Consider the following 288,358-nt stretch of genomic DNA (forward strand, 5'->3'; position numbering starts at 1 on the left):
TGAGTGAGTGAATAAATGAGTGAGTGAGTGAATAAGGAACTAAGTAAGTGAATGAGTGAATAAGTAAGTGAGAGAGTGAGTGAGTGAGTTGAGTTCATACCTGCATTCATTTAGCAGCTCCAGCAGTGTCCGCTCTTGAATTTTTCCCAACATCTGATTGAGTGAATAAGTGAGTGAGTGAGTGAGTTGAGTTTTACGGTTCATTTACCAATATTTTAGTAATAACATGTTGGGGGCACCAGTAATGGGCTTCACGCATTGTGTCCTTGTGGAGACTCAAACTCAAATCTTCGGCGTGACGGGCGAACTTTCAAACCACTAAGCTAGACCTACCGAGCCTTTACTAGGTAAGACTATGCTGGAAAAGTTCTTGTTCCATAGAAATGTCTAGACGTCTAGTCTAACTGTAGTAACACTACTTCCCTGTACAAGTAACCTCTACGGAAGCAAAGTTTGATAATTGCTGCAGGCAACATATTTCGCCCCACATCTTCCGTAGCGGTGTTTTGTCCACTAAACACACGGAAGTAAAGACGTATTAACAAAACAATCTTCATCACAGAAAAAGCTTTCCCTGATGGGCGTCAGGTTTCGGTGTTTCCTTGAATTAATTTGAAAATAAATAAAGAGGTCGGTGCTCTAAAAACCTGTAAATTATTGATGATTATTGGTTTGACTGCAAATGCGAGACTTACAATGTAACTTGGTTTGTTGTTCATTCCATGTGGGCCCCCGAGTTTAATAAAGTGCAACCTATAGGTTGTACTTGTTAGAAGATAGAACAGGCTGAGTGCGGCGTATGGAAGAGTTTCTCTTGACTCTTTGTCATGTTATGCATATAATGAATTAATAGAAGTTTGACCAGCAATTACATTCATTATATCAATTTTAAATAAAGTGGCGAGTGAGTGAGTGAGGTTTAGTTTACGCCTCACTCAGCAATGTTCCTGCTATATGACGGCGGCCTGTAAATAATAGTCTGGACAAGAAATCCAGTGATCAACAACATGAGCATCGATCTGCGCATTTATGATCATATGACATGTGTCAAAGAAGTTACGGAGCCTGACCGTCCGATCTCGCGTTTGATACATTTGTTTTCGAAATTTCGAGTATGTTGTCTTTTTTTCGATTATTATTTCACAATTTCATTTATTATTTCGTTAGTTCGTGCTTATTTCGAAATATTATGTTTTAATCTGTTGGACCTAACCAAAATCTTAAAATTACATTACGAAGGAAGTAGTTACAGAACATTCGAAATTTCGAAATCATAGTTGGAAATAACGAGAAAATATCAAAGCAACGAGAAAACATCGAAGTTTCCAATTAGTGAAATAATCAAAATAACCAAATATTTGGATAAAAGTTACACTATCAAAGTGGCGCTTTTAAATTTTAACTCTGTGAAGGAAATGACGCATTTCTTGCTTCTAAATTTGTTGTTATGACATTTTCTGTTTGTAAATAATAATGCAATGAGTAAATAAACTTGAGAAAATACTAATTATTTAAGCTTTGTGCTTAAAACGTTTATGCATGTAGACTTGGTCTCGTCGCTATATATCTAGTTGTTTTACTGTCCATCGTTGACAGGGGATTTTTTCATAAAAACATGCCTTTATGTAACCAGGAATCATTACGTGATATTAGTCCCGACATGGCTGAATTAATACCAATGTAAAACTCAACGGAACTCAACTAAACCAGGTGACACAAAGACGCCAATAGACTATGGAATATTGCATGCCGCTAACTTATGGTGTTTAAAAATCTACTACTCAAAGTAATAACTTAGTGCGATTTCGTAATGAATTATATGATTTATGAAAGAGATAGTATCGATTTACAGTCCTGACATTTTGTTGTAATGTTTCTGTTGCCTAACGAATAGGCAACGCCATGACGAATAGGCCACCCCTGGTAAATTTTGTTGGATACCTTTGTTCGTCCTTGCTCGAAGTACAATCAGGTAATAAATTAAAAGTGATGAACGAATATCGATGCATGTTTTGTAATATTATTAGAGAGAAGGCAGCCATTCCGGCGTGAAGGCCTATTAATCGCAAAATGAAAAAAATATCTGATGGAGATGTTCCTAATTAATTCTTTGTTAATCATTTACTTGGATAATTTTGAATCCTACATCATGTCACAAAAGGCGACTCAGCTTGTCGTAAGAGGCGACTAACGGGATCGGGTGGTCAGGCTCGCTGACTTGGTTGACACATGTCATCGGTCTCCATTTGTGCAGATTGATGCTCGTGTTGTTGATCATGGGATTGTCTGGTCCAGACTCGATTATCTACAGACCGCTTCCATATAGCTGAAATACTGCTGAGTGCGGCGTAAAACTAAACTCACTCACTCACTAATCCTACCTCATGAGCGAGGTGAAATAACTTCTGCAAAATTTGATCATTTGTTTGTTTATTTGTTGTTGTTTACCGACGCACTATAATGCACCTCTATGTAAAAGTCTGTAAATAATTTTGTCTCGACAAGACATCCAGTGGTCAACATCATGAGCACTAATTTACGCTACTGGGATACGATGAGTCAACAAAGTCAGCGAGCCTTGACCACCCGATCCTCTTACGATAAGCACGCGTTGCTGCTTAGCAAGTCTGACCCGGATCTTCAAGGGTTGTGATGACTCGTCCCATCTCTGACAGTCAATTGTAAAAACTATATCGGATGCTCAGACTCGTAGGCTGACACATCGTTTGGTCATCGTTTCCCAGTTGCGTAGATGGATGCTCGTGACCAGATGATCATGTCCAGGGTCGACTATTTGCATACCCCTGGACTAAAGATGAGATGTTGCTGAGTGTAGTCATAACAAACAAACACACAAACAAGCAAACAAACAAACAAACAAACAAACAAACAAGCAAGCAAGCAAGCAAGCAAGCAGGCAAACAAACAAAATAGAGAAGAAGATCTCAGGCATATAGCAATTATAGGATATTGGTATATAACGCATATATACCCAGGCAACTTAGTGTTTGGTCAAGGCACTGACATCTATTTCCCTCGATCATTTGATGTCAATATCAACGACTCATCGTATTATCAGTCTCAACTCCCTGGGGAGTATACAACTCTTGCTGCCTCTATGCACACCGAATTATTTGTAGCTGTTTCATGCTATCGAGGTACCCATTCCTACATGGTGGATTAGGATAAATAGACACAGTACTTTGCAACTAGGTGTTTGCACGTATTCATGTAGCCACCATCTAGTCATACACTAATGGATTTGTGGTTCTTTTAAGTGCCCAGGGTTGTGTGCTGTACACTAGGGGGTGTGACAACAGGGAAAGCGTCTGCACACAAAGTTGACTCCAAGGTTTTTACACCCGGTCATACGTGGGCTGGATACCGACATCTCAACCTCGCTGGATCACTAGCCAGTCGCTTCAGCCAGCTCGCCCACCATGCCCCCAATTCGATAAGGACTTTGGAATGATTTTAGAGCCGTTTCCTACACCAATTTGTACGTCTCACTTTATTAATCTGTCGTTTTTCCTTACAATCTCAAACGAGATTTGACGCTAAACATTATCTGTAAGATCAGTAATAATGGTCATAACGTTTTCAGCACTTCAAATATAAGCTTACCACATTCCTCATTTTTTCCCGTGCAGTAAATAAATATTATTAGAAGCCATTATTACCTGTACTGCTTTTTTGTTTGTATGTTTAAAAACCCAACAAACAAGAAAACAAACATATTACAGGTAATTTTGAAACAATCATGCCTCTATGAATAATATTCCCCCTGCTCCCCTGGCACCCGGGGCATTTATTAAGGCTCAAGCAGTTTGTGCAAAATATCTCTAAGGATGGCGGACACGTGCATTCATTTTATTCAATCTACACGTGTACTTGATGACGTTGATATTTTCTTTTTGACCCGTGAAGGTCCCGGGGTAGAATAGGCCTTCAGGAACCCATGCTTGCCATAAAAGGCGACTCAGCTTGTCGTAAGAGGCGACTAACGGGATCGGGTGGTCAGGCTCGCTGACTTGGTTGACGCATGTCATCGGTTCCCATTTGCGCAGATCGATGCTCATGTTGTTGATCACTGGATTCTCTGGTCCAGACTCGATTATTTACAGACCGCCGCCATATAGCTGTAATATTGCTGAGTGCGGCGTAAAACTAAACTCACTCACTATATTTTCTTTTAAAATCGTTATGGTAAATCAAAATTTCAGAATAAAAAAAAATACTTGGATAGAGCTACTGTGTCGTCAACAGCTTTGCATATTTAAAAAACAAAAATGTCGCCGACAAAGTTTAGTGGTGTCCCTGAATTCGGATTTACTTTATTTGATCCAGTTATGAATGAAGGGCCAGAAACCATAGGGAGGTCACGAGTTTCGTATAATTTGCGTATGTAATGGGGCCGAATATGGTATTTTATTAAAATATTGTGTTTTTGTTATTCTGTTTGGGTTAAAATACTTTGTAAAGAGGTTGCGGGAGAATTGTGTTCTGTAGAACACATTTAGCATGACGTTACACTGCAATGACGTCACTACGTGTGCCCCCTTGGTAACTGACGATGCATGTCAGTTTTCATCGCCTCGACCAGCCTCCCATCGTACACTACTCAATAGCACCCCGTTTCTTGGTATGCAGTTGCTTCACTCCGCTAACTTCGCTGGTGGAAACATTGCGTTTGTTTTTCGACGGATATAATAAATCACTTTGTCTCATAATTACATCGCGACATGGCAACGTTCGCAATGTTTACATTCCCAAAATGCAGATAGGTTGTAGAATGAATGCATTCTCGTGTTTGTTATGAATGGAAATGTGAAAGGTCATCTGTTACCCAATCAAATCGTTAGAATCTCAGGTCAAGTAGTTCGACACAGATCAAGCCGATACGACACTCATGTGGTGTACGAGGTAAGTATTTACTACCCATGTGGTCAACGTCTGGGCAGTTGCATACTAATATCGTATGTGACAGGCTTCATTTTATACAAATTCTTCACAGCTTTTGTTCTTTACCAGTTAGGTGTCTAGCGTATGTGATACCCTTCAAAGTTCTCCATTTATCGTGTGTAATGGCGTGCTATAGAAACACGTCACACCGAGACAATTTCAGTTTTGCTAATAATTTGAATGAATCTGTTAATTACTGTAGTTTGTAATCGTGTCATCTTTACTCAGTGCTGCTATGCTCCCTTGTCAGTGGGTCCACTGTCACCCGACCTTTGATACGGCTAAAGTGCACGGTGCCTTCCCTCGGCTTATATTGTTTCACCGACGGCCTCAAAGGTTTAGTGAACAAAGCGCATATCCTGAGTGGGTCAGTTTAGTTGTATGCGGCTTTTAACAATATTCCAGAGACTTCAAGGCGAAGGACACCAGGCATGTTCTTCACACATTGTACTCATGTGGGGAATCACGGTCTAGCTTTCGGTAATTTGGCAATGAAGACATCTCCACTTGCAATAGACCCGTGAAGATCTGGGTTAGAACTGGTCCTGAGTAGCCGATGCTTGTCGTAAGAGGCTACTAGCGGGATTGGGTGGTCAGGCTCACTGGCGTGGTTGACACACATTTTGTAGATTCATGCTCACGAGTGCGTGAGCTAATATTTATCGTCACATCGGCAATATTTGAGCCATAACGTGACGATAACAATTACTGGATGCTTAGGGACTCCTACAACTTGAGTTTGGCACATTCCCTGACAATACCTCTGTTAAAGTTGACATCACTGCCTATAAGCAAACATTTTACATATATAAAAATACTGAGTGATTACATCATTAAATCATCCACAATAAACAATGTTGTAAATTGTTTACCCTTTTATTCACTATACATTCTTGCAGAAATATCACAATGTATAGTCGAACATATTCACTGTAATATAACACAACTGGAAATTAATGTGGAATCACACACTTTGTAGTAATACTCTATCACCCCTAAGTAACAAAATGGTTCAGCCCTTCAATGTCTTGGAAGGGTCCACTGACATTACAGAGGGGTGATGGTAGATATTCCTTTGACATCTACATCAACTGAATACTCTACTCAATGTCTTTGGCTCTACACCAACTAAATCATAAACCAACTAAATACTTGACATAAGGATTGTCATCACAGCTGAGAGTTTCATTCGATAATTTCCACTCAAGTTAAATGGAGAGTGACATGTTTATGCTTTGAATAAGAAAATGTTTGTTTCTGGCGGTCACCTACCCATCACCATAGCAACCAGGTAACATACATGTCAATCACAGGTAGAACACGTCAATTTCAGTATCAGTGTGTCAATCAGTAGTTGATAGTTTACAAACATAGTTCAGTTCTGTTCCAAATAACATAAATGCATTTAATTAAGTTCTCAACCGGAATGGTATAAAGTGCAAGGTTTGCATTTTGATGTATTTACACAAAAATTACATGTGCATTTAGGCCATTGAGAACAAACATCACTGTCTTCAACAAATGTATTTGGCAGAAAATGTCAATGCACCACAATATGAACATAAATAACAAGTATCAAAAATATAAAAAGCATACTCTGAAATAATTCCCACAGCATACAGATATCTCCTTCAAAATGTACAGCCATATTCACAACTATACCTTCTTAGTTTACAATAGACGAATGTTGACATTTCCTGCGCATACAAATGTTAAGAACATCTGACATGTCATTCGATATGTGAACCGGAACACTCAAATCAGTGGACTGATTGGTGTGTTATATTCTCCCACAAATGTCTCGCAACAGATCATTAATAGTTACAGGTTTGTGATAATGTCCACCAACCAAGGAATCACAAGAGCTAAGTCATAATATTTCCCATGCTTTCAAGTCAGTCATTATCAGGTTTCATTATTGGCGATCAATCAAACTTAAGATCAATCATCTCCCTGTCTTTTGTCTTTCTCAAGTCAAATCCTGTGATGTTGATATCATGAGCAGTTGAATACTGTTGTTTGGACATCAAGTTACGGATACGGTGAATAATCTCTTATTGACAAACATACACGTACATCCACACCTTCTACAGCCTGTCTCTAAACACTTGTGATTATACAACTATGGATCTATCCTTTAAAGGCACAATGTCTGTCATACCAAACAGGCAGGCGACAACCACAAACATATAATGTCCAAACGTCGGACTGATCACCCTTTTAAAATACAGCATGAATGCTGGGATGGTCAGTCATCAATTTCATTGGTTCGAGTGCCTTTAAAGTGAAAGAATAAAAAAATCAGTACAATATGATGCCAAAGAGATTTGAGCAATACTTCCGAGACATTGAGCCCCAACCTAACTAGACGTCCAAACAATCACTCATAGTCAGTATTCCCTCACCACCAGATTCGTTCCTTATGCAAGTGATACATAAATATGCTTGTGCACTAGTAGATGAAAAGTCAGTGACTAGAATATTAAAGTTTCCAATGGACATATGAACATTGGAAGCAGCATTAGATGCAAAATATATGTTGTTTCAGTAAGATAAGAAGCAATTATGAATGTCATCAATACTGTTACCATAGCTGGTAATAAGTCATTCCGGTTTGACAGTCTCCATTGATCTGGAAACTTTCAGTAGAGCTATCATCAGATGTCAAATATTGTGAAAATTCAGATCAAGTTCAGTATATATATGACCACTACAGATGTCTCAAACCCTATGTTTGTATCAAAATATTATTACTGTCAAAAAGTTGGTCTGGTCGTATTACAAGTGACCTACTTAAAAGTTCTTGGGCTGATGCACCACCACAATGTTCTTCCTTCTGCTTCTACGCCTTCGGGATCCGCTGATATTCGCAAGACTGGGTGGCATGCTGGATGCCTTCTTCTGATTTCTATTTGCTGATCTCCCATGAGCTCCATTTTCATCCTCAGAGTCATCATCAGTGACCAGGAATGGCGTAACGGAACGTTCACGTGGCTGGGCTGAACGAGACCTGGCTTGAGCAGATCTGGATCTAGATCTTGACCTCTTCCTCTTCTTCTTCTTCTGCTGGTTATTGCTAGCCGTCTCTGCCTCACTTGCACTAGTTGGGGAGAGGAGAGATGTGGCTGGGATTGAAGTATCTGATGCTGAAGCTGTTGCTCGTTCTCTGGAACGGGAAGCTGTAGATTTAGATCTACGCTTTGTCTTCTTTGGTTTTGTTTCTTCCACTGGATGAACTTCAATGACTGGGACATTGAGAGCAACACTTGGCTGAATCAAGGGTTGTTCAATAAAACTATCTGGCCTTGGTCGAGATGGTCTGTCTGAGCCATTGAGCAATGTATCCTGTACTGATGTGTCCAAAACACTTGCCATGGCCCAAGATGGACCAGTAACAGGTGTAGCCTGTGTGGACATTTCTGTCATGACAGCAATCTCACTCCAATCACCAGAGACCCGGAACGGATCTTGCGTAATATCTGCAATGTCCTCAGCAACAGTCTCTGATCGTGATGAGTGAGTTGACGATGATCTCTTCTTCTTTTTCTTCTTCTTCTTGCTCTGTCCATCTGCTGGTTCTACATCAGGAGCAGTGAGTAGTGATGGGATTTGCATGGTTTTTGTTTCTTCTGTGTTCTCTTTAGGGGTCTCTTTTGGGGTTTCTTCCACAGACTTTTTCTTCTTCTTCTTTTTCTTTTTCTTGGCTTCATTTACTGTGTCTGGTGTTTCCTCTGGCTGCTGAGGTTCAGTGGGTTGTTGTTCACTTGTTTCAGGTTTCGTGGCCCATGTTTGTTCTGACTCCTCATACTGTACAGGTGATGATTTCTTAAGTTTCTTCTTCTGCTTCTTCTTTGCTTCTTGCTTTGTCTCATCATCACCCCCCATGGATATTGTTGATTCACTGTCTATTGTACGTTTTCTCTGCAACACATCCATTTCCAGTTCTTTTCTTTCTTGTAGTGCTTTATATGTGTAAATTTTTCCCACAATTGACTCACTTTCTGAAGTTGTGTCAGTTGTATCACTGGCAAGAGCACCAAATGGATTTCTCACTGAAATAGCAGCAGAAGATGTTGATTCATCATCAGTTTTCATGGTCTTGTCATCATCAACGAGTGTTATGTCATCATCATTCTCTTGGCCTCTGATCATTTCAGAAACTACTTCAGATTGCCAGTCCGGACTTTCCGCAACACCTGACAAAGCTGCAGACATCTGCCTGTTGTAAAGTGATGGAATACGAGGTCTTTTATCCTCTGAACTACCCTCAGTATTTACCCTTGTGTCATCTTCAATAAAGAGGTCATCATCTTCATCAGTGACAACAGCTGTTGTGTCCAGCTGCCAGTCCATTTCTTCAGTAGCCCCAGACAGAGCAGCTGACATTGTTCGCTGGTAAAGTGAAGGGATTCTAGTTTTCTTTGTCTCATTCATAACACCACCAGCAGCTTCATTTTCTTCAGCCTGCACCTCGGTAGGAACAATGTCCATGCTCTCCTCAAGTTTTGGCTGCAGGTTTTCAAGCTTCTTCTTTTCAGCTTCTGTGATAACCCAGTCATCTTCTGCATCAAAGTGATTATCTGCTTTCACATCATCATCTGTGTCATCTACTTGCACCATTTCATACTCAGCATCAAGAGAATCAGAGCCAGATTCAGTATGAGCAGATTCAGGTGGTGTCAGGATTCCAAGACTGTCCATCTTAAGTTCAACCTCTTCAGGTTTGTAGAAGTGTTCTTCCTCATCATCCCTTTCACTCATGTTCCCAAAGGCATCAGTTCCTACTGGTTCCTTGTTCAAGGATTTAGCACTTTGGTCAAAGTATGTGTCTGGTAGAACAGTGTTCTCTGGTCGAGTCTCCAAGAAAGTAGCTCTTTTTAGGTCTGGCAGTACATCTGATGATGGTGTTTCTGGTGACTCTTGAGGGATTATAGCAGCAGCTTGTCCATTACCACTTTCGACTGACAGATCATCCACCACTTTCTCAGCATCTTTCTCAATTGACTGCATGTCTCCATCACATTGTGTGCTAAACTGCCCTTCTCTGGTGTCTTCACTGCCTGTCTCTTTGTCATCATGACAAGACACTTCGGATAAGGACTTAGTTTCATCTTTCAATGAATCCAATGCAGCTTGTCCATCACCACAAACTGCAACAGTGGACAATTCATCAAATTCATATATTTCTTGAGATTCAATTCGCTTGATCTTGGCTTCTTGCACCTTTTCAAAAACCACTGCAGAGGCATCAACTTTTGCATATTCAAAGTCCAATGTTTCCTGAGTTGACTGAGAGAGGGACACAGATATGGCCTCCTTGCTTGATAACATGAACTTTTCCTCTTCTGCTGATGATGGCAAAAGAGTAGTTGTGTCAATATCAAAAGAGAGAGCATTGGAAGAATCACTCTCCCTGTCTGGGCTGGTTTCTTGTGAAGTAACAGACTCACACACTGGCTTAGTTACCATCCCTTCAACAGCAAGATAGTGTGGGCAAATATCAAGATCTTCCTCTTGTGTTACTTCTTGCACAAGTTTCTCCAAATCAGAATCTGATGGTTTCAGCCTTTCCAGTTCCATAATTATTTCTTTGATATCATCTGTCTGCATAGAATCTATGAGATTCATGTCGCCACGTCCCCCTTCATCTGTTTCTGTAAATTCTGTTTCAGAGACTTCCTTATCTGTTGAAGCACCCTCAGTCGGAGTTGCGTCTGTTTCACTTTTCTCAAGAGTATCGGTTAGTGTTGAAGTGTCATCAGTTTCAGCTACACTGTTGAAAACAGTTGGTTCATTGTCACTTGTGATTGGGAGTGTCTTGTCACCAACTTCTGATGTTCTCTGTCTACCAGCGTATTCACTTTCCTCTCCTTGTGGATCACTGGATTCAAGTTCTGATGATTCATCAGCTGCTTTTGATTCATCATCTGTGCATATGCTTGATGACATTGCAATGTAGTTTTCTGCAAATTCTTCAAAGTGCTCTAACAATTCAGGCTCTGGCTTAGCATCTTTTAGTTGTGTTTCTGACTCCCTTACTGATTGTACAATGTTGGATTCATTGTCTGCAGTTTCATTATCTGCAAAATCTGCATTAGGCGTCTGTGAAGCAAGCGCAAACTCTCTTGGTGACTCTTCATTGCCCACTCTCTCAGCTCGTGATGTTTGTTTATCATCAAGCTGCATGTTGATATTTGTTTCGTCTTTGTTTGGTGAGCTCTTCTTGGAAGTCTTGCCCTCATCTTGTGATGACTTTCCGGGTGATTCTGCTTCATCCTCTTTGAGTGTCTCTATGTCTTCAACTGACTTCAGTCTTGGTGTTCCTTCCTTCTCAAAAGCATCTTCTTTGAGTGTTTCATCCTCTCTGTATGTGTCTTTTCTGCCCTCTTTTGGCATTTCCTCTTCGCCATCTACTGATAACAGTCTGGATGATTCCTCTGCATCAAGTGGAGTTTCTATGGCATTTGTGTCTTGATCTAATGCTTCTTCTTTGAGCATATCATCATCTTCAGTTGCTGCCTGTATGTGTGTTCCGTCTTTGTCAAGTACCATCTCCTCTGTCAGTTCTTTATCAAGTGTTTCCACTGTCAGCATTTCATCTTTGTTGACTGGTTCATATCCAGCTGTTACTACCTCATCAACCAGTGGCTCACTGATTATCTGTCCCTTGTCATCAAGTGCATCTCCTCGGTGTGTTACGTCTTGGTAAGGTGCTGTTTCCATTGGTGTCAACTCTTTTTCATGTGCATCTTCAAATTCCTCATCTGCATCAAGTTTCAATTCTTCTGCTGTCTCCTCTTTGCCTAGTGTCTCTTCTTTGCCAGGTACCATCTTTCCTTCAAGTAGTATCTCATCTTCAACAAGGGCTACCGCACCCTTCTTCACTTCAGTCTCTTCTTCTGTTGACTGTACCTCATTCAGGTCAGTCTGTTCATTGTCAAGTGTCATCTCTTCCTTCTCCGGAATAGTTTCCTCAGTGATATCTGTCTTTTCTCCCTCAAGATCTGTCTCTTCTTCATCAGGTAATAGCTTTTCATTTTCAAGCAATGCCTCCTTTTCCACAAGTACTGGCTCTCCTTCACATATACTCACTGAGTCAAGGACTGTCATTTTTCCAACAGGTGCTGTCTCATCCTCGTCAAGTATCTGGTCGGTCTCTTCTCCACCAAGTGATGTCTTTATTTCGTCCCATGGTCTCTGTTCTTCAACAAATGTCATCTCTTCTGTTTCCTCTTCTTCCTCCTGTCCAGGTGACGTCTGTTCTTTGTCAAGCATTGTCCTTTTATCAGGTTCTGTCTCTAAAACAAGTTGAGTGTCCTCTTGGCCTGGTGTCTCTTCTTCCTGAAGTGCTGTCCTCATCTCAGTATAAACTGCTTCATCTTCATCAAGGGCCATCACACCCTTCCCCACTTCAGTCTCTTCCTCAAGTTTTGACTGTTTTTCATCCAGGTCAGTCTGTTCTTTGTCAAAAGTCATTTCTTCCTTGTCAGGAATAACTTCTACCTCAATGATATCTGGCTTTTCTCCCCCACAGTCTGTCTCTTCATCATCAGGTATTGGCATTCCCTTTTCAAGCATTGCCTCTTCTTCCTCAATTACTGTCACTGAATCACGGTTTGTCATTTTTTCATCAGGTGCTCTCTCATCCTTGCCAAGAACCGTCTCTCCTTCACGTACGATGTGTTCTCCATCAGTCTCTTCTTCAAGTGAATTCTTCATCTCTTTACAAACTCTCTCTTCTTCATCTATTGTCATCTCATCTTCGTCTGCTTCAGTAAGAACTATCTCTTGTACAGGCACTGTAACTTCCTCAACCTGTATTGGTTCTTCCAATGCTGTCTCTCTTCCAGGTGTGGTGTCTTCGTTAACATGTGGATATATTTCATCAAGTCTCGCCACTTCTTTTTCAAGATTCGTCTCTTCTTTATCAAATTCTGTCCCTTGTATGGCCTCTTCTGTGTCAAATGCTGTCTCTTCTTCAACAAGTATTGTGCCTTCTTTATAATGTGTTGTATCGTTTTCTCCAGAAGTGAAATCTTCATCAGATGGACACTCCACTGTGACCTGGCCTCCCCCTGTTTCTCCTTTAAGAACACTCTTTTCATCATTAAGTGCTCTATCTTCTTGTCTAACTATCTCTTCTTTGACAAGTGATGTGGCCTCTTCATTGATCATCCGGTGCTCAAATCCTGTATCCAACAGTGGCTGCTGGCTTGAAGTATCTTTATGTTCAGCTTGTTCATCAAAGCAGAATGATGCAATCTTCTCTGTTAACTGGTCTAGTGTTAACTCATTGGTGGCAGTTTCTTCTGGCTGATGTCTGTAGTCTGTTTCTAGTCTTGATTCAGTAAACATAGAGTCAGATGTTGTGTCCTGAATATGTTGTAGTTTCCAATCATCTGACTGAGGAATAAATTCATCTGCTTCTGGGTTCAGGACAAAGTGATGTGTGCCAGGCCTGTCACCAGTTTCATCATCAGTCAGTTTAACAAGTTCACCTGTAATGTTTGTCACTTCTTTTGAAATGGAGTCATCTGCATCAGCCACTGGTACCAGATTGTCTGGAGGCTGTACAAGTTCAGTTTCTCGCTCTTCCACGGCATAGAGGAACCTTTCGGTATGGTCTATTGAACTCTCCCTTCCAGATCTTCCTTGATCTATCTCTGGAGCTATGTCTTCCATTGCTTTTGTCACATTAAGCTGACTGGATGGTGGATCAGTGCATACTGATTCATGTATATCTACATCATCAGATTTCCCATCAATCTCACAAAGTTCACTTGGTTCTTCAGCTTCTGTGAATGTCACTTGATCAGATGAGTCATCAGTTGTGAGAGTGATGTCCTCTTCCTGAGCTTGGTCTTCATTTTTGTTGATGATGTCTTCATCAGTATGATCCTCTTGATCTGAAGCCTTTTCTTGAATAACATCTAACTGCTCAGTTATCTGGTGGCTGTCACATTCATCTGGTACTAATGTGGTTGATTCTGAAGTCACACTTCCTGATGTATCAGAGAATCCTTGACGAGAATCTGTTTCTCTGTCTTCAGTTTCCTCTGACATGTAGATATCCTGTACAGAGGCTTCTTCATATTCAAGCCTTTCCTCTTCATAATCTTCATCCAAATCATATCTTGTATCCTGGTCTTGCTGACCCCTGTAGGCCCTGGCAGTTACATCTTCAGATGGCATGAATTCCTCTGTACGATCAGTTGATGGTTCAGGCTCCTCAAACTCCTCCTCATCTGATTCTGATACGATACTTCGGATCCTTCTCATTAACAAGGATTCCTGCCTTGAAAACTGTGGTCTGTTTTCTGAAGACTTCTGCTGACCTTCAAACTCCTCTGGGTCTGACCTGCATAATTGTTCATCACTTCTGGTAGTTTCTGCATCAAATGCTTTTGTTTCTGATTCTTCTGTCAGACTTTCTTTATACCCTACACAGTTATCATCTCTGTTTTTGTTTACTTCATCTTCTTCAGATCTCTCACATTCACATGGATCTTGAAGAACTTCATCAGATGGAATATCCACTGTTTGTTGCTGTTGGTCTTCTTCCTCAGTTTCTGTTGTCCAATGGTCTTCCTTGACTTCTTCTGGTTCTTTTGGTGGCACATGATCTGCTTGTTCCAGATAATGATCTTCATGGCAAACATCTTCTTGTAAAGTAACATCCTCTGTTCTTGCCTCATTAACTGGTACGAATTGATCGGAGTGCGTCAGAGCTGCCTGTGCCCTTTCCAGAGCACTTTGAACAATTTCTTCAGCCACTTTCTCCATCTCATCCACATCTTCTGTTTCATTATCTGGTATTTCATCAACAGCATTTTCAACAATATGAACTGGTTCACACTCATCAGCCTCCATTTCAGCTTGTGTAGTGCCTTCGTCAGTTGGATATTTAGGGCCCTCAGTCACCTCTAGGTCTGCTTTATAATTTTCACTCTCATGGTCATCTCCAGCTGAATGGTCAGATTGTTCAACAGATGATGAACCTTCTTCATTGGACAGTGAGTTTTCTGTTGATGCTGTCTTGTCAATCTCCTGCAAATCAGTCAGTGCACTTTGAACTGCATTTTGAACTATTTCCTCTGCAAGCTTTTCTGTTTCATATAAAGTCGGGTCAATAACTTCTGATGGCACCGAACTGTCTTCATCTGGAGTGATGTCATTTCTTCTTTCAAGTTCAGATGCAATAACAGAATCAGATGTGTCACGGTGTTGCTGAGTAGATTCTTCATATTCCTCCCATTGTCTTTCAGGCACTTCTTCTTCAGAAGACCTCTCCTCTTTGAGGTCATCCTCCACCTCACTGTGATCATCAGGCAACAGTTCTCTCCCATCAGTGTCTGGGATCAGTGGCAACAGTTCTCTCCCATCAGTGTCTGGGATCAGTGGCAACAGTTCTCTCCCATCAGTGTCTGGGATCAGTGGCAACAGTTCTCTCCCATCAGTGTCTGGGATCAGTGGCAACAGTTCTCTCCCATCAGTGTCTGGGATCAGTGGCAACAGTTCTCTCCCATCAGTGTCTGGGATCAGTGGCAACAGTTCTCTCCCATCAGTGTCTGGGATCAGTGGCAACAGTTCTCTCCCATCAGTGTCTGGGATCAGTGTCTTACTTTGAAGAAGTTTTTCTTTCGATTCCTCAAAGGATAAACCCGTTGCCTCTTGTTCTTCATTGTCAGAAATGTCAGGAGTTGCCTCTTGTTCTTCATTGTCAGAAATGTCAGGAGTTGCCTCTTGTTCTTCATTGTCAGAAATGTCAGGAGTTGCCTCTTGTTCTTCATTGTCAGAAATGTCAGGAGTTGCCTCTTGTTCTTCATTGTCAGAAATGTCAGGAGTTGCCTCTTGTTCTTCATTGTCAGAAATGTCAGGAGTTGCAATTACTTCTTCCACATGATCAATTTCTTGGAGTTGTGCAGCTTCATTATCCTGGAAGTATGTATCTAAAGCTTCAATAAAAGGTTCATCAGCTTCAGATTCCTCTTCTCTTTCCTGTTTTACAAGTTGGACCGGGGATTCAAGTTCTGAAGCTGAGACTTCTTTTTCAATGTCACTGTTATGATCAGCTGAAGTTATTGTTTGCACTGATGTTTCCTCACTGTCTGGAAATTGAAGAAGTTCTGTGAATTCTTTTTCGTACATATACCGTAATGACATCTTGTTTGTCAACTGCTCTCCTTCAATATTCTCTTCACTTTCTGAAGTATGAGCTACTGGGTCAACTTTGTCTTCACTGGATTGGGTTTCACAAGTACCAACAGATTCAGCAACATCAGTAGAGTTTACAGCTTGGTTATCAGATTTGGGTGAATAATCAGTTTCCTGTTTGTCGCCTACAAGCTCTGGCCCCTCAGTTTTTAGGCTCTCTTCCCCACTAACATGAGTGGCTGATGCTTCGTGGTCATAGTATTCCGGAGCAGCTGGAACCACCATCGCTAGCATACCCTTCAACTGGTCAAAACATGGTCCTTCAGTTACAGAACTGTCTTCTCCAGGCTCTCCTTGTACAACTTGGACATCATCTGATGGTGCAATGGTTTCACCTATAGTGCTTCCATCCACAACGGTATCCATTTCCATGACTTCTTGAATACCACCCTCATCAGACACAGCAACTGCAGCTGTTTGAGGCAAGGACCTCTCAATTGATGGTCGCTTTTCAGGGTAGAATTCATCCATAAACTCTTCTCTTCTATCAATCTCAGTTTCTACTTGTTCTTCAGTAACATCTGTTACACTGTATTTCTCCTGCAAACTGCCAACTGCACTTGCAATCACAGCTTGCACAAGATCTTCAGCAGCTTTGGTCTCATTGATGTCTTCTTTCTCAACCTGACCGTCCTCTGCCAGACTTTCAGATACAGGTTCCTTTGGTATAGTAACACAGTCATCATCTGGGTCAAATGTGTCTGTTTCTGTTAGTGTAAGGTCTCTTATAAGTTCATTATATTCCCCTGAAGAAGACATTGTCATCTGAACTAGATTTTCCAGTGTTGGAACATTAAAGAATCTATTTTCAGACTTAACCACATGTGACTGTGCTGATGGAGAATTGTCAATGACCATATCTTCTGGTTGTATTAACTGCCTGTGTTCTGTTTCAGCCATGGATGCAGAATCTTCAAACTCATCGGTCTCTGAAGTGAATGTGTCTGTAGATGTTTCTGACACAACTCCTGGTTTAAGATCTTGTACAAGTTGTCGGTGCTGATTTACTTCCGAGTAGGAGTCACCGGAAGTCTCAAATGGCCCTTCGTGGCTTTCTGTATCTTCAAATGACTCTTCCAGCTCAGCAGCTGCCTCTTGTGATAACATGTCTATTGTTTCCGTTTTAGTAGGAGTTGATGCTGTCAGTACAGCCAACTGCTCAAGTGGTCGGTGCTGATTTGCTGCTGAAGATTCACCAGATGTCTCAATCATATTTTCATAACTTTCATCCATGTCGATTTCAGATTCTGTAAGCTCATTTATTCTGTGCTTTGTAGATCCAAAACTCTCTTGAATTTCACTCACTTCCTCTTTGACACTAGATCCATGCTCATCAGACTGTAACTGGAGACTGTCAAAATGGCTTTCAATACCTGGTTCCAAGTCATCAAATGATTCACATCTTCGCAATTCTTCAAATTCCTTTTCATGCATGTATCTCAATGACTTGATTTCTTGTTTATTAATATCACTTATTCCTGTGTCTTTATCTTCACTGAAGTCTTCCTGTGCCAACTGTCCTTGTGCAAGCATCATCTCTTCCATCTGATCTTGTTCTAACTTGGATATATCTACCCCTTCCTCAACATCTTTACTTTCCTCTGTAACTTCTTCATCTTCAAAGGTATCCTGATCAGATTTCACAATGTCTTTCCTTTTCTCATCGTTAATACCATCATCAACTACATCATCGGCAAGCACATCATCTTCTGAATCACCACTGCTGAACTTAGCTCCAGTTTCAAGCTCCTCTGCATCATCAGCAACATCTCTGAGATGAGCATCAGCATCTGTAGAGGTGGACAAGTCTGATGGAGAAACTGACAAATTAATTTTCTCCTGTCTTTCAATGCCAGTCACAGTGACCAGGAAGTCTGAGCTTCTCATCTGAAGCCAGTCAGAATCTGTTTCTTTGACATAAGGGGCTTCTTCAAAATCATTATCAGAATCCTCCTCATCTTCGTGGATACTTCTGACCTGAGACAGATTTTTGTCATCACAAGTATGTATAGGAAGCTGGTCACCAGTCTCCATGTGATGGAATTCTTGTAAACATGCATCATCTTGAGTCATTTCTGCAAGCTCTGCAACACCTTCATCGGGCTGCAGATCAAATGTCTCTGATTCATGGATGACCACTGAGTCATTGTCACTTTCCTCTGATACAAGTGCTGTTGCCCCTTGACATTCTGCAGAAACACTTGCTGCCATGTCTTCATATGGCTCATGCTCCGTTTCAAGTGTGTTAATTTCTTCCTCATTATTTGTTTCATCTGTAATGATTTCACTTTCACCAGTTTCAAGAGATTCTGCAGTTTCTTCTGCCTGGTTTGGTTTCTCTTCTTCCTGTGTACTTATTTCATCAGATGTGATGCTTTTAAGCCCTTCATCTGCTTCTACTGTGGACAGTCCTCCTGTTTCATCATCAAGTAAGGTGTCATCATGTACACTTTCTGCATCAATGAATTCCTGTTCTTCAGTATCTTCATCTGCAACTGTTTCTGTTGAAATATCCCAGTCATCCTTTTGTGAATCTGACAAACTTTCAGATTTTAATGTTGGTGATGTCATACTGGGTACCTCATCAACTTGTGTTTTAACTGTCTGTCCAATATTGACGTCCTTTACAAGTTCACTTTTGTAGGTTTGAGGAGGTTCCCTGTAGCCATACATTGCTGGAGTGAACTGGAACCCTGTGTTATCTTCATGTTCACTCTCTGTCAGATGACTTATATCGAGTCGGCTCTTGGATGCTTCAGATTCAGTGTCCATCCCAAATACACTGTCATCGAGGTCAGAATGAGTGAAGCTTAGGCTACTCTCATCAGCTGATGGAACTTCAACAACAAATTGGTTGGGAAAGAAGCCATGTTCTGCAGATGATGTCTGCTGGACTGTGGTGTTGTCTGATTGGTCCTGCAAGTAGTTCTCCATGATGTAGGCACTAGTGTATATCTTCTTCTGATCGTCTTCATCATCTTCATTGGAAGCTGATGATACAAGTGGACGGACTGCAAAGGAGACTCCCGAAATCTGTCTTGGTTTACCTTCTTCATCAAGATCAAATGAAACTTCAGAGATTTGTCGCTGAAACGGTTTTCTGTCACTGCCAATGTCAACTGACATTTCTGAGACTTGTCGCTCCAGTTGTTTCTTTGATTCAATCAAAGTGTCTCTTTCAGCACTTGCCCTGGGGGACGACATTTGGAATGAGACCTCAGAAATCTGTCTCCCAAACTCTCTAACATTGGTCTCCTGCACTTGTTGTGTGGGAGACTCAGAGCTGCGTGGTGACACTATCACAAAGGATGTTTCAGATACCTGTCTTTCAAAGGGCGTGTTTGTGTCTTCACTTCCTTCACATTCCTTTATGTCAGCATCTTTAACTTCATATGATATAATTGACATGTGCCTGGTTGACTGCCTTTCAGGGCTTCTTTCTTCACTGGGACTTCTTTCTGGCAGACTAATACAGATCTCAGACTTCTGTCTCTCTTCCTTCTCCTTGTCACCAATGAAATAGAAGGTCTCCAAGTGGTACAGTAGTGCCAAGGAAGGATCAGATACCTCTGTTGACTCAAGGGTAACCGGTTCATCTCCTTCAACACTGCTGACATCTTCTGAAAGTGAGCTGAGATTTCTCACTGCTGAAACACCACAAATCTCCTGTTCCTGGCTCTCAGTCTGCTCAAGTCCTTCCTCAGACCCTCTGATTGCTGAATTTTCATTTGGGAGGGCATTCTCTTCCACTTCTTTGCTGACATTTATTTCATCACTCTGGTTAAGTTCTGATGGTGACTCATGTGCTTCTGCAGTAGGTATAGAATCAGTTTCTGTGACTGCCATTTCAGAAGGTTGTCCCTCAGCCATGTGAAGTTCTTGCTCAGTATGGATTAGGTCACATGAATCCTGAGTTGTAAATACTTCTGTATCTTTCAGTTCTTCAGTGGGTTTCTCAGTGTCTTCATTGATGTCAACATTCATTTCATTCATAATGGATTCAATAAATTCTTTTCTCTGCTCTGCATCCACTTCATCTAGAACATCCTTCAGCTTTGTAAGTCCATCAACTGATTCAGTCTCCATAACACCAGGAGCTTGCGATAGTTCAGCATCCATATCATCATGGATTTTCCTGATGAATGACTCTTTCTTAAGCGAATCTAGGCTGTCAGTAGATCCAGATGATGAACTGACCTCATCAGTTGCTTGTCTCAACTCTTCATCAAGCTCTTTTGAAACAGTTCGGACAAACTGCTGTTTTTCTGGATCGGTTATTGCATCTTCAGCTGTAGAAAATTCGGAATCCCCTGATGCCAAGCATGCAACTGGTTCTTTATCTGGATCTCTTTCATGCTCAGTGTGCGCTTCGGTCTTTGTTTCCATGGCAGCTTCATAAGAGGGTGGTGAAGCATCACCAGGTTCATCTTCATACACTTCTGATGAAGCAGGTTCTTGCTCAAGCACTGTTGACTCTATGTCTGTTGATGTTTCATCATTGAACATCTCTTTCTCTGATACACATTCTTCATACTCCGTGTCGGAATATGATACCTGCTGATCAGCTGTATCAACTGTTTTAACAGCCATGTTTGTCTCTGATGCAACAGCATTGGGAGGAGCATTTTCAGCATACTCCTCATATTCAGTGTCTGAGTCCGACTGTGGTCCTGTTTGGGGGATTTCAGTTGATTCAAGAGAAAGGCTCTTTACTAAAACATCTGAACCTTCCGCAACTTCAACCTTATCTGCCTCCTGGTGACATTCTACTAAAGATGTCATATTTACTTGTTCCTCAGTATCTTGGGACTTGTCCTCAACAGTCTTCTTCTCTGAAGCATCAGACACTTCACTCTCCCACTGTGACATATCAGTAGAGGACTCCTCAACAGTCTTCTTTTCTGATGTATCAGACACCAAAGTGATGATTTCTGACAGCAGGTCATACATCTCAGACTCAAGTTGAGCCCTTTTCTCCCTGTGACGTGTTAGTTCCTCTTCAGGCCCTGTATCTTCTCTCTCTCGTGATCTCCTTTTCTTTCTCTCTTCTCTCTCCGTTTCCCTCTCTCTATCCTGGTTTAACAAAACTTCTGTGTCTTCTTCTTCCTCTGTATCGTCTATCCTCAGTGACTCTCCTGTGAATAAGTTATTTTATTTTGACATTATAGTTTCTTTAATATTGAAATATTTTTCAATGTCCAATTGTAGCAAATGTCTAATTGTAACTCAGAAAAAGCTGACTAATATTTACATATTTACAGAGCTTTAATATCTAACCCAAGATCATGTGGTTAGTTAATCAGTTACAATCATTTCCTTATGATCTTTATTTGGCAAACAATACCAAATATGTTGCTATTACAAGTGAATCAAAACCATACCCTTTCCTAATGAGCATAACAAATTTATCCTTCACTTTATTAACAGTCCATTTGTGACATTCTTAAAGCAACAACCAATGAATACTAACCTTGACACATATCAACACTCGCATCTTCCTTAGACTCTTCTGCAAGGCCCTCCATTGGAACTTCTTCAGGGGCTTCAACAGGGTCAAGTTTGGAAATCTGAGATGAAGCATCTGAAGGAGGCACTTCTGCAACATCAGCAACCTTCACAGTGTCATCTAATGATCTCTGGCGTTGAAGTTCTGTCATAAACTGTGCCTCAGTAACATTACTCAGATCTTCACCCTCAGACACTGAAATATTTTCATTAGCAACTACTTCTGAAGTTGTAGATTCTGAGCTTTCAACAATTTGTTCACGAGTCTGGTCATCTGTATCGCTTTGTATGACATCATCTGCATCTTCTTCCGGTTCATCATAACTGTCTAAATGTTCCTCGTCATCTTCCTCTTCAGATTCATCACTTTCTTCCCCATCAGACTCATCTCCTGAAACAGCTGAGGTGGCATCAGACGCAGCTATGTCAGATTCTGCTATTTCTGATTCTGTTGCTTCAGAATCTGCCACTTCTGAATCCACTCCGTCAGATCTCTGCACATCTGAAGTTTCGGCATCACTCTCGGCAGCTTCTTCCTCACTAGCAGCTTCCTCAGTCCCCTCATCAGATTCCTCTCCTTCTTCCAAAGACTCTTCTTCTGATTCCTCAACATCATCTGACTCTTCTGCATCTGAATCCTGTTCTGTATTAGCAGCTGACTCACCCTCTGTCAAATCAGAATCAGGGAAGTCTTCATCAACAGTCACATAGTGTGAAGACTCAGAATCGTGTCTTTTTAATGAAGAAGTATCAGCATCAGAAGTTTCAGAGTCAAGACGAAGCTGATATGAAGCATCAGTACTATCTTCTTCATTGTGGCTGTCAGGGGTCATCTCAAGTTGCGCATCATTGAAATCATCTTCAGTATTGCTTTCAACTGAACCACTGTCCACAAGAGCCTTTTGACAAGACTTGTCTTTGCTAGATACATCATCAACAACATGAATATCACTTTCCTTCTTGAATTCATCGACTGAATGTAGCTCCTCCAAAAATTCAGCTGGAATGATTTGTCCTCCTGGGAGACTGAATTCATCATAGGCAGTAGTTTCATGAGTGTCTTCAACAACTCTGTGAGAAATCAGGGTCACATCTTTCAGAACAGCCAACTCATCACTGGCATCCTCACTAATTGATCTGTACGCAAGAAATCTAACTGGTTGGACAACAGGTGATTCTTCAGTTTCATGTTCAATATCCTGAGTACACGTTTTATCAGATGGCGAGACAGATTCATCTACAATATTCTGAGTACACATTTCATCAGATGGCAAGACAGTTTCATCATCCAGTATACCATCTAGCTGTACCTTCATGCCATCAATATCCAAAAACGTAGCACTGTCCTCATTCAGTTGTTCATAATGTTCAGGTTCTCGCATGACTGGAACTGGCGCATCTGATATCTCCATCATCACTTTCTCCTCTTCCTCACAGGGAGGACTCTCAGTTTCAAACTCCTCCATTTCTGTTTCAATTAAACTGTCATTATCATCATCTTGATGTGGCACAGCCTCAAGTGTTCCCTGTTGGTCATCGCTTTCTTCAAAGGAGTCATAGTCAGGACCAAATAAATTATCATTAAGTTCTTTCACTGTGGTTTCATCTTCTTTTTCAGCTGTGTGTTCTTCAGGAATAGAAGATATTGGCGAGTGTAGGTGAGTCTCTTCATTCTCTACAGCAACTGAGAGTGGCTCAAGAGACTGGGCATTGACACTTTCAATGGCTTGAAGGAACTTTTCACGATCAATCTGAGGAGATGTTTGCAAGGCTTGATCTCTGACCTCACTGTGATCTTTATCAGATACATCCTCTCCTGTCTCAGAATAGCACAATGTTTCCAGGACCATGGACCTGTAGAGCTGTCCTGGTGAGGAAATGGCCCATTCTGCAGGTTTCTCATCAAGATGGATAGGTGATGCAGTTTCTACTCCTGAATCCCCCTGGCATGCTATTTCCTGTAACTCTGGGTTAACAATGAGGTTTTCAACATCATCCACAGAAAGACGTTCCAGTGCTGATACTGGGGACATTTCATCAGCAAGGCAATCCACATCATCATCAGTTGCTTCTGATCTTGTTTCCAGCTTCGACACTGACTCCTCAAGGTATGTGGAGGCAGTGTCTTCCTCTCTTGATTCAATGGAAGATGTCAAAACATCAGTTTCACCTTTGGAAGAGTCAATGTGGAATGTAAACAAATCCAAAGTTGCATCTCCAGCAATATCATATAATGTTGTATCCTTTTCAGATAACTGTTGTGGGGATTTACATAATTCATATTCAGGAACTCTCTCAGGCTCTTGTGATGTTTGAGCCATTTTAGTTGCAGCATCATCCACTCCCTCCAAGACTGGTTCAAGGTTCCTCTTGCCTGTGAAATCTTTAAACATGATCACCTCTTGTATACCTTCTGCATCTGATTTCTCTTGACTTGATTCCATGTCAATAGTTTCATCAAACCAGCTGGTAGCTTGATTTGCTGAAACAGATTCCTTTGATATCTCTTCTACAATTTCATTACTTGACATCTGCAGGTCCACTCTAACATCTGAAATAGCTTTAGAATGCACATCAGTTGTCTCTGGGACTATACCAGCAAACCAACTTTCATACTCAACTTTCTCCAATGTTTTCTGATTGCTTCCTTCTTTCGGTACACCTTTGTCTTGCCTAGCTTTAGTTTCATCTTCTCTGTCTTCACTGGCAGGTTCTCTAGTTTCAGGTACATCTTCAGTGACTGGTTGGGGTACTTGGCCATCAACTGTTAGAATTTCAGCACCGATTTCTTGCCCATCTTCAACATTGTCAAACCATCCACCTGCAGCAAATTCTGAACTCTCCACAGCTTTGGTTTCATCTTCTCTGTCTTCACTGGCAGGTTCTCTAGTTTCAGCTTCATCTTCAGTGACTGGTTGGGGTACTTGGCCATCAACTGTTAGAATTTCAGCACCAATTTCTTGCCCATCTTCAACATTGTCAAACCATCCACCTGGAGCAAATTCTGAACTCTCCACAGCTTTGGTTTCATCTTCTCTGTCTTCACTGGCAGGTTCTCTAGTTTCAGCTTCATCCTCAGTGACTGGTTGGGGTACTTGGCCATCAACTGTTAGAATTTCAGCACCAATTTCTTGCCCATCTTCAACATTGTCAAACCATCCACCTGGAGCAAATTCTGAGCTCTCCACAGCTTTGGTTTCATCTTCTCTGTCTTCAGTGGCAGGTTCACTAGTTTCAGCTTCATGCTCAGTGACTGGTTGGGGTACTTGGCCATCAACTGTTAGAATTTCAGCGCCAATTTCTTGCCCATCTTCAACATTGTCAAACCATCCAACTGGAGCAAATTCTGAGCTCTCCGCAGCTTTGGTTTCATCTTCTCTGTCTTCACTGGCAGGTTCTCTAGTTTCAGATACATCTTCAGTGACTGGTTGGGGTACTTGGCCATCAACTGTTAGAATTTCAGCACCAATTTCTTGCCCATCTTCAACATTGTCAAACCATCCACCTGGAGCAAATTCTGAGCTCTCCACAGCTTTGGTTTCATCTTCTCTGTCTTCACTGGCAGGTTCTCTAGTTTCAGCTTCATCCTCAGTGACTGGTTGGGGTACTTGGCCATCAACTGTTAGAATTTCAGCACCAATTTCTTGCCCATCTTCAACATTGTCAAACCATCCACCTGGAGCAAATTCTGAGCTCTCCACAGCTTTAGTTTCATCTTCTCTGTCTTCAGTGGCAGGTGTAGTAGTTTCAGCTTCATCTTCAGTGACTGGCTGGGGTACTTGGCCATCAACTGTTAGAATTTCAGCACCAATTTCTTGCCCATCTTCAACATTGTCAAACCATCCTCCTGGAGCAAATTCTGAGCTCTCCACAGCTTTAGTTTCATCTTCTCTGTCTTCAGTGGCAGGTTCTCTAGTTTCAGCTTCATCTTCAGTGACTGGTTGGGGTACTTGGCCATCAACTGTTAGAATTTCAGCACCAATTTCTTGCCCATCTTCAACATTGTCAAACCATCCTCCTGGAGCAAATTCTGAGCTCTCCACAGCTTTGGTTTCATCTTCTCTGTCTTCAGTGGCAGGTTCTCTAGTTTCAGCTTCATCTTCAGTGACTGGTTGGGGTACTTGGCCATCAACTGTTAGAATTTCAGCACCAATTTCTTGCCCATCTTCAACATTGTCAAACCATCCTCCTGGAGCAAATTCTGAGCTCTCCACAGCTTTGGTTTCATCTTCTCTGTCTTCAGTGGCAGGTTCTCTAGTTTCAGCTTCATCTTCAGTGACTGGTTGGGGTACTTGGCCATCAACTGCTAGGATTTCAGCACCAATTTCTTGCCCATCTTCAACATTGTCAAACCATCCACCTGGAGCAAATTCTGAGATCTCCACAGCTTTAGTTTCATCTTCTCTGTCTTCACTGGCAGGTGTAGTAGTTTCAGTTTCATCTTCAGTGACTGGTTGGGGTACTTGGCCATCAACTGTTAGAATTTCAGCACCAATTTCTTGCCCATCTTCAACATTGTCAAACCATCCTCCTGGAGCAAATTCTGAGATCTCCACAGCTTTAGTTTCATCTTCTCTGTCTTCAGTGGCAGGTTCTCTAGTTTCAGCTTCATCTTCAGTGACTGGTTGGGGTACTTGGCCATCAACTGTTAGAATTTCAGCACCAATTTCTTGCCCATCTTCAACATTGTCAAACCATCCACCTGGAGCAAATTCTGAGCTCTCCGCAGCTTTGGTTTCATCTTCTCTGTCTTCAGTGGCAGGTTCTCTAGTTTCATCTTCAGTGACTGGTTGGGGTACTTGGCCATCAACTGTTAGAATTTCAGCACCAATTTCTTGCCCATCTTCAACATTGTCAAACCATCCACCTGGAGCAAATTCTGAGCTCTCCACAGCTTTAGTTTCATCTTCTCTGTCTTCAGTGGCAGGTTCTCTAGTTTCAGCTTCATCTTCAGTGACTGGTTGGGGTACTTGGCCATCAACTGTTAGAATTTCAGCACCAATTTCTTGCCCATCTTCAACATTGTCAAACCATCCACCTGGAGCAAATTCTGAGCTCTCCACAGCTTTAGTTTCATCTACTCTGTCTCCAGTGGCAGGTTCTCTAGTTTCAGCTTCATCTTCAGTGACTGGTTGGGGTACTTGGCCATCAACTGCTAGGATTTCAGCACCAATTTCTTGCCCATCTTCAACATTGTCAAACCATCCACCTGGAGCAAATTCTGAGATCTCCACAGCTTTAGTTTCATCTTCTCTGTCTTCACTGGCAGGTGTAGTAGTTTCAGTTTCATCTTCAGTGACTGGTTGGGGTACTTGGCCATCAACTGTTAGAATTTCAGCACCAATTTCTTGCCCATCTTCAACATTGTCAAACCATCCTCCTGGAGCAAATTCTGAGATCTCCACAGCTTTAGTTTCATCTTCTCTGTCTTCAGTGGCAGGTTCTCTAGTTTCAGCTTCATCTTCAGTGACTGGTTGGGGTACTTGGCCATCAACTGTTAGAATTTCAGCACCAATTTCTTGCCCATCTTCAACATTGTCAAACCATCCACCTGGAGCAAATTCTGAGCTCTCCGCAGCTTTGGTTTCATCTTCTCTGTCTTCAGTGGCAGGTTCTCTAGTTTCATCTTCAGTGACTGGTTGGGGTACTTGGCCATCAACTGTTAGAATTTCAGCAACAATTTCTTGCCCATCTTCAACATTGTCAAACCATCCACCTGGAGCAAATTCTGAGCTCTCCACAGCTTTAGTTTCATCTTCTCTGTCTTCAGTGGCAGGTTCTCTAGTTTCAGCTTCATCTTCAGTGACTGGTTGGGGTACTTGGCCATCAACTGTTAGAATTTCAGCACCAATTTCTTGCCCATCTTCAACATTGTCAAACCATCCTCCTGGAGCAAATTCTGAGCTCTCCACAGCTTTAGTTTCATCTTCTCTGTCTTCACTGGCAGGTTCACTAGTTTCAGCTTCATCTTCAGTGACTGGTTGGGGTACTTGGCCATCAACTGTTAGAATTTCAGCACCAATTTCTTGCCCATCTTCAACATTGTCAAACCATCCACCTGGAGCAAATTCTGAGCTCTCCACAGCTTTAGTTTCATCTTCTCTGTCTTCAGTGGCAGGTGTAGTAGTCTCAGCTTCATCTTCAGTGACTGGTTGGGGTACTTGGCCATCAACTGTTAGAATTTCAGCACCAATTTCTTGCCCATCTTCAACATTGTCAAACCATCCTCCTGGAGCAAATTCTGAGATCTCCACAGCTTTGGTTTCATCTTCTCTGTCTTCATTGGCAGCTTCTCTAGTTTGAGCTTCATCTTCAGTGACTGGTTGGGGTACTTGGCCATCAACTGTTAGAATTTCAGCACCAATTTCTTGCCCATCTTCAACATTGTCAAACCATCCTCCTGGAGCAAATTCTGAGATCTCCACAGCTTTAGTTTCATCTTCTCTGTCTTCACTGGCAGGTTCTCTAGTTTCATCTTCATCTTCAGTGACTGGTTGGGGTACTTGGCCATCAACTGTTAGAATTTCAGCACCAATTTCTTGCCCATCTTCAACATTGTCAAACCATCCTCCTGGAGCAAATTCTGAGCTCTCCACAGCTTTGGTTTCATCTTCTCTGTCTTCAGTGGCAGGTTCTCTAGTTTCATCTTCATCTTCAGTGACTGGTTGGGGTACTTGGCCATCAACTGTTAGAATTTCAGCACCAATTTCTTGCCCATCTTCAACATTGTCAAACCATACACCTGGAGCAAATTCTGAGCTCTCCACAGCTTTGGTTTCATCTTCTCTGTCTTCACTGGCAGGTGTAGTAGTTTCAGTTTCATCTTCAGTGACTGGTTGGGGTACTTGGCCATCAACTGTTAGAATTTCAGCACCAATTTCTTGCCCATCTTCAACATTGTCAAACCATCCTCCTGGAGCAAATTCTGAGCTCTCCGCAGCTTTGGTTTCATCTTCTCTGTCTTCAGTGGCAGCTTCTCTAGTTTCAGCTTCATCTTCAGTGACTGGTTGGGGTACTTGGCCATCAACTGTTAGAATTTCAGCACCAATTTCTTGCCCATCTTCAACATTGTCAAACCATCCACCTGGAGCAAATTCTGAGCTCTCCACAGCTTTAGTTTCATCTTCTCTGTCTTCACTGGCAGGTTCTCTAGTTTCAGCTTCATCTTCAGTGACTGGTTGGGGTACTTGGCCATCAACTGTTAGAATTTCAGCACCAATTTCTTGCCCATCTTCAACATTGTCAAACCATACACCTGGAGCAAATTCTGAGCTCTCCACAGCTTTGGTTTCATCTTCTCTGTCTTCACTGGCAGGTGTAGTAGTTTCAGTTTCATCTTCAGTGACTGGTTGAGGTACTTGACCATCAACTGTTAGAATTTCAGCACCAATTTCTTGCCCATCTTCAACATTGTCAAACCATCCACCTGGAGCAAATTCTGAGCTCTCCACAGCTTTGGTTTCATCTTCTCTGTCTTCAGTGGCAGGTTCTCTAGTTTCATCCTCAGTGACTGGTTGGGGTACTTGGCCATCAACTGTTAGAATTTCAGCACCAATTTCTTGCCCATCTTCAACATTGTCAAACCATCCTCCTGGAGCAAATTCTGAGCTCTCCACAGCTTTGATTTCATCTTCTCTGTCTTCAGTGGCAGGTGTACTAGTTTCATCTTCATCTTCAGTGACTGGTTGGGGTACTTGGCCATCAACTGTTAGAATTTCAGCACCAATTTCTTGCCCATCTTCAACATTGTCAAACCATCCACCTGGAGCAAATTCTGAGCTCTCCACAGCTTTAGTTTCATCTTCTCTGTCTTCAGTGGCAGGTTCTCTAGTTTCATCCTCAGTGACTGGTTGGGGTACTTGGCCATCAACTGTTAGAATTTCAGCACCAATTTCTTGCCCATCTTCAACATTGTCAAACCATCCTCCTGGAGCAAATTCTGAGCTCTCCACAGCTTTAGTTTCATCTTCACTGTCTTCAGTGGCAGGTTCTCTAGTTTCAGTTTCATCTTCAGTGACTGGTTGGGGTACTTGGCCATCAACTGTTAGAATTTCAGCACCAATTTCTTGCCCATCTTCAACATTGTCAAACCATCCTCCTGGAGCAAATTCTGAGCTCTCCACAGCTTTGGTTTCATCTTCTCTGTCTTCAGTGGCAGGTTCTCTAGTTTCATCTTCATCTTCAGTGACTGGTTGGGGTACTTGGCCATCAACTGTTAGAATTTCAGCACCAATTTCTTGCCCATCTTCAACATTGTCAAACCATCCAACTGGAGCAAATTCTGAGCTCTCCACAGCTTTGGTTTCATCTTCTCTGTCTTCAGTGGCAGGTGTAGTAGTTTCAGCTTCATCTTCAGTGACTGGTTGGGGTACTTGGCCATCAACTGTTAGAATTTCAGCACCAATTTCTTGCCCATCTTCAACATTGTAAAACCATCCTCCTGGAGCAAATTCTGAGATCTCCACAGCTTTGGTTTCATCTTCTCTGTCTTCAGTGGCAGGTTCTCTAGTTTCAGCTTCATCTTCAGTGACTGGTTGGGGTACTTGGCCATCAACTGTTAGAATTTCAGCACCAATTTCTTGCCCATCTTCAACATTGTCAAACCATCCACCTGGAGCAAATTCTGAGCTCTCCACAGCTTTGGTTTCATCTTCTCTGTCTTCACTGGCAGGTTCTCTAGTTTCATCTTCATCTTCAGTGACTGGTTGGGGTACTTGGCCATCAACTGTTAGAATTTCAGCACCAATTTCTTGCCCATCTTCAACATTGTCAAACCATCCACCTGGAGCAAATTCTGAGCTCTCCACAGCTTTAGTTTCATCTTCTCTGTCTTCACTGGCAGGTGTAGTAGTTTCAGTTTCATCTTCAGTGACTGGTTGGGGTACTTGACCATCAACTGTTAGAATTTCAGCACCAATTTCTTGCCCATCTTCAACATTGTCAAACCATCCTCCTGGAGCAAATTCTGAGATCTCCACAGCTTTGGTTTCATCTTCTCTGTCTTCACTGGCAGGTTCTCTAGTTTCAGTTTCATCTTCAGTGACTGGTTGGGGTACTTGGCCATCAACTGTTAGAATTTCAGCACCAATTTCTTGCCCATCTTCAACATTGTCAAACCATCCAACTGGAGCAAATTCTGAGCTCTCCACAGCTTTAGTTTCATCTTCTCTGTCTTCAGTGGCAGGTGTAGTAGTTTCAGCTTCATCTTCAGTGACTGGTTGGGGTACTTGGCCATCAACTGTTAGAATTTCAGCACCAATTTCTTGCCCATCTTCAACATTGTCAAACCATCCTCCTGGAGCAAATTCTGAGATCTCCACAGCTTTGGTTTCATCTTCTCTGTCTTCAGTGGCAGGTTCTCTAGTTTCAGCTTCATCTTCAGTGACTGGTTGGGGTACTTGGCCATCAACTGTTAGAATTTCAGCACCAATTTCTTGCCCATCTTCAACATTGTCAAACCATACACCTGGAGCAAATTCTGAGCTCTCCACAGCTTTGGTTTCATCTTCTCTGTCTTCACTGGCAGGTGTAGTAGTTTCAGTTTCATCTTCAGTGACTGGTTGGGGTACTTGACCATCAACTGTTAGAATTTCAGCACCAATTTCTTGCCCATCTTCAACATTGTCAAACCATCCACCTGGAGCAAATTCTGAGATCTCCACAGCTTTGGTTTCATCTTCTCTGTCTTCACTGGCAGGTTCTCTAGTTTCAGTTTCATCTTCAGTGACTGGTTGGGGTACTTGACCATCAACTGTTAGAATTTCAGCACCAATTTCTTGCCCATCTTCAACATTGTCAAACCATCCACCTGGAGCAAATTCTGAGCTCTCCACAGCTTTGGTTTCATCTTCTCTGTCAGGTTCTCTAGTTTCAGCTTCATCTTCAGTGACTGGTTGGGGTACTTGGCCATCAACTGTTAGAATTTCAGCACCAATTTCTTGCCCATCTTCAACATTGTCAAACCATCCACCTGGAGCAAATTCTGAGCTCTCCACAGCTTTGGTTTCATCTTCTCTGTCTTCAGTGGCAGGTGTAGTAGTTTCAGTTTCATCTTCAGTGACTGGTTGGGGTACTTGGCCATCAACTGTTAGAATTTCAGCACCAATTTCTTGCCCATCTTCAACATTGTCAAACCATACACCTGGAGCAAATTCTGAGCTCTCCACAGCTTTGGTTTCATCTTCTCTGTCTTCACTGGCAGGTGTAGTAGTTTCAGTTTCATCTTCAGTGACTGGTTGGGGTACTTGGCCATCAACTGTTAGAATTTCAGCACCAATTTCTTGCCCATCTTCAACATTGTCAAACCATCCACCTGGAGCAAATTCTGAGCTCTCCACAGCTTTGGTTTCATCTTCTCTGTCTTCACTGGCAGGTGTAGTAGTTTCAGTTTCATCTTCAGTGACTGGTTGGGGTAGTTGACCATCAACTGTCAGAATTTCTGCACCAATTTCTTGCCCATCTTCAACATTGTCAAACCATCCACCTGGAGCAAATTCTGAGATCTCCACAGCTTTGGTTTCATCTTCTCTGTCTTCACTGGCAGGTTCTCTAGTTTCAGCTTCATCTTCAGTGACTGGTTGGGGTACTTGGCCATCAACTGTTAGAATTTCAGCACCAATTTCTTGCCCATCTTCAACATTGTCAAACCATCCTCCTGGAGCAAATTCTGAGCTCTCCACAGCTTTGGTTTCATCTTCTCTGTCTTCACTGGCAGGTTCTCTAGTTTCAGCTTCATCCTCAGTGACTGGTTGGGGTACTTGGCCATCAACTGTTAGAATTTCAGCACCAATTTCTTGCCCATCTTCAACATTGTCAAACCATCCTCCTGGAGCAAATTCTGAGCTCTCCACAGCTTTGGTTTCATCTTCTCTGTCTTCACTAGCAGGTGTAGTAGTTTCAGCTTCATCCTCAGTGACTGGGTGGTGTACTTGGCCATCAACTGTTAGAATTTCAGCACCAATTTCTTGCCCATCTTCAACATTGTCAAACCATCCACCTGGAGCAAATTCTGAGCTCTCCACAGCTTTGGTTTCATCTTCTCTGTCTTCACTAGCAGGTTCTCTAGTTTTAGCTTCATCCTCAGTGACTGGTTGGGGTACTTGGCCATCAACTGTTAGAATTTCAGCACCAATTTCTTGCCCATCTTCAACATTGTCAAACCATCCTCCTGGAGCAAATACTGAGCTCTCCGCAGCTTTGGTTTCATCTTCTCTGTCTTCACTGGCAGGTTCTCTAGTTTCAGCTTCATCTTCAGTGACTGGTTGGGGAACTTGGCCATCAACTGTTAGAATTTCAGCACCAATTTCTTGCCCATCTTCAACATTGTCAAACCATCCACCTGGAGCAAATTCTGAGCTCTCCACAGCTTTGGTTTCATCTTCTCTGTCTTCACTAGCAGGTTCTCTAGTTTTAGCTTCATCCTCAGTGACTGGTTGGGGTACTTGGCCATCAACTGTTAGAATTTCAGCACCAATTTCTTGCCCATCTTCAACATTGTCAAACCATCCTCCTGGAGCAAATTCTGAGCTCTCCGCAGCTTTGGTTTCATCTTCTCTGTCTTCAGTGGCAGGTGTAGTAGTTTCAGTTTCATCTTCAGTGACTGGTTGGGGTACTTGGCCATCAACTGTTAGAATTTCAGCACCAGTTTCTTGCCCATCTTCAACATTGTCAAACCATCCACCTGGAGCAAATTCTGAGCTCTCCACAGCTTTGGTTTCATCTTCTCTGTCTTCACTGGCAGGTTCTCTAGTTTCAGCTTCATCTTCAGTGACTGGTTGGGGAACTTGGCCATCAACTGTTAGAATTTCAGCACCAATTTCTTGCCCATCTTCAACATTGTCAAACCATCCACCTGGAGCAAATTCTGAGCTCTCCACAGCTTTGGTTTCATCTTCTCTGTCTTCACTGGCAGGTGTAGTGGTTTCAGTTTCATCTTCAGTGACTGGTTGGGGTGCTTGGCCATCAACTGTTAGAATTTCAGCACCAATTTCTTGCCCATCTTCAACATTGTCAAACCATCCTCCTGGAGCAAATTCTGAGCTCTCCACAGCTTTGGTTTCATCTTCTCTGTCTTCACTGGCAGGTGTAGTAGTTTCAGCTTCATCCTCAGTGACTGGGTGGTGTACTTGGCCATCAACTGTTAGAATTTCAGCACCAATTTCTTGCCCATCTTCAACATTGTCAAACCATCCACCTGGAGCAAATTCTGAGCTCTCCACAGCTTTGGTTTCATCTTCTCTGTCTTCACTAGCAGGTTCTCTAGTTTTAGCTTCATCCTCAGTGACTGGTTGGGGTACTTGGCCATCAACTGTTAGAATTTCAGCACCAATTTCTTGCCCATCTTCAACATTGTCAAACCATCCTCCTGGAGCAAATACTGAGCTCTCCGCAGCTTTGGTTTCATCTTCTCTGTCTTCACTGGCAGGTTCTCTAGTTTCAGCTTCATCTTCAGTGACTGGTTGGGGAACTTGGCCATCAACTGTTAGAATTTCAGCACCAATTTCTTGCCCATCTTCAACATTGTCAAACCATCCACCTGGAGCAAATTCTGAGCTCTCCACAGCTTTGGTTTCATCTTCTCTGTCTTCACTAGCAGGTTCTCTAGTTTTAGCTTCATCCTCAGTGACTGGTTGGGGTACTTGGCCATCAACTGTTAGAATTTCAGCACCAATTTCTTGCCCATCTTCAACATTGTCAAACCATCCTCCTGGAGCAAATTCTGAGCTCTCCGCAGCTTTGGTTTCATCTTCTCTGTCTTCAGTGGCAGGTGTAGTAGTTTCAGTTTCATCTTCAGTGACTGGTTGGGGTACTTGGCCATCAACTGTTAGAATTTCAGCACCAGTTTCTTGCCCATCTTCAACATTGTCAAACCATCCACCTGGAGCAAATTCTGAGCTCTCCACAGCTTTGGTTTCATCTTCTCTGTCTTCACTGGCAGGTTCTCTAGTTTCAGCTTCATCTTCAGTGACTGGTTGGGGAACTTGGCCATCAACTGTTAGAATTTCAGCACCAATTTCTTGCCCATCTTCAACATTGTCAAACCATCCACCTGGAGCAAATTCTGAGCTCTCCACAGCTTTGGTTTCATCTTCTCTGTCTTCACTGGCAGGTGTAGTGGTTTCAGTTTCATCTTCAGTGACTGGTTGGGGTGCTTGGCCATCAACTGTTAGAATTTCAGCACCAATTTCTTGCCCATCTTCAACATTGTCAAACCATCCACCTGGAGCAAATTCTGAGCTCTCCACAGCTTTGGTTTCATCTTCTCTGTCTTCACTGGCAGGTTCTCTAGTTTCAGCTTCATCTTCAGTGACTGGTTGGGGTACTTGGCCATCAACTGTTAGAATTTCAGCACCAATTTCTTGCCCATCTTCAACATTGTCAAACCATCCTCCTGGAGCAAATTCTGAGCTCTCCACAGCTTTGGTTTCATCTTCTCTGTCTTCACTGGCAGGTGTAGTAGTTTCAGTTTCATCTTCAGTGACTGGGTGGGGTACTTGGCCATCAACTGTTAGAATTTCAGCACCAATTTCTTGCCCATCTTCAACATTGTCAAACCATCCACCTGGAGCAAATTCTGAGCTCTCCACAGCTTTGGTTTCATCTTCTCTGTCTTCACTGGCAGGTTCTCTAGTTTCAGCTTCATCTTCAGTGACTGGTTGGGGTACTTGGCCATCAACCGTTAGAATTTCAGCACCAATTTCTTGCCCATCTTCAACATTGTCAAACCATCCACCTGGAGCAAATTCTGAACTCTCCACAGCTTTGGTTTCATCTTCTCTGTCTTCACTGGCAGGTGTAATGGTTTCAGTTTCATCTTCAGTGACTGGTTGGGGTACTTGGCCATCAACTGTTAGAATTTCAGCACCAATTTCTTGCCCATCTTCAACATTGTCAAACCATCCACCTGCAGCAAATTCTGAGCTCTCCACAGCTTTGGTTTCATCTTCTCTGTCTTCACTGGCAGGTGTAGTGGTTTCAGTTTCATCTTCAGTGACTGGTTGGGGTACTTGGCCATCAGCTGTTAGAATTTCAGCACCAATTTCTTGCCCATCTTCAACATTGTCAAACCATCCATCTGGAGCAAATTCTGAGCTCTCCACAGCTTTGGTTTCATCTTCTCTGTCTTCATTGGCAGGTTCTCTAGTTTCAGCTTCATCTTCAGTGACTGGTTGGGGTACTTGGCCATCAACTGTTAGAATTTCAGCACCAATTTCTTGCCCATCTTCAACATTGTCAAACCATCCACCTGGAGCAAATTCTGAGCTCTCCACAGCTTTGGTTTCATCTTCTCTGTCTTCACTAGCAGGTTCTCTAGTTTTAGCTTCATCCTCAGTGACTGGTTGGGGTACTTGGCCATCAACTGTTAGAATTTCAGCACCAATTTCTTGCCCATCTTCAACATTGTCAAACCATCCTCCTGGAGCAAATTCTGAGCTCTCCACAGCTTTGGTTTCATCTTCTCTGTCTTCATTGGCAGGTTCTCTAGTTTCAGCTTCATCTTCAGTGACTGGTTGGGGTACTTGGCCATCAACTGTTAGAATTTCAGCACCAATTTCTTGCCCATCTTCAACATTGTCAAACCATCCACCTGGAGCAAATTCTGAGCTCTCCACAGCTTTGGTTTCATCTTCTCTGTCTTCACTGGCAGGTGTAGTAGTTTCAGCTTCATCTTCAGTGACTGGTTGGGGTACTTGGCCATCAACTGTTAGAATTTCAGCACCAATTTCTTGCCCATCTTCAACATTGTCAAACCATCCTCCTGGAGCAAATTCTGAGCTCTCCACAGCTTTGGTTTCATCTTCTCTGTCTTCAGTGGCAGGTTCTCTAGTTTCATCTTCATCCTCAGTGACTGGTTGGGGTACTTGGCCATCAACTGTTAGAATTTCAGCACCAATTTCTTGCCCATCTTCAACATTGTCAAAAAATCCACCTGGAGCAAATTCTGAGCTCTCCACAGCTTTGGTTTCATCTTCTCTGTCTTCACTGGCAGGTGTAGTAGTTTCAGCTTCATCTTCAGTGACTGGTTGGGGTACTTGGCCATCAACTGTTAGAATTTCAGCACCAATTTCTTGCCCATCTTCAACATTGTCAAACCATCCACCTGGAGCAAATTCTGAGCTCTCCACAGCTTTGGTTTCATCTTCTCTGTCTTCACTGGCAGGTGTAGTAGTTTCAGCTTCATCTTCAGTGACTGGTTGGGGTACTTGGCCATCAACTGTTAGAATTTCAGCACCAATTTCTTGCCCATCTTCAACATTGTCAAACCATCCACCTGGAGCAAATTCTGAGCTCTCCACAGCTTTGGTTTCATCTTCTCTGTCTTCACTGGCAGGTGTAGTAGTTTCAGCTTCATCTTCAGTGACTGGTTGGGGTACTTGGCCATCAACTGTTAGAATTTCAGCACCAATTTCTTGCCCATCTTCAACATTGTCAAACCATCCTCCCGGAGCAAATTCTGAGCTCTCCACAGCTTTAGTTTCATCTTCTCTGTCTTCACTGGCAGGTTCTCTAGTTTCAGATACATCTTCAGTGACTGGTTGGGGTACTTGGCCATCAACTGTTAGAATTTCAGCACCAATTTCTTGCCCATCTTCAACATTGTCAAACCATCCACCTGGAGCAAATTCTGAGCCCTCCATAACTTTGGTTTTATCTTCTCTGTCTTCACTGGCAGGTGCAGTACTTTCAGGTTGATCTTCAGTTAGTGGCACTGGGAGTACATTGTCCTTAGGTCTAACGTTGATTGATTTAGATTTATCTTCATGAAATCCTTGGAAAGTTTGTTCATGAACGATTACATTTTCAACAGCCATTCCTTGAAACAGGCTGGATGTTCTTGCTGATCTCAACTCAGTGGAATGAGTTGTTGAGGTGGAGGCTGCCTTTAAATCGTGCCTCATTTCCTGTGCAATTATCAGTGGACAGACCATTTCAGCTGAGGGCTCCATATATGTACTGTCAGCAGAGTAGTACAGCTGGGACATTCTTCGGGCAGGCGGAGCATCGTCAAATAGTTTCATGCTCTGGAACATTTCAGTGGAGAGGTTGTAATCGATATGGTCCCCATCATACACTATGGAAAAAGCCTGTTCACTCTTGTCTTCTGTAACTTCTTCTTCTTCTTCTGTCACTGTCTCGATTGTCTTCTGCACCTCTAATGTGGCTACATGAGTCTCAACACTAAGGTAGCGCACTAAGCATTCACTCTCCATAATGTGAAATGGTAGCTCTACAAATTCCCGAGCTCTTTGAAGACCTATGATTCCAAGTTGCTTCAGTTCAGTGTTGCTGTACTCACACAATGAGTAAGTGGATTCTCCTGCAAATGACAGGGTATCTGTACCTGTTTCAGCAGTTTTCACCATATGCATTTCTGGCCCTTTACTTTCTTGTTCAAGAGTCACCGACTGATCTTCGTGTCTGAAAGTTTTTGTCGAAGACTCCATGGATCGATGAACCAATTCTGAGGTACTCATCCTTTCTCTGATCAACTCTGAGTCTTCACTTACTGACACATGAACTTGATGTTCTGTTTTCTCGAGGCTGTCAAGATCGCTCACTACTAAGTCCTCAGCCTCATGCACCACCTCCTGGAGCTCTTCGTGAACTTCCCCCATCCGGTCACCTATTCTATCAGCACATGACACTGACATGAATTTGTTGGCTACATCTTCAGCTTGCTTCATTTCCAATGAATCTTCTGTACGTGAAAACAGAGTTGTCATTTCAGATGAAAATACAGCTTGGTCTGTTCCACTCATCTCTAAAATGGATGCATCAGCTGAACTGGTGTCTCTGTCTTTATCATCACTTTTGTCAGATTCAACAGGTTCAGTAGCCTGCAAAGCCTCAGTTTCCTCTGAGACTCTATTTACCTCCTGCTGTTCAGCTCCTCCATGGGTCCATTCAGCTACAGCTGGTTCAAATTCATTTGAGGTAGACAGTGTTCCAGGTGGCATGTTTGTTGATGAACTTGTTTTACTTGCTCCTGGATCAACCTGATTTGAATCTTCCTCCAAAGTTTCAAAACTTTCTTGAGTAGATTCCATCATTACTGCATGTAGTTCACCATCAGCCGGGACAATTTGGTCTTCTCTGACATCTTCAAAACATTCCTCTAATTGGTCCAAAGTCTCATCTGGTGTAAGAACTGTCTCTGTTGTAGCAGCATCATCAGTAGCAAGCTCAAGGGAATCTGATGCTTCAATGAACTGATCCTCATCAACATCAGCAGTGTCAGCAGTATCAGCAGTTGCTGGTTGTACTGGAGGGAAAACAGAAGAATCTAACTCTTCTTGAACAGTCATTCTGGATTCTCCATATGCAAGCTGACTTGAGGCTGAATCCCATGCAGCCAAAGCAGCCGCCACATTCATGTCGGTGATGCCAACATCATCAATACTAGCTCCATCTGAAGATGTTGTATAATCAGAGAGAGGGGTGGACAGTCGGTTTGTTTCAACTTCGGTAGTTGCTGTCTCTGATCTGAGCTGTCTCTCACGCAACAGAACACTTGATGGCATCTCTGGATCAACAGCAGAAGCACTTGGAGTGTTAATGTGTTCCTCACTGGCTGAGGGTTCCATTGGCTGACATTTCACATCTTTGGACCTGTGTTCTTGTTCCTCAGTTTGTATTGCTTCAATATTTGGAAGACCATCAACGGAAGAGCCTTCAGAATCCACAAACTGACTGGCACCTGTGTCTGAGGCAACACACACTGATGACTCTTCAGAGACAATTTCTTTAGATGGGTAAGAGGCTGGTTTTGAGGCTACCCCTGCAACCACCCCGTCAACTGAAGACTCAACTAATGACACAAATGCTTCATCAACTGATGTGCCTTCAATTAAAGAAGTCTCACTTGCACTTTCAAACATTTGCTCAGATGAGGAAGATCTTGTGTCAACATTATCAAAAGATGAGGAAATCGAGTCCATTATGTCATCAACAGATGTTCCCTCAGAAGCAGTCACAAGAGAACTATCAACTTCTACTTCTCTTGTACTTCCGTCGCTGTCTCCTGCAGATTCATCATCCACTGAGGTACCATCTCTGCAGATTTCACTTCTCTCAGCCAGCTTTGTAGAGGTGCCGGACACATCGACAGCCTCACCTGACACATCAACAGATGTTCCTTCAAGACTCTCCATGCTCCTTGACTCATGAATATTTGTAAAATCTTCAAAGGAAGCACTCTCAGATATATTGTCGAAATCCACAAGTCTAGATTCAACTACTGTCACAACACTAGCAGAAGTGTCCTGAGACTCTGCCTCAGACTCTGCAATAATGGATTCACTTGCATTTTCTTCATAGTCGGCATCACCTAGAGACTGCCTGGAGTGTTTAAATGTATCTGATCCAGCTGACATATCTGTCAGGGACTGAAATCCTGTTGACACCCTGTCAGGTACATCTGTTATCATATTTGCACCACTATCTTCATGAAAATTCTCATCAAATCGGGTTGACTCTGTTTCACCAAACTGTGAAATAGTCCTTGAAACGCAGGTTAGAGAGTCACCAATTACTTCATGGACAGAAGCACTGACTTCAAAGGATGGTGTGGAACTAAGATCACTTTCAGTGACATTGTCAAGAGTTTCACCACAAGGTTCACAGGTAACAAAAAATGGTTCTTGTTGAATTGCACTTGGTTCATGTGAATAATCCAAAATGTCTTGGGATTCATCTGGACCAGTATTTACTGTATTATCATAATCTTGTAAATCGTCACATACTTGTCCATGTGTAATGTCCAAGGATTCAGTAGTCTCACTATCACATAACTTCTCATTGGCAAGAAAATCATCTTCATCATCTTCTTCAGTATAAGGCACAACCTGTTCTTGATATGCATCAAAAGAATATTTACCAGTCTCTTCAAGAGGAGTACTCTCTGGGGTTTGATATTCCGACACCACAATAATTGGCTGGCCAGGAATCATTGCAACTTTTCCAGAGTACTGGTCGAGGTTGAGTTTGGGTAAGGTCTGAGTGTCTGACAACAGACCAGAATCTTGATCCATAGAAGACAGGTCATCATCAGGATATGAGTAATAAAGGGTCTCCTGAGATTCAGCTCTCAACTGTCCATCAGGATCTGTCCCTGGTACATAATTGTCATAATATTCATCATAGTGGTGACTGGTCATGTCCGTGGTCCCATCATCTGTGGAGGGTGAATATGAAAGACTTTGGTCGGAAGATGAAGGATCCCACTTGCTAGCACCTTCCTGAGAAGTGGTAATGTGAGTAGGATCTTCGCGAAATGATTCATCTTTGGTTATGTCATGAACGGACTGAGAAGCATCTGAAGGAATGGCACCACTGTGGCTGAGGTATCCAGCTACACCTGGAACCATACCTTCAGATTCTTTGGGTTTATGCTGAAAGGCATCGCAAGTGGCTTCACTCGATCTGTTATCAAGAGTCAAAACACTTTCACTACCAGTGACAGGAGGGATTTCACTTGATGTCGCTTCAGAGTAACTGTGGCTAGTGTCTGTGGATGTGTTCAGCATGTCCAACATGGAATCATCAATTGTTCTGTCCAAGCCACTATCCGGATCAGTTGCAAAACTTGAATCAGACAGAAGTTTGGTAACATTTGAATCATCGAAAGTCATGACTTGGTTTTCTGAAACCTCGATGTCATCTAGGTTCTCACACATACTGTCCGACATGATTTCACCACACGATAACGTGCCTGACGACTGAGAACTCGTCATGTCCGACATGCTCATGCCCATGTCCTGGTCTGTCGTGTCCACGTCTGACACAGACATATTCAATCCAGTGTCGTCACTTGCTGAGACTTCAAAGTCACCTGCACTTGTCGGATCATTGAAATCACTGTCAGTGTAGGGCTCATCTTTCATCTTCAGATCATCATCACTGTCAATGATTTTCAAAAGTTCTGTGGATTCAGTTTTGACACATTCTCGGTTATCGAGAATTTCAAACTGAAAGTCATTTTTGTCATTGTCTCTCACATAGTCGTTATCACTTGTCATCACTTCCATGGAATTTTCACTTGTTTGCACATCATCTCTCGTCGAAACTTGTTTGGAAATTGTCGTTTGTTTAGTTTCAGCCCCAACCATATTCGTCTCCTTTTCTGGAGAATCTGATGGGTTGAGGCTGGCTCTCTCTGCATACCATTGGTCATAATATTCATTTTCTCTATGTACAGCATCTTGCCAAGGGGCATCCTCCTCATTGTAAGCCCACGCCCAGGGGAATTCAGAGGTCCAATTTTCATCGACTGGAGGAACAATGACTTTCTCACCAACCTCGCTTTCCGCCGAGGCTCCGCGGAAGAAAATGTCACTGTTCTCATCACCCTCACTTTTCCTCTGCAGAAGAGAAAAATAAATGTAAGTATGATTTGACATTCTTGGAGCAAAACATAGGACAAAGGTATGTAGCTCACCTTCTTGCTTGTTCGTTTGTTTGTAGCTGAATGCTGCACTCAGCAATATTCCAGCTAAATGACATCAGTCTGTAAGTAATCGAGTCTGAACCAGCCAGTCAAGTGATCAACAGCATCAGCATCGATCTATGCAACTGGGATACAAGGACATTTGTCAACCAAGTGATGAGATGTGAACCAAGTCAACGAACCTGACAACATGATCCTGTTAGTTACCTCCTACAACAAGCATGGGTTGCTGAAGACCAATTCTAACCCAGATCTTTATGGGTTGCTAAGGTATGGTAAAATTCATCAGGAGTTCAGCTAGCACTGATATTAACTGAATTCATTGTTATACCCATAGTGTCATCAACATGTTTGTATTTGACTATCCATCCTGCTCCAATTTGGTTCTGTTTTGTAAGTGATGAATCAAATTAAGGTGTTATCATTTAGATAAATGATTATCATAATTCAGAAAGTAGGGGCAAGAGTGGCATTAAAATCACCACAACTGCAGAGTTTCCTCCCATACATGTGCCAGAAAACAGTGACCAAATCGAGCTGAGTTGAGTTTTACGCCACACTCAGCAATATTCCAGCTATATGACGGTGTTCAAAGCAAGTGTTTTATGCAGCAGCATGAACCAATGTTTTGAGTCTTAAAAAGATAAGAAAATTTGTTAATAATTTGCTTAATTATCCAAAAGGAAATTTGTTTTTTGTTTATGAAGAGGTCTCAAATCTTTCCATTCATAAATAAGCTACATTCATAAATAAGCAGCTGTACAGGACACTGACAACAATAATCATAATACAATTTGTATGATATAATCAGGACACAAATACATCAAACATTTGTATTGACTAGAAATACAATCAAAGTAGACATACACAGTCATTTATTGACTTGATATTTAAACATCCCACACTAACTGAAACAAATGTTCCTTCATCATTGCTGTTGGAATTAAATAGGAAAAGATGCTAAAGTGTACATCTTTGATGAGGTCCTTGTAATAATGATTTTACTCCACTTCTGGAAATATGCCAGCATTACAATACTTGACATGGGCTTCATACATGTGGGAATCAAACCCAGACTCTGTATGATGAGCCATCACATTAACCACAAGGCTACCCAGCCACAGTATGTATCTTAACATGCTATGAGTCTTGCTTCTTGAGCTCTCCAGTGTGTGACCAGAGGATCTAAAAGCAGATCTACGGAATACATAAGCAGTTACATCAAAGCAAACTCCTACGCTAATACTCTAGGAGATGACGAGGCAAGTAAACATCTGTCAAAGTCACACTTTCAGCAAACACTGAATGCTGATGCATGCTTCTGATAGATTAATAGATCAGATGATGATGATGATGATGATGATGATGATGATGATGATGATGATGATCCTATGCACAAAGAATGGCAAAAAGAAAAAAAAGATTAGAAAATCAAATATTTTAATATCCAAGAATTCATGATGTGGCCTGTGCAAGGATTTTATGGTGGTCTGTTGTTTCATAAGTTTTATTAGAGAGTTATGTCCCCTTGACCATATCGTAGAAACACTGACCCAGGGTTTGTGACATGCTGCTGTGTCATTTGTGGGAAAGTGAGAACAGATTAGGGGTTACTGAGGCTTTGAGTTTCTGCAGGTAAATATTGATCTTGGGACACCTGCCACATTGAATGTTTATTATGTAATGGTAGGGGTTATTTATTTTTTTTCTCTTTTATTTTAAGGAAATTAGGCTTGTTTTAGGGTTGGGACAGGGGTAGATTAAGCTACAAATAATACGCCAGGTTTCAGTGGGCTGGTCCACTTAGCCCCTGAGGGGTGAGGACCCATAAGGCATGTGCCTGATATCCTTCTTCCCCATTGTTATGCAATGGAATGGGCTAGTGCATGAGTTTCTCATAAGCAGAGGGATCAGTCCACTGTACTTTTCTTTTGTAGGCATTTCTTGGGTAATTTTCAAAGCAGTTTTTTATTGGGTAAGAGTTAAAGGCTAGGGGTACAAAGGGTTGACTATTTTTTTATTCTGTACACTGCAGTCTACTGAGATTACAAAGGTGAGGAATTCACTAATGTATCTGTACACTAAACAAAACAGTTTTAGGTTTCTTTCAGTCTTAGCAATTTAGTATTAGGATGAAATAAAGTTTGGTTAGATAATGTTAAGTGGTTAATTTTTGTTTTGTTTTGCAGGGAATATTCTTAAGGGGAATTAAGTTAGGATGTGGTTTGATAGTGTAGGCATTTCCAGTAGGGTTTTTATTTTTTTTTATTATTAGAAAGATCTTTGGAGGCAATATTGTTTTCTGTTCTATAACGTAAAATTTTTGATTGTTGATTTTATTGTTGGAGTTTGAAATATATTTATTTTGTCTACAAAATCTTGAGTTTGGTTGTCATTTTGATTTTAAAGCCCTGAAGCATGCAGACCTGAGGACCAAAAACCGGATCTTCCTGTTACAATTATATGGTAAAAGCAACCAGCGTCTGAGTGAGTGAGTGAGTGAGTAGATGGGTGGGTGGGTGAGGAGTGAGTGAGTGAGTGAGTGAGTGGACGGGTAGGTGAGTGAGTGAGTAGATGGGTGAGTGAGTAGATGGGTTGGTGAATGAGTGAGTAGATGGGTGGGTGAGTGAGTGAGTGAGTAAGCGAGTGAGTGAGTGGACGGGTAGGTGAGTGAGTGAGTAGATGGGTTGGTGAATGAGTGAGTGAGTAGATGGGTGGGTGAGTGAGTGAGTGAGTAAGAGAGTGAGCAGACGGGTAGGTGAGTGAGTGAGTGAGTAGATGGGTGAGTGAGTAGATGGGTTGGTGAGTGAGTGAGTAGATGGGTGGGTGAGTGAGTGAGTGAGTAAGTGAGTGAGTGAGTAGACAGGTGAGTGAGTGAGTGTAGATCAAAGGATGACTGTTTGAACTAATGTGTAAATTATTTTGCCCACATTTCTTGATACCTACATTACATATACTACATTTAATTTTGACATTTAATTCCTTTAAAGTATATCCTATCCTCTGCAGCTTAACTTAAATTAATCAACCAGGACTGACAAAATCTATAGTATACAAAGCCTTGTTTGGAATTTTTGTATGTTTGCTTCAGAATCAGAAGGGGAGAATGCAAGAATTTGATCACCTAAGTTTCAGTAAGCCTGACCAAACACCAGGAAAACCTGATGGGCATACCAGCCAGCTTGTGGCACATTCAGATTGTTCATTGATACTTACACAGACAAACTTAGTTACCTCACATCTGTTCACCTGTAGTGATACAATGTCATTTTTTGACAGCTAAAGGTCTGCAGAACAGTTTCCAAGTTTTGCTAGTCAGTTGGACTAGCTATGCTGGAAAGATACTAGCCCCAGAATAATTCCAAATTTGACACAGGTTTGATCATTAACCTACTAATATGGCGATCATTTGTTACAATCAGGTCATAACATTGCTTTTTTTAATGTAATGTTGGAGAGAGTGATATATTAACAAAATGACCCTATGAAAACTCAGTAGCCAGTAGGGCCAGTGACTATTTACTAGCAACGGATACGCAGGCCTTGGGCTATTTTGCACACTGACAGAACACTGTCCATGAAATCTTAATGTTCACTGAAATGCATACCCCTGATAAGAGGTATGTTCATGAAAGCATTATTCACAAAAAAAACCCAAAAAAACCCAAAAACCCTGCAACCTTGACAAACCTGGCAAGTTCAAGGCCTGCGACTGTAAGTGGAGAGTCAACATGCTTCTTATATTAACTTGAAAATGAGGCTTCATCTACCTTGTCAAATCTGATTAGTAATTTACTCAACTCCCAATCCCAGTGAGTGAATGAATATGGTTTTACATCATTTCCAGCAATATTCCAGCAATATTCCAGCAATATCACCAGACACCAAGCAGGAATGGGCTTCACACATTGTACCCATGTGGGGAATCAAACACGAGTTGTCGGTGTGACCGGCTGACACTTTAACCACTAGGCTACCCCACCCCAATCTCAGATACTTGAAACAAAATATTAATATTAAGAGATTGCTGTAATTCTTTTGAAGTTGATAAAATACGACAAATATTAAAATTAAAAACTTCGTTGTTGATGTCAGTTCAGGACATACAGTCTTTTGATCTTCCAACAGATCTCCAAAAATTATAAGCACTTTATCCACTCTGTACTAAAACAGAAGAAAATCAATGAACAAAAACAAAAAAGTCATCTACCTTGGACCACAGCGAACCCATAGCTGACCACACCACATCACGTCGAAAAAATGTCTATCAACTAAAACCGTCGTACAGCATCCACAGTTATATCTGAATATCTGATCCTCATCCTCGTCCCGTGCTTACAAAGGGTGGAGTCAGCTTCACCAAGTCGACAGATTTAAAAAATTCCGGCTTCATCAGTGCGGGTGGGGTGGACAATTAGCTGACCTGTAGGACAATACGCGACACAAAGGATCGTCAAGTGACTATTTGCTTCCTCCACTGTTCTGCGTACAAACCGACACTCGTAACAGTGCAAGCCTCTTCTCATCTCCAGCTGAGATCAAGCGAGGGATTACGGGTGAATGGACAAGCAAAAATGTCGGTTTTACCTATGTAAACACCGGCCATTGCTTTGCAGAGATTAAAAACATACTTTCTATATTTAGAGCGGATCGTTTTCATTTGATGTGTAAGTTGTCATGTTTCTGAAGTTGAGCTATCAGTGTGTTGATGCTTGTGATGTCAGGCTGTCAGTGAATTGGCGTGTTTGAGCCTCACAGTCTGTCTACGGTTCAGGAGGGGGTCTGATGTTTGTTAGGTATACTGATAAGTAGAGCTGCATGGGGAAAATAGAGACAGATTATTTCCTTTGAATTTTGAGATTGCATTAACATTGTTTTGTTTTGTGCTGCCTGGTTTAAGAAATTAAAAAATTGGTTTAATTGCAGATAGCCTTTGTCTATGCTGTTCAGTATATATGGTGTCTGTCATATCGTATTTTGTTCTCTAACTACTGGTATTTGTGAACTTTATTTGTTGTTTAAAGCTGTACTGAGCTATATTCCAGCCACATGAGGTGGTATTCAAACAGTCAAGTCTGGATCAGACAATCCAGTGATCAACATTATGAGCATCGATTTATGCAACTGGGATATGATCACATGCATCAGCCATCAACATCACAATGTCTTCCTCCTTATCATAATCGTCACTACCAACATTGTCTTCCTCGTCATCATCTACATCGTCATTAACATCATCATAAACATCGTGTCATCAGTCATCAGCTATACCATCTTCATCATCAGCACCACATTTTCCGCCTCATCATCTATATCATCATCTAGTACATCATCATCACAAACATCGTGTCTTCCTCGACATCATCACTGACGACATCATCTACATGTCTACATCGTCATCTACATCATCATCATAAATGTCAAAATGTATATCATCATCATCATCATCATCATTGTCATCATCATCATCGCTGCCATGCCACCCTTGTCATCATTGTCGTTGTGGTTGTCATCATCACCACCACCACCACCATCATCATCATCATCATCATCATTGTCATCGTCATCATCGTCATCATCATCAGCATATAGACTAAGACTAAACAAATCACTCATCATTCTTAAACACACACACACTGTATTCAAACAACGGTCTATCCACACAGTAGCTAGATGGTCAAGTAACAATGGTCATCCACGACCCAGAGATATAATATTATTGTTTATCCACAGAGATATCCCCGCAACTCAAGCGAGCTTGTCACTGAGGCCAATGAAGCAGCCTATGCCTTTAATCAACACATCCCTCCCTATCGCCAGTATTCATCAGCACAATCATGAATGGCCACTGAGACGACTGTCACATATTCTCCAACACTGAAACCCAATCTGCAACTCAGATTACCACTCAGCCTTGGGTGCACCTGTTGTTACAGGTAAAAGAACAGTTACCTTGAGTATCTCAATGTTGATGGCTTCAATAATCTGAAGTTATATATATTACTTTTGGGGCACTGAAACTGATTTTTAAGCATACTTGTATTTTAATATTTCTCTGTGGTAACATGATGTTCTTGTAAAAATTATAAGAAAAAATAATTTTCCTAGCATCTAGTCTCTGAAACTGACAAAGTTTAGAGAATAGGCAAGTCAGTGAGTAATGTTTTACGATGCACTCAGCAAATACTTGAGCTTTATGGTAGATAATCAGGTACAATCAAGTAAATATGGTAGACAATCCAGTGATCGACAACATGAGCATTGAACTACGCAATTTGGATATGATCATGAGTCAACCAAATCAGTGAGTTGACCATCCAATCCTATTTGTTGTCTTACAACGAACACGGGTCACTGAAGATTGCTTCTAAACAGGATTTTCACAGGTTAGAAGATATGCGGTTCATAAATTATAAATAAATTCTAAATCAGGTGTGTGGTTCGAATCCCAGCACATGACGCAGAAATTGTTTGGCCGGTACATTGGTGCCCAACCTGAGCACATTCACATAAAAATTTGAGCAAAATAGTCTCAGTACCCTGTTATGCAACCCAGGACATGCCCTCTGTAACTTTGAAATTGCTACTAACAAAGCTATAGAGCACTACACACCTGAAACTGCAGATAAGTGTTTTCTAATAACCAACAGATACAGAGAACAGAATACTGAGACGGGTCACTATGGAGAGCAACACTTTGGATGGAAAGTAGAAAAGATGGTTTCGTTCGTAGGGATTCAAACCTAGAACTTCAGACCTGCACAACACTTTCCCTGAAGGATAATTCACCTTTCAAAAGGCTCTGACAAGGCTAGCCCTCTCCCCAAAAGTCAATGACCCAAACAAGATAAGAACTCTTAAGGTATAAGCTGACAAAGATAGAAAATCCCACGAAGGAATGTCGTCAGTTGCCATGGATACTGTGGTAATTTTACTCCAAAGAGGGCATAGCATAGTAAGTTTACTCCAAAAAGGCCTATCATCAACAAAATGTCTCAGTTGTCAAAAGTACACAGCAGAGCTCCAATATGAAAGAAACATCACTATGACTGTGGTCCTCATCTACAAAGAAACATCACTATGACTGTGGTCCTCGTCTACAAAGAAACATCACTACGACTGTGGTCCTCGTCTACAAAGAAGCATCACTTCGACTGTGGTCCTCGTCTACAAAGAAACATCACTACGACTGTGGTCCCCGTCTACAAAGAAGCATCACTACGACTGTGGTCCCCGTCTACAAAGAAACATCACTACGACTGTGGTCCTCGTCTACAAAGAAACATCACTACGACTGTGGTCCTCGTCTACAAAGAAACATCACTACGACTGTGGTCCTCGTCTACAAAGGTTGTAATGCCCATGGCAATCAATACATGCAAGGAATTTTAGAGAGAGAATATTTCCAGGCCTAATGGACATACAAGCTGAGTGAGATCATTTTGAAATGTCAGATTTTCAAATGCGGCATAATAATGCGATCATTTGTCACATGAAATGTAATAATCACAATGACGCCTTCAATTATAATAAGTGAGGAATCTAAACAAAGCACTGGACATATTTACAAAATGTAAACTCAATCGTTTCAAGCATAGCTCCTCTCCATAGGACAGTTTTACTATTTCAAGCAAATTGAATCAGAGGTTGTTTGTTTCATTTAGCGGTGAATTTAGCAACTACATCTAAACTTAATTAAATAATAGAGACTGGATGTGACAACTCGGGGGTTGATATCATGAACACCAAAACAAACCACCAAGAAACAATAACACTCTCCCAAACAGCTTCCAATCTGTGTTCCTATTTGGATAATCCTAGGTTACTAGAAACTCAGATGTTCATGTCAGGATAAGATATGGATAAGCATAAGGTGCTTGAGACCCATATTCATATCTGGAAAACTGTCGATTGGAAGAGGGGGCAGGGAGGTGTGTAGCCGTATGGTTAAAGCATTTTCCAGTCACAAGCCCCGGTTTTGGTTCCCCACATGAGTACATTTGTGAAGCCCATGCCTGGTGTCCCTTGTTGCTTTATTGCTGGAATATTGTTAGAAGCGGCATAAAACTATAATCACTCACTCACAATACATCAATTGACAATACACTCTGTAAAGAAACAAAGTCTGTTATCTAAGAACACACATGATTTCAGTTTGTTATATTATTTAGGTTTTAACACAACAAATCTAATAATTCTAAAATTACAACCACTCCCAACCAACACAATCCTCCATAACAAATCAATATGGTAACAGTGACCTTGGTGAAAGTTGCATGTCCCTGAGCTCACTGGGTCAGTGTCACGCTGACAGCTCAGGTCGTGGATAGATTGAGTAAACATCTTCCTTTCTTCCCCATAAACATGTAAACAACACTCGGGTGCTAACATCAAGGTGTTTCTCTCTTCACCATCGGCTAACTTTATATGTGTCTGTAACACTCATGGGTGGAAAGTATGAAGCCCATTTCTAGTGTCTCCCATCTGCCGATCGAAACACCACCCCAACCCACTCAACCAAAACTGATGAACTATTACTAAAAGCAGCGTAAAACTAAACTCACTTGCTCACTTGTCCCCTGTAGGCCCACTCACTCACTCACTCACTCGTCCCCCATACGACCACTCACCCACTCACTCATTTGTCCCCCGTAGGCCCACTCACTCATTCACTCACTCATCCACTCATTCACTCATGCCTTCACTTTTGACCTTATCAACCTATACCAAACATTATACACAAGTTAGGACCTAAAACAACATGTACTGTTTTTACATTAAAAATAATATTTTACTTTTGTATGTACAGACATTAAGTGACTTAGGGTATTACGTTACTGTCTAATTGGAAGGGGGGTGGGGGGGGGATGGGAGTGTAGCTGTATGGTTAAAACATCACAGTGGGGGACACCAGAAATGGGTTTCTCACATTGTACCCATGGAAGTTCATTCAGTATAATGTTTCAAAATTCTGTATACATTGGAAATCTTGCCCACATTGCATATAAATTAAACCACAAATTACACAGTATTTTTTCAGCTGATCCAAACACAACAATCAAGTCATATGACCTCACCTGCTTTCAAATCAACCAATAATATTCTTCTAACGTCTTTCTGATAACACACCTGTTGAAGCACATGATGCTTGCTAACTCGTTAATCAACTCACAAAACCTTTTTCATAAACTCTTTTGGGTAGAATGTCTAATAAAACCTGAGTTGGAAACCGAACAATCACTAGCAATGTCAAGCAATATTTAAACAGGCTAAAAAAGCAACGTTTGGCAAATTTGCCTTGCGATGTCGGGATATTTGAAATGTGAGTTGGCAAACATTGGCAGCAGCTGATATGACACGAGTTATGACTTCAAGTTACGATGTCACGAGTACTTGACAATCATCTGCTCAATCAATATGACTGTCTGTATACTGAGTCTTACTATATATCAACACCAAGGTCAGCCAGCTGATGAGAGTGTGTCTACTTCGTCCGATTCACCTGCTTATAAACATTTTGTTTGATGTGAACCTGAATCTACACCAAGGGCAGCCAGCTAATAACACATATTGTATCTCTACTTCATCAGATTCACCTGCTTATAAACATTTCGTTTGATGTGGACCTGAATCTCCACTAAGGACAGCCAGCTGATGACAGACATTGTATCTCTACTTCATCAGATTCACCTGCTTATAAACATTTTGTTTGATGTGGACCTGAATCTCCACTAAGGACAGCCAGCTGATGACAGACATTGTGTCTCTACTTTATCAGATTCACCTGCTTATAAACATTTCGTTTGACGTGGACCTGAATCTCCACTAAGGACAGCCAGCTGATGACAGACATTGTGTCTCTACTTTATCAGATTCACCTGCTTATAAACATTTCGTTTGATGTGGACCTGAATCTCCACTAAGGACAGCCAGCTGATGACAGACATTGTGTCTCTACTTCATCAGATTCACCTGCTTATAAACATTTCGTTTGATGTGGACCTGAATCTCCACTAAGGACAGCCAGCTGATGACAGACATTGTGTCTCTACTTCATCAGATTCACCTGCTTATAAACATTTCGTTTGATGTGGACCTGAATCTCCACTAAGGACAGCCAGCTGATGACAGACATTGTGTCTCTACTTCATCAGATTCACCTGCTTATAAACATTTTGTTTGATGTGGACCTGAATCTCCACTAAGGACAGCCAGCTGATGACAGACATTGTGTCTCTACTTTATCAGATTCACCTGCTTATAAACATTTCGTTTGATGTGGACCTGAATCTCCACTAAGGACAGCCAGCTGATGACAGACATTGTGTCTCTACTTCATCAGATTCACCTGCTTATAAACATTTCGTTTGATGTGGACCTGAATCTCCACTAAGGACAGCCAGCTGATGACAGACATTGTGTCTCTACTTCATCAGATTCACCTGCTTATAAACATTTGGTTTGACGTGGACCTGAATCTCCACTAAGGACAGCCAGCTGATGACAGACATTGTGTCTCTACTTCATCAGATTCACCTGCTTATAAACATTTGGTTTGACGTGGACCTGAATCTCCACTAAGGACAGCCAGCTGATGACAGACATTGTGTCTCTACTTCATCAGATTCACCTGCTTATAAACATTTGGTTTGACGTGGACCTGAATCTCCACTAAGGACAGCCAGCTGATGACAGACATTGTGTCTCTACTTCATCAGAATCACCTGCTTATGGGCATTTCATTAGAGGTGGACTGGAAAATGTGAATTTATAAATTGACTTCCATAACTTAAGGATAAAAAAGTCAATTCAAGTGATCTTGTGTTTCACGCTACAATGGATACAAGGTTTGTGATACCATCATGTCACTGAAGATATCGTGACTGAACATGCCATAGATCGCCAGACAGCTTGTCACCACACGATGAATGTAACACACGCACAGAGATGATGACAATACCAACATCAGGGATGACATAACTGGAAAATCGTGAACTGGTTAGTCATCTTACTGAAACCGTTTTGAATTCATTGAATTTTCTTCATGGTGAAGATAATAGGAATGTCTGCAGTGGAAGGTCCAGTGGTCTAAACATGGCAGTCTCTTCCACAATGCCTGACTGTTGTTTACTGTATAGTTCAAGTTTTCACACGAATTTATATTTCATTATGTCATCTGGAGTGTGTTTGAAATTGTAGATTCCAATTCAGTTCTTTATAAACCATAACTTTATAAATCAATCCATCTTATTGTGACATTTAAACTATTATTAGTAGTATTTTTACTGACATATAAATAGTTTCCTAATCAAAACTGCCACTGATTATTAATAGTAACCTAAGAGTGAGTGAGTGAGTGAGTGAGTGAGAGAAAGAGAGCATTTATGTGTGCTTGCATGAGTAAGTGATTGATTGAGTGAGTGGGTGAGCCAGCAAGCAAGTGAATGAGTCATTATTTTTGCAACATTCCAGCAATATTGAGTCAGCTTACAATAGAAATAAGTTCGCACACTGTACCTAGCTGGCGAATCAAACCCAGGTATTTTGGCAGGATGAGTGAGCATTTTAACAGCAAACCTACCCATCCATCCCAATGACATTCCGGAGCTTGGTTTGTCTGTTATCTGTGTCAAGTTGACTCACAATGATTCCAGCATTAACACTGACTACATTAGTGTAATCATGACACGCTGAAGCATTTGTCATCATGAATATTCATAGCAATACCAGAAAGTAAAGGGAATATGTGAAGCATACGAATACTAGCAGACTGGGTCATGGCAATCGTGGACAAGTCATTCTGGATCAGAGAAAGGAAATCCCTTTCTTGCAATGAAACTGACTGGATCAGAGCAACACCTACAGCATCAGATCAACACTGTCTGGATGAGAACAAAACTGACTGGATCAGAACAACACGACTACAACAACACTGTCCGTGTCAGAACAATACTGGGACAAAACAACACTGTCTGGGTCAGAACAGCACAACTACAACAACACTATCAGGGTCAGAACAACACTGTCTGGGTCAGAACAATACTGGACTACAACAACTCTGGATCAGAACAACACTGTCTGAAACAGAACAACAATGTCTAGTCAGAACAACACAACTACAACACCAGCTGGGATAGAACAACACTGTCTGGGTCTGAACAATACTGGACAACAACACTGACTGGATCAGAACAACACAACTACAACAACACTGTCTAGTGAGAACAACACTTTCTGGGTCATTTACTGAACAACACTGTCTGGGTCAGAACAACACTATCTGGGTCTGAACAACACTGTCTGGGTCAGAACAACAGTGACTGAACTACAACAAGACTGTTTGGATCAGCACTGTGAGGACCATAACAATACTGGTGGGAACACAACCACAATGACCAGGAACAAAACAACACTGTCTGGACTGCAACAACACTAGATTAAAACAACACTGTCCAGGCCACAACAACACTGGGCCAAACAAATCTGTCTAGACTACAAAAAATGGCTGCAGCAGAACAACACTGACTGGGTCAGGATGGGATTGGGTCGGATTGGGTCCAAACAAAACTGTTGGGATAAGAAGAGCACTGTTTGGATTAAAAAAACCTTGTCAAGAACAACACTAACTGGACCAAACAACTCTGTCTGGACTAGGCTACTGGTGCATGGTCTGGGAAAACATGGTGCAGCAAGTCTCTGTTGCTCATAAACACTGACTGGATCTGAATCTCATTTCCTATTTAAAACTAAAATCTATCAAGTAACTCAATAAGTTAATTCCAATCAGCTGATTTTGTCTTTGAGCCCAGTTCATTTTTGACTCCCATCACAAGTGTCTATGTTCATTCTGACATCACACCTCTGGTGTTACACCTTGTGGATCTTTAATAATGGATTATTTAGATCCTAGCATCGTGAAAATCATTTGTGTGTTTGAAATGTTCATTTCATTAATTATTTGAGAGTAGAAGCATGGTAGTGATTTCAGATCGTTATCAAGATCAATACAGCTTTCATCGTAACAACATCAGCATCAGCAGTACAATGGCTCTATTCATCATCGTAACATCAGCTTCAACAGCATAATGGCTCTACTCATCATCGTAACAACATCAGCATCAGCAGCACAATGGCTCTATTCATCATCGTAACATCAGCTTCAGCAACATAATGGCTCTATTCATCATCGTAACATCATCAGCATCAGCAGCACAATGGCTCTATTCATCATCGTAACATCAGCTTCAGCAACATAATGGCTCTATTCATCATTGTAACAACATCAGCATCAGCAGCACAATGGCTCTATTCATCATCGTAACATCAGCTTCAGCAACATAATGGCTCTATTCATCATCGTAACATCATCAGCATCAGCAGCACAATGGCTCTATTCATCATCGTAACATCAGCTTCAGCAACATAATGGCTCTATTCATCATTGTAACAACATCAGCATCAGCAGCATAATTGCTCTATTCATACGTTCCGATAAGTCTCCACTATACCCTGGACGCATCTACGGGTCGGCCAGATAAATTTATTACCTCCCTTTGCTGGCTCCGCCTTCTCACAGTAGCCAATCAGCCGTTATAACCGAGGTTGCCAGTGTCAACAAAGGTAGCGGTCGCAACTGCGAAGGTTTGCTCGCAGTGCGTCCCAGATTTTAGCGAAATCATACAAATTGACAGGTCCAAAACTTTATAATAACATATGCAAGAACGCCTTCTACCTCTTCCAGAGAACCTCTGCAAGGTTTTGTTGCCAAGTATAATCGGTTAGATAATTAAAAAAACGAAACTGAGTTGTGATTGGTTCGCTCAACTTCCCAGCGTAGACACCTGACTGGGTCAAAAGACAGTCAAGGGAGGTAATAAATTTATCTGGCAGAGCCGTAGATGCGTCCAGGGTATAGTGGAGACTTATCGGAACGTATACCCTGGAGAAATCGATGATGCCAGTGAGGTAGCTCTGTGGGTAAGGTGGCCACTCTTCATGCCAAAGACCCACATATGGGGAAATTGTACATAGCCACTTCCTAATATCTAAGCCAGTCTTAAGTGAATATGACAAAAAGCAGCTTTACATCCAACATACTCAATCCCATTGTGCCTCAGTGGCATAATTTGATGCTCATACTTTCAATCATTGGTTTGCCTGGTGCTGGCTTGATTGTCTGGATGAGAACAATACTGACTGGATCAGAACAACACAACTTCAACAACACTGTCTGTGTCAGAACAACACTGGGACAGAACAACACTGTCTGTGTCAGAACAACACTGGGACAGAACAACACTGTCTGTGTCAGAGCAACACTGGGACAGAACAACACTGTCTGTGTCAGAACAACACTGGGACAGAACAACACTGTCTGGGTCAACAGCATGGTGCTGGCTAGATTGAATACGGACTTAGAGTGTGACATTGCTGGAATATTGATGCTAGAGACAAAAACAACATCACCCAGTCTCCTCACTCCTCACAAAATGACCACACAGCAATCTTCAATATGGCTGTCATGGTGGCCATATTGAATATCAGACTCAAACACCAGAGTGAGCGTGAATGAGTTTAATTTAACACCTCACTCAGCAATATTCCAGCTATGTGGCAGCAGTCTGTAAATAACTGAATTCTGACCAGTCCACCCCCTGATCAACAGCATGAGCATCGTTCTACGTAATTGTTAAATGATGACATTTGTCAGCCAAGTCTGACCACCCAATGCCAAAAGCATGGGTTAATGAAAATCATTTCCAACAAGCATGTTCACGGCTCGCAAAAGTTGTTACCACAAAGAGGTCTTCATTATGGCTGACGAGGTAGCAATATTGAATATCAGACTCAAACTCCTGGACAAACTGGGTATTGATACTGCAAAGGAATACAAGGTAACTGTGCTATCGTAAGAGGCAACTAACGGGATCGGGTGGTCAGGCTCGCTGACTTGGTTGACACTTGTCATCGGTTCCCAATTGCGCAGATCGATGCTCATGTTGTTGATCACTGGATTGTCTGGTCCAGACTCGATTATTTACAGACCTGTGCCAATTATAGCTGGAATACTGCTGAGTGTGGAGAAAAACTAAACTCACTCACTGACTAAAAACAAGGCTTTAAGTCTGAGATGTAGTCTGAGTCTAGTGGTGTATAAGGACAATGTTTAGTCAGAGCTAAACACTGTAACAATGTGACTGTAACAATGTAACTGTAACAATGTAACTGTAACAACGTAACTGTTATTGCCCAGAAAATGTTTTATTTGTATCCACTACCATCATGTCTAGTATCATCTTTGTATTATCAAAGTGTCCAGTTAATGAAATGTCTGCATTTGAGAGGGTGTCATGTATTGCTGACCAAGTTTTACTAATTCCCAGCATGATGTCAATATGTTACACTGAATATTTAGCACACTGGTGAAGTGTCCAGTATACACAGGGTCCACTATATGGAGGTTCAACATAATTGTGTTTGTGGCAAAATAGCCTCGTTATATACTATGAACAAAACAATTCAGTGCAAAAGAGCACAAAATCTTCACAAAATAGACCAAAACACAAATTCATATTTCATATTAGTCTCTTGAGGCATTAGACAAACCTATATCAGGATGATTTTATATTTAAAAAAATAATGAGTAAAATGTAATTTCAAGATTTGCTAATTATCTCAAGCAGGGGGATGGGGGGACAGTTTACATGACAGATGCACTGATTTTATGCTACCCTCATTACATCATTTCCTCTGCCTCTTCCAACCAGACCCAACGCGGCTTACCTGATCATTAAACATCCACCTCCAAACAAACAGTGTGACTATAGCACATGTTACGATTCCTATGCACACACCAATATCCAACATCTTCTCTCACATCTGACAATTATCGTTCCACGTGCATGTCCCTGGTGTCCGACATTTTGTGATATTCTGACGAAACCTGCTAGAAGTTTCCATTAATATCTCAAATAGAGCAGAGGGTTAATTCATTGTGATACATGGGCAGTGTCCATACCCACTGAACCAATGGACTGTGCCTCGGCAGACGACAATCTCAAAACGTCAATAGCCCAGGCAAAAAAGCCATGGCTCACAACTGAAGGACTCTCTGTGGCAAAATTCCAAGAGAATGTGTAATTAGTCACATTAACTGTTAATTTCATCCAAATAATTTGTCTATTTTGCCTGAAATAGGTCAATACTTGCATAGCAGACACAAGAAAGCAGACGCAAGAGAGCAGACAGAGAGTAAGGGTAATGAATACAGAGTCCATTTATAGCAGAGCTGCATCAGGCAGGGGATTCCCTCTTACTGACTGGTGTCTGTTGAAACCAAGATATTCAGGGACACATCGATCTGAGGAAAGGGGTGGTACTGACCTGGAGCAAACTTCACAAAAATGTTTTCAGACGAGTCAGAATTTGAAATGCTTTTTTCATGCACTGAGTTAAGAAATAAGAGTTTTCGGTATTGATTTGAGACAGGAAGAGTAACAGTACTCCTTTTGTTGGAAACATGAGTGTCATCATACAATCTCTTGAATTTAAGCTCTCCTTTGTCTGACAGTAACAGACAGTGAGGGGTAGCGTGGGTGCAATTGTGGGAGTGAGTTTGGGAGTGTGGGTGTGGGTGTGGATGTCAACACATAAGTGGATGTGGATGAGGATGCTGTGGGTGTGGGCATGGCTGTGGGTGTGTTTGTGGGTGTGTTTGTGGGTGTGATGTGGTGTGGTGTGGATATAGATGTGGGTGTGGTGTGGATATAGATGTGGGTGTGGGTGAGGATGTGAATATAGGTGTTGGTGTGGGTGTGGAGGGGAGGTGGATGTAGATGTGGGTGTGGTGTGGATATAGATGTGAGTGTGGGTGAGGATGTTAATATAGGTGTGGGTGTGGAGGGGAGGTGGATGTAGTTGTGGTGTGGTGTGGATATAGATGTGGGTGTGGTGTGGATATAGATGTGGGTGTGGGTGAGGATGTGGATATAGGTGTGGGTGTGGGTGTGGAGGGGAAGTGGATGTAGATGTGGGTGTGGTGTGGATATAGATGTGAGTGTGGGTGAGGTTGTGGATATAGGTGCGGGTGTGGGTGTGGAGGGGAGGTGGATGTAGATGTGGATGTGGTGTGGATATAGATGTGGGTGTGGTGTGGATATAGATGTGGGTGTGGGTGTGGAGGGGAGGTGGGTGTGGATGTAGATGCTATGGTTATGGTTGTGAGAGTGGGACTCACTGTGCCTAACACTGCTTAATGTCACATAATTTGTGACCTGAGGGCAACACCACCACCACTAAATATATTGCATATCTGTATTCCAAACACAGACTGAATACAGTTTGCTACAGTTTGGAACACAAAATATCTCAGCCTTAAATGACAAACAAACACTCCTACGCACAAATGACACAACAAAATTAGGCTAAATATGCAAAACATTCGCTGATTAAATGTTGAGGAACATACTTCCATCTACATAATTAGAATCCGTGTCCTATATACTGACATACATCCCATACATGCAATGCCCTCATCAGCTGGTTCCCACATGCCACTCATAACCGACCTCCGACCTTTGCATGTATCAATGATGCAAAGCATGCAAGTTGTCATTACATTAACGATCACACCTTTCCCCCTGGGTGCTTCGAAAGTGAATTCGTAATCCATCAGTTTACAAAAGTACATCACACAGCTACCAACACATGACAATGTAGGACCAGACATTTTCATTATTTTTTTAAAAAAAAACATCCAGACTCCCCCAAATTGCAATGTGTAACAATTTTTAAAAAGTTATTAAAGTCCAGTGACCAGATGTAAGCAAATGTGAAAAACAAAAAAAAACCCTTATTGATCTTATCAATACAAATTATCTAACATACTCGAAATAAAACTTGCTCACTTTCTGTAACTTCTTAAGTCAACAAATTCGCTAAAATGTACGAGGAAATGAAAGTAGTAGTTGAAAATTAATATTATACACAACTAAAACAAGCAGCCTCTGTAACAGAGGCCAGTGAGGGAGTAAGTATGTTCTTGTGCCACTTTTAGCCTTATTCCAACAGCAGATACCAGAAGCAGGCTTCACATATCATACCCTTATTGTGAATCAAACCCAGGTCTTCGACATGACGAGCAAACACTTCAGTTACTAGAATTTCCTACTACACACCCACCTACAAAAGAAGTCAGACCAAAATGAGAAGTTCATTTCTGATAAAATGTGTTTTGCAGTGGCTGAGCGGGCTAGCGGGCTAGGCTGACTTTGTGTGCTGGCGATTAGGTGCCTGACTCTGAGGCTTGTGTGTTAGAATCCCGCATGGGACTCAACCAAAAAAGTACTAGAATTTGTACTTTACTAAGAAAGTGAAATCCCAAATACAACATATATTGTATCTGACCACTTTCTAAATGGCATCGTGTAATCATAGCTTTCGGCTGTGGGAGCCGCGCCAATTTGCACTTATCAGAGGGGTACACAAAGTACGCAGTCTAGACTACCAGTTGTCCGACTTTCATTTTTTGTGGAAGTCACGGTGGCTGAGCGGGCTAGGTGGCTGACTTTGTGTGCTAGCGATTAGGTGCCTGAGTCTGAGGGTGCGGGTTCGAATCCTGGATGGGACTCAACCAAAAAAGTACTAGAATTTGTACTTTACTAAAGAAAGTGAAATCCCAAATATGACATAAGTTGTGTTTCATGATATAATAAAACTTAAAATTCTTTGACCTGTCGCAACCTTTTCCAATTGGAAAGAAATCCATCCGCCAGACTGTTAATACAAAAATTATGATGACAAAAGCAAAGATGAAGATGATTATGATGACGAGAGGTGTTGTGGGGTTTAAAGTTGTAGTTCAGAACATTTTGCTCATATGGGGACGAGTACTTGTGTGTATGTGTGGAAACTCAGAGTTTTATAGCACCAGCTAATTGAGATACCATGCCGCATTTATTTAGCATGATTATCATAACTCACACGTAAATGTCGTTTTCTGATTGGCTAAGCGCTCTTCTATTAATTTCAACATACTTTTCTTACAAGCGAGGTACATTACAATGTACCCTGCTGCCAATTGCAACTCATTCGGTATTTCATGGCGGTACTTCTTTATCCCAAATGAATTGAATGCACGGAAATTACTGGTGTTTCGCAAATGCAAATTGATGGAAGGGAGATAATTATAATTTCTTTTACTTGTTTCTGCAAAATCTAGTGATGGCTAAAAAAATATTTACCTCGTGTTCCAACTGATAAATTCTGACACACCTTCAAATATAATCCCTGTACATATTAAGAAGGGGAATTAAACCACAGCGAATTTACTAAGACAATACCTGCGGTAAAAACAGCAAGATGCAAGATGCAAAATGTTTGATCAACACAGGTTGGCTGAAGTGTACAATCCAATATCAATGTCTGTCTATGCCTATTCCTTCAGGCTCAAGGAACATAAAGCACCATTGAGGGTACATCAACCCATATTCCCCTTGAGACCAGTGAACAACTTACACTGATTTCAAGCCAAACAGTCTTTGTACCTCATGGTGCTGAGTGCCATGCAGGGACCATCAAGTACCACATTTTAACGTCTTTTGGTGCGACATTGCCAGGGATCGAACCAGCCACCTGCCACTTTCAGGTAGGAAGCTCTTACCTGGTGACTACACCATGAAAATGGTCCGATTATAATGAATGCCTGTCTCTCACAACACCGGCTCTATTGACGGACTATTGACATTTTTACCCATGAGAGAACATTATGCAGCAACAGGTCTGTCTCTGTACTGTGTAAACATCAAACAAGAAAAGCCTCCATTCTCCCTTACATGTTCTGTCCTTTCCCAACAAAGAGTCACGTGCATTACGATAATGATAGTCACTTTCCACATATAGCGGCAACACCAATGGTCATTGTATACATTCACAGTCCAAGCTTTTGCTGGACAAGGGATTGGCTGTGGTCGGTCAACAGTGATTTGTATGTTGATTTGAGATGTTACATGAAGCCCTTTGATCAATTCAGTCCAGCATCAAAAAGATGGACAAATTCCACCAGGGTGTGTAACTCAATTACTCTGATCTCTATACTGGTTTAGTAGGTTAAGCTGTTGTGTCTTTTACATTGTGGATATCCTAGTAGTTAAAGTGCTCTCTTGTCATGCCCGAGACCTGGGTTCGGTTCCCCAAATAGATACATGCAAAGCCCATTTCTGGTTCCACCTGCCATCATATTGCTGTAATATTGCTATAATAACGCTGCATAAAACTAAACTCATCTTTTAAAACAGACTGAACAGATGGGGAAATAGGTAGTCCAGTGGTTCAAGTGCTTGCTTGTCTTGTCGAATGCCTAGGTTTGATTCTCCACATCTGTGTTATGTGTGAAGCCTATTCTGATGTCTCCAGCCATGACACTGCTGGAATATTGCTATAATAACGCTGCATAAAACTAAACTCATTCTTTTAAACAGACTGAACAGATGGGGAAATAGGTAGCCCAGTGGTTCAAGTGCTTGCTTGTCTTGTCGAATGCCTAGGTTTGATTCTCCACATCAGTGTTATGTGTGAAGCCTATTCTGATGTCTCCAGCCATGACACTGCTGGAATATTGCTATAATAACGCTGCATAAAACTAAACTCATTCTTTAAAACAGACTGAACAGATGGGGAAATAGGTAGTCCAGTGGTTCAAGTGCTTGCTTGTCTTGTCGAACGCCTAGGTTTGATTCTATACATCAGTGTTAAGTGTGAAGCCTATTCTGATGTCTCCAGCCATGACACTGCTGGAATATTGCTATAATAACGCTGCATAAAACTAAACTCATTCTTTAAAACAGTCTGAACAGATGGGGAAATAGGTAGTCCAGTGGTTCAAGTGCTTGCTTGTCTTGTCGAACGCCTAGGTTTGATTCTCCACATCAGTGTTATGTGTGAAGCCTATTCTGATGTCTCCAGCCATGACACTGCTGGAATATTGCTATAATAACGCTGCATAAAACTAAACTCATTCTTTTAAACAGACTGAACAGATGGGGAAATAGGTAGTCCAGTGGTTCAAGTGCTTGCTTGTCTTGTCGAATGCCTAGGTTTGATTCTCCACATCAGTGTTATGTGTGAAGCCTATTCTGATGTCTCCAGCCATGACACTGCTGGAATATTGCTATAATAACGCTGCATAAAACTAAACTCATTCTTTTAAACAGACTGAACAGATGGGGAAATAGGTAGTCCAGTGGTTCAAGTGCTTGCTTGTCTTGTCGAATGCCTAGGTTTGATTCTCCACATCAGTGTTATGTGTGAAGCCTATTCTGATGTCTCCAGCCATGACACTGCTGGAATATTGCTATAATAACGCTGCATAAAACTAAACTCATTCTTTTAAACAGACTGAACAGATGGGGAAATAGGTAGTAAAGTGGTTCAAGTGCTTGCTTGTCTTGTCGAATGTCTAGGTTTGATTCTCCACATCAGTGTTATGTGTGAAGCCTATTCTGATGTCTCCAGCCATGACACTGCTGGAATATTGTCTAAAAACCCCATTTCTTCTTGACACAGTTTGTTGTCCCAGATCGTATTTAGTGTTTAATGTGCATGATCTTGAACCTTTAAAGATGAAATGAAGTTGAAAAGGTTGAATAATCAAACTATGACATGTCTTCCTGGCCTGTGTGAAAGTATCACACATTTATCAGCATTCTGGTATGTGAGTGAGTGACTTTGGTTTTATGCCACTTCTAGCAATATTCCAACAATATCACAGAGAGGGACACCACAAATGGGTTTCACAGATTGTACCCATGTGGAGCAAAATCGAACACAGGTCTTCGGTGTTTGACACACAATGAAGTCACAAAGCCTGACCTTTAAAATCATCCCTGTCAAATGTCTAACTTCAGCTAAGACTCTCCTCAAGGATAACACAAAATCATCACCTAAGAGCTGAACACAGCGTTACCTGATGATAGCTAAACACTGTAAAGCAAATTTTAATGTTTCATGTTTAAGCAAAAAAATTCTTAATTTTAATCCTAACATTAATGCTAACATTAGCTTGGTGGTCATGGAGGTTTTTGTTGCCAAATTTATGCATTTTTGGCATAGAAATAAACTAAATATGATTATTTGCAGTAGATCAATAATTTTCAAAATTTTGAATCATAATCAAACATGGTTGTATAAGTTGATTATTGAGTTGATTATTGAGAAGAATATTAACATTAAAGTGAGGTGTCTCTTCTCAACTTTTATATTTTTCCCATTTTTGCTAAAACACAAGGTTGCTGACAAAATAGAAATATCATCAGCAGGAAAAATACTAATTATTTTTTTTAAAAATTCATGAATTCTAACTGTACTGAGTCATAACAAAATATTTTTGCACATGTTCACTGTGTGAAAAATATTAGGAACTCTGAACCTTAACATTTTTTCCCATCTAACTGTTAAAACACAAGGTAGGTTGGCTGATGGTTGGTGAAAATATACAAGTAGCATTTGCAGGGAAAAATACTAATTATTATTAGTTGAAATATTCAAATTGATATATTTAAAATGAACTGAGTGATAGCTAAGCATTTTTGAGAAAAATATGTCAAATTGCTAATCTTTTTTATTGTCCCAATGTTTGCTGTTAACAGAACTATATGTGACAATCAAGGCATCATCATAACTCTAGCATCTCCTGGTCCGGTGGTTACCTGAACCGCCTTGATGCTACAGTGCCGGACCAGGCAGAGGATCGACTGCTGTCAACAAGCCTGAATCAACACACTCCGACACGGATGTGTAGGCAGGCAGATGGACATGCTCACTCACGGAACTGTCTCGTGTGTGCGGAGTAACACCCTCCACTGACATTGTTGGTGGAGGTATTTATATTCAGGTGGGCTATTTGTAGATCTGTTAGTTAGTTGTGGTATGGCGCCACAGCCTGTTGACACTGATCCACAATACGTAGTGACTGATGCTATGAGGAGCAGTCAGCACAACCTGTCAGGTAGAACATAGTTCTGGATGCTTCTGCCTGCAGTATAAAAAACTTAGTCATATTCTAACACTAAACCTGTAAGTTTGACAGTCTGGGACAGACAATCCAATGATTGATATCATGAGCAACCAACCTTACATGTGGGAGTGTTGAACCTGGGTCTTCAGTGTGACAGGAGAATGATTCAACCACTGGGCTACCACCCAGACTTTCAGGGGATAGAGTAAGGCTTAAGGAAACAGTTGACAAAGTTAAGATTTCAGCATGTGGTCCAAATTTTGTTCCTGATAGCTTGTTCAATATACTGGAAAGTGTATGCTTTAAATCAAATTTTGGGATTTTCAAGATTACTATTTTCCTAAGAGTGAGTGAGTGAGTGAGTGAGTGAGTGAGTTTAATTTCACGCCACACTCAGCAATATTTCAGCTATATGGCGGTGGCCTGTAAATAATTGAGTCTGGACCAGACAACCCAGTGATCAACAACATGAGCATCGATCTGCGCAACTGGGAACCGAAACATGTGTCAACTAATTCAGCGACCACCCGATCCCGTTAGTCGCCTCTTATGACAATCATAGTCGCCTTTTATGGTAAGCATGGGTTGCTGAAGACCTGTTCTATCCTGTATCTTCATGGGTCTATTTTCTTTAGAATTAAAAGAAAAGTACTTTAGTAGGCTTTTACTGGTGGATTATACATGTGAGGTAAATATAATAACAATAATCAGAATGAAAGTGTAACCCCAAAACATAAAATATGTCACATAGACAATGATAGTTACTGCACCTAATTCGCACAATTTGTATTTCAGTGCCATATCACAATTGTGATCTTAATCAGGATTCAATTGATCAATATCACTCCCCGGTATGATTAATATTGGAATGAGTCGTTAAACTGATCATCATTTTTTAACACTACATTAATTGATACATCCTCCTCCTCATTGACATCACCCTCCTCATCCTCATCATCGTTATAGTCGTCGTCACTGTTGTTGTTCTTGTCGTTTTCATTGTCGTCGTCATCATCATATCTTCTCTATAGGTTTTTTTATTTTCAAATTAGGCATAAATGCTGATAGAATGTTTCAGCCCCCTTGTCTTTTGTTCAGAATATTTTCTAACTTCCAATTAGGCATAATCACTGATGCAATATTTCCAAGAATGACCAATCGCGTTAGCTTCATACCATGGTCTATTTTGGGGAAATGATCTCAAATCATAAAAAGCAACACATATCGATTTTGCTATACAACACATTTTGTAAAGTTACAACATAACTTGAAATAAAAGTTATATAAACTTTTAAAACAGATATTTTTTGTTGATGAAAACATGAACTGGGGGGATGAATACGTACTTATTTCACAACTAAACGATGGGTCATAGATAACATTTCACACCAGTTTGGTGTCATTTCAACAGATAAACCTACACATAACATACACAGCAAATATCTCTATGGCTTCGTTTTTCTCACACAGCACAGGTATAACAAGGAAATGCAGTAACGGCTCAGCTTCTGAACCACAGGTGGCGACAGGGCAGTTGGCGTGAGGGGAAGACGGTGTTGGTATAGCGACCTTCACTTTAATCTGCACTCTTGAAATAAGTGCCAGGGATTTAACTAAAATGTTATACTTATAACCTTCGGCAGGCAAATGGGGAAAAGTCAGAATATTTTCCAATCTAAAAATAAAACGTTTTCATCTTTTTAGACTGATTTTAATATTGTATTGAAAGCAATAAGATAAAGGTAATGTAAGGGACAAAAGAACATACTATTACTTGTCTTGTTAGTAGTTAATTACAGTATTTTCTTCAATTTTATTGGTATATTTATATTTACTAAAACATTAATTGAATAGTGGACAATATTTCAGCCATATCTTGACCCATGAATTCTGATGTCTGACCACAGCGTTGAGAAACAGAGGTAGGGTCTAGCAGATATTTTGTCCTTAATATAGATGCAAAGTTCACATCTGGAAACCAGACAGATAATTTAGTAGTGCCTTTGTAAAACCATGTATGTCCACACATTCTGATGATGCAACTGAACTTAAAACATCACAACAATTATGGAAAGATGAAGGTGTAAAAACATACTCTGAGACACTGTAGGTGTCAAAATAAAGAAGCTGACATCCCTAAATATTCACCTTTACATGACTTCAAAATGTTTTTCAAATACTTTACTAATTATGTCATTTCAGCTTAAAGTTGTACAGATAAGTAAACAGAATGTAAACCTGTAAACCTGAGATTTTGAGAGATTGATTCCTTGAACACTATAATGAGGGAAAGTGTACGTACAGCAAAAGTAACACAACTCTTTTTTGGTCAAGTTTTTCAATAGAACACATAAACTTTTTGCAAGTTGCATTTCTTTTGCTTTTCAGCATAGTATTCAGGAATGTGTGATGTGATGTTTGCCTTGATAAATTCTCCATGTTGGAAATATAGCTATGACAATTAATGTTCTTGACACTTTTACAAAACTGATTGTTTTGTTTGTTTCTTAACCCCACACTTTGCAATATTCAAAACATATGGCGGCAGTCTGTAAATAACTGGCTGCACCAGACAATCCAGTGACTGACACCATAAGCATATATCTACACAATTGGGATACGATGACACATGTCAGTCAAGTCAAGGAGTCTGAACACTCGATCCAGTTAGTCGCCTCTTACGACAAGCCGGGGTCTAATCCAGATCGTCATGGGTAAAACTGACAATAAAAGCTATATTCTGTAAAATATGGAGATAAATGCACTAGACTATAACAATGAAAAGATGAAGTTCTTCAACCAAGCTGTGAACGTGATGACTGAGACCAATGATTTCAAAACAGCATGACCACGAACTGATGCCATGCTCAAACATGATAAACTTCACACAGCAGGTTAAATACTAGAAAGGGATTTGTCAAACTTGATGACCGGGCATCATTCTTTTGAGGATCCAGAGTATCAAATGTCTAAAGCACTCCAAAGACAATAAATGTCTCTCATTGTTTGACGATCAGTGTAATTTTCCTTCAGGTTCAGCAGGATTAATCCATTTTCCACAATGGAGATTTTTTCTTCATTTAGTCTTAAAGTGATAGTTATGTTGGACACTATGCTGATAACCAAGGCATGGTACGTATTGTTGCAGGAGGTCTTTGGGGTGGTATTTGAGATATGATCATATTGGTACAGACAGACAAGAACAGACAAGAGCCAAACCATACAATATTTAATAATATGGGGGAAAAAAAACATAATCTTTGGTATTTTGAATGACAGAAATGATCATACGAAATCTGAAATAACTCAATGTTTGGCGCCAACCAACCAAAGGCCACATACAACACTTCTACTAATATTGCAGCATACCATTTCACCTCTATCGGATACATTTGTGTATTTTACAAAAGTAGACAAAACTTACACAAAATGTCATCCAGTAATGTCTGCATTTATGAGAAACATTACATTTTCAGTGGCTTCAATGAAATTCTGTCACAAATTTCAGTTCCGCCGCTTTTTGAAACCCCTGGATCCGCTCAGGACATTCAGGCTCAAGGTTCGTTGTCAGCACGAATACCATAGATATACACCCAAGCTAAGTTTATCTATACAGAGGTATTCACTTGACAAAATCAGAATACAAAAACATACCCAAGGACTGGACCACTCCATTTCCTGATTGAAACTGCTATACTGCTGTATTAGATGTATTGATGTATTTGAGACAGTGGGCGTAATATGAAAGTAAGATTCTTTATGGATAACAACTTCTTTATTATATATGATGCAACGTTTCAGCATGGATTCTTATACTGTTGTCAAACAAGCGTGAGACACTACAGTAGGCATATGTTCATGTATTGCTTTATCACTGTCAATGTTACATGTAATCTGTGGTGTGCTGTAGTACTTCACGCTTGCTTGACAACAATACAAGAATACATACTGAAACATCTTAAATGATAAATAAGTTGTTATCCATAAAGAATCTTACCTTGCTATTAGATGTCAACTTCTAAAATGCCAATCAAACAGATCATTAGATGCATTTGATTGTAAAAAATGAGCATGTGCAGTATTGAATATTTTGTAATGAAAAATGCACTCGTAATTAGTTGTGCAGGAACATCTACAGACGGCTTAGATTCTGGAATGCAGTACGAACTCATTCTCTGTGTTTTGACTTTGCTTAGGTACATTTCTATATATAGAAACGCACCTGGGGTACACATCTGTAGTACCAGTGCCGACAACAACCCTTTCAGTCATATGTATCATGTTTATAAGATGACTCTAAACTAAACACTGGAGAACCAAGGGCAAATAGAAATACTGAATACCAAATTAACTTTCGGGATGTTTTTCATAAGAAGAGCGAATAATGATAATGTTTTATTGAATGAGATACAAAAATCAAAGATAGTTTCCTTGGTGAACCAGTGGTACTAAAATTCAAAATGGCTGCCATGCAGAGCCATGCACTCACTCGCAGCCATAGTTTGGGATGCAGCACTCGACATCGCTACCTCTTGTGATGTGAGGTCTGTTTCAAGTGCGGCAGTAGCATCCAGCTCTACCTGCTCTGCAAACCCTCTCTTTACTAGCTCTTCATTTATATCTAGGTCCTGAAATATACATATGGAAGCTATAACAACACACACAGAGTGAGTGAGCGAGTTTAGCTTTACGCCGCATTCAGCAGTATTCCAGCTATATGGTGGTGGTCTGTAAATAATCGAGTCTGGACCAGACAATCCAGTGATCAACAACATAAGCATCAATCTGCGTAATTGGGAACCAATTACATGTGTCAACCAAGTCAGCAAGCAAGCCAGCCATCTCGTTAGTCGCCTCTTACAACAAGCTTAGTTGCCTTTTATGGCAAGCATGGGTTGCTGAAGGCCTATTCTACCCCGTGACCTTCACGGGTACACACACAGAGCACAGACAAAGGCTTTATTATCTTACATTAGATTTCACCCAAAACTTCTGACATAAGAAAATGCACTGTTTACCAAGCAATTCATTCAAACATAAAATTAATTTATTCAAATATGAAATTAACGCAAAATATTGTTTGCATTAAAACAACTAATTTTTATCTCAATAAACACTGGATTTTGGGGGCATATTTTAGTGTGCTGTTTACTGATTATTCTTCGAGCTAAAGAAGCTAGTTTATTTATTTCATGACATTTTAGGCCAAGGGTCATTACTGGTAGGCCAAGGGTCATTACTGGCATTATTCTGAAGATGCATTAATTTTCACTGTTACAAAAACCCAAAATGCATCTTAATTCTGATAACAGCAATTCTATTACAGTATATAGTTACATTTCAGGAATATAACAATGATCTGTGAATGATCTTGATAATCCAGTGATTAACATTATCAGCATCAACCAACACAACCAGACTCATCGTTAATTAACCAGTGACTTACCTGTGTTCCATTGGTGTCGTAGAGCTGCAAGCAGGGCACCATTTCCGCTCCGCGAGACTCGTACCGGATGGTCCGAGCCACCAGGACTTTCCACTGGGCACAGTAAGTCAGCTCCTCGAAAACATCGATGGCTTCCTCACTCCATTTACCTCCTAATAAAAGGAAATAAATCACAAAATGAAAATTCTACAATGACGTATGAGCGCATGTTGTTTTATGCCAATTACTGCTGCTTGATCACAACATGTCAACATCACGTGAGGGTGGACAGATGAGTAAGTGAGTTTGTATTTTATGCAGTTTTTAGCACTTTTCCAGCAATATCATGGCAAGGAACCCAAGAAATGGGCTTCACACATTGTACCCATATGGGGAATTGAACCCAGATCTTTGGTGTGATGAGCGAATGTTTTAACCAGTAGGCTACCCTACTGCCCTGCACAGATGAATTCAGCTGAGTGTAAAATAACGTAAACATAAACGTAAACGTCATAAAACAGATACTTCCAAAATAATAAAACATCTGTCTGAGGATAGAGTGAATGTCCAGAAACCAGAAGATAGGCAATTTGATTCCAGACTGTGTCGTACATACAGCCTTTAAAAGATGTTAGTTGTTGCTACTCTGCCTGGTGCCTAGCATTAGGGGTCAGTCATCGACATCATGACCATCAATCACAAATGGGGCATGATGATACACGTCAAACATTCAGTGAGTCTGACAATTCAATACCTTCAGTCTAAAGTTACAACCTAAGAAGTTTTCACCAGATTCTCAAATGTCCCTCTACTGGAGCAAAAATCTTGACAGAGACACCAAACCCTTGTACTCACGCTTCACCTGTTTGCCTAAGTTGAACGCAGTTATCCCCTTTATATGTATGTTCGGAAAGGATCACAGGGACAGTCATACTTTTACAACACATGTCAGCTGAAGATGAAACTGCAGAAAACAATTTGTCTTACCTTTGGGCTTCACACTGGCAAGTTTGCACTCAATAGCTTGGAATGGTAGGCTTAGGAAATTGGGTCTGAAAACCAATATGAGTACATTGAGAACATAGGGAGAATACAGTACAGCAATTTGCAGTAGTATTTGTCGAGGAAAATAAACAGTGTTTGGTTTGAGTATACCAGATCTACCCATCCATCGATCCACCCGACTACCCATTTTTAACCTACCTGCCAATCAATCTACCCACACACCCATCCACCAACCACCCATCTATCCATCCATCAATCTACCCACCCACCGATCATCCACTTATAAATCTAATCAACCACCCACCCACCTGTCCATCCACCCACCAATCATCCATCTACCCACCACTCCATCATCCAAGCATTCATTTATCACCTATCATCCATCTACCCACTCATCCATCCATCAACCCATCTATCCACCCACAAATCCATCCATCCATCTTGCCATCCGGAGATCACCAAACTTCCATAACAAGTCCACATCATCTGTCCAAATGGGATCTTACGGAAGCAGAATTTTCTCTTTACTTTTAACTCTGACGGTCAGTTCCTTGAATGTCTAAAAGTATTCCTACAACATCTCTGATCAGTGAGACTCATTCAGCAGGCCCACATACCGGAGTTGTCTGAGCTGGTCTCGAGACACCCAGCAGTTGTCACCATAGTCGACATAGTACAGGTCAGCCCGGTCAGCCTCGAACCCGACCACTCGGGCCCGATACCATGACGGGTCTTGGTCAAATGGCGCGGCAACCATATCCCCGACTGTCACATCTGGAATTTGGCAATCCTGAAAAGAGACACATTTGATATGAGAGAGACTTGTGTCACCAATGTCACCTGACCTATACAGAGTGAGTGAACTTAGTTTTATGCCGCACTCAGCAATATACCAGCTATATGGCGGTGGTCCGTAAATAATTGAACCTAGACCAGACGATCCAGTGATCAACATCATATCCATCAATCTGAACGACTGGGAACAGATGATATGTGACAACCAAGTCAGCGAACCTGACCACCTGATCCCGTCAGTCATCTCTTAAGATAAGCATGGGCTGCTGAAAATACATTCAAACACAGACCTTCATGGGTCAGCCTATACAAAGAGAAAAGAGTGTATTTCCATTTGTGTTATATGAAAATTGATCTGAAACAGCAATATCTCAGTTCATTGGGAATGAAATCACATTAGTACAAACACAAAGTCACAGCACAGTCACAGAAGTTCCAAAGCTACGAGAAAAGTGACTCTCTGTCCATAAGAGACAATAAGGCACTCGGAGTTACCTCCCCTACACTACTGACCTGAACAAGCACAATTTCATTTGAGGACAAAGTTTATCACAAAACTACTTCTTTATTACCTTTAGCTCTTTTTCATACTTTCCCCTATTTATCAAACAGGCTTAGACCTTGTCAGTGTTTCAAAGACATAATCCCTTTGCCTGTATCACATCATGGTGCTGGAATGCCAGTATCTCCCTGCAAACTCCAATTACCTACCCTGGTTCAGTTATCCCTGGCCCTACCTACCTTGGTTTAACTACCAGCATCACCCTACAAACCCTGGTTGCCACATCTACCTACCCCAGTTCAGACATCTCCTGCCGTAACTACCCTGGTTCAGACATCTCTTACCCTACCTTGTGTGCCTACCCTACCTACCTTGGTTCAGACATTCCTGCCCTACCTACCTTTATGCACCTACCCTACTTACCCTGGTTCAGACATCACTGCCCTAACTACCCTTGTGTTCCTACCCTACCTACCCTGGTTCAGACATCCCTGCCCTACCTACCTTTATGCACCTACCCTACCTACCCTGGTTCAGACATCACTGCTCTAACTATCCTTGTGTGCCTACCCTACCTACCCTGGTTCAGACATTCCTGCCCTACCTACCTTTAGGCACCTACCCTACCTACCCTGATTCAGACATCTTTGCCCTCAAACAACCTACCCCAGTTCAGATATCATCTGCACCACCTACCCTGGTTGCCTCGTCTGTGGCGTAGAATCGTGTCATGTCCTCGGTGACTCGGTCCAGCTGTAGAGCAGTGGAGCTGAGAATCTGGATCCAGAAGTGGCTTGGGTTTTCCACTGCCGACACATACACCTCCAGGTAGTCCTTCTGCTCCGGCCAATCAGGAACCTTCTTTGTTTCGTCCCACGCAGCCTCTGGTTTCACAACTGAAATAACAACAGCAACATCAAAAACAGTAACAGCAGCAACAGCAACAACAGCAACACCTTTTTTGTTCAGAGAGACTTATTCTAGCTATACTTCACACTTCTACCCTTAGCTTTCTTCTGTGTGGTGCCAAGGGGTAGCCTAGCAGTTAAAGCATTTGCTCACTGTTCCTAGGACCTGAGTTTGATTCCCCACTTGGAGGAAACATTCACTCACTCACACTTTCATCTGCGGTTGGCAAGTTGGGATGATAAAATCAGTCAGGTGTAGGTCAGATTCTGATGAAAGACCATTCTCTATTTTTGTCAAACTTTTGCATTAAGCCTGTTTTTTCAAATGTTTAAGCAAGATCACTACGGACATTGAGTTTCAGCAGAATCATAGCTACTTCATAAAAACCCAAACAAATAATGCTGTTGACTAAAAATGCTAACATAGCTTTCGATTTCAAACATTTTGCTATAAAACTGAAAACAAACCAATCAAAATGAACTTTACTGAATATGGGCCAAGCGCGTTTCTTTAAATTCTGACTAACCAATGAGAGGCTCTCCTACCTGCTCCCTGCAGAGTGTGGGCATGTCCAGGTTCATCTTTGTGTTTCTCTCTTCCTCTCTGATCCTGATTAGCCGCCGACACGGCTGCCTTAGCACGGAACGTTTCTTCCTCCTCCACCTTCTCTCCTATCAGACCCTGATAATAGATACATAGAAATGGCTATTCATAAAGCACCTGTTTACACCCACTTGTGCTTTCTCAAAGTGCTAGAGCATTACCCCAGATAACCCAAGCTGGCTAACTGCTAGAAGGTTATAGTCACTTATCCCAACTGGTACCCATTCACTGCTGGTGAACAAATGCAATTTTGAAGAACCTCACTTGCTAAAGGTGAGACCGCATGTATCCTGTAGGGTGTCATAGTGGGGCAGGACTGAAGTCCTAGAAACTCTCAGGAATCAATCTGTGACCCACGCTAACCCATCCAAGATCTCCCTGCGCGCAACGTTACATTACTTCAGCTGCTTTTTTATGCAACCACATACATACTGATCTTCACACTGGAATGTACTTCATCAAATCAGTGAGTGAGGTAGTGAATACACAGGTTAGAATTGTTTCTTATTAAAACATAAGGAAACTTATACAAGGACCAGGTATACTTATATATATATGTATGTGTATGTATGTATGTATGTATGTATGTATGTATGTATGTATGTATGTATGTATGTATGTATGTATGTATGTATGTATGTATGTATGGATGGATGGATGATGTATGTATGTATGGATGGATGGATGGATGGATGGATGGATGCATGTATGTATGTTGTGGCATCGAAAAAATGGACTTAAACCAATGAACTTTGAACAATGTCAATAACTCAGCATCACATAGAGATGGGGTGATGGGTAAACTCATGGCAAAATCATCTGTTTGTAAACCTGATAACCTGGGTTTGGTTCTCCACATGGGTTAAACAAGTTAACCCATTTCTGATGTCTTCAGTGATATTGCTGGAATCTTGCTAAAAGTGGTGTAAAACCACACTCACTCAGGGAACGAGGAAAATTGAAAAAGGCAACTTTGAAAGTGAAGTTCATGTGTTGCATCCAACAGATGAGTATAAGAGAATATATGTCTTCTGCTTGTATGGTAAGGTTACCATGTTGTGTTGGGTTCAAGTTGGTTCAATAAAAGGGACTGATTACAAACCTTGGCAAGATCAATTTGTTGCCTCGAGCCTGTTATGGCAACAGTTCGAGGGGCGTCTCTGCCATATGCGTCTTGGGTTCGGTCAATGTAGATTTTGGCTTTTGATGTACGAGACATCTGCCTGATGTTCTCGCCATTTCGTCCTGAAATAACAAACACTCTCTGATTGAATAAAGCTTAAGTAATTTTCCGCAGACGAACATAACATGCATGTTTCAGTCGCTGGAGATGAGCATTAATCTTGACACAGTTATTCCCCTTTGACCTCTAAAAAGGATTTCAGTAGAAAAGCATCTTCTGGTTTTTCTAATTAATAATAATAATTCTAATTAATGATAATAATTCTAATTAATAATAATAATTCTAATTAATAATAATAATTCTAATTAATGATAATAATTCTAATTAATGATAATAATTCTAATTAATGATAATAATTCTAATTAATGATAATAATTCTAATTAATAATAATAATTCTAATTAATGATAATAATTCTAATTAATGATAATAATTCTAATTAATAATAATAATTCTAATTAATGATAATAATTCTAATTAATAATAATAATTCTAATTAATGATAATAATTCTAATTAATGATAATAATTATACAGTACATACACTTGTGAACCCAAACTCCTGGCACTTGGTATCTCGTCATGACGCTACAATTTATAATACACTGCAGTAGAGATGCTACATTTTAATCGTTAAAATCAGTCCGTATTGAAGTTTTGGAAGTGATATATGTCTTTAATTGCGAATATATACGCCATAACAATACTGACAACTAACTCCCACATAAATGTTATCTCTATGATATTATCTTATAATGAAAATTGGGCAGTGGTTTAGTCTAGTGGGTTAAAGTGTTCCCTTATCATGCTGAAGACCCATGTTTGATTCTCCACATGAATACAATGTGTGGATCCCATTTCTGGTGTCCAAAACCGTGGTGGCATAACAGAAACTTCAGATGTTAAGTATGGTTCTTTTATACTATGCACAGCAGATTGTGCCTCTGTTCTTCAATGCTCAATACACTGTCAGCTCAAATATGACATGGTCCCAAGGTGCATCCCCTAGGCCCATCAAACCATATCACAAACATCAAATCCTGAAATGTGTTTTTTATTGTTTCATGTCGCACTCAGCAGTATTCCAAGTGTATGGCCAGGATCTGTAAATAATCGAGTTTGGACCTGACAATCCAGAGATCAACAGCATGAGCATCAATCTAAGCCCATGGGCTATGATAACATGTGTCAATAAAGTCTGAGAGTCTGATCATCCGATCGCATTAGTTGCCTCTTACAAGCATGGCTTGCTGAAAATCAATTCTACCTCGGATCTTCAAGGGTGAATTCAGAAATGGATCAAACAAATAAGGAAGGTATTTTAGCACTGATGGAAGCCTGCTGCCGAATCAAGTCATCATGTGGGTCTGTCATCCTCATGTGTGAAACAGTTCCATACATGTGGTGCCCAGGTGAGTCGGATTGAATCTGTGTGGCACAGTCATTTCATAAACATGCACATGTCTTTAACACGTGTCTACCAGGAGTGAGAGACAGGCAATACAGAATCTGTCAATGCCTTCCTCACCTTCAGTGTGAGAAGCAGTTTCCAAATGTTGCCTGCTTGTCGGTCTAACTACACTTGAGAGTTACAATCACACACAATCATTTACTAGCCCGAAATCTGAATATGGAACTAAGCAAAAGATTACAAAAACAGGAGAGAATAAAATATAGTCAGAATGACACGGATTTGATCATTATGCTGCTAATATGATGAACATTTTTATCAGTTAAAAGTGTATAATAACTTTACAAGTCAGAAAGAGTGATATGTTGACAAAATGACCCCATGAAAATTCACTACCCAGTCCGGCAGTGACTGTGGAGATTTACTGACCTGGCTGAATTTTTACTAGCCATAGGTGGGCTAGCAGACTAGTTGCTATGTCGTATACTAATCCTGTCTCTTTTTTTTTTACTTAAATCTGGCTAATCCACAATCATCATCACCTCATTCTTTGTTACAATAATTTAATTGCAAATGTAACAAGTCATCACTGAGTTCGCTACCAGCATCATTTGCAATTAAATTATTGTAACAAAGAATGAGGTGATGATGATACACAATACAATAACAGTATTAATACTGATAGTTTAATGTCTCTCCCATTTCGTTGTCCAGGACCCTAGAAAATTTTTAAGTGCATGAGTCCTTAGAGACTTTCAAATACAGAACTTGAGGTAAATCCCTGGATACATGTTCACAGCTTTTTCTGATAGTTTTGCTCAAGACTTCAGCCAACTATTCAACCTTCTTTTCATTCACTCGTGATTGAATGCAAGAATGGATTTCAGCAATACTTATCAAACCAGTCTTACTATAAATTCCCTTGGGCCTTGTAGTGATCATGACGAATCGCCACTGGTAACAAAAGAAGTTAGGACATAGGGATTTTTTTTTAAAACAATACTCTTGATTACAACCTGGTCTGCCATCGTTGTCATTGTAGTAGTATAGGGAATGGGGGTTCTGGCTCACTTTCAAGAAATGTCTCTACAAAGCCTTATTTACTAAATAAGGCTTTGGTTGGGCCATTAGCTCTTGCTACTATTACCCCTACTACAAAAAAGTTGGCGGTAATTACTGTGCCTTGGTAGGAGGTAACACTGTGCCGTACGGTACGATCAATAATTCTTCTCTTACAAATCCCCTACCCGGCCCATCCCTCAAGTAGTACAAGTTAGGTTCGTTGGCTTTTATATCCACTTTATCTATGTTGTAAGTTTTGACTGACCATATAGGATCGGTGGCTCGCTTACGGCTATCGCCCTCGTGTTCCCCCGGCTGGTATAGATACCTCACTAGGGCCCTATCTGGTATCTGTTTCTCCTTCCCACGCAATGGAGCGGCCGACTCTGCAACTATTGATTTTAGTTTGATAGCGTCTGCCGGTTTCTTACCAGTGAGACGGGTGACTTCATGGTTGATTGCCGACACCACCTTGGGTAACCTCGTGACCCATTCAGTCGATCGTTTTCCAGGGGTGGCCATCTCCCTAGCATACTGATGGCCGAACAAGCGCTCAGCCAAAGTCCTATTAAATCTCTCAACTATGGCTTGGCTGCGATGGGCTCCGGCCGTGCCACGCCTGACCTTTGTATCGTGTTTGGCTAGCAGTTGTGACACGGCACCCATGAACTCCCGTCCGGGGTCAACTTGCAGCTCTGTTGGCCACGTCAGCGGGCTGCGTTTGTATATGCGTTCGAATCCTCTGGCTACCTGGGCAGAATCTTTCGTGGTCAAGGGTTCGGCTTCCTTGTAACGACTGGCTACGTCCACTACGGTTAAGGCATACTTGTACCTCTTGTCGTGGGGTAGGAACAGTAGGTCTGCCTGGTGAACGCTATTAGGTATGTTAATACCGAACCTCCTTCTAGGCACGTAGCGTGGTGCCGGCAAATAGATCTGCCACAGGGCTTGTTTTTCAAGCCACGCTTTGGCTTCCTCCGGGGGTACTCGCGCTAGTTTAGCTAGCTTATCTACTGCGCTAGCTCCTTTCCAGTACCCACGCGGGCTGTAGTAAATAGCCTCAAATTTTTTCATGTCCATACGCGTATGTGTTTATTCCATCAATAGCTATCCAACGTTTCGTGTCCATAGGCGACAGGGACGTCTTGTTTATAGTCAGTCCGTATATCTTATGTCCATCACTTCTAAGTGTGTTCATTTTATGTCTAAAGGTACGGGTCTTGAACAGGGCTTCCTTGAATCTGGCGTGTTTGATGTGTTGTTTCACCACATACTTCTTAACCCCCTTAGCCTTCCGGATCTCACTATTGTCGGCTTTCAGTATGGAGTACATCTTAGGTCTCAAACCTATGTACTCGGCTATGGGCGTGCCAGCACACTCGTCCTTCATCTTACCTAGGACCTTTTTATTTACCGTGCTGTGTAGGGTATGGGTCTTAGGGTAATCGCTGGTGTCGTATAAATCAAGGTGTTTTTTCATGTCCTCGTACACGTCCTCGGTTCGAATCTCCATCAGCAGGGAATCCGTGTCAGTGTACAGCACTTCACACCTGTCGCCGTACTGTTTCTTGAGCTCGTTGTAGTAAAAGTCGTACATCAGGTGTTTGGATAAATCGAGGATGCTCATCCCCACGTAAACAGGCCGGTTGAATTTTATGTGGCTTTTCTTCATGTGTATGGCAACCAGGTTGTCTGTAAATATTTTATTACGGTTGAAAGCCGGACTGGCTATCAATTTCCTGAGCTTGTCTTCCTCACTAGATCTAACCAGCTTCACGGTTACGCGTTTCCTCAGGTTTTCCATAGTCTTGCCAAACACCGAGTTGTTCATGAGCTTGTAGAGATTTTTCTCAAAATCACTGGTGGCTTTTTTTCGTAGGTCTGTGTTCATTCTGATGTAGGGCTCCATCCATGGGCTCTGGTCGAACATGAGCACCCTGTGTATTTTGGTCAGCCTCATACCCAACGACAGGTACAGCTGTAGGTTGCGATAGTGAACGATGTACTTGGTCTTATTCATTAAGTTAGGCACGAGTTTTTCAACGTCTGTCACACGACCACCTGACAAGTTATGTTGGTACTCAGACATCCAGTCTGTATTAACCCTCATACGTTCGGGTGCAAGGGGATAGCTGTTGTGCGATGTGTGTAATTCCTTGGGATACTCTAAGTCAACTTCGAGGATATACCCTTTGTTCGAATCTGGTGCAACCTCTATAACATCAACGTGGGGTACCCATTCGAATCCCCCTGTAGGTAGATACTGGCTCATGGCCCAGCCGTACAGGTTGTTTGCGTCGAGGTAGAGAATGTGATTGGTTGGTTTGTTAGGATCGTAACCTTTCACGTATTGATTATTTGCTTTCGCGTATCGTTTGGATGCCATGGAAATCCCACCTCGCAAGCCTTTCTCAATGAATAGGTGCATGTCGTAATCTGTGAGCAATTCCAAATTAACTCCGGTCTTTTTAAGCAAGGCGTCCCACGACAGACCTGGGCTGGTGTAATACCATGCGGGGTCGAGTTTATACTGCTTTAAACAGGTCCGCCTGAACGTTTCAAACACGTCGGCTAACAGCAGTACATCTGTCCTCAAGTATAGGTCGTGATAATCACCCAGGTTCTTACAACCCAGTTTATTCCATACGTTAGTCGCGTGCGAGTAATCATCTCGTGAGACGGACGCCTCATTCAGCTTGCTATAAAAGCAGTCAATAGGGGGTAGTCTGGTCTCGGTGAACTTGGCCCAACTATCCATGTACTCATAGGGGTACACACCCTTCCTCATAAGCAGGGGTCTAGTCTCGGCGTCTGTGTATCGATCGGTGATAGGGAAGGTATTGTTGGCCTTGACCAGACTGTCGAGTGACGACAGGAGGAACTGAAACGAGTCAATGAACCTAAGTCCGTTTAAGCTGAAGGAGATGTATCTCTCCATGTTGTTGGGGATGCATGTTATATTACCATCGATTTTCGCGATGGCCTGCATGATCAAGTGTGAGTCGTACCCTCTCAAGTTGTGAAAGACAACGGGGATGTTTATTGTCTTAGGGTTGATTTTAAGCTTGAGGTTGCACGCGTTGTGAGCGGCGCCTCTATACTTACCAGTTATGTGACAGTGATCTCTCACCGAATCACCGTTAAGTGGTGATTCACACACGTGACAGTTAGTGCTACTAGCGTGAGCTAGCCTGTCGGCTCGGGTCATACGCATGGGAGCGATTCTATACAATGCATTCCTAATATTTTTTTCTTCCTCCTGCAAACACTTTAGAAACTTTTCAGCCGCGTCAGGGCCCCTATACACTACCGGAGCTTTCGTTTCCCCGTCACAACGGACGACAATGTATCCAAACGAACAGGCTTTATGCTCTTGTGTCTTGTGGGTGAAGCTACCCCCACTGGGGGAATCCCCACCCACAACTAAGGCTTCGAAGTCGGCGTATATGATATAAGGCACAGACATTTGGTTCTTGTGGTTACTGAATTTTAGGATATTTTCACCTTCCTTAGGCATGTCGACTCGTATGGCCGTCTGCCCCACACCTTGACAATCATCCCGGTGGGATTCTAATAAATCAGCTCGGGTGAAGCCATGTAGGCATCGTTCACAGAAGTGGGTCTTTTCTCTGTGTGCCGATTGGTCATACAACAGCCTGCTAAAGTGTTTTATCCATGTGTAGTGATACTTGTCACCTCGCTGGATCATGAATATATTGATAACTTGACGATCCTTCACCGGGCTGACCCTGTGTACTATTGTTGTGTTACCTTCGTGCCCAAAGACATTTATAGCCAGATTATTCTGTTTTTCTACTTTAGTGATCTGGGATATTGGGGTGGGCTCATCTATACCATCCCAATTAAGCCCATCATCTTGGGGATAGCTAGAAAGCCTATCTGAATTCTTGCCAGCTGGAAATAAGGCTGACCTGATAGCTAACCTAAGGCAATCGTTTCCTCTATTCTTAACGTTTACTATGGCATGTTTGTTCATATAGTAGGGAGGCAAGGCTAGGTATGACCCGCCTCTGAACGGCACGTAGTTAGCTATGTCTAGATAGACATTATCGATTTTATCTACAGCCCACCCGGACCCCAAGTGTGTGTAGCGTTCTAGGTATTCTCGTATCTGCTGAAAACTTGTATCGATTGATGCGTCAATGGTCTCTGCATGTGTGACGACCTCTTGTTGACCTCGGAAGTAAGGCTGAACATACTCAGTGGTACTCCCAATCTGCTTATCGAGCGACATTTTCACTGTGATCTGAAACTTGATACTTCCTAGGTTATTTAGTTCCTGGTTGACCTTATCAGCTATCAGAGGCTTGATATCTATAATGTCTATGTTTCTATCAACGTGCATGCGCCAACCTCTCAAATAGTTACCTACAGCGCGCTCAGTGTTCACGAACTGTAGGTCAATAGCTCTATTCTGTCGTAATAATTCTATAAGCTGTGGTTTTCTCATACGGGAATACCCGCCTAAACCCAAATAGTGTGCCTCGGCTTTCAGTTGTTTTACAGTGGGACGTGCTACGGGGGCATGTGATAACAATGCGGTTAACCCGGCTCTCCCCAGGTTTGAATAACCCGTGTGTCCAAGCTGTTTTGCTTGAGCTTTTAATTGTTTTACCGTAGGAGGGGCTTCTAAACCTAGTAATCTCAACAATGCTGACTTCCGCATTCGAGAATACCCGATGACACCTCTCTGTTTTGCGACCCGCTTGAGCTCGCTTACAGTAGACATCGTGTTTACACCTAAGAGAACTAATGTCTAATTGGTTCACAGTAAGGGGAGGTAACTCTTAAGTGGCTATCTTGAGCAGTCGCCTACGTTCTTTTATATAGCCTTTTTTATTCTCGTAGATGAGTTGATGTCTGACTACGTTCGCTCCGTGAGCTTTACATAGACAGTAGTGTCCTTTAACCCCGATACCACACACAGAACACGTGTAGTTAGGACTTCCCATATGGAAACAACAGAACCCCTGATTCCTGCATTTCCTACCACAGGCCTCGGTCTTCCCCATAAGTATGTATTCGCATCGGTATGGAGCGGGTCTCATGTTTACTTATATAGGTGTTTTAGTTTAATTGCTTCGCAACCAACGCAGTAGCTGCTATACCCAACACTATGAAGCCCAGTTCACGATTCATTTGTCCCTTGGATGGTGTGTAGTACTGAGCGAGTGTGGGTTTATTGAGCGGTTCCAATTGTTTACCAGTTATTAGATAGTATTCTTTCATTGCTTCATCGACATCGTTGAATGTTTGAACGGCATGGTTTTCACGCTTGAGTTGTTCGTTAATAAAGTCGATCCTCTGGAGGCGTTTTTTAGCGTACTCGGCCTGTGCCCTTTGTAATTTCTCAGTAGCGAGATCGTGTCGCTTCCTTTCTTCCTGTATTTCAGCCGCGTGATCATCTCGTAGTTTCGAGAAGAGGAAATTACTCCCGGAAAATGCCAGGGCATTCACTAACGCCCCACCGACCATCATAGCTATCGTGGCCATCCCTATATTTATTTCATTATATTATCAGGTATTATTCCTTGTTTTACTAGGATGTCTTTTGTGGCCATCGCCATACCAAGGTTCATTATGAGCATACCCATATCCTGCAGGTTGAAATCTAGCTTGATAGTTGGTTGTTTAAGCACCATTTTAGTCAACCGAGCGTACCCTACAGCTAGACTGGCGACCACTGTGGCGTGGTATGCGTCGTTGACGAACGTTTTCCCCTCAGACATTATGTATATGATATAAAATATTAAAATTATAACATGATATGCGGATCTACCGTGGGGGATACCCCCACACCCCCACTGTTGGGGGTGGGTGGTGGCTCACTGTGGGAGGGTACCCCCACGTATAACCATGTTATAACCACGGCAGCAGTTACGCCTACAGCCAACAACAGTCGGGTTGGGTTGGTCACTTTATGTTGGTTACACCACCGTTTTTTACCGGCAGCTACTCTCTTAGGATTCTTCTGCCTGGTCACTTCCCTCACTGGGGTCACTGGTTCCTGTGAACTCACTGTTGGGGGTGTGGGGGGTACCACCACTGGGGTCTCCTCCACTGGGGTTTCCTGTGCAGCATCCATCTATACTATTATTATTATTCTTTCTCTCAAATTGACAATGTTTTGCCGTGATAATCGCCGCCGTCACTGGAGCCAACAACATGCCATATTTGTGGTACAGCCCGCAGCTGATAGAGCTCACGGCGTGTTCGATAAAAGGGTCTTTCTCGAGGTCCTCCCACAGGTAAAGTCGGCGCTCTGGTGGAATGGGAAGGAAGTGTGATACAATACCGGTGTATATCTGGGTCATAGCCGATCCTAAAGTCTTTGTCATTTCTGCCCCGAGCCGGGACTCGTATCTAGCGTACAGCTTATCGATTTCTTCGGCTGACATTTTGTGAATTTTATCCGGAGTGTAGTCTCCAAAGTAATGTTTGGCTTTGCCGCCAACAGCCAACGCCACCAGTTTCTCTCGCTTGGGGGAATCCCCCACAGTGGGGCCTGCCGTACCCCCAGGTACCAACTGTTCGAGCAATTCCTCACACTCCATCTTATAATATAACAAGTAAGATTTAGTTTTAACTATATAATACCCGATACAGGCAAAACACAGAGAAATGAAGGTTAAGTTGCACACGACAAATACTTCAAATATCATAGCTATGCTTAGCTTTGCTTAGCTTTGCTTAGCTTTGCTTAGCTTTGCTTAGCATACTATATATGCTACTGGTTGGTCGGTCTTTAGAACGAGCTTAGCGTGTTTAGTTTCAGCGAGCTGTTTCTTCACCCGTTCCCGTTCTAATTTACTCATCACATCGTTCTCTCTCAAACACTCCTCGAACGAATCCCTATCCTTGCAGTGAAATAAGGCCACCCATCGCGTCTGCTCCCTGAGATCTTTCAACACCGAGTTGAACTTCTGCGTTAGCACCCAGACGCTGTGATTTGCATGCCGGCCGGAGAAGGCCAGGTACGATAGCATGTCTCTCTTTTTTGTTATCTCACGATTAGCGCTGCAGTCGTCCAGTATGAACAGCGTCGGTTCCCCTTTAAATTTCTCGTGAAGAGCTTTCAACCAGTCCTGCAGGCGTGTTCCAGGGTCGATTTTGTGTACGTCCGGGTCCGTCATCACCCAAGGTCGCGCGTACGTTTTATTCATGCTCAGAGTAGGGCACATGATAACGATGTTATCGAACACATCCTTGTAGTAACCCTCCAACATATCCAACACGAAAACGGTCTTCCCACAGCCAGTCTGCCCGCACACTATGGCGCAGTGTGGGTCAGTGGGGAGGTGGGGGTACCCCCCATCAGTAGATGGCTTGTACGAATCTCCCATTGTCTATATTAAGTTGCGCGTCCATAATAACGTACAGATATAATTTCAACTTACCAGCGGTTTGAGCCTTCTTAGTAATCTGGATGGTTATCCCTTCGCTGCCGTTATCTATACGACGCCCGCTACCGTGCAGTTTATCATCATCCGTGGATCGCATGTCCAACCATAGGGCATACTTGGTGGTCAGGTATTCACCGATCTGCACGGAGCCGAGGTCCAGGTCCTTTGTTATGTAGTCCCCCACTGGTAGCTTTTTTATCTCATCCCACTGCTGGTGTGGTCTCATACCATGACTGAACAGCTGGTTGGGCACGCCCTCGATGGTCACTTCCACCTTTTCAATCTCGGGGTTGAAAAACTTCTCGCTGTCCCTCCGGAATGGATCGTAATCCTCCACGGGGACGACCAGGATACCTTTCATCGATCTCGCCGGCACGTTCAGGTTGATATTCCACACAGTGTCGCTCTTATCTCGCACGACTGATCTATGCCTCAGTACGCGATCGTACAGGATAGCCATCTTCCCAGAGTACTGGTTTCGAACCTGCCTGGCCAGCTCCGGGCTAGTGACCATGTCGAACTCCAGAGAGATGTTGTCTATGGCATAACTGGCCTCATCACCGTTCGGCGTACGCACTACTTTGCTATAGTCGTTAAACGTGAGCTCGTATTCGAGCCTATCACCCAGCGCGGCCTGGTAAAACGGCGCGTGTCCCGTGAGCAACTCGAAGTCGAGCGGCACGCAGAATCGATTCCCGTATGCTAGAGCGATGGCCTTTTCACCGTCCGATAGCTTGTCTTGCTGGTCTTGCGTGAAGACATACCCTATGCGCGCCCGGGTTGATTTGCTGATACCCTGGTACACATCATTGACTCGTTCTCCCTCGCTTTTCCAGAGATCCTTGTAGCAGTGAAACACGTCGCTGTCGTCGATGCTCAGCACCTCGTTACCGCTGATCTTGACGGTCGTTTTCTTGATGATAGCTCGACCCACGTTCCGCACTAGCTCGCGTTTGTCGTTGTCGGAGGTCAACGTGATATTGAACGCCAGTCGAACAGTGCCTGGTACAATGAGGTCATTCTCACCAAGGTTTGGAAATCTAACCAGCAGAGTTTGATTCTGGTCTATCTTGCTGGGATTGTTGGTGATAGTCACCGACTGGCGCACGGCTCTGGCTCCTAATGGCTCTCTCAATTTTCTGAAAGGATCTAATTTTCTGCCGTACATTGTTATATAAAAGAAATATATTTTTAATACTAATGGATGAAGACATACCTATGGATGATATGTGGGACGATAGTGCCCAGGCATTCAATGATGACCAGGAGACCTCATTCTCGCAAGGTGACGAGCTCCTTAAAGGCGCCGTCGATGATTATTACAACGCAGTTGAAAATAAATCCAAACTCAAGCCGTTGGGAAGGAACTATTCCGATTTTACCCTCAGCAATGGCACGCTGCGTTTGAAGTCTCGCCCGGAGATCGATCTCATGAATAAACGCACTAGAGAACCGCTTGCTTTATCAACATTGGCCGGTAAACATGGAAGTCAGTTGGTCCAAGATGAACTAGGTTTCATAGATTACGGTGGCGCGCGACCTAAGGAGTATCCTCCGAAGTTAGTTCAAGGTCTGGAAGGCATAAGGGACGCCACATCAGATCAAAACATGACTTATGATATTAAAAAGGTGTTGGCCGACTACGAGAACGAGCCCTTCCCGGGGCTCGAATTTACCGTTCGGGAACTGAGGGGGTTGGACCTGTTGATGCAAACCATTCGTGGTCAGCTCTGGAAAAGCACATCCAAAATGAGTGAAATAGACGACCACATCGCCTATGAAAAGAAAAAACTCGGTGAAACTGAGGACGAATCTATGAAAGCCACCATTGAGGAACGAATACGTAATTTGGAAGATGAAAGGCAGACCTGGTTGGAGACAGCGTCCGGCTACAAAGAAAAGCTTAGATCCCAGGTCAGCCGTATACGGGAAACCATCAATCAAGTCCTCCACCGAGACACCACGTTAGCAGACAGGATTCGGATATTGTTCCGGGAGCAAGGGATCACCATCGCCAGCATTCTAACTGCATTGGGTTTCATCATATCAACCCTGGTGGTGTCACTGACAGGGGGAACCCCTGTGGGGCCTGCCGGCGGCGGGGGAACTCCCACAGGTGGTGGTGTTAAAGACTGGATTAAAAAACTCGGGGAAGGCCTAGCTAAACTGGCTGGTAAAGCCGCCGAAGCCCTTCCCGGCATCCTGGGTAGCATCGTCTCGTGGTTGTTGAGCGCTCTGTCTAAAACTGCCATGTGGCTCAGTCAAAACCTGTGGGCAGCCATCGTCGCCGTGGCGGGTCTGGTGTACGTAGCGGCTAAGAAATCTTTAACCAAATAAGTCCCAAAGTTACCCCACCAACCACTAGGGCTGTTTTATTATCAATATGCTGCTGATAGGGGGGTACCCCCACATGCACATGAGGGTGTGTGGGGGACACATGAACTTTAGGCTCCGGGGGTGGCGCCACTATACCCTTTTCACGTGGTTGGGTGTGTGGGATATGTGGGGTGTTAATATCGGGGTTGATACCCAACTTTTGGTCCGCCGTGGCTATAACTATTTCGTTGTTATAACCCACCACTTTTTTTACTCTCAGTTGCATATCACTCGGAGCCATGTACAACCCCACGCCGAACACGTAATTGACTTTCGATCTGGCGTATTCTAACACGTTTTGGTAGCGTTCGATGGCCCTCGGGAGATCAACTGGAGAATTGATAGCATCATCAACGTTGGAAACGAATTGTGTCTGAGCGTCGTAAGCAGTTCCCTTACCGAGGATGTTGGAACGCGTCATCGACTGCGCACCCAACAGCGCCCACACGTACGTTCGAATCGAGTCGTTCAAGCGTATTGTACCAGCACGAGTGAATTCTTTCGATGTTTTTGAGATCATTTTAGTCCAGGCTGTGGCTGCATCAGGATTGGTTTGCTTTATACAGCTGACATGGATCTTTTCATTCGCTGTGGGGCCTGTAAATGTATGACGGTTTGGGTTGTATGAACCATCTTTAGAACCGGCCTGATATGTTCCGGACCTGTAGAAGTACACGAGAACTATACCGAGACCATGGTTCACACCAGGAAGGCGAAAGTCTTTATTCGTTGGAATCTCAAACTCCCCACAAATACGTTCATAAGCGCGTCTATCATAGGGGTTATTCGTCATACTCCACGCTTTATCTTGGGGGAGAGGAGCACTTATTTCCTTCAATATTCGTCTCGTTTGATAATAAATATGAAACAAAATAACCGCCTTACTCAGTTCGTCTATACCGTAGTCTGGTGTCACACCCGACCCTGTCGTCGCACACCACACAGCAAAGTTTAGTTGGTTCTGCCAAAACTGCATTGGGTTTTGATTCCAGTTTACCACCGCCTGCGCGTTATTAACGGACACGATATATTTTTCAAAGATATCAATAAAGGTTGTTTTAAACCCCGTACCATCTGCATTCACCACGATTTTCAAGTGTGCTAAATCCATATTATAATATATAATTCATATATTATAATATGTACATAACACTTCCAGGAATAACGAGCGGTGAGGCCGTTCAGCTGACGCACGCGATCGATAACACGTCAGGTCAACTCGAAGTCGCACTCTGCGATATCACCTACCTACCGCAATGGACTAACATCAATATCAGCAACAATAAGCTGTTCGTCAGTGGAACTCGCAGTCAGATAACTGACGGCTACTACAGCGTGTGCTCTCTAAACGATGAGGTCTTCAAACCCCTGGGAGCCGAACTCAAGATGAACGACTCAAACGGCACAGTGGTGTTAATCAACAATGGAAGAAACCCTTTGAGGCTCGGCCGACCATTAGCAAGGATGCTCGGTATATCTCCTGACGAGATAAAACCAACAACAACCGTCACAGGCACGAAGTTACCCGACCTAGTACCGTACCGAGAGCTGTACATTCATCTCGATCAGGTGAGCACAACGTACAACATTCAAGGAGGTCACCCTTCCACTATACTGAGAGCAGTGCCGGTGAAAACTGAGAAATACAACGACGGTAGAACCGAGTCGTTTTTACCACGGCAGTATAAGAGATTAACCCAGGGCAACATACCTGAGCTGACAATATCGGTGTTAGATATAAATCATAATCCTGTAAATATAGGATACCTCAGCTTAACGCTTCATGTAAAATGACCAGCGCACAAGGGCCCGGAGTGAAAAAATGCGTCAATATCGGGATCTCCGACCTCGGAGACACGCGCGGTTTCGACGCTCCCGGAGTAGATGGTAAATCGTACGCCTTGCAATTGAAAAACAACATTTACAAACGCGTTGAAATCCCCTCCGGTGGAACCCTAAGTGATATGATAGATACCACAAGAGCAACAGTCAACACTAAGTACGCCCTTGTCAACACCGGTGATAATAATTGGATAATATACCCATCGTTCGGTGGTAAACTGTTCGACTTAGACGATGTTGAGAGCACTACCGTCGCCCGAAACAAGCCATATATGCTCGTCTTCACCGAAGATGACAAGTGGGTGTTGTTACCCGATAACGACTGGTTTCTCAATATTAAACTCGTCTCCCCTTACGTGTTTACGGATAACAAAGACAACCACCTAAACAAAGTCGTGAACAATGGAACCCTGCTCGTGGCTTACGTCCCAACTCAGAGACGTAGCGTAGTTGTCAGACCAGTCAACACTATAGCAGCCCACATGCTATCGAGTAAACCAGCCATACAAAACGTGAAATTACAGTTGGTGTCTGAATTCGAAGGTGTGGTCACTATACTAGAGGATCTACCAGCAAACTCAACACTGGTCATTAAAGTCTACCTAGGGGAACCATCGGGGAATAATATCGAGATCGTGAAGGGGATCAAACTCGGGTGGGTGAAACAACACCAGTATCAAGTTTGCAACGTTTACGTGCGGGTGGGTGTCGGCTCCAACACCAGTCTGCAGGGGGTCAACGTGATCGTGGAAAACAAGATATCACTAACCAATATCTTCCTGCCTGACAACATACACTTCATGGGTATGAAGTTCACCCCTGAATTATTATCAGAAAACCAGTTGGAAATTATATCGTAATAGTATAATAATGACCAGTCATCATCCCAACACTACACTTAACGACTTAGGAGATACGGAGGGATTCGATCAGCCTGGTGAGGAAGATGAATTATACATCCTGCACTTCAAAGACAACGTGTACAGACGGGTGCCGTTATCAGATTTTAAAGAACCCAAATGGCTGATCAACTTAACACTCACCTCACCTTATATCACAATAGACGAAAATGAGTGGATCTCTAAGATTAGGAACAACGGTATCTGGCCCGGGGATTTCATTCCGGAGAGGGGATTAGTACACATGATATCAGGAGATATCGAAAAAAATGGGTTAAGGACTATAGTAAAAAATAAATTAACATTTAGCAATAATCCTTATATCGAAAATCTTGTTAATAGAAGATTCTCCCCTTTCACACTCATCATAGAAGTCTTCTTTTGGGTTTTAGGTAATGAAAACCCCCCAAGAGTATGCCAAATTTTACCCGGGGTGTCAATCCACTGGTATGACGAACACATACACCAATATTGTCGTATTATTATACAACAGGATACCCCCACTAGTCCTATAACCAGCTTAATAAGCCTCCGTGGGGTTTTTATTACAACAGGAAAGCCTATTAGATTCTCACCTATTACCCTGACTAGTTGTCTAGAACTTGTAGACTTCAAATTCATTGATAGACTTTTAACTGAACCCCAATTAAAATATCTTCCAAAATATATATTATAGGATGGGTCTGTACCCAGTCGTAGAGGAAGTAGCGAAGACGTTGGAAACCGTAGATGGGTTTCGCTTGAGGCAGTTATGTGATGTGAAACGCCAACTAGAACAAGACCGTGACACGCGGAAAGCTCTATGTAAAAAGTACAATAGAGCTTTCAATATCGTGGACGGGGCTGACACTACCCTTATGGCAACCAGCATGGGACTAGGGGCGGCAGGCGTTGGGTTGTTGGCTACCATCGTGGCTGCACCTATAGTGCTAGGTATTGAAATAACGGCTGGGGTGACAGGGTTGGTAGGGTTGGCGCTTAAGTTAGTATCACGCAGACTTAATCGTAAGGCATTGAAACACGACGAGATCAGGGTTCTGGCCGAAGCAAAGCTGAACACAGTGAGTGAGCGAATTTCCACGGCACTCTCTGACAGTAAGATCTCAGAAGAGGAGTTTCGTTCAATCCTATCTGAACTCAAAAAATATAACGGAATGAAACAAGATATTCGGTCCAAGTCTCGTAAGTCTGCTATCAGCGAGGACGAGAAAAAAAAATACATAGAACAGGGGATACAAAAAGCCCAGCAAGCCTTTATTATGAACACCAAAGAGATCGTAGGCGGTTCACGTTAAACTGTTTCATCGATATAAACATAACATAGGGGAACACGAGGGTGATAGCCGTAAGCGAGCCACCGATCCTATATGGTCAGTCAAAACTTACAACATAGATAAAGTGGATATGAAAGCCGACGAACCTAACTTGTACTACTTGAGGGATGGGCCGGGTAGGGGGTTTGTAAGAGAAGAATTATTGATCGTACCGTACGGCACAGTGTTACCTCCTACCAAGGCATAGTAATTACCGCCAACTTTTTTGTAGTAGGGGTAATAGTAGCAAGAGCTAATGACCCAACCAAAGCCTTATTTAGTAAATAAGGCTTTGTAGAGACATTTCTTGAAAGTGAGCCAGAACCCCCATTCCCTATACTACTATTGTCATAAATTGCGTAAATTCCTTTGTACACTTTTGCTGAATATAACATCGAGAAAACCTGATGAAAATATTTATAAGGAGGAGAGACGATACATGCAAGTGTCATAGCTGCCATCCGCATGTCACCACACCAGCAACTAGTAATCCTCCCAGGGAGTTGAGATTAATAATACAATGTTTGAGATTATATCCATGATTGAGGAAAAACAAAGCGCCAGTTTGAGCAGCTGAACTGGATACTGCACTAGGCAAATATTAGCATTATTATTATTATGAAATGTTTGAAATGATATTGATATTTTAGAATGACTGTACTAAAATTTTAATCAAACTCAAGTTTTTAACATTTATTTATTTAATATTTTAACTCAAATTCAGTTGAATGTTAACACTAAACTCACAAATGTAGTGAGTACGTAAAGTTCTATGGAGTTTTCAAAACAGTGGGTCCTCCATTTTGTTAATCACATATGGGTGAGAATTCAGTGAGTTTAAGAGAAAGTACTGTAGAAAAGTTACTTTGGGTGTCGCTTACCTATAATCCTGCCCAGACAATATCCTGGGACTCGGACCTCTTCTGTGAAAATGTCAGGCATTTCTGCTATGATTCTGCGTATGAGTAGCTCCGCGTGTTGAGCAGCGTCCGAGGTTCCGCGGATCACTACAGTCCGTTCCTCTTCTTTTTGCGTACTCAGTGCGTTTTCTTCCTTGAAGTGCACCTTCGCTCCACTTTCTTCTTGTATCTGAGGAGAGAGGAAAATTAAGTAACATAGACGGACCTCTGAATGAACCTGGTGAAGATGTTAGTGGCATGGGGGCTGGTGGATGGATTGAGTGATTGAGTGATTGACTGAGTTGCTGAGTGATAAGAGTTATTGAGTGAATGAGAGATAAAATTGCTGAGTGAGTGATAGAGCTGCTTAATGAATGAGTGATTTGTTGAGAAACAGAATTGCTGAGTGAGTCAGCAACAGTGTGAGTTGCTGAGTGAGTCAACAACAGTGTGAGTTGCTGAGTGAGTCAGCAACAGTGTGAGTTGCTGAGTGAGTCAGCAACAGTGTGAGTTGCTGAGTGAGTGAGTGAGTGACTCAACAACAGTCTAAGTGAGTGAGTCAGTCAGTCAGCAACAGTGTAAGTTGCTGAATCAGTCAGTAACAGTGTGAGTGAGTTGCTGAGTGAGTGATAGAATTGCTGAGTGAGTGAGTGAGCACGTAGCAACAGTATAAGCGAGTGAGTTGCTGAATGTGAGTGTGTGGTGGAACAAGTGAGTTGCTGAATGTGAGTGTGTGGTGGAACAAGTGAGTTGCTGAATGTGAGTGTGTGGTGGAACAAGTGAGTTGTTGAATGTGAGTGTGAGGTGGAACAAGTGAGTTGCTGAATGTGAGTGTGTGGTGAAACAAGTGAGTTGCTGAATGTGAGTGTGTGGTGGAACAAGTGAGTTGCTGAATGTGAGTGTGTGGTGGAACAAGTGAGCTACTGAGTGAGTCACAGGTAGAGTGAGTGACTGGTAGTCAGTGAGAGACCTCAGCAAGTGTAAGTTGTTAGATAATCAGTCCTTGAAGAACTGTAAAGTAACTAGAAAATCACAGTTCAAAACAAGCATGGAAATATTAAAGTATTTTCTTCACGAAGACAACACAATAGTGGGTGAGTGGGTGTGTGGGTGAGTGAACAAGTTGCAAGGTGAGTGAGCGAGTTAGTGAAAGGCTATATGTGACTTGCAAAGTGAGTGAGTTAGTGATAGGCTGTGAGTGACTTGCAAAACAAGTGACAGATTTTGAGTTGAAATGTGAGTGAGTGATAATAAGGCTATGAGAGAGTTCTGTGAGTGAGTGAGTGATAATATGGCTACGAGAAAGTTGTGAGTGAGTGAGTGATAATATGGCTACGAGAGAGTTGTGAGAGTGAGTGAGTGATAATAACGCTATGAGAGAGTTGTGAGTGAGTGAGTGATAATAAGGCTATGAGAGTTGTGAGTGAGTGATATTAATTATAAGGCTATGAGAGTTGTGAGTGAGTGAGTGAGTGATAATAAGGTTATGAGAGAGTTGTACGTGAGTTGGAAGGTCTTCATAAGAGTGAGTGAGTGACTTTCATTTTGAGTGAGTGTGATGGGAAGTTGTTTGGAGAGTCCTTATGACAGTGAGAGTAAGTGAGAGAAAGAGTCAGAGTAAAAACTGTCAGCAAGAGATAGTTGCAGCCAAAAGCTAGGAATTGTGAGTGCGTTTGTCTTAAAGTCACATCGCAGAACATTAACTTAATCTATGACAAAAGCTTTAAATGGCCTCTCTCAGACATTAACTACTTTCAAAAGGCAAAGTACAACTGCACACCGCTATAAAATAAAAATTATCATCAGACGAATCTGGATTTGAACCCAGACTCATAGCCTTGTGCCAAGAATCAGTACATTAGATTGGACCCCCTGTGAGACTTACAGACAACAAGCACAGAGCATGTTACCTTGACCCTGCTCACAGTTAACCATGATTCACCATTTCTGTAAGCTAATTACTTTCCCATAACTGGTCGGCGGTGAGAAATGGCTCACTTGCTACAGAAATCATAAACACTGGCAACAGCTTGGCTATTCTTGTATGTGAAAGATATTCTTGCCCTGCTCTACACTGATTAAAGAAAAACTGAAGGTACTGATGAATGGAAACTGCATGAAACAGCTACCAGGTATTTTGGGTGTGTGGATTTATTCCCAGATATTTCATTTTCACTGTGGCTTTGTTGTGGATGACGTGGTGGCTGAGAGGGTTAGATGACTGACTTTGTGAGCTGGCAATCAGGTGCCTGGCCCAGAGAGTTTGGGTTCGAATCCATGATGGGAGCAGGGCTGAGACGGTTCACAGATGCACTGATGCATAAAGATAAAGTTCAATGAGCTGTCGTATCGCTGACTGGTGTATCTATATAAAATGACACACGACTTTATTTCAAACCAGTATTATCTTAAACATGTTAAAGTATTAACTTAGAGAAAAACATGTGCAAGAGTTAATTGTTTGCCGTAACAATAGAGTTATTGTTATGCACAAATACCTTGAAACAGTCGATTTTAGTTGTGTTACTATGACACTCTTTCAAGGTGTATTCTTCATGATACGGATCATACTGCACGTAAAATATTGTAAATGTATCGTGTTATGACATAGTGTATCATCCCATCCCTAGATTGGACAAAAGTACTAGAAGTAGAGAAGGTAAGCTGAAAACTGACCTATGTTACATTTGACTACTTTCCATGATATAGGAAGTGATGATGTGGAAGTCGTGGTGGCTGAGTGGGTTAGACGGCTAGCTTTGTGTGCTGGCGACTGGGTGCCTGACTCTGATGGTAGTGGTTCGAATCCCGGATGGGACTCAACTAATAAAAAGTACTAGAATTTGTACTTTACTAAGAACGTGAAATCCCAAATATTGCACATGTTACATTTGACCACTTTCAAAATGGCATTGTGTAATCATACTTTCTATGATATTCACAAAAACATAACTAATACCAAAACGTTACACATACTAATAAAACATTCCAACCCTTGTGACTAACAATTCATATGGCATGAGGCAGGCAATTTAAAAAACAAACATAGTTCTAAAGAAATGGAGGAAACACATCTCAACTTGCCATGAACTAGAATCAACCAAATGTTCACCAGGAGAAATATCATAAACTTACAAAGATGATTGGATATCATTACATTGACATAATTGGAGAAAGGGTGTAAGTACTACTCATCTTACTAGGCTATCAAGCATAGAAACATCAATCTTGTTGTACTCTCCTCAGGGAGCGGAGAATAGAAATTGAGTACCCACAGACCCATTGACCGAGTGATCAAATAACATGTCTAGAGGAGTGACTGAGATTAACGCCACACTCAGCAATAATTCAAGCTTTAAGACTATGGTATGGAGTCTGAACCTAACAATCTAGTGATCAACAGCATGAGCATCAATTTAGGCCACTGGGAGCCAATGACATGTGTCAACCGAGTCATTTAGCCCAACCACCTGATCCTGTTAGTCGCCTCTAATGACAAGCACAAGTTACTGGAGCTCAGTTCTAGCCCAGATCTTCTTGGGTCCTGTCTGGAGGAGGACAACGTTGAGGCTGATACTATGAGCATCCCACTACAGTTTGCAAGCTTTGATATTACACAAACACCACATATAAGGCACTGAGTTTGACCAAACATTCGATTTTTCCCTCAGAGAGAAATATGGAAAGAATCAAACAAAGATGTAGAGTAAAAATTATGAGCGAATATGTAAATACATGAGATTAAATGACATTAAAAAGGACCTCACCCAAAGCAATTTAGGAACACATTTAAAATCATAAATTCACTGCTTACAATACTTTTTGAATGTTCTTATTTGCCAGACTTGTTTATGTTTGGCGCATGAGTCACAAAAGGGAGGGAGTGAACAGTTTAATTCTGTCTAAATGGATGTGAATTGTCTTCTGTTTCACAGGAAGCTGACGTTTATTTGTGCACTGTACGGCTGTATACTGTACAGACAGTTTGGTAGCCAAGAGGTTGATGTATTAGGCTGCTGCACTTTAACTATGGGTTTGTTTCCAACATGTATGTAACCATGGAACAATGTCAAAATTGTCATGGAATCATATATCACTCTACCCAGACATGTGTAACAATGCTACATATCAGATTTCATAAGAATTTTTCTGTTTCTCTAAAGACCAAGACTAAGTTTTCAGCTGCTCATGCTTGTCGTAAGAGCTGATAAACTGGATTGGGAGTTCAGACTAGCTGACTTGGTTGACATATGCCATCGTATCTCGGTTGGATAGGTCGATGTTCATGCTGGTGATCACTGGACTGTCTGGTCCAGACACCACAGTTAGTCCAAGCCTGGTTAACTTTGGTTGGTCCAACCATGGGGAAACACACATCTATGCTTGGACCAACCAAGGCTATATGTTTCCCTACAGTTGGACCAAGCATGAATGTCTGTTTCCCTACAGCTGGACCAAGCACGGATGTGTGTTTCCCTACATTTGGAAAAAGCATGTGCGTTTCCCTACAGTTGGACCAAGCATGGATGATTGTTTCCCTACAATTGGAAAAAGCATGAATGTGAGTTTCCCTACAGTTGGAAAAAGCATGGATGTGAGTTTCCCTACAGTTGGACCAAACGTGGATGTGTTTTTCCCTACAGTTATACCAAGCATAGATGTCTGTTTCCCTACAGTTATACCAAGCATGGATGTCTGTTTCTCTACAGTTGGACCATGTTTCTGTTACTGTGAAGCTGTTTGTTTTTTCATGGTAATGGGCCACGGACAAGTAAACATGTACCCAGCTGGTCGGATGCTCCACATCCGGAGGGGATCAGACCCAGTCTGGAGGTGATATTGGAACAGTAGAGGTAATGGTGTGGACTGGGGTCATGTCAGTGCTGCTGTTTAAACTGTAGGAAAACAAAGGGTCCGTAGCTCACCTGCACAGCTTTGACTCAGAGCAAGTAAGTTTTGTAATCATAACAGCCACTGATTATTAATACTTACATAATGAACCTAACAGTGATGGGGGGATGTGGGTGAGGATAGATGGGTGAAGATGTGGGTGAGGATGGATGGGTGAAGATGTGGGTGAGGATGGGTGGTTGAGGATGTGGGTGAAGATGGATGGTTGAAAACAGTGAGGATGGACGGTTGAAAACAGTGAGGATGGATGGTTGAAAACAGTGAGTGAGTGAGGGTGGGTTGGTGAAAACAATGAGGGAGTGAGGATGGATGGTTGAAAACAGTGAGGATGGATGGGTGAGAACAGTGAGGATGGATGGTTGAAAACAGTGAGTGAGTGAGGATGGGTGGGTGGGTGAAAAGAATGAGTGAGCGAAAGAATGTGTGAGTGGGTGGACCAATTGTGGAGCAAGTGTGCTGTAGATTGAATGCATGAGTGACAGGGAGGTCAGACTGGAAGATAAGTGAGTGAGTGATTTGCAGCTGGAAAGTTATTGGGATGGTTGTTTTGAGTGAGTGAGTTTTCAGTGAAAGAGATAAAGTGAGTGAGCCACTTTTCGCGATACTGCAGCAATATAACGGCAGGGGACACCAGACACTGGCTTCACACTAATTGTACCAGTATGGGGAATCAAAACCTGCATGACAAGTGAACACTTTAACCAATGTCCCTTTTTGAGATTTTTTAACTTACTGAAATTTGGATTACAAATGAATATGATTATCCCAGTATATCAAGAAGCCAGTCTGATCACCCTGTCCAAGTTAGTTGCCCCTAATTATGACCAACGACATTCTGTATACTTGATCTCACCAAGGAGTAGGTAATCATGTGTACAAATGATAACAGATTTATGCAGGTGAAACTGTAAGAAAGGATGTAGACTGCACAGCACAGGTTAATGCATAAATAACTTTGTCAGCACTTGTGCACATGCTTCTCAATACCTGGCTGTCCCTTTCTCTACACTCCTCCCTAGTAAGAAATAGTGAACTGTGTCAATGTTTTCATGATAGATTGTTAAATAACTTCTTTTATTTTCAGGACAAAAAAAATCTGTAAAAACCTCACAAAGTTGATATGATGTTTTCATTATTGGCATTTCATTGTTTATTAGTTTTCAAGTCAGACTGCAATTCATCTGTCTGCTTTTGAGCCAAACGGACTAAATGTCAAAAACACTACCACGCCTAGTATGGAGATAACATAGCAACAATATTGCCCTTTATCCCGACAAACATTACAAGGTCTCTCGTTTGCCCTTAAAACAATAACAGGGCTGGGAATGTCACTCTCAAGGCATTTAATCATACCATCAAAAGGTGCACCAAGATGGAGGACTGGGTGGCACCACCAGCCAATGCCTTTTCAAGCGTGCTTGATGTTTCCGCAGAAAATAGCTAGTCTTGGAGGGAAAAGTGTCTCCAGCTGTTTGGCACTTGTGTAAATCTTCTATAGATTTCTAAGTATAGGCTCTGACATAAAACCTTATCGGATGCATTGAATATGTCAGGACAGATTTCACCAAAGTTCGGTTGGATCGTCTGGCGGTTTGGTGGGAATATCATGGGTGGTGGTGTTTGGGGATTTGGTGAGGATTTGCAAGGGGATTAGGGGACTATATGTTTGTTGTGTTGATATTTGTGTTGAATGAATTTATCATCCAACTGACTTGCATGGGAGATGTACCTATAATGGCTACATCAAATGTCCTTTGTAGACAATATTGTTGCATTAAGCTGAAAAACTGAATCATGGGACATTGTGTCATTGGGTACCATGAAATCATAATCAGTGATGGATAAATTGCTTGACTGACTGATTGCTTGATTGCTTGACTGCTTTACTAACAGCTTGATCAATTGCTTAACTGACTTCTTGAAGGCTTGACTGACTGCTTGCTTGTGACTGCTTGTCTGACTAACTGCCTCAGACTGACTGACTGACTGACTGACTACTTGACTGGCTGACTGACTGACTGAGTGACTGACCGACCAACTGACAGCTTGACTGAATGCTTCACTGACCGACTGATTGCTTGACTGTGTGCTTGACTGACAGATTGCTTGAGGGATTAAGTGTGCAAGGGGGTGGGTTTGGGTGACTGAACTAGTGAGTGAGTGAGTGAGTGAGTGAGTGAGTTGATTCTGTTAAACTCTCAACAGCAAGTCAGTCATATGACAACAGATCTATCCAGTTGGGGAAAGCAAAAACTGACTTCTACCTTTCACCCTTACTCAATGAAACTCCAAACACGGCGTGCGGACATACCTCACATATAACCAGGACAATCTGATATTCAAACCCACAATCATATTTGTCAGCTGCTTCTTAGGAATGTAACTATACATGGCAACCTGGGCTAAATTAGACTGAGCATAGTCATATCTGTTTCAGAGTTACAGGCTCGTAACATGCACTGCAGTCTTCACAAATATCGTTCTTAATAAAAGAAACTTTCAGCTGAAAAACAATAGCAGCAAGAAGGCACAACCTATTGTAGTGAAATTTCACTTTCTGTCTTGTGACCAGCTTGTGTCATTATAACTAAGAGATATGATGTTAAATAATTAGAAACCCGTTAATGGTCTTTTCATTAAAGCTATTTAGAACTTAAGATAAAAACTGACAAGAATTTCCATTTATTAAATAAGCCAATGTAAGTGTAATGTCTGGAACAGAATTTAAATGTTATTTGATATATCCAACATTACACCTAAGACACAGAATACTTGCATATCAAAATCGCAGAAAAATTGCATTAAAATATTTGAATAATGACTCACATACACAAAACTTTAAAAAAATATTTTGAAACACTTTTAATAAAAACTATTTACAACCGATTGCAGAAAAAAGTATCAAAATTACTGACAAAAACGTCAAACAGTTAATTAGAAGACCTGAACTAGATTATCTTGCATAGAGCCCTACTAAAGTAAAAACAGAATATGCATTACAATATTTTCCACCACAGATATAAAAAAAAATACCAGATTTAAATTCATAGTAGATAAAAAACAGTTTGTCTCAGCTAAACATTAAGACACCCATCCAGTTTATATCTGAACAAAGTATCTCATGGTCTAAATGTAGTACTATTACACTAAATGTATCTGTATAAAATATATGTTAATTTCATTTTAATCACAAACACTGTATCAAATCTAAAATCTAAGCCTACCGATCACTTGAGTACATCCAGAAATCCTGTACCAAACCCTCAACACAGGCTCCGTGAGACACCTCCGAGCGAAAAGATTATAAATATATGGCACCATTTGGAAAGGGCAGGGTTTTATACCAGGGAAACAATACCTTAGCTCCTACGTAATAACGGAAGGCCTCTGCAAAACACACGCCCCACTACCAGGGGTTTATCACACACAGATGATGTCTCAGGAGTGCTGCCCGAAACGGCCACTATATATAACTGTTGCTAGGCAAAAGTAACCAATATTTTCGATTCATTCAAAGAAAATTAAGACAATGGGTCAGTTTGATCTTTTCTGTTGCTGGAATATAAACTGGCATGATAAGGGGGTAGTTCTTGGTGCATGTATGAACCAGCTGACTTTGCCAAGTTTCCACAAGGATCATAGACATTGGAAGGATTCTATTCCACAAGGATCAAAGTTATTGGTGGGACTTTCTTTCACAAGGATAAATTATATTGGCAGAATTTTATTCCATAAGGATCATAACTTATTGGTAGGATTTTATTCCACACAGACCATGGACATTGGTAGGATTTTATCCCACACAGACCATGGACATTGGTAGGATTTTATTCCACACAGACCATGGACATTGGTAGGATTTTATTCCACATAGAAAAATAGATATTGGTAGGACTTTATTCCTCAGGGATCATAGATATTGGTAGGATTGTAAGTTAAATGATCTTAGCAACAATGTAATTATGAAAATATGTGCCCCACTGAATTTGAGTAAAAATAGGCCAGAGGTCATGTAGCTCACCTTAGTAATTGCTGTAAATAGCTGACTCAATATATCTACATCCTTGAGTCTGGGTCATAACAGGTTCTTGGTGCTATATACATCGTATAGCTCCGGTATGCTATCCAATATAACTTTTGGGGTTTACGCCCCAGTCAAACAGATTGTTTGATCCTTGCTTGTTTAATGCTTCATCCCAAAATATTCAGTTGTTCTATTTGAACATTCTTTCATTACTGAAGAATAGGTCCTTCTTGCTATAGACATGTTATAGCTCACCTGGGAAACTGCTGCAAACAGTTGAACATATCTACTACCTTTTGCTCAGGCAGTGTTCAAAAGTAAGGTCAGTCCTTCAGCCCGAAGCCAACAGAAAACTATTCTTCAGGTCCCTATGGCCGACAGCTTTTTCATCCACAATAGCTAACAGTATTAGTTTGTAGAAAATATCATTCAGTAATTTCTAGTTTTACAGTCACACCATCAGATCCCTGTACTCGCTTCTTATGACAAGCATGGGTTACTGAAGATCAGTTTAAGCCTGGATCTTCATGGGTTTTCTGAGCTAGTGCCCAAGGAAATGATTTGTAAAACAATGGTCATTTTGATAAGGGTGTTGTGTTTCTCTTAAAGTTCATACTTTTGTATATTCAAGGGTATTTTAGAATTTTATTCAATGCAGTATTATGACACTATCACTACTTGTTTACAGGTTATGTGAACAAAGAAATACACACAATCTATGAAAAGCAATAACATTTATTATCATGAAAATATAGAATAATAAAATAAAATGATTCAAGTATATGATTCAGTTGCACGAAAAGCAAATGCTTCTACATTTGAGCTGAAAATTAGCCTCTTAGTAGATCTGGATAAATGTATGAAATATATATTGTTATCAGTTGCAAGGACAACATCATATTTGTCTAATGACATCTACAGGCACAAGATGTCCAAACACTGTTTGTACTTAACACACAAACCCAGTGCCCCCAAGTCCAGACAGACACTGGCCAACAGATAAAATTCAGTCACTATGTCAAGAATGGAGAGACTACATGATCTGAGGTAGATCTAACATCCTCATGGCAACCAGCCAACATTTGTTGCTCTCCAGCTGGCGGCCATATTGGATTTCCTCAACTTGGGGTATATTCTGGCCATTGTTGTAAATGTCAAACAGCGCTCAATAAGAGAAAGCAATCACTTTTCTGACAGACCAATGTCTTCATCCTTCTGTACGAGTAAATAGCTGACGAGTGTAGCACCAAAAGACGTAAAAAATATTAAACTTCCAGAATTATAAAGAAAGTTTAAGATATTTCAATAGTTTACAAGGCTCATGCTGATATGTAACAAAACTTCAAGGCATGTTCAAGGCTTTTCAAGGCGGTAACCTATTATTAATTTTCAAGTTATTACGTTTAGGCATACACTGGAAATATTTGTTTAATCCAGTACCCTGTACTGTCAAACTTTCAGCTGTTTCGCCTAATTTAACAGTTGATTGTTTGCTGCTTACTGCAATTCAATGATTCTATGAAACTTTGTAAACTACCGAAAAAATAACTGAGCCAAAGATAGATAATGCAGTGACTGATCTTATAAACAACAAGTGTTTGCAACTAATGTGGAAGTGTCACAGCCGCTAAAGAAGAATGAATTATTTACAACATATTCACTACTTTTTACTCACACAAGATGCATGATATGACTAGTGTCTGATAATCACTCACACAATATATTGTGTCGAAAAAATTAAGGACATTGTTTGCAATGTTTTATGCATTAACATAAGTTCTAAAAGTGGACGAAGTGTTGTGGTCACTTGAAATAAGATGAAGGTCACTCATATCTACTGGTGTCTGCGTAATTCCCCAATGTTGACTGTCACCAAATTTTAAGACTTTGTGTACAACAGTTCATGAGATATCCCATTAACAAGAAACAGGATGTACGTACAGACACTGCTGAATACATGGTCCTCCGTTCTGACCGTTGAAATTCTATGAGCAATAAATATTCTCAAAACTGTTAATGTACAATAACATGGAGGAAATACAAATGCTATTCATGTTTTTAAAAAATGCGGGGTACACCAGAAAATGGGCTTCACACTTTGTACCCATGTGGGGAATCGAACTTGGGTCTTCAGTGTGACGAGCAAACGCTTTAACCACTAGGCTACCCCACCGTCCCTAAAGGATCATTCAAGCATTTCTTCACAAATTATTCCGTTTAAATAATGGAGACCTTCAAAATATCAGATGATTAGCTCTTGACTACATATTGCTATTCTCTGTTTCAATCTTCATGTTATGTTTAATAGTTTTGCTTTGTGCCATACCGTTCCTCTAAGGTTGCACAACATGACCTTGACCTTCACTACTTGCCACAAAACCATGCTTTTTGTAACTGATAGGATCGGGTGGTCAGGTTTGCTGATTTGTTGATGCATGTTATTGTCACCCATTTATACCCTATCATGCTGATGATGTCAGTCACTAGATTGTCTGGTCCAGATTTGATTGACAAGCCTTAAATGCATAATTTTCCCTTCTGCCTAGCCCTCTCTGCAAAGCTGTAGCCCCAAATGAAGATACTGTTGAGGTGATGTTAAATTTTAACTGAAGTTTTCCTCAGGTTCTGAATCTCACATCTCACTGGGGTTCCTTTTCAATTTAAAATGAATTGTCTGCTTATATAAAAATAATATATATATTCAGAGACTAGGGTTACTATGTATGTTAAACTATCTCAGCTTGCTAGCACTATAAGATATGTCATGGCCAACACAAATCGTACAACATGTGCCATCATCTTCTTCACCATTTCACTTCACCAAGGAACCGAAAGGCTCTGATCCTTGAATTCATTAGGATCCTCTGGTACCATATACTAGAATGACCATTTGTCAAAACCCCTTTTGGGCCATGTTTGACTGCAAATACTGGTCAAGCATTGTTTCAAATCCTGAGATAATGTTTATTATGTTTTTCCAGCAAGTGCATTTTGAATTCATTTTTAGGTATATTTGTGTGATTGTAGACGCATGACATTTGTAAAAATGTCATCCCAAAATATCTCAAACATCCATTTCTTGTGCCACAAAGAGGCGAAATCGACAAGTCGACCCTCACACAATGCTGACGGACAGCATGTTCATTTCATGTGTATGAGTAATGTATTTGTGCTGGCACCGTGCCAGCAGCTTGCCGTCAACACGCTGTCTGGTCAAGGAAGAAGGGGGAATTGTGGGAAATATTTTGCACATTTCATACCAATGTTGTTTATATCATGTGAAATTAACATGAATTGTTACCACATGTCAGAAGCATGGATATATAACAAGACGAAAATGGTTTTGATTTAATCTGATTTCTACAGCAATGCCTTTGTTATAATTTGGATTTGGGGGCAACCTATTTTCCTGTTGTAGCACCATTTTTTTTGTATTCATGACCATTTGTTTGTTAGTTTTTTAGGAATATTCCAGAAATATGTCTGTCTTTATGTAATTTACTTCTGACAAAACAATCCACTGACTGACTTTAAGAGCATTCATGTATTCAAATGGGTCCGATCATGTTAGTTGCCAGTACAAGCATCGGCTGCTCAGAATCAACTCTACCCAAGATCTTCACAGGTGTCATGAGCTTCTGACAATAAAGGAAAACCACACTAACACAATGTCTCGGGATACATTTAATTTTGAAAATTTCTGAATTTCTGCATCACACGCAAGTAGTGTAACTATAAATATAATTTTCCAACATGAGATGACTAGCCCCAGATCCGTAATACCACCACTGGCTAATTTTATTTTTACAAAATGTCAAGTAAAGAAGTTACCGGTAAATGCAACCTTCACACTTCTCATCGTCGGCTTTCCTTAGTGTCAATACTTACTGCAGTGGGTTTTTGTTCATAGTGGTATAAAGTAACCAGCTATGTAATCAACAAAACAAGGTGACATCACATTTTGTGGGCACAAGAAGGGGTGATGATTGCAAATGGCTTCCAGGAACAGACGTTTCATTCACGATTGGAACATTTGGCATTTTCAATTTGCTGACTGAATGATTAAAACAATCAGTGCGTATACAAAATGAAATCATGCATTGAAAGTATCAAGTCCGCCGAATTTCCATTATATTCACGAATCAAGGTTCGTGTATTTACATGCGAGAGTATATACTGGACATTGACCAGTATCATGTCACTAGGACAGTTAAATTTGAGGGTTTGTCTGGTAGACAAATATCCATTTAAAATGGATATCATATTCCTGGCAGTTACAACAGTACGTCACATGACTAAAATGTCAGGCATTGACCTATTCTTGCCCTGATCTTCAAGGATCTGTGGGTTCATCTCCCATATGGGACTGAAGATAAATACTTGAATTTGTTTTTTCATAAGAAAACAGAATCCCATGTGAAATATACACTTCAGACGTAACCCTGCTTTCCGCAACAAAAAAATACTATGGCTGAGAATAGCATGCCTCATAACTAGTACAAATGATATCACTGCTTATTGCAGACAACAAAGAAAACAGCAGTTTATTTGAGCAGCTTTCAAAATGAAGCTTATATAGAGGCGTTAAATAGGTACAGAACATTCATAAATCAGATCAGAATCAAATCAGATAAGTTAAATGTCACACCTTCTCAATCATTCACAATTCTGTAGAGATTTGAAACAACTTTCATGTTGCCTGGATTTGGCCGTTTGGTTTCCAGCTATATGGTGGCGTTCTGTAGATAATTGAGTCTAGACTAGATAATTCAGTGATAAACATCATGAGCATCAATCTCTGCACTTTGGATAAGATGACATGTCAGAGACTGACCACCTGATCCTGTTAGTCGCCTCTTACATCTGCTGCATAACAAAGGTCTGTGGTTTGATTCCCATGGTGCCATACCCAAACATGTGACTTCTCTTAATACTCTGTCTTCTGTTCAGCGTTGAGTGAGTGAGTTGAGGAGTGAGCGAGCAGGTTGAGTTTTTACGCAGCTTTTACCAATATCAGAGTGGGGGACACTAGAAATCACTTAACACACTGTAAGGGGAATCAAACCTGGGTCTTCAGCACGATGAGTCAGTGCTTTAACCTTGAGGCTACCCAGCCAACCATTCTACCAACTCAGCCAACCACTAATCTCAAATGTTTTCAGCTTTGTGCCAGGTAATGAAAATTTCAATATTTTCAGTGATGGAAGGCACAGAGTACCCTAGTGATTAAAGTATTAGCTCGTTATGCTGGAGGTCTGGGTAATTCCCCATGAGGGTACAATGTGAGAAGCCTATTAAACTAAAAGTGCTTTATGGTTCAACTTCTTTATTATACAGAAGTTGAACCATAAAGCACTTTCAGTTTGATTCCTCCAACTTCTAAATGCCTTTGAAACAACTGAGAAGCCTATTGCTTGTGTCCCTAAAGCCAATATATATTTTTCCAATACATTGCTAAAAGTGACATAAACTCACCTGCCTCTCTAACCAGTGATTAATATCATGAGTACAACCCACAACGCTTGTGTGTACTACTCAAACCATCAAGCAATACCATAAATTAAATCCCCCCCAAAACATAAATCACAGCTTCCACAGAACTACAGTGACTTACCTGACTAATGGAACCTCTTTACCTTCCCACTTTAAAATAATGATCACTCTCATTGGAAACGTAACTGCTGTTGCAGAAATGATACCCATATGCAAGGTGTATTTTGAAAACAAAAATAGAAGGCTCAAGTACTTCCATGTGATGAAAATAGATGTTAACAGGTTAAAGTCTGAAGTGCCGTGTCTTGATTCTACAGCCTGTATGAACACCGTTAAACAATGAACACTATCAAGGACACAGAGACAATAATCGGGTCTCCAAGGTGAGGAAAGTTTCTTAAATGTCAAAGTGATTTTTAAAATGAAAAACTTAGCTTACTTTTTTGGAAGGAGTACATTTCAGTGCATTTTCCTCCCTTAAACAGCTTCTCAAATATTTTAGGGTGATTTGTTAATTTGTTTGGAAACTAATTGGACATGGTTTGCATGTACACAAACTCATATATGAGTAAAAATACCAGTATCAAAATAATAAGTCAATGCAAATGTATAACAGCATATAACCATATCATAAATATAAAAAGTATTCTTTGTTGTTTGTTTAACAACTCACTAGGCAATAACTCAAGCTAATACAATGGTGGTCTGTAAAAAATCAAATCTGGAGCAGACAATTCAGTGACTGATAGCATGAGCACTGATCTGTGCGACTGGGATATGATGACACGTGTCAACAATGACAGCGAGTCTGACCACCTCATTCAGACTCACCGCCTGATGCAGTGTTCACGAATAGTGTCTGACCCTCTGACAAATCTGGCAGATTTGCCAGTGGTCAGACAGAAGTCCCCAACCTGCTGGCCCCAGTGTCTGACTGAATACATTACAATGACTTTGTCTGAAGTTGTTATTTGTGGCACGTGACACTTGTTCACTGTTTAAAAATCTATGTTTATAATGTTTGTCATTATATAATGTTGATAATTTCAATGCCAATTATGAGAAACATTAAATCTGAAATGTGTGTTCAATTTTATTCTGTGGGTCCTGTGAATTTTCAGAGGGTCAAACAGACATCTGAAACGTACAGGACCCATTGTCCTGTTGCTTTGAAAAACCATTCGTGAACACTGCTGATGAGCACACACGTGAGCCATAACACTACTATTTTCAATAGTAATATTCTTTTCAAACAGAAGATGCATGGAAATCTTAGACTTACCATTAGGAACAATAAGTAACTATTTGAATTGCACCTGTTGTGAACCATGATATTCATAACCTCAAATGCAAAACATTAGCTTAATATCTGTTCAAAACACACAGCAATAAGCACTCATCAACAGCACATACATTTCAAGCTGCATGAAGTACATGATGCAATAGATTCCAGCCACATGTCCATGAGGTTGTTTTTTTGTGCAGGCACGTGTGTTGTTTACTCAAATAATTCACGGCATACGCACGCACCTTCAATTCGGCACATCAGAAAGGCCAATATAAGCATCAACGTTTCTCACATGATGGGAGTGTTGAGCACAGCATCACGATCTCCCATCTTCAGTAGCCCTGACATTTAACAGAGGAACTGGTTCGTGATTGGAAATAGACAAAACGTGAGCATCACGCTGTGGTTTGTGATCATGACTATATTTGGCAGAGAATCGTGTATGATATTAATTAGAATATTCCCATTTGTCTCATGAATTTTATATGATCACTTGAGGGGATGTTTCCGTTTAATTGTTTACTTTCTGTAAATATAAATAATATATATAATATTCCTCATAACAATCCTAAATATGATCATATCTTTTTTCATCTTAAAGCTTTAATCCCAAACCAGATTGATCACATTCAACCTAGATATGTTTCATTATTACACAATCAACCTAAACTTACTCCTTAACACACTCTAAACCTTATCTGCTATCCTACTGCAAAAACAATATCTGTGTTACATGATAACCAATAAAACAATTTCTCTGTTATACCATGAGCTGTTCAACAATATCTCTCTTATACCATAAACAGTTCAACAATATCTCTCTCATACCATAAGCAATTCAACAACATATCTGTTAGGCTAGATTTACACATGATCATGTTTTTTCACACATGCATTACCGAGTGCGTTTTTAGAAATATGCTAGTTGTGATCATCTGCAATATAAGACGTTTTGACTTAGTAATGGCAATAAAGGTTGATTTTATGCTACTAATAAATGAGGAAGAGGAAGAAGAGATTGAGGAAGAACCATGACAGAACATGGAATGGAGGAAGAACCGTGACAGAACATGGAATGGAGGAAGAACCGTGACAGAACATGGAATGGAGGAAGAACCATGACAGAACATGGAATGGAGGAAGAACCGTGACAGAACATGGAATGGAGGAAGAACCGTGACAGAACATGGAATGGAGGAAGAACCGTGACAGAACATGGAATGGAGGAAGAACCGTGACAGAACATGGAATGGAGGAAGAACCGTGACAGAACATGGAATGGAGGAAGAACCGTGACAGAACATGGAATGGAGGAAGAACCATGACAGAACATGGAATGGAGGAAGAACCAAGACAGAACATGGAATGGAGGAAGAACCAAGACAGAACATGGAATGGAGAAAGAACCACGACAGAGCATGGAATGGAGGAAGAACCGTGACAGAACATGGAATGGAGGAAGAACTGTGACAGAACATGGAAGGGAGGAAGAACTGTGACAGAACATGGAAGGGAGGAAGAACCATGACAGAACATGGAGAGGATGGGTTCATCCTTTAAACCAACAAAGATTACTTGAAGGAGAATGTAATCACCTAACAAGTGAATTAGAAGAGGGCAAAAAATTCCAAAACTATTTGAGGCTATCTAAAGAGCAATTCTATGCATACATACAATATCAAAACACACAAGAATGCAACCCGCTATTTCAGCACTGGAAAGACTCGCGGTCACCTTAATATATATTCAGGGCTTTCCTGAGTTCCTTAAAAATCTGCAATGGTGCACAAAATGTAGCGATTCAAATTAAATAAAACAATCGTTGATGTGTCTTCGAAACATTAAACCAAAGGTAAGAAGAAAATATAACACAAAAAAAACATATGGGAACAACAAAAAGTTTGTTAGTTGATATTATAAACTTATATGAGGTTATTTATTACTCGGGCTGAAGTAAATGCAACTTATTGTGTGCTTAGTGGGCACTTTAAGGACATGTTAAAACAATTGCAGCAAAACAACTGATTCAATATTTGTTGAGTTTAGTGAAATGAAGCATTGTCAAAAAAAGCAGAAAACAAGGGTGTTGAAAGACACTAGCACCATGTTTAATTCAAATGCTCAAACACAACAGGCTAGTGCATATGGAAGACACACTTCACATGCAGCTTGTGGCAACATTTTCTTTCATGAAGTTTCTGCAGCTGGTGTGTGTTTCAACACCCTTGCTTTCTGACAATGTTTCATTCCACTCTATCTCTATCTCAATGAATATTGAATCAAGTGTTTTTCATTTTATAGAATAATCTGTACAGACAGGAGCAGAAACACATTATATATAATATCCCATAAAAATCAGGGCTTCACTGCAGTTGGCTTAGCATGTTTCTATGGAAAAATGACGAAAACCCCTTATCCCTTACCATACGTTGGGAAAATACCTTACTGGAATGATGTCATCAGGGGAATTCCTCATTTGAGCTCATTTGTGATGCGTCAAAATAGGAAGCCTACCTGTCTAAATCAGACTGGATTGCAATGCATGCGAAATTCGCACCTTGTGTATTGTCTAAATAAAAAAATTACGGTTTTCATTTTTTCTGATGCAATACATGACATAACAGAGAAAATCAGACACAGTGTAAATCCAGCCTTATACTATGGCCCATTTGACAATATATCTGTTATACAATGACCCAATCAACAATATCTCTGTTATACCAAGGCCCATTCAAAACTATATCTGTTAAACCATGGCCCATTCAACTGTTATCTCTGTTGTACCATGACCCATTCAACAATATCTGTATTACCATGGCCTATTCAACAGTCTCTCTGTTTCATCATCGCCAGTTCAACATATATCTGTTATACCATGGCCCATTCAACAATATCCATTATACCATGGCCTATTCAACAATCTCTCTGTTTCATCATCGCAAGTTCAACATATATCTGTTATACCATGGCCCATTCAACAATCTCTGTTATACCATAGTCCATTCAACCATACCTCTGTTAAACTGTAACACGTCCAGCAATCTCTCCATCACACAATAACTAATTAAACCATAACGCTGTTATACTTTAACAGTACATCCAGACTACATCATCCCATTACACAGAGGTGACTTTGCCAACAGTTTCTGGCCACTACAACTGCCACGTGGCAGCCTCCATGCAGTACACATTCTGAATATCTCTGTTATACCATGACCCATTCAACAACGTAATTATCTGTTATACCATGGCCCATTCAACAATATATCTGTTATACCATGGCCCACTCGACAATATATCTGTTATACCATGGCCCATTCAACAATATCCATTATACCATGGCCTATTCAACAATATATCTGTTATACCATGGCCCATTCAACAATATATCTGTTATACCATGGTCCATTCAACAGTATATCTGTTATACAATGACCCATTCAATAATATATCTGTTATACCATGACCCATTCAACAATATATCTGTTATACCATGGCCCATTCAACAATATATCTGTTATACCATGGCCCATTCAACAATATATCTGTTATACAATGGCCCATTCAACAATATATCTGTTATACAATGGCCCATTCAACAATCTCTGTTATACCATAGTTCATTCAACCATACCTCTGTTAAACTGTAACACGTCCAGCAAATCTCACCATCACACAATAACTAATTAAACCATAACGCTGTTATACTTTAACAGTACATCCAGACTACATCATCCCATTACACAGAGGTGACTTTGCCAACAGTTTCTGGCCACTACAACTGCCACGTGGCAGCCTCCATGCAGTACACATTCTGATTCACTTGCTCACACACTCTGTCTCACAGTCCCGGAACCACAATATTTTGCCTACTGCCAAGCCCTCCATGCAGTGCTGAAATCCTAAATGACGCAAGTCTAGATTTTCTCAGGTTCTGAATCTCTAGTCCCCCTGGGGCTCCTTTTTAATTAAAATGGGTTTGTATGTTACAATCAAAACTAGGTACATTCAGAGACTAAGCATTAGTCTGTTGCTCTCAGATTTTATCTGTCTGCCAGCCATGTAGCCTGGTGTTGTGCCAGACCAGCTAGGCAAATGTCAAACACCCACATCCATTCCAGGAGAGATGGCGGTATCACACCTCATTCAAGTATAGCTAACATTCTGACTAGATGGTATTTCAGATTTCTGGTTTATAAAACCAACTTAGGCCTAACCAATTATATTTCTTGATTTACAGATTTTAGTCCTCATAAAACCTAAATCCAAAATAATAAAAATAAAAATGAAATCAAAAATAAAAATAAAAAGTCAAAGTAATATTGCTTCTTTATACTAAAAAAATTTCATTTTTGGAAATTCATGATGTATTTGAAAAAAATTAAGTGACTTTTGAAAATAAATTTTGAGATGATGTCTTACAGTTTACTCAGGAGTAAAGTGGCTGAGACAATTCATGAATAAACAAAATATTATACATTCTTCATGGGAGATCTGAAGATGATGAGTTCAAATCTTTAAACTATTTCAGAAATATTGATGTCAATATCACAATATCAACTGTATAACAGTGCTTAAGGCAGGAGTCACAACCACCTCCAAATCAAGGTCACTGTTTACAAGTTTTGATAAAAATAACAGAAAAAAACACTTTTGAATATCAGTGTTAGAATTGTCTTCAGCTACTTATATTTGGGTAAGAGGTGACTAACAGGCAGTCAGTCTAGCTCTCAGACTTGTCATCCTATCCCAGTGGCACAGATCAATGTTTATGATGTTTTCTGTAAGTTGGGTTTTACGCTGCACTCAGCAATATCTCAGCTATAAGTTGGTGGTCTGTAAATAATCGTGTCTGGACCAGACAATCCTGATCAGCTATATGTCGGTGGTCTGTAAATAATCGAGTGTGGACCAGACAATCCTGATCAGCTGTATGTCAGTGGTCTGTAAATAATTGAGTCTGGACCAGACAATCCTGATCAGCTATATGTCGGTGGTCTGCAAATAATCGAGTCTGGACCAGACAATCCTGATCAGCTATATGTCGGTGGTCTGTAAATAATCGAGTCTGGACCAGACAATCCTGATCAGCTATATGTCGGTGGTCTGTAAATAATCGAGTCTGGTCCAGACAATCCTGATCAGCTATATGTCGGTGGTCTGTAAATAATCGAGTCTGGTCCAGACAATCCTGATCAGCTATATGTCGATGGTCTGTAAATAATCGAGTCTGGACCAGACAATCCTGATCAGCTATTTCGATGGTCTGTAAATAATCGAGTCTGGACCAGACAATCCTGATCAGCAACATGAGCATCAATCTACGCAATTCGGAACATATGACATGTGTCAACCCAGACAGCGAGCCTGATCACTCGATCCACTTAATCGTCTGTAACGACAAGTTTGAGTTTCTGAAGATTAACACTAACCTAGATCTTCACTGGTCTCTTTCAGTTTATGTTAAAAGACGGTGTTTATAATCCACAAGAGGAAAAATAGACTGTCGAGTTCAGAGTCTGTGACCTTTGAAACTGTCACATGGTATCTTAGGAGACCACCATTATACACATTTTCTAAGTGTGCAAAAGGCCGGGAAATGTCATGTGACAATGAAACGCACTCTGATTGGCTACAGTCATCCAATTTGTCGCATGAAAATAGAGCAAGTTCTATTGCTTGCAGCTCAGTTCCTAGAAGTTGTAGCAACAAAAATTGTCCAACTCGGGAGTTCACATTTTGAAATTCGGTGCAATCCACAAATATTATAAAACAAATTGCACCGTGGGAACATGCCTGTGGGGCATTAGACAAATATTTTCTGAAATCAAGTGTGTCCACACGTCTTCTGTGTAGGATGGCTTTCAGCTTCATTTGCTCTGCCTTCCAATAGCTAAGAAGTTTGTGACGAGTTCATTTGTTCAAAACATCTAACATACACAATTTCCTGTTCAATACCGTATTGATGAGTGAGTTCAGTTTTACACCGCACCCTGCAATATTCCTGCCATATGACAGCGGCCTATATATAATCAAGTCTGGACCAGACAATCCAGTGATCAACAGCAGGAGCATCAACCTGCGCAATTAGGAACAGATGACGTGTCAACCAAGTCAGCAAGCCTGACCACCCTTTTGTGGCAAGCATGGATGGACCCTACCCTACCCCGGGTCCAATAACCTATCAGCACTCCATCAATATATATGGAACGAATGGAAAAGCAACCAGATTTCTTTACATCATCCATCATAATTCAAGTGATTTCCAGGGCAATAAAATCAATAAATGTTTTTTCTTATCTGTCATTTGCGCAAGGGTTCTGTTTTAGGGATTAAATGTCTAAAGATGAGTTATGTTTCTAAAACATCAGGCATGAGATAACGGCGCACTCATTTTTATCTGTGCCATTTCAATATTTACTGTGCCATGGCACGTTACGATATGGGGTATTTCGGACCCTGATGCAGTTTGTCACCAAATAAAGAATCACTTAACATGAAACTAGGCTAAACAGTACCAGAACAAACTATGTATATGATATGCAACAAGTTGACGATGTTTCCTACCTGTTTTATATTGGCTCCCTGTCGTCCAATCACTGAGCCGACAATTTTGCGTGGGACTTTAACCTCGATAACAGTTTGACGAGATGTGGTGACCTTTGATGCAGAGAGTGAGTCATCGTCGTCTGAAAGAAACAACATCATCTGAATCTCACATCACTTTCAACCAAAAAAATAACAAAGAGTTACATGTAACATTCATCTGAAATTAATGATTGTCACGCTTCAACTTTGGCTTTTGTACTACATATAGCAAAAGGCAGAGTGAGTGAGGAAGTTTAGTTTTACTGCACTCAGCAATATTCCAGCTATATGGCGGCAGTTTGTAAATAATTGAGTCTGGACCAAACAATATAGTGATCAACAACATAGGCATCGATCCCCACGATGGGGAACCGATGAAGTGTCAACCAAGTCAGCGAGCCTGAACACCCGATCCTGATAGTCGCCTCTTACGACAAGCATGAGTTACTGAAGGCCAATATTTGAATCCAGAGCCTCATAGGATGGACCAGGCAGAATTTGCACATAACAAAAGGTACCACTTTGGGACCTGTCTCACATATCTTTTTACTATATAAGTTTTACTGAAAGATATTGATATCGACTTGTGCTCCAGAAATAAGCCCATCCCTCCTTTTTCAGATGAAGTCAAAACAGTTTCCATGGCATCAAGAAAAACATAAATGCCAAATATCTGCAAACAGCAAAAGGCACCACTTTAGGGTACATCTCATATATCTGCTTAGTTCTGTTGAAAGATATTGAACGGTTTAATAAATGTGCCTCGGGAATGAACCCATCCCTCGTTCTTGAGACTAAGTCCCAAAACTTTCCATGGAAATCACCAAAAATAAAAGCGAAAAAAATATGTATGCAGCAAAAAGCACCACAGTAGACACTGTTTGATATATCTAGCAACTTTTGTTGAAAAAAAATGCATGTTTTTTTTAATTATGCTCTGGAAACAAAATAATTAATATTGGATGAACGTCTGAGGCATCAACTATAAACATCACTACCAATATCCCCCACAAGTTATGCAGGGGCAATAAAATTTTACTTAACAAACTATCATCATTTTGCTTTGATTTTCCATGTGAAGTTGTACAGGGCAAAGTAACAGTGAAATATTGCAGGAACATCCTGAAGGACAGACCGTGTCTGTGAGTTCAAATCTAGGTTGTGTGTGTTCATGTTTCAAGGTGTTTCAGCATAATTAGCATCCTTGCAGGTTCAACTGAAGCACTAAATCACAGTGAGCTTTTCTTCTGCATCAGCTCCTATCTGTACACAAACTACTGGACAAAGGAGCAGTAAAGCAAGCTGGACGAGAGACATCTTTGACCAAGCTCGCATGGTGTGTCAGAAAAATCATACATATTCATACGCTTCACTAAAGTCGTAATCGTCTATTACTGGAAAAAAACACTTGGCTTCACTTCCACATCTGTAAATGAATACTGACCAATGAAGTGTGAAAACAAATTCCCTGACCAATGTTGGTCCAGCTTTTAGCAAATCATGAACATCTTCATTAGATTATTCTGGTTTGTGAACCATGTGCAAAAAGAGAGAGAACTTATGAAAAACAAAGGCACTATGATTAAACATATTTTATTCATTGAAAAAAAAGGGATTGGGTATAAATTATCCAACTTAATGACACCCTCTCCCAATATTTTCAACATTTATATTTACATGAGACACAGAGAACATATTCATGAGAGATCTTGAGTTTGAGAACACTGCAGATTAAGATGAACAGAGGAATCGTTTAGTTTGATTGATGTAATGACAGACATGTTTGAAGGTATTCAGATTTTCTTCAATTGAGAGGTCTGCATTACCATATAAAATATGTCTAATAAATATCTGTTTCATAAAATATCACATACATTAGCAATACGTACTGAAGTTTCTACTGGTGTTTCTACTGAAGTTTCTCCTGAAGTTTCTACTGGTATTTCTACTGAAGTTTCTAATGGTGTTTCTACTGAAGTTTCTACTGGTCTTTCTACTGAAGCTTCTACTGGTGTTTCTAGGTGTTTCTACTGAAGTTTCTACTGAAGTTTCTACTGGTGTTTCTACTGGTGTTTCTACTGGTGTTTCTACTGGTGTTTCTACTGAAGTTTCTACTGGTGTTTCTAGGTGTTTCTACTGAAGTTTCTACTGGTGTTTCTAGTGAAGTTTCTACTGGTGTTTCTAGGTGTTTCTACTGAAGTTTCTAATGGTGTTTCTACTGGAGTTTCTACTGAAGTTTCTACTGGTGTTTCTAGGTGTTTCTACTGAAGTTTCTACTGGTGTTTCTAGTGAAGTTTCTACTGGTGTTTCTAGGTGTTTCTACTGAAGTTTCTAATGGTGTTTCTACTGGAGTTTCTACTGAAGTTTCTACTGGTGTTTCTACTGGTGTTTCTACTGAAGTTTCTACTGGTGTTTCTAGTGAAGTTTCTACTGGTGTTTCTAGGTGTTTCTACTGAAGTTTCTACTGAAGTTTCTACTGGTGTTTCTAGTGAAGTTTCTACTGGTGTTTCTACTGGTGTTTCTACTGGTGTTTCTAGGTGTTTCTACTGAAGTTTCTACTGGTGTTTCTGGTGAAGTTTCTACTGGTGTTTCTAGGTGTTTCTACTGAAGTTTCTACTGGTGTTTCTACCGGAGTTTCTACTGAAGTTTCTACTGGTGTTTCTACTGAAGTTTCTACTGGTGTTTCTACTGAAGTTTCTACTGGTGTTTCTACTGAAGTTTCTAGTGAAGTTTCTACTGGTGTTTCTACTGGTGTTTCTACTGAAGCTTCTACTGGTGTTTCTAGGTGTTTCCACTGAAGTTTCTACTGAAGTTTCTACTGGTGTTTCTAGTGAAGTTTCTACTGGTGTTTCTAGGTGTTTCTACTGAAGTTTCTACTGAAGTTTCTACTGGTGTTTCTAGTGAAGTTTCTACTGGTGTTTCTACTGGTGTTTCTACTAAAGTTTCTACTGGTGTTTCTAGGTGTTTCTACTGAAGTTTCTACTGGTGTTTCTACTGGTGTTTCTACTGAAGTTTCTACTGGTGTTTCTACTGGTGTTTCTACTGAAGTTTCTACTGGTGTTTCTACTGAAGTTTCTACTGGTGTTTCTACTGAAGTTTCTACTGGTGTTTCTACTGGTGTTTCTACTGAAGTTTCTACTGGTGTTTCTACTGAAGTTTCTACTGAGGTTTCTACTGGTGTTTCTACTGGTGTTTCTACTGAAGTTTCTACTGGTGTTTCTACTGAAGTTTCTACTGAGGTTTCTACTGAGGTTTCTACTTAGGTTTCTACTGAAGTTTCTACTGGTGTTTCTACTGAAGTTTCTACTGAGGTTTCTACTGAGATTTCTACTGGTGTTTCTCTATGTGGTTCATAATGCGGACAATCCAAGAAATAATGGTATGCATTTTCAAAAAGACACCCTCTCCCAATATTTTCAACATTTATATTTACATGAGACACAGAGAACATATTCATGAGAGATCTTGAGTTTGAGAACACTGCAGATTAAGATGAACAGAGGAATCGTTTAGTTTGATTGATGTAATGACAGACATGTTTGAAGGTATTCAGATTTTCTTCAATTGAGAGGTCTGCATTACCATATAAAATATGTCTAATAAATATCTGTTTCATAAAATATCACATACATTAGCAATACGTACTGAAGTTTCTACTGGTGTTTCTACTGAAGTTTCTCCTGAAGTTTCTACTGGTATTTCTACTGAAGTTTCTACTGGTCTTTCTACTGAAGTTTCTACTGGTCTTTCTACTGAAGCTTCTACTGGTGTTTCTACTGGTGTTTCTACTGAAGTTTCTACTGACGTTTCTACTGGTGTTTCTAGGTGTTTCTACTGAAGTTTCTACTGAAGTTTCTACTGGTGTTTCTAGTGAAGTTTCTACTGGTGTTTCTACTGGTGTTTCTACTAAAGTTTCTACTGGTGTTTCTACTGAAGTTTCTACTGGTGTTTCTACTGAAGTTTTTACTGGTGTTTCTACTGGTGTTTCTACTGAAGTTTCTACTGGTGTTTCTACTGAAGTTTCTACTTGTGTGTCTACTGAAGTTTCTACTGGTGTTTCTACTGGTGTTTCTACTGAAGTTTCTACTGGTGTTTCTACTGGTGTTTCTACTGAAGTTTCTACTGACGTTTCTACTGGTGTTTCTAGGTGTTTCTACTGAAGTTTCTACTGAAGTTTCTACTGGTGTTTCTAGTGAAATTTCTACTGGTGTTTCTACTGGTGTTTCTACTGAAGTTTCTACTGGTGTTTCTACTGGTGTTTCTACTGAAGTTTTTACTGGTGTTTCTACTGAAGTTTCTACTTGTGTTTCTACTGAAGTTTCTACTGAGGTTTCTACTGAGATTTCTACTGGTGTTTCTCTATGTGGTTCATAATGCGGACAATCCAAGAAATAATGGTATGCATTTTCAAAAAGACATCCACAAGAACATTGGATTGATTATAATGATGATTCTATACAAATCTTAGCTGAGCTATTTACATTGTATCTTAACCTTGTGGGTAAAATATCTAAATTCATACACCAGATGCTAAGTATGATTGGACACTATTACATATTGTTGTAAAAGCGATATATCAGGATAAAATGTTATCAACCCTTTTCATCAGCTTGCACAGTCTGTTGGGCTCAAAAGCGGACCGTTGAATTGCAATGGAATTCAAAAACAAATAAGCATAACATACTCAATGAAAGAGCCAAGACAAAGACATTGACCTTGGTGATGAAGTGACCAGTCACTCCACCTATCTGGACATCTTTCCTTTGAAAATGATGGCTGATTGATGAACATGAGCAGTTTCACTAAAAAATGCCAGGTAGCAACTTGTTGCTACTGTGTTTTTTCATGTAGCAAAATACGATTATGAATAGCAAATTTGCTACCTCAATTTAATTTCAAACTCTGTATTGTAAATCCATTGTAAGTATTCTGAGCATATTCAAGGGAGAATGAAAAAGACATGCCACTTAGAATCCTGTCTGAATGCCTCTAATGTGCCTCAAATGAGCTGGAATGCATCGTGATTTCTGCTGGACTTCAAATGGAATATTTTTCAAACGTATCACAATATTTTGTTTGAAGAATACAGTTTGAATGTACCTCGAATACACTTGGAAAACATTCAGAATGACCTTCAAATGAGCCCTGATGTCAAAGATTGTAAAAAAATAACTGTTGGCATCTGTCACAAAAATGTCAGCATTTGAAGCCGTAGAACGCAGAATGGAGTTAGAGTGATTGTGAAGCTCACCTTCTTCTCTGTGATTCAGCAGCCAGTACAGAAGGACAAAGGTGGTGGGGACAGCAAGGAATAAGGCGATCTTTCCAGCAGTGGTGAGCTCCAGCATCGCTAACACTGCAGCATGGGAAGGCAGGGGTCAGCGGGGTTACTTCCTCTCGTGTCTCGAAACATCCTGGGAAAAAATAAAACGTGACCATTAAAAATGAAGTTGTTTGGATTACACATCAAATGTTGGCAGATACACTCTTACAAGATAGAACATAATGAAAATACTCTTGCTGGAAAGATGCCATCAAACAGTGTGAGTGAGTTTAGTCTTACACCACTTTTAGCAGTATTACAGAAATATGACAGTAGGGATACCACGAACTTCACACTGTACCATGTAGGGTATCGAACCCAGGTCTAATGTTTCAGCAACTAGGCTACCCTGCCATTCCTGCCAAACAGACCCGTGATAGAGATATCCTTAAACAGATCCTATCCTCATCAACCTCAGCAAAGAGACACTTGCCAGATAGACCCTTAAGAAAACAATGTTTCCCAGATAGGCCCTTAGAAACAGATCCTAATGTCAAATACACATTACAAAACTTGCCCTTTACCAAAATGACCATCAACATCAACACCCTTCATCGATGAATATTGTAATAGTTTCCATCACTGCCCTCATTATTCTGTATTCAGAATTTTAATCACAGACAAAAAATTCAAATGCTTTAAGTGGGTTAATATTTTCTCGTTTAAAATAGCAATTAGGTTCTTTGGCAAATCAGAGAAAGAGAAATTTGTGCCATCTATCGTAACAAGCCATTGCGAGGTATGGGACTATGTGCGTAAGTTTTTCATAGATTTCAAATGGGTCTTATCAAATACTTACAAAGGTATCTTAGGCCAGGCCAATCTTATATTTTGTCTTACTGATCCTTAAACATATTATATACATTGCGCAGGTTTTATTTTTGCATTTTTCTCACAAAAAGAAATCACAAAAAGTTTCATATCCAGAACATAAGACTGCTATGTGTTTCATTTCTTTGTGTAGTGTACCATCATGATATCTCACTTCTTCAGTACTTACTACTTCCATGAGTAAATATATTACTGTATACATTGCCACTCTGGTTGTTTTCATCGCTATTAGTGGCAGTCTAACAGACAGCTGTAAGTTCCAGCAATTAGTGTTTGCAAGAATAACTGACCTCGCCATGTATTCTAAACTCTCAATTCAGCGAAGTTTGCACCATTTGTTCAAGAACGAGAAACAAAAAAACAAAAGTAAATATTCTGCTCAAAAAGTGAAATCCTAATCTCAAGATATACAAGAACAAGGCTTCAACTATGCAAAGCAGTTTGTTGGACACCAAAACACCAACATCTGTTCTCAGAGACTTTAAACTGAATTACCTAACACTATTTATGTCTGACATAAAGAAATAAAATTGGTCTAGACCAGATCCAGAGATTGATATCCTGTACATCAAAAATATCAATCAACAAAGTCAGTGAGTCTGAACGTCCAATCCTGTTGGTCCCCACTTATGACAAACATGGGCTGCCAGTTCTATCCAGGATCTGCAGAGGTCAGGTAAATTAGTAAATATTCAGAAGATCAAACTTGACTATGATTCTTAATACCAGAAGATCAACTGAACATGGCTTTTAGAAATAACAAATATTCAATTTTCTGTATATCAGCAGATGTACAAACTCCTTAAAAGGCCAGTAATGAGTCCATTTGCAGCCAAGATAGAAATGTGTTTTAAGTTACATGTTCTCATAAATACATAAGAATATAATCGGGTGAATTGTTTTTGCATACTTCTGTGGAACTTCTGTGAAAAATGATCCTGAATGCTCAACCATAACTAGTGAGGTATTCAAACTTTCAAATTTTGAAAATAAATTAGATCATTAATTGTACTTTTTCAAATGCCCTAATTTCCAAACATTCCCAATCAGCTTCATGTTTCAAAGCCACAATCAAAAGATAAAAGGCTTTATAATGAGAGTACTTCATCCCTGTTATAGACCAGATGGCGGGGTAATCTTCAAAGGGGAACACTTCAGCTCCACTCTTGTTGCCTGCCATCAAATTACACGATATAAAAGGGAAAAACCACAAAATTCTGCCAAAGAACATAGATACTGATTCTATTTACTCAAATTCCTGGCTCAATTCACACAAATATCACAGGATATCCAAAAATAAAAGAAGCAGACGTCAAACACACAAGATCGCAGATGGCGATACTCTGAAAGCAGCCGTGATGGTAGAACTCCTACTCCTTGTTTGTCATGAATATTGTCAAAAAATACATCACCATACATACGAATTTGTTTTTCAGTGGAACGAAATTCGCTGACAATTGTTTCTTGATTTGTTGGCAATATTAAAACTAATTACTCCCACAGGTAATTATACAAATGCATATGGGACAAAGTAGGGTATCGACAGGTCCAAATATTGTACCAAGGTATCCCATCCCCTATTACCTTACCCTTCAAGATACCCATTATGTTCATTTCTGACATCAAATTTGTAAGAAATGGAAATAAATTCTTCAGCTTGCAGGTCAAAATTCAGAGTTTTCAGTATCTTAACCATGTATTATGTTCAAAAGAATAATGTCTAAATCTAAGGCATTACAACTTTCAAATCATGAAAGTATAACATACTCGTCACATGATCATGACGGGTTTGGGTATCGGGACAGGTAGCGTACCTCGGTCCAACTTGTTATCCACCCATCCCAGGAATCTGGGTTGGCTGTCCCAGTCAGTGTAAGGAGGAAAAACCTGCCTACAACCTAACTTTCCTCTCCATTCAATCACCCATTGATTGTCCATTCACTATGCATCCATTGACAGACCCACTCACACAAGCATTGATGCAGTAATCCATTCACTCACTCGTTCATCCACTCACTCACTCAATTACAATACACGCATCTACTCATCCACTCACTCAATCACCAACATCCATCTCCTCACTCACTCAATCACCAACACACCCATCTACATACTCATTCATCCACTCACTCAATCACCAACACACCCATCTACCCACTCATTCATCCACTCACTCAATCACCAACACACCCATCTACTCACTCACTCAATCACCCACTCATCCACTCACTCAATCACAAGACACCCATCTACTCACTCATCCACTCACTCAATCACCAACATCCATCTCCTCACTCACTCACTCAATCACCAACACATCCTTCTACTCACTAACTCACTCAATCACCGACACACCCATCTACTCACTCGTCTGCTCACTCAATCACCAACACACCCATCTACTTACTCACTCATCCACTCACTCAATCACCAACACACCCACCCATCTACTCACTCACTCATCCACTCACTCAATCACAACACACCCATCTACTCACTCGCCCACTCAATCACCAACACATCCTTCTACTCACTAACTCACTCAATCACCAACACACACATCTACCCACTCGTCTGCTCACTCAATCACCAACACACCCATCTACTCACTCACTCATCCACTCACTCAATTACCAACACATCCATGGACTCACTCATCCACTCACTCAATCACCAACACACCCATCTACTCACTCATCCACTCACTCAATCACCAACACACCCATCTACTCACTCACTAATCCACTCACTCAATCACCAACACACCCATCTACTCACTCACTCATCCACTCACTCAATCACCAACACACCCATTTACTCACTCACTCATTGACTCCACCTCCCACCAGCTACCAAGGGGTTGAGAACAGTGCCCATGTGTGAAACATTAGTTGAGTAACTCACACAAACATTCATTCACACGCCCACCCATCCACATAAACACCCAAACCTCACTCACTCTCCTGATAACCCACCTACCCTCCACAGAGGAGTTGAGAGCAGTGCTTGTGTTTGTAAAATTAGAGGAATAACTCAATAAAACAAACACTCACTCACCCACCCACACCAACATCATTCACTCACTCATCCGATAACCATCAAGGGGAGGAGTGCACAGAGCCCATGTGTGAAACGTTAGTACTCACTCACACAAACACTCATTCACTCACCCATCCAACATTTACCACTTATCCCCCGGATATCCACCAAGGGGTGGAGTGCACAGAGCCCATGTGTGTAACGTTACAGAGGAGAAACTCCCAGTGCAGGATAATGTCAGAGCTATCAGGAGGAAGAGTATAGTGAATGTCACGTCTCCCCAGCCTGGCAGGGGAACAAGAAGATGATCACATCCCTGACTGGAGCTGGATGGCACGTTTCGGCTATATCTCCCCAGTATAATGAGCTGTGGAAGGAACCTACATCACCAGGTACACTTCTCTCTGGCAAAGTAACACTTATCAAAATATGCACACAGAAGTGCAAGTTTTGATTAAAGGCACAATCAATCTATTTTGATAATATTTTGATCTATGAAATATATATATTGGGCATATACAGTCGCTTTAGCTTCCTATTGATGCAATATAAGAGTTATCAATCACTATGAATTGCCTGAAATCGATAATTAAAACTTCGGGCTGAACAGCTTCCAAACAGATAACACTTGCCATATATTCAATGTAAATGGTTGCTCCGTACATTGAAAACTGGCACATGGGGTATCATTGGTGTTTGACAAATTGGCCTCGTTCAGATGGCGTGTTTTAGGATATATGTAAAGTTCGTGTTCCAAGGGACATAACTCTCAGGGCTTCGCTTGAAATAAAGTTCAGTCAGCACAGGGCTTAAGAGTCGATTTAATGCAACACTGCATCATTTCATTCAAACTTTTTGCTTCCATTTTTGTAATCTTAATGCATAATTTTTTTTTTAAATTATATGGTAACTTCGTTAAGGCTGACAGTTAGCATTAATGCATTATTGAATTTTAAGGAAGTGTGTGGTGTGATGGATTGCCTTCCAGCTATCGCATTCGTCATATTATGCATAAGGTGATTTCTGATCATTTTCTAGACTAACCTATAATTATTCCCCATATAAGTAAGTGAGTTTAGTGTTGTGCACACAGCAATATTCCATCTATACGACCAATGACTGTAAATACACAAATGGGATATGATGACATCAGTCAGCCAAGTCAGTGAGTTTGACCACCTGATCACCTTTCATGACAAGCATGGGTTACTGAAGACCTTGGCTTTTTAAACGTGTGCAATATTTGGGGCTGATTTTCAGTAGTGGATGGAAACGAAAGGAAATTTGAAAGCCTATTATTTCACGTTAGATAAACTCAAAAAAGAGGTAAAGACTTAAAAATATCCACATGGTGATCTAGGATCTAAAAATCAGGGTCAATTTATGAGATATTATCAACTTGCACCAGGTGCTACCTAAGATATAAATCTAGTTGCATTAACCAGTTTGCAGTTGCAATGAGTGTGTTAAATATCAGAGGTTTCAGTGCACATAAATACATTTCTGTGATGTAGTACCCATGAAACCATAGCAACAGTGAGTGAGTGAGTCAGTCAGTCAGTGAGTCAGTGAGTGAGTCAGTCAGTGAGTTTAGTTTTACGCCGCACTCAGCAATATTCCAGCTATATGGTGGTGGTCTGTAAATAATCGAGTCTGGACCAGACAATCCAGTGATCAACAACATGAGCATCAATTTGTGCAACTTGGAACCGATGACATGTGTCAACCATGTCAGCAAGCCTGACCTCCCGATCCCGTTAGTTGCCTCTTACATGCATAGTCGCCTGTTATGGCAAGCATGGATTGCTGAAGCCCTGTTCCACCACGGGACCTTGACGGGTCCATAGCTACAGAGACACAGCTGATCCCTGTTTACAATACAAAAGCTGTCATAGACGTCGCAATAAATAACAATGTTTCTGTGCCATAACTTTTCAAAGTTAAAAGGAAAAATGAGCTGAAATATTTGTGCTTAAAATGTCAGATTTATTTCTGAAAAATTGACTTGCACCTGGAGCATGTTAGACTCATTAAACTATGTTGCACTTTGACATATTGGGTTGACAGTATATATGTTAGCGAAAACAAATCTCCGAGAGCGGATCCCTTTAGGATTTCCATCCCCCATTTCCATTTTACATTGTCTACCAAAACCTCGGAGATGTGTTTTCTCCTATCCATAAACCAAGCAAAGATATATATATATTTTTTAGATATAATTTCAATATTTGGTATTCACTATTGAAAATCAACTGGGATGAGACTGGCAACCAACGCCTCGCCTTGCCTTGCACATGCACTGCCTGCACTACACACTTGTTCAAACCGAGATACAATCTCTATCTTCACAGCAGTCTTTCATAGCCTAGTGGATAAAACCGCCAACCTAGTAAGTGAAGGGATGTTGGTTCAAAACCGGCCCGGCTGTCAGGGAGATACAAATTGGAAATGGTCAATAATGTCATATTTTACAATGACATTCAGAGATGGCTAAACAAAGTGTCGTATCAATCTTCAAAACAAGCATAATTCAAAGTTTGGGGACGAAGGGACGCTATTGACATAATGAGTCGGAGGCATTAAAGAACAATAGAGTGATGTCACTGTCAGTTTATAAGAATGTTGAGTGGGTGTTTCATTTTTATTTACCCACTGCTTTCAATAAGTGGATATTTCAGTAATTTTATTCCCCTTATGATCTGTCATTGAGAAAGTTTACTGACTCATTTCATACCTAATCAAAAGCAACCTAAATATAATGGTTTCCATGGAGATTTCATAAAACATCACTCATCTTATACTGACAGTGCAACTTGATAACATCTGTTTTATGATTCATGCATGTACCCGTGAAGGTCCCGGGGTAGAATAGGCCTTCAGTAATCCATGCTTGCCATAAAAGGTGATTATGCTTGTCGTAAGAGGCGACTAACGGGATCGGGAGATCACGCTTGCTGACTTGGTTGACACATGTCATCGGTTCCAAATTGCACCGATCGATACCCATGTTGTTGATCATGGGATTGTCTGGTCCAGACTCAATTATTTACAGACTGCCACCATATAGCTGCAATACTGCTGAGTGCGGCGTAAAACTAAACTCAATCACTTACTCTTTATGCACGATTTTTATAAATATATTCACCATGCATATATTTTAAACCTTTTACATATCTAACATTTTAAATGCGTAAACGGTATGCTGCAAGATTTTTAGAATGGTTAATTGGAAATTTTCTGTGCATATTTTACCCACAGCTTATCTGAGCCTCTTGACGTCAAAACATAATAAAAAGAGCAATGCATAACAATAATAAAATATTAAAAACAATACAATGTTTCTAAAGTTGAACTTGAGGTCTCCGTTTTATGAATAGCGATTACCCAGCTGAAATAAGCATGAAAAAACCATGGTATACCATGGTATACCATGGTAGACCATGGTTCACAGACCATGGTTTCCATGGTCTAGCACGGCTTACCACATCCGGTAAATGGCACCACAGTTTACCATGGTAAAATAAGACCATGGTCTACCATGGTCAACCATGGCAGAATTAGACCATGGTAAGCCATGGTCTACCATGGTAGCAAGACCATGGTGGCGGTAAATGGCACCACAGTTTACCATGGTAAAATAAGACCATGGTCTACCATGGTCAACCATGGCAGGATTAGACCATGGTAAGCCATGGTCTACCATGGTAGCAAGACCATGGTGGCGGTAAATGGCACCACAGTTTACCATGGTGAAATAAAACCGTGGTCTACCATGGTAAAAAGTGACTATGGTGTATTATGGTAAACCATGGTAAAAGAAAAACCATGGCATACCATGGTCTACCATGGTAAACCAGAATAAAATAAGACCATGGTGGACCATGGTCATCCATGGCAAAAAAAGACCATGGTTAACCATGGTCTACCATGGTAACAAAACATCATGGTGGTAGTAAATGGCACCACAGTTTACCATGGTTAAGTAAAACCATGGTCTACCATTGCAGAAAGAGACCATGGTGTACCATGGTTTGCCATGGTAAAAGGAGACCATGGTGTACCATTTATTACTACTGAAAAAAATGAGACCATAGTAAGTACAGCATGTTCGTTAGATTGCACAACAGTTTACCATCAGAATAACCTTTGGCTATTGAGACCATGTTGAAAACCAACCATATCACACCACAACCTACATAGAAAATTGATATAGCACAAACACCATGGCATAGAAATCAATTAGAATATCAAATATTAAAGAATTAACATAAAAAAGACCCATGCACTGAAAACAAACTGTTTACATTACGAAGACAAAGTTTATTACGAACATTGCCTCAGATTTAAATGAAAGACAATTTGACGATAGCTGTTGGAAAGCTCACAGGGATTGTGGGATATCCTGTGCAGCTAGAATTATAAATCCAGTTACACTGCTGAGGAAAAATGGTATGTGGACATGTTCATCTTTTTTCAGAAGACATTATTATTTATTATTGTAAAACAGAAATGGGATGTCCTTCAGTCTGTATCCAGGAAAATGAACTCTTTCGGGACAACATTTCATGCAGTAATATACAATTTCAGAAATCCCATTAGACTATTTGATTTAAAAGTAGACACAATGAGAGTCACGACCAACACAGAATTTACAGGCGTGCCCCAAATCATCTACCTGGAAGTTGTACAGGGGGCATCACAATTTCTCTCAGACGAGACAGGATTATACACACATGTTGGAAGAACCTTCACGAAGAGCTGTGGGGACATCACAGAAGATACCCACATTGCTTCAGGGATAGTGCGTGAGTGAGTGACTGACTGAGTTTAGTTTTGCTCCACTTTTAGCAATGCTCCAGCAATAGCACGGCGACAGACACCAGAAAGGGGCTACACACACTGTACCCAGGAGAGGAATCGAATCTAAGTCTTCAGTTTGAAGAGCAAATGGCTCTGGAACATAACTTAATCTTCAGTGTTTCAACATTAGTACCATTTCTTCAGAACTGTCCAGTGGAAATCTGAAAAACACACAAACAACATTTAATAACTGTTTCCCCATTTCAAAGGTTCTTAAGCAAATATTGAAATTGTGTTGTTTAATTGTATATTTATAACTGCTGAAAAAATGTTAAGTATTTTCCCATACTTCGGATATTTTTTCACCTGAGTATTATACTAAATCATGTTATTTAAAAACATTTCTATACATGAATGACTTTGAATCACTTTCTTTTAATGTGAAGAGTGTATATCAGTAGCAAAACATGCAATAGAAGTCAAAACACAAAACTGGCTTCCAAATCACTTGTCTACATTCATAACCAAATACAATATTCTGAAATGATGCATAAAATTTCATAATACTTATAATAATCAGCACTATCATAATATTGATAAAAACGTATCTCAAAGTATTTGAACCTATTTCCACGTTAAATGAATGGCAAAATGTACTGACACATTCAGTATTGGTTTACAAACAGCAGTTATCACAAAGCTGAATACAAATATATACGATAGAAAGAAAATGGAATGTCCATAAACGTGCCTATAGCAATTACCTCCCTTTTATGATCATTTGAGTGTATTTTATTGTGTGTGTAATCTGAGAACAAACGGAATCTTTCAGGCTGACCTTACAGGCACCGTGAACTTTGACACCTTGTGCTACACAATTTTTTAAGTCATAACGGTTTTTAAAGTACCGTTAGATACTGATCGTGTCTTAACATAAATGAACGGAACATATTACATAAAACCTCAAATTAACGTTCATCACACATTATTCCTTCCGTTTGAGAGATATTCACTGAGAATGTACGACATAAACACTTCATACATTGCTATATATGTTATTGTTACATTGTCTTACGTCATTCTAATCAAAGAGTGTTGCTTACCCCTTTACCTATGTTCGTATGCGAACCTTAAGGTACTCAAAACAATTTAAATATCGGGGCACTCAAAACGATTTCAATATTGCTGTTGTTTACTTACCGCTCGTGCTGATCTCCATTGGAAATCAACCTGAGACGTATCCATCGGCATAAATCTAGTCTATTCCTTCTTCACATATCCAACATTGGATTATCCTCCAAATCCGTGAATCGCTAATACGTTAGGTTATTCTTCGCTTAGATCGTTGTCTGTTGGCAAAAGTTGTGTTTGGCGCCTCTCGCTCGCTTTGCGCGCTCACACAGGTCTACGTGACACATAGCACTAGCAGCAATGGCATCGTGCCGCGAAGAGATCGTCCCCATTCGGCTTGTCCCGGAATGGTGCGAGTTTGAAGTGGAAACGTATTTTTTAAGAAAAAAATTAAAGCCAACACGTTTTCATAGATATATACACATATATCTACTACGACCAGGAATATAATCGAAACTGCATATGTAATAAATAAGCTGTACGGTTAGCGCTCATGAAGTCGCAATAGATTACGGAAGAACGAAGGGCGTGGCCGTGTTTGGCGCGAAAATCGGAGCCATGTACCGCGCGTTCGTGTTACTTCACAACAGTGGATAATTTCTAATCTTACGATGTAATAATGGCTAGAATTACAGTATTTCGGCATAAACATCGAAATTTGAATAAATATTTATGTCGTATTATTTTCAACGGTGGGAATTGCGAAAACTTGATGTTCTGTGTGCACACGTCCCTTGACCGATTTGATCGATCTGTGGAAGGACAGTTTATGTACATATCCCCGCCCATAAATTTAATTTCATTAGTCAAAATTGACCTAATTTCTTAATGGTCGTATTTGCACGTGGTGAACAGAATGTGACAGTGAAATGTGTTCAAAAGTGGAGAGCACTGATTTTTTTTTCAACGGGTAGATCGACGTACGTGTTTGGAAAGCTGTAAAAAAACATCGATATCAAAATTCTTTTCAACATTTCTTTCTGTTTATAGTACCAAGTGAATTGTTTGTTGTTTTTACTGTTTTATGTTTTTGCTTCACCATAAACAATGCGAAAGACGTACTTATAAGTATCTGCTCACTTGCGATCGAGAAAATCACGGGAGAAATTCAATGAAAAGAGACGAATTTGACAGCGTACTTCAAAGTTTTACTTTATGGATAGACTAACAACTAGTCTCTGAAATGAACATATTTTACTTAAAAAAGTTCATATTGAAAATACTATAGTATAATACTATAATAATATAATGAAATAGAGCGCTGAGACTTTCTTCATTCGCAGAAGCTAAGGGAATCTACAATCTGAGAACAAACTGAATCTTTCCTTACAGGCACCGTGAACTTTGACACCTTGTGCTACACAATTTTTTAAGTCATAACGGTTTTTAACGGACTTTCTTCATTTGCAGCCTGAAGTTAAGGGAATCTACAATCCATATTTTCTAGACTTACATGGGTATTCTTGGATATATTTGCGTCAGGGCCTGTACTTTATGGATTAAATATCACTATTCAGGGCAATTAGAAAACCTCTACAGTATCAACTAGTTGCGTAGCTATTAACAAAAGGTGAGTTTTTCTTTGAACTGTCTATATTGCTGAGACATTGTTTAGCTTTTCTGTCGTACAATGTTTGTTGTGTTTATTTTAAAACAAGAAGAAAAAGGCACCCACACACAAAAACTAGTATTAGAGAGAGACGAGATTTACACAGTTTAATGGACAACTTTAACAAAGGGATCGGGAGAAATAAACCATGCCTATTATATTTTCAGATGAACACAGGGTTATTTTTGTTTTGCTTTTCCAGAGTATAAGACGTCAGTTGTTTGTTTGTGTATCTCTGCAGCAAATATTAGTAAAATCAGTGAATAGTTCCGCTTATGATTATTTTTATGACATCGTGTTCTATTTTTTTATTAAATCACACTACATTTTAACACTCACTGAGGTGTTAAGATTTAGTTGTTTAATGCACACAAATGTAAGAACAAGGACCTACAAGATTTGTTATTCATAAATGAAACACAGAGTCATGAAACCATCAGGTTTCCCCTTTTAATTTTTTTATTTATCACAGTTTAAAATGTAAAATTTTTCTGTGATGACCATGGTCTACCATGGACTTTCATGAAATGACCATGGTCAACCACTGCTTTGAACGAAAACACCATGTTTTACCATGGTTTTGTCTAGGATGACCATGGTCTGCCATGGCAAAAGGACAATGACCATGGTCTACCATGGTTTCTGGTGATCATGAGTTGTGATGACCATGGTCTACCATGGTAAAATGGAAAAGACCATGGTCTACCATGGTTACTGGTGACCATGGTCTATAATGACCATGGTCTGCCATGATGACCATGGTAGACCATGGTCTACCATGGTCTAGAAATGTTGGTGACCACGGTTTAGCACGGTAAACCATGGTAATACCATGGTTTACTGTGGTAAGCCGTGGTTGACCATGGTCAACCATGGTGCCATTTCAGCTGGGCAGTCTCCAGAGTTCATTGATTATTGCCGTTGCAAGCAAGATTGATTGACTAATTTATTCACTCAATTGCTCCAGTACTAACAGGACTAGGGCAAGTAAATGGTCAAATGTCAAACATTCGCTCTGTGACCTCCCAAATCCCTCATGTACCTATATCTCATCTTATTCTCCCCTGTACTGCTGGCACACTTTCAACAACACCGCACTTCTGAGGGTTACCTGGGGATTCCAGTAAGGGCGCTGGCCAGCTGATAATGTGGATTGACCTTTCAAGTTACCTCCCTTACTGGGTCACTTGGTGCCAATGTTTTGCTGATAATGTTATTTCATTCCGGTGCTATAATTAAGGACCAGTATGGGTTTGAATCCGGATTCCTTTAAACATGTTTCTATGGATTTGTGAGTACCAAAGGTTTGCTCCTGCATCTAACGGGACTTGTATTCACCTCATAGGATATTTCCTCCCCCCTCAAACTGACAAGAGGGGCGACATGTAACCTTGTGGTTAAACCGTTCACTCGTCACAGGGAAGGCCCAGGTTCGATGTGTGAAGTGTTCACTCGTCACAGGGAAGGCCCGGGTTCAATGCCTCATAGGGGTACAATGTGTGAAGCGATCACTCGTCACAGGGAAGGCCCAGGTTCGATGCCCCATAGGGGTTCAATGTGTGAAGCGATAACTCATCACAGGGAAGGCCTGGGTTCGATACCCCATATGGGTACAATGTTTGAAGCGTTCACTCATCACAGGGAAGGGTACAAGGTATGAAGCCCATTTCTGGGGTGTCCCCCACCATGATATTGCAGGAATATTGCTAAAAGCATCATAAAACTAAACTCACTTGCTCACGTATCCACACAAGCTGCTGTCAACATGTCTATGTAGTTGAATGGCTAAGTAGCTATAGGTCCTAATAAAGGAACAGTATGTTGATATGGGACAGGAATACATGGAGTTCAATTTTCTTTAGTTGACTTATACAATAAATGATAAATAAGTCTACATGAATGAGGTGAGGGAAGTTCCAGTTCAATTCCAGCACTTTTTCTACGAGCGGTCATCTCTACACAGACAGTTGGAATACCGGACTGATTGACAATATAGAAGAATCCTGCTCGTGGTTGTCCCTACTGACAATCAGAACACCACACACGAATCAGAACACCACACATGAATGTATAGTACTGTTCAAACCAAATTCACGTCATGATGAACAGAAGTTGACGTTTACGTTCACATCAATACATTTAACCCTATATGCCTCTTGATTGTAAAAGGAACACAATTCAGACTTGCCATTATATCTGTTCATGCACTGTGCACAGTAAAAATCTACACTGCATTGCTTCTGGTGATAATCTTTGTGGAAGAATGTGAAACTTATGATAAACTATGACCAGACATGAAGCATTTATATTTTCATTGAAATTCCTGCCATGCCAGATGATATATATCTATCTTGTTGAGCTAATCACCAAGCATAATCCCTCCAGAATGTTAAGATTGGCAGATTGACACCTTCTCACCATTCCCAAACAGAAACTGGTCATTCAGATTTCGCTCCCAGTAATGGCGATGCACATTTGTGGTATGAACTCCACACTCAACTCAAAATGTCTCCCTCATATTTAAGTTTAAAGTTCACTGAAAACCCATCTCTTCAGGAAATATTACAATCTATATCAAAACTTTCCTGAAATTTGTACATTCCTTATAGCACAACCTTTGCTTTGTAAGTATTTGGGTTCTTTTCACTCCCTGCAGCACACTGAACTGTGTGGAATTCAGCACATCATAAATACACATGTTATTATTATATATACATAATAACGAGTAAAAGATAACACAAGGGTATGACTTCAGTTTATTGCAAGTATCCCCAACAGCTTACACACACCTGCCAAAACTACTTAAATGAACATCGGACTGGCTTCATCCAGCATTCCAAACTAATAAAATGCCTTTCACAAACAAATTAGTGAAAATAGCAAATTTATTCCAAATTTGGTAATTTTAATTTCTTCAATGTCATTATTTTTTTGTAAATTCAAGGTTGTTTCAACATTTTATTTAAGACAAAAATGTATAATGTCACTGCAAATTTACCTCTATGCAAGTTTAAATAATCCATGCTGGCAAGAAAATAGTATTTCACTTGAAATATATGATCTTGGACACAGTAGCTGGCTCAAGAGATGGATTGCTTTCTGGATGAGGCCATGATTTGTTAGCTGTTGCCAGCTTCTTATCTACATCAGATGCATTTAGCGCGCATGTCACGTGCAAGGAAGATGCAAGTAACGAGAGACAGCAAAAACAGAAGTATGCAACAACCACTTGCCAAGTGCATTTCCATCAGATCGACTTAGCAGCTGATGTGCTACTTTCCAAACAACCTCTCTTCAGATGACCTGATATAATCATGAAAAGTAGATATTTTCCAAAATCTTGGAATATATGCTGGCAAATATTAATACATGTAAATGATCCATTTGTAAGTTTAATTAATTCTTTGCCATAGCAAATACAGAAATATTTGGATTAAATGGCTATAGTGGTGACACAGAAATTGTTGTTTATAAATAAAAGATACTTGATATGGATGGGCAACTTTGTTATTACTTCAAGGAGCATCAGGCTTGCAAATTCAAGTATGTAAATTATAATAATGAAGTTGCAAATCAAGTGTCATGTATCACTCTACCAACTTCTAAATGCATATCATGAGTTCTACATTCATTTAAAAAAAATTAATTTTAATAACTTTCTTGTATTAACCACATTATCTTAACAACTTATTTTTAACTATTATAAATATCTTTTCACAATACAAAATATTGATGATTAAAAAGATCGTAAGAAACAAAGACAATCTCCATTCTCAGAAAGATGATGCTTCTAAAAGACATTTGTGCAAAACACAAGTACTGACCAATCCCACTGGGCATAATTATAAGTCAAACTTCGAATTCTGAGACCATTCTTAATGACAAAAAGAACACTTCATAAGAGATTTTTCCTCAACAATGACTTATTTAATATCCATTACAAATATTCTTTGAACATTCTCTTTGAAAGTAACACCTTACTATTTTGAATAATCTTAAGTCAAAATGTTAGAGACCAATCTTGATATTGACTACTAAACATAATTTCTAAAGAAATTGTTTTATAACAATGTCTTATATAAGGGTCCATTGCAAACATTATTTGAATATTCTTTTTAAAAGTAAGACCTAAATATTTTACATAATTGCATTAGTCAAAAATTGAGAGAGACTCTTGATAATGATCATGAAGTATAATTTCTAAGTTAGAAATTGTTCAATAACGACATATTTAACTGCCCTTACAAATATCCTTTAACTATTCTTTTAAAAAATAATACTTTGTTGTTATTTCTGAAACATGAACAAAAAAACATGTGACCTTCACAGCTTGTCAGAAAACAACTGTGTATGGCAATTAACTATGCATTTCTAATGAAATGTAACCAACACACACAAAATACTCCATGAAACGTGGAAGTCACAATCTGGGGGTGATTGTGACTTTCACTGATTCCCAACAACCTGTTGGGTAGTACCAATGTCAACAAACATGGCCGCTGAAAAAACAACCCAAGCTGTTTGCCAAAACCTCAGGGTCAGAGAGAACTAACCAGATTCTTTATGAATGTACAAATGTACTGATGCCATTTACATACATATTCAGGGACATTCAGTTGATGACTGACCACTAAAACCACAAAAAAAAATGAATACAAATTTAATGTTCAACTAAGGCAGGAAAACATACATGACGAACATTCAAATTATTTCTCCTAACTTGCTATACTTTTATGAATCTACAGAATTTCTCACCTTATTAAAACTGTGAGAGGGACAAGCAGTGAGGGTTTGAACAGCCGACAGGACCAGCATCGCGAAAATGGTACAAAGCAAAAAATACCCAGTCCTATATTTATACTTACCTCACAATATGCCATCATGTTGGGCAAGTCCATTAATACCTGTAGGGTTTGATTGGTATATTCTGTGATGAAATGTTGGATTCCTGTTTTCACACCTACTCAGTCCTTTTACACTACCAAGGATTAGTCCACTTCTGACAAGAGGGGTGGAAAGTATAATAAGTGAGTTCAAATAATATTGCATCAGCAACGTAATAATATTCTGAACAATAATATAAACAATTTAAACAATTCTTGCAAATCAAACTAAATTCTTAACTTGAATGAAAACATAGTAATTATGAAAAAAAATTAATTACATCATTCAGTCATGATTTCACAATTTAAGCTACAATAAGAAATTAACTAGTATTTTCATTATCATATTATATACAGATGTTGAATAAGAAACATATTTTCCACTGTGGCGTACAAGTACCCTTCAAGGTATGCGAATATCTGAAATTGATCTTCATGATCCATAAATAACGCAGAGCAACATGCTGCTTCAACAGCAGTGCACATCTGTGAGGGGAGGGCGGAGAACTTGCTGAGCAATTGGAGATACGCCCATTAAAACACTGGGGGAATTCTGATTTTGTTACCAACTTTACTCTCTTTCTCAACTAAAAGAAACTAATTTTAGATATTTATCAAAATCTCATATCATTTAAAATTTAATTTGTTTAACATACTGACTTATCTTTTTCATGTTCACTTTTAATAACTAAATATAAAAATTTCACATGCAGAAATTCAATCTGACTTCAAAATAATTCATGGAGGTGTAAAGCGTAATTAAGCATTGATTCAATAATGTTATATTATGAGACATTAAGTTTAAAAGAAAAAGTGTTTCAAACATGTATTTCATAATTTTTAAGTATCCTTATTTTGTCTTGAATATATAGCAAGAGCACTGGGCCTTCTGTTCAGAGGGAATATATACTGACTTACTCTGATACATCTTCAAATATCAACTGTACGAAAACTAATGATATTTTAATAATAAAATGGGTTTTTAATGCTTATTTATTAACTCACTCACTGTCTCCTCACGCACTCTCACACATATTCATTCATTCATTCATTTCATTCATTCATTCATAAAAGGATAATCATCAAGATCTAAATATTTTGTGATGCACATAATCTATCCAAATCTAAATCAGTCTTAGGAATAAAACAAAAGAGAAGTTAGCATGATGTGTGAACCATGTTTGCCTGGCATCAGATGCCAGATTCTGTTGGGAGATGCTACAAACAGACTGTATCTATTCCCCCACCCCCGCCTCCCCCCCCCCCCCCACCCCCCCACGCAGGAGTCAGTACCAGGTGTTGAGGAATGAGTGCAAGGAGGTCAAGGTCACTCAAGGTTACACATAATGAAGGGTAAAGCCAACATGCATTGGCAGGAGATAGGGTGGGATTTCAGGGGGTTCAAACACTCCCCCTTTGAAGATTCCTGTATCTGTCTATGATGGTTGTGGAGATTCAGTCGACTGACGCTTTGTCTCTGAATAATTTTTATTTTGCTAGAAACAATTAATTCCATTAAAATTGAAAAGGAGAATAAATAAGGTAAGATGGGGCATTCAGAACCTGTGGAAATGTAGACTTGCTTCATTTGGGGCTTCAGGTTGGGTGTAAGAAAAAAATATGGTTCAGGGACTGTGAGACAGATGAGGGATTTAGCTGTGAGGTATCAGGTTTGCCATTACTTCTAAAACTTTAGTTTCAGAATGTAACAACATAAATCAAGGCACTGGGTATTAGGTAATCAAGTTTTCTTAAGGTATTCATTGTCATGTTGTCCAATGTGTTAGGTACTTGTACACCAAAAAGTTAACATTTTTAAAAAATATAAGTAATTCTGGATGTGTTGAATTCTAACTTTTTCTGTTTAGTGCTGTCCCAAGTGTGTAAGGTATTATTGCATTAGATGCTCACAAATCAATGTACAAACCTGATTAATTAACTCCTTCTTTTCTTCACCTACTCACCCTACAAAGCCCACTCACTCACTCACTCACTCACTCACTCTGCACCACTGCTATGTGCCTGTGTTCAGACAGTATAACCTGGGGTTGCTTTAAATGCAATATGCATGTTAAATTAAGAATACATGAGAGAACAATAACTAATAATTATAAAAATTCATTTGTATAGTGCCTAGTATCCATCTGACTAGTGGGGCGGTGGGGTAGCCTAGTGGTTAAAGAGTTCGCTCGTCACGCCGAAGACCCGGGTTCGATTCCCCACATGGGTACAATGTGTGAGGCCCATTTTCTGGTGTCCCCCGCCGTGATATTGCTGGAATATTGCTAAAAGCGGCGTAAAACTCACTCACTCACTCACTCACTCATCTGACTAGTTGCTCACTGGACGCTGTAATCAGAATCTGATTATTATTACCCAAGATAACCAAAGCTGCCCATTACGCGCTAGAAGGTTACAGTCACGTGACTTTATCCAACCGGATACCCATTTTCTGCTGGGTGAATGAGGCAATTATTAACTCACTTGCTTAAGGTGAGATGATCAACAAAATATAGGTACGAGTAACACTTAGTAATTAAATTGGCACAGAGAGATCTTATGTTATTGAGTTTTGAAAAGCAAGAATCTGATAATCTATTAGGCATAAATTCATGCAAACACGCGCCTTATCTTGAAATGACAAAGAGTGCATTGGGTGCTTAAAAAAGTGTTTTTGTGTTTTGTTTGTTCTTCAATGTAGCACTCAGCAATATTCCAGCTATATGGCAGTGGTCTGTAAATTGTCAAGTCTGGACCAGACAATCCAGTGTTTAACATCATGAGCATCATAATACACACTTGGGACACGATGACATGCACCAAATCGAAACCAAATCCACTATCGATTATCTGAGAACTTGTGAACAGTTATCAATTATAACTGAGATATATTAATTTTTTACCTAATCAGTTTTACTGATACAACAAAATTCTGTTTGATGGAAATAAAGATTTTTTACAATCAATAATGATTTTTAATCCTTCTTTCGATCGATTTTTGATTATTTTCGATCATCTGAACACCATTTACAGGAAGCTTCAGGAACTATTGATTGCAGAGATACTTCATGATTGCAATTCCAGTCTTTGGATGATCAGCTTGAAATCTCAACAGAGTGGGAAATGCAGTTTTTGAAAGGGTGCCTTACTGCACAAGAATGGATAATTTGTGTGTGCCTTTGTAAAAATAAATGAGCATATATCTTTTAATAATCTCATTAAACTTGTAACCTTACAACAAAATGCCTTTTCAATTTATTGCAGAAACATTATCAATAAACATTAAGTAAACCTCTAAACTTAAGGATTTCCGCACTATTATGACTTAAGGATTTCCGCACTATTACGAATATTCCGCTTCAATAAGGTGACGAACAAACCCACCCATTTGACCCAAGGTTTCTCGGTGATCATCACCCGTGAATATCCATGTCAGATCTGATCTTCTGTAACCCATGATTGAGGCCACAAACGGGATCAGGTGGTAAGACTCGGTGAGTTGCTTGACACATGTCGTTGTATCCCAGCTGTGTCAATCGATGCTCATGCTGTTGATCAGTCTGTTCCAGACTAAATTATTTACAGACTGCTGCCATGTAGGTGGAGTATTCCTGAGCACGGCATAATAGTCTCTCACTCAGTCAATGACCAAGATTCTATCCACAGATACATGAATTAAAATCTCAACCTTAAATACATATTAAAATGCAAAAATATTCACACTGAACAATTTCCCATTTATCCAACTGCTTAAAAACTGAAAGGTTAATCTCAAGATTGTTTAAAATTTCATCTACTGCAATAGGAAGTACAGTGCCCTCCTGATTTTGTACAGGAAAATGAGACTGAAACATCTGGTTTGTAACAAAATACCAATTTTCAAAAAGCTGATTCTCTTCATTCAAATCTGGACATCCGTGCAGTCCTATAACAAGGAGGGTAAAAGAACTGCTTCAGTAACACACAATAGGGAGGTAAAAGTAATTACCAGTCGGTCACTGGGTCTGGACACGACCATGTGGTTAACACATGCATGCTAATTCCCATGGCAACAAACAGATATATTTTCAGAAGGAAAAAGTGAGTGTGAGTAATTTGATTACTTTTTTCACTTCTCTCATCATATGCTCCTGAAAGCCAGTTTCCCTGTTTCTTCATTCTATTCATAAAGCTCATATTGAAAAATATTTGGAAATTATTTGTGCTTGGAAATTATGCTTATTCAGGATTTAAGATTCAAATGTATCTTTTAATGGATATTTCAATAAATATGAGTGAGTTTAGTTTTACGCCACACTCAGCAACATTCCAGCTATATGGTGGCAGTCTGCAAATAATCGAGTCTAGAACAGACAATCCAGTGATGAATAACATGAGCATCGATCTGCGCAATAGGGAACCAATGACATGTGTCAACCAAGTCAGGGGTCTGACCAGTCGATCCTGTTAGTCACCTCTTACAACAAGCATAGTCGTCAACAAAAAAAAGAAAGCAAAGAGTATATCATTACTACATGTACACTTATATACTTTATTTTAGCATTGCTGACCTGAAAGGTGAAATTAAACTTGGTCTGGCCACTGTGGGGATGAACTGGCGGGAAAGAGTTCCTTCTGTTCCCCTATACTCTTTCTTCTGCAGATTAATAGATGTAACACAAAGCAGTTCAAGTCTGTATATATTACACTTAATTTTGGGGCTTTTGCTAATTTTTGTGAGTCCCCTAGTAATTGTTGTGTGAGGCTTTGTTAATAATCCTAGGATATATCAATGAGTAAATACTTTTTATTTGAGACTGGGGAACGGGAGGAACTGTTACCGTCTGGAGGAATTTTCTGTTATGCTTTGGTATCAACCAAGTCACCAAGTTAAACCATCCAATCCACTTAAAAATTGATCCACTCTACGACCAGAGGAAATACGGAGTGGAGTTGTGTCTTCTAGTCAGACTGTACACATTTTTATAATTTACTTATTGAGAATCATGGTGAGACAACCGACCACGTCCTGGCACAGGAACCCGATATCGCACTGTAGGTTAAACATAGATCAAAGATATACACTCATGTCAAATATATTAATGTATATGACGTGAGTGTATATTTATGGTCTGTGTTTAACCTACAGTGCGATATCGGGTTCCTGTGCGTCTTGGCTGTAGGAAAAAAATCACAGCTCACAGCAAGGACTCAGTCACTTGTTTTCCTGGGCGGCCAACCCCTGTATTCTCTGATACCTGTTGGTTATTGTTACAACCTTAATCGGATATATTCCAGCTTTAAAACAGCGGTGTGACCATGTATTGATTAGACAAACGTGAGATTGACATCATGAGCACCAATTCGCTTACTTGGATTAGGATGACATATGAATCAACGATTTGAGCTGCCTGGCTATATATACACAGTTTATAGTCGTTTCATACCGCAAGCATAATGGCCAATTCTAATCTGGGTCTAAGACATGTAAACAGGTGTTAACTCTATGCAAGGACGACAAAAACTGTACATTTCACAGAAACTCAACATAATCACAGCTAAATGTGGACAGGACGTCCAAACGCTACAAACTCTGAAAACAATTGCATCGGAAAAATTGAAATCTACTTTCGATATGTTTAGACTTTAGTATTGTTATCTCTACGCTTGTGACAACATGGCGTTGGGATAGTTTTATCCAACCTCTTACCAACGACGTCAGTCTCTTTAAATCCCCTTCTAACACTTGTTTGCAAGATGGGCTGCACGATGTTTGTTTACTTCCCGACAACAGCACGTGTTAATGTTTGTAATTGAGCAAAGGGAGGTAACCGCGTAAACTGTAACAGCTGAACTTGGAGTTCGGTGCAGTTCAAAAATCGCAAGACCTATGATGAAAAATAGTAACTCTACTAAGTGTGATGATGATGATGATGATTATTATGATGATGATGGTGGTGGTGGTGGTGTTGGTAAAACAGGCATGTGTTTTTAAGGGGCTGACGTTGTACTTTATTAAATTGAAAAAGAATTCCATATGTAGCTTCACACACAATAATGTAAGACCTTATATAGTAGCATAGGGGCTTATCCAATGCATCGATCGCCTCATCCTGGATGAATATTAATGAGATCTCCGGGAACCGGGATGACTGTTATCTGGTCACTATAGTGTGAAGAGTTTTATCTATATTTAGTCATTTATTCTTCAAATTTATTTGCTGAGTGTTTGTCATGCCTCCTTTGTTTCAGACATATATAAATGTAGTTTTATATTTTTTCATTTTTTTTTTTACAGAAGACAAACATTGTCAGACTTGTGTATTAATTATCGCATAGCACTTCTGATATTATCAACACTGCATTGTGTTATATAACTGTATAACAACTGTTTAATCTGTTATATGCTTTCTAAAATATCTATATGCCTTTCACGACAAAAACAGACAGTTTCATACTTTGTCACGTAAATGTAGCCGTTAATATTGATGAGTAAGGCGTTAAACAACAAACCAACCAGCCAACCAACCAATCAACTTTTAGAAGTTGTAAAGACGAAGGAAAATTACTTCCTGTTTGGATGTGATCAATATACAACGCTGCGAAAAACCTATTTACCTCCGTGGAGTAATTTAATAAATTATTGTAAAGTTATGATGTTAATAACTTCTAATGACCAGTTTTATTATTATTATTTATTCTTATTATAATTATTTATTGAATTGTGCCAAATTTATCAAATCAGCGTTTACTTATCGATCTTCTATATGATGACAACACAAATGTCTGCCTATTGTCATTGTTCAAAGTATCATTTATATTGCTTTTGCTACATGGGCCGATGGCCTAGAAACTGAAATACACTTCCTCGCCCTTAGAAGTTGTGAAGATGAAGGAAAATTACGTCCGGTAGTCAGCTTATTTACTGCTATGATAGATACTGGTTTGTTTTGTTGTTTCAGAAGTTGTAAAAATGAAAGTGCGTCTGGGAGAAGTTTTACGTGGTCTGTGTGGACATGTGGCAATTAAGTCCATAAAGGCCATCAACAAACTCAGCAACTTCGAGAAAAAGTCCGATCCTCGATGCAGTTATATACTCTCCTTGTTTTAACTGTTTGTCTATCGCTTGCTTGATGGGCCGGCGTTGCTTTAAGTTGTACTGAATGTTGATCCCATGGATGTACAGCATTTCTTAAGAAAGAGGCAAAGTGGATAATGACTCCAGCCTGTTATTCTTTATCTTATTAGAAATTATCATTTAAACTGTTAATGTTTACCACAGAAACTTTGTGTGAGTCTACGTGATTGATAACGGAGACGACATTCACTGCAGCCAAGAAAATGACTATCCACAGAACTTGGTCTTCCTTCTAAAGTACCCTTCCTGTTCCTTACTTGCCTCTCTTCTGATCTGTCCCCGCCCGTCTCGTTGTCTGCCTGCTGTCCCGTTAGCCCGTCCTGTCTACTTTTAAAGGCAGATGAACGACTATCAGCCTGCATCTATTTGCAGTTCTCACAGGCATGCTCTTCTTACCTGGCGATATGTCTGACAAGTGCTCGACGACAGATGTGTTACGTGTCTCGGCGCCCAGAAAAACGGAAAGAAAAAAATGATTCCGTGAACCCTGAGAGGATCTCAGACTTTCTTCGTACAGAGAGAAAACAATATGGATCAATTAGTGACTACCATCTCATGAATCGAACCATGATACTCAGCGTGTTAGAGAGGCACGTAAAGTTATTCCCAAGGACGTCCGTCCTAGCTGAAACATGGTATTTACGTTGACGAGTGAATTACTACTAGTATATGATGATTATCTTCATATACATGCCTCAGTTTTAACTTGACTGTCGGACTGGTGAATTTGAGAATGTCGAAGTTCCGGCTGAAAATAACCCGTCCCGGGCGGTTAGGAAGACAGGTACTTCGAACGCTGTACACATAGCGGGGCAGTTGATTTCCATTACCTAAGGTCCATTATACAACACACCAGTCATTGTCTTTTGAGCTGGGCACAACATTGTCTTCGGTCCATATGAAGTAAAGTATTGTCTTTGGACTCCTATTATAATTGAAACAATAAAAAACAGAAAAGGTTGTTTTATTATGTAAAAATCTATGATTGTAACTTGGGGCTTGTATGACAAGTTCATGGTCTTTGGTCATTTAAATTTCTGATATTGGTAAATCTTTGGTAAGATTCTGACCTGGACAATATGTGACATTGGTAAGACTAAACTTAAGACAATACGTGACAATATGTGACAATACATGAAAATACAATACACACACCTAGATTAGACATAATGTGCAAAGTACATCAAACATAAATCTAGATTACACAACGTCTCAAAGTACATCATACATGAAGCTAGATTACACAGCAGAGCAAAGTATATCATATATAAATCTAGATTACACAAGGGCTCAAAGTACATCATACATAAATCTAGATTACACGTCTGCACAAAGTACATCATACATAAATCTGGTAGTTTGAAGTGGTAAGTTTCCATACATGGGGAAACTCCGAAACGTTGCCCACGGCAAACAGCAAAGAGCAGTTCTGTTCAAGAAAACACTTTAAATCTTTCTTGAAATAGCTGCTCTGAACTTTGACGAATTGAAACGTCAAGTGTGAAGTAAGAGGTCCTGTAAAATACACATCGTCCACCCAAATGAATGGCGTCAGCACTGTGGCCTTAAACATCCTTGATATCAACTTGCCACTTATAAACACCCCATAACCAAGGCAGTATTTCCAAGGATAGAACTTGTATCGGCTCAGAACATTCTTGGTAAGACGCCATCTTCCCTGTCGACGGATGGGTGTGAGGTGACTGTTCATATCACAATGAATCGTGTTTCTTCTGGAAGCGCTTTGGTGATATTTCTCCAAAAATGCATATGTGTTGACGAAGGTATCGTCATCAATTTTGGCCACAACATTTGCAGTTTTACAGAAGGTCACCAGCCATTGTAGTTCCGAACTCACTTTGAGAGTAAGGTTGTGATACGTGTCCAGGAAGCGATCTTGTATGACGTCACCATACTTCCGGTGTTCGGCGGTTAACAATTGCTGCGTAGCACCGGAAGTTGTAGATCCTACAAAGAATGCCAGTTTTATTGTGAAGTTCTTGAAGAATGTTTGATTAGCGAATGTTGATCTTATGATTTGACGGCGAATGAAATTGTCACACGCACTGCTGACGATAAACACAAGGTCAACCTTACGATGTAAGCATATACTTGGATTGTTAAGGGAGTATCGACCGATGTGATGTGTAGGGTAATTTGTTGTCACTGATCGATGTTTTGACCGACTTATGTTAGGAGCATGTTGCATGAAATGAAAGTCCCACGTTTTCGAGTAGACTGCTTCAAGCTTTGGTGTTTTGGGTCGTATGGCCCAACTCTTGTACAAAATGAAGAAAGATAAAATTATAGTATGTATTGCAACGAAATAGAAGAATATGCATGGTATAAATGTCTTCAACCTCATCTTCCTGAACAACTTCTGAACAGTTGTTTTATGTCTAGTGTTGAGAACAATAGACCTGCCCTTCCGATGCTCGCCAAATGTACCAAGGAATCATTTCGTATCTTTCAAGTCTAATTGCAAATATGCCTTTTCCGGAGTTTAAATATAGGCACATATGAACCCGAGTAAGTGCACATGATACCATCCAGTAGCACTTTGGAATAGCATTATCAGATCCCTGGGGAGTATACAACCAGGTGCTGCCGCAATGTTAACAGTCAGACTGTCATCTATCTCGCACGGTACCCATTGCTGACTCGGAGAATAGAACCATACTTTGAAGGCAGTCTGTTGAAACAACGCATGCCACATTCGTCTGTTACTATTATCATTATTATATGATAATCATATAGCGTACATATTCACGGAACAAGTACATGTTCAAGGCACTGGTGTTTTTATCTCGATCATTGTCTATCTCATCCCCCGGGGAACCATACATACGTGCTTCTATGTGGAACAAGACCGGGACTCTAGCTCTCACGAGTTTTCTGTCCAGCCTTCGGCGTCAAAGGTTGCTTATTTTCATCAAATCTGTTACCCCCTCGAATGTAAATTGGAACACGTGCACACCATCCTCGTGAGTTGTCTGACTTGTGGATGAAAGACAACTGCGTTTACATCATTTGTAACATTTTTGCTTCCAAAATAAATTCAGTAATTGTTATTTCTTTGTGAATAGAGTGTTCTTTACATTCTTTTTTGTGCCTGCGGTAGCTCTGATCTGTTAAAGCAACACTCATATACTGACAAGATTTCGCTGTAAACGTGGGTACCTACATCGCAGCATAATTCCTATAGGTAGCGGTGATTTACTATTTCTCAAGTCCTGTATCCGCTCGATTCCATCTAAATTCACATAAATCCTTTGGGTAGAGCTGATTTACTAGTGTTCCAGTCGTGTATTGACACGAATACGTTATACAGCGTGTCCTGCATAACTCGAACGGACGCACACTGAACAGAAATGGTCACGCAAAGACGATTGTCATCACTGCTATAATAATCAGCGTCATGATGACGAAATGATCCTGTTTTCTGTTATACGTGTTGTAACCCATGTATGTCCACACATCAATGCAGTTGTGCTTTATGGCCGTAACATCTTGACCCCATTAATGCGGTCAATCAAGACGATTACTCTCACATACGTCTTTTATCAAATAATTATACATTCCAGTCATACGTGCATGGTATTACATGGGATAATGTCATAGAAACTGGTGTATTGCATGTTATCACACGGAAAATTGAATGCGTCTTACAGTGTCATGAACACAATGCTTTGAAAATATCATTTTTATAGCACTCTGAACATCTGTGAATATCCGAATAATGTCATGGTGATGGGCGAATTTAATTTTACGCCGCTGTTAGCAATAATCCAGCAATATCACGACATCGTGGTCACAGATGTCACATTTCACAATCACAGCATCTGAAACTGTTTGATCCCACGGGCACAGTCCTCTTGAAAATATCAATTAGAGCCTTCATAACATCCGGGAATGTCCGAATTATGTCACCGAAACACTCCTGTCGTAAACTCCAGTTGGAGAGATGCTGATCTTCTACTGTTTACCTTCCAAAGACGAAGGAGAAAATGTTATTAATATAATCGTGAACACAACGGATCAGTTTGATTGAAGCAATACAAGGTAAGATTGCTGGACAGATATTTTCAGCAAGCGGTAGCCTGGCACCCCAAAGTCACGATAAACTGTCGTCTGCTGTAACAAGGACAGGCAGATGTCACCCAGAACGAAGACAGATCGATATGTGCGTCATTGAATGTATGTTGAATGATTGTTGTTTCATCGTTAGTCCATGGCATATGTTACATGAGTAATTTTTGCTGTGACGTAGTCCTGATCAATATATGAGTGAGTTTAGTTTTACGCCGCTTTTAGCACTATTCCGGCAATATTACCGCGGTGGGCACCAGAACTTTGCCTCACACTTTGAATCCATGTGGGGTTACTAACCCGGGTGTTCGGCGTGACGAACCAACGCTTTTACTACTCGGCTATCTATAACTGCTCTCTAACGTGAAAGAGGTGTTCGAATGGAGTTGTAAATGTAAGTTTTGACTAGGTTATATTTACCGTCCAACAGTTTCAGAATAGTCATATCACCAGACGGCGTAGCTTAAGCACTCAGACGGCGTAGCTTAAGCACTCACGTACTCGCTTACAGACTCACCCATACATTCAAAGACTATCCCATGCATTTAAAGACTTACATACGGACCCACTCACGCACTTACGCACTCACCCATGCACTTAAAGACTTACTTTCGGACTCACTCAAGCACCAAACGACTAAATCATATACTCACCCATGCACCCAAAGACCTACTTACGGACTCACTCACACATTCACAGACTCACTCATGCATTTAAAGTCTCAATTACAGATTCACTCAAGCACTGACACTCACTCAAGCTCACACATTCACTCACAGACTCACTCAAACGATCACGGACTCACTCACAAGCTCACTCGTGCACTCAAAGACTCACAGACTCATTCACAAGCTCACTCGTGCACTCAAAGACTCACAGACTCATTCACAAGCTCACTCGTGCACTCAAAGACTCACAGACTCATTCACAAGCTCACTCGTGCACTCAAAGACTCACGGACTCACGGAATTAAACACACACGGACTCACTGAAGCACACACAGAGTCCCTCACGGACTCATTCCAGCACAACCGTGACGATCCGGGGTAGAATAGGTCTGCAGCAACCCATGCTTGCCATAAAAGGCTACTATGCTTGTCGTAGGAGGCGACTAACGGGATCGGGTGGACAGGCTCGCTGTCTTAGTTGACACATTTCATCTTTTCCCAATTGCTCATGCTGCTGATCACTGGATTTTCTGTTCCTGACTCGATTATTTACAGATCGGCGCCATATAGCTGGAATGTTGCTGAATTAGGCGTAAAACTAAACTCACTCACTTACCCATTCCAACGCTCACCTATTCACTAACACATGTACCCACTCACTCCCTCAAACCCGCATGGACTCAAAATCTCACTCAGCCTCTCACAAACTCACTCACTAACTCACAGAAGACGCACTCACACACGCACACACGGATTCAGTCAATTGCTCCCAGACTCACTCAAGCACCTCCAGACTAATGCACATGAACACTCACAGACATCAAGGACTCATCAATTCACACAATGAGTCACGGATTCACTCACAGACTCACTCACACATGGGCACACGATCTCACTCAAGCACTTACCGTCTCACTCAAATACTCACAGACCCACTCACCGACTCACACGTTTACTCAAGACCCCTCATACATTCTGATTGCATCTCGAACGTCCACGTAATACTCATTAACAACACTCAGGTAAATACTGATTGATTCTTTATCGTTATAATTTAACAGTTTGGTAGTCACAAACCCATATTCTTCCTGTTCAGATTCGCTGGAGTTTTAGGATAATAAAATTTCAATAAAGAGAATAGCTAGTTACGGGTCAGATCAAACTGAGAGGAGACGGTGTAGAGGCAAAACATTTGAGTGATAATGTTATGGATACTACGAGATTGTCTCTGAAAGCGACACAGATATAAACTGGCTTTCGTGCAGTGGTAAGTTGCATCCTTCTATAATTATCTCATGTGTGATATGTTGTACGAATTCTAGAGGGAGTGAGCACAGTTTTACGTCATTTTAACAATGTTACCAGTAATGGACTTCTCTTTGTCTATTAAATCAGCTACCATGAAGCTTATCAATATACTGAAACCACAAGGCCAGTCGTTGGCTGGTTGATCTGTTGTTAACGTCGCACTCAGCAATATTCCAGCTATATGGCGGCTGTCTGTAAATAATCGAGTCTGGACCAGACAATTCAGTGATCAACAGCACGAGCAGCCATCTACAGAGTTTGGGATACGATGACGTCTGTCAACCAACGCAGCGAGACTGACCACCCGATCAGTTAAGTTTGCTGAAGACATTCTAACCCGAATCTTCACGGGTTGGGTGACATAACTAGAGGTCGAAGGTTGGCACAGATATTCTCAAGTCTTTCGGATCTCTTTTGGGGCGGAGGGGGTAGCCCAGTGGTTAAAGCGTCCACTGGTCACGCTGAAGACAGGGGTTCGATTCCCCACATGGGTAAGATGTGAAGTTCATTTCTGCTGTCCCCCGCCATGTTACTGTGCTAAACGCGGCCTAAAACCTTATTCACTCACTCACCCAAGGGTTGTTTGTCCGTCGTTGCAGTATCTACCCTTGTAAGTAAATTACACCCCACATGTATCTAAATCAAATGTGCTGTGGTATGATATCTATCACTGTTATCATATTATTGTCATAAATATGAACGGTCGTCCCTTTGAAGGATGGTCTCCATGGGAATGACTTCCGTGAAACTTGAAATTATCTGCTGTAGTTGTTATAACGTAGTGTTCATAAACGCTGAAATTATAAGGTTTTTGTTTTGTATTTATTGCGCTAGTTAGATCTTGTTACGTGTTTTGTTACACGTTTAACGCACGAAGCATTAGTAACTGGTATATGTAAAACGCAAATTATCGTGGAAATGAAAACTATTTGTGCGAATGGTTTCATTCTGTTTCCTGCATGGCGGATATTGTGTACAAGGCGCTCCGGTGTAACCATGTTATGCGGAACTATTCCGCTGATAAGGAGTACTAGTACTCGCCATCTCTCCATCGCTATATTTGCACTTTGCGTTCTCTGTGTCTATGTGTCTGAATTTGTCCATTCCTAAACCTGCACTTTCCGTTCTCTATGTCTGAATCACTCCATCTCTATGTCTGAATCCCTCCATCTCTAATCCTGCACTTTTCGTTCTCTATGTTTGAATCTCTCCTCAAATGGCCACAGCGTGCGAAGGTCATTTCTGGTGTCCCCCGCTCTGATACTCCTGGAATCCTGGAATTACTGCTTCTATAGCAACATTCCAGGAATACCAGAAATGGGCTTCACACGGTGTATCCATGTGAGGAATCGAGCCTGATTCTTCGGACGCTTTAACCACTAGGCTGCACCACCGGTTCCATGATTATCTAGTCGAGAGGAAAGTTTTGGGACGGTTTAACCAGCAGGACTCCCACAGCCACTGTTTGGCAAAAGGAAAAAAAATTCTTCAATTTTGATAAACTGATATGGTCTCGACAAAGACACTCAACACGTATACAACAGGAAAATGACATGATAAGGCCTCAGAATATCAGGAAATAAATAAAACAGTTTCCAATTGGTTTGCAACTCGTTGTTCACTTTTGATTATGTAAGAAATAAACCCACAAAGCATAACAATCCATGACATGACATGTCATTCACATCGGATAAAAACGCATTCAGAAATATTTTCTACTTACCTGGTATGGTCGATATTAGGCAGTAGGGAGTGGAGTCATCCCACAGATGACATCCTTACCTTCTCAGTTTGCTGACGGGGTTCACCTCTTTGGTCATGTGGACAAGGCGTCCGACTTCGGACCAGAAGGTACCTTGTTCGAATCCCAGCACGGGACTCGTAAATAATTTTGTGAACACTACAATTATATTTGGGATTACCCTCTCCTAGTAAAGTGTAGATTCTACTTCTTTTGTTGGGCTGAGTCCCATCCGAGATTCGAACCCACACTTTCAGGGTCAGGCACCTAATCACCAGCACACAAATTCTGCCGCCTAACCCACTCAGCCACTCTGTTGTTATGACTTTTATATGTCTATACTCTGCTGAATATACAATGAATAATTAACAATAGCAATGGGAACTAACTGGGCAGCAGAGTGTATACATGTAGAAGCCATAACAACAGAACCCCGGAGAGGCAGATAAGATAAGATGGTACACAGACGCATATATATATATATATATCCTCTGTTCTCTGTTCTAATACGGCCATATTTCGCGGTTCTCATAAAATACTCTAGCGGTAAAATATGACAGCAGATTTATCTCCCCTTTTTCTCGCACCATGAAAGGGTCGTATTAGAACAGAGGTTACGTAGGAAGATATGACAGGTAACCACTGTGGGAAGAGAATGTGGGAAGTGAATGGTCACTCACATTCTCTTCCCATAGTGGTATATATCCTGTGAATCTAATACGACCCTTTCATGGTGCGAGAAAAAGGGGAGATAAATCTGCTGCCATATTTTACCGCTAGAGTATTTTATGAGAACCGCGAAATATGGCGGTATATATATATGTCCTGTGAATGGTCACTCACATTCTCTTCCCACAGTGGTTACCTGTCATACTGTCATATCTTCCTACGTAACCTCTGTTCTAATACGACCCTTTCATGGTGCGAGAAAAAGGGGAGATAAATCTGCTGTCATATTTTACCGCTAGAGTATTTTATGAGAACCGCGAAATATGGCCGTATTAGAACAGAGGTTCGTAGGAAGATATGTCAAGTAACCTCTGTGGGAAGAGAATGGGTTACTCAGAACATGGAGAGAAAGTTCTGTGAGTCATGCCACCCTATATCATTTTCGTTCCAAAGCCAAGGATGCACCGCCTCAGGTGGACTTTGGCTTGACGTTGGCCTAAAAATGAGATGACGTTGGTTAGACGTTGGCATGACGTTGGTTTAACAGTGGCTGATCGTTAGCTTGATGTTTGGTTGCTACTGATTTTACGTTTATTTATAAAAATGACACGACGTTGGTTTTACGGTGGTTTAACAATGGCTTATGTTGGTTTAACGTTGGCTTTACGTTAGCTTAACGTTGGCTTGACGTTTCGTTTCGACGTCATCAAACCACGCTCATCAATATACAATTGCAACAACGTTAATTGGTACGTATTTTATTGCTTGCAAAAGAACAATTGTAAAGGGCCACAGACATCGATCTCCAGGTGCCCAGTAACATGCAGCGTTTTGATTCAACGCTTGACCTCGATTTTGTATAGCCTAGTTTTGGATCAATCAATTCTGTAAACTCATGTCGTTGACCTGTTGAGACAGCCTGGATGAATCGCCCAATGTATGGTTTGACGGTCATTACCGACCGAGAAACATCGCGATGGTCAATGCATGGTGGCATAGGTCAACGTCCGGCACTAAATAGTCACAAAAGCACATTGCAGACGCCGTAGTATAAAAAGTAGGGGAACCTGAAGATTTAAAGTCTGGTAGAAAGAAAAACCATTGAGGAACGTTACAATGACATTCATCTTGTGTATACAGCATCATTTCACGTTATACGCAAACACAATGTATGGAAAGCACATGCACTACGTGGGAGCCTCCTACACCTGCATGGGGTGCCATTATGAATCTTGACCTTTTATAGGCAGGTCGACAAATCACTGTAGACCACTTTTGCCGATAATTTTCTTTCATCTGTGCATGGTTAGGGTTTTCAGGGTCAAATCACACACGACTGACTGAAAATTGTAAACCTGAAATCTTGCTCCAGTCACCTAACATGGGGGATAACTGAACGAACAGCTTTGCTTTGAAGGAAATCCTTGTGGTAATACATTCGTAAAAGTACAGTTCCCCTACTTTTTTTAAAGAGTATATTCGCACAACGAATGAAATCAACTACAGTATTATTGCATAAAAATCAGATACAAGAAATATTCTTGGCGATTTAATTGACCTTCCTTGAAACTGTCAAACCAGGTATGAGTGAGTGAGTTAATATTTAACGTCTGATCAGCAATATTTCAGCATATCGTGACGAGAACAGTTTAATTTAAATCAATATCAGAATCAATAAATTGAAAACGTAAATATCCTGTCATCGAAGAACAGTAAAAGTACTTGAGTGTCACAGCACTTAATATCACTATGGACTATAGTACAATTTACAGACGGGATATAGATCACCAGCAAATAAAGGTAGATCACATACGAGGGGCTATGAGAACTTTCAGTGCCCTTGTAGCCTGCATGGACTATAGGCGGATTTATATAAAGCTTTCAGCAGCTGGCGATTGAAGTCAAATTTAAACCAAACCTAAATGGCAAACATACTGTATTTAAAAATAATTTTTGTAGATTCAATGTATCGGGACTAACTTACCCTCTCAGGAGGACAATAAGTGTACAATATCTTAATATTTATATGTCATGATTCCCCACCTTTTCGAAAAGAAGGACTGTGACTTGTTGAAATACATGAACCAAATACTATATATGTGCTACGGTTAGAGTAACCTGTCCAGATTCAGATTAGATTTGATCTTCAGTAACCCTTTCTTGTCGTAAGAGACGACGAACGGGATAGGGTGGGCAGGCTCGCTGACTTGGTTGACACGTCATCGTAACCCAGTTGCCTAGATCGATGTTCATGCTGTTGATCATTGGATTGTCTGGTCCAGAGTCCATTAATTGCATTCCGCCGGCATTTAGCCGTATTACTGACAACAAACAAACAACAAACAAACAACAAACAAACAACACCTTGCTGATACTCTTGCTTAAATAGAAGTTAGTTTCATCCAGTTGATAACACATTGTTTTCAACTAAACATAATGTACCACAGTATTAACCAAAGCCACAAGTCGGTGTCGTGTCGCGTCCTCCGGTGAGCGAAAGGTTGCGTATTCGATCGTCCGCCACATCATACCAAAAGACGCTAGCATATGGTACTTCTTGGTCCCATACCTGGCGCTCGGCATTAATTGGTACAACAAGGGCCTGTCGGCTCGGAGTCAGTATAATGTGTTTGAGTGGGCTATTCATACTTAACTGCGGCTTGGTATCTCAGTGAGCTAGTTCAAGCAGCCAGACATACGCACGCAAAGATGTCGTCTTAAGAGCGAAATATTCTCCACCTCACCTCACCTCACCTCACCTCACCTCACCTCACCTCACCTCACCTCACCTCACCTCACCTCACCTCACTGAAAATGTCTTTTGTCTTTAACTTCACTGCGTTGGTTTTTCTTGAGGCACACAAACAAACATGACAATGTCCAATATTCCCAACAGCTTTAAAACACGTCCTTGTCACGACAAATTTCATGTTCCTCATTACTGGTTCTAAACGCCACATGCTGCTAGAGAAAGACCACAACTCTATCCGTGCTGATGTCATCCAGTTCCGAGTATAATTCATCCGTGTGCAGAGCCGTGCCTGGAGAAGTTCTGCTGTTGTGTCGTATATGGTGATACTCGTCCTCCACTGGCTCCCGTGACCCCTCTCTGAAACAAAACGTCTCTAATCACTGTAGTTTTTTATTTGTTTGTTTTTTCATCATGTTTTCACTTATATGCAGGAACAGTACATGTAGTCAGTGAGTGAGGTTTACAGGTACAATTGTGCTAATATACAAGTCTATCGTAAAAAGTCTGGCAGACAGCGCCATAATGTGCTTGTGTGGTTCTGTCTGTCTGTCTGGTTGGTTGGTTGGTTGGTTGGATGGTAGATTGATTGGTTGGTCATCACTTTCATAATCAGAAGTTTACAAAGTCGTATGCGAGACAGTGGTTGACGCTATGCATCAACATCGAAACGCTGCTCTATGCTACAAACAGGAAGCTGTTGTCATTCAGTTACAACCCAGTGTTCTACAGCATGAGAATCACAAGTACACAAGTGGGATAAGATGACATATGTCAACCAAGTCATCGAGCCTGAGCCCCTGACCTCTCAAGACAATCATGGGTTACTGAATATGAGTCCTAGCCTCTACTTCTCTAAATTATCATAGAACGCCTACAGTTGATTCAGTGAAACACATCCAGTCTGATGTGCAATGAATGAGGGCACAAAGAATGTGCTTCATACTCACCGCGTTATGTCCCTACATCTCAGGACGATTGTGACAAGTATTGTGAGGGTGACATACACACAAAAGAATGACAACGCGATCACTGCAGTGTTTGAATATGCGGAATATCTCCCTCCCTGGTTACCTGAAACACACAGTGAACCCCGTTATCATTGTGCAATCTAGATGGTATTATACTAAATATACGTTTTCAATGTGTTATGTGTATGGCATTAACAGTAAACATACGTTATCAATGTGTTACGTGGATGGCATTAACAGTAAACATACGTCATCAATGTGTTATGTGGATGGCATTAACAGTAAACATACGTTATCAATGTGTTACGTGGATGGCATTAACAGTAAACATACGTCATCAATGTGTTATGTGGATGGCATTAACAGTAAACATACGTTATCAATGTGTTACGTGGATGGCATTAACAGTAAACATACGTTATCAATGTGTTATGTGGATGGCATTAACAGTAAACATACGTTATCAATGTGTTACGTGGATGGCATTAATAGTAAACATACGTTATCAATGTGTTATGTGGATGGCATTAACAGTAAACATACGTTATCAATGTGTTATGTGGATGGCATTAACAGCAAACAAACGTTATCAATGTGTTATGTGGACTGCATTAATAGTAAACATACGTTATCAATGTGTTATGTGGATGACATTAACAGTAAACATACGTTATCAATGTGTTATGTGTATGGCATTAACAGTAAACATACGTTATCAATGTGTTACGTGGACTGCATTAATAGTAAACATACGTTATCAATGTGATATCTGTATGGCATTAACTGTAAACATACGTTATCAATGTGTTACGTGGACTGCATTAATAGTAAACATACGTTATCAATGTGATATCTGTATGGCATTAACTGTAAACATACGTTATCAATGTGTTACGTGGACTGCATTAATAGTAAACATACGTTATCAATGTGTTATGTGGATGGCATTAACAGCAAACATACGTTATCAATGTGATATCTGTATGGCATTAATGGTAAACATACGTTATCAATGTGTTATGTGGATGGCATTAACAGTAAACATACGTTATCAATGTGTTATGTGGATGGCATTAACACTAAACATACGTCATCAATGTGTTACGTGGATGGCATTAATAGTAAACATACGTTATCAATGTGTTATGTGGATGGCATTAACAGTAAACATACGTTATCAATGTGTTATGTGGATGGCATTAACAGCAAACATACGTTATCAATGTGTTATGTGGACTGCATTAATAGTAAACATACGTTATCAATGTGTTATGTGGATGGCATTAACAGTAAACATACGTTATCAATGTGTTATGTGTATGACATTAACAGTAAACATACGTTATCAATGTGTTACGTGGACTGCATTAATAGTAAACATACGTTATCAATGTGATATCTGTATGGCATTAACTGTAAACATACGTTATCAATGTGTTACGTGGACTGCATTAATAGTAAACATACGTTATCAATGTGTTATGTGGATGGCATTAACAGCAAACATACGTTATCAATGTGATATCTGTATGGCATTAATAGTAAACATACGTTATCAATGTGTTATGTGGATGGCATTAACAGTAAACATACGTTATCAATGTGTTATGTGGATGGCATTAACAGTAAACATACGTTATCAATGTGTTATGTGGATGGCATTAACAGTAAACATACGTTATCAATGTGTTATGTGTATGGCATTAACAGTAAACATACGTTATCAATGTGTTACGTGGATGGCATTAATATTAAACATACGTTATCAATGTGTTATGTGGATGGCATTAACAGTAAGCATACGTCATCAATGTGTTATGTGGATGGCATTAACAGTAAACATACGTTATCAATGTGTTACGTGGATGGCATTAATATTAAACATACGTTATCAATGTGTTATGTGTATGGCATTAACAGTAAACATACGTTATCAATGTGTTTTGTGGATGGCATTAATAGCAAACATACGTTATCAATGTGTTACGTGGATGGCATTAACAGCAAACATACGTTATCAATGTGTTATGTGGACTGCATTAATAGTAAACATACGTTATCAATGTGTTACGTGGATGGCATTAATAGTAAACATACGTTATCAATGTGTTATGTGGATGGCATTAACAGTAAACATACCTTATCAATGTGTTATGTGGATGGCATTAACAGTAAACATACGTTATCAATGTGTTATGTGGATGGCATTAATAGTAAACATACGTTATCAATGTGTTATGTGGATGGCATTAACAGTAAACATACGTTATCAATGTGTTATGTGGATGGCATTAACAGTAAACATACGTTATCAATGTGTTATGTGGATGGCATGAACAGTAAACATACGTTATCAATGTGTTATGTGGATGGCATTAATAGTAAACATACGTTATCAATGTGTTACGTGGACGGCATTAATAGTAAACATACGTTATCAATGTGTTATGTGGATGGCATTAACAGTAAACATACGTTATCAATGTGTTACGTGGATGGCATTAATAGTAAACATACGTTATCAATGTGTTACGTGGATGGCATTAATAGTAAACATACGTTATCAATGTGTTATGTGTATGGCATTAACAGTAAACATACGTTATCAATGTGTTATGTGGATGGCATTAACAGCAAACATACGTTATCAATGTGTTACGTGGATGGCATTAATAGTAAACATACGTTATCAATGTGTTACGTGGATGGCATGAACAGTAAACATACGTTATCAATGTGTTATGTGGATGGCATTAACAGCAAACATACGTTATCAATGTCTTATGTGGATGGCATTAACAGTAAACATACGTTATCAATGTGTTATGTGGATGGCATTAACAGTAAACATACGTTATCAATGTGTTATGTGTATGGCATTAACAGTAAACATACGTCATCAATGTGTTATGTGGATGGCATTAATAGTAAACATACGTTATCAATGTGTTACGTGGACTGCATTAACAGCAAACATACGTTATCAATGTGTTATGTGGATTGCATTGATAGTAAACATACGTTATCAATGTGATATCTGTATGGCATTAACTGTAAACATACGTTATCAATGTGTTATGTGGATAGCTTTAACAGCAAATATGCGTTATCGATGTGTTATGTGGATGACATTCATAGGAAACATACGTTGTCATTGTGTTATATGAATGTCATTAACAGTAAACATACGTTATGAATGTGTTATGTGGATGGTAGTAACAGCAAATATACGTTATCAATGTCTTATGTGCATGGCATTAATAGTAAACATATGTTATCATTGTGATATCTGTATGGCATTAATGGTAAACATACGTTATCATTTTATTATCTTGATGGTATTAATAGTAAACATATGTTATCAATATGGTATCTGGATGGCATTAATTGTAAATATACGCTCTCGTTGTTTCATCCGGACGACATAAATAGTACCCGGAAGAAGTCATTATCTCAACATGAACAATCAATGAAGATCTTCAAACGCAGAATAAAAACCATAGCCTGATTGATTTTGTAGATGTTTGTAAGAGGGTACCTTTTACTTTTGACTATGCCAGTTTTGAAGACCCTACTTAGCTGCCATATCTCGTTGTTTCAATGATGGCCATTATGATTCTTTAATATTGTGATACTTAGACTTCCTACTTTTGAAATGGCAAATGTTTTCATTCCTGTTATCATTCGAAAAAAGAAGCATTCTCTTAGAGGATATTTACAACCGTAGAGAACGTCCTTACATCTACGTAACGGAGTTACTGACATGCATGAAAAGAAGATATTTACATCTACGTACAGGGGATATTTACACCTACGTAAAGGAGATATTACACCTACGTAAAGGAGATATTTACACCTACGTACAGGAGATATTACACCTACATAAAGGAGATATTTACACCTACGTACAGGGGATATTTACACCTACGTAAAGGAGATATTACACCTACATAAAGGAGATATTTACACCTACGTAAAGGAGATATTACACCTACGTAAAGGAGATATTTACACCTACGTAAAGGAGATATTACACCTACGTAAAGGAGATATTTACACCTACGTAAAGGAGATATTACACCTACATAAAGGAGATATTTACACCTACGTAAAGGAGATATTACACCTACATAAATGAGATATTTACACCTACGTAAAGGAGATATTACACCTACATAAAGGAGATATTTACACCTACGTACAGGGGATATTTACACCTACGTAAAGGAGATATTACACCTACATAAAGGAGATATTTACACCTACGTAAAGGAGATATTACACCTACGTAAAGGAGATATTTACACCTACGTAAAGGAGATATTACACCTACGTAAAGGAGATATTTACACCTACGTAAAGGAGATATTACACCTACATAAAGGAGATATTACACCTACGTAAAGGAGATATTACACCTACATAAAGGAGATATTTACACCTACGTAAAGGAGATATTTACACCTACGTAAAGGAGATATTTACACCTACGTAAAGGAGATATTTACACCTACGTAAAGGAGATATTTACACCTACGTAAAGGAGATATTTACACCTACGTAAAGGAGATATTACACCTACGTAAAGGAGATATTTACACCTACGTAAAGGAGATATTACACCTACATAAAGGAGATATTTACACCTACGTAAAGGAGATATTACACCTACATAAAGGAGATATTTACACCTACGTAAAGGAGATATTTACACCTACGTAAAGGAGATATTACACCTACATAAAGGAGATATTTACACCTACGTAAAGGAGATATTACACCTACATAAAGGAGATATTTACACCTACGTAAAGGAGATATTTACATCTACGTACAGGGGATATTTATACTCCGCAAAGATATTTACACCTACGTAAAGGAGATATTACACCTACGTAAAGGAGATATTTACATTTACGTAAAAGAGATATTTACACCTACGTAAAGGAGATATTATACCTACGTAAAGGAGATATTTACATCTACGTAAAGATGATATTTACATCTACGTAAAGGAGATATTTACACCTGCGTAAAGGAGATATTTACTTCTACGGAGAGGATACTCACATCTACTTACTTACATCTATGGAGAAGATACTTACATCTATGGAGAAGAAACTGACATCTATGGAGAAGAAACTGACATCTTCGGAGAAGATACTTACATTTATGGAGAAGATACTTACATCTATGGAGAAGAATGATGTTTACAAACGTCAGTAGTTCGATCGTAGTTAATGCCGTTTCCAAAGTAGATAATAATATCATTTATTAACTACGTTTGCGAAAATATCGGGGTTCATATTTTTCATACGATGCCCTACGCCAAAATATCACTTTGACAGGGTAACGTGACATCATAAACAATGTCGTGACGTCAAGGTTCTTCTGTGACGTTGCGAACTATATGCGGCGACGGCAGATAGCCAGCCAAAAAACATTATATTCGTGCCCATAACATACTATGTTTACGACACTCGTGCCTAGATATCGGTATATCGGTATATCGGTATATCGGTATAACATTTAGGAACTCGTGTCATAAACATAGCATGACACGAGCTCTCATATAACATCCTTTATATCCTTAAATATAGGCACATCATTCTGGTAGATGAAAGTAACTTCTATCTGGATTAAGATATCAACTATGTAGAAGTGACGTATCATCTACACACATGTAAGTATAATCTATCTAGATAATTTGTTTTTAGATTGTGACACTGACACTGTTTTATGTGATACATTCACAAACAGTTCTTACAGTGAGAGTTGCAAGATCCACAAACAGTTCTTACAGTGAGAGTTGCAAGATCCACAAACAGTTCTTACAGTGAGAGTTGCAAGATCCACAAACAGTTCTTACAGTGAGAGTTGCAAGATCCACAAACAGTTCTTACAGTGAGAGTTGCAAGATCCACAAACAGTTCTTACAGTGAGAGTTGCAAGATCCACAAACAGTTCTTACAGTGAGAGTTGCAAGATCCACAAACAGTTCTTACAGTGAGAGTTGCAAGATCCACAAACAGTTCTTACAGTGAGAGTTGCAAGATCCACAAACAGTTCTTACAGTGAGAGTTGCAAGATCCACAAACAGTTCTTACAGTGAGAGTTGCAAGATCCACAAACAGTTCTTACAGTGAGAGTTGCAAGATCCACAAACAGTTCTTACAGTGAGAGTTGCAAGATCCACAAACAGTTCTTACAGTGAGAGTTGCAAGATCCACAAACAGTTCTTACAGTGAGAGTTGCAAGATCCACAAACAGTTCTTACAGTGAGAGTTGCAAGATCCACAAACAGTTCTTACAGTGAGTGTTGCAAGTATTCTTACAGTCAGCCCCGTAGTAGCCGTCCACACATCCAGACACACAGGATGACGCCAGCTGACAATATCCACCATCACAACCACCTGGACATACGGTACAGTTACCTCCTGGATTGTCACATGGTATGTTGCAACTGGTACCTTGAAATCCCGGGAGACAGCCGTGGGTGCAGGTACCACTGCCAATGTTTGAAATCGTGCACGTCTTATTTCTGCAGTTCTTGCTGCACACAGACGTGCATTTGTAATCATAGTAACCGGGGTCGCAGTCGGTGATGCAGTGGCCTGTGTTGTTACAGCGTGTACAGTGCTGGGTCTGATTGCAACTGAATGCTGAAAGATTAACTCAGTTTAAAATGACACACATTTCAGTTAACATTTCAAGTGACATCGGCTATAGTTCATGTACAAGTATACAAGTAAATTTTGAAAACCTCTCAGCAGAGGACTTTAAAAATGTAGTTTATCACAGATTTATATTAATACATTTACTATGGATGACAACGCAAAAATCAGTATGCATGTATGTATGTATGTATGTATGTATGTATGTATGTATGTATGTATGTATGTATGTGTGTATGTATGTATGTATGTATGTATGTATGTATGTATGTATGTATGTATGTATGTATGTATGTATGTATGTATGTATGCATGTATGTATGTCTCTGTGTGTGTGTGTCTGTGTATGCATGCATATATGCATGCATCTGAAATATACTGTATGCGAGGGTACGTGCGTGTGTGTGCGTGCGTGCTTGCCTGTCTGCCTGCGCGCGCGCGCGCGCGCGCGTGTGTGTGTGTGTGTGTGTGTAATAAACATATGACAATATAATTTGTTCACAGGCACATTCTTACCTATAGACGAAACGGCAAAACAGGTAAAGCAGAACGTTGCCAACAAACTCATTGCACGTTGATTCTAAAAATAGTATACGCAGAATTTAAAAACTGTAAAGAAAGGCCACCACAGGGACATAATAACATATATTTAACACGTTGTAATGGTAAAGACTTATATGAAACCGTACAATGAATAACTGTATATCATAGACGTCTTAACTTTTCCACATGAAGCACTTAAGTTTGTGAACAAAAACGTAGCCTAAGACAAGAGCAAGGTGAATGACAATAACGACATGGACACACACATTGTGAGTAACTTAGTTTAGTTTCACGTCACACTCTGCAATATTACAGTGATATACGATATTCCAGTGATCAGCAGCATGAGCATCGATATTCGCTAATGGGGTACGATGACATGTGTCACCCAAGCCAGCCACCCGATCCCTTTAAACGCCTCTTATGACAAGCATGGGTTACTGACGATCCATTCAAAGCTGGATGTTCACAGGTCGAATGTTTTTGAAATGAAGCTAAATACTACTTCAGTTAATATGTTGTGACCAGGAATAGCAAAAGACGTCCTTCCAACAGTGGGTCAGCGTGTCTGACGAACTGATACCATTACTATTAGCATTACTATTACTTTTAGCATGAATTGTTGACGATCGATTCTAACCCGGATCTTCAAGGGTCTGTTCATGGGTCTATACACAAAGACACACTTACTGTTGCCCAGAAGATATCATGACCTATACACACTTGCTGTTGTCACATTTACTGTTGTCCAGAACAAACCATGAGCTACACACACTTGCTATTGCCCAGAACATAGCATGAGCTATACACACTTACTGTGGTCACACTTACTGTTGTCCAGAAATGTCCATGAGCTATACACACTTACTGTTGTCACACTTACTGTTGTCCAGAAATGTCCATGAGCTCTACACACTCACTGTTGTCACACTTACTGTTGTCCTGAAATGTCCACGAGCTATACACACTTACTGTTGTCACACTTACTGTTGTCCAGAAATGTCCATGAGCTCTACACACTTGCTATTGCCCAGAACATAGCATGAGCTATACACACTTACTGTGGTCACACTTACTGTTGTCCAGAAATGTCCATGAGCTATACACACTTACTGTTGTCACACTTACTGTTGTCCAGAAATGTCCATGAGCTATACACACTTACTGTTGTCACACTTACTGTTGTCCAGAAATGTCCATGAGCTCTACACACTCACTGTTGTCACACTTACTGTTGTCCAGAAATGTCCACGAGCTCTACACACTTACTGTTGTCACACTTACTGTTGTCCAGAAATGTCCATGAGCTCTACACACTCACTGTTGTCACACTTACTGTTGTCCAGAAATGTCCACGAGCTATACACACTTACTGTGGTCACACTTACTGTTGTCCAGAAATGTCCATGAGCTCTACACACTTACCGTTGTCACACTTACTGTTGTCACACTTACTGTTGTCCAGAAATGTCCACGAGCTATACACACTTACTGTGGTCACACTTACTGTTGTCCAGAAATGTCCATGAGCTATACACACTTACTGTTGTCACACTTACTGTTGTCCAGAAATGTCCACGAGCTCTACACACTCACTGTTGTCACACTTACTGTTGTCCAGAAATGTCCATGAGCTCTACACACTTACTGTTGTCACACTTACTGTTGTCCAGAAATGTCCATGAGCTCTACACACTTACTGTTGTCACAGTTACTGTTGTCCAGAAATGTCCATGAGCTATACACACTTACTGTTGTCACACTTACTGTTGTCCAGAAATGTCCATGAGCTCTACACACTTACTGTTGTCACACTTACTGTTGTCCAGAAATGTCCATGAGCTCTACACACTTACTGTTGTCACACTTACTGTTGTCCAGAAATGTCCATGAGCTATACACACTTACTGTTGTCACACTTACTGTTGTCCAGAAATGTCCATGAGCTCTACACACTTACTGTTGTCACACTTACTGTTGTCCAGAAATGTCCATGAGCTATACACACTTACTGTGGTCACACTTACTGTTGTCCAGAAATGTCCATGAGCTATACACACTTACTGTTGTCACACTTACTGTTGTCCAGAAATGTCCACGAGCTATACACACTTACTGTGGTCACACTTACTGTTGTCCAGAAATGTCCATGAGCTCTACACACTTACTGTGGTCACACTTACTGTTGTCCAGAAATGTCCATGAGCTATACACACTTACTGTGGTCACACTTACTGTTGTCCAGAAATGTCCATGAGCTCTACACACTTACTGTTGTCACACTTACTGTTGTCCAGAAATGTCCACGAGCTATACACACGTATTGTTGTCCAGAACACACCATGAGCTCTGCACACCTACTATTGTAAGGAGATAAGTGTAAAGTAAACAGATGAATTACACGATTGACGTCAGTATGACATTAAACCATTGAAATACTCTTGACCAACCAAAAGAGCAAAAGACATGGTATAAACATAAATACGCTTATACGGAACTGTTTCCTCTGCGTCGAGAATAATCTGCTCTAGAGGTTCAACTGAAAATACGAAACAAGGAAATACCTCTGGGCTCAATAGGAAGGAGAGTGAAGGAGTTAATATTTATCGTCAAAGTGGCCATATTTCAGCCATACCGTGGAGAGAACAAGCTAATTCATATCAATATTAAAATCAATTAATTTAGAACACAAAAACAATTAATTTAGAACATAAACAAACCGGTCGTCGAAGGACAGTGAAACTACGAGAGTACCATAGTTCTCAATTTAAAAGTAGCACGCTGTCATACAAATTTACCACCACAGACAGCAATTCCATTTTTAAAAAAAAACAGGTTACAGATCCTCAGCAACTGAAAGTTGATCGCCGTATTGGGGACCAGGGGATTAACAGTGCACCTGAGACAGAGAGAGAGAGAGAGAGAGAGAGAGAGAGAGAGGGGGGGAGGGAGGGAGGTAGATAGAGATAGATAGAGAGAGAGATAAAGAGAGATAGATAGAGAGAGAAAAGCAAACAGACCGACAGACCGATCGACGGAGCGACAGAGAGACAGACAAACAGACAGTCAGATCGACCGACAGATCGACCGACCAACCGACAGGCAGATCGATTGACCGACCGACCGAACGACAGACAGACAGACAGATCTACCGACCAGGAAGTGGCAAATCTCTCGTTTCTTGCACAGGTTTGTTACTGTACTGTAATTCATTTAAAGACATTTGTATGGATTTCTGAACTTAGTTTATTTCGGAACATGGTTGTCAAACCTGTTGTTTCACCTTGAATACAGATACGGAACACGGCAACGCATTTCATAATCGGATAACGTGCGTCCGCTTGACATAAGGTTTTAATCTACAAATGAACATGTTGTCGTTGGGGCGTCTTCCTGTGAAATGTTTCATTTTCCTTCTCATAGGGAATCGGGAATCGGAATCTGGTGTCGCGAAGTTGTTCCAAGCCTTCTCTTGTCACGCTACATGGATGGCAGGTGTGGAGTGAGTGAGTGAGTAAAGTAAATTTTTAAAATAAATTTAAATTTAAAATACACAATAAATACAAGTAGTTAAAGAACCAGTCATCAAAGGACTGTAAAATAACTAGAGTAGCACAAAAAGTGTTAAAACTAGCTAGTATGTATTTTTAAAAGCTGAAAACAATTTTAGATAATACTATGTAAAATGGGCTATTGATCACAAACAAGTGAAGGTAGATCACCAAACTAGGAGCCATGGGGACTTACAGTGCCAATGCTACCTGCATGGACCCTAGCTGGATTTACACCATCCCTTCAGCTGCTGACGATTGTAAGCACGTTTTGCCACACATTAAACTGACAATGATACTACAACTAAAAAAGTGGAAGATTAAATTTGACTTCGAACGTTTTTGGGGCTTACGTACACCTCTCAGGAGAACTTTAACTATACGGTACTTCAACCTCTCTTGCCACTAACAATCTGAGTTATTAATTTAAACTTCCAGTCATACAATATTTATTGTATTTATATTTATTTATATTTACAAACCAGTCAACAAATCTGACTCATCTACAAATGCAATAATTAAATGAGAACTTAGATTACTAAAAATATCCTTCATAGTTTGTGATTTAAAATACTTATTCTACAAAGTAAAGCAAGACATGCTTGACTGTGGTTCTTTCATCACAAGGGATGCAGAACGGAGGATACTCACCTTTTAGCATATATTCGTGCATGTGTCTTGTGTGTCTAGTGCGACATCGTCGCATGATGACCTCTTCAAATCTGGACTGACAACCCAAATAGATTTAATCAATGTAAGGTTTTGTTTCATGTCATTTATTTATACCCACTTGGGTGTCCCACGTCTTCTGCATCAGATCACGGATGTTAGATCTGACGGTAGCTTTACAATCAGTGTGTGGAATAAGAAGTGGTTTCACAGATTTGTTGAGTGCTGCCTTGGCAGAAAGATCGGCCATTGTGTTACCAAAAATTCCAACGTAACTGGGTAACTGGGTAACTGGGTAACCAACAAACAGATGATGTTCTATTGGCCAGTAGGAAGATCATGATGTTCTATTGGCCAGTAGGAAGATCATTATATAGTTCAATAATTTCTATTAAAAGTGGATGTTTACGCAATAAGTTTTAATCACCTGAAGACAAGAAAGAGAGTCTTAATAAGCTATATATTGTTTATGTTTAGGGTGTCTGAATAGACTATATATTATTTATGTTTAGAGCGTCTGAATAGACTTAGTCTATATATTATTTATGTTTAGGGTGTCTGAATAGACTATATATTGTTTATGTTTAGGCTGTCCTTGAACATATTTAAGAGCTGTTAAAATAGCGTTTGCTTCTACTGTAAAAAATAGAGCTGTTGTCCGGTAAACGAGAAGGGTTCGTTCTTGATCCAATGGCAGTGGCACAAAAACTGTGAGATAAAAAGAGGTAAAAGGACCCTTAAACCAAAGTCATGTAAATCCTTAGCATTCCGTGCTTCCAGGTGGTAGTGTAGGTTTTCTCCAAATCAAAGAAAATTTATACTACATGCTGTTTAGTTATAATCGCATTCTTGATATAGGATTCCAACCGTACTAAATGATCACTAGTACTACAGTTTTCCGGAAACTACCTTGTATATTTGTTACTGGTTTCAAGATGCAAATTTTTAAAAATTGATATTTACAATTCTTTACGTGATTTTATAGACACGACTGGTTAAAGATATCGGCCGGTAATTAGACGGATCTGTGTGATCCAGACCAGGTTTTGGAATGGCTACCACAATTTCACTACGCCACGAAGGAGGAAAAAAAATTCTCACATGTCCATATTTGGTGAAATATGTCTAACAGGGTGATCAGTCATGGTTCAGGCATGTGTTTGAGTAGCTGACAATATATACTGTCATCACCAGATGAGGTGTCATGAGCTTGCTCAAGAGCTATATGTAGGGGGGAGGTGACGTGATGTAAGCCTTAGGCTTTCCTTCCTCAGTAAGCAGCACCGGAGCCATATCTCTTAATCCCCTATCAGTAATGTCGATGACGTTGATAATACTGGGAACGTTGTTGTTATTAATGCTTGGTAATGTCACTAATGGTTATTTTGTTGATGTCGGTAGTGCCAGTAATGTTGGAAGTGTTGGTTATGTTGGCAGTGTTGATAATGCTGGTAGTGTTAAAGCTGTCAGTGTTGGTAAAGTTGGTAGTGTCGACGGTGTTAATGTTGGCAGTATTGTAGTGTTCAGAGTGTTGGTAATGTTAGTAAAGTTGGTTGTGTTGGTAAAGTTCGTAGAGTTAATGTTGGTAGTATTGGTACATGTGGTAGTGTCGACAATGTTAATGTTGTAGTGTTGATAGTGTTGGTAATGTTGGTAAAGTTGGTTGTGTTGGTAAAGTTGATAGGGTTGGTAGTGTTGGTAATGTTGGCAGTGTTACTGTTGATAGTGTTGGTTAAGTTGATAACATTGGTAAAGTTGGTGGTGTTGCTAAATTTGGTAGTGCTGTTAACGTTGGTAGTATTGGTAAAGTTGATAATATTGGTAAACTTGCTTGTGTTGGTAAAGTTGATAGGGTTGGTAGTGTTGGTAATGTTGGCAGTGTTACTGTTGATAGTGTTGGTAGTGTTGGTTAAGTTGATAATATTGGTAAAGTTTGTAGTGTTGCTAAATTTGGTAGTGTTGTTAACGTTGGTAGTGTTGGTAAAGTTGATAATATTGGTAATATAGTGTTGGTAATGTTGGCAGTGTTACTGTTGATAGTGTCGGTAGTGTTGGTTAAGTTGATAAGATTTCTTGAATTTGGCAGTGTTGGTAATGCTAACGATGTTTTAATGTTAATAGTGCTATTAAAGCCGATAATGTTGGTAGTGTTGGTAAAGATAACAATGCTATAATGTTGGTAATGTTGGTGTAGTCGTTAATATTGATAAAGTCGGTAATGCTGGTGTTGTTTGCAATGTTAAAAATGTTGCAATGTTGGTAAATCAGTGACACTGGTAATAACAGTAAGTTGGCTGTGTTGTCATGTTGGTAGAGTTATCAATATCCGTGAAGCCTGTTTACCAATGGCGGTAAAGTTAGCAATGTTGGCAATGTTGGAAATACTGGCACAGTTGGCAATAATAATAAGGCTGTTACTGTTGGTGAGGGCAATGTCGGTCATGTTTGTAGTGCTGTATATGTTTGTAGTGCTGTTAATGTTTGTAGTGTTTGGTGACGCTGATACTGTTGGTAACGTAATGTAGGTTGTGTTTGGTGACGCTGATACTGTTGGTAACGTAATGTAGGTAGTGATGACAAGGTTGAAAATGTTGGTAAACAACTGTTGCGGTTGTATGGTGTCTTTTTCCCATCAATGGTCACTCCTAGTATTTGCTAATGTGAAGGTCCAGAGGTAGAATAGGCCTTCAGCAACTCATGCTTGTCACAAAAGGCGACTATGCTTGCCGTAATAGGCGGCTAAAGAGATCGAGTGGTCAGGCTCGCTGACTTGGTTGGGACATGTCATCGGTTCCCATTTGATCACTGGATTGTCTGGTCCAGACTCGATTATTTACATGCCGCCATCATATAGCTGGAATATTGCTGAGTGCGGCGTAAAACTAAACTCACCCACTCACTCACTCACTCATTAGGAGTTGTGTGACCTTCAGAATGCAGATTCGGAACATCATTCTAAGGGTCGACGTTACTTTTCCCAGGAAGTTCAGTTCCCTTGTAGTGAGTTTCAGTTTTGTAATCCGTAATACTTTGCGACCTATCGCGTGATAGTTTGAAATACTAATCCGTGCGACTGAACACAATCTGTTTAAGTAGTTTCAGTTTGACATCAGTTGTTAACAACAACCGCACGCTTAAACCCCAAAATAACTGTTTACGATGCATTATTTATGAATAACACGGTCGGAAGATAAAATGCTCTCGCTAACAAACAACAGCTTGCATCGTTATTTTTGATTGATCGCATTGATTGTTTTTGTTTAAGTGAATGAGTGAATTGGGTTTTACGCCGCTTTAGTCAATATTCCGACCATTCAAAGAGCATTTCGGTAACTAAAAGGGCCCAATGTTCAAATGTACCTTGTGCATCAGCGGTTTTTATTAACAGTCTGTAAAATATATGCACACATTCAGTTTATAGGCAGACGCTCTACCACACGGTCACCAAGAACCGAGGTCGAGTCATCTATTATAGTAACTGTTACTGTCATTAAATTGATTTTATTGCGGATCAATTATGTGACTTTATTAAATGATCATCAACATTATAATTATCCATCATATATATTAGAGAAAACACTTCTCGGTTTTTGTGGACAGTGTAAACCCATCAGGATCTAGTTTTACATTGTATACCAAAACCTCGGAGGAGTGTTTTCTCCTATTCGTAATGTGTGTTCAAAACTAATGAAACAGTTAATCCCGTATTGCATTGGAATTACGTGTAAGGAGCTTTGCTTTGAAAGAAGGGAGCTGATTCGGGTGCTAATCCTTCAGCTCATCAATATATAAGAGTCTTTTACGGGTGTTAGTATTGTTCTGATTGGCAATTTCAAACCGTGTAACTGATGACGCATACAACGGAAGGGAGACAAACGAAATAGCAATTACGTGTGCAGTGTCGAGTGCTCGCCGTTCCCTACCGGTGATTTAGTTAAAACGTACTCGATGGTATACCAGGATGAGTTCTGATGCAGCGACCTTTGATATATAGTATTTGAAGCTATTGTCTCATAAAGAGAAATACATTCTAGTTTTGTGTTATATTAATTGCACACTGTACACTGTTAAAGTAAATTATTCATAATCAAAATAATGGTTACACGACTGCGGTTTGGTGTCGGATAGTTTTTATGCAGGGAACAATTTAACCTGTCACCGATGACGCTTCGCACGATCTCACCATTCCCGGTGTGAAAGCAGCATGTCGATATACCATCGTCCAGTTACACAAATTATAATTTTTGGCGAGACAAAATATGTATGCGTTTCAATCTCACGTCCCTTTGAAAGAGGTCTTTATATCGGCGGTAAGCGCCATCTCTATTGGTCACCGTTGTAGCAGAAAAAGTACTCTTTGTTCCCATCAGCCTTGATAAACAGGTGTAGGATTTTGGATATTTGCATAGCGCACAAGTCCACGCACTAGCGCATGCTAGTATTGTTTCCCTCGATCACTTGATGTCAATCTCAACAGCACATCGTATTATCAATCTCAGCTCCCCGGGGAGTATACAACTCTTCCTTTCTGATCCTAACGGGGAACCCATTCACAGTTGGGTGGACTGGAAGACATAGTCACAGTACATTGTCCAAGTTTACTGCACGTTGCTGTACTCGCGACTTGGTGTATGCACGAATTCATGGCCACCGTCAGGTCATATACCAACGAATTCATGGGTTCCTTTAAGTGCACAGGGTTGTGTACTGTACACTAGGGCTATGACAACACTGAAAGAGTCAGCACACAAAGATTTTTACATCCGGTCACAGGTGAACTCGACCCCGACACCTCAAACTCACTGGATCACTAGTCTGGCGCCTTAGCCAGCTAGCCCACCGCTCCCCAGCTATCTGTTAATAGCTATCAAGAAATTTATGACATGCATTAACTGCTTGGAGACTATTGGGCTGTTGCCCCAATCAACAGAATACCCATCAGATACTTTCCTTCTTTCAAGGGATGTGGACGCACGAGCTGGTAGTGAGAAGTGTTTCCCTGAAAACGGCCACAGTTGTCTCCTAGTTGCCACGAGACGAATATGAATGATGTTTTGATGACAATGATGTTTTTTCATTATATTTTAAGATTCTCTAGTGACACTGTGGCGGAGCTGCTCTTTAATCTAGGCTACACCACCGCCCCGAATGAGTGTTAAAGTCAATGACACAATTTTTACAGCCTTTCCTATAAAATAGTCTGCAGCCTTTTTGGAGTGAGTTTACTTTTACGCCGCACTCAGCAAAATTCCATTTTTATGACGGCAGTCTTCAAATAATCGATCCTGGACCAAACAACCCAGTGATCAACAACATGAGCATCGATCTGCGCAATTGGGAACCTATGACATGTGTCATGGCGTGCTGAAGGCCTTTTCTACCTCTGGCCTGTTGGGGAGTTGAGTTGGTTATCGAGGGTCAGAATTAACTCAAAAGGAAAGTCATTGCTTAGATCGATGATTATGCTGTGGACCACTTGACCGACTGGTCCTTACTCCATTATTTACAGACCAGAAACTCACGAACAAAACCAGACCATAACAAATCAGGCCAAAGTATCTAAACAACAGACACACACACACACAAATTAAATATAGACTGATAAATATGCAAAAATTTGAGAAATCATGTAAACAATAATTTTGAAAAAAAAAACACGATCAATCATTTGAAATCTTTAAAAAAATCCAAACATTTTCAGCCCCACTTTCACTTAATGTTATCGAGTATGTGACGTTACGTGTCCATGTATGTGTAGGTCTGTGCACGTGTGCGTGTGAACATTGATGTCAAGCCAGTATCAGTCCTATGTTCGTTGATACTGCTCGTTGGTTGGTTGTTTTGTTGGGTTAGGATGTTGTTTTCCGTCGCACTGAGCTATATTCCTGATATATGGCGGCAGTTTGTATGTAATCGAGGCATTCCGATGATCAACAGCATGAGTAGTCATCTACGCAACTGGACCAGACAATCCAGTGATGAACAACATGAGCATCGATCTGCGCAATTGGGAACCGATGACATGTGTCAACCAAGTCAGCGAGCCTGACCACTTCAAACCCGTTAGAAGCCCCTTACGACAATAGACCCCTGAAGGTCCCGGGGTAGAATAGGCCTTCAGCAACCCATGCCTGCCATAAAAGGCGACTATGCTAGTCGTAAGAGGCGACTAACGGGATCGGGTGGTCAGGCTCGCTGACTTGGCTGACACATGTCATCGGTTCCCAATTGCGCAGATCGATGAACACGTATGCAATGACGCTTTCAGTGTTCAACTCTACTCAAGGAAGCCTTCGTAAAATGAACGCGATGGAGGAATTCTGGACCTGACAGATTTAATTTGGAAATGAGAGTTCAAGTGTATGGTTTTATGCCGCTTTTAGTAACATTCCAGCAATATCACCGCGGGGGACACCAGAAATTGACTTTACCCACTATACCCCTGAGGGGAACCGTCACCGCATAAGTGAAAACATCACACCACTATTACATGGGTGCTCTCCACTGACCAACTTCACTCCAGTACGTCCTCGTGTAATAGACGCGATGGAGGAATGCTTGATCCGACAAGTTTGACCTGGAATAGGAGAGTGCGTTTGGTTTCAGCATTATCAGGGAGGGAAACACCCGAAATGGGCGTCACACATGGTACCCACGTCAGGAATCGAACCCAGGTCTTCAGTGTGACGCTTTAATCATTGTACATATATTAGACATGTACATCCAAGTAATTAATCCTTATATATATTTTTCACCAAATAAACCATGACATTCTTTGTACGTTTCCTTATAATTCATGATAGTCCGGTGTTGTCTCGTCAACCCATATTTGCATGAAAAGTGGATCGAGCCGCACGTATGTGTGAACGATATCTAAGAGTGAGCGAACCTAGTTTTAGGCCCCGCTCAGCAACATTCCAGCTATATGGTTTGCAAAATATTGTGTCTAGTCCAGACAATCCAGTGATCAATAGCATGAGCATTGATCTGCGCAACAGGGATACGATGACATGTGTCAACCAGGTCAGCGAGCCTGACCACCCAATCCCAATCCCAATCCCAATCCCAATCCTCTCACGACAGACATGGAATACTAAAAATAAATCCTGACCCCAATTTTCACGGGTGGGTATCTTAAGAGAAAACGATGAGTGAGTGGTTGAAAGAGACTGCAACCATACGAATGGATCAAATTCACGGACCGTGACAGGCTATGTTATGGTGAGATCAAGTAGTGACAAACTGTATTCTGGATTTGACGCTTTGATACACTTTCTATTATGGAGTGATTTTATGGAGTTGCCATCACATACAATTAATTACAAGCATACACATTTCTCATCTCATTTCTCGTTCCAATTACTGGAAATTATATCAAACGGTAAGTCGTGATTGACTCTGCATTTTATTTTTCTTTCTTTCGAGTACGGGTAAAAAAATCACTTACTAAAACAAGTTGAGACATAAAACATAAACAACCTACAACTGATTAACCATAATCAGTTATACGAATGACAGTATACAAAATTGACAAGATTGATAAAACTTCCAGGTAAAAGATTACGTCATGCAAAACAAATTATGTTGATCCATGCAAATAACTGAACGAGCACATAAATTAAGTCGCCAATATTCGCTGCATTAAGAGCTGCGTTAAGGCAAGAGACGAGAGTGATTGAGTGAGCATAGCCTTTCGCTTTTAGCAACATTGCACGGCGTGTGACACTAGAAATGGGCTGCACAGATTGTACCCATGAGGGGAGTCGAACCCGGTTCTTCGGTGTGACGAGCGAACGCTTTAACCACTAGGCTACCCCACTGACCCAGCAACAGAAGAACGGCTGCGGTCATGTAACGAACTGGAACAAATAGGTCAGTGGAAGGCGTCGCTGTGATCTGACTGCAGATCCATCGTCATGTTGACAATTATGCCGGAAATGACCTTGTGTGACCCATGTGATGCACTCGCCCTGATCTTACCCACGATGCATCGCACACTCAGGTGCAGCGATGACTTTTAAGTTTGCATAACATCACTGCCACAGGCTAATTTGCATATCAGGTGACCGAACTTTTCTCTTGTTTGTAAACAAACGCACGGATTCATAAATAGGCCGAGGCTGGCATAACGCAAGCGCTTCGGCGAGGTTTTCATATTGTTTTATACTGTTACGTAAATGTTCGACAACAACTGCGACAGTAAAGTTTATGACAATACGTATTTATATTTCAAACAGGCTGCATCGTTTGCTCTCCATAAAGCTTCGATGACAGCACGTGGAACCGTACAACCAATGTAAACAAAGGATCGCTGCGCAAATCGAAATAGTGTTACACGTTTTAGGATAGTTTCTCAGTGAAACTAAACCATTTTACAATGATGTTTAATTAGAAATGGAGAAAAGTTCAAAAATAAAGAAGTTAAGAAATTGTGTACATAATATTAAATGGACTGTGTAAGATGTGAGGAATCGTCGCATCTTTCTGGCCTGTGGCAGAGATACTATGCTGGCTGGCCGCATGGAACTCTGGGTAGGAGAGTGGAAGCATCGGACCCCGTGCCATGACATCATCAATATGATAAATAAGGGGAGCTGCACGTGCAGAGGGGCAGACGTAATGAGAAGGTTGTACTGAGGCAGCAAAACTTGTAAGTGCGTAGGTTTGATCGCATACACTTCGTGTGTGTCACAGGTAACTGTCCGTTTTGTCAGTCACTACTGTTCATATCTTTCGTAGGTAGGAATTGCACACTTTTCGTGTTTTATATTTTGCAGACTCGTGAAGATTAGCGAGAATGATATTTGAGAAGAGGACTATGGGGCAAAGTAAAACTGAAAACTGGAAGTCTACAAGGTACAGGAGATTATCAAGTTCAAATTTGGGTCCAATGTCCACTGAAGGATCAACATCACCTAACTGCACACTCAAACACATCACGGGGTGCACAGAGTCTTCAGTAAACAACCACGTTGGGGCCGTCAGCATGAACCTGCCGCAAACCGTTTGTACTGTCATGCAATGAAAAAAACTCATCCGGGAATGAAAGTCCATTCATGTGGTTTATTTGGAAGATCAGATCTGCCATACCTTGGGAGCAGTCCTGATCCATGATGCACCGCTCTATTGGCAGTTTTCTATTGACAGCTCGGGAAAAAAAATACCCCTATGCAACAAGGTTTTTGACCCTTGAGGAAGCAGCGCAACTGAAGGGGTCTTATTGTACTCTCGACAACAAGCTTCGGAGAAATCATCCGTATCACTACCAAGTCCAAGGACAAAAGGCAATATCAGGCAGACGTGGTGTGTCTTATTCGTTTGGAAAGTCAAAGGTTGTTCTGGTGAAAGAATAATTTTTGATGAGAGAACATGGAATTTTTTACGACAAAAACTGACGATGTTTTACACAGCTGCTGTTATTCCAGAGCTGTTCAGTGAAAGGGATACGAGAGGTTTACCATTTTTTCCTAAAAAGTGAGATCTGTAATTATTATAGTGTAAAAGATTAATATTATTTTGGCGATCGGCCAAAATACCGATATAGTCTGAATACGGTGTGTACTCATAAATACATGATCATGTAGCTTTTTTTAAATGTTAGATAACAAATACACTCTCACACTTGAACATGTTGAAAGTTAGATGATAAGCCAACTGTGGTGATACAGAACTGCGTATGAGAATATAGTCTGTATTTATTATCATGATTACTGTCACCATTGTTAACATGTTAACAACATGTCACCGCTTCTCTCCTAATATTTTCAGTAAAGTATGTACTCAAGGAAATGTTTACACGAACATCAACTGTTCCTAAACCTTAAATGCCTTAACTTTAAATTCCTATCGTAACAGTAAGATGGAATGCCTGACATGTGTATGCCCTAGAAGCTGTACAGATGAAATATTGATCAACTCAACGTGAAATGATGCTCACAAGTTAGCATCAGTAATCTTCACCATGACCTAAGGTTGGTTGCAAGTGTGACAAAACGGCAATATTCGCCACATTTTTATAGCCCTTTTCGCTAATGAGATTGCCATAACGAACTGTAATATGCAGACATTTCTAACTCTCTCCAACACACGTTCCTCATATATTTTCAGATTAGCGATTCTTCGTGTTTCCTCTCTCTGGAGCTAATTCTTCAAAGCTTGTTTGACATCCGAAGTCCATATTGGACTGATGTTCTGAAAGCATGGACTGAATATTGTAAAACGACTGACGTTAATGGAGGTACCACTGATGATGTTCTGGCCCAGCTTTTGTTGTTTAATCACTAATTAAGACAACATCATTTCTTAGAACATTGGGCTGATGATGGTATTCTATTAAAGATATAGGTATTTGTGAAAAGATGACCAGAAGGAGACAAACTTGCAATAAGAGTTATGTTGAAAAGGCAGGATATTAAATAGCTTCCATAATATTTTATGATTTCCCTTTGTACATGCTTAAAATGAAAGCTTCAAGTTTTCATACACTGATTTACAATCACTTGTTTTACTGTCAAACAGACAGCATTCAGTGGATTATTACGTTGCCATTAAATCGTATCGTATGTTTTCTGTTTTGAAAGTAATTTTCTGGAGAACAATGTGAACGTTCTACCGTGGGCAGCACGTCTTCCAGCTATGTCCCCGATCCAGCACATGTGGGATGCACGTGACAGATGTATGCGGAAACGCCCTAACACATCACAGAACAGACAGCAACTTGCTCGAGCCACTCCACCACCCCACCCCACCCCCTCCCCCCCGGGACCAATGACGTTGCATACCGCATGGCCGTGTCCGACGTCTGACGTCTTCGGTTAGGATAGTTCGTGTCTGTATCGAAGAAAGGGGTAGACATACAGGATACTAAAGTGATGGTAGAGAATATTAATATTGCGTGTGACTTTATTCTCTATGTGATTGGAAACAATTGGTTTTCAGGATCCCCAATGAACTTGCACATGTCTGACGCCATGCGTTTCTGTAGTATGCGTGTGATATATATCTCAGGTCGAGTAAAGATGTCGTTACCATCACTGTATTATGTTTGTACGTCTAGATAATCTTGGTCAATGATAATGACCTACTGAAAACCCTGTATACTTTCTTTTGCCAGGTCAGCATCAACTAGTAGTCTAAAATTGTTTGGAGGCCATACAGAACTTTAATTCTTTGAGCCTTCTCTCTGAATCAACCCTGTTGTTTTCTACACTCACCTTCAGCCCAGCGAGTCTTGGGAACAAAGTTTGGGTATTTAGCAATGCATTTTAGCTGCTCTCAGTACCATCTACTGAGGCGATGGCAATGTAAACCAGCCTGGGTGAGATGGCGACATACAGTATTGTTACTAATGGATGTTGTGCCCTTTCTATGGTTTACGGGCTGTTGTGGTAGCTTGTACGACTTCACACGTGGACGTCCGCTACGAGGTTGTCAGCGACGGTGTTTGCGCTCTCTGACGTTCGTTAGCACTTGGCATGCTCACTGTTGCATGAAAATGCGACTGCAGACGTTAAACAGTATCCATTTCTTAAGTAGCACCGTAAGAGCAAGAAAATCGTGCAAAGAATGCAATTCTAACTTCACGACCTGTCTCTGCACGGACAAAATGATAGTTTAGTCATGTGTGACGTCACGGATGCTGCCTTTGTGATAAACATTGTCTTTCGCCGTGAAAACCAATTTTAACGGAAATAATTATATATCAGAAACCTGTTCAACACAGTGGATTTACGTCACAGTAGTTATTGATGAATTTCGCTCTTCTTTTGGCGGTGAGCATGTATAGGATACTGGAACTCCTTGACAGCAGTCACTCTTTACAAGAAAAAGTCTCTTTACCCCCCAAGACCTCATTTTGACAGACTGATATCCTTTTTAACGTTTTCGTATCAGATGTGTGTTGTTCGCTCGTGATTTATTGCTTGATGGTCACAGTTCACAAAGTCAAAGACAGACGGTCTATATATTTCCGGCGAGATGTTTGTGAATTGGTTGAAAGCTTTTCAGTTGAAAACATATCATCCAAAACTGTGGCCCACAGGAGATATCGTTTGTGTGAGGTCATATGCTATCTCCTAGGAGATATCGTTTTAACAGTACATTTTCTACAATGCCATGACATTGCTATGATGTCATGAACTTGATGACGTCACAATGCAGTGACATCGCAGTAGTACAGTGTTGAAGGATGTACACTTTTCATTGAAAGCTAATGATGAATGATGTTTGATCATTAGTAGAATCTCGCACTCCTCTTGTCTGTTGATATCAATTGTAGCAACACTGGTAAAAGTAAAAATACCCTCGGCAAGCCTCCATAACACAGACAGCACCCTGCCATCCCATTTAAGCTACAATAAAATGTCCTTGTTGTTTTCATTATGCACGTCATTTTTAATACTGTCATGAAGTTTACTAATCTATTTATCACCGTTATCAACGCATGTAGTTTGGATACACTGGTCAGATGAGACTGCGTAATGATTTATAAGGTGATAATATCGTTTAATACTCCATGTTTCTAAAGTTTCGTAAGGACCCAGGTTCGGTTCCTCAGATGGGTACATTGTGTGAAGTCCATTTTTTGTGTTGCTGGAATACTGCTGCAAATGACGTAAAAATCTTCTCACTCCATCACGCTTGTCTTCAAACGAAGAATGTTATATGGTCCAAACTGCTCTTTCCAAAGAAGTATAAAAGTATAATAAGCACATTGTGTTTGTTTTCGGAACACAATGGCGGCTATCGCTGATTTGCAACACATCAAGAGACATAGAACATGGCTGTGAGTAAAAATATTCTTAAAGTATAAGTGAAAGGGGCATCACCCAATGCATTTAGAATGCACTTTATTTTCTTAATAATGTATCACTTTGATGCGACTGTTAAACCCATTTCGTTATAAACAATTGGTCATCAAAACGCACATAAATTATGGGACAAGCATTGGTTTAATAGCGTATCTACCTAGTTCATATCTTCCAGGAAGAGAAGTGCCATGTTTAAATGTAAAAGACCGGGGTGATATTAGGTCACAAGCGAATAACTCTAATAATGGTTAATGACTCACAGCGTGATAATGGTAAAGATCAAGTCATGAAATGATTGAAACTCACAGCGCTGATGATGGTAAATGATTGAAACTCACAGCTCTGATGATGCTAAATGGTTGAAACTCACAGCGCATATGATTGTAAATGATTTAAACGCACAACCCTGATAAAACCAAAGAAAAAGTCATGAAATGATTCAAACCCGAAGTTCTGAAAATAGCAAAGATTAAGTCGTCAAATCATTCAAACTCATAGTTCTGATGATTTCAAAGATCAAATCATGAAACGATTAAACCCACAGTTCTGATAATACTAAATATCAAGTCGTGAAACGATCAAAACCCACAGTTCTGATAATACTAAATATCAAGTCATGAAACGATCAAAACCCACAGTTCTGATAATACTAAACATCAAGTCGTGAAACGATCAAAACCCACAGTTCTGATAATACTAAATATCAAGTCGTGAAACGATTAAAACCCACAGTTCTGATAATACTAAATATCAAGTCATGAAACGATCAAAACCCACAGTTCTGATAATACTAAATATCAAGTCGTGAAACGTTCAAAACCCACAGTTCTGATAATGCTAAATATCAAGTCGTGAAACGATCAAAACCCACAGTTCTGATAATACTAAATATCAAGTCATGAAACGATCAAAACCCACAGTTCTGATAATACTAAATATCAAGTCGTGAAACGATCAAAACCCACAGTTCTGATAATACTAAATATCAAGTCGTGAAACGATCAAAACCCACAGTTCTGATAATACTAAATATCAAGTCGTGAAACGATCAAAACCCACAGTTCTGATGATACTAAATATCAAATCATGAAACGATCAAAACCCACAGTTCTGATAATACTAAATATCAAGTCGTGAAACGATCAAAACCCACAGTTCTGATAATACTAAATATCAAGTCATGAAACGATCAAAACCCACAGTTCTGATAATACTAAATATCAAGTCGTGAAACGATCAAAACCCACAGTTCTGATAATACTAAATATCAAGTCGTGAAACGATCAAAACCCACAGTTCTGATAATACTAAATATCAAGTCGTGAAACCATCAAAACCCACAGTTCTGATAATACTAAATATCAAATCATGAAACGATCAAAACCCACAGTTCTGATAATACTAAATATCAAGTCGTGAAACGATCAAAACCCACAGTTCTGATAATACTAAATATCAAGTCATGAAACGATCAAAACCCACAGTTCTGATAATGCTAAATATCAAGTCGTGAAACGATCAAAACCCACAGTTCTGATAATACTAAATATCAAGTCGTGAAACGATCAAAACCCACAGTTCTGATAATACTAAATATCAAGTCGTGAAACGATCAAAACCCACAGTTCTGATAATACTAAATATCAAGTCATGAAACGATCAAAACCCACAGTTCTGATAATACTAAATATCAAGTCGTGAAACGATCAAAACCCACAGTTCTGATAATACTAAATATCAAGTCATGAAACGATCAAAACCCACAGTTCTGATAATACTAAATATCAAGTCATGAAACGATCAAAACCCACAGTTCTGATAATGCTAAATATCAAGTCGTAAAACGATCAAAACCCACAGTTCTGATAATACTAAATATCAAGTCATGAAACGATCAAAACCCACAGTTCTGATAATACTAAATATCAAGTCGTGAAACGATCAAAACCCACAGTTCTGATAATACTAAATATCAAGTCGTGAAACGATCAAAACCCACAGTTCTGATAATACTAAACATCAAGTCATGAAACGATCAAAACCCACAGTTCTGATAATACTAAATATCAAGTCGTGAAACGATCAAAACCCACAGTTCTGATAATACTAAATATCAAGTCGTGAAACGATCAAAACCCACAGTTCTGATAATACTAAATATCAAGTCCTGAAACGATCAAAACCCACAGTTCTGATAATACTAAATATCAAGTCGTGAAACGATCAAAACCCACAGTTCTGATAATACTAAAGATCAAGTCGTGAAACGATTAAAACCCACAGTTCTGATAATACTAAATATCAAGTCATGAAACGATCAAAACCCACAGTTCTGATAATACTAAATATCAAGTCGTGAAACGATCAAAACCCACAGTTCTGATAATACTAAATATCAAGTCATGAAACGATCAAAACCCACAGTTCTGATAATACTAAATATCAAGTCATGAAACGATCAAAACCCACAGTTCTGATAATACTAAATATCAAGTCGTGAAACGATCAAAACCCACAGTTCTGATAATACTAAAGATCAAGTCGTGAAACGATCAAAACCCACAGTTCTGATAATACTAAATATCAAGTCATGAAACGATCAAAACCCACAGTTCTGATAATACTAAATATCAAGTCATGAAACGATCAAAACCCACAGTTCTGATAATACTAAATATCAAGTCGTGAAACGATCAAAACCCACAGTTCTGATAATACTAAATATCAAGTCGTGAAACGATCAAAACCCACAGTTCTGATAATACTAAATATCAAGTCATGAAACGATCAAAACCCACAGTTCTGATAATACTAAATATCAAGTCGTGAAACGATCAAAACCCACAGTTCTGATATTGCTAAATATCAAATCGTGAAACGATCAAAACCCACAGTTCTGATAATACTAAATATCAAGTCGTGAAACGATCAAAACCCACAGTTCTGATAATACTAAATATCAAGTCATGAAACGATCAAAACCCACAGTTCTGATAATACTAAATATCAAGTCGTGAAACGATCAAAACCCACAGTTCTGATAATACTAAATATCAAGTCATGAAACGATCAAAACCCACAGTTCTGATAATACTAAATATCAAGTCATGAAACGATCAAAACCCACAGTTCTGATAATACTAAATATCAAGTCATGAAACGATCAAAACCCACAGTTCTGATAATACTAAATATCAAGTCGTGAAACGATCAAAACCCACAGTTCTGATAATACTAAATATCAAGTCGTGAAACGATCAAAACCCACAGTTCTGATAATACTAAATATCAAGTCATGAAACGATCAAAACCCACAGTTCTGATAATACTAAATATCAAGTCATGAAACGATCAAAACCCACAGTTCTGATAATACTAAATATCAAGTCGTGAAACGATCAAAACCCACAGTTCTGATAATACTAAATATCAAGTCGTGAAACGATCAAAACCCACAGTTCTGATAATGCTAAATATCAAGTCGTGAAACGATCAAAACCCACAGTTCTGATAATACTAAATATCAAGTCATGAAACGATCAAAACCCACAGTTCTGATAATACTAAATATCAAGTCGTGAAACGATCAAAACCCACAGTTCTGATAATACTAAATATCAAGTCATGAAACGATCAAAACCCACAGTTCTGATAATACTAAATATCAAGTCGTGAAACGATCAAAACCCACAGTTCTGATAATACTAAATATCAAGTCATGAAACGATCAAAACCCACAGTTCTGATAATACTAAATATCAAGTCGTGAAACGATCAAAACCCACAGTTCTGATAATACTAAATATCAAGTCATGAAACGATCAAAACCCACAGTTCTGATAATACTAAATATCAAGTCATGAAACGATCAAAACCCACAGTTCTGATAATACTAAATATCAAGTCGTGAAACGATCAAAACCCACAGTTCTGATAATACTAAATATCAAGTCGTGAAACGATCAAAACCCACAGTTCTGATAATACTAAATATCAAGTCGTGAAACGATCAAAACCTACAGTTCTTATAACACTAAATATCAAGTCGTGAAACGATCAAAACCCACAGTTCTGATAATACTAAATATCAAGTCGTGAAACGATTAAAACCCCTACCTTTGAACTGCTAAATGATAGAGTGGCAGGCTTCCATGACTCTAGCAAACATTCATTTAAAGTTGACTGGATAAGTAATACCGTCTTTTTTTACTCCTTGTTGGACATTTGTTCTTGAAATGCATGACGTAGTAAGTTCGTTCAGGGACTTGGAAAATTGCGTTTCACTATCCAAGTACCTTTGGTGGATATCCCACAAACATTGAACAGAATCCTTGTTCCAATATACGGTGTGCATGCAATGGAGGGTAAATAACGACTCATTTTCTGTTACGAGTGAAAGGTAATAGAGGGAAAGGCTATCGGTGATATTTTTCAAATAAATCAGGTTAACGAATGCACTTTTCTCAGAGTTCAACCCTTTTTCGCAACGACCTCTCAACCTCACACCAAGTGTGCCATCAGTGCATGTCGCAGTTCAGTTTGGTGCAAACTGTGTCTAAGAAGCTCTGCATTACAAAGAACATCTCATAAATATTCATATATGCAAATTGTGAAATTGAGTACGTGTTCACATTTCCCTTTTTTCGTTATACTGACATGCGCAATGGGACCTTCGATTTGATAGAGTTGTATATATTTCGCGGCAGTCAATCAACAAACAGCAGTCAGCAGCCAGTACTCAACATCACCACTGTTGAAAAGGTAAAGTTTCAAATATTAAATAGATGGATTTTTATGTAATATTACATATGCCCCTTGATGTAATTAATGGTAGATAATTTTACGTAGCATAATGGATCATTATTGCTACAAACTAGGTAAAGAAAATTACACTGGTCGTGGCAACTTGGTTGCCTTCCATTGCCAGAGAAGGTAATATTGTTTTAAATCATTCTTTGGCAACAATGCTCGACAAACGTGCAGTGTTTATTTCCCTGACCTCTGGCAATCAAATCTCGCAATATTATAAAGTAAAGGCTCACATCTGTAAGTTTGAAAACTGTTATATTCTGCTGCCTGTAACTTTAAACAGCGATAAAGTGCCTTAACTTGGTTCTTTTGTCTATGTGGAACTATTTTGTGGTCCGTAGCGTTGACACGCCCCAATTTCTTGCTCCACGCACGCCCCAATCTCTTACTTGCAAAGATGTTGGGTGAATGTGAGAGAAGCGCTTGGTAATTTATAGTCACAGGTTGTATTTATGTTTTGCACGTGAAAAATAGTAATTGTGGCGTTTGGTTGTGTTCCTTGACAGTAAAGCTCGCCGTGATTGGTAAAATCATTCAAAATCGTTAATGGCTGCGTTTGCCAATATTCAACCATCAAAACATGTTACAGAAATATGTAACATGTTCGTTCAAACATTCGATCGTTATTTTCAATGTAATTTTTTGTGCCTCTTTCTAAAGAGTGTATATTCTTTCTGTGCGAAGATTAGTCCCTTGGTTTGTTTGGAGAAGTTACCATTTCACAACAATGTTCGTGGTCCTCTTTGGTCTCCTCGCCCTGTCGTGTCTTCCCCTGTCGGTGCTCGGTGTCCCTGAAGATAGAGATGCCCGTATGTACAGAGTGTACATCTACCTCCCCCCAAAGGAAGGGAGGGACGAGACTGCCGACATACTGGAGATTAAGACAACTGTGTCAGGGCTAACTGACATCAAGGTTCTGTTTTCATTCAAGGTAAGTGAAGGCATTGAATTATTGAACTGATATTGCCAAGACAGAACGTTATATTTGGGGTTTTTAAACACGGCAGTCAGCAATAAGAGGTGGCCTGAGCTGGCGGAGTCTGGACCAGTCAATACAGTGATCAAAAACGTTTCTTCGGTCTATGCAATTCGGACACAACAAAGTGTCAGCCAAGCCAGCGAGCCTGACCAGCCCATCCCGTTAGTCCCTCTCATAGCACGTGTGAGTTTCCAAAGGTCAATTCTAAGCTGGTTCTTGGCGACAAGATGAAAGAAATACTATTCCTCTTTTTACCCCTTGCTTGTAAAATAAGGAGCTGGACACCCACGATATTATCGATAACTGATCCATTTTGCTTTCTTGTGCCAACACAGGACGATAGCAGGAGGACTGTACGCACGGGATGGGTTTGAGAAACTATTGGTAATAAGTGTCTAACGTTTATTAGAACACGTGTAGATCTAGATGCATAGCGTCAATCAGTGTCTGGCATACGACTCTGTAAACTTCTGATTATTAAAGAGATGCCCAACGAACCAACCAACCATGCACACACACGCGCACACGCGCGCACAAACAGCAATAGATACACAGCTTCAGTGCATTCCGACACTGACTCTGTCGCTTCTGACGCTCAGTGTCCCTCCCTCTCGCACATATTAACACATTAATGTTTCTTTAACAGGAACTCGGGAATTCGCTGGTAATTCTCGGTACGTTCAGTTTTCTTACATTTTCCTAACAAGCGTTTTGTAATAGGAACCTTCTCGTTATGCTACGGGCATGCACTAAATATATTTTGTAAATTTATAACACCTCTGTATATATATGGGTTTAGTGATCAAATGTGTACATTAAAACGTATGACGTTATGCCTGAAATTCTGTCACTTTATTGAATTCACAGAGTAGGACCATAAAGCTCGTTAAAAAACTATACATTAGTTAACAAGAAAAAAACAATTGTCTTGCAGTTCTTCGTGTCGACAAGGCGTGCAGCTGGCCACAGTTGACGAGCTTCCTGGCACGCAAGGGTTATGAGGTCAAGGTGACGCCAGTGTATTACTGCAGTGACTTCGCCCGGGAACTAGGTCTGAACATGACCAGAGACTTTTATGATACTACTCTCGAGAATGATGAGGACTTATTAATGGGCAAACAGATATTTCCTGTGAAAGGTAAGCCTGGCAGCCTTTTGTGTGTTTATTTGGTGGACTGGGGATATTTGTACATTGCGTATATATATATATATATATATATATATATATATATATATATATAGATAGATAGATAGATAGATAGATAGATAGATAGATAGATAGATATAGATATAGATATAGATAGATATATATAGATATATATAGATATATATAGATATATATATATATATATATATATATATATATATATATATATATATATATATATATATATATATCTGAAAGCAGCATTAGGGGGACCGTATGTAAAAACCAGCATTAGGGGGACCACGTGTATATTCTGTTATAAAATAACTTTTATTGACTTTAATGGTGTATTTTCACCCGTAATCATCTTAATAAACTTTAAGAAAAAGATGATGCAAAAAACACATCACATAAAAAATATACATGTTTTTCGGTCTCCTTAATTTTCATACATACAGAACCAGCATTAGGGAGACCGGAATATATATCTGGAACCAGCATTAGGGAGACCGTATGTAAAAACCAGCATTAGGCAGACAAGATTTTATATATGTTTAAAAACAAGCATTAGGGGCACCAAATGGTATATATACACACATTTAAAAGCAAGCATTGGGGGGACGAGATGATATATAGTAGTATATCTAAAAATAGCATTAGGGAGACCACGTGTATATTCTGTTATAAAACAACTTTTACTGACTTTAATGATTTATTGTATCTCTAAATCATCTCAACAAAAAAGATGATGTGAAAAAAAATCATAAAATAAAGCATATACGTGTTTTTCGGTCTCCTTAATTCTGATATATACAGAACCAGCAATAGGGAGACCGGAATATATATCTGGAACCAGCATTAGGGAGACCGTATGTAAAAACCAGCATTAGTGAGACAAGATTTTATATATTTTTAAAAACAAGCGTTAGGGGCACCAAATGGTATATAAACACACATTTAAAAACATGCATTAGGGGGACGAGATGATATATAGTAGTATATCTAAAAATAGCATTAAGGAGACCACGTGTATATTCTGTTATAAAACAACTTTTACTGACTTTAATGATTTATTGTAACTCTAAATCATCTCAACAAAAAAGATGATGTGAAAAAAAATAATAAAATAAAGCATATACGTGTTTTTCGGTCTCCTTAATTCTCATATATACAGAACCAGCATTAGGGAGACCGGAATATATATCTGGAACCAGCATTAGGGAGACCGTATGTAAAAACCAGCATTAGGGAGACAAGATTTTATATATGTCTAAAAACAAGCGTTAGGGGCACCAAATGGTATACATACACACATTTAAAAACATGCATTAGGGGGACGAGATGATATATAGTAGTATATCTAAAAATAGCATTAGGGAGACCAAGTGTATATTCTGTTATAAAACAACTTTTACTGACTTTAATGATTTATTGTATCTCTAAATCATCTCAACAAAAAAGATGATGTGAAAAAAATATCATAAAATAAAGCATATACGTGTTTTCGGTCTCCTTAATTCTCACATATACAGAACCAGCATTAGGGAGACCGGAATATATATCTGGAACCAGCATTAGGGAGACTGTATGTAAAAACCAGCATTAGGGAGACAAGATTTTATATATGTTTAAAAACAATCGTTAGGGGCACCAAATGGTATATATACACACATTTCAAAACATGCATTAGGGGGACGAGATGATATATAGTAGTATATCTAAAAATAGCATTAAGGAGACCACGTGTATATTCTGTTATAAAACAACTTTTACTGACTTTAATGATTTATTGTATCTCTAAATCATCTCAACAAAAAAGATGATGTGAAAAAAATATCATAAAATAAAGCATATATGTGTTTTCGGTCTCCTTAATTGTCACATATACAGAACCAGCATTAGGGAGACCGGAATATATATCTGGAACCAGCTTTAGGGAGACCGTATGTAAAAACCAGCATTAGGGAGACAAGATTTTATATATGTTTAAAAACAAGCATTAGGGGCACCAAATGGTATATATACACACATTTAAAAACATGCATTAGGGGGACGAGATGATATATAGTAGTATATCTAAAAATAGCATTAGGGAGACCAAGTGTATATTCTGTTATAAAACAACTTTTACTGACTTTAATGATTTATTGTATCTCTAAATCATCTCAACAAAAACGATGATGTGAAAAAAAATATCATAAAATAAAGCATATACGTGTTTTTCGGTCTCCTTAATTCTCACATATACAGAACCAGCATTAGGGAGACCGGAATATATATCTGGAACCAGCTTTAGGGAGACCGTATGTAAAAACCAGCACTAGGGAGACAAGATTTTATATATGTTTAAAAACAAGCGTTAGGGGCACCAAATGGTATATATACACACATTTAAAAGCAAGCATTGGGGGGGACGAGATGATATATAGTAGTATATCTAAAAATAGCATTAGGGAGACCACGTGTATATTCTGTTATAAAACAACTTTTACTGACTTTAATGATTTATTGTATCTCTAAATCATCTCAACAAAAAAGATGATGTGAAAAAAAATCATAAAATAAAGCATATACGTGTTTTTCGGTCTCCTTAATTCTGATATATACAGAACCAGCAATAGGGAGACCGGAATATATATCTGGAACCAGCATTAGGGAGACCGTATGTAAAAACCAGCATTAGTGAGACAAGATTTTATATATTTTTAAAAACAAGCGTTAGGGGCACCAAATGGTATATAAACACACATTTAAAAACATGCATTAGGGGGACGAGATGATATATAGTAGTATATCTAAAAATAGCATTAGGGAGACCAAGTGTATATTCTGTTATAAAACAACTTTTACTGACTTTAATGATTTATTGTAACTCTAAATCATCTCAACAAAAAAGATGATGTGAAAAAAAATAATAAAATAAAGCATATACGTGTTTTCGGTCTCCTTAATTCTCACATATACAGAACCAGCATTAGGGAGACCGGAATATATATCTGGAACCAGCATTAGGGAGACCGTATGTAAAAACCAGCATTAGGGAGACAAGATTTTATATATGTTTAAAAACAAGCGTTAGGGGCACCAAATGGTATATATACACACATTTAAAAACATGCATTAGGGGGACGAGATGATATATAGTAGTATATCTAAAAATAGCATTAAGGAGACCACGTGTATATTCTGTTATAAAACAACTTTTACTGACTTTAATGATTTATTGTATCTCTAAATCATCTCAACAAAAAAGATGATGTGAAAAAAATATCATAAAATAAAGCATATATGTGTTTTCGGTCTCCTTAATTGTCACATATACAGAACCAGCATTAGGGAGACCGGAATATATATCTGGAACCAGCTTTAGGGAGACCGTATGTAAAAACCAGCATTAGGGAGACAAGATTTTATATATGTTTAAAAACAAGCGTTAGGGGCACCAAATGGTATATATACACACATTTAAAAACATGCATTAGGGGGACGAGATGATATATAGTAGTATATCTAAAAATAGCATTAGGGAGACCAAGTGTATATTCTGTTATAAAACAACTTTTACTGACTTTAATGATTTATTGTATCTCTAAATCATCTCAACAAAAACGATGATGTGAAAAAAAATATCATAAAATAAAGCATATACGTGTTTTTCGGTCTCCTTAATTCTCACATATACAGAACCAGCATTAGGGAGACCGGAATATATATCTGGAACCAGCATTAGGGAGACCGTATGTAAAAACAAGTATTAGGGTGACCAAATAGTATAGATGTACACACATTTTTTAAAAAAAGGTCTGTTGGAACCAGACGGTATATATAATAATTAAAAAAAACAACATTAGGGGGACCAGATGGTATAAATATATTTAAAAACCAACATTTGGGGGTCCAAACAGTAAACATATTTAAAAACCAGCACTTGGGGGACCAGATGGTAGATATTTTTGCAATACCCAGCACTAGGGGCACCAGAGAGTAAATTTTATTCAAAACCAGCATTTGGGGCACAGGGGGTAGATACCCTTTTAAAACCCAGTATTAGGATGACCACATGGTATATATATTTTTAAAAAAACAATATAAGGGAGTGCAGATGGTAGATATATTTAAAAACCTGCATTAGGGAGACCAGATGGTATGCATGTTTAAAGACCAGCATTAGGGGAACCAGATGATACAATTACGAACTGATTACCACGGCCGGATAATTCAATCGAGATAGCGTTTTGTAACGGCGACCTTAAAGTTAGTGAAGGTACATGGACAACGCTTAAGTTGACATAACCGAAGTTGTCATTTGACAAGAGCCAGACAAGCAGCAGATGCGTGATTGGCGACATGTGAAATTCACCCACAAGAGCAGGTTTTAATTTCACGGTAATGACAGCCGGATTGGTGCTCGCAGACGAGTAGGTAAACGCTTGGAGCCTATAGCACAATGGTGTGGAGTGAGCTCTGCGCGATCTAAAACAAGATTGAATGCTCGAAGATATATGTATAAAGTTTTGTGCCGAGCTGTGGTGCCATTAAGTTTATCCAGCAACAATCATGTAGCATTGTCTAACAACATGATCACGCAAAGTCTCATACAGCAAGGCTAACAGACGACTTTCTGCATAAGGCTATTGTTATGTTGCCGTGGCCAGCATGCCCTCCCGACGTGAATCCGACAGAATACTAATGGGACTATCTGGATCGACGAATCAGAAAACCATCACCTGCACCTGTCAACGCTTAGCAACTGGAACAATGTTCCCTTCAGGAATGGCAATGGACCAGGTGTAACGTCATGCGTCCTGCTGCGTCATCATTGGGTCGCCGTGGTTTGGGGTGTATTGAAGCCACACTCACTCAACATTCGATGACATTTGTTACAAGGAACAGATGCCTACCGATGTGAAGATATACTGAGTACTGATCGTTTAATAATGAGCTGTATTGGCTCAGTTGTATACAACATGTGTAACAATTTTGTACATTGTTTTTTCGTTCACTATGAAAATAAAGTGCTTGTTTTATTGGTTCAACATTGTTTGTGTTTGTTACAACAAGTATTCAGCGGTCCCAGCGTCAGAACACCATTGTATGTTTTGGTAAGGGGAGCAAAAATGATATGAGAACCAGGTACCACTATATATGACAGTATATTAATACGAGGTTTGAATAAGTCCGTGTTACTGCCCTGAGTTTGCGTTGTTTGTGAACTGCAAACATCGAAGTGTAGGCCATGTCCGTGTAGTTGGCTACTGATCCGAAGTACTCTTCAAGCATCCTGTAAAACCCCATGTATGATGGAGTCAGTGTATCGGGCATGGTTCTATGATTACGTGTCCTCCATTCCGTTGGTACGTGTACCAGTTGGGGCATAACAAGTATTCCAACCTTATCTGTGAACTGCATGGGTCCATATATCGAGTGGTTCCCTGGAAATTGTGGCACTGTCTGAGCTCACTTCAGACCTGTTCCGGTCGTAGAGACGAAGGCTTTGTTCTGCCGGTTAGTGGTTGTAGATAGGTTTTCAGACCTGCCAACTCTCACGCCTTTGGCTTGAGACTCACGTTTTTTAAGCATTTGTCACGCTCTCACGACAGACATTGATAATCTCACGCTTTTTTTTAAAAAAAAATAACGTAAATTAATCAAAGCCACTTTTTCACTCATTTTAAATCACTTATAGGGTGTTAAAAACACTACTTCTCTTCAGATTCAGGGGGGCTTCGCCTCCCTGACCCCCTACCAGGTCTCCGCCCTGGACCCGGCCGCGGCCTGCAGCCCCTGGACCCCGGCTTCTCAAGCGTTTTTTTCTTTGGAGGGTTGGAAGCTCTGGGTCTTTGATGTCCAAACATATATCCAGCAGCGTGTTGATGTGACAAGCACGTGATTTCCGGATGAGTCGTAGGGAGTCATCCTTTCTAAAATATCCGTAGACACACGCAAACGTGCCTGATGTTGTTGTGTATCAAATCAAGGTGTCGTTGTAAAGTGTGAAACACTTGTAGTACAATATGCCATATCCAGACATCCTGGTGGCTTTCTGATGCGACATAGGTTGATGACGTCATAGTGTTATGACATGGTAATAAATGAGTACGGGGGTACCCCGACGGTCAACTAAAATGTAGCTTAACGTATCAAAAGAGATAACTGGACCAAAACTGCATACATCAGCTAAAACATCTGTCAGTAAGACCATGCGGTGGGAACGTGAGTGTGGCTAAAATCTGATTCAGAACACCTAAACATAGTCTTAATATCTTCAGCTCCAGTTTGTGAGAGCACAGTTATACATTACCCATTTGTCTAGACAGGCTACGTTTCTCTAGTATTCGGCAGTGAATTTGAAACTTGAGTGTGACTCATTCAAGTATTTTATGAATGTTCCTAGGCGTTTTTTCCCTTCTGTCAAAACTTGCTTCGTCAAGAGTAATCGTGCGACAGCTTGAAGATCATTCGCATATTTACAGCATATATAAAAGGAAGTGACGCACACGGCAGCAAATTGCAAAGTACGTTTTAATGCTGTAAAATAATATTTTTAATATTTTGTTACGTTATTGTTACCCTTTATCCAAATGAATCGAAGTTTCAGATTCTTTGGTTAAAAAACATGTTAATAGTGTTACTAATGTGAATGAAATTTCTTGATAATTTTTGGTGAAGAAACTATTTCGATTCTTTACTTGTCTTAGTAAACGTTTAACAGTGTCATTTGCTTGTACTGTGTGCTACAGAAAAGAAAATGGCAATACCGTAGATAGTAGAGAGTTGCTTCAGCTTTAATCGGTATTGCCGCAGTCATGTTGAATGAATTGTGATTATGTGGAACATTGTTTGACAGAAATGAAGATTAAACATCAGTCAATTGAAAATATGTATAAAATGTCAAATGTCAGTAGTCCTTCCCGATGGCGACATTAACTACCGCGATAATAGAGTCCCATGTTATTTTTGGGAGCAAATAGAGAAAAAATGTCTTTTAGCGGCATTTAGAAGTTGTTATATATGACCAAGATCTTTTGTGGATAAACCTTTTTAATAATTTTTGACACACAACGGTTTGGGGTTATTTCAGACCCCTTCATCAGGTGAAGTCATGTATATAGAAATATAGAAGCGGCCAACAGAGCGATTGTTCGGAAGAAGACCCACAGGAATGTTGGCAACATGAATTTGAAAACGGATTCGAGGTTCCAATCCCGAATTTGATATTTTTTGTTAACATTTGGGATTCGAATCCCCAATCTGATTTTTTTGTGCGTGTGTTTTGAAACGGATTCAGAATGGGGATTCAAGTTCCGAATCTGGTTTATTTGTTCACATTCCGGATTCGAGTCCTGAATTTGAATTTCCTGTTTAGAATCGGATTCGGGCTGGGCATTGGGGGTTCTTCTTCTTAAATGTAGCTTTATAGTCTGGGTATGGAATCAGAAGTGGTGTCACAGATCCGTCGAGTGCTACCTTGGCAGCAAAATCGGCCATTGTGTTCCCAGAAATGCCCACGTGGCTTCATACCGAAACATAAGTCTCATTAACCTATTCAGACATTGGCCTACTTTTCAGCCGATCCGAATTGTCTCGTGTGAAAAAATGAAAATTGACACCACAAACAGCTCTGGTTAAACCGAATTTCAATTCCTTGTTTCATAAGGAAATGGTATTTACAAGAGAGTTTTAATTTTAAACTTCAATAAGACCGTCTTTCTATACCTTATGTCGAGGTGTTGGCAGCATACCTTAACTATGGAATCACAAACTGCCCCTGTTTGATAAGATCGTAAAATGATTCACAATGCACCTGGCTCACTGGTTAAAACTGTTATGTGTTCCTTATGCTTATTTAGTGTAGTTCTGTGACGCACAATGAGGTTAGTGAAATATCACTAGGTTATCTAGCGGCAGAGCCTCGCTTTGAGATTTCCACGATTTCCAGGTTTCCGTTTGTCAGAGCAGGCTGAACGACAGAGCACACTGTAGGATTGGAAGGATTAGAAGGAGCTTAGTGTTGCAATATACAAGTGCGTAGACTTATCAAATCATACTGATTAATATTTATGCATCCAGTTAAATGACAGAGTCTAAACATTCTGGACTGGTTATCACACTAAGTTGCACAAAAAGACGGAACTAGTTAAACAGGAAACGAGACTGTTATGTAATCGATGATTTGACATGGTAACCAACAAAATACGATGACGCATTGGCCAGTAGCAAGTTCATTATATACTGAGTACACATGAAAACGCACAACTTGAAAAAAAGGTCAACACTTAAGTTCAAATGAACTTCAATATAATCTTTATATAACAACAACACTACAGTGACGTCACCCGACATGCCAGGTGCATGAAATGCGAGAATTTCACGTTAACTGTAACGCTAGGCAATTATTCGCAAAAACGCAACATTTTGCACGCACACCATGGGAAAAATGAATTTCACTCTGAATGTGTGCACATATTGTCTTTAAAAGCATGTGAATCCGAATAAAATTTCACTTCTTCACTGACACTTGTGAAACGCCGACACGATGCCGCGACTTACAGCCCCTGAACGGGAACGTGCCATAGTCATGCTTCAAAATAGCGCCAGCACCAGGGAAATTGCCAGATGACTACACTGCGCACACACAACGATCGCAAAACTCCATCAAAGGTTTCTGCAAACGGGGAGCACTCGGGACCGTCCTCGAGCGGGTCAACAACGTGTGACAACGGCACGTCAGGACCGTAAGATAGTACGGGATCATGTCCGAGACCGAACACTACCAGCGACAAGACCGGCTGCTCAAGTCCAAGGACAACGTGGATTCATTCACCCAAACACCGTACGGAACTGTCTGTGAGCTGTAGGCCTGCGTGTACGACGTCCTTATTTCGGCTCCATATTGACGGACCAGCGTCTACAGTGGGCAAACAGCCACCAGAATTGGCAACTACGACAATGGCACAGTGTCATCTTTTCTGACGAGTCACGATTTCGCTTAAGGAACGCAGATGGCCGTATACATGTTTGGCGGAGACGTGGTGAACGTATAACGCCGACTGAGTCGTTCAGACAGACGGACCGTTGGGGTAGTGGAAGCGTTATGGTGTGGGGTAAAATAAGCTACCGTCACAGAACCAATCTCCATATCTGCAGAGGAAGGGTGAACCATGTCGTGCCGTTCTTCAACCAACACCACGATGTCCACACGTTCCAACAGGACAACGCTAGGGCACACACTGCAAGGGTGCCCATGCAGTACCTTGCACAGCAGAACATCCCGCTCTGGCACCCGACCTCGCCCCTATCGAGCACTTATGGGATGAAATTGGACGACGTCTTTCACGTCGACGCCAGATGGACAACATCCGAGAACTTGAGGTTGCCCTTGTTCAGGAGTGGAGTGCTATCCCTCAGAACACTATCCAGAGACTGATCAACTCCATGCGATGACGATGCACCGCATGTGTCAATGCAAATGGCGGTCACACCCGTTATTGACTTTCCTCTTTGACCCCTACACCAGTTAAGCCTCTCTCGCGCATTAACACTATCGTGAATGAAATTGAATGATGTTCACATGTCTTCTTAAATCATTCATTATCTCAAATACATCCTAAGTATATACTTCACATATTAATCCGTGGAGCTATTCCAGATTTCGTGAGTGGTGCGTTTTCATATGGACTGAGTATATAACTCCATAATTTCTATTAAAAGTGGACGTTTACAAGATAAGTTTTTAATTGCCTGGACGCAAGAAAGAGAGTCAGAAGAGATTATATGTTGCTTATATTTAGGATGCCTTTGAATATATTTAAGAGCCGTTAGTATTGCGTTTGTTTCTGCTGTTATCAGGTAGAAGTTGACATCCATAACATTTTGTCGTATATTAGAATACCGACTTCTAAATGCCTCTCAAGAACCTCATCAAACAATAAAGAAGAAGTTGACATCCATAACATTTTGTCGTATATATGTTATCAGGTATTTTAGAAGAAACTGTTCTGGATCCAATGACAGTGGCACAAGCTATTGTGCCACCACCCCTGGACCCATCTGTAAATATGCATGTATGTATTATATTTATGTCTTAATTGAACAAATTCTTGTTTATATTGTATTTCATTAGTATATGATTTTTTAAACTTTGTCAGTGTTAGGTCAACTTGTGGCCTAACCAATTGCCAAGGAGGAGAAGAAAAAGCGCTGGAGCATATTTAGTGAACCGTTTGAACTCCATCGCGGTTTTTTTTTCAACTTTATAGGCTGAATTGGCATTTTCGATGATTTGTTTCCGTAAGTGCATACTGAAAGGTATCAGAATTTGCAAAGTTGTGTTTTACGTTGCATGTGACCTTTAAGATACCATATTTCCATGTTGTATCATAAGCGTTTTCAAGGTCTAAAAATATTGATACAGCATGGTGGTTATTTACAATGGAATTTTTAACGAATGATTCTAGTCGAACTAAATGATCAATAGAGTTTCTATTTTTTCGATCTTCCAAGAAGATGTGAAAAAAGAGGTTTGTATTTACCAGGATGGTGACGTTTTGCTACAGTGATATCTACATTCAACATAATACATGTTTGATGTACACATGGAAAAGAATCATGGACATGTTTGGAGATCATTTCAATTTTCTTTCTGACAAGAAAATGACACCTTCAGTTACATTTTTACCAGTCATGTAGCACTTGCATCTGCTTATCTGGCACCTCTTGAATCCAGCTCAATCTGAACTCAACAAAGCCGCGTCCACCCAAACTGAAGTGCTGAGAGTAAGGAGGTAAGGTTTGTTTTTTGGGGTTTTTTTCAGTAGACATATCTTCAACCTTGAGTCCCATGGTCCAGTCATTGGTATTGTTGCCAGACGGAACCTTGGGATTGGGGTTACCATGATCATGGTGCGAGACCACATCAGTGACACCTCCTCAGTGTAAACTGCAGTAAACTATGAACTACTGTCACTCTGCAAGATAGGTGGTGCACCAATGAACAAGAAGATGTCGACAAACTGACACACTACTTCGTGGTGGTCAACGGTCTCAGCACACAGAACTTGAGATGATCTTGACAATGCATAATCCATTTGATTTTCTCTTCACACATGGATTGCATGCCAATCAAATTGACTTGAGCATGTGAGCCAAAGTCCTTAGAGATGATGGGGAGAATAACAACTCCAGCGTAGTTGTCCTATTTCGTTTTCTGCTGGCATTGGATGCAGGGAGACTTGAATAACCTACGGGATTCAGGAGTGATGTTGGCATACTTCTTGGTACCTTCATATTGTCTCTATCACTCTGTCCTGTTGCAATACAGTCCCTCTGGATGATGAGAAAGGCGTCTTCAATGGAGACGAAATACACAGATCTTCATGTTCTTCTTTCTTCCCAAGCAACATCTTCACACCACCGCATTGAAACTGCATACTTCTCGAGCAGAAAATACCCATGGTAGGACTTCTTTGTTTATGATTCAGATTCCAGTAATTCATCTATGGTCTTTTGATATTTATGTTTTGATATTTATGTTTTAGGGAATCAATACTCGCTTCTTGGTGTCACATAGGCGGTGTCTTTAACGCAATTCTCCTTTGTGAGGTGCGGATGTTATATACTGTTTCTGAATGAACAAAGCCTATAGTTGGCTTCGTAGAATGGATAAACGTCTTACAATCACACCCCATAATCAGTAAGGAGGAGTGTTTAATACAATTACCAGAATTACAGAACAAACAAGTCTTGCTTAATTGACCTTATCTTGTTTTTGATGTATTTTTGCCCTCAGATTTGTCTATTTCAAATTCTCCCATGAGCAGTAAGAAGGAATGCGCCATACACATAATTACCAGAATTAGAAAAAAAACAGATTTCCTCCTTGCAGAATTCCTCTTTAAAGTGTGTTTCAAATTATTGACTGTGTTGGTCTTTCTTCGTTCTTCAACGAGAGCTCATGCATGCAAGCAAAGGTGGGGCGCTTCAGGTCTTTTTGACTATCTCCGGCGGAGGACAGCAACGCCGAGGATAGATACGTTTAAAGGGTGAAGGTGCAAAGAGTACAGTTGCGTAACCTGAAGTCCCGATTTCCAAATGTGTAAAAGAAATGCATACTAAGGGTTACAATACCGAATACCCCATGCACGTGCCGAATCTGTAAAAGAAAAATCCCGAATTTGAAAAAAGAAATAAAGATCGGGATTCGAATCAAAATCGATTCAATTCAAATTCTGAAACCCGAAAGTTACCAAAACTCAGATCTGAGGTAAAAATATAAACTACTCTTTTAAGAAAAATTGGCTGCTCAACTTGTAAGTGTTACAGATCTATAGTTTCAGCATCCATGTACATCACCTTTTTATGAATTGGCGCACTGATGTTTGTTTCCAGAATGTCGGGAAACATAAATTTAGCAGAGATAAGTTTGAAAAACTTGTTAAGAATATGAACTAGGGTAGTCGCTGTTAATTTTAGTAGTTCGCTTCCTATACGACCTTGTCCTGTAGCATTAGCTGTAGTTCAGCATCGGGATTTTCACCTTCATCTCATCAACGATAATTCCATTCAGGGCATTGGTAATATCTTCAACGTCATCATAGAAAATGTTATTTGATGCAATTAGCAGAAATAACACATTTTCGGTTTGCTTTTTCATATATTTGATAGTGATATGATCTATGATATAGGATATTTATATAACGCACATATCCACGCAGCAGTACATGCTCAAGGCACTGGTATTATTCCCTCGATCACTGGAGTCAATCCCAACAGCACATCGTATTTCAGTCTCAACTCCCTGGGGAGTATATAACTCTTGCTGCCACTTGGCGCACCGTGTTTATTGAGGCTCTCTCATCCTAACGAGGTACCCATTCACAGCTGGGTGGACTGGGGCACATAGTCACAGTACTTTGCCCAAATTCACTGCACCTTGTTGTACCTGCAACTAGATGTTTGCAGGTATTTTTGTGGCCACAATCTGGTCATATACCAATGAATTCGTGGGTTCTTTTACGTGCACAGTGTTGTGTACTGTACACTAGGGGTTGTGACAACACTGAAAGAGTCTGCACACAATATTGACTCCAAGGCTTTTACAGCCGGTCACAGGTGGGCTCGATCCTGACAACTCAACCTCGCTGGATCACTAGCTTAGCGCTTTAGCCAGCTCGCCCAATGCGCCCCCAGTTCGCCCACTGCGCGCGTCTTGACTAGACACCACCACATTGTAGTACCGTTTGGAATATTTATTATTTTAATTATTTTCAATCCACAATGTCTTCTGACGTTTCTGACTGATGATATTAGTTTGTTCCTGCATATTTTAAATTTATCCCAGTTTGCAAGTCTATTTCGATTTTTTAATAAATTAAGGAATGATATTTCGACTTTTTTTCAACAACAGAACAAATAACATTATTTAACCACAGTGAATATTTTTTCGTGACGGTGACAGTCCTATTCTGTATATTATTATCGAGAATATCTTTAATTTTACTAGTAAAATCTTCAGTGAGTGTACTAATATCTTCAGATGAAAACAAATTGTCAGCGTCTATGCCATTAATGTCGTGATTTATGCCATCTACATTCGTCAGAGAGTAATGTTGTATTGGCACCTTAAAGGTGTGGTTTTAGGGACCCATTTCAATGGTATTAACAAATAAAGTGTAATGATCTACACTATGGTTCTATGGAGCGTACACCTGAAAGTCTTGCGTTGTCTGTATGCAATATGAACACCAGATCGAGCAAAGGTACAGAACAGGAGGTAGTTCTTGTGGGCTCTGTAATTTAGTTCAAGCCGTACATAATTTGTCCATGTTCGATCTTTTGACTGGTTTTACATAGAACATCTGGAGTGAAATCGCCAGTAACTACTGTAAACATGTCAAGGTCAACTGCACTACCTATTACTCATCAATTAAGTTCCAATAGTAGACACGTTTGTCATGACAACAAAAAATTACCAATTAAATTTTTGCAGGTTCAGTGGGCATCCATGTATTACAAATCGGCAAGTTGGAAATGCTTCATCAGTTTAGCGCATAACTGTGTTGTTAGCATGAACCGTAACGCCTCCAGCACGTGTTCTGTCTTTTCGAAACGGTAACTGGAAACCAGGGATCTGAATTTTCTCACTTCGAATGTCTTCTCATAGCCACGTTTCAGTCAAACAGAATACACCAGATGATGTAATTTCTGCACTTAAAATGCCTAATTTGTCCATAACACGACGAACCATTAAATTTGTGATGTTCAAGCCTTAATGGTATTTAGGTCCAGGATAAGGATAAATATCTCCACACAAGAGGGGTAGGAAAACAGAAAAATTATGAAATCACTCACTCACTCATCAACTTACTTCATCTAAGCCTGTGGTATTTTAACATGATGCATTAATGAATTGCGGCCAGTGCACAAATACTGTTTTACGTCTGTTTCAAATTTCACCATAAGCGTCAAGTTCAATTTATAATAACCCATAAATACATTTAGCAAAGTTCAGACCATGTTTGTTGGGATCACGCGCTGTGTAAATTGAAAGGCACGACTATATGTAACATAAGCAGACTGCACGTACGTGTACTCTTTACTCTAGCGGGTTTAATACCATTAGTTTGACATCTCATTTATAAATAAGAGATCCCAATTCAAACGTCTGTCAAAAAGCTACTAAATCCATGTATTTTGTATTATGCAGAAGACGAATGTTACATTTCTCAATACAATGTGAAATAAATATCTTTGATTCAATGGTGAAACCAATCTGGTTGTACGGTTGTGAAATTTGGGGATATGAATTGGGCATTTGGGGGAAATTAAAAATGTAAAAAAATGTTTTGTGAGAAAATTACTATCTGTAAATAAAGGTACCCCATTGTATATGTCTTTTGGTGAATAACTTGTGTCAACTTTCTGGTGATGTTAAAACTCTAGTGATGTTAAAGGTTGTGCCTAAACCATTTACAAACAATTCATTTCAGATATCGTTAATCTGTTCTATTGTATATATTATCTATTATGAAGGTTTTCGCAGCTGAAGTTGAAACTTTTGACAATATTGGTTTAAGTTATGTATGACTTTACAGTTTCCCATTGCATTTTCCTGCTCATTTCATTATAAATGCTACTCAAACATATTCTATTTATAAACATAAATAATTTCTTGACATCATTATAAATGAAACCCCGTCAGTAAAGCTACTCATCTCGACATGTAGTTACCTTAAATCGACCTTTTTGACAACAGTGCTCAATTTTCTCACGCGAACGAATTTTTCATCTGAGGGACGCGCATCCGTGACGTAATGTGAGGTATATATACCTTTGTGGGTTGTTGTAGTATTCATTTACATTTCCGGGGATAGATGATCCTGTTTATAGGTTTATATGTTTGTCTAAATCTGCAGTCGTGACAATTGTTTTGAAATATGAGAGCTTTATTTTTCACAACCTACTGCCATTTAATCTTATACCTGCGTCGCTTATTTTCCGATATATAACTTGTTTTCATAGACGATTCCGTCTAAAATCACTTGCTGTCACAATGGTTATATATCGTTTTGCAAAGTCCTTTTGGTCATGATTCAAAAATATATTTAAAACTGACTAAGTAGTTTTGATCTGCAAACCTGAAGAAATCAAACCATAATCAAATTGCTGTTGAGGATTGTTTACACCGAGTTACAAAATCAAAACTACTTTCTTCTGGTAGTAAAATATGTATTTGTTGGTGAACAATAGGGTTTTGCATGACATTGCTTCTAACATAACAATTTCACCCTTGGAAGCGATGTGGGTGTCAATATAAAACTGCACTTAAATATTTTGGTCACTTCGATCACAATCTCGCTTCCGACAAAGAAGTCGTTATGTCACAAGTTGTGACAGGCTAAATTCTTTTGGTTATCAGTCATTTACTACAACTAGCAATACGTTTTGAGGTTTTGAACTCTATGAAAAAAAATGCAAATATCATCCTCCATCTTGGAAGCGAGGTAGGTGTCGAGCCACCCGATTAAATCCTGCAGGCTTCCACAACGCTCGCTTCGTAGACTCACAAACAACATAAATTTAGCAAGAACTGAGGGGTCGCCTGGGAGCACATTGACGTCAACGCACCGGCATGTCGAGAAATCAGCAAACTGACGACCTTGTTACACATTTTATATATATGCAAAATCTTACCTAACATGACGTCACCGCGGCTCGCTGTCAGTCCTCTGGCAACAGAATTACGTTATCTTAGTGTGGTTTTGTTGGCGTGCGAGAGAGAAGCAGACGATTTTTTGGCGACTTTTTAAGAATGAATTTGGTGTTCCGCGTAAGACTTACCACAAGTCTTTGATACGTAATGGTAAAAACAAAAAAAGGAAAAAAATATTCGTTCTTTGACTTTGATATTTGGATTTTTCATCTTCACACTTTAAATCACTCTTTAGTCTTCACAGGTAGAAAGATATGAAAAATCTTCGCGTATTTCGAAAACAAATCATACAAATATTAAACTCATTCGGCCAACTATTTTCCGCCATAATATAATCAATAGTTTGCCATTTTAGTGTAGTTTACTCTGCTGTTCTGTTCTTTGTTTTATGGGCCATTGCTATTTCATTAAAGGTCACAATATGTAAGAGATGAATCTCGCACATTGTGAAACTGGCCTTACTAGCTGCTACATTCTCTCAGTAGGAGTGCATTTTCCACTCCCTAAATTTACCTACATGATATCTACAGGCGAAAAGGGATTCGACCGGAATCGTCAGTATTCCTGTCGGCCGCTACAAATACTTTCCGATTGAAAAGGTTGTATGTATGTACGTGATATTATCTGCGTCAAGTTTGCCATCCAAATCCAGATTTGACTTCGTGGATTGGTTTATTTGCTAAACTTGTGTTTCTGTGTTGATGTAGCGACGGCAGTATGAGGTCACGCGACCGCCTACCTTATGAAATCGCTAATTATAAATGCTTTACATGAAGGTGCGTTTCAGATAACTAACACAAGCTGTATAATGAAATATTACCGTTTCCTACTGCATTTTGCGTACGTTATATAAAAAAGGGAGTCAGAAATTAGGGAGTAACATTTACCTAAGTCCACTGACCTTGTTTGCCAATCAGTTTTCTTTCCCTAGAATTAAAATATGTTCAAATGTGTCAGTAATTATTTATGAACAATTTTACGCATATAAAAAGAAACACTAATAGAATATTGTCACAACTATGAATCGTTTTCCATATGTTTCATGTATGTTGTAAGCAGCCTTTAGATGCAACACCACTGCCCTGTTTGCCCATGGATACTGGCCGGACTGGAGGAAAGCACGCCCAGCCACGGTGACGTCAAAGGGAGTTTTCAGACATATTTTGTAACTTTCTGTTTCAAAATATTGTTGCAATCACGACCTCTCCATATGCTTAACTGTGGCGTTGCAATACTGTTGCACAACTGCATTACAGAGGTCGCGCTTGCCTCATAGTGTTATGGTTTTGTGAGGCCTGTGTGCAGTGTTGTGCACAACATTACGGAAATACATGTACCGGTCATTTTTATGCTTTCAGCTTTAATTTTGAGGAATACCGTGGCTTTAATTATTTTTAATTATTATTATTTAAAAAAAACCCACTTCAATAGCATTTAGGTGCGCACCTGTGATCGGCTCTATGAAGTTTTCAGTGTGATTGTCAGTGAGGTGTGTATAATTACGCATCGTTGTCCAAATGGTTGTAGGCAACAGGAAAAGGATGACTGAACCTGGTAAAATCCACTGTTTCATTGATGGGTTCAAAGTTTGAGTATCCCTACTGGCTACTGGTGTCTACTGTCAGGCTTCTCTCTCAACATCACCGAACACACACTTGCCGCAGGCAACATGACCTCTCTAGTATTTTTGCTTACCAAATTTTCACTTATCAGTTGTAACAATGACTTGTGTCGTTCGGATTAGCACCGGTGCGAGTCTTGGTTTGTCTCTCGCAACACTCAAGATACTCCTGACGCTCACTGTCAACGCGAAGAGAGACAAAATAACAAACAAGGCGTGTAAACTCGGAGGCCACTGTAGGAACGGCCACTACAGGCATAATTCTCCCTTTCGCAGTTCAGAAGGATTTACATATATTTTTAGTAATTTTACAGAAAGTATTTTAAGAATGCACATAGGATATCTTGATACTAGATCTCAGAAATGGTCAGACTTGAAGATTTTAAAAAATTCATTCAAATACATCTCTACCTGAATGTCAACGTCTGGCATGTGTTTTTGGATAGGTATGAATCTTTTCATCATATCTTGAACTTAGTTTTGATATGACTGAGTGATAATTGTTTTCATATTTTATACACATTTAGAGATTTAACAAAATGCTTTCTCGATATATCAGTAATATTTTATGATAACAGTAACTCTGTTATTAGTATCAGAAATTGACTCTCTTCTTTAAAACTTTATTAACTTTATTAATACCCAGATATGTTTAAAAATCAATTTAATGTGGCTGTGTAAAAGTGGCTGGACATATCCCAGTCTGTTAAAATAGTTGAGTCTGGACCAGAGAATCCAGTGAATGATACCATGTTCATTTATGTACATAAATAGGATACAATGATATGCATACACCAAGTCACCTAACTGGCCCAAATTAGTTGCTGAAGACATATTTTCTATACCCTTGATCTTCACAAGTGTCAAATATTAATCAACCTTTCTGGATGTGACTGTGTAAGTCACATGCTGATCCCTATACTCAACATGAGGTTGGTGGATACAAGGTCAGTTATGTGTTCATTTTGGGCAATTTGGCAAACAACCTTTTGATGTTTCAAGTAAGTGCTCAGATTCTGGGCTGCCATCGGTGGAGCACAATAGTGCAGTGGTAAGGTGGCTGCCTATCACCCCGAAAGCCTGGGTTTGATCCACAGTGGAGGCACCAAAGTTCAGGTCCCAAGGTGGGCAAATTTGTGTAGTATCCTTGTCCCAATTCACCCAACTGCAAAATTTCTACCTTTGAAGAAGTGCTGGCAATATGAGTGATTAGTTCATTGCGCTGGACAGGCAGCATGGCTGTATGATCCCCACAGAGTTTAAAAAGTATCGGATTGTACGATGAGTCCAATGACCAGGAATAGTAATATACATAGCCCAGTGAGCAGCTAATGTGCCTGGAGCACCATATAAGCAGACTATTATTATAAGATGGAGTTGATAATGTGATATATAATCAATCAAGATGATGTCTTGGAACTTGATCACAAAGAGATCAACAGAAGTTGAAATATACTAAATTACTGGCAAACAAGGATAAGTTGGACCTGCTCAGAGCACGTTTTATGAGAAGTGCGGGGTGCATGGCATACTCATCTGGCAGAGCAGATGAATGAAATTGATTCTGCGCATAGTTGCACACACCTTACTTATTTATAAGACTCTCATCCTGCTACACTTTGTCCCTTTCGTTCACAATGAGTATAGGAGTCAATCATCGGGTCGGTGCTCAACTTACACATGTTCGCCAGTTCAGCAGTTTTCTTAACATGTGAATGAGTGAGTGAGTAAGCAAGTGAGGAAATAAAGCAAAGAGTTCTTACATTCTAAATTTTGAAGTCATAATGTCATTAAACCAGCTAAAGTATATGGGTTGGTTTATGTTATGAATTGATGAACAGTTTTAACAGATCCTTTGCGCTATATTACTTTAAATATGTTACTAAAGAGGATATAGTTTCTAGACCATATCTGTGGATGTGAAAGACACTTATTTCTAATTTCACTATATGTGGTACAAGTAAAGAAATAATTATATGAATCTAAATTTGGTGCCCACAAGATCAGACCATGTTTTGTGATATTTATCTATGAAATTTGTCCCAGTTAAGATCACTGCAACCTAGTCTCTACTGGTGGATTTACCTTACAAACTGTCATATACAACTTATCAATTCATGCCATGTGGGTAACAAAATATCATTATGTAACAGTATGCACCAATGAAGTTTTGTTGATTTTCTCGAAACCGTGTGGACCCTAAGTTTCTCATGATATCACTATTTCCACTCCCTTGTTGTAGCCCGTGTTTGGTGCAGACAAAATCCCTGGGGACAAAAAACATCTGTGACGAGCACCCAAAGACAAGAGCCCCAACTAAGTGGGACAAAACACTCTAAAACTGAAGGTCCAAATGAATAATGAAGATTAAAGTCTTCAATGGAGATCTTAGCATCTTTTCGAACAGAACATAGACTCAACAACCTTGAAGTCCTGTGGTTTATGGTTCTCTTGGCTGGACATGCTTCTTGGGCATACTGGTGGAGGAGAGCTGACAACAAGCACCTGTCTCTCTAGGACCCCTAGGCCGGACAACAGGCCACACTGAAGCACTGTCATGGCCAATGATATCTTCCATGGGAAGAAAGCAGTGATCGAAATAACGGCCTGCCAGAGTGCCTGTGGCCGGTACATTTTGAGTGGGGCTGCCTGGAAATATTTTTTATGAGTCTACACATCTAATTATAATATCGTTGTTAAAATGGTTCAGTTTCACTGAGAAAATATCCTAAAGCCTGTAACACTATTTCGATTTGCACAGCATCCTTTGTTTACATGGGTTACATGAGTTGGCTCCACATGCTGTCATGGAAGCCTTATGGAGAAAAAACGATGCAGACGGTTTGAAATATAAATATGTGTTGTTATAAACGTTATTGGCAGAGTTGTAGAAGAATGTTTACTTAACAGTGTAAAATAATATGAAAACCTCTCCAAATGCTGGCGTTATGCCAGTCTCAGCTTATTTACGAATATGTGCATTTGTTTACAAACAAGAGAAAGTCTGGTCACGTGATATGCAAATTAGCCTGTGGCAGTGATGTTAGGGTAAGTCATCGCTGCGCTGGAGTGTGTCATAAACACAACATCCTTCCTTCATGGAATTAGCTGACAATAGGTTGATTGCTCATTGCTGTCTTACTAAACTAGTGCTCAAAAGAAAGTATTTACCCAACTCGAAGAGAAAACAAAAGGATACACAAAAGAACATGCATATTATTTTAATAGACTGAACATTTATTTCTACAGCAAATGTACACTACTTATACTGTCTAATCTCTCTCATGCTGCAAGGTTAGATGTTAGATGTGTTATCCTTCCAGCACCAGTTTCAACCTACGATAAAAACCTAGTGGCACCAGACAAATTCCACATGCACTACTTCCATTGCAATGTGCAATGAAAGAAATATGCTTTTGAATTATTTAGATGTTTTGCTCAGAAGTTTACCTACTCAAAAATGGACATGCCCCTGGTGGAAGGTAGACTAACAATGAGGTGCAACTTGTAATACTGGGTTGCACCAGTGCAAGTAACAAAACACTAAATCGAGTCCTGTGCTGGCATACAACTAAATACATGTATACAGTCTGGTCACTCTTATGCTGGTATACAACTATAAATGCAGTCTGGTCTTTTTTATAATGGTGGTATACACCTATATATAGAGCCTGGTCTCTCGCAAGCTGGTCTACAACTACACATACTGTCTGGTCTCTCTCATGTTGCCATGCAGCTGCATGTAGACATAATATGTAGACATGCATATATTGAGTCTGGTCTCTCTTATACCAGTCAGCAGTGACTTATCAAACTGTCTCCCACATTAAAATGTATGTCTAAGAACATGAGGGGTCATCCAAGGCTAAGAATGACTGTGCACTGTTTGATCTCCATAATGCTGGTATAAAACTACATACATATAGTCTAGTCCGTCTAATGCTGGTATGCAAGTATATATACTGGTATAGAACTATATACACTGTCTGGACTTCCTAATGTCGGTATACAACCACATATTCTGTCTGGACTCCCTAATGCTGGTATACAAACATATATTCTGTCAGGACTCCCTAATGCTGGTATACAACTATATACACTGTCTTGACTCCCTAAAGCTGTTATACAACTATACATTATGTATGGACTCCCCAAAGCTGGTATACAACCATATATTCTGTCTGGTCTTCCATAATGCTGGTATACAACTAAACATTCTGTCTGGACTCCCTAAAGCTGCTATACAACTATATTTTCTGTCTGGTCTCCCAAAAGCTGGTATACAACTATATGTTCTGTCTGGACTCCCTAAATGAGTGAGTGAGTGCGATAAAATTTAACGTCACATCGGCAATATTGCAGCCATATCGTGACGAGAATGATTAACTATATAAATACTACTGAATTATTAGTACATATATTGTGAAAACCCGTCAACAAAGGACAGTAAAACTAACTAGGATATCACAGAGTAGAATGTAAAACTAGTGATTAGACCAATGTATCTATAGAGGACAGTACTCTGGACTCCCTGAAGCTGGTATATAAACATATATTTTGACAGGACTTCCCACAGCTGGTATACAACCATATATTCTCTCTGGACTTCCTGATGTCAGTATACAACCATATATTCTGTCTGGACTCCCTAAAGCTTATAACCAACCACATAGTCTGTCTGGTCTCCCTAAAGCTGGTATACAAATATACATTCTGTTTGGTCTCCCTAAAGCTGGTATTCAACCATATATTCTGTCAGGACTTCCTAATGCTGGTATATAACTATATATTATGTCTGGACTCCATAAAGTTGGTATACAACCATATATTCTGTCTGGTCTCCCTAAAGCTGGTATACAACTATACAGTATGTCTGGACTCCCCAAAGCTGGTATACAAACATATATTCTGTCTGGACTTCCTAATGCTGGTATACAACTATATGTCTGGACTCCCTAAAGATGGTATACAAACATATATTCTGTCTGGTCTCCCTAAAGCTGGACTCCCCAAAGCCGGTATACAAACATATATTCTGTCTGGACTTCCTAATGCTGGTATACAACTATATGTCTGGACTCCCTAAAAATGGTATACAACCATATATTCTGTCTGGTCTCCCTAAAGCTGGTGTACAACTATACATTCTGTCTGGACTCCGTAAAGCTGATATACAAACATATATTCTGTCAGGATTTCCTACTGCTGGTATACAACTATATATTCTCTCTGGACTTCCTGATGCCAGTATACAACCATATATTCTGTCTGGACTCCCTAAAGCCTTTAAACAACCATATAGTCTGTCTGGTCTCCCTAAAGCTGGTATACAACCATATATTCTGTTTGGACTTTGTAGTGTCAGTATACAACTATATATTCTCTCTGGACTCCATAAAGTTGGTATACAACCATACATTCTGTCTGGTCTCCCTAAAGCTGGTATACAACTATACAGTATGTCTGGACTCCCCAAAGCTGGTATACAAACATATATTCTGTCTGGACTTCTTAATGCTGGTATACAGCTATATATTCAGCCTGGTGTCCCTAAAGATAGTATACCATTATATATTCTGTCTGGTTTCCGTAAAGCTGGTGTACAAACATATATTCAAACAGGACTTCCTAATGCTGGTATACAAGTATATATTCTGTCTAGTCTCTCTAAAGCTGGAATACAACAATATATTCTGTCTGGACTTCCTAATGCTGGCATACAACTGTACATACTGTCTTGACTCCCTAAAGCTGGTATACAACCAGATACTAGTATACTGCCTTGTCTCCATATTGCTGGTATACAACTAAACACAGATTCATTTTGCTGGTATTGAACAACTTATTCTGTCAGAACTCCCTAATGCTGGCACACAACAATACATACTTTCTGGTCTCCCTTAAACTGGCATGCAACTGTATATACAGTCTGGTCTCCCTAATTGTGGTACACAACTATACAGTTTGGTCTCTCTTACGCTGGTATACAATGGTACATACTTTCTGGTCCCTAAAATAGTCGTATGCAACTGTACATACTGTCTGATCTGCCTAAAGCTGGCATACAACTGTACATTCTGTCTGGTGTCTCTAATGCTGGTATACATCTGCATTATAGTCTAGTCTGTCTGATGCTGGTATACAACTATATACACTGGTATAGAACTATATACACTGTCTGGTCTCCCTAATGCTGGTACACAACTGCATATATAGCCTAGTCTGTCCTAATGCTGGTATACAACTATACAGACTACCTGATCCCCATATTGCCTGTATTCAACTATACATTCAGTCTATACTCAGTAATGCTCGTATACAAGTATATACTGTTTGGTCTTTCTACAGCTTCTATACTACTGTATATATAGCGTGGTCTCGATAATTATTGTATACAGCTATGTATGCAGTCTGGTCTCTCTAATGCTGGCATACAACTATACACACTGCCTGGTTTCAACATCCCTGATATACAATTATGTATTCAGTCTGGTCTTCATATTGCCGATGTTCAACCATATTTTCTGTCTGGACTCCTTAATCCTGGTATACAACTGTACATTCTGTCTGTATTCCCAAATGCTAGTATACAACTACATATACTGTTTGGTCTTCCAAATGCTGGCTTTCAAGAATAGATAATGTCTGGTCTTTGTGATGCTGGTCTACAACAATATATGCTCTCTAGTTTCTATAATGTTGGCTTACAACTGTATATAAAGTCCGGCTGCCCTTATGCTGGAATACAGTGATGTATAATGTGAGGTCTCCCTAACTACATGCACTGTCTTGTGTGGTACAAAAACAGCTCTCTCTAATCCTGGTTCACAACCATACACACACATATATATACATATATATGCAGTCAGAGCTTTACATTATTGGCCTTTAAATCTTAAAGATAAATTGTACCTTTATCTTGCTTATCCCATTGTTCATATTGTACTCTCTCTTATGTCTGCCACCTGAGTAGAAATGAAGAGTAACAAAGTTTTTGGCCTATTTGAACAGCTCATCCGAACACACCCCTGCTACCCTCTCAGGTCTGGACAACTTGAACAGCTCTGTGAGGAAGGTCCACCACAGGGATGATTTAGCCATCGGTTGACATCCAGATCTTTGTTGGTCCATTTCTTCTGATCAAAGGTCAAAAAGCACTGAAGAACAGAAACTCTTCAGGGGTTGACACACTGCACATGTAGAGCATATATTAATTGTGGCTTTCAACCTGTGCAGGATTGTGTGGGTTCTTGATGGACTTGATTCTACAAAAAAAGAAATGACTTGGCATTACAAACAGAACAACAGAGCCAGTGACTTTGCTTAAGAAATAGATTCGTAAAATATTTCCATAAGAAATCATACAATTCTGCAAATGTTTGAATTAAATTCTACATAGACATGACTTGGTCCAATAATCACGCAATAATAGTGACAGATTGTTGTAAGCGGAAAAATAAGTGTCAGTCACATGTTGTTTTTGTTTAACAATACACTCATTAATATTCAAGCTATGTGGTAATGGTGCATAAATAATGAAGGAATGATTTCATGTGTATTAATCTACACAACTGGGATATGCATCAACTTGCAATTCTGACCATCTAATCCTCCTAACTGCCCTTCAGTTCCATGGGTGTTGGTCATACAATCATATAAGCTCAAAAAAGCTGCCAATTTCTACGGCAGCTAAACATCATGTGACTGTCTATTAACAAAAGTACTTACATAGGTGCTTTACAGAAAAAGTGTAACTACAAATATAACAGGATACATTTGACCACTTTCTATTCAGCATTGTGTATTCATACCAAAAATGCTGGAACATTATTTCTCATCAATAAAAGTTGTAAACCATGAAGTATTGTGATGAGAGAGTGGGTTTAGTTTTACAATCCTTAAAGCAAATTTCTAGCATTATCATGGCATGGACACCAGACACAGGCTTCACACATTGTGCCCATTTGGGGCATCAAACCTGAGTCTTTGTTGTGACAAGTGATGAAACTTTACCCACTAGGCTACCCTACAGCCTTTTAGGATGAAATAATTTTCCACACTTATGATTCCTTTAAGCGTGCACTGTTCAAAGATGGAAATAAAAACCAATTTATGTTCTTTCCTTTCTGAAGATGTAGTGTACTTTTATACATAATGATGTGGCAGGATATTTATTATCAATGCAGAGACACTTTGGGTTTTACTGTTATCAAATTATCATCAGCTTCTGCCAATGTCCAAAATATGGTTGATGCTCTTTTAAAGGGTCCTTGTTTAGACATTGTGGATATCTGCCAACAGTTTAATAAGCTGATAATAGGTTTCAAAATGAATTTGGTGGAGAAATTTTACTTGATAAAAGTACATGCAAATTGTTTCCCTTTTGGGAATATTTACATCACTAAGGTTCAGGCTGGCCTCAGTGTTGCGTCTGTATAAGGTGATTAGAGCTCCAGGTGTTTAACCCATTCAATCACATATCACTTTACAACTCCAGTCTCAGCCAGTGTTTGACCTTGCACAGAAAACATGCATATTTGATGCACAAACTATCTCATATATATATACGCAGAGAATTTAAAAGCTTGCATCACTGTTGATGCAATGCTACTGCACCATAAGTTCAGACAATCTAAGCTTGTAATTTGCCTTTGTTTAAAATTACTTTGTTTATTGTTTGCCACTTAACTGCTCAGTGCTAATTAATTACATGACCTGCTTTACTTTGTTTATTTATTGTATTTAATCAATCACTATTGATGTCTTGATGAAAGTTCCATACTGAAGTTGACTCCACAAAACATATCCATGACTCCCTCTCATATTAGAAAGCCAAGTTGACTCCTAAATTTTCATGTCATGGGCAAACACTGTTCTCAACCCTGTCAACATGGCAAGTGCAACAATATAAATAAGCTTAGTTTAAGCTTATTTTGTCTGAATTACAGCGAAAAGTTGTTCACATTAATATTTTAGTAGCTGAAAAACAATCATGCAATACCAACTATGAAATTAGTTACTGTTTAATATTTGTCAGTAAAATGTTTGTCATAAATCTCAAGTTTGCATGCATTTTCATTTAATGAACTAGGCAAATGTTGATTACAACAGCTAATGTGTAAAAGAGATGGGTATTTAAGTCTTAATAATAACAACTACAAAACTGGATAAGGTTTTTGCTGAATTGATTGACTGAGTTTAGTTCTACTCCACTTTTAGCAATTTTCCAGCAATATCACATTGTACCCATGTGGGGAATCAAACCCGGGTCTCCACCGTGACGAGCAAACACTTTAACCACTAGGCTACCCCATCGCCCCATTTTTTTTGCTGAAGGAAAAGTTATTTAAAGAAGGTTTTTGCTACTTTAGCTCATTTCAGTATTTATTTTTCTGTAAATATTTCTGACAGAGATGTAATGTATGGTATGCATAGGGTGATTATGTAAATGAGTTAGATGCTTCTATCAATCCATGCAACCAGTGTTCACGATGGTGTACATCTAAGTAACATGACATTGGGTCCTGTAAGTTTCAGATGTCTGTCTGACCTACTGAGAAAATAACAGGACCCACAGAATTAAGTTCAACAAACATTTTATATTTAACATTTGTTATAACTGACACTGAAATTTTTAACATTGATACGATTCAAGTTTTGATGCCCTAAGGTTTTCATTCAAACCCTTTTTGACAATTTTCATCACATGGAGTTCGGAAATTTCTAATTAAATATAAGTCTATAACATTTCTGACAATTTTCACTGAAAATCAATGACATATAGAGTCAGTCTTAGTTGGCAGAAGGAAAATCTTTGAAAAATTGTGTTCTTAATGAAACATCCATTCTTGAACATTATATCAATTTCAATTTTGTCCAAAAACATTGGGTTTGTTTAGACTGAGGAGGCCCATTAACTTTTCATCTCTGTGATTGTTTGGGCGGAAATTGATAGTTTGTGAAATTATTAGACATAAGTCCAACTATAATCCGATTGGCCTATAGCAAAATAGGCAGGACGACCTATAATATCCCGCTGTGCCAACATTGTATAGGCAGATACGTTTCCTCAACCTGATTGCTGATGACCTCAATCGTCAATGTTCAATACATCGAAAATCATATTGATTTTCAAATTGTGACAAAGGTAGCTCTACGTGTGGGTATTAAAACCGTACTAACTACTATATGCATACAATTTGTTTTATCGTTTCTTTGTAATCTGTCAGTGTCCGAAAACATGACAACCTCAAATGTCAGTGAACGAAAACTGAAACCGAGCTCCCGTGTCAACTGCAGGAATGTCCGGGTGTAAATGACACGCTTATTATCTTTCAGTTGTCACAACACACTAACCCTCACATTAAATAATTGAATGAAAACAACAACCAGATAACACATACCTTGGAAAAATCTTCGGTAAGGTCGACACAGCACAAGCAACCAAAGATTCCCTCGAAAACAGCAGCGGCAGCTAAATGGCCGCCATCGTCAAAAGTCCGAAACGATTGAAGCACCGCACAAACGGTATTTAAAGTATCAAGGAAAAAACACCAAACTGTACATTGTTGTGTAATTGTGTCTTACTTTGAAAATGACGACAACGATGTGTCCCGGGTTTATTTTTTTCACTGAAACATTCACAGAAAAGCAAGTGTGGCGCCGGTAGGTCGGTCTCGATTCGAGGCAACACGACCGCCGTTTCACGGTCCGAATTTTTGTTTTCATTTAATAGTAACCTACAGTTTTGTTTTCCTGACAAAAATTAGAAATCAAAACACTTGTAATAATTCACTGGGTCAGAATTAAACATATATACCCAAATAATGCACTTATTTGCCTTTTTGGGTTGGTCTCCCTAAGGCGTATTTTTAAATACTTGTATATATATGCGACTGTCGCTTCTGATGTAAATGTAGCATTTTAAAGACACCAAAAAATTACTTTCGTTTGATGATGTTAAAGACAATGTCAACATGAACTATAACCCCCCCAAAGTTATGGAAGTGGTGCTGTTTTATGCAATAACCGGTTGCCTGAAAATTAGGTTTCGGTCTCCCTAAGTTGGCATATAAGGTAGTCGGAATGACATATCTACATGGATTTTGCATATATTTGCATCGCTGTCCCTGAAAGATGATTTCCGTTCAAATCTTTCATATATTCCAGGTTTGTCAACAACCCAGTATGATGATATGCTGAAAGAGATGTTTCAGAAAGAAACCAGTATCTTGAATGCAGGTCAACGGGCGGCATGTTTCAGAACTCTGGCAGACGTTCCAGTTGAGGTAAGCCCTACAGAGTTTATCCATCTTTTTCTGTTTCAAGGTTTGTTTCTGTGTTTCTCAATTTCTCATCGCCTTTGTCTTCCCCTCGACATCGATTCCAAATACCGGACAAAGCTGAGTCAACGTTATGTTCATTGTCAAACCATGCTAAATACTTCTTTTTGTAATGAATTCTATATCTCCTCGTCTATGAAATAATTGTTTCTCGTATCCTTGAGCAATGGAAGTTATCAATTTTACAATGAATTGTTTATATTATGTGATTATTCAATACCCGTCGATTAGGTTATTTATCTAATGTATTTAACAGGTACATCGTGATCATTTAGAAACCCAAATCTAAGTTTTGGAGGCATTCGAAACAAAATGCTTGTAGAGATTAGAAGCCATGAAATGAAAGTGGAGTAAAATTCTTCTCATATACTCAATCACTCATCAACATGTCATATTCCTTTCATATAAATACTGACAGGTAGTCATATTGTAATATGCGAGGTTCTTTGGTATACTTTTGTGTTTACAATGTCGATAAACATCATGTGTTGGCCAATTTCCGGGTGTTATTGAGTATTTGAAGCACGGGAATGCATTTGGAACCGACGGCGTCGGCCGGAGGTTTCAAATGAAACATTCCCGTGCTTCAAATACTGAATAACACCCGGAAATTGGCCAACACAAGATGTTTATCTCCTAAAATGAACCTCGTATGCTACAACGACGTAAAGTATTTTGTCCAAGCTGAATACGTTAAAGTGTTGTGATTAAACTGTGATAACAAAATTCCGTTTATCTGAAATGTAAGTCTGTACATGTCTGTATCAGCCCTCGAAAATATTTTATTGTTTATTATTATTTATCTAATGTGTGTAATGTCTCCACTGTGATTGTTTCGAAGCATTTGTAGGAGAGTTTCCGTATTAGTCAACTAGTTTATTTCTATGAAGGCCATTGGCCCACATCCACCAAGTACAATTATATCGGGTATTAATTACACACAATGTACATAGATATTTTACATATGTGACAGATTTCAGACATACTGTTCTCGTAGGATTAAGCTTTGACAAACTTATGTACATGGAGTATTTAATACATGACTACGATTTGAATTCTTTAGCTGTCGGAATTTGTGAATAGTTACTTTGAGTTGATACATACATGAAAAAAAGATACTCATCTTTAATTCCATTGTTACACAGTTGACAAAATCGCTGTGTTAATTCAATTCCTATCCGCCTTCCCTCGTTAACTTTTAAATTTAGAAGTCCACACCGAAGTCTTATTAAATTTCGTTGTTTTTCACTTGTTAAGAGAGAGAGAGAGAGAGAGAGAGAGAGAGAGAGAGAGAGATCCTTTCTTGTTCTAGTAGGCTTTTTGTATTGTCTATATACACTATATCGAGAACTTTTTGTAGAATACCATTCAATGACTGCATTAAGTATAATATTTAAGCAAAATGCTTTGATAGAGAAAAATAATGCTCAAAGGGCACTTATTAAGTGAGTATAGCATACGGTTGCCTTACCATGTCATTGACGTGTTAATCTGATACCCTTTTGCTTTTGCCAGTATCATTTCCACATTCACAAGTTTGACAAAAGTCGTAATTATCAATTCAATTTGATTTACATCATTTAAGTATTGTCCAAGGATTGTTGTTTGTTGACCATAGTGTAAGGTTTACCTCAGAACGTTTTGTAATGCCGTCAATTTCTGCCGCCATTTCAGATGATGCACTTCACTGCGCTGAACCAGAAGAAAGTGGAAGCTTTGGTAGAAAATTTGAATGCACCTAGTCACTTTGATCTTGATGTCATTCGAATCCAAAAGCTCGACCAGTACACTGGAAGATGCAAGTAAAACAGTGTAAATTCCGAATGCAGACACGCATGTTAAACTGAGAAAACAAAAATTAAATATAATATAATAATCACCCATCTAATGTTCCACCATGAAAGCAGATGAACTAAATTGATACATTTAAGATACTTATGTCAAAAAATAATATGTACTAATCTTTCACCGAATAAACTACTGCATTCCACGACTCTTCCTGCCAATCAGTAAATGTAGTCTCATATTAACAGTTAGATTCTGTGAATTGGAACAGTGTTCTTATAGAGGAAAGGTGTTGAACTGCACATTTACTGGAAGAATGCTTAAGCAAAGGTTATGATGAAAACCTCTTTTGTGTGTAAATAGATAGAGTGAGTGAGTTAATATTTAAAGTCACATTGTCAATATATGAGTGATATCGTGACGAGTAAACAGTTATAAGGTATATGAAACTATGAATTGAAGATCCGAGATGGACTATCCCATAAGCCAGGCTACTATGTATGATTAAATAAAAGGATCTACAGACAAATGCGGAGCTGTTCACTATGTATTTGTCAATACAGTGGCCACTGTATGACTCTTCAGATATAGAGCTTATTGTAATATACATATATTATGTTTGTTATAATCCCTGTAGCTGCCTGTGTGTCAGCTATTATACCTGTACCATTATGACAGTTGATAACAGTAGCTCATGATGTCAACCACTGGTTTCCACGCAATAGAATATCAAAGTTTTATGAAAAAAAGATTCATTGGAACTTAATTCGATAATAAGAAAAGAGAACAAAAAAATGTAAGCAAAATGATAGGAGAACTGGCTAGAAAACATTTCATTGCATATCACTGTGAGTAACTGATATTAACCATTTGTTAAGATGCACCGTTCTTTGCCTCGACAAACTGTATGACACTGTAGAATACTAAACTTTAACATGTTTTATTCAGCTGTTCTTAGAACCTAGTAAGTTTATTAATTGGATAACCGAGCTTCCTGTATGCTTGCCATAAAAGGTGACTATGCTTGTCGTAAGAAGCGACTCGGGTGGTCAGGCTCGCTGACTTGGTTGACACGTCATCGGTTGCCGTTTGCTCAGATCGATGATCATGTTGTTGATCACTGGATTGTCTGGTCCAGAGTCGATTACATACAGACCGCCTCCATATAGCCGTAATATTGCTGAGTGCGGCGTAAAACTCAACTCACTCACTCCTATATATTTGATTTATCTAGGGTCGTCCCGGGTATTCCATGAAGCGGGGACTGTTAGCAAGTTCGTCTAACAATTGACAATGAGTTGAGCGGGGCTCTAATTTACGATCAGATGCCCGGTTACACGGGGACATCGGTGTTTCAGACTGACAATAAACGTCAGCTGGCTTGGCAGTGCCTATCCACGAGGGGTCACCCGTTACTATCTAAAAGGACAAGGTATGAGAAGGATGGTTTTTGGCCCATTAACAGAATTTGCTGAAAACATGTTATTTGTTTAGAGACAAGTTAGCTTTGCATAAAAATGCTATATTTTATATGTTCCGAGGTGTAATTTTACTGCAGAGGGGCCCAAAATAGGTTTTATCAGTTCCCATGAAAAATAACAAGAAGTCTGAAATATCAGTGTGCCATAATGGCTTATTTACAACTGTTATTTATGTAGGTTTCTAGAAGATATTGTAAAATATGTTAACTTTGAAGTCTTCAAAGAGGAAACCTAACAGCACTAAAAAGCATAAAAATGCATCTGGAGGTAACTTCAACAAGTAATTTAGCTCCTTTTATGCTAAAATTATCGTGTTGTAAAATTTTGATAATCATGACATGTTGTGGGCCTCTAAGGGCATCTATCATACCTTGTCCTTTAAAGTATCTCATGTGAGTAAATTCCATGATGCGCGAAATATTGACTGTTCCACAACCATATCATCCACTGACAAAGTAGTCACGTTGTGGAGATGTTCAACGAGCAATGAACGATAGCTGTCGAGATCATCCGTTGTTATCAATATTTGAAGACTGACGCTTAATTGTTGAGGTTCTTTGGTTGATGAAACCTGTACGTCACGTCAGAAAATTTCATATGGCGCGAAACAATGAACTATTCCACAACTCTACATTCCAATATCAAAATAATCAGTGAACGACAGCTGTCGAGGACATCCGTTATTGTCGATATTTGAATATTGATTCTTAAGTGTTGAGGTTCTTCAGCGGATGAAACCAGTATGTCACGTCAGATATTTCCATAAGGGGCGAAAAAACGAACTATTCCACAACTCTACAGCTGTCGAGGTCATCCGTTATTATCAATGTTTGAAGATTGACGCCTAATTGTTGAGGTTCATCAACTCATGAAACCAGTATGTCATATTAGCAAATTCTATGAAGCGCAAAAAATAACTGTCCCACAACTCTACTCTCCAATGACAAAGTAATCAATAAGCGACAGCTGTCGAGGTCATCCGCTACGCTAAATATTATAAAGATTGACGTTTTATTCTTGACGTTCATGTATGTCACATGACCAAATGCTACATCATGAATAGTTGAACCTAAGTTGCGTTATTTTTGCGCACAGCGTACACAACAATTTCTTCTTCGGATCCCGACTGTTATGTGTGGAGTGTTACCTTTAAATGCTGCATGGCCGATCGCGTGACAAAACCCCTGTATTCAACAACCCGTATTGATTGCTCGTCGTTCTAAGATAAGGCACCCCTAGCCCCCAACTAGTCGGCGGCTCACGCCAAGCCCATATCATATTTTGATGAGTCTTGGCTAACGTTTAACGCTACGGTTTATCTGCCTGGGGTCTCATGCCAGAAGACGATGGCTTCTGAGCCAATGCATGGCGATGCATGTTTTTTATTTCTATGGGCGAACCAGCCAAACATGTAATCTGGAAACCTAACGCAGCTTTTAGCGTCTAAATTGCTGAATTATACCATTCCTGTATCCACGGTGTTTGCTTGTTGGGGATCCGATGGGTAGGTAGGGAGCAGGGATGCTGAATCCCATTACTTCGACTATGGCTCAAGAAATTCCTGGTTCAAACAGATCTAACCCTCGTTGATTCAGATGAAACTGATCAAGATGTGTCACCTGCACTCATGGCTTAGATTTATTGTCACTGAAGCACCAGACAGCAGCCACTTAAGCTCAACTTGTTCGCAGTTTATAAAGTCATTGCAGGAATTTGCGGGAAAGTAACCACATTGCAGAACTTTGTGGGAAAGTGAACAACATAACACGTCTTCGCAGTGGATCACTTGTTATTGAGTGTTTACGGAGGCAACAGTCTGCACACGACACGTTAAATACTTGCTGCAGCATTGTTCTTGACAGAACACGTTGCTTGTCCGACATGTCAGAAGAAGATATTTCAAAGGAATTACACAATCAAGGAGTGACAACAGTGAAGACTGATATCATCCCATCAAATACATATTTGTTTATCTTTTCGGCGTCAGCCTTACCCAAATCCATATCCCCCAGTCCATAGCAATGTTTGAAGAGCCAACAATATGGACATGGTCCCAAATCATTCAATGGATCTGCTGTTTGCCACCGCTGTGGAGAGGGACATGAGAACGTACATTGATCAGCAGATATCAAATGTGCAAACTGCAAAGGTCAACATGTTGCTTCATCAAGGTTATGTCCTGTGTGGCAAAACCAGTCTAAAATATTAAAGATAAAACATGAAAAAACCCATCGCGTTTAATGAGGCAAAATACCTGTTGACAATCAGTCACCAAATCAACTCAATAAAACGTTTTCTTCAATTATTGCTACTTCTATTAAAAGCACTTCCGTTTCTGTTCAAACCGATCAGACATGGATCAAATCAGATCATCCCTCTAACATGACGTCAGTCAGTGAGTCTTCACATCTTCAACCTAAACTATAGTAAATCAAACTCAGGTTGATACCAATGTCCTTGATGTTCCCAGTGTACCAGTCACAGTACAACCAGCTACTCAACCTTTGACTAAAAATGAAAAATATAAATAAATAAATAGAAAACAGAAAAACGAAAACTTCACAGATAGCTGTCCATAACTCTTTTGAAGCACTTGATAAGGACATAACACTTTAGTTGCAGACCGGTAAGAATCCGTCCAACTATCGATGAGAACTATGCCTCCATGACGCATTCATCCAACAAGATCCAATGGAATTGTATGGGACTAAGGAATAATTTTAATGATTTCAATACAGGATTCCAAACCATCTGCAATGTGTCTACAAAAGTTATCTTCTGGAACACAGATAAATGTAATATCGGAAAATATTATTTGTGCAATTACTTTTCACCTCCACGAGGTACCTCTGTCTTGGTAAGACAGGATGTTATTCACAGTGTTGTTCCATTAACTCCTCATTTTCAACCTGTTGCAGTTCGACTTACATTTCATATTGCCTTAACACTTTGTTATGTGCACATTCCGCCTTCTTCAGCTTTACAGCAGGCACACAAAACTTCCCAAACCTTGCGTGGGTGATTTAAACGGGCATAACCCTCTATGGGGACGTGTTAGTACTAGAACTAAACGCAAGGTAATTGCAGATTCTATTTCTGTCAAGAACACGTGTATCTTAAATGATTGCTCTAACACATACTTACATCCTGCCTCGGGAACTTATTCAGCATTAGATCTGACTATGACAGATGCCAATTTACTAAATGAATTTGACTGGTCTGTCCATGATGACGGATGTGGACGTGATCATTCCCTACAATGCTTCAATCTATAAAACCCGCTGATGATGACCGGGTGAAATTTTACCAAAGCAGTATTCCAGAACCAATTCAGTAATTCTCGGAGATACCGAAAAGTATAGCAAATGAAACTATAAATCTCTATAAACCCTAACATCTGCAAACCATCGTTCACAGATGATTGCAAACGAAATAGCAAAGTGCAGGAAAACGCAGAAAAGTATTTTCGTCGACACCCTACAGTTCATAATTTCAGTTTTGAAAAAAATAAACAGTGGAAAGGATAGACGCTAGACGAACATTATAAATAGGCTAAACATCAGTCTTGGAGACATTACGTATCTAAAATTACTTCACGCAAACAACTATCAAAGGTGTGGAATATGGTTCAAAGAATTAAAGGCAAAGGTTCCAAGGCAAACATTCACCATCTCAAAGATGGTCATGGTATGTTAACAGATAAATCTGACATCGCAAATAAATTAGTTTAGACTTTGGCCCAACACTCTTCTTCATCGAATTTCATCCCAAATTTCAGAAATTTCAACAACATCTGGAACGGAAAAAAAACAACTTCAGTCCGGACATTGGTGAAGATTACAAAGAAATATTTTCACCACATGGGCTCAATATCACCCTTGGGCAATGATACTACAAATGGAGACGATAATATACATTATCAGTTCTTGAAATATATTTGATGATATTTGGACATCGGGCAATTTTCCTCCTTCGTTGAGAAACGCAATTGTTGTCCCTGTTCCAAAGCTTGTCCGAGATCATACAGATCCATCTAACTACCGTCCAATATCTCTCACTAGCTGTGTATGCAAAACTATGGAGCGTATGGTGAATAATCGTTTAGTGTGGTACTTGGAAACCAATCATCTCATTACTGATATTCAATGTGGTTTCCGAAAAAATAGAAGTACTACTGACCACTTTGTGCGTCTAGAATCGTTTATAAAAAAATCCTTTGTAAATAAACAACATGCTGTGTGTATCTTTTTTGATCTTGAAAACGCATATGACACAACCTGGAAATATGGCATTTTAAAAGATTTACAAGGCTTAGGATTGCGAGGTCGTTTGCCTCAATTTATAGCCAATTTTTTAAATGACAGACAGTTTCAAGTCCGTGTGGGTTCTACCCTGTCTGATCATTACAATCAGGATCAGGGTGTTCCACAAGGCAGTATTTTGTCTGTTACACTTTTTAGTATAAAGATAAATAGTTTATCAAAAGTTTTAAACGATTCCATTGATGGATCGTTATTTGTGGATGATTTTAATATTTCTTGTCGTGGTAAAAATATGCATACTATTGAACGGCAACTGCAGTTGTGTTTAAACAAGATTAATAAATGGTGTCTTACAAACGGCTTTAAATTTTCGAAGTCCAAAGTTTAGGATGAATAATCATATAGTCTGGTACTTGGAAACCTATCATCTCAATACTAATATTCAATGTTTTTTTACGAAAAATAGCAATACTACTGATCACCTTGTGAGTCTAGAATTGTTTATAAGTTTGTAAGTAAACACCATGCTGTATCTATTTTTAAAATTTGAAACGGCTTATGACACAACTTGGAAGCATGCCATTTTAAGAGATCTGTACGATTTTGGATTGCGAGGCCGTGTACCTCAGTTTGTATCTCGCTCTTTAACTCGCAGACAATTTCGAGTTGGATCAACCCTGTCTGGCCATTACAATCAGGATCAGGGTGTTCCAGAAGGCAGCATTTTGTCAGTCACATTATTTAGTATAAAGATGAATAGCTTATCAAGAGTTTTTAACGATTCAGTAGATGGGTCGTTATTTGTGGATGATTTAAAAAAATTGCATACTAATGAGTTACAACTGCATAAGGGTCCTAGATGGCACACCCGTGAAAGTAGTCAAGGAGGAGAAGTTCTTGGGTATAATATTTGACTCCCTTGTAACTTTTCGTGCCTCTGTAGGAATGTAAGATCCCTAAAAACTTTGCCTGAAGGCACACGATTTATAAGTCGGGAGGGGATCAAGTTACTCTCCTACACCTACACAAATCACTTGTCTGCCCGAAGCTTCTTCATGGCTCCATTGTATATAGCGGAGCGTCTAAGAGGAACCTAAAACAATTAGATTCAGTTCACCATCAAGGTCTCAGACTTTGCCTTGGGTTCTTCAGAATTACTAAGTCGAGGCAAATGAACCATCTCTTACATTATCCTTCAAACTATCACTTTAATTGTGTTTTTAATCCTCTCTATGGGGATCTGTATAACGAAAAGCCTTCTCGTGTTCCGCCTCTGGGACTTAGAGTCAAACCTTTCATTTCTGCTGCTGGCATTGAGCTAGATAATACATCCCCTTCACGTTTTCTTTCTTGTCCTCCTTGGCAGTTGGCTAGGCCACAAATTGATTTAACATTAACCTCATTTAAAATATCATAAACTAATGAATTATTATGTAAACAAGTATTTAGTCAATTACGCAATACATATAATACATATACATCTTTATTTACATATTGATCCAAGGATGGTGGTACAGTAGCTTGTGCAACTGTTATTGGACCCAGAACAATTATCTGATAACAGCTCTGTTTTCACTGAGGAATCAACTGCCACTTTAAGAGACCTAAACTATATTAATAGACACCCAACTAAATACAATAAATCATCTTTTCAGACTATTTTTCTTGTCATCAGACTATCAAAAACTCATCTTGTAAACATCCACTTTTAACTGAAATTATTGAATTATATAATGATCTTGCTTCTGGCCCTTACGACATCGTCTTTTGTTAGTTACCCAGTCACGTAGGCATATCTGGGAATACATGGCCGATCTTGCTGCTAAGGCAGCATTCAACAATTATGTGACACCACTTCTTATTCCATACTCAGATTACAAAGCTAGAACGTATATTCCTGATCTATATTGGTTACTCTAACTTGGGTTGTCAGTCCAGAGTTGAAGAGGTCATCGTGGGACGGTGTCGCATTGGCCACACAAGATATGCACATGAATAATTGCTTAAAGGTGAAGATCCTCCGTTTCGTATCCCTTGTGGTGAAAGAATCAACCAATCAATCAATCAATCAATCAATCAATCTTTATTTCTGTAAGCAGCCCTGTAGCATGTTTAGAGTTTAGAGTTTACATGTGTAGACAGAGGTCATTTATAAGTTCCTCTCTGTAACAATACTTTGTCTTAGTCTCATAGCGAAGTAGATGTGCATTGCCAGATTCTGTAATAGTGGTATGGTAGTATCTGTTAATAGTGAAAGTAACTCTTGGGTGCTTATAAAAGTATGGTTTTAGGTAGCTTGTTCGTAGAGTCGTATAAGCACGACAGATTAGAAGGATATGTAGCTCATCTTCAACAGCATTCACATTACATAACTGACATACTCTTTTTTTCCCTTTGTCCCTTTGTATACCAGTATACCTGCCACGTTCAATAAATAATTCAAATTCAAATTCAAATTCAAATAGTAATTTAAATTGTTAGTGGCTGTACTCTCGAACGGGATTGAAGTTTTGTGAAATTATTGTCCTCCTGGGAGGGTACGTAAATCCCAAAACATTTGAAGTAAATTTGAACTTACCAGGATTCTTAGATGCTGTATTCCATACAGGTAGCAAAGGCACTGTAAGTCCCCATGGACCCTGGTATGGTGATCTATCTTCAGTTGTTGGCGATCTATAGCCCGTTTTCATTTTGTACCGTTCTCTACAGTTAAACTGTTTTACATTTAATTTTTTTTAGTTTTGAATGTCTATCTGTGATACTCTAGTTGTTTTACTGACAGTGTACATCCCTGACATATTATTTTAGCATTCACCATTCACTGTTATGGACAATATTAATGGTTCTCGTCGAGATATGGCTGAAATATTGCCGATGTGACGATAAATTGTAAACTTACTCACTCGAAGATTTCACTTGCTGGAAGGTGATGATTTTACTGACGCATCATCAAGATGTGTACAGTACTCGTACGTCAGGGTGGAGTATTGTCTCCTAGGCTATTTTTTGCTGTATATCAGTCAACACTTGGACGATATCACTTATTCGAAAAAGGGTGCCCTGATCATGGATTTGCATACAGGGTGTCCAACACAAGCCGATGACGTTGCTTTGAGTTCTTGTACCAGTAATCTCAGCTCCCTTCTGAAAATTGCAGAAAACTACAGAAGATTGTGGCGCTTGACATTCTCGCCCAGTAAGACTGAGCGCGTTACATTTTGGGCTTGCAATAAATCTAAAGTTGTTACTGACGAACTGTCCTTATATGGCCGTCCACTGCCAACAGTTAATCAAGTCAAACATGTCGGCATTATACTCTCTGACGGGTTTAATTCAATGAAAGAACACGAGACGCATGTACTAAGCTTAGATCCTATGCTTACATAATGTAAGTAAGGGGCTGAATCCATCCTTTGTGTCTCCTACTGTTTGTCTGAAACTAATCCAGAAAGTAGCGCTACCAGAGTGGCTTTTCGACAGTGACCTGTGGAACTCTCTCACCCAAACTGAGATTTTTATGCTTGAACGCTCCTACAGCCATGTGATAAAGACGATCCAAGGCCTTCCAAAGAGAACTAGGACTGATGTGTGTCTTGATCTCCTGGGTCTACTACCACTGGAAGCAGAGAAAGAAACCTCATAAACGTGAGCGCATCCTACCTTCGCACCAGGTGTTTCTGACAAGGCTTCTGTGCTTCGTTCACGGTGCGTGTGCACAACCGAAACGTTACACTCCTGATTTCATGATACTCCTCCAGAAGTATAATTTGATAAATGTGCTAGAAGATTACCTGTCGACCCGCATCTTTCCGCAAAATGCATCGTGGAAAAGTGTGAAAGCTGCTGTTTGGAAGTTCCACTCCTCCTGGACTCATAGGATAAGAGGTGATCCTGATCTCCGGTGGTTCTCACAGATATCGCACAGATTTGTGTGTCCATCCAGCAAAGACATTGTCTTGGGAAGACCACATGTACCGTACCTCGTCCAAGTTCCTTGTGCAAGTATGTTCCAGCATCAGAGATGTTACAGATGCTGTGTATCTGTGTGAGAAGTGTGGACGGACATATAGTGATCTGTGTGTTCACGCTGTCGTGCAGTGTCATAACTTACTCCCTGTAAGAGATCAGTTCGAGGGGTTAGTGCCAGAACACCTTAAAAATTGTGTCAAATTTAGGTAATAGTATTAATGCATTCACAAACAGGTATGCTACTCATACACAAAAGCCCACATAAATCAGGGACCTAATTAGCTAGTTATGCATCAGAGTTTAAACAACTTATCAGTTATCTCTCCCTTCAGTTTAGACCAAATTATGTTATGTTAGATTACACCGTTCAGTCCTGCTCAACTCCTCCAGCCACGCTTGATATCCCCATGCCAGAAACCGTTAACTGGCAGAAGTCGCATCTGGCACACTGTGTGGTGGCGGGCAAGAATTTCCCTTCCAGGTTAAAACAACTGATATGCTGATGGAATGTTCAGGCTCTTTAGACTTACAGCTGATAAGGACCTCTCTCCCGGGTCAGATGGCCTTAATTACTGTTATTCTGTTGTGGAGCTATATAAGCGTGCCTCTCCCAGCTGTTTACAGGGTTTGTTTCACACTAGCCAGGGTTAGTTTATTTTGACCCTTGGGAGAGGAGCTATTTTTCCAAAGTGTGTGTTTGTATTCGAAAGATTTACAGTGCGGAAATCCCACTGAAACATCACAGGTAAGTCATATCTGTAAATAGTAAATAATCACTTGCTAAATATAACAAATATAACACACATGAGTGTGGTAATATACTTATTCCTTAATTCACCTACGAGATTTGATGTCAGCGTAAGTTATTTGCCAACACTAATTACAACTGAAACTGTAATTATTGAGTATAATTATTATATTATCATCACATTCAGTTTGTGATAGTAGCCAATGCCTTAGCTTAGTACTCTGGTTTTAGGTGGATGCAAGATGACTGAATTATGGTCCGATACAGATGCAGATGAATTATTACTATCTGACATTGCCACATCTACAAGTTGGTCACTTGCCACTAATGTATCAGTCAATTCTGAATATATTCAAAATGAACCAAACCTATGTGGGGTGTTGCTGGATACCCGAACACAGTCTGATACAGTACAGCATGGCGCACATGATGAGGAAAATGAGTCAGCACTAGGTCATACTGATGATATTAAAGACCAGTTGGTATCAATTCAGCGTGATGTGTCTCTCGATTTACAAAGAAAGACGGATACTACGCCCAGATATTTACCACAACGGGTTGAAACAGCAGTACAAAGTAGTTTGCCTTTAGACATCCTGGCACTGAGTGATGCACCTACAGACATACCCGGACAGACTGATGATCCTCTGAATATACCAGTACAGACAGACGTGCCTGTGGACATACGCGAACAGACTGATGCTCCCATGGACATACACGAACACACAGATGCGCCTGTGGATATACCCGAACAGACTGATGCCCCTCTGGATATACCAGTACAGACTGACGTGACTACAGACATACCCGAACAGACTGATGATCCTCTGTATATATCAGTACAGACTGACGTGCCTACAGACATACCCGAACAGACTGATGATCCTCTGGATATACCAGTACAGACTGATGCACATACAAACATACCCAAACACACTGTTGCACCTTTTGACAAACCCGAACAGACTGATGCCCCCATGGACATACACGAACACACGGATGCTCCTGTAGACATGCCAAAACAGACTGATGCACCTGTAGACATACCAGAACAGACAGATGCGCCTACAGACGTACCAGCACGGACTGATGTGCCCACAGACATACCAGCACAGGCTGATGCACCTATAGACATGCATGAACAGACTGATACGCCTATCGACATACCAGATCAGAGTGATATACCTACAGACATATTAGTACAGACTGATACGCCTACAGACTCGTTAATGCCGTGTTATCGGCGCGGAGGAACATCATCTCTGAGAGATAGTGACAGTGACTTTGACAGTTCAGATAATGAACTATTGGCAACACTAAGGAGTAGAAAAGGACTGCTTCCTAACAACGACCCAACATCATCGTCAGGGGAAGAATATCATCCAGATAAAACCACACTCACTTCATCATACTCCAGTTCAGAATCCTCAAATGAACCTTTGATCCAAAAGCGAAAGTTGTTAAAACTGAAGAAAAAGAAACCATGTGACAAAGCAAGCCTAGATTCGCCCGCAGCTGTGTCAGCGGAATCAAACATTGGTCGACAGGTCCAAAACTATTCATCGCAAATGCGTCAGATTCATGAAAGAAGATTGTTACAGCTTGTTCAGTCTAACGGATACACTATACAACAGGTGCCTCGCGATGGTGACTGCTTCTTTACTGCGTCAGCGATCCATCTCTCAGGAAGTATGACTGCCACTCAGTTGAGAAAACAAATTTGTGATCATTTAGAAGAAAAGATGAATGAATATATTGACTTTTTTCCTATCAAGGAGGACAGTAATCTAGAAAAGTGGCAGGATTATCTGCTGGAAGTAGAAAAGCTGCGTGAGGCTGGTTACTTCTCAAGTACAGTTGCAGATTTCCTCCCTCTGTCACTGGCAAACTGGTCAGGGCACTGTGTTCGAATATTTTGTAGCAAAGCATCTAACCCTCTCATAGACATTACGCCAACATCACAAGGAATTGAAAATGCAAAACGAATTGTCTTGGCATATACACCAATCACAGGACTTCCCGGCCACTATGGTGCCTGTACGATTCCAGCAATACCATCTACGTCATCAACACACATTTGCCACGACAGCGGTGTATTGACGTCTCCTTCAGCAACATCCCAGGTCATTTCATTCACCAATTCTGACGACTCCAATACAATTCCTGGTACATTAAATTCTGAAAGCGATGGTTTAGCTACATCACAATGTACTTACACAAACGATGCTGACATTCCAACACCCACTCTTAATATCCTCAAATCACTAAAGCCAAGAAAGTCAGCAGCTTTCAACACTCCTCCAAAGAGGAAAGTATTCAGGAAGCGTCAATCAACTCCTGAAACCTGGATTAAAAATAAAAGGAAGCACCTGAGACTCTCTGGACAAGAATATGTGAATCAGGAAGGGAAGACTATGAGGGCTAGATCTGTACAAGCAGTTGACTGTTCAAAGTGTAGGTACAAATGTTCTGCAAACATCTCTGAAGAAACCCGCCAAAGTATTTTTATAAACTTTTGGAACTTATCCTCATGCGCAAGGCAAAAAGACTTCATATGCTCAAATACAACAGAAAAGAAGACTCGAACATACTTGGATGAGGAAGAAAATGTTGTACAGAAAAAACGTCAAGTTCACCGAACATACACTTTTCAACTGGATGGAGAGCGACACAATGTCTGCAAAACATTTTTCAGAAAAACTTTGGATGTTGGTGAATCCTATATCAACCACGCTCTACAAAATAAGAACCAAGGGACGTTCGCTGGAACTGAAAACAGAGGACACCACAAGCCACATAACAAGACTCCCGCCGGTACACTAAAATTGGTTCGAGAGCACATAGAATCATTCCCGACAGTTGATGCTCACTATACCCGGCGAGACACAAACAGAAAGTTTTTGGGATCAACACTAAATATAAAAAAAATGTACGAACTGTACAAAGACAAGTGCTCCAGAGATGCTACCAAAGCAGTGTCCTCATCACTGTACAGGAAAGTGTTCACTGAGGAGTATAACTATTCTTTTCACGTGAAAAAGAAGGACCAGTGCTCTCTGTGCCAGAGGTACTACAGAGAACAGGAGAACGGGTCAGTTCAGCCAGAACTTGAACAGGAGTACACTCAACACCAAGAGAGAAAAATGAGAGCCCGTGAAGAAAAGATTAAGGACAAAGCCCTTGCTCTGAAGAACAAATCCATTTTTGTGGCAACATTTGATCTGGAGGCTGTATTGTATACACCATGTTCACTTGTCAGTGAACTCTTCTATATGAGGAAGTTAAACAGTTACAATTTTACAGTGTATGACCTTGCCACAAAAGGAGGCTCATGTTTTGTGTGGTCGGAAGTTGATGCCCAAAGAGGATCCTGTGAGGTTGCATCATGTCTGCAAATTCAGCTGAAGGCTTTACCACCTACCGTCAAGCATGTAGTTCTGTATTCAGACACCTGTTCAGGACAGAACAGAAACCAATATGTCGCAGCCTCCTTACTACATGCTGTGACCACTACTGAACACATCAGTACAATTGACCACAAATTTCTTGAGCCAGGCCACACACAGATGGAGTGCGATGCAATTCATTCCACCATTGAATTCGCCAAAAAGAAGACTAGCATCTATGTGCCAAGCCAGTGGGACACAGTTATAAGGATGGCCCGACGGAAAGATCCATATATTGTCATCCCAATACAGTATACCGATGTCATGGACTTTAAGAAATATGCCCATGGCAAATTGAGAAACACCAAAATTGATACTGATGGTGGTCGTGTGAACTGGATGTCAATGTGCTGGATGCGCTACATTAAAGACAACCCAGAAAGCATCTTCTTCAAGACTGAGCACAGCAATGAGCCATTCAGAGAACTGAAAGTGTCTACAGGCAGTCGTCGAGGAAGACCTCAGAGTATCTGTGAAACTCTGACCCAAAGGTACTCAGGAAAACAAGCAATTTCTTCAGCCAAGAAAAAAGACCTTATGCCACTCTGTCGATCGGGTATTATACCGAGAGAGTATCACAACTATTACAAAGAACTCCCGACAGATGCTGACAAAGTAGAATGTCTCCCCCTTCCTGACGCCCAGGAGCAGAATACGGACACTGATACTGACTGAAACAACAATCGTTGCTTTGTGCTATTATATGGCATAAATTATCATTTGGATTATGAACATGGATGAGTATAGTGTAATTGTCATAGTGTCATAGTTTGAATTAATATATTTCTTAGTTACTTTCATTCAGACGGACAGTACGCCATGTTTCCAAGAACAGGCTATGTTGTACTATTTCTAGAGTCATCATTTATCACAAAAATCACTCCTTTCAAGAGGACATAGTTATGCAAACCTTTTCCTATATGATATTTTACAAGTTTAAAGAGAATGAAATAGTGTTAAGAGGTGGATATTAATATCAACGATATCATCCATATTGACCTGGTCAGATTCAACGAACATTTATTTTAATGTCACTGTAATAGCAGTGTATGAAATGGTGTCTACCCGGCGGCCCGCTGCTTGTTAGTTACATGGCCTACAACTTTATTTTATAGTCAGCCCTATGGGGCCATACCAGGTATACATTTGACCATGTCATTGACTACGGGAAATCTTTTACATAATAATTTACAAATGTGGTACCTAGACGATGTCTGTATAGTTCATGGTCAATCAAACCATAGCCTCCACAGATCAGCCTGCCCATTTATCTAACACTAAACGTGATTGGTCTAGAAAATGCTTTCTTCTAATGAACAGTGTTGTTCCTGACTGATAGTGTGTAACAATTACACAACAATTCATTAAATACATTATTTTAACACCTTATTGCAGTTTCCTGTTTTGATACAGTCCTGGTTACATGTTAACAGGACCAGCAACATTTTTTCAGTTATTAGACCGGTGGGTTGTTGGCGGTCTCTAGCCCGTGTTTTATATCGTATTGTCCTCTTTAATTACAATATTTTAGCTTACAATGCTAATTTTATGTTCGTATCTGTGAAAGCCTAGTATTTTTACTGTCCTTCTATGACAGTTTTTACGTTTTCAATTTATTGATTTTAAAACTGACATGAATTAAATTAAATTGCTCTCGTCACGATATGGCTGTAATATTGCCGATGTGACGATAAATTCCTTGCTGTTTTTAAGGGATTTCATACACAACACTGTAATAATGAAAATGGGCATCCAGAACAATTGATAACATTACTGGAATAAGAGAACTATTTATGTCATCAAACACTTAATGTGTTTTTACAGTGTCCTACTGGAATCTGTGTGATGTAATCTTGATTCACGTATAACAGATGCAATTTTTAGCATCAACAGTTTTTAGTCTTCATCTATGTTATTGTCTAGTGTCATAATTCGATTAGGTTACACCAAGCGGCCTTTATTATGAACTGTTACATATATCCCTAATTTGACTTAATATGTAATGGGTGTGTCAGTGGTTGCGTATTTGTGTACGTATGTGTCTGTGTTTGATTTATTTTCTATTCAGTTCCTTGAAGCTGTACTGTTTATGAATTTCTGTTTACAAGTAACATGATAGTGAAATAGTTAAAATGCTGAAAAACTGAAATGCTGAAAGTCTTAGTTTAAATGGTTATATTCATCAATAAAACAGTACACAGTAATGTTGCACTGTGGAACTATCATGAATATATCTGTTTTTCATGAATATATCTGTGGGAAAGGCTTGAACGTGGTTAAGCAGTTACTCATGTCTTCAGTGACATGTGAAGATAAAATCTTACAAGCGCTATTTTCCGTGAGCTATAAGTAAATTCATTCAATAACAGAAAGTCAGTTACTGCTGGTTAATGTTTCCAGCCACCAGCTGAGAGTGTGGGATACTGCCTAAAGCAGCATTACCGGTGGATATGGTTATAGGACTTAGAGGAAACAGTGGTTGGCGGCTGTGATGATATCGGTGATCTTGAGATCAGGTGTCATTGCTTTCAGTAGGCTTCCGCATTGATACAATTCTTGGAGCAAAGAGAATGCTCCCCAAGTTAATGGAAACGGTGACACGGGGGAATTGTATCCACAAACTATGCCACAATCTCCTGTTTAAAGATAACAGGATTCTTGACTCTGAGAGAAACATATTCACAACATATTCTTAACTGCCATAAACTATGTTTCTAATTTAACTGGTTTGCGCTCTCATATTTACTGAGTCCAAAGAGTTTTACATCTATGCCAGAACAAGCTAAAGTTTATTTTCATCATATCTTTCTACTTAGAAAGATTATATGTATGGTTCTATGGCAACATGAATGTACTAACATACTCTGTCACCCAGTCACGAAACAGTAAACAAGAATTGATTATTACTTTTTTTTTATAACTGTCCAAACATTTGAATGCTGTTTCCCCGACATGTGCCTCAGTGGTTATAAGTGGTTCTGGCTCTAACCCCTCGAGTTGTGGACTTGACTGTAAGGTTCCACAACTTGTCAGACATTGAGATGGTGTTGTGCCTTCTGTCATGCAGACCACAGTATGGACCGAATGCAGAAGATCAGAGAAAATTCACCAGTGTGGCTGTAAGGTACGTTCACCTGTTGTGCAAAGAAGTCACACAGCACTAAGCTGTGCAGCCAACCTTCAGAGTGACATTACATCATGTAACGATGTGACAATGTTATAAATATTTGATATTTGCATTTGTTTCAACTTGGAGGATAAATGAAGAATATAAATCCTTTCAAACGTGAAGGTCAAGGACGTTATCTGGCGGATGAGAAGACGGTTTAGACGTCGATCCACCTCATCCCAAACATGCTTTATCGGGGAGAGATCCGGTGAATTTGCAATGTATGTCAACGTTGTGGTGTTCCAAGAAATCCACAGCAACACTTGCCTTATGAAGCGGGCATTGTCCCGTTGGAATGTTAACCAAGGACCATGACGTTGCAGAAAAGGAACTTGAACAGGTCGATAAATCTGATCCGTGTAGCCAACACCAGTTAGGTTGCCTTGAACAATCACCAAAGAAGTATTTGCCATGCTGCTATTCCACGCCAAGTCATCACGGAACCACCACCACCAAAGCGATTCCTCTCCAAGACATAGGCCTGAGTATAACGTTCTCCCACGCACTTATATGCACGTTAACTGTTCATCACTATGGAAAACCTGGACTCATGTGTAAAAAGACATCATAAAATCGATTCAGGACACCGGAACATGTTGTTTATTTAACATGGAATTTTTTACCATAGACTCAAAGCGCACAAAAAGATCGATCGTACTACGAAACTACACAGAATGTCAGTGAGGAGGTTGTTTGTTTCCAGGTACCCAACTAGACAATTATTTACCATACCTTCCATTGTCTTGCAAACACAGCCAGTGAATGAAACTGGTCTGTAATTCCATGAATCTGTGTGATTAGGTTTAGGAATAGGAGTGACAGCATTGCACTAACATACCCGATAAGAGTGATTGTGTCAGGATTTAGTCAGCCAGCCGACAGAGACTGCATTTCGAGCATGACAGAAACACCCGAGAATGGTTTCATTACTGGGTTACTGGGTTTTATCTACCTTTGCTCAAGCACCGAGTTCAGGGGTAACGGCAGTTATGTCCGGGAGGTCACCAGGCAGTGATCTACTATTTTTATTTGTCCCTGGAGGCAAACCAATCATTCCTGAAATAGCCGATCGTATGGAATTGGCATCAATTCGTTTACAATATGAACGTTCCTGTACATTCATTGGCAATCTCCATGCACCAAAACTACTACATTCAGCACTCCATTGGTACTGTCATGGAAGATCGACTAATGAATGTTCCTATCTCAGACGATATCCCATTATCAGAGGCAAGAGTTGCTAGACATTTCATTTCCCTCGACCTGTGAAACGCCTACCATCACATCCTGATACATCCAGACCATCGGAAGTATCTCGATTCAATTTCAAGGGGCGTCATTACCAATGGAGGATCCTGCCTTTGACATATTTATGGTCTTGTTGCTTTTTACTCGGGTAACCAAACTGATAACATTACAAGCTACCTACATTGTGTGTGACATCCGAGAGCTATGCTGATGAATTTGTTAAAGCTCAGCAGGATCCAGTCGTCTTTCATCTCTACAGGCAGTTCAGCATCAAGTTGCTAACACAATCAGGATGACTCCTTAACGACGACAGGTAGGATTTAATATCAACTTGGAGATTACAATTCATATGGGAGTAGCTTGACACACAAGAGGCCATTTTGTTTGTAGCCCAGGACAGATGGGACAAAATTTGTAGCATTCAGTGTTGAACTCACCCAGAACTCTGCATCATCAGCAGAAATTACTGTGGTTTTTGACGTCGGCGCATGCGCTGACAAGGGCCAACTGCAACTGCACCCTCTTGAGATGTTCTTGTGCCCGTACATCCGGAACGAAAACCCCAGGGGGTTGATTCGTCTGCCCATGCAACCAGTCCTTCGTTGGTGGGTCGACAAGCGGAATGTTTGCGCTGGAGTCTGTATGGTGCCCTTCACGCCAACATGTCGCCTGTTCATCGACACACCTCTTGATTAGCCGAGTTACCATGACATTCGTTCTTCATCATCAAGTGGCTGATCATTGGTCATCCCCAGAAAAGGCCCTTCACATCAACGAGTTGGAATTCAGTGATATCATTCTCCCCATTCAGCATATGCCGGCAGAACTCTGGTCATCCCATATTCAATCAAACAACTCGACATTAGTATGGTACATCAATTATCAAGGTTCGATCCGCTGTCGAACTGCTCATGTGTACTTTGGAGTTTTACCGTCTAATCCATTCGCTCAACATTATGACCAGAGCCTGGGGAATATCATTGCCGATGCCCTGTCACTCCCCATACGACCATCACCAAAGTTACTGCCCTTAATATTGAAGTTAATGATCTAACTGATACCTCGACCAGACGTAGATCTATTTGCCATTTGGTGAAAAACATCAGCTTCCATGGTTCATGTCCCCAATTCCAGATCCTCTAGCGTGGGACCATGACGCGTCAGTCGGATCATGGGAGGGTCTAAACACTTAAGCATTTCCTTCCCCGGCTCTTCCACCTAAGGTAGTTCAAACGTTACTTGCAACCGGCAAGATTTATCGGCACTTGGCCTTAAACAAGTAGCAGAACCGAATCAGTACGGCTACCCGCCCAAAACGACTTACTTCGTCATCCACATTCAGCCGTACACCACCGGTCAGAGTTTTACCATCTAATCCATGCTCTCAACATTATGGCCAGAGCCCGAGGAACATGAGAGGGTCCAAACACTTAAGCGTTTCCTTCCCCGGCTCTTGTACCAAGATTTATTGGCACTTTCAGCCGTATACCACCGGTTATCAAAACCCCTCTGTCTACACGTATGGTGCATTTACACAAATCTTTGATAGCCAAGGGTTACTCTCTCAGAATAGCTGCAACTATAACATCTGCCCGTAGGACATCGACCTGACCATTGTATGGCGATAAATGGAAGATATTTGAACATTCGGTCGGCAGTTTCAAATTTCTGCAGGTCCTTATAGCCTTCAGTAAATTATCTGTCAATTATTTACATGTTTCCCCTGTTTTCTTTATTAACGTTCAGGAATCATCCTCGATCCATCATGGTATGATTACTTAAAATTCATGATCAATTCCTGGTATTTCTGTGCTGTTGCGTAGGATTGTCAACACCAGTTTAACAAATAAAAACCACAGGCTTCGCTTGATTTTGTAGAAACAGTGTGAAACTGTGTAGAATGTAGTCTATTTTGTTGGCCTGCAGACGTCATTCAGGACCTGTAGATTTTAAAAGCCTGCAGGTAGCAACAGGCCCTAATAGCCAGCTGGTAGATTAAAGTGTCGCAAACACTGCCAGTGAATATGAGCCACAACATGATAAGGAGTTTGAACAGATAACATTACACACTTTCTTTCTCGTAGTATTAGCTACTACGGCTCGTATTTCAGAGTTACACGCACTAGATGTGAATCGCGTGTACTTTGAGCAACACGTCTTGGCAGAATTTTCCTGGGACCGCGTTGGGACTTTGTCGCAAAGAACCAGTCACCAGGACAGCCGGGTGAAATGCTTACTGTCCCACCTTTGTCAACCATTCTTGGGCCAGATGATGTTCATGATTTGTCTCTCTGCCATGTCAGAGCTCTACAAACTTCCCAGCCGCCACCCAGGGGCGTTGCCATCTTTGTAAGTGGCTATTTATCCCGCTGTCTACTACAGCCAAGGCTGAGTTCTCATGGACAACTTTTTCCTTTTAGATGCGTGCTTCCATAATGAGGGCGTATACCTCGGCTGGACTGCCACCCCTAGCAACATCCAATCCATACTGCACCCGGGCGTTGGCCTCTACAGTGCTTTAGCTTTACACAACGACTGTTCCCTGAAGGTCATCATGGAGGTTTGCTCTTGGCGCTGGGATACAGCTTTTTCCTCACATTGTCTGAGGGAATTATCGGTCACTGACGTCAAGGGTTTGCACCAGTTTGGACCCCGCCAGTTTGCACAGACGTTATCGTCGGCTCATCAACGCAGATGAGTACAGTGCGCGTTTAGCATTCGCTCTTGTGTACATATTGAATACAATTCTGATTCATATTTCTGAATTTTGTTCTGGATTCTTCTAGGATTACAACTTTTCCTAAAGTTTTCGACAATCTCGCTTGCTGACCTCTACTCCACGGAACAATCACGTCAGTGAGTCCTTCCCAATTTCGTTTGTGAATTTCGTAGCGTTGTAGGGCCAGATGTGGTCTTACTGGGTTAAGTGGTGGAGGTCATGTGGAAGCCATGAGGTGTTGGCACTGAACGTTAAACTCGTGAGCTTTCCATATCAGTTTACTTATGCCCTCTGTTTGAAGCTTGGGTATTGGATCGACCACTTCAGCCAATCTGTGGGAATCAAACGGTTCGATTCTTCCAATCGGTCCTTGCATCATGCCTGATTCAATGTTGTTCGAGATAAAGAAGTACAACCACGAAGTACCGAATGAGGTACCCTTGGCATCGGGGTATATCGCAGTGTACCCTGCTTGTAAAAGGGGTACATTGAAAATAATAGAAGAGTGCTTAGCCAGTCAAAAAGATATTTATGTGTGAGGTAAGATAAGTGCAAATAAACCATGGGATAAGTGGGATGGATAACGTCTGGGTGCAGTGTGGATTGGATGCTGCTGGCGTGGGAACTTGTACGAAACCAGGTGAACAGTGGATTAGACTTTGTGTATATTTGTGACGGTTGCCCACCAGTGGAGCAGATTACGCTCACGTTTCCGTGGACACCTGTCACGACAACTAAGTGATAGTGATTCATAAACACATGTCCTGTCATCTTTACTCGCGATGTAAACTTGATGGTTAGGCCCACAGAGAGAGATGTTTCGGACATCATGGTCGTTTGGTCACGCTTTATGGAATTTGCTGACGTGATATGCTGGTTTCACCAGCTGTTAAACGTCACCAATTAAGCGTCAGTTTTAAGCGTTTTAAATACTGACAGTAACGGATGACCTCGACATCTGAACACATGCGTAAACAATTACAAGTAATAGATTACGTTTCCAAATAAATTCCATAACTCTCTACATTTGAATGTTACGCTTACATCACAGTTTGTTTTCACTTGATTCACGCATGTAAAAGTGAAATCAAACATTTAGACGTACTGAACATTCGATTTAAGGTCAAGTATAACTGAGAGGTGTATGGAATCTGTGGCTTGGTACATAATTCACAGTTCCGACATATTTTCTTCCAAATTCATAATCTATATGTGCATAGCGAAATCTGTCCCATACTGACTGTACGTCTTGTAACAGTATACAGTCCAAATGAGACCAGGACGCAATACATACTGATGTATGTGCTTAAATTGTATAACGTGACGATACCAGTGTATTGTTCTGTTTATATTTACAAAGTTCGTGTTGCCGACATTATCAAACAGACTCACACATGTATACTTGAACACTAAAAGTGCAGGGAACTGACAAGTGAAACGTAGAATAGAGAACATATTTTGGTGAAAGCAGAGTGTGTCTTTTAAGTCTTGTTTGTGTTCCCATGTAAATAACAGTGGACTAGCTAGAGAATGAGAGGCTGTAAGGTTCTCGCAGACCTTTTGAGGATATACTAAACTACATTGACGATATTCCATAACATTGTGCGGTCTGAGGTGTGGTGAAATGGATCGTGTTATTACTGGACTTGGGTGAGTTGTTATGTAACGTCACATCGGCAATATTGCAGCCACCACGAGACGAGAACATGTTAAATATTGAAATAGAAGATGTGTATATAATAAAAATCTCTCGATGAAGGATGGTAAAACAACTAGAACATCACAGTGAGAATTAAAACTAGCCTTGAAAATTAAAACTAATATCTCAATACAGTTTGGACAATACAATATAAAAAGGCTATAGATCGCCAACAACAGAAGGTAGATCACCATACTAAGACCATGGGGACTTACATTACCTCTGCTACCTGTGTTGGACCCTAGCTAGATTTAAGTCATCCCTTCAACCGTTAGCAGTTTCGTCATATCTAGCCATATATTAGAACTACACGTATGACCCTATCTGGATTTACACCATCTCTTCAGCCTTTGGCGATTGTAAGATATATTAGCCTCCATTAAAATAACAAGAATACTACGTTTACAAATCCTGGTAAGTACAAATTAAATTTTGGGACTTACGTACCCTCTCAGGAGGACAGTAATTTTACAATACTTTAACCCCCTTTGAGGGTACAGCCACTAAAAATCTGTTACTAATCTATACTACTAATCATTAAAAATCATCTACAGAACATATCAATTACACTTCAACAAGGAAATCAATTTCTTTTACAAATCCAATAATGAAATGAATATTAACTGCGTTAAAAAGATTCGTAAGTGTTTTTGCATTGAAATATGTATCCCTTATGATAGAGAATTCAACACAGTCAAGCAGGATGTACTTGACAGCCCAAGTGGGTGTAACCGTGAGGTTTTATTTCATGTAATCTATTGATACCTACTTGGCTGTCCCACTTCTTTTGCATCAGATCACGAATATAAGACCTAATAGCAGTTTTATAGTCTGAGTATGGAATAACGAGTGGAGTCACAGATTTGTTGAGTGCTGCCATGGCAGCAAGATCAGCCAATATATTCCTGGAAATGCCCACGTGGCTTGGTAACCAACAGAGGACGATGTCGTATTGGCCAGTAGCAAGATCATTGTACAGTTCAATAATTTCTATGAAAAGTGGATGTTTGCAAGAAAGATGTTTAATCGCCTGAAGACATGAAAGAGAGTCTGAATAGATTATGTATTGTTCATGTTTAGGGTGTCGTTGAACATATCTAAGAGCCGTTAATATGGCGTTAGCTCCCGCAGTGAAAATAGAGCTGCTATCCAGTAATCGAGAAGATATTGTTTTGGATCCAATGACCGAGGCACATCTGTAAATAAGGATTTGTGATTGTTATATTTGCTTTTTAATGATGGTTGTTGTTTATATAAGTATATAAGTAAGTAATAAGTATAAGTAATTTCTCTCTGATTTCTTAAATAGTGTTAATGTTAGACCAACTTGTGGCCTAACCGATTGCCAAGGAGGAGAGGAAAGAAGACAGGAAGGCGATAGAATCTCCAGCTCAATGCCGGCCGAAGAAATAAATGGTTTAATTCTGTTCCCTACAGGCGGAACAAGACTTCTTGTCCTACAAATCCTCATAAAGTTATATGTATATAGAGAATAATTTAGTAATGTACTGTAAAGATAATTTTACGACGTTGTGTAAGAGATGGTTCATCGACCTCAGCGTAGAGACTGTCAATAGGTGAAGTTCTAAAAGACCCGAGACAAAGTCTTAAACATTGGTGGTGGACAGAATCAAGAAGTTTAAGGTTGCTTTTACAGGCTCCGCCATATACGATGGAGCCATAATGGAGTTTTGAATGGACAGTGATCTACATAGGTGTAAGAGGGTAGTTTCATCCCCTCCCCACTTTGAGTTGGAAACAACCTCCAACAGATGTAGTCCCTTCAGGCCTTACGCTTTAAGGGATTTAATGTGGTTAAGAAGGTTAAATGAGAGTTGAAAATTAAACCCAAGAACCTGGCATCCTTGACAACTTTGATGGGAGAGCCATTTAAGGACAGTTCAGGGTTCTTATGCGGCTTATATTTTTCTACAAACATGAATACAGTTCTTTTCGGATTTAGAAAATTTAAAGCCGTTTTCAAGACACGATTTATTTATTTTATTGAAACACAACTGTAATTGCCGTTCAATAGTACGCATATTTTTACCAGCACAGGAAACATTAAAATCGTCCACAAACAGTAATCCATCGATTGAATCATTTAAAACCTTGGATAAACTGTTGATCTTAATATCAAATAAAGTGACAGACAAAATACTGCCCTGAGGTACACCCTGAACCTGATTATAATGATCAGACAGCTTTGAACCTACTCGGACTTGATATTGCCTGTCTTTTAAAAACTCTATTATAAAAAGAGGCAAACGGCCTCTCAACTCAAAGTGATGTAAATCCTTCAAAATACCATGCTTCCAGGTCATGTCATAAGCTTTCTCGATATCAAAGGAAATCGATACAACATGTTGTTTATTTATTATAGCATTTTAAACGAAGAATTCTAAACGTACCAAATGATCAATGGTACTACGATTTTTCCTGAAACCACATTGGTGTTTTTGATCAGGTTATTGGTTTCAAGATACCATGTTAATCTATTATTTACCATACGTTCCATGTTTTTACAGACACATCTGGTTACAGATATTGGTCTGTAATTCTAGGGATATGTATGATCCATGCCAGGTTTTGGTATTGGGACTAGAATGGCATTACGCCATGAAGGAGGACATTTTCAAGCCGTCCATATTTTATCAAATATGTCTAAAAGTATGACCAGACATCCCTCAGGTAAGAGTTTCTGTAACTGGTAATGTATATTATCATCACCCGTTACAGTTTCATGAGCTTGCTCAAGAGCAGTATGGAGCTCACATAACCTTCATAACCTTATTTCATTCAAAATTAAGTTTTTTTTTCTTTTCCTGTTGATTCTGATATCTCTGAAACTCAGGAACATAATTTGCCATCCTTAAGATGGTGAACAACCGATTTTGAGCCTTTACCTTTTATTCTCTGACTCATGTTCCACACTTTGGACATAGGCGTCCGTGAATTAATTTTGGAAAGATAGTTCCTGCAGGATTGTCGTTTGTTTTACTTGAAGGTACGATATGCCTTTGCATTTAGTATTTTAAATTTATTTAAGTTATGGACAGTTGTGTGATGACGAAAATATTTCTCTGCCTTTTTCCATGCTTTCCTAGCATTTTTGCAGTCTGCATTAAACCATGGCTTCCGTTCATCATCAGCAATTATACTTAAGGCGTCAGAAAACACCTGAATAGGATCAGCTATATCCAAGAAACTTATTCTAGATATGCAAAAGGTTTGAAATAAGGAACAATCTGCTTTGGAAAAATTCCATCGTGTGTGAGATGGAGAATCAGTTGGAGAAATTTCTGATAGTATCGTTGGAAAATGACCACTTCCTCAAAGGTCATTGTGGACTGACCATTCAAATTCATTAAGTGCAGTAGAGTCTGCAAGAGACAAATTCAGAGGAGAGTATGTGCCGGTTGCAGGATCCCGAACCATCATTGTACATACACAAATCATTGTTGGAGATAAAATCTTCCAGTGTTTTACCTTTAGTATTAGTATTTGTACCACCACAGAGTGGAGTATGGCCTTTAAGATCACCCATTATAATGCAGGGTTTCGGAAGTTGATCATAGAGATCAGACAAATGCAGTGTGAAAGAAGGCAGAATATACAGCGAACATATTGTAAAGGCAGTATGAAGAGTTAGTCTCACTGCATCGGTTTGAAGGTTAGTTTGTAGTGTTACTGGGCTGTGAATACGATTCTGCTTAACAATGATTGAAGATCAACCAGTGGCCCTATCTTCCGGAGGTGAGAAAGAATAATATGCTTCGAACTGATGTAGATCAAAAGTATCTGTCTGTTTCAAATAAGTTTCCCGCAGACAGTAAGCTGGTTGTGACAGATCCTGAACTAATAACTGTAACTCATTTTAATTTGTCCTTAATCCTCAACAGTTCCACTGTACTATATTGTCGAAAGACGACCCGTTAAGGTCCCGGGGTAGAATAGGATTTCAGCTACCCATAAAAGGCGACTGTGCTTGTCGTAAGAGGCGACTAACGGGATCGGGTGGTCAGGCTCGCTGACTTAGTTGACACATGTCATCGGTTCCCAATTGCGCAGATCGATGCTCATGTTGTTGGTCACTGGATTGTCTGGTCCAGAGTCGTCTATTTACAGACCGTTGCAATATAACTGGAATATTGCTGAGTGCGGCGTAAAACTAAACTCACTCACTGTTCTAAGACATTACCTTTCAGGTGGGTTGATTGGGGATCTACCCCGTACCTTTTTTTGAGGGCGACAAGCCGTGGACCCTAGAATGGACGTTTTCAGTTACGTCCATGTCCTCGAGAGATCCATATTCGTTAAATAGCAGAATTGTATTTTCCGACCCTTTTGGGGCTCTGCCACTTTGCTTTTTGGGAGCATCGTACCTCAGTTTAGTTTTGCTTTTAACAACTGACTGACTATCAGATGATGACTGAGACTGTGAACGTGATTGAGAGGACGACGTATGAATAGATGATAGTTGTGACACTTCCTCTGACATGCTAAGTATTGATTCCGCAGTTTGAGATGATGTAGCAGGATATAAATGCTGTGGAGAGTTGCCTTTTACTCAAGTCAAGTGTTTGGCAGCTTGTGGTTGATTTAGATACTTTAGGGCTTGACTCGATTGGTGTTTTGGTTACTGAAGCATAACTTTCTGTCAGCTCAGATCTCTGTACAAGTTTCTTGGCATCAGAAAAGAAACTGATGTTCTGGGTGAATCTGATCTTGTTGATCTGCATTTGTTCTGTCCAAATTAGACATTCGTTAGAGAACAATGAATGATCACTTAAACAGTTGGTACATTTCTTAAAAGTACTTGTACAATCTTCAGTTGTATGTGTCACAGTGATCACACACAACGGACAATGTGCAGGTATTTATATGATGGCCATACTTCGGACATTTAAAGCATCTCAGCGGAATGGGAATGTATGTGTCAGCAGTGATATTACAGTAACCTGCCTTCAAGAATTTGGGAGTAGTTGGTGACGAAAAGGCAAACAGGTAAGTACTCGTTCTGTGTATTTGTTAGAACAGTTTCATTGTGTTCACTAAGATCACTCCTTGGCCTTTCATTTCAGTCACGGTGTCAAGTCCTGACATGTCAGAAAACAACCGATCACAGTCTCTGATGATACCCTTTTTCTTGTTTAACGTTTGTTGAGCAGAAACTGTGCTCGTCAAATTGACTAATTGCTACCGTTTCCGCACACAAGCTGCAGTGCGCCTGAACGTAACCGTTTAATGTTCTTAACTTCCCTGACAATACCTTGAATACCTTTGGCAAATGCAACAGGGTCCAATTTTAATGGTGTTTTGTCGCCAGTTTCAATCACAAGAAAGCTTGGCCAAAAGTCAATTGATTTGGACGGTCGAAAGTCATTATCATCCACATCATTTTGAAGAGGATTTGGGTTTCTTTGTGGGGATTTCATAAGCCATATTTAGGGTTGAGATTTCGTCATCCGAGCTCCCCACCCACCACGGAGTATCACAAGGACAATGCTAAAAACAAGCGGATCTCCAACTTGCAGCACCAAGGATACCCGGATGATATACTCCAGCAGAAAAATTAAAAGGTTAATGATTCCACCAGATTGGCCCATGAGCCACCGCCTTCTGGGCATACGACTCTAGGCAAAAACATATATCAAATGATGAATTTCAAATTACAATCTCCAAAGAGCCAAGCATGAAAAATCAAATTACCAGTTTCATAAATTTTGAGCATGAAATAGTTGTAGCTCAGGGCTTGGCGTGACCAGCCGATTGATAGAACTGGGCCAGTTCTACCACCCGTCTAGGTGAAGTCAGGGCCAAAGTGGTGTGTTGAGCAATAGGAGCAATAGTCCTGCTCCCATTGCCCTCAACCACCAGGATCCCCTCCTCCACCGACACAGCGCCGCAACCCACGGCAAACGGGTTGGTGGACCAAATATCCCCCCGGGTCCACTACGGGGGTGTCGGCGAGCTCTTGGCGTTACCCAGCACCCACCACGAGGAGGTGGCTCGCCACGGGTGCCAAATATTTATGAAGATGGGCATACGAATATTTGTTTTGAAAGCAAATGAGGTTCAGAAGATTGGCAATGGGCGTGACTCCACAAAACAGGTTATCCAATAATGTAACAGCGCAGAAGTTTGCTTCACACTTGTCACGTGACAAAACTTTACCTGGACATGCATTCGGCAAAAACACACATAAAATTAAACATATCATAATTTCCAAATTTTCTTGCAATAGTACATACATAAAAGTAGCACAGGGCTTTGTGTGACCAGCCGATTGGTTGGGCCGGACCCATACAACTACCCGTCTAGGTGAAGTCAGGGCCAAAGTGGTGTATTAGGCAACACAGTTGCAGGCCAGTATTGGACTCCAACCAGGATCCCTTTCTCCACTGAAGACCGCAACCCACGGCAAACGGGTTGGTGGACCAAATATTCGCACGGGTCCACGACGGGGGTGAACTGTTCTCGGCTCTTAGCATTACCCAGAACCCACCACGAGGAGGGGGCCGTTCACGGGTGCCAGGACGTGCTTAGCCACGTGCAAGTCTCTACGTGTTGGTTTCTGTGTATGTGTACTGAAGTAAATCTTTATCTGATTTTTCAAATGTGGTTAATTTTCTTCAACGTGTGGCCCTACCAGTTGCCAAGGAGGAGAAGAAAGCAAACGAGAAGGAGATAGACTCCCCAGTTCAATACTGGCAACATATTTCTATGAAAGCACGGTGAGTCTATAACGTCTTGTAACGGTGGACTAGCTTAAGAACGACAACATAAGGTTCTCTGAGCGGCTGCAATGACCCTTTTGAGGATATACTAAAATACACTGACGATATTCCATAACATTGTGCGTGCTAAGGTGTGGTGAAATGGGTCGCGAGATTACTAGACTTGCTTGTGCGTTCGAATCTCTATGCATGTGTGTGCGTGTGTTCGTGTGAATGTGAGTTAAACAGGAAACATATTTGATCAATTTGATATTGTACCAATGTGCTTTGATAAACTTAATTAGCCCCAAACGCTCTCAGTCCAGACAAAAGAGTTAAGGATTCGAGCATTTTAGGCATAAAATTTAGCCATCAATTTACGACCGTGGAGAAAACAGCGCACATTTTTATCAAACAGATGTCACCCAGGGAGCGGCAATACAGTGGAAGCTATCATAACCGGCATCTGTCCATTCTGGCAAGTTGGCAACACCAACGTAAAATATCAGTCCCATCCGTCGCTTGTACATTTATCATCAGCTGGATAATCAGGGACATTGGCCAATCCGGATTATTTCTTCAGTCCCAATGACAGAGATAACATTGTATTACTAAAGAAATATACTCGTCAAAAAAGTAGGGGAACCTGAACTTTGAAGTCTGATAGAATGAAAACCCAATGAGAAACGTTAGAATGACATTCATCTTGTGTATGCAGCATCATTTCACGTTATCACCACACGCAAACACAATGTATGGGAAGCCCGTGCACAACGTGGGAGCCTCCTACACCTGCATGGAGTGTCATTGTAAATCTTGACGTTTTAAAGGCAGGTCGGAATAATCATTGTAGACCATTTTTTCGATAAGTTTCTTGCATCTGTGTGCATGGTGAGGGTTTTCAGGGTCAAATCACACAATACTGACTGAACATTGTAAACCCGGAATTTTCATGTCATACTCCAGTCATCTAACAAGGGGGAAAACTGAACGAACAGCTTTGCTTTGAAGGAAATCCACCCAGAACATCCATTATTATTGTATCAATATTGATTCAGTCCCATATATTTCCCCATTTCGACTATCGTACATTGAAAGGGTATCAAGCTAACGCCCCCCCCCCCCCCCCCCACCCGGACAATTGCCCCCCGACAACTGCCCCCTGGCTCTCTGCCCCCCCCCCCCCCCATTGAAAGTACAGTTCCCCTACTTTAATAACCATGTAGATCAGCATCAACTACATGTAGGAAGGTGGAACTGGATGAGGTTAGGTCTGTGTTGTACCTCAACATGTGGATGTAAACTTGAAACATGTCCCCGTGATCTTGACATTTTTACCTGGACTAACACGTTAACTGGGTATACACTGTGATTATTAAAAACAAAGAATGCGACTTGATATGAAGCAGAATGATCCTTGCATTATGATGACATGAGTTACTCATCATTCTTTGAAGAGGAAAGAAAGGCATCTGAAATAACAGAATTATACATTTAGGAGCTTTCTGTAATGTTGCGTGATGTTAATGATTGTCCACCAATATCAGCACAGAGCTGGTGCTGTTGATACTATGTCAAGCATAGAGCTGGTACTGTTGATACTATGTCAAGCATAGAGCTGGTACTGTTGATACTATGTCAAGCATAGAGCTGGTACTGTTGATACTATGTCAAGCATAGAGCTGGTACTGTTGATACTATGTCAAGCATAGAGCTGGTGCTGCTGAGCAGTCATTGTGTAATATTTTGCTGATCTAAATACAAATTACCAGCCATTTGGTACTAAATAAATGCCGTGTCTGTATCCCGCTTCCCTCAGTGGACATTTCACAGGCACTGAAAAGAATCACCGTTATTGTGCCATAAGGTAATAGTGTAATCGAGGACAATACAAACAAAACAAATTTCTGTGATGAGTGAAGAGATAATCAACTAGAATACCAATTTACATGTCACTCGCTCTTGAACGATACATGAAGAGATCTTAAATCTTTTACTCCAGTCAAGAAGACAAGGTCATCAATATCTCCTGGTGGCAAAATAATCTTCATGAATATGTCGAGTTGTTATGGTCACTGATCTTACAAAAACATTCGTAGGTAAAGTATTCATATACCACTGCTTGACACGCATTAGATGAACTTGCGCTGTAAACGCGTTTGTGACAAGTAGGCTGGGCAAGGAATGTAGACGAATACACTCGACTGCTACAGGTACATGAGGTAGGTCGAGGACTAAGCATGTGCAATACATGCTGACGGTGGCGTGAAATCAATACCGCTACTGTTTATCACGTGTCTCGTAGAGAGATTTCGTTAAGCAAGACACGAATCGCACGAGGAAATTGAACATTTTAAATATTTAGACGACAACATGTTTCCCTCGTGTTTCAAGTGGAATGTTCTGGAGGGCGTTCCCATATATGCAAATTGGGGTCATTTGTCAGGTCGTGGCTTATCTAATACTTGTCAAGCAGTAGCATGCTTAAATCAAAAGCAGACTGCCTGGAGGTCCTCCATGCTTTGATGTACCTCAATAAAGTTGATACAAAAACAGGGTGAACCAGTTGTTATATAGCATTACATTATTGACGACCTACAAAGTGGAAATGGAGTATTGAAAAAGTTTTAAATTTCTGCTGATGAAAGTCAAAGAAGAACTTGTTTGAAACGCTGAAATATTGCCGAGTTGACGCTATAAATGACTTGCTCACTCACTTCCTGAAAACGGTTACACTGGCTGATTATGAAAAGTTCAGTGATAAGATTATTTACGAAAAGGTTTCAAAATATAAACCCCATGAACAGAACTGTACTGGGCACTCCTCCCACTGTTTCAGTCTTGTTAAAGATTTCTATCGTTGTTACGTATCACGTAAATAACTATATCCTCTGTATGCTCAAGTTAAGTGAAAACCTGATTCGAGTCATATGCAACGTGGCGACACATATATGGTGTACCGTCACACCACATGTTTCCAATTACCACAAATATCACTGACCTTCAGTTTATTAGCCAAATCTGGTAACGTGTATATATCACCAGACTATTGAATAAATGTTATAAACAAACAAACAAAAAACAAACAAATAAATAAAAAATTACTGAGCAATTAAGAGACTATGTCATTAGTGGAAAGCATTTACAACTTTTACCAACGTTGTATCTATGTTAACATGATGGTCAGATTTACACGTCTTTGTCATATTTACACACATTTGTCATATTTACACACATTTGTCATATTTACACACATTTGTCATATTTACACACCTTTGCCACATTTGCTCATGTAGTTATTTCATGTCCTTTGGAACAAATGTAAATTGGAAGAGCAAGTGTTACATACAGTCCAAAAGATCATATGATCATATGATCCTCGGACGATGCGTTTATTGCCTCTCGTGGCAGGTTTGGGAATTATTGTTCCTTCGTGATGTGATTCTTGCAATGATCTTTATGACACACTACTCCGTAGCCAGGTTACAGCTTGTAGTGAACCCTGTCACTAGCTGAATGTAACAAATTCAAAGATATGCATTATTCGTTCTTTCTGGAAACACTGACTAGCTTCTCCGTGATATTGTGCTTAGAGAGCGAAAGGTCGCGGGTTCGAGACCCGACCGCTTCATAACAGACGTTAAAATTTGGTACTTGTTAGTCCATGCCTGGCGCTCGGCGTTCATGGAGAAACTCTGTTGGTTGGCTCGGAGTCCATACAATGTGTCTGTGTGGGGTATTCGTTTTGAATTGAGGCATGGTATCTCAGTGACCTTGGTATCTCAGCTGAAATCTGGGCTACTACAACCAGCCACACATACACACGCATGCACGTTGGCATATGAGTGAAACATTCTTATCATGGCACAATTTCGCCTCTACTTACCTCACAAGAAAGCTTATATAACACTTCACTAGTACTCTGAAAACCATGCATTGGCGTCTCCGTGGTGTAGTGCTTAGAGCGTCCGTCTGTCGAGTTAAGGTCGCGGGTTCGATCCCCGGTCGGGCCATCCAGACGTTATAATATGGAATTTGTTGGTCCCTGGCTTGTGCCCAGCTTCAATGGGAAAAACAGTCCTAGTCTGCTCAGAGTCAGTATGATGTATCTGAAAGAAGCTATTCATACTTAAATTATGCATGGCATATCAGTGAACTAGCACTGTAAAACTAGCTTGAATCTGGGCTAGCACAACCAGCCATACAAACACACGCATGCACATCGTCATGTGAGCGAAAACCGTTCTTAAACACGACGTTAAATCTCACCTCACCTCACCTCACCTCACCTCACCTCACCTCACCTCACCTCACCTCACCTCACCTCACCTCACCTCACCTCACCTCACCTCACCTCACCTCACCTCACCAACATAGAGAAGAGGGAGTGAAGGCTGGGACTTTGTTTTGTTGATAGGTGTACCTAACTAGTGAAGATTTGCAACTACGTGCACAGCCTTATAGACATGCACGCTCCAGAACTTAGATACGCTATATACAATGTATACGCTACGATATGTAGAGGCTCAACGTTGCACCAGGAGGGGAATAAGTGCATGCCTTAGTTTAGATCCATTCAGTTAACTTTACAAGCAAATAACCCTGTATTACAACCATGAAATGGCTCTGCATCGCAAATGCTATCTCATGAATATTCATGTATGCATAAAATATATATATGTGAACGAGTGTTCATTTGTCCTCGGCCATTGTGCTGACATGCGTAGTGGGAACTTCGATTTGAAACAAGTGTATATATTTGGCAGGAGTCAATCCACAAACACCAGTCAGCAACCCGTGTTCGCCATTACCACAGTTGAAAAGGTAAAATAATTTATACACTAAAGTCTATATGAATATGCTTCTCGATGTGATTATTGGCCAATGATTTCCTTAAGGTGAGAGACTGATGTTATAATTGATTAGACACAGTACAGTTATAGTAGTTCTGCTAAATCGGTGTTCTTCCACAGATGGTGATATAGTTTTATTTTACCTTTAAATCTTTCCTTGACGATGGCTTTCTTACTCCACCTGAAATCAAACCACAAGATATCAAAAAGCAAAAGGCCAGCATTGTACCAGCTGAAAACCCCGTTAGGGTTTGTTAACACTCAAGGCACCATATAGTATCTGCTACATAAGTGCAGTCGAATCTTGCCAGTCCGTCCACAAATTTCAAGCATATGTTTTTGTTACACAAGTTTAAGCACAATGTTCACGATCTGCTAAAAAATACTAGCTGACATAAATATACTCTTTAGCATCCAAAGTGCAAAGATTAATCTTTTTCTCTGTGCAGAGGAGTTACGATTTCACAACAATGTTCGTCGCCCTCTTTGGTCTCCTGGCCCTAATGTGTCACCCTATGTCGGTGCTCGGCGCCCCTGAAGAGAGAGACGCCCGTATGTACACAGTGTACATCTACCTTCCCCCAAAGGAAGGGAGGGACGAGAAGGCCGACATACTGGAGATTAAAACCAAATTGGCGGGACTAACTGACATCAAGGTTCTGTTTTCATTTAAGGTAAGTGAAGGCATTGAATCAATAAATCGCTGTGAAGACTTAATGTAGATCGGGATTCAAGACAGATTGATTTGGGGTTTTTTTGTTTTGTTTTGTTTGTGTAACATTGCACTCAGCGTCTGCCTATGAATAATCGGGTCTGGATTCGTTTTAGTTTCTTGTGTTACACACACGCCATGAAGGCTGGTTGAGCATGGTTTGTTGGTAGCAAATCGTGAAAGGAGCGTAAAGCTGCAATGCGTGGGTGTGTGTGTGTGGTCTAGTGTATGAGCTCGGGTCAAGAATCAGAGAAAGCTGAGCAACGTCGAGCTCGGACACTTGGATGGGTGACCGTGTTCGGTGACTTGATGCCAAAGACTTTCGTACTGTCCCACAACGATCAGATATGATATATGTGGTCTCATCTTAGGCAAGTGAGTTTGTTCAACATTGCCAGCATCCGGGTGAAATAAAGTCATGAGACTATAAGCCTGTAGCGCCTAAAAGACAGCATGGGTTATCCGGGGTAATAATAATAGTGTACCGCTTCGAGCCTGCCACTCCATGGTGTGGAATTCAGGGCATTATAATAACTTTATTATAATTGTTATTGTAATGGAGGCACCAACAAAATGATTGCTAAACATAAAATGCATCAAAACTGAAAATTTAATCAAAAAGCGAATAAGCCACAACCCAAAAATCACCCCGTGACCTTTATGTGAGCGGACTTGCAACTGCACAACCTGTTGGAGCAGCTGCTCGACTGTTATGGGCACAGAAATGTATGGTTTGAGGCCACGCGTGCAACATGTGTTGATGGGTAGAGTGTCATCACAGACCTTGTGGAACTGACTGCAGACTGCAGTTATTGGAGGTAGACGATATATCATTATGCAGCTTCCTATCCCCGTGGACACGACCAACGCTCAGCCATTCTTCAGTGACGAGACCCGTCTCCCACTGCGTTATGTCCATGTGGCGGGAAAAGGTGGGGACGTCATGCAGTTTTGTGATCCTCCGTTGGACAGATTTGGAGGGTTCGGTGTAATGGCTTGATGTGCAATACCTGCTAAAACTCGATTGCAATTGCCTCCAAATTGTAATTATACAGAATTGGGACCAAGCAGGGATGCGGCTCTTTTATAGCAGTTTTGATTGGCCCCGTTTTATGTAACACGAGTGGTGATTTCAACCACCAATATTAGAATGTGACCATGCTATGTATTACAGCAGATCCTCATAGATCCATTCCTATGGCGTTTCAGGAACTAACAAAGTAATGTTTCGTTTACAGGAACTCGGGAATTCAATGGTAATTCTGGGTAAGTTCGACTGTGAAACCATTTCTGCTTGATTATGTCTTACGAACTGGATATACATCTAATGTTGGCTTACCATATATCTGCTTAATACGATATATTACTATTTTACACCACGGTGCCTAGCAAAATGAAATAGAGAAAAGTGTAACGTGATGCCTAGTATTCTGGATGATAAAATGAGACATTAGCTTTCAGAGTAGGAAGATAAAGCACAGTAAACATCTACATGTCACCTTACAAGAAACAACAACTGTCTTGCAGTTCTTCGTGTCGACAAAGCGTGCAGCTGGCCACAGTTGACGAGCTTCCTGGCACGCAAGGGTTATGAGGTCAAGGTGAAGCCAGTGTATTACTGCAGTGACTTCGCCCGGGAACTTGGTCTGAATATGACCAGAGACTTTTATGACACTACTCTCAAAGATGATGAGGACTTACTTCTTGGCGCACAGATATTTCCTGTGAAAGGTAAGTCTGGCAGAGTGTTTGTGTGTTTAGTTATACATCTATTGCTGATGCATCGCTACATGTACATACACCCTCCCTCGACAGTGCTCAGTCCCAAGATGCGGATGGGGGATTTGGGTACATATGGCAATCGTCTAGTCTAGGTTCAAATTCACCAAAGAACTGACATTTTTTTCTGGCAGAATTAATTCTTTTTTGGCACCTGCTCATCGTTTCCATACTGCTTTTTACACCATCGTATCAAACACAAAATTGCGTAGCTTCCATTAAATTGTCAATCTACTCAATCTGCTTGGGGAAATATGTGTCCAACTCCTATTCCAGAACCAACTACGACTTTTAAACTATAAGCATCATATCCTCAAGGCATATAATGAATCATGTTGTAACTGACGTTCCAGTGGTCCCACACGAACCTGCTTTTCATCAAATATATACCGCAAATCAAAAGTTAAGCGCTAGCCTATTCAAAACTAAGATGTAAAGCAGTAGAAATGTTAGACTGAACTGATTGGGAAGACCAATCCATATTTTGCGAAGGTTCATCTGGTAAATTATGATTTAGGGATGTCATAATCATTTGTACGTACAATTAAAGGAAATATTGTAACAGATATGTTGACAATGCTTTTAAAACCAAAATAGCTATTCCTGTGCTTATACAAGATTATTACAGTCATGTGAACATGTAACAGTCATTTCTGATTTTCACTTTTCAAAAGAATGTAAACTTTTTGAGGAAAACAAAATGCATGTTTTCCAAAAGTCCATGCATCCTGTTGAAAGTAAAAGACAAATTCCATTATGACTTTGTTTTTGAACTAAAAGTACGAAACCAAATAATGATAGCTCTGTCTGCATGCAACCTCCATTTTTGCAAAATATACTGGGTGGCGCTTAACTTTTTATTCACGTTATACATTCCAGGTTTGCCAACAGCTATGTATGACGAGAAGCTGAGACAGATGTTTTTGAGAGACATAAGGATCCTTAACGCAGGTCAAAAGGCAGCATGTTTCAGAACTCTAGCAAGTCTTCCAGTGGAGGTAAACCGTTTTCCGTAGTTCATTAATCCCATACTTTGGCTTTCAGGGTGTGTTTCTGAGTTTCTAATTTCCCCATCACTAGCGTTGCACGTGGATTGAAGACAAGGTGGCCAACACCTGCTTGCATGTAATTTGCATTTTAAAGTTTGGTAGAAGGGTTTGCTACACCAAATTATCTCGTTATTGTTTGTTGAAAATACTGTAGTGGTTATCGTTCTTAAGAACACTTTGAAATGACTTCATTCTCTGTCCCTCTTTCAGCTGATACACTTCGCTCCAGTTGGCCAGAAGGCAATGGAAGCTATAGCGGAAACCTTGCATGCACCTGATTCATTCGATCTTGAAATCCTTCGGATCCAGCAGCTCGACACATACGCTGGGGGATGCAAGTGAAAATATATGATTTCCAAACTGGCAAAATAAAGATGAAATATGCTAGTTTACTAAATTCCAATAAATAATATTTCGCTTTCCTTTCTTTTTCTTGTTATTTATAAGGTATCTTCTGTGGAAAGTTTTGACAACTATCCGTGTACAATCTGTTCTCGTTCCTCCATTCTGCAGGGCACGCTGCTCCAGATACGTCAACACAGATTACTTTTTGACAACTGAAAATAACACATTGAAATTGCACATGAAATTCTTCATGAGGATTTATGTGTGTCACTAGATAAATGGAATATTTGAACCCAGTGTCTGGAATTTCTGGAATTCGTTGAGATGTTTTGTTGAATGCCCAGAATCCCACACACAGAAAGATACAGGCATTCACTACTATTCTTGCAAATCTCTAATCTGGTCTGCAGAGAATAATGCTTCAGACACAAAGGCACGTCTAGACAACCACGAACACCAGGCAAGCAATGAGGAACTGGTACAACTGGATCAGATTGTGGATGCTGAACATCAAATATCCATCACTTCTACTCTCTACTCGTTTCTGCATTCTGCAGGGCACTCTGCGTCAGACACATTGACACAGATTACACATCCCTGCGATGTTTAAATCTGGTGACTATCTAGACGTGAGTGTCTGGAAAAGATGATTTGTCACTAATCATCATCCTGTATATGACTATACTAAAATGCATATATCTCCTTATATTTCCTGGTATCCTTGCACAATCTGCATTCATGTCAGCGTTCTGCATGGAACAATGTCTCAGAATCAAAGACACAGACATGTCTAGAAAAAATACAAACACCATGCAAGAAATGTTTATCGCTGAAAGATGTATGCCCTTCAACGGTGAAATGTCAAAACTGAATTAGTTTGTTGATGGTGAATATCCAGTATTCATGAATTACACCCAAAGGTGTTCTTCAGTATCTATGTTCAATCTGCGTTCTTCAGAGCTTAATGATTGAAATACGACACAGAATTTACATCCCCGTGATGTGTAAATCTGGTGACTATATGCAAGCGAGCTGAAAAAGGTGATTGGCCACAAATTATCATCATTTATATCATGATACTCAATGTTTACATCTCCTTCCTGGTTTCTTTATCACGTCCATCCGAAAATATTACAGAAAACCCGACTGCCTTCCACTGTCCATACCTTTCACTGTCCATACCCTTCACTGTTTATACCACATTACTCATTTCATGTAACCATCTTCATTTGTGCTATGCCTAGTGCTCTGCACAGCCTCCCTGACACATGTCTTTAATATCCTCATATCCTTAAAATAAACTCCGTGAAGATCTGGAAGAACTGATCTTCAGTAATCGCATCTTGTCAAAAGGGGTGACCAGCGGGATCGGATAGTCATGCTCGCTCATTTGGTTGAGGCCTCAACCACCAGACTACCGTCCTCCACCGACACGGGACGCAACTCACGGCAAACAGGTTGCCCAGTTTGGTCGCCCCTTACGACCAGCAAATGTGGTGCTGTGGACACATGCTGTCACGGGTTCACACGGGAGAAGAGAACTTGAAATACCCAGCACCCACGACGTGGAGGTGGCTATTCATGGGTGCCTCTGTGGAAGAACACCCATTCACCAGAACCACTTTAACTGTATTATGTCTAATCAGTTATGACATCAGTCCGTCACGTTAAGGAAATCATTGGCCATTAATCACATCAAGAGGCATATTCATATATGTTTCACTGCATAAATATTGATCAACAAAATATTTTACCTTTCAACAGATTGTGATGGTGAACACGGGCTGCTGACTGGTTTGTCAGTTGACATCCCCAAAATATATAATACACGTCCATCAATTCGAAGTTCCCACTGCGCATATCAGCAAAAAGGCCGAGGACAAACGAGCACTCGTTCCTCCATATTCTATGCACATATGAATATTTATGAGATAGAATTTGCATTAAAGAGCAATATTGGTGGCAATACAAGTTTTTTTGCTAGTAAACTGATCTAAACTATGGCATGCACTTATTCCACTCTTAGGGGAAAGTTGAGGCTCTGCACTTCGTAATGAGTGATTGAGTTTGGACTTGCGCCACTTTTGGCAATGAGGGGCACCAGAAATGCGCTCCACATATTGGACCTATGTGGTCGAATCGAACCCGGGTTTTCAATGTGACGGGCGAAGGCTTTATCCACTAGGCTGCCTCACCATCATCTGCACTTCGTAGCGTGCGCACAGTGAACCCTGTATCTACGCAAGGCACGTAGTTACGTATCTTTACAAAGTTGGATACATCCATTCCACCAGACAACGTTTATCCCCTAAACTCCGCCACACTTCCCTTTCTCCATATTGATAAACTAAGAAGCTTTCTTGTGGGGTAAGGTGAGGCGAAATAGTGTCATGATAAAAATGTTTCACTCATATGCCGACGTGCATGCGTGTTTATGTGTGGCTGGTTGTAGTAGCCCAGATTTCAGCTGAGATACCAAGGTCATTGAGATACCACGCCTCAATTAAGAATGAATACCCCACGCAGACACACTATATGGACTCCGAGCCAACCAACACAGTTTTTCCATGAACGCCGAGCGCCAGGCATGGACTAACAAGTACCAAATTTTAACGTCTGTTATGAAGCGGTCGGGCATCGAACCCACGACCTTTCGCTCTATAAGAACAACATCCCGGAGAAGCTAGTCAGTGTTTCCAGAAAAGAAACAATAATGCATATCTTTGAATTTGTTACATGCAGCTAGTGACAGGGTTCGCTACAAGTAGTAACCTGGCTAGGGAGTAATATGTGAGATTGTCATAAAGATCATTGCAAGAATCACATCACAAAGGAACAATAATTCCCAAACCTGCCACGAGAGGCAATAAACGCATCATCCGATGATGATCGACGTTTGGACTGTATGTAACACTTGGTCCTCCAGTTTGTATTTGTTTCACAGGATATAGAAAACTACATGAGCAAATATGACAAAGGTGTGTAAATATGGCAAAAATGAGTAAGCATGACAAAGACGTGTAAATATGACAAAGGTTGGCAAATATGACAACGTTGTATAAATATGGTCATCACTTTGACATTCATAACGCTGGTCATAATTGTAAATGCTTTCCACTAACGATATATATTTTCGTATCCTTGAAATAATGCGTGACCAAATTGAGATACACCATTTCTGGAATACTCTCATAATTGCTCTGTATTAGGTAATAAGTAAACATTCATTCAACGGTTTCGTAATGTAAAGTTATTGCCAGAATTAGCTCATGAGAAAGTCCGTCATTGTCTTTTTGTTGCAATTGGTAACGTATGGTGTGACGGTCCACTTTAACACTGTATTTTCCTATGTGAGTACCTGTTAACTGAGACTTCGTTGACGCGTTGAATACAACTGACATTAGACATGAACTTAACTGGGACTTACAGAGAACATAATTAATATTTACTCATTGACGAGCAAACTGACACGGCTCAAAATTAACTCAGTGGCACCTTCCTAATTACAGGTAGTTAACGTTCTCAGGCCTCAAAGACTGCTGTCTCCTTTCATGTTACGGCACACAAGGCCAGTCGTTATTTGCATGTGTAAATATATTGACAAGTGTTCAATCATAAGATATACTAGAGAAAAATGCATATAATTTAGCGATGAGGATTTTTATATTTTTTCTGTACAAATCTGGTAGCCCCCCCCCCCTCCCCCCTTCACAAATAGCCCCCCACGCATCTGTTCAAAACAGCTGACCCCCTTATATTCTGTGGACAAAATGAATGAATCCACCCTGAACATCCTCATCGCGACGCCAGTGATAAATTATGAACACTCCCTTAGTTTATTCTTTAAAGGGGAACACTGCAAGACTTTGGTCTCATAGAAATATGTTCTCTATTCTACGTTTCACTTGTCAGTTTCCTCCAGGCGTCGTTGTCACTTTTAAAGGTCACGTATACTCAGTTTGCCTTCTCAAACCGATTTGTATGCGTATTTTAATTATTGTCTGAAACATGAACTTTGTAAATACAAACAGAATAATACAATATACATTATTTTCTACACATTATACAATTCAAGTGCATAGATCAGCATGTATTATGTTCGGTCACATTTTGACTGCACTGATGTTACAATACCAGGTGTTCGTGAAATTCGTTATACAATACCTAGTCAATATGATATACATTTCGCGATGTACATATAAATCATACGTTTCGAACAAAATGTCTCGAAAACGCCAACTATGTACATAACATTCATATATCACTCATATATCACTTGCTAATGCTTGTTTTCAAAGCCGATACGTGCTGACCTTTACACAGATGTCCACATTTGGCCAACTGTTTTCATTATTATATCGATCACCCAGACGTGAGTGAATCAGTTGAATAAGCCTGTGATGTTAGTATGCTATTTTAATGTAGAGTAGGTCAAGAAAGTCATTTCTGGAAGAATACTTATTCGTTTATTCTTAAATATACCAGCCTCAATGAAAAGGATGATTTAGCACAAAGTGGGGTAAAGTCACATATATGGGAGGGTAGTGCAGTGCTTTTCAAAGTGATTGATGGTAGATATGTGTAGGGCATTTTCAGATTAATGCATCGGCGACAAAATTATATCCTATTTTGACTTGAACCAAACGTTCCCGATTTTTTTGCAGGTGAACAGTGGGCTAAACTTTGTGTATATTTAGTGGGGCAGATTACGCTCACGTTTTCGTGGACACACACCTGTTATCACAACTAAGTGATAGTGATTCATAAACAAATATTTTATCATTTTTATTCGTGATATAAATAACTGGATGGTTAGGTCCAGGTACGATTATTTACACACTTCCTTCACACACCCGTAGTGATTTATATACTACGTTCTGTCATCGTTACTCGCGATTTCAATAACTGGATGGTTATTTAGGTCCAACACGATCATTTACACACCACCTTCACACATCCGTAATATTGCTGAGTGGGGCGCAAAACAAACATGCTAATAATATAAGCAGCATTGTAGAGCATATTACTAATGGATGTCGATAGGATTTTGTCACTTTTATTTATGTATACTCTTATAAAAGTTTGAAACCAAATTATAATTAAAACGTGCAGAAGTGTTATCAGTTGGTTGTTATTATAAATATCTAGGACTTTAATCTTTCACCAAGTCTATAATCTGTTTGCAGTGAAAACATACCGATGAATTTCAATTTACACATACATGCAAAAAGGTAAGTCGAATAAAGTGCAGTTAAGATTTCCCCATAAATTTACCTTACCATGTGAACATCTAAATCTCAGAATTTTATTCAACTTAGGATAAAAATTGTTAAACAAACAATCATAGTCTCAAATCGCTTTATTTTTGTTGTATTTTTATATTATTATATTATTATATTATATTATTGTATGCACATCAAATGAAACACCGAAAACAAATACGGCTGGTCTAAGCTATCGTTCATCACGTACTCCACATGCACTTGTTTCACTTTTACCCTAAGCTGAATATGATTCTGAGACTTCAATTTTCAATAGGCAATGTAAAATAATGAGGACTCGCCATCTTAATTTCACTTAATTTGGTTTACGTTTTGTTGAAAGAGGAATTCATCAGTACGTTTTCATTGCAAACAGACAATATTTAGGTCTGCTGCCTGTGAAACATTACCTCTGCATAGCCCTTTTCCAAATACAGACACTTTTGAAAAAATACCATGCTTTTCAGTTTATTAAGGGAATAAAGAATATTTACTCAAAACTCATTTTTGTAACGAAGGCTATGTCGAGGATGAGTTTAATGTTCTTTTCTTTTGTGAACATGGCCAGTTGCTTCGAAGCAGATACCTCCCCATGACCCCAACGTTGTACAAAGATGAATAACAAATGATCATAAAACGGTTAAACGCAATCAATAAAACATTATCTGTTTCAAAAGTCCTAAACACGATATTGGACGGTGGACGGTTGGTGGACGGCATGTAATTCATATATATGTACAAATGTATGCGATTTTCATTTACAAAACAAACGACTAGAAACAAACATTAACAAATGTGTGATGCAAGATGAGTGTCAAAATTAATGTTCTAAGTTTTTTCTCGACCTTCTTGAAAAAAAACACGTCAAAATCAAGAAGGAGACCCTATGCACGTTATGGGGCTATTGCGTTGTGCATATCATGCGTTGTGCACGTGCACATCATGCGTTGTGTTTAGGGGTGGTAACAGAGGGAAATAGAGATGAAATGCGTTCATAGGTTATCTGTCCTTGAAACGTTTGTTAAAGTCTACACTTCCTAACCAAATTGAAAGTTCATTATCTCCTACTTTGTTTAAGAATATATGATGTTAACTTTCTTCTTTCCCTACGTCCAGATAAGTTTTCCCACCCAGTTCCAAACTAGAGATATTTATGTGGTGTATATTTTGGTAAACCAGTAACAATACGGAGTGGTTGTAGTTGTTCTAGTCTCAATGACTGCTCATAATTACACCGATCCCAAACCTCGCAGGCATATTCAAAACGTCGTCTGATAAACATAATATAAATCTTATTCAGAATTTGCCTACTTAGTAGAAATCTCAATTTGCGCAAGGCTATTATCATCTTAAAACTTGATATTGCAATTTAGTCAATATGCCTATTCCATTTCCCACCTGCCCACAACATTAGACCAAAGTGTTTATGTTCACTTACTTTACGACTTTCACAACCATCAAAGTATAAAGTTATGTCATCACTTTGTTTCCTGAGAGTATAAACGATAGCTTCTGTTTTATTTGGATCATATGTAACCAGTCAATGTTTTCCCCATGAGCTTAGTATCTGTAGGTTGGAGTTTAAAGCAGACTTAAGCAGATTCTCTATTTGTGATAATCTAGTTTCTTTACTGCCCTTCATCGAATGGTTTTCGTTCATAATTTAATTGCTTTTGCTATTAATTTGTAATTTGGTTGAGTCACTATATGGTTGAAATATTGCCGATGTGACTATAACTCCTACCTCACAAATTCTTCAAAGGGTCAGGGTTGGGGGTTCACCCAACCGTGAGATAATAATGCAAATAACATGAATAAAGAAGAATGGATCTCCTTGTGAATAAAAATCAACTATCTTTTCTTCCTGGGAACCATGACATTGTGGATGATTTAAATATATTCCCATCAAACAAGCGATTATGTTGTACTCAGCGACATGAAGTTATGAATTCATTACAAAAGAAAGTTTACGTCGTAATTATTTGAAATGTGTATTGGTATTAATATTTAAAGTGTATCTCGTATATGCAATTTGCATTTATATGCTAAGTATATTAATGTGTTGTGTATTTTTCTTTCATCACCGAATGAACTTGAATCCCGCTACAACCTTACAGCCTGTGCCATCTCTGTTCAGTGAGTTCGTGTCGTCTCTCAAACATGGAGCCTTCACATATGAGAGCCGCTTCTTGGTAGAGTGGCAGTTCCCCAGGAGCAACTTCTTGATAGAGCGGCAGTCTTCCCCGGGAGCAACTTCTTGATAGAGAGGCAGTCTTCCCCAGGAGCAACTTCTTGATAGAGGGGCAGTCTTCCCCAGGAACAACTTCTTGATAGAGGGGCAGTCTTCCCCAGGAACAACTTCTTGATAGAGGGGCAGTCTTCCCCAGGAACAACTTCTTGATAGAGGGGCAGTCTTCCCCAGGAACAACTTCATGATAGAGAGGCAGTCTTCCCCAGGAACAACTTCTTGATAGAGGGGCAGTCTTCCCCAGGAGCAACTTCTTGATAGAGGGGCAGTCTTCCCCAGGAGCAACTTCTTGATAGAGAGGCAGTCTTCCCCAGGAGCAACTTCTTGATAGAGGGGCAGTCTTCAACTACTGAGCCACACATTCAACCGTCCTTCTCCAGTTCTATGCTGCAAGCCATGGTGAAGCTGTTGGATTCAAGGAGGAATTGAATGTTACCCTGTTACTTCTTGATAAATATGTATACCAGTAGTCAATGCCATCAAAATAAAGTAGTTTTAGAGGTCACATTGACAATGCTGCACAGGCAACAAAAATGTAACTGCTCACATATATTTTTTCACGTGGACAGCACCCCACGACCCAGCCCATCCCTATCGTATATTACCTAACGCCTTATATTTCTTTCCACGTGGGCAACAGCTTCAGGCATTCGATGCAAACAACAATAACATGGTGTGTTACTTTCCACGTAGACAACACCTAACGCCTTCTATTACTTTCTCCGCATGGACAATACCCATCACCTCATGTGACAATACTTGAAGCTCAGGGCCCCGTTTCACAAAGCTCTCGTAAGCCTAAGATCTCGTAACTTTTCTCGTAGTATCCATAACTCCTGTGTTACAACATAGGAGGCACAATGGCTACGAGAAAACTTACGAGATCTTAGGCTTGCGAGAGTTTCGTGAAACGGGCCCCTGGGTGCTAACCTCCAAAAGGGAAGTTCCCATCGGTTTCCAATTTGTCTCCCATTGGCCACTCCTCAGCAGTGTAGATGTTATCTGCCCAAGAATGACAGGTTTGCAACGGATATGGGTGCCTGGCGATGTCAATGCTCACACTTGAAATTAAGTACTGGAAGAAACATGATTATGTTTATAGTAAATGTTCAACAACACTTTCACTACATATTTTGATGACATAGAGTTTAATTTGATTGGCATACATGAAATTATACTTATTTTCTGAAAACAGAATGTTCAAAATGGTGATGTCGGCATCAATTACGTGTACAGTCCAACCCGTGCATAACATGGGGTCAGGGGCGTGGGATGGGAGTCATTTTCACAGTCTGCATGAAATATGAAACCCTGAAAGAAACTCTAACCCAGTCTCAGGATTGTGTCTATTTAAATGCCCCTCCTCTGCTCCTCTGCACACTTCAGAACATATATATTCAACGTAACATATTATTAGAGAGCAGTATGTGCTTTATAAATAGGTCGAGATCGAGAGTAGAAAGGAGTGAATGAAGAGATACACGGATTTAATGCATTGAGAAAATGACATTGACATCCCTACTTAATGTAGTAATTAGCCTAGAATGGCATCAGTAAACTGTCCAGGTTTTAAGCTACAACAATTTCATACATTTGCTGATATACCAGGGAATATGTGTAATGTTACACCATGGAAATCAGTAATTTCATGAAACACCATAAAATTTTAGGGAATGCATGGAGTCCCTGGGGGTCAAAGTGACTCCAGTAAATCACAGATTCTTTTAGGGATTTCGAGCAAGAGTGGAACGCGTGCATGACATGACAGTTCGGTGCAAACTGTTTCTCATTAACATCCATATATGCAAAGAATGTAATGGAGTTAATTTGTGTAGAGCTAATTTTTCTGGCATTATGTTGACATGCGCAGTGGGAATTTCAATTAGAAAGACGTGTATATATTTCGCCGCACTCATACCACAATCAACAGTCGGTAGCAAGCTGAAAAGGTAAGAATTTCAGATATGCATAGGTGATTAAATACATATTTTTATAGATATATTACATATTAAATCATGCAATTAATGCTGGAAATTTCACTTTAACGTGTTTGGTTATTGTCCTTATTATACCAGATATAATTCAGTCACTTCTGGCCTAATTTAGACATCCTATTCACATTTAAGCTATAAATATAGACATGTTTCATACTTTTCACTGTCAGCTGTGAAGTAATTATTCTCTTTTAACAGTCAAACCAAAGTGCGGAACTCAAAGAACCCTTGTCCTTTTCTCTGTGTGGAAGACATTACCATACCATAACAATGTTCCTGGTCCTCTTTGGCCTTCTCGCCCTGTCGTGTCTCCCATTGTCGGTGCTCGGCGTCCCTGAAGATAGAGACGCCCTTATGTACAGAATGAACATCTACCTTCCCCCAAAGGAAGGGAGGGACGAGAAGGCCGACATACTGGAGATTAAAACAACAGTGGCGGGGCTAACTGACATCAAGGTTCTATTTTCATTTAAGGTAAGTGAAGGCACTAAATCAATAAATTGGTGCAAAAACTTTATGTGGATTGGGAGTTAAGATAGAATTGTTTATTTTGTTTTGCTTGTTTAAAACCGCACTCAGCGTGTATGGCTCAAGGATGCACAATCAGTTGAAGGAATTGTTCGATTCCTGAGCTCTAGTTGGCACAGAAATACATTGTTTGAGGTCACATATGCAACAAGTGTTGAGGGATAGAGGGTCAAATCAGACCTTGTGGAATTGATTGCACACCGCACGTATTCGAGGTAGACGTCCTGTCTAGGTATGTGACATACACAGCAACAACAACAGCAACAGCAGCTAATTTCCCCTCATATGCCAATTACTTTTTGTAGAATTCAGTAAATGACTTTGTGAACACCCTAGCCTGTAAATCGACCCGAGCCGGTAAATCGACAATGACCAATCTAACACAGACTTAGATGATTTATTGAGTGAAATGGATTCAGCACCATCAAGAAAACACCATGCTTCAACATTAGCATGCATCTCTGTCCTGTAAGTCCCAACTTGTAGCTGTCACTGGACAATTTGACGCAGCACAAACTCTTTCAATGGGAGGAGATATATTGATCTCATGAATGTTGCTGCTGCTGTGGCTGCGTCTGCCACGAAGGTTGAGAAGGGGGTATTCATCTACAAGGAACTGGGCCTAAAGGGTTCAAATAAATTAGGTCACACAAGCTCACACACTGGTGTGAATCATCGTAATGGTTTAAGATGGAATGACTGCAATTCCACCCAAATTGTCCTTGTGAGTGGTGATTTCAACCACCAATATTAGAATGTGACCATGCTTTTTATTACAGCATATCTTCTCTTACCTATGCCTATGGCGTTTCAGGAACTAACGAATTAATCTTTCTTTCACAGGAACTCGGGAATTCAGTGGTAATTCTTGGTAAGTTCAGCTTTGAATCAATTTGACTTGATTATGTCTCACATACTGGACATGCATCTAATTGTTGCTTGCCACATATCTGTGTTCTACTACTGTGTAAGTACATTCTACTACTAAATTACACAATAGTGTGACTGAAAAATGAAACTGAATAACGTGTGACTTGTTGCCTAATCTTCTGGCTGTTTACATGAGACATTAGTTTTCAGAGTAGGGCCATAAAGCTGAGTAAGAAACTATATGTTACCGGACAAGAAACAACAATTGTCTTGCAGTTCTTCGTGTCGACAAAGCATGCAGCTGGGCACAGTTGACGAGCTTCCTGGCACGCAAGGGTTATGAGTTCAAGGTGATGCCAGTGTATTACTGCAGTGACTTCGCCCGGGAACTTGGTCTGAATATGACCAGAGACTTTTATGACACCTTTCTCGAGGCTGATGAGGACTTACTTCTTGGCACACAGATATTTCCTGTGAACGGTAAGCCTGACAGTGTGTTTGTGTTTTAAATGATTTTATCAAGCACAACAGTTTACAATTACACAGCTTACATTAAATTATCAATCTACTCAATCTTCTTGGAGACATTAGTGTCCAAATCCTATTCCAGAACCAACTATGAATGTGTTCAACTACTAATCCAGGAAACACTGTACCTTTGTCCTGGAGGCATATCGTGAACAATGTAGAAACTGACTTTCCAGTGTAACTAACTTTCATTCAAATAAACATTCTAGGTCTGACAACAGCTGAGTACAACGAGAAGCTGAGACAAATGTTTGTGAGAGACATAAGCATCCTTAATGCAGGTCAAAAGGCAGCATGTTTCAGAACTCTAGCACGTCTTCCAGTGGAGGTAAACCTTATTGCACAGTTCAATAATCCCATACTTTCAGGTTGTTGTTTTTTTAGTAATTTGCATTTTAAAGTGTTGTAGAAAGGTGTGCTATACCAAATTAAGTAGTTATTGTTTGTTGAAGATACTGTGGTGGTTATCGTTCTTAAGAACACTTTGAAATGACTTCATTCTCTGTCCCTATTTCAGCTGATACACTTCGCTCCAGTTGGCCAGAAGGCAATGGAAGCTATAGCGGAAACCTTGCATGCACCTGATACCTTCGATCTTGAGATTCTTCGAATCCAGCAGCTTGACACATACGCTGGAAGATGCAAGTGAAACGATATAACTTCCAAATGCAACTAAAACTGGCAAAAAAAGATGAAATATGCTAGTTTACTAAATTCTGTTTGACCCAGAGAACAGTTGAATTTAAGACACGTATGTCCAATAAATAATATTTCGCTTTCCTTTTTTTCGGTATTTATAAGGCATCTTCTGTGGAAAGAGTTTCGAAATACTTCTAAAACTGGCAAAATAAACATGAATATGCTAGTTTTCTAAATGCTGTTCGACCCTAAAAGCAGATGAATTTAAGACATGTATGTCCAATAAATAATATTTGACATTTCCTTCTTTTTCTTGTTATTTAAAAGCTGCCTCTTGTGGGAATTTTTGACAACCGAACAGAACACGTTGAAAATGCACATGACATTCTTCATGTGTGTCACTAGATAAATGGAATATTTTAACCCAGTGTCTGGGATTTCTGGAATTCGTTGAGATATTTTGTTGAATGGCCAGAATCCCACACACAGAAAGATACAGGCATTCACTACTATTCTTGCAAATCTTTAATCTGATCAGCAGAGAATAATGCTTCAAACACAAAGGCACGTCTAGATAACCACGAACACCAGGCAAGGAATGTTTATTTCATAAAGATACCTGCTTACCCTTCAATGAGGAACAGGCACAACTGGATCAGATTGTGGGTGCTGAACATGATATATCCATAACTTACACTCAAATCTGTACTCATGTCTGCATTCTGCAGGGCACGCTGCTTGAGACACATCAGACACATCAGACACATCGACACAGATTACACATCCTTGCGATGTTTAAATCATGTGACTATCTAGACGTGAGCATCTGGAAAAAGGTGATTTACCACTAATCATCATCCTGTATATGACTATACTCAATGCTTATATCTCCTTACACAGGAGCCACGGTTCCGATATATTTACAACAACCACACTCCATATCTTAGACAGTATGCTGTGACTCAGACGGTTTTTTATGCCAATTATTGTATCACGTCCATCCAAAACTATTACAGAATCCAGGCTACCTTCGACTGCAGATGCCCTTTGTCTATACCACGCCTCTCATTTCTTGTGGTGTAATTCTCGCGCAACCGTCTTCGTATTTAACAGTGTTCCGAAAACCGTTATTATGCAAAGTGCTGCCCCCGGAGAACATATTCATATATTCATATTTCTTATTCATATTCATTTCACATATTCTTAAAACGGCCCAGATTCAGTAACTGCTGCTTATCGAGATCGGGTGGCCAGGCTCGCTCACTTGGTTGAGGTTTGTCATCGTATCACAACTGGGTAGATTGGTGCTCATGCTGTCGATCACTGTCTTGTCTGGTTCAGTCGATTCTTCACAGATTGTAGCTGGACAATTGCTGAGAGCAGCGTACAATAATATTAGGAATCTTCACCTATCTGGCAACGACTTCTTGTTTTCCGTACGCAATCTAATGATTTATTGTTTGGTGTTAGTGGTCAGTTTTGAATCTCGCAAGACGGCAAAGGCACCGGACAGACACGTGCTCAAGCTGCATGATTTTACATTGCGTGGGATATGTCACGAAAAGTGACGTCTGTTTGATTGCATCTGTTACAAATATTATTTTCTATATTTTAAATACCTATTCATACTTACAAATTTCATTAACGCTGTACATCCAACAAACGTGGAAATAAAGCTTCAGTCCTCTTCAGTTGCTTCCGTAACCTTTTCAGATATTAGATGGTTGGGTAGCCTAGTGGGTAAAGCATTTGCTCGTCACCTAAGACCACTTCCGATGTCCCGCAACAGGATATTGCTTCAAGCGGTCTGACCTTAAAAGGACATGTCGAATATGCAGCCAAAGTGGCATAAAACTAAACAAAGAAGTCGGCGATGCAGCCAAATTCACCTAAAGCTAAGCGAACAAGTCGGCGATGCGAAACAAACAAACAAAAACCAGTGTTTAATAAAACAAAAACAAAACAAACAACAAGAAAAAAAACGTAATTGAAACGAAAACATATCTCCAACCAACCAACCAAACAAACAAGCAAACAACTAAACAAACGAAAAAACCCAACAACAAGTAAACCCACATAATGTAGAAATTCATCACTGAAATCCCAGCTACCCTTTCACATCTTTCTACTAACATGGCGTTGGTAGGATCTAACCATACAGAAGTTGATAAAATATTGGAATTTCTATTTCTTTGGAAATAAGAAGGAATGATAGATGTTGTTACAATAACAATTTATAGCACTTGGTTTTACAATTTCCGTAAGTTCAATACACTTTGTGCCACTTGCTACAAATTGCCCCAGTTTACTACAGTTCATTGCACTTGTTCCTACAGATTGCCGCAGTTAGTAACAATTTACGGCGCCCGCCTCTCAGTGCTAATGATACACAAATATTCTCGTTTTTTTTTTTTCTTTTAACATAACATTGGTGGGATGTGACCATGTTGAAGTCAACAATAGACTGGGGTGGTACATTTAGTGGAATTTGATGTTTCTATCATGTAACCATAGGTAGATAATGGATACAATGGATGGAAGCTGTCAACACCGGCATCTGTCAACACCGGCATCTTTCAACACCGGCGTAAAATCTCAGTCCCGTCCGTGGCTTCTACATTTATCCTCAGCTCTACATTCCTGCATGTTGTGTACAGTGGATTAATCCTTCAGTCCGGTTTAGACAGCTTCCCCTGTATATATTAAAAACTGTCTTATCCAGTTTTTATTGCTGTTATGGATACATGTTTCATGCCATAATATCGATGGGGAATTTAAAGCCAGTAAGTGACCTGTCAGTCGATAATTGCATCCGTATATGGTAGAGTAGAGAAAGACAGTAGCGAAAGAGTTGCGCGCCTTGTTGGATTTCCTATCATGCTACAAAAGGCTGATAATACATTTACGTTTTGTAGAAAATACCCAGCTTGTCCATATTCTAATGTTATTATTTGAATAGGTTTCATAGCATAGCATTTGGCATAGACTCTTTCGTAGCTCATTTGCCTCAAACATGATTGTATTGAAAAACGGGCTTCATTTAACGCACAACTATGTTTTAGAAGATCACAATGATGAGTGAGTGAGTTAATATTTACAGCCACATTGGCAATATTTCAGCCATATCGTGACGAGAACGTTTAACACTGAAATGGAATATATGTGTTTTATGAAAACTTGTACACGAAGGACAGTTAAAAAACTAGAATATCACAATTAGCATTAAAACTAGCGTGGAAATTTGAAATTAATATCACTATATGGAAAATACAATGTAAATATAGGCTGTAGATCGCCAACAATTGAAGGTAGATCACCATATGGGACCATGGGGACATTTTCTGCCAGCATGGGCCCTAGCTGGATTTACACCATCCCGTCCGCCATTAGCTTTTATGCTAAGAATTAGCTATACATTTAACTGAGACAAATGCTACTACTGAAAACCTGAAACATTTTTCATTTACATCCAATGGTTTGGGACTTAGGTACCCTCACAGGAGGACAATATGTTTACACTTCTTTAACCCCCTTTGAGAATACAGACACTAACAATTTGACTTACCAATGTAAACTTCCAATTATAAGATATGTATCTATTTACAAATCAGTCAACAGATCTAATTCTTTTAAAATGAAATAATTAAATGAGAACTGGTATTGTTAAAAAGATCCTTCATAGTTCGTGATTTGAAATTGTCGTCCCATGTGATGGAGTGAGTGAGTGAGTTAATATTTAACGTCACATTGGTAATATTTCAGCCATATCCTGACGAGAACACGTTTGATATTGAAATGAAAAAAAAAACGTCGTAAGAGGACAGTAAACAACTAAAACATCACAGTTACAATTAAAACTAGTGTGAAATGTTAACACTAATATATCACTATTTGGGCAATACAATATAAAATACGGGCTGTAGAACACCAACAACTGAAGGTAGATCACCTAGATCCTTTGGGGTCAAAGTGATTTCACAAAATACTTCTTTCAGGGATTACATGGAAAAGTGGAATTGGTGCATGTGACAATAGTTCCGTGAAAACTGTTTCTCATAAATATGCATATGTGCCAAGAATGTAATTGAACACGAGTTAATTTGTGTGGCGCCATGCTGACATGCGAAGTGGAAATTTCAATTAGAAACACATATATATATTTCGCCGCACGCACACCACAATCAACAGTCGGCAGCAAGCTGAAAAGGGTAAGAATTTCAGATACGCATAAATGATCAAATATATAAGATTTTGATAAGTATATTACATATTTGATCATGTTTCTGGTTCTAAGTAGAGGTGGTCAATTTTCCTTAACGAGTTTGGTTATTGTCCTAATAGAGCAGATATATTTCAGTCACTTCTTACCTAATTCAGGTACCTTCTTCAAATTTAAGCTTATTTTAAAAATGCACATGTTTTATAATTTTCACTGTCAGCTGTGAGGTAAATATAATCTTTTCGCAGTCAAAAGCAAAGCGCGGAACTCAAAGAGCCCTTGTCCTTTCGTCTGTGTTGAAACATTACGATTCCACAAAATGTTCGTGGTCCTCTTTGGTCTGCTGGCCCTGTCGTGTCTCCCCCTGTCGGTGCTCGGCGTCCTTGAAGATAGAGACGCCCATATGTACAGAGTGAACATCTATCTTCCCCCGAAGGAAGGGAGGGACGAGAATGCCGACATACTAGAGATTAAAACAAAACTGGCGGGGCTAACTGACATCAAGGTTCTGCTTTCATTTAAGGTTAGTGAAACCAGTGCATAACCGTTTGGTAATGCGAAACCAACCCACGTTGCTTGTCGAAAGATACGACTAAGTGTGGATCCTACGGATAGGTTAGTCTCTGCCCTTGTTCAAATTATTCCATTGAAAGAATGAATGGAAATTTTAATGGCACACAGTGTCGGGTCCAGTGTCAGCTCGGGGTCAGCTCGTCCTGGAAAGATATTTCAACACCACAGCTTTAACATCTTACTTATTCATTTCAATCAGTTGAGCGAAAACGCAAGCGCAGACAGACACACCCACACACATTATAAACAGAGGCAGATATACCCCTTCAGCGTACACAAGCACTGGCTCTCTCGTTTGTTGGCTTTCAGTCTCCTTACTTCTCGCAAACATTAACGCACGAATCTTTCTTTAACAGGAACTCGGGAATTCGATGGTAATTCTTGGTAAGTTCAAATCTTATATGTTTTTATACTTGTTAAGAGGAACCCATCTGGTGTTAGTGTGATAAAATGTGCACGTTAAAACATATGACTTTATGCGTAGCCATCTGTCAGTTTAAATGAGGCATGAGTGTCCAGTAGGAAACTACTAAGACGAAACTATATGTTACCTGACAAGAAACAACAACTGTCTTGCAGTTCTTCGTGTCGACAAGGCGTGCAACTGGCCACAGTTGACGAGCTTTCTGGCACGCAAGGGCTATGAGGTCAAGGTGACTCCAGTGTATTACTGCAGTGATGTCGCCCGGGAACTTGGTCTGAACATGACCAGAGACTTTTATGATACAGTACTCGAGGATGATGAGGACTTGGTGCTCGGCACGCAGATATTTCATGTCAAAGGCAAGCAATGACATTGAATACATTTTTGTGCATTTTGCTATACGTCTATTGTCAGAACGATACTTTTGTACTCGCAACTAGACAAAGGTTTACCAGACCTTTACAGATCTCCCAAGGTGTTGATATGCTTTTGGTTAAGCATGACAATCATCAAGCGGTTGTAGATGTTGAGTTGATTTGAGATTTACGCCGCACTCAGCAAGATTCTGCTATACGGCGGCGGTCTGTAAATAAGTGGCAGAGCCCCAAAAGGGTCGGAAAATACAATTCTGCTATTTAACGAATATGGATCTCTCGAGGACATGGACGTAACTGAAAACGTCCATTCTAGGGTCCACGGCTTGTCGCCCTCAAAAAAAGGTACGGGGTAGATCCCCAATCAACCCACCTGAAAGGTAATGTCTTAGAACAGTGAGTGAGTTTAGTTTTACGCCGCACTCAGCAATATTCCAGTTATATTGCAACGGTCTGTAAATAGACGACTCTGGACCAGACGATCCAGTGATCAACAACATGAGCATCGATGGGAGCATTTGGGAACGATCATGTAAAAGTTGGGGTTTAAATAACTGTTGTAAAAAGGCAAAACACGGAATGCTGAACAGTCCACAATTCGCAAGTGTTTTGCCAAAACACCACTATCTATTACTTCAATGGAAAGGACTGTGAACGTGATGTCATTCTTTCAAACTGAGCTGTGTTCTCTTTACCATGCGGCTAACTGTTGAAGTACACACGGGGCAAAGACATATATATAACCTAACACCAGACACAACATAAGGAATGAAATAGCTCCCAAAATAATCAGTCTACTGATAATTTGATCCATTTTGGGTAACTAGCGTCTAATTAATATGACACAAACATTGCTTCATCCAAACAATGTTATATATTCCAGATCTGACAACAGCAGAATATGACGAAGTGTTGAGACAAATGTTTGTGAGAGACATGGGCATCCTGAAAGCAGGTCAACGGGCGGCTTGTTTCAGAACGCTAGCAGGTCTTCCAGTTGAGGTAAACCCTCTTACACGGTTTCTTAACCCTATACCTATCTTTCTAGGTTTGTTTCTTTGCTTCTAAATTTTCCATCACTACTGTCCTTCCTTGCACATGGAATACACACGCCGTTTAGAGTGGAGAACACTTACTCACTGAGTGCTCATTGTTTAATTATCTTATTGTTATTCTGTTATAAATATTGAATATTATATCATATAAAATATGTCATAATGTAATTTTGTTAACATCTCGTAAGATTATTCAATGAAAGTTATCATCCATACTGTAGTATTGGTTCATCTATAGTTTTATTGCAACATATGTCATATGTGGGATTTCACTTTCTCAGTAAAGTACAAATTCTAGTACTTTTTTATTTTTTGGTCGAGTCCCATCCGGGATTCGGAGTGGGCTAGGCGGCTGACTTTGTGTGCTGGCGATTAGCTGCCTGACTCTGAGGGTGCGGGTTCGAATCCCGGATGGGACTCGACCAAAAACAGAAAGTACTTGAATTTGTACTTTACTGAGAAAGTGAAATCCCAAATATGTTGCATTTGACCACTTTCTAAATGACATCGTGTATCATATAATTTTATTGATCTTTGATTTAATGATTAATAGTTCTCATCACGATATGGCTGAAATATTGCGGATGTCAAAATAAATACTAACAGATAAACCCCAAATATTATTCATACCATGAATTAGTCGTTAGTATTCAATAAAACGTGATTAAGCTGTTTGCCTAATGCGTTTAATGGTTACACCGTGTTCTTTAGGAAAAAGATAGATGTTTTGTGTACTGAACCTAGTCATCGTGATTTCGGTTAATTCAGAATACTTTTGGGTGCATTGTATAGCTTAATCTCAAACAGCTACACTCATGTGCCATATTTAAGTTCACAAAATGGCCGCTGTGATTCTGTTTCCTTTAAATGAAAGTTTATTTTATCTTGGCAATAGTTATAGTTTATAAAACTTTAGGGGGTACAAATTACATGTTACATTTTTTTTAAAAAAAGGGGAATAACTCTCATGGAGTTAGGACGTCCTACCGACACCGTCACATTTGAAAACAGTGTGCCCTAGAAACATTGGTTTCTTTATGCAGCCTAATTTTAAAGCACAACACCATATTATTTGTTTGTGTTGGTGTATAGTGATGGTTATTACTCATGAGAACATTTCACCAGACTCTTTTTCCATGCAGATACATTATTATTAATGTATTAATGTACTATTAATATTATCAATGCTGTATTATTCAAATATTGTAAAAAGGCGCCAACTTCCCTTGCTCTAGTTTGTTCAAGGTTTTACGCTGACTTAATTACTATTTCAGGTGATACACTTCGCCCCAGTTGGTCAGAAGAAGATGGAGGCTATAGCGGAAATCTTGCATGCACCTGGTAACTTTGATTTTGAAATCCTTCGCATCCAGCAGCTCGATCGGTACACTGGGGGATGCGAGTAAAACAGACATATTTTCTTTTAATAGCTGGTTAGACTGGAGGATGCCCGATAAACTTTCTTAATATTTAAGTGTACGGTAAAATATAGCAAACCAAATATGAAATATGATTGTCCCCTAGCTACTGTTTGACCATCACAGCAAATGAATTGGTTCAAAACGTGAAATATTAATGCTGTATAATCATCTTTCACCGAATAAACTGAAGCATTTCTTGACTTTTTTCATTAATTCAGAAAAGTAATCTCATGTAGGTTTTGTACATAAGCGTAGAAGAGTTGAATAGTAGTCATGACATTTGACACACTTAGTGATTAGAAACTGAATTCTAAATTCGTAATTGATCTCTTCAGGTCTAATTCTTCTGTGTGGCGTGGATCCGAATCTGTAACAAATATCACTAAACAATCCCAAACCAGAATTTAAGAAGTCCAAACTCCTGCTGTACAACTAATTATTTTGACTCGGTGGGCGAGTTAGCTAAGGCGCCAGGCTAGTAATCCAGCCAGCATGAGGTGCCGTGATGAAACCAACATGTGACCGGGTTTAAAACCCTTGGAGTCGACTTTTGTGTGCAGACTCTGTGTTGTCACAACCGACAGTGTATAGTACGCAGTCCTTAAACGAAGGTTCGTATCCGTTGGTATAAGACCAGATGGTGGCCACATGCATACGTGCGAACACCTCGTTGTGGGTACAGCAACGTGCATTAAACATGGACAAAGTACTGTTACTCTGTGTCCCAGTTCACCCACCTGTGAAAGGCTACCTCATAAGGATTAGGAAGCCATATAACCATAGGCTGCAAGAGTATACTCCCCTTGGACTTGAGATTGATAATTCGAAGTGCCATTGAGTCTGACATATTATAATCGAGGGAAAAAACCGCCCTTGATCAGCTGGAACAGATTATAATGATGAATTCGTCTTACAAATGTCTCGCTTGCATCCCAAGTACACTGTAATCAGGCTTCTCATTGTTTTCGGTAACCTTGGTTTGGTACTTCCTGATCTCTTAGTCCAGATCAGAAGAGTGCCCGTGTTCCTCTCTGGGACCACACTCTGGGAAATGCAGATGGCTGCAGTGTTCTTTTACTCTGTAAAACATAGCAGCATAGTTCCCTTCAAGGCCAATTTCCCAAGTTTGAGACGGCTGCCCACTAAATTCATGCCAGGAACATGACAACACGTATTGCATATTACATACTAATATATCTGGTGATTGAACCATGGCATCACTACCAACTACTGCGTGCTCGTTATGTGTGACTTTGTGTTACTGCGATGACTAACAAAAAGAGCCAGCTCCACAAAACATCTTCAAGCATCGCACTTGGACTGTGACGTCGTCAATATTTTTGTTAGCCATCTATAGTAAAATGTGCTACTGAAATTACCATAGTATCATTTTGTATCTGGACCAGGTACAACCCTCCGACATAACTGCATCCGTATTTCAGGTGTAAGCTGAAGAACCTCCAGGTGACAAGAGAGTGAGTGAGTGAGTTCAGTTTTACTCACTATTCCAACTATATGTAAAATAATCCGGTCTGGGCCAAAGATTCAAGTGATCAACAACAAAAACATTGATCTGCGCCATTTGGATACGATGTGTCAATAAAGTCAGCGAGACTGACCACTCCATCTCGTTCGTCGCCTCTTACGACAAGCATTGTTCACTAAAGCAAAATTCTAACTCGGATCTTCATGGCTGAAACGAGAGAAGGGGGTATAATCTTACCTACTTACAATGCTCTTCAAAAATAATGTTGGGGAACTGTGTTTTCAATGATTGTCGAAATTGGGAGACATATGAGATTGAATCAGTGTTGTCACAATAATAATGGATGTTTTGAAAATTCATCACCACATGGATTTCGTTCAAAGCAAAGCTTATCGTGCAGTTATCTCCCTTGTTAGGTGACTGGTGTATGACATGAACATTTCAGGTTGACAATTTTCAGTCGGTAGTGTGTGATTTGACCCTGAAAACCCTCACCATGCACAGATGCAAGAAAAGTATCGGAAAAATGGTCTACAGTGATTTGTTGACCTGCCTGAAAAATGTCAAGATTCATAATGACACTCCATGGACGTATAGGAGGCTCCCACGTTGTTCACACGCTTCCCAAGCATTGTGTTTGCGTGTGCTGTTAACGTGAAATGATGCTGCATACATAAGATGAATGTCATTGTAACTTTCCTCAATGGGTGAAAACTATCAGACTTCAGGTTCAGGTTCCCCTACTTTTTAAAAAGAATATTTTCATCTCATTGTACATCAAACGTATCAATTGTATAAGCTCAACTCTAATCACAACCAATGGACAGCAACCTACTTTGATTAAAGCACTAATCTTGTATCCAATATGCAGTTAGTATTTATACTTCGAACTAAGACGTTGACTACCCGTAGAACTTGGTTATCCTTCATATACAATGCGTAAACCCAGAGGGGAACTCGTATTTACAAATGCAATTGAGCTTTGCTTAGTTAAGTAGTGAAATGATAACAATAAAGTGCAATTAAGAAACACATGTTTCAGTATCACTTGCAGCATGCATTTGAGGACAGTCCCGGTGAGCACTTGTTTAATGTATTATCCTAAATTCATTATCCTGATCGTATCAGATACGAGAGACGTACTGTAAAGGTATAAGAAATGAACACTTACGAGCAACTGACACATGTGAATGACTGAGTGAAATTACAATCAAATGTCACCCCGTCAATAGTTCAGTGATACCGTGACGAGAAAGAATTAGATAACACAATAAACACGTCCTCTTAAAACACCAGTCATTGAAGGACTGTAAAATGACTAGATTATCACAGATAGTGTTAAAAGCTGGCATGTAAATCTAAGACTGGTTTAATTACTACAACAATTCCACATAAAAACAGGCTATGGATCACCAACAACTGAAGGTAGGCCTCCATGCAAGGAACCATGGGAAAGAACTATGCCTTTGCATGGACCCTAGTTGGATTTACTCCACCCCTTCAGCCGAAAATGTAGTTGTTATTAACAATAACAACATACTACAATTACAAATATCTGGTACTTCGAATGTTTTAGCACTTACCTAAAATCCTCTCAGGAGGACAATAATTTGACAAATGTGACGACGACAAAATCTGTTACATGTCAGATCCAAATCCTACACTATCAAGGCGTGACATGAGGATTCTAGTATGAATCAGGTTAGTAGGACACAATGTCTTTTGCATTATATGTGGTTTCTTTTATCAAAGTAAATTTTCGCATCCATGTAAGGCATCAGAAGTGTTCAGGAAGCACAAGATAATGCCTGCAACAAGGCATTTGATTGCACTCTGAAATCTGTGCAGAGAGTGGCATTTTGCTCGACGTGATGGGTAGGTCGACAGTTTCTTCGTTTGCCGTTGATTATTTTCAGATAATTCAACGGTCTAAAGCCATATGTATACCTAAATGTATGTAAAAATACAGATGCCACTAGTCACATACAAAACACGGTTTGGGTGTCCTCGCTGAGCAAAGAATACTTCAAAGTATACAATACACAGCCGAAACGTCCTCAAGAGTAGCAGCAATGTCTACTTCACTTGGAGGTTTGTGGGTACAGACATCAAGTGAAAACTAGAGAGAGAGCAAGCAATGCTGAACAAATTTGAAACATGACTTCTCATGTCTTACCTGCAAAGTGATGTTAGACTTAAAACATACCAGATCAAGTAGGTCAACCAAAATTACTTGAGAAAATCAGAAGGCCGTGTAATTTGCAAAATGCACTTTCAGGGTCAAGCAAGGACTCTGAAACGATGAACCTTAGAACAAATATATCACGCTCACATATCGTGTCCATTAATTATAGCTAGAATTAAATTAAACTGTGTAACTTTAAGAACACATAAACGGGAGGGACAAAACATTTGAGGCGGATCAAGGCGTGCCACTGGCATGATGATCAGTTAATCAGTTAGGTATCAGCGCTAACTTTTCTTAAAAGAATATCCTTACTTAAGCGCATTTGCATATTCCTTTCCAGTAAACAACATGACATAGCGTTTCATGACTATGAAAGTCTAGTAAACACGGTCAAACTTGTAACCGCAAACATGTTTTAGAGGGTCAAAATCGGACCTTGATTTTGTGTGTCATGAAACAGAAATGAACTGATGTCCACTAATAAACATGCAAGATATGATTTGGGTCAAGGCCGACCGAAATAACACTATAGGATAATAAGGACGATTTGTGGCCTCTTTCTTTTTTCATGTTTAGAAATTCCTTTTAGTTTCAACTATCAGTATGGTAATCTACCTTCAGTTGGTGGGAATCTACAGCCAAATTTTGTATTGTATTGCCCCTATAGTTAAACTGTTTTAGGTTTAATAACTAGTTTTTGATGGACATCTGCGATATACTGTTGGTTTTACTGTTCTTTGGCAACACGGTTTAATCTTCTAATTTTCTTGATATACATAATATATAATTATTAATTGTTCTCGTCACTATATGACTGTCATATTGCGATGCGACGATAAATATTAACGCACCCATTAGTTTCAGTAGTAATCGAGATAATAATTGAGAACTACCACGAAGTACCGAATGAGTTGCCATTGGCAGCGGGGTACATTGAAACGTACCCTCGCTTGTAAGCGGGGTACATTGAAAAGTAATATAAGAGAGCTTAGCCAATTAGAAATTGACATTTCTGTGTGAGGTAAGATAACAAACTTTGTTGGTTCTAGATTTTTAGGATGTTGCCTGTATTTAATCACTATGCAAAATCTAGCATCCATCAAGGTGATGATTTTGACAAATGTGGTGACGACTGCGTTAAAAATGAATTTTTTGTTTAATGCACAACCTTTTGGGGTGTCTTGGCAATTAATCAAGCAATTTAACGGAAAAACAGATCACAAAAGAAGAGGAAAACAAGAGAAAACCAGCCTGTATTTTTTTCAGTGGGTCTATTGTTTAAGAGAAAGACATTTTAGTGAGTCAGACTTTGCTGCCTAGGTTCATTCAAGGATATGTGTCAAAAAACAGGACTGTCCAGCCTAGAAAACAGCTTCACACAGCAGAAATGTGCTGCGATACACAACCAGGAACGAAATCAAGACGAATCCGAATCCTGGAATGCAAGATGACACTTGGTCGAACATTGCCGTCAAAGGATGATTTAGAAGTTAACGAAACAGTATTACTCACTCTGGTCATGAGGAACCTTGACAGCAAGATTACCATTGCTAAAAAGTTCATAACAGCAACACCGTATGGCTACATACAAACTAGAGCAATGACTGTAACTGAGGGTACGATTCATTCGTTGACCCTCCTGTCAGGTGTAATTTCATGTTTTCAAGGACAGAGACAGAAACACTGTCGTCATGGATTATAGTCGTTGTGGACACAATGTTGCGAGCTCCGTCCATAGAAATGTTGACTACGACTGTTAGTTACATTGTTAGTGTTGGTTCAGCATGATAAGAAACACAATACATTTACAGGGCGGTAGAGATGCTGCAACCAAAGTATGTAGGTCATGTATTCACCATTCAGTATCCAATGCACACTGATACATTCACTGAGTTACCAGATGTTGCACTTCATGTATGATGAAAGCAAATTTTCTAAACAGAGCTGTCCATTCCAGTACTTCTGGAAAACTGTCGATTCTACGATGGATCTTCATGCATATAGTTCACCTTTTTGACATACACATACAGTAATAATAAGGGCATTTGTAATGCCCTGAATCCTACATCACCGAGAGGCATGCTCCAAGCTCTACAGTCTGATTATTAGTGACCAGGATAGATAACCCAAGCTGCCCACGAGGCGCTAGAAGGTTATAGTCGTATGACTTATCTCACCGGGTACCCATTTTCTGCTGGGTGAACCGAGGCAATTTCGAACAAATCACTTGCCTAAGGCGAGATCTCATGTGTCATGTGCCCCGTTGTAGGGCAGGACTGAAGTCCTAGAAACTCTCAGGTATCAAGCTGCCGGTCACCCATCCGAGCACTGTCCGAACCCATTGTTGCTTAATTTCACCTGATTGTGACCTGAGCTCTCTTCACAGGAGAGCACACCCATCCCCTGGTCTTTTCAGAAGAGGCAGAAAATATCACTTTTTTTAAAATCCAGGTTAGAATTGGTGTTCAGCAACCCGTGCCTACCGTAAGAGGAATCCAACGGAATCAGGTGGTCCGGATCGGTGACGTGGTTGACTCTGTAGATCGGGTGTTGATCCCTGGATTGTCTGTTCCGGGCTTGATTGTCTACAAACCGCCACCATGTAGGTGAGATGGTGCTGAGAGCGGAGTTAAACACAGTATCAATAAATTATATATTCATGGTCAAAGTGTATGGTCACATATTGGTCACATCGATGACGTGGTTGATGGGTACAATGTGTTTGGGCCCCCATGTGTCCTCCTAAGTGATATTACTAGAATATTACCAAAAGCTAACTACTTACTCCCAAAACGGGAGTATATATATATATGGTATATGCATCTTAACTGTACGTCATTTCTGAAACATATTCGACATTGAAGGTCACGCTTATTGATGACAGATATAATGTTCCAATATAACGGAAAATTACACGCATAATGAATGTGCTTTATGTTTCACCTCGACGAAGCATAAATTGAGAATTGGATGTGAAGTGTGGGTTATTCAACTAAAAATCAGTGATCGATGATCAATTCATCAACAATATAAGTGATCCTCAATGCATTAAAGCATTACATTACTAACTCATGACGAGTATAGAGCCTTACAACTGACGTAGCCTCTGAGGTGAAAATGAAAAACGCCTCAACGTTCATTATCCAGTTGTGAAGCACAGTGGTGCCATGGTTAGCATGCTGGCTTCTCGCGCCAAAGGTTCTAATCCTGGTGGAGATATCAAAATGTGTGACCTAGGTCTCACACTGTTGGACAAAGCACTTCGTCCACATTGTACTCAGTCCACCCAGCTTCAAAAGTACAATTCCGTCAAGGCAACAGTGTAACGCCAGAAAACAGCATCGCGTTGGATTCTAGAGGCAAAAAATGTCATTTTATCGTATAATTATTATTTACATATCACTTGTGATATTCTAGTTATTTTACTGCCCTTCGATGACAGGTTATACAATATACATATATTCCTTTTCAGTGTTAAATGTTCTCGTCACGATATGACTGAAATGACCCAGTGATTCAAACGTGAATCTTTTGTTTGTTGTTCTCTGATCCGTGGTCCATTCCTTTTGTAACATTTCTTCGCAAGCATAATAAGACAATTTCTCATAGGTATGGGCCGTCGAAATAAAAGTATTCCAGAATACATATCAAACACACATCACACCCGTCCGCCTTCTTCAGAGCACACCCGTCCCTCATCAAGGGAAGCAACTGCACCCTGGCTGCCAACGGTAACCGCTAAACATAAATTGCGATTTTTCGCTTGACTCCTGTTACAGTAAATACAGCAAGAACATACAAAAAGAGGAATCATGAAACAGTGCACAGCTTACATGTATGGATATAGTTATATCTGAAAACTGAACGAGGTACATAAGTAGGCTGTGGTGGTGTCAATGTAATTAAATATATAACGCTCGATTATTGAGATCAAATGAATTTGTATGAAGTAATCGTGCCATGTTTGTTGTTGACTACAGAGACTATACTGTTTAGGGATGAATAACAATATATGGATGAACTTCTCGTCTTTTTTACTTCAGCATTCACTCATATAGTGTTACCCATCCTTATTGCTATAACTTCTAAATGACACCAAACATGTGCAGATGATGTTTGTTTTCCGTTGTACTAGTCCAGAACCCCACATAACTAAGCTAACATATTGTCAGAAGTGACACAATAGTTTCAATTTCCAGCGAAACACATTGAATAGAATATGCAATGCATGTAATAATGAAGGCCACTCTAATATGGTAAAAGATACAAAAAGAATTGAATCAAAGGAACTTGTGACATACACATTTAGAAATGTGACACTCGACTGAGGATGTATGACAATGAGGATATTAGGTGACCTTTTGTGTCGATATGACTAAGCGATCCGGTTCTGATAGGGGTAGAGATCTTTCGCGGGTTCCGCTCACACTGGTGCTTTGTCCTTGGTGGCCAAATTAACGTGTCTTTGTCGCTGTGTCTTGAGCAATGTATCTTCCAAAACGCTGGAATGAATGCAGCTTGTACACAGGTACTGAAGACACCGTGTCCGGTTGTAACATTCGGTCATTGAAGGGCACTTACATGGACCTTTCAGCACTACACATTTTTTGTTTGGTGTTAGTGGTTATTTAGACGTGTCTGTGTAGTAATGTCTGAAACAGTGTTCCCTGCAGAATGCTGACCTGCATACAGCTTGTGCAAGGATACCAGGGAATGCCTGAATCTTTCTATGAGAGATTCCGGACATTCATATCTCAATGAATTCCAGCAATTGAAATGTTCCACTGATCCACTGCAACGACAAGTGTGTGTTTTGTGATCCAAATCCCATTCCAGCTTTCAGTAACACAGTTTTTTCAATGACATGAAAGAGCAATAATGAAGCAGTTTATTCAGCAAAATATGATTACGTAGTCTCAAGTTTTTAAATTCATGAACGGTAGACAGAGAAGAATTATATTTCATCTTTATTGTGTCAGTTTTAGATGTATGTGGAAATGATATCTTTTCACTTGCATCCTCCAGTGTATGTGTCGAGCTTCTGGATTCGAAGGATTTCAAACTCGAAGTTATCAGGTGCATGCAAGGTCTTCGCCATAGCTTCAATTGCCGTCGGAGTAACTGGGGCGAAGTAAATCAGCTGAAATGGCGACACATAATTTCCTTTCAAAATGTTCTTAAGAGCGATAACCACAACAACGTTCTTAAGAGCGATAACCACAACAACTTCTTCTCAAACCACTTATCCCACAAACTGAACCAAACTGTACTCACTTGATTTGTTTTGGGGGATGGTATTACTCTTTCGCTCCAAAATTATATTGACAGCATAACGTCAGCTACAAATGTTTGTGAACGATCACACTGTACGCATTACACACATTACGCAATCAATGAAATTATTTTACTGGTTTTAGAAACTCATTTGTATATGGAATTCTGGTATCATAATGTGTCATATTTTTTGGAAATGAGCTCGCAAATGTTTAGTGTACAATTTACATTGCTCTAGTATAAGAGACGTTACAGAAAAGGAGTATAATTCAGCAATTAAATGCAAAGAGGGCAACTCAGTTAAGACAATGAACTTACTGTGAGCGGGTACGTGAAATGAGTTTGATTTCCTTTAAGGCATGGCATGTTCATATGGAGGGTGAGCTGAGGTCAGGTTGAGATGGGTTGTACATCACATCGACAATGTTCCAGCCATATAGTGACGAGGTCAAATCTGATTTCATACTCATTTTAAGTACAAGGTACAAATGTGATTACATTTTATTGTTTAAAAAACAGAAAATGTCGCAGCACCAAATTAAAAAGTAGGTAATTTGTTACTACAATGTATGGTTTACATCAACTTCCCTATAGCTAACAATGAGATGTCGGTTGACACGGGTAAGTAGGTTTTTCAAATTGTTACACTTCATAATGGGAATCCCTTGCAGTCGAAAAATCTAATGGGTGCCTCTGACGGGGAATCGATGTGTCTTTATTTTAAACCGGGCTGTTGGGAAGCCATGTAGTAAGATATGTAGTTTGACACCCCGTCTCCCTGCCCAACATGGCGTGTCACAACGGACGATACTGCTAGACACATATTAGATGATCCTGCGCACTAAACGCATTTGTGACAAGAGAGGCGGTACAACGAATTCGGCGAGTACACTTGGCTGCTACAGGTAGCTTGACGATTATCCACGTGCAATACATGCTAACCGTGACATGAAATCAACACCGCATATCCCTTCAAATGATAAGACTGCAATTTCAGGCATAAGATGCTGATATTCCACGCTTACCTTTAGTTAAGACGAAGACAAATAGATGATTGGGGCATTGACAAGCATTTTAGATATTCAACAATTTTGTTAAAACAAAACCCCAAGAAAATGTCATCGGTGGTCCTAAACATATTTGCTCAGTATATTGTGTTGATTCAATTCGTTGGGATGGTACCTGTTCCCAAATCGAGTGTGCTTTAACAATTCATGCGTGAAACGCACGGGGAAAATGAACTTCTCGATATTTATCAGACAACCTGTCTCCCTTTTGTTTCAAGTGGATCGTTCTGTGGGGCGTTCCCAAGTATGCAAGTTTGGGGTCATTTGTCATTTGGATCATCTTACATGTGTTTACCAGAGGTAGTATTGGGGCCTGCCGATGTAATATTGCAGCGGATTTTCAAGATGCTAAAATCGAAGATAAGGTGGTGAATACCCCTCGAATTTGACGTGAAATGCTGCAGCTGTCTACTAGGTTAAAGGTAAGGACTGAGTCTGTCTCCCACCCGTCTAGGCAAAGTTAGGGTCGAATTGCTGTCTTGGAGTAAGGAATATTATTACCCACGGCAAACATATTGCCAACTAAGACCGCATCATACGGCCAACTTAGGGTACTGTAGGCCTATTCGACCCTGACTCCACACGGGGTTGAAGAGCCACTTGCGTTACCTAACACGCACCAAGAGGAGGCTGCTCGTCAAGGGTGCATATGGTGGGAGGAAAATACAAAGGTGTTTGGGAAAATAAAAACTCAGAAACATACGTATGGGATTAAATAAGTGTGCAAGAAGGTTTACCTCCACTGGAAGATTTGCTAGAGTTCTGAAAGATGCGGACGGTTGACCTGCGTTCAGGATGCTTATGTCTCTCACAAACATTTGTCTCAGTTTCTCATTATACTGAGCTGTTGTCAAACCTGGAATATATATTTGAAAGAAAGCATGTTTCATGGGAGAGCGCTGGAAAGTAAACATCCCTTCAGGTCACAGATACAAGTGAGTGAGTTTAGTTTTACGCCGCACTCAGCAATATTACAGCTATATGGCAGCGGTCTGAATAATCGAGTCTGGACCAGACAATCCCGTGATCAACAACATGAGCATCGATCTGCGCAATTGGGAAACTATGGGCAGATGCCAGAAAGAGTGCCATAGAGAATTTGGACCAAGACTGACTATAGTGTTTACCCAAATCCAACATCAACATTTTGCAACCTGTCAGGGGATTATATCAGGTTTTATGTACATTTAGCGATGCTCCAGCGATAGATGTATAATTAACCACACACAGACTCTACCAGGCATACCTTTCACAGGAAATATCTCTTTGCCCAGAAGCAGGTCCTCATCATTCTCGAGAGAAGTATCATAAAAGTCTCTCGTCATGTTAATACCAAGTTCCCGGGCAAAGTCACTGCAGTAATACACCGGCGTCACCTTCACCGCATAACCCTTGCGTGCCAGGAAGCTTGTCAACTGTGGCCAGCTACAGGCTTTGTCAACGCGAAGAACTGCAAGATAATTGTTGTTTCTTGATCAAGGAAAATGTACTTTATCATCTCTGTGATCTAATTCTGAAAACTAGTGTTTCATTGAAACAGTCAGAAGATAGTCCCATTTTACTCAATTTCATTTCAGTGACCTTGTATTGTAATATAGTAATATATTGTAGAAAGCGAATATATGTCAAGCAGAAATGAGATATATGTGTAGTTAGTTAAAATGGTTTCATAATTGAACTTACCAAGAATTACCATTGAATTCCCGGGTACCTGTTAAAGAAACATAAATTCGTCACATACTAATATTGATGGTTGCAATCACCACTCGTGTTACCTTTAATATTCCCAGTCAGAACCGCAGTATAAGAACTAGCTGGTTGTTGGCAGAAATTGCATCTCCAGCCATTACACTGAA

General features: G+C 39.9%; 7 protein-coding genes across 8 annotated transcripts in view; 4 read left to right on the forward strand and 3 right to left on the reverse strand.

Annotated features, from left to right (window-relative positions):
• Positions 1 to 5,819: 5,819 nt before the first annotated feature.
• LOC137259557 (titin-like) lies at positions 5,820 to 142,527 on the reverse strand. Its single transcript, XM_067797185.1, has 21 exons — positions 142,394 to 142,527; positions 120,340 to 120,502; positions 115,068 to 115,189; positions 92,767 to 92,974; positions 75,480 to 75,622; positions 74,320 to 74,455; positions 73,562 to 73,761; positions 72,186 to 72,358; positions 71,551 to 71,615; positions 70,585 to 70,736; positions 69,668 to 69,766; positions 35,967 to 42,041; positions 32,889 to 35,864; positions 31,188 to 32,786; positions 28,635 to 31,085; positions 26,589 to 28,532; positions 24,521 to 26,486; positions 21,647 to 24,433; positions 15,847 to 21,311; positions 15,585 to 15,666; positions 5,820 to 15,407 (listed from the first exon to the last, which is right to left on the reverse strand). Exons 2-21 carry the CDS (start codon positions 120,434 to 120,436, stop codon positions 7,756 to 7,758), a joined length of 34,392 nt encoding a protein of 11,463 aa, XP_067653286.1. The 5' UTR covers positions 120,437 to 120,502; positions 142,394 to 142,527; the 3' UTR covers positions 5,820 to 7,755.
• Positions 142,528 to 153,038: 10,511 nt separating this feature from the next.
• LOC137260459 (scavenger receptor class F member 2-like) lies at positions 153,039 to 165,608 on the reverse strand. The gene is made up of 5 exons (XM_067798121.1): positions 165,521 to 165,608; positions 163,207 to 163,270; positions 162,352 to 162,678; positions 155,996 to 156,119; positions 153,039 to 155,405 (listed from the first exon to the last, which is right to left on the reverse strand). Exons 1-5 carry the CDS (start codon positions 165,575 to 165,577, stop codon positions 155,261 to 155,263), a joined length of 717 nt encoding a protein of 238 aa, XP_067654222.1. The 5' UTR covers positions 165,578 to 165,608; the 3' UTR covers positions 153,039 to 155,260.
• Positions 165,609 to 184,993: 19,385 nt separating this feature from the next.
• Positions 184,994 to 218,209, forward strand: LOC137260122 (uncharacterized). Of its 2 annotated transcripts, none has more exons than XM_067797824.1 (6): positions 184,994 to 185,023; positions 185,761 to 186,002; positions 186,697 to 186,724; positions 186,985 to 187,188; positions 216,198 to 216,316; positions 218,045 to 218,209. In XM_067797824.1, exons 2-6 carry the CDS (start codon positions 185,799 to 185,801, stop codon positions 218,174 to 218,176), a joined length of 687 nt encoding a protein of 228 aa, XP_067653925.1. In that variant the 5' UTR covers positions 184,994 to 185,023; positions 185,761 to 185,798; the 3' UTR covers positions 218,177 to 218,209. The 2 variants fall into 2 exon arrangements, with proteins under 2 accessions (XP_067653925.1, XP_067653924.1); XM_067797823.1 differs by having other exon boundaries at positions 184,996 to 185,023; positions 185,756 to 186,002.
• A 22,368-nt stretch (positions 218,210 to 240,577) lies between these two features.
• LOC137260089 (uncharacterized) lies at positions 240,578 to 256,430 on the forward strand. Its single transcript, XM_067797781.1, has 7 exons — positions 240,578 to 240,847; positions 252,382 to 252,439; positions 252,918 to 253,142; positions 254,419 to 254,446; positions 254,708 to 254,911; positions 255,839 to 255,957; positions 256,219 to 256,430. Exons 1-7 carry the CDS (start codon positions 240,822 to 240,824, stop codon positions 256,348 to 256,350), a joined length of 792 nt encoding a protein of 263 aa, XP_067653882.1. The 5' UTR covers positions 240,578 to 240,821; the 3' UTR covers positions 256,351 to 256,430.
• A 9,342-nt stretch (positions 256,431 to 265,772) lies between these two features.
• On the forward strand, positions 265,773 to 268,720 carry LOC137259737 (uncharacterized). The gene is made up of 6 exons (XM_067797337.1): positions 265,773 to 265,811; positions 266,055 to 266,330; positions 267,228 to 267,255; positions 267,531 to 267,734; positions 267,992 to 268,110; positions 268,300 to 268,720. Exons 2-6 carry the CDS (start codon positions 266,127 to 266,129, stop codon positions 268,429 to 268,431), a joined length of 687 nt encoding a protein of 228 aa, XP_067653438.1. The 5' UTR covers positions 265,773 to 265,811; positions 266,055 to 266,126; the 3' UTR covers positions 268,432 to 268,720.
• Positions 268,721 to 272,959: 4,239 nt separating this feature from the next.
• Positions 272,960 to 276,579, forward strand: LOC137260141 (uncharacterized). Its single transcript, XM_067797840.1, has 5 exons — positions 272,960 to 273,163; positions 273,570 to 273,597; positions 273,793 to 273,996; positions 274,895 to 275,013; positions 276,341 to 276,579. The coding sequence occupies exons 1-5, from the start codon at positions 272,960 to 272,962 to the stop codon at positions 276,470 to 276,472; spliced, it is 687 nt and encodes a 228-aa protein (XP_067653941.1). The 3' UTR covers positions 276,473 to 276,579.
• Positions 276,580 to 285,169: 8,590 nt separating this feature from the next.
• LOC137260193 (uncharacterized) overlaps positions 285,170 to 288,358 on the reverse strand; it is a 5,753-nt gene continuing 2,564 nt past the window's right edge. The window contains exons 2-5 of the mRNA XM_067797891.1: positions 288,186 to 288,213; positions 287,749 to 287,952; positions 287,240 to 287,358; positions 285,170 to 285,301 (exon numbers count right to left, since the gene is read on the reverse strand). Coding sequence (XP_067653992.1) covers positions 285,170 to 285,301; positions 287,240 to 287,358; positions 287,749 to 287,952; positions 288,186 to 288,213 — 483 coding nt within the window. The remainder of the gene's footprint in view (positions 285,302 to 287,239; positions 287,359 to 287,748; positions 287,953 to 288,185; positions 288,214 to 288,358) is intronic.

The sequence above is a fragment of the Haliotis asinina genome, chromosome 13 (genome assembly GCF_037392515.1).
Source record: "Haliotis asinina isolate JCU_RB_2024 chromosome 13, JCU_Hal_asi_v2, whole genome shotgun sequence".
NCBI classification, from domain to species: Eukaryota; Metazoa; Mollusca; class Gastropoda; order Lepetellida; family Haliotidae; genus Haliotis; species Haliotis asinina.

Coding starts and splice junctions, on each gene's coding strand:
- LOC137259557 (XM_067797185.1), bottom strand. CDS start 120,436: ATGCTGGAGCTCACCACTGCTGGAAAGATCGCCTTATTCCTTGCTGTC. Junction 73,762..74,319: donor CCACACTCTGCAGGGAGCAG/GTAGGAGAGCCT, acceptor TTGTTATTTCAG/TTGTGAAACCAGAGGCTGCG. Junction 70,737..71,550: donor TGCCAGTGTGAAGCCCAAAG/GTAAGACAAATT, acceptor TCCTTTTATTAG/GAGGTAAATGGAGTGAGGAA.
- LOC137260089 (XM_067797781.1), top strand. CDS start 240,822: ATGGATCGTGTTATTACTGGACTTGG. Junction 254,447..254,707: donor GAATTCAATGGTAATTCTGG/GTAAGTTCGACT, acceptor ACTGTCTTGCAG/TTCTTCGTGTCGACAAAGCG. Junction 254,912..255,838: donor ACAGATATTTCCTGTGAAAG/GTAAGTCTGGCA, acceptor TATACATTCCAG/GTTTGCCAACAGCTATGTAT.
- LOC137260122 (XM_067797824.1), top strand. CDS start 185,799: ATGTTCGTGGTCCTCTTTGGTCTCCTCGCCCTGTCGTGTCTTCCCCTG. Junction 186,003..186,696: donor AGGTTCTGTTTTCATTCAAG/GTAAGTGAAGGC, acceptor TTTCTTTAACAG/GAACTCGGGAATTCGCTGGT. Junction 186,725..186,984: donor GAATTCGCTGGTAATTCTCG/GTACGTTCAGTT, acceptor ATTGTCTTGCAG/TTCTTCGTGTCGACAAGGCG.
- LOC137259737 (XM_067797337.1), top strand. CDS start 266,127: ATGTTCCTGGTCCTCTTTGGCCTTCTCGCCCTGTCGTGTCTCCCATTG. Junction 266,331..267,227: donor AGGTTCTATTTTCATTTAAG/GTAAGTGAAGGC, acceptor TTTCTTTCACAG/GAACTCGGGAATTCAGTGGT. Junction 267,735..267,991: donor ACAGATATTTCCTGTGAACG/GTAAGCCTGACA, acceptor TAAACATTCTAG/GTCTGACAACAGCTGAGTAC.
- LOC137260459 (XM_067798121.1), bottom strand. CDS start 165,577: ATGGTGTGTTCTGGACAACAATACGTGTGTATAGCTCGTGGACATTTC. Junction 163,271..165,520: donor GTGGACATTTCTGGACAACA/GTAAGTGTGACA, acceptor TACTATTTTTAG/AATCAACGTGCAATGAGTTT. Junction 156,120..162,351: donor CGGCTACTACGGGGCTGACT/GTAAGAATACTT, acceptor TGTGTGTTTCAG/GTAACCAGGGAGGGAGATAT.
- LOC137260141 (XM_067797840.1), top strand. CDS start 272,960: ATGTTCGTGGTCCTCTTTGGTCTGCTGGCCCTGTCGTGTCTCCCCCTG. Junction 273,164..273,569: donor AGGTTCTGCTTTCATTTAAG/GTTAGTGAAACC, acceptor TTTCTTTAACAG/GAACTCGGGAATTCGATGGT. Junction 273,598..273,792: donor GAATTCGATGGTAATTCTTG/GTAAGTTCAAAT, acceptor ACTGTCTTGCAG/TTCTTCGTGTCGACAAGGCG.